We start from the raw sequence: 267680 nt of genomic DNA on the forward strand, positions 1-267680 counted from the left end.
AGCATCAATTTATTTTAAAGTATGGAGCCCATACTTACAACACATTGATTTGAAAATTTGAAGGGCTCTCTGAAAGCCCATCCTCTTTGTAACCCCCAGTTCCATTGTTATTTGTATTGAGACTATTATTTCTTTTTGACATTCTCCCAATTTTTTTTTCCTTTCTTTGATATTTTAGGGGAGGGTTGGTGAGGGGGGGGGAGGGAAGAGATGAAGGAGTGGGGTTTATATGTGTAATTAATTTTTTCTTTAGTTTTATTGAATATGTAGATATGAATGTGGTTTTAAAATTCTTAAAATATTTTAAAAAAGGAAACAAACCTGGCACCCAGACAGGTACCTGGTGTCTAATCCACCAATAGACCATGTTTTATTAATAATTTTATTCAATACAATTCCATGGTTACTTATTTTGAAAGTAAATAAAATAATGATGTATATAGAAAAATAGCCACATCTAAGTGCATAGAGTTGTCCACGTCCACAGAGTAGGGATTGGGATGGGTCCACAAGGCAGCTGGTGCTCAACATTCAGAGAGACATGCCTGTCAAAGCCTCTCTACCCCACAGCAAGGCAACGATAGAAAAATAAATGGACTTCTATCCTCAAAGGTGAAGCGCTGGCACAGGGAATGGGGCCTAGTGTCCAGCAGTGGCTGAGAGGACGTATACAGGCCCAGCGCACACAGCCATCCTGCAAACATATGGTGCGTGTGCACCCATGTGGGGGGGGGGGGGAATGGTGAAAGTGAGGGAGGGTGACTGGAAGGAGGGGTGAGTGTGGGGGAGAGAGTGAAGGTGGATATGATGGGGTGGAGTGGATCTTGGCCAGTAGGGTGGGGGGAGAGGGAGTGGGATGAGGAAGGGGGTGGAGGAGGTCTAGGGCAGTGGGGTGGGTGTTGGTAGCCAGGCAGGATGAGACATCGGCCAGTCAGCAACTCCCAGCTGGGAAAACAAGTACTAGAGGATGAAGCTGATGCAGTTGGTTCTGGCCTGAGTCCACCTGTTCTGGCCAGAGGCCGTCGGTCCCAGTCAGAGACTGTTAGTAGATGAGTGATGCTGCTACTGGATTGTAGCAAGGCCTTTCGGTCAGCCCCACCTGTACTGACTCAACTCCACTGTCACCCTTCACCAAGACTAGCTCCAGCTCCTGGTAGTTCTCAAGCCTCATCACATCTTTGTCCTGAAATGGAGAATAAAGAGTCAACTCCCCTATCGAGGAACTCCATGTCAGGGTGAGGGGGGCGGCAAGGCGAGGGGCCAAGGAAGTCAGTGGGATGATGGGAGCGGTGACAGCGTAGCAAGGGGTGCACTGGGATGCAGTGTAGCAGGATGCAACGTAGATTTGTCCACCTTGTCATGCTCTCCTGACTTACCTTCCTCAGTAGTGTGTTGGGCAGCTTCCTGATCTTCTCCACTTTCTCTGGACTAACAGCCAGCTCCTGGCAGGTGACCCTTAGCAGTGCCTGGAACGTGAGCTCGCATCGATCTAGTTCCACCTCGATGAAATCGTCGTCTTCTGCCGTAGGGTTGTGGAGTCGAACTTTCAGCACCAGCTCTGTGGGAAGGAAGGAAAATGCTGTCTGTGGCATCTGCAGCGTGGCCTGGATTACTGTGCCCAACTGATGACTGTACCTTGTGGGATAGGTCGATGATCTGTCACAGCACCAAGACTGGGCGATAATCTCTGTCAACTGCCAGGGTCAGCTCACACTGTAATGGACCCCTTTGGATCGGAGATGAGGAGGTCTTCTCTTCCAGAGGGAGTTAGTTTCCACAGATGGCTTTGGGGTCAAGAAACTCGGTTGATTTAAAGCAGAGGTTGATGGTTTCTTGATTAGTGAGGGTGTCAAAAGTTATGTCAAGTAGACAGGAGAATGGGGTTGAGTGGAAGAATATGAAATTTGTTGTCATGTAATAAAAACAGTGCAATATTGCAAGGAATTTGCTTTCGTCTGTTGTAAGTCAGGCAGATTGGCAGAAATTGCCTGAAGCACCTCTTAGGGTCAGAGAAAGAGAAGCAAGAGAGCCCCCTTAGAGTCACCGAATATCCATGAATTCATTTCTGTCGCTGCTGCAGCTCCACAGCCATAAAGGGTCCAGTCCAAACCATCATCAGCCCAAGCTGCAGTTCTGAATCCCAACACCATCAATATACCTTCAACGCCCTCTTGCACCCCGGTTCCAATACCTGGTCATCCTTCAGCCAGTCTCCAGCAGTCCGTCACCTGGTGTGAATCCCTCGACCACAGTTGCCAGCAGCCTGTACAGGTTCCTCACTTCGAGCAGCCTGTGTGTTCTTCAGCTGCAGAACCCCTTGGTGGTCTGCTGTCACTGACCCGTGGGTTGTCTCCTCTCCTTTTCAAACAGGAGATTTTCTCCACATTTTCTGGTTCCCTGCAACAGTCCTCTGCTTCCTCAGAGTCTGCATCCTCTCATAGACGCTGCCATCTTGGGCGCAGACCCTGTGATTGCAGAATCTTTAAATAAAACCACTGTGAGGTCCATTTACAGGCAGTTTAAAGTCTGCATGAAGCTGATGGCAGTCAGACTGAATGGTTGGACCACACGGAAAAGCTGTTCTCCGTGGTTCTGCACCAGCTGTAGTGCTGCTGTTATAGAGCAAGGGAGGAAACTTGATGGGCCAAATGACCTCATTCTGGTCACACTGTGCCTTCTGTGTTAGATACAATGGATTGACCAATACATAGATCATGAATGTAATGAGCAGCACCCTCGTCCCCTGCCCCCTCTCACCTTGCTCTCTCTCAGGCACTGCTCCCCTCCAGAGGAGCTGGGACGTGGCTGGGCTCTTGGCCTGCAGGCAGACCCACTGACTCGTGGCAGGCAGCGGCGTTGAGCAGGTAGTGGAAGCTGGGAAGCTGGTGCCGGAGCCCTGGCCGCTGTCCACCAATGGGAGGGGTGGGTTCGCCAGGTAGTTAGGGATGATCGGGAGCTCTGCACATCCATTCACCGCTGCCACAGTACTCTCATCCACTGCAGAGTGAGAAAGCGGCAGTGAGAATCTTCCACACAGTGCTCAGGTGTGGGACAAGGGTATCACTGGCTGAAACACTGGGCTCCTGTCCTCATTGGCCCTGACCTCAGCCGATTGCGCAAGTGTGTGCGAGCTCAGAGACAATCGCTTCTTGTGCAAAGAAACAGGCCTTCGAGCCACCTTATCCATGCTGATCAAATCAGCATTCTGGGCAGGCTCCATTGCCTGCATTTGTGCCACACCTAAACCCTCCCTCTATCCATAGATCTGTTCAAATTGTATCATTCAGGTGCACATTCTAGATTATGACCACCCTCTGTGTAAAAACGTTGCCCCTTGGTTCCCTCCCAAATTTCCTCCCTCTTCCTGCCCAACTACTGCAATACTTGTACCTTCCTCCAACACCTCATACCCTCCATGTGTCACAGCACAATGTGACTTCCCGAAACAGGTCTGAAGTAAAACACAGATGTCTGCAGATACCATGTTTGATGTAAAAAAACACAAACTCAGCAGGTTAAACAGCATACTTTATATAGCAAAGATAAAGATGCATAATCAATGTTTTGGCCTTGAGGTATGGAAAAATGTTGGCAGGCGCCCGAACAAAATGATGGAGGTGAGGGGTGGGGGAGGAGCACAGTCCCAAAGGCAGGAGGTAATAGATAGCTAAGGGAGGGAGGGCACACCAGCAAACAGGAGGGGGGGGGGGTGGCTCGGTGAATAGAGAGGGATAGGAATGGAGAGCTGAGGTCGTCCTCCCTTCCTTCCCTTTCCGTATGTCTTTTGTCCAGCTCTCCACACCATTCCCTCTTCATTCACAGAGCCATCCCTCCTCCCTGTTTGCTGGTGTGCCCTCCCTCCCTTACCCACCTATTACCACCTGGTTGTGAGACCATGCTCCTGCACCCCCCCCACCATTTTGTTTGGGTATCTGCCTACATTTTGTCAATCCTTGCTCAAGCTTGAATCGTTGGTTACATATCTTTTATCTTTGCTATATAAAGTACATTGTTTGACCTGTTGAGTTTCTCCAGAATTGTCTTTACCTCGCTTCTGCTACAGCAGCACCAGTCATCGTGTTGCCAGACCCACACTGCTCCCTGAGGTACGGCATTGGACCAAGACCCAGCTGGATCCCTCCCTCTGATGGCCTCCCATCACCAACCCAATTTTGGGCCCACTTTGACAGGTTTGTTCCCTGTGCCTGGTAACAGACTCCCAAGTAGTCAAAGAAGGATGCCGAGTACTCAGTTTCCCAATGGAGTGAGGGTTTTATGGTTACTATTTAATCACTGAAAAAATTTTGTGCTTTTTAAATCCCTTATTTTTATTTATCTGCTGGAAACCTGATCCCAGACTGCCAGGATGAATTGGGAACGGAGTTCAACGTAAACCACCTGCCCATTGCACAAATTCCTGTCAAAGAGGGAGGCAATATTAGCATTGGAGAATGGTCCTGACCTGGATTTCGCAGCGGGCCTGGCCATGACCTGGGGTACAGGTGGACAGTGAAAGGGCTGGGTGGTACAGGCGAACAATGAGCAGGATGGGACGGGAGTACAGGTGGGCAGTGAGCAGGGTAGGGACATGGGGTACAGGCAGTGAGCAGAGTGGAGACGTGGGGACCAGGCAGTCGTAGAGCAGGGTGGAAATGTGAGGTACAGGGAGACAAGGATCAGGGTGGGGCTGTGGGGTACAGGAAGTTAGAGAGCAGGATGGGTTGTGGAGTACTGACAGATGGTGAGCAGGGGAGGGAGGGGTGGTGGTACAGGCAGACAGTAAGTGGAGTGGGGACAGGATGTACAGGTGGATGTAGGATGGGGAAAAGGACAGTAAGTGGGGAGATATGGTTTATGCAGATAGTAAGCCGGTGGGGACGTGGGGTAGGGGTATAGGTGGACGGAGAGCAGGGCTGCGATGCAAAGGGATGGAGAGCAGGGTTGGGGGGATATAGGTGGATAGAGACTGGGGTAGGGTACCGGCAGATGGAGAGGGGATACAGGTGGATGGAGAGTGGAGTACAGGTGGACAGAGGGCAGGGTGGGGGAACAGACCGATGGAGAGTGGGGTGAGGTGAGGGTTACTGGTTAATGGATATCAGTGGGGGGAAATACAGGCAGACAGTGTAGAGTGGTCTTGGGAGATACAGGTGGTCAGCAAGGTGAGGTTGGGGGTACAGGTGGACCTAGAGCAGGGTGGGCGTACAGAGAGCAGAGTTGTGTGGGGGGGGGGTATGGGCACTGTGACAGGAGTGCACAGGCAGACAGAGCGGGGTAGGGATGGGGGTGGGGAGTACAGGGGACAGAGCGGGGTGGGAGGTACATGCGGGGATAGTGGGGTGAGGGATTCTTGCAGATGGATAATGGGCTGGGGTCGTAGAGCGCTGGGGGATACAGGCGGACAGAGAGCGATGGGGGGGTGGGGGGGTTCAGGTGGACGGGGGAGGGTACAGGCGGACGGATAGCAGAGTAGTTACCTCCCAATATCGCCCGGATCTCCGGTTTGGACGTCAGTTGGGCCGCACTCTCACCCTTGGCGGTGAGGATTTCTTTATCCGCCCCGGCTGCCAGCAAGTCGGAAACGATGCCGGGGTGAGCCCGCTTGCACGCCCAGTGCAGGCACGTCCTGCAACATAACCGGAGCCAGTACAGTTACCACCGCCAGAGGAGCAACCCCCACCCCAACCGGCACCCGGCTGCGGCTTCCCCCTCTCCCTCCAACCAACCGTGGACAAGGTTCCCCCGGCCCGGCCCGGCCCGGCCCCCTTCCTACCAGCCGTTGACGAGGTTCTGTCCGTTGACCCAGGCCCCACTGTCCAGCAGCCGCCGCACCGCCTCGGCGTCCCCGACGCTGCACGCCTCCCGCAGCCGCTCCTCCAGCTCCAGCTGCGGGTTGGCCGCCATCACGTCCCGCAACCCTCAGCCTCTTCGCTCCGCCCTCCCCCTTCAGGCCCCGGGCTCCTCACTCACTCCACGCCTCCAGCAGGCTCCACCCCTCCAGAGCGAGCCGCGGGACAGGCACGGTAGGGATGCGGGTGGTCCTGGGGAAGGGATGGGAGGTCTGGGCCGGAGGGCCATCGGGGTCGGCGAGTCCTGTGGCTGCGACCCCCCAACTGCACAGACTCGTCTTGGAGCGGCCCGGCCCCAGTGGGGAAACGAAGCCATAAGGAGCGGGTCGATCAGCCCCTGGCAGCAGAGGGGCTCCAGGAGGCTCACTACCTCTCTCCTGTCAGCCCGAGGATGCCAGTAACACCCTGCTACCTTCAGGCAGAAGCCTGAACACAACACCTCTGGATTCGAACAGTTTCTTTCCAACAGCCATCAGGGTCTTGAACCTCCCTGTGATCAGCCGTGCCCATGAGGGGTTGCACATAACACCAGAAAACTGGGAGACCACTCTTTCCCCCCCCCCCTCTCCTCCAACCCCCTCTCAATTTGAGGAGAAGCAGAGGAGAGAAGAGTCAACCCGTGGAATGATGACCATGGTGGTTGTCCTTTGAGGGGCTCTACGGCTGAAGAACACACAGGCGGCGGGCTGTTGGCTTGAGGAACCCGCGGCGGCTGCTAGTGACTGCAGTCGAGGAGATTGATGGACATGTGTTTGGAGCGGGCTGCTGGAGATTGGCTAAAGGGGTACCAGGTATTGGAACTGGGATGCGAGAGGGCGCTGAAGGTTTCCTGGTTTTGTCGGGGTTTGGATATGGAGCTTGGGCTGCTGATGGTTTGGACTGGACTTTGTGTTGGCTGCAGCAGCGCAAGCGGTGAATCCACGGACACTCGGGGACTCTGATGGGACTCTTTTGCTTCTCTCTCTCTCTCTCTCTCTCTCTCTCTCTCTGACTGTAAGAGGCAATTTCTGCTGATGGCAAATCTGTCTGCCGTAAGCAAATTCTATGTAATATTGCACTTTTGTTTACATGACAATAAAATAATCTTTTTTTGAATATTTTATTTAAGTTTTAAGAAAATACAGAATATAGGATTCAATTAATATAATATCAATAATGCTGAAAATAAATCAGAAAAAACATTCATAAGGTCCGAAAAAAAGACCACTTCTTCTCCCAGCGTCCCCTCCTCAGATTCAAAAGAAAAGGGGACAAACAGTGGGGAAATAGAGAGAGATAAAAAGAAATAAATGGAAAATAAAAAGCAACAGGAGCAAGATTCGCCATCTCAGAGTCGCATCATTTAAAAAGTATTAAATTTCTAATACTAATTGACAAATATCAAAATAAATTATACAGTCAGGGCATTAAAGCAATCTAAATAAGGTTGCCAAATTTCGATGAACATACTATATCTATTCCTTAGTCTGTAAGAAATATTCTCAAGGAGAATACATCTTTGCACTTCCATGTTCCAACAATCAATGTGAAGTAGGGAATCGAATTTCTATGTTACCACTATACATTTCTTGGCTATTGACAATGCAATTTTAATAAATTTAGATGTACTTCTGGAGAAATTTACTTTTATAACAGCCAAATTCCCCCCCAAAAAAACAATTCCGGGTTCAGAGGGAAGTTCACCCTCACAATTTTTGTCAACATTTACAATAAAAGAATCTTGAATCTAATCATGATTGCTTGTGCTGCTGGTCAATTTTTGCACTAAGATTACTATGAATATTATCTATATTTGGCACTTATTGTCTATTAATTTAATTCAATTTTTTTACTATTATAATATTTCTTTTTAACTACTTGTTCTACTACTGCAAGGAAGAATTTTGTGCATGTGTACATTGTGTTATCATTATCTCCCCTACTCCCTGGAGCCCTGCATTCACAGTTTATATAGGTTGGCACAACATTGTGGGCTGAAGAAAGGCCTGTAACGTGGGTGACAGGAGTGGGCAGCATACAAGGCGTTGCAGTGCCCCTGCCCATGCTGGGTGTCTGGTCTTGGTGTATGGGTATGATGCTCTCATTGCCATCTTCTGTAGTTTGAGGAGTCATGAACAAACCATTGGGTGTAATTGATTGCACGGGTTAGTGGGGTAGAAGGACCTGATACCGTGCTGAACATCTAAAGGTAAATCAAAACCCTCCCCCCCCCTTCCCCAAGGAGGCTGAAAGGACATCTTTGATCCCTTTTCTCTGCTTATCTCTTCCCTTTCCTCAATAAACATTGGTCTGAACTGCAACACAAGTCTGGTGTCAAGCAATGAGTGTAATTTGGTCCTGAGAGAGGACACTGGCCAATTATTAAATCATTCCAATACTGTAAAACACATCTATGGGGCAAAAAGAAAAAAATCCTGCCTCCTGACCTGCACAGACGTGTTCTCCTCCACCCTGCTCTGGCACCAGATGCAAATCCTTCATTACCTCCTGTCTGTACTGACTCCGCTTCCCATTCCTGCTCCTTCCTCTCTTGTTCTGACACTGGATTCTCCTCCCACCACACCTGCTTTCCTCAAGGTCTTTCCTGGGGGATGACACAAAGCAGAGGCTGGTTGATTTTGGGAGTGGGGTGGAGAAAATGTTAGGGGTGGGATCAGGAGATGGAGGCAAAGGCAAGAGAAAGGAGGGGGTTGTGGGGAAGGGTGCAATGCTCAGCAGGGCTGGAGAAGCTCAGCAGGCCAACCAGCATACAGAGGAAGTTGACATTTCAGGCCTGAGCCCTTCCTTCAAAAACTTCAACAGGTGTATAATGGAGAGCATTCTGTCTGGTTGCATCACTGGCACAGAGGTGCCAATACTCAGGCCAGGAAAAATCCCAGCGGGATGTAATCTCGGCCTGTGACATCGCAGGCACCAGACTTCAGTCCATCAAGGACATCGACATGAGGCAGTGTCTTAAGTAAACAGCCTCTGTCTTCAAGGACCTCCACCACCCAGGCCTTGTCCTCTTCACTCCGCTATCATCAGGGAAAAGGTACAGGAGCCTGAAGATGAGCACTCAGTGGCACAAGGTCAGCTTCTTCCCCTCCGCCATCAGATTCCTATATAGCAATGTTGTAAAATGGTTAATAATATGCACTGTGACGCTGCCGCAAAACCCCGAATTTCATGACTTATTCATGACAATAAATTCTGATGCTGGTACAATGGCTGGATGGTCACGTGATCCACTGACGCGTTGCCTGGCAACGGCGCCTGCCCGCACCGACAGGTGTGTCAAGGATAAGGTCGTGACGCAGGGCAGGCTGGGAGGTTGTGGCTGTGCGGTGCAGTGTGGGAGCAGGCAGGCGACCGGCGCCATTTTGCGGAACGCGGGCCTGAGGGAAAGATGTTGTCGAACGCGCAGCTGCTGGATGAGCTGATGGGCCGCGACCGGAACCTGGCCCCGGACGAGAAGCGGCAGAACGTGCGCTGGGATGATGACAGCGTGAGTGGCAGGCTGGCGAGGGCGGGGAGGTGGTGACAGGCCGTCCGGTCTCGGGCTCGGGGAGCGAGGCGAGGCGAGGCCCACAAGCGGGAGGGAGGGAGGGGGAAGATGTGACAAGGAGGAGTCTCTGCTGTCGTCCCGAATCTGCCCTCGGGGTCTGGCCGCGGCTGCACCCTGGTCCTCGGGGTCTGGTTACCGGGGACGTGGCTGGCTGCATGGCCGCTTCCTTAGACTCCACCCCGGAGGAGGGATGGTCATTCACTCGGCGTCGCGGAGATTGGTGCTGAGCTCCGGGCCTTGTCATCCGTGCCAGGGCCCGTCGGTCACCACCAGCGGAAGGGTGACAGATCTCCAGGCGGCACGGGACTCCGCAGCTCCCCCAGGCCCGTCCCTTTCCTGGTTCTCCCCCCCCCCCCCGCATCCCTAGCGGACGGGTGATTGATCTCCAGACGGCCATGGGACTCCGCACCTCCCCCAGGCCCGTCCCCGGCCCAGCCCTGGCTTCCCCCCCGCTCACCCATCGAGCTGGTGACTAATCACCGTGCGTTTCCCAGCCGCCACAGTACTCATCAACTCCGCTGGGAATGGAAGGAAAGGCGGCTTCCTGTTGGGGATTGCGTTCATTCATGAAACACCGGCATTCGCAAACTTAAGATTGATTAAGAATCTATTGTCTTGACAGTTGTTGGGTAGAAATATCTCAGTGAAAACATTTATATGAACGACCATACAAAATAAATAAAAATAGTGCAAGAAAAAGTCAAAGTGAGGCAGTGGCTGTGGTTGATTGTTTATTCAGAAATCTGATGGCAGAGGGGAAGAAGCTGTCCTTGTGCTCACTGACTGCTTGAGTTCCATTATGATAATTTCCGGTGACGCATTGATTATCAACTTGTTTTTTAAACTCTGGTGGTTTTCATATTTTTAAAATATACGGTCACATCCCATCATTTACTATCTATCATCAGACACCTCAACAAAAAACTCAATCATGGACTCACTTTGATTTTTTTTCTCTAAGTATTGCAGTCAGTTTGTTTCCATTTCATTATTTACATGTGTATGTTCAGTATGGTTTTTTTTTTGAACACAAATAAGTGATAATTCTGCTTCACCTACAGGAAAAAGAATCTCAGGGTTGTATGTACTTGGATAATAAATCTGAAATCTAAACCAAAATAGCTGTTCCCAGTGGTGTTTTGATCCAAGTTTGGCGGAATGGTTGCCCGTTAGGTGTGGGAGAAAGGGAGCCATTACATCAACTTTGTGGATGAGTCTCACTATAAACTTGAATAGCATCCATCAGTGAATAGTTAAAATTTGAGGCCAGTAAGCAGTTCTGATGAAAGGTTAGTGATCTTAAATGTGGGAGAAAAACTTTTAGGAGTGGTAGGTATCTGGAATGTGGTGGAAAGTGATAGTAGCATTTAAGAAACTTCTAGATAGATTCACAAACATGAAGGGGATGGAGTGTTATCTGTTACGTGCAAGCAGCAGAGTTTTAATTTGAATTGAATATCATATTTGGCACAGGCATAGGCCAAAGGGCCTGTTCCTTTACTGAACTGTTCTGTGTTTTGTATTTCTGCATGCACAGACATTATTTGGCCTAAGAATCAGAAACAGCCAATGGCTCTGGCTGTTCTGTTATCCAACAAAATTTTAGCTGACCTACCTCAACATCATTTTCCCCAGCATTCCCTTAAATCCTCTCATCTATCGATTTTGAATGAACTTTGTGACTAAGCCTCCACATCTGTTGTATAGTGAGTCGAGAGATTTACTAGCCTCTGAACAAAATTCTTATCCACCAGATTCGGGAACAGCTGCTACCCCTCCAGCTTCAGACTCCTCAGCAACAAACTCAATCAGGAACTCATTTTAGGACTCTTACTTTTGCACTTTATTGATTTTTATTTCTCTCCTTATTGCACAGTTGACAGTGTTTCGATATTTAATGCTGTTTCATGTTCTTTGGGTGCCTTTCATGTAATCTGCATACTTTAAGGTTCAAAGTTCTTTTTTTGTCACGTATTAATACATGTGATATACATGATGCATTTCCAAGTTTTGTCTGTTATCTGGCAAACAAAACATCACCATCAACATTCCCTGGCACCGCTAACACAATAAGAGAAAGAGAAGCAAAAAAAAGTCCATTCAGAAACAGAGCTTTCTCGCAGCCTCTGCAGTAGCAGACTCCAGTTCAAACCATTGGGCAAAGCATAGATTTACCAGAATGATCCTGATCTCCACAATTTACAAGGAGAGGTTATAGTTTGGAATTTGGAAACTTGAAGGGTGAAGATACTGACTGTAGATGCTGGAATCAAGTTCACCATCTGTCACTTTAAAACCAAACTGCAAATGCAGTGCGCGTTTTTTTTTTAAAGTTCCTCCAAAAACAAAGATGCTACATTTAAACAACACAAGACTACACAAAAACAGCATTAGACAACACAAGACTACACTACTACACAGGACAAAGGTGCATAAAGTGAATGAAAACATTGCAACAATACAGTAATTAAAAACTTGACTAAAGGTACAGTAGAGACAACCTACAATATAATAGACTCAGGATATTAAAAGTCTGATAGCTTGATTAAAGAAACTGCCCCACAGTTCACAATCCATAGGAGCCCAAAAGACTTGACACCAGGAGAAAACAACCTTTGTAGGAACTTCATGGATCAAGCAGAGGAGAACCTACATTAAAAACTGGGTCTCTCTTTTGGTTGGGAAGCTTGTGGCTTCTTTCTTCCCTTGAAAATCTAAAACTGAGAGCCATCGTTCAAAATAAAGGGTCAGATAGACGAGAGAGATGAATTTTGATTGTGTTTCACACACCTTGGGGACTCTCCTGAAGGAGAGCAGGAAGCAGAGTTCAAAAGACTTTCAGACAGTAATTGTTTACCATGGGTAGTTACAAGTTAAAGACTTCATTGAACAGAAGAATATGAGCAAGTGGCTTAATGTTTATCTTAATTTGAAGCTCCCAAGCATTTAATCAATTGTTAAAATTGGGAACAAAGTTCCAGTGTTCAGGTCTTGGATAAGTGGGCTTGAAGTAGCAATTTCTGTGGTATTTTTAGCAGAACAGGCTTTGGTGCCACCTCTAACTAATAGGGTAGGACTGATGAAAGAGGTTGGGCAATGATGGGAGTTGATGCAAATTGTTAACTCAGTGGTGTCTTATTTTTACAGGTGTGTAAATACTTCCTGTGTGGATTCTGTCCAGCTGAGTTATTTACCAATACACGTTCTGATTTGGGTAAGATTGCCTCATTTATTAACTACTTCATAATGCTCAACACTCGGGGAAGTGTATGTGTCAGAGCTGCCATTTACAACAAACATGGATATAGGATAAGATGAAGCATTGGTACATGGATGGTTGCCTCCAATTTTGAGAGTAATGTATAGTGGGGCCTTGAGGGATCTTGCTCTGGTGTCTTGTCACATTTCAGTTATAGTTGATGAGGGGTGTTGCCACTGCTTCATTAATGTTAGGGCCAATCCTCTACCTTTCTTTGCCCTTTCAACTCTGTGTCCATAAATTGTCCTTGATATTGTGCACTGGTTAAAGGTAGATGTTGAGAAGATGTTTCCCATTGGGGGAAAGTGGGGTGGATATTTCTGGAATTATGGGCCAAAGCTTCAGAATGATTGTCTCATTACAGGAAGGTTATGGAGGCTTTAAAAATGTCTGGGAAGAGTTTGAACAAACTTAAATTGTTTTCTCTTGATTGTCAAAGGCTGAGGAGAAATCTAATAGATGTTTATAAAAAATTGAGGCATTGATAGGGTAGAAAATGTCCAATTCTAGACTGTATGTATTTGAGGTGGGGAGGGATTTTTTTTTAACTGAGATTAATAGGTGCCTGAAATTGGCTGCTGGGGTTGTGGTGGAAGTATATGTAAAAGTAGCATTTAAGAGGTTTTTAAGATCGACCTATGTATACGCAGAGAGTAGAGGGATGTGGTTTGTGCACAGGCAGGAAAGAGTCAGTTCAGGAAAACAAACTACAGATGCTGGAATTGAACAAATGCAACTACGTGGAGGAACTCTGGCTCAGGCAGCATCCACGGGTGGAAATGGAGTCAGCATTTCAAGTCAAGTCCCTTTGTTTATCAAGACTGATATTATAAAGGAGGGGTGGGGCAAGGAAATAATAGAATATTGGATAGTAGGTAGGAGAGGTGGAAAGACCACTGGGTGGTGGGATGGTGGTTGGAGAGAAAAGTAAGAACAAGAGCAGGTGAGGGAGTGGTGGAAATTGTTGACCCAGATAGAGCTGAGTGGTTACTTGAGATTTAGCTTGGCATTGTATTCGTCCCAGTCATCAAAAGCTGAAGGCATGTTCCTGTGCTGTACATGGGGGATTTCCCATTTCTGACCAAGATGAGGGCAATTTCTTGGGTCACAAACCTTAGTAATCCTCGACTTCAGAAAGCTGTAGACTAAAGGCAGAATTAACAAAAATGGATGGATTTTTCATCTAAAGAGGTTTTAGCAACCAGCAGCAGCGAAACTAAAATCAGAAGCCATGAACCTACTGAGCAATGGATGAGGGTAGAGGAACATGTGGCCCATAACTTCTGTTTGTGTTCTTGGGTGCAGGAAAGGTGAGATAGAAATCCAGTGCTGCACATCCCACTCTGATACGACCAGCCACTTGTTTTAACTTGAGCCAATTTTATCATCATTTTGCTTCATCCAGTCAAGCTATATTTTAGTGAAATTGCTTCTTGGCTTCTCCCAATCACTATGTGATTCACTCCTAGTAGGTAAAACCCTTCACCCAAGGATCAATGTCGTGAATTTTTGCAGTTAATACAGGAAAGTAGAGCTGATGCCTCAGTGTCAGAGATCAAGGTTCAATCCTAATCTTGAGTGCAGTTTGTGTGGAGTTCTTGTTGTGATTGAACATCTTCAGGGAACTCTGCTGTCAGAGAGCAGCAGCAATCATCGAGGATCCACACCACCCAGCACATGCTCTGTTCTCAATTCTACCATCAGGAAAGAGGTTGAGGTGCCACAAGGCTTACACCACCAGGTTCAGGAACAGCTGCTACCTCCATCATCAGACTCCTCAACAAACTCAATCAGGGACTCATTAAAGGACTTTCAGCGGGCTGGGTCAACCCCGCACATGATGGGGCGAATCGCCATAGCGAACAGCCAGCGCGGCAGGGCACAGGGGCTTCACCCCTCCTACGGCTCAAATGTTCCAGGCTGCAGGAGCACATTGCCAGGGGAACGGCCAGGCCTCAGCAGCATTATGACATCACTTCCGTGAGCCTGTCACCTACCCTTAAAAGGGAACGTGCGTGGTTTGAATAAATGGCAGTGCCGGTTTACTTGGTGTGGACAGCATTTATTTCACCAGCTCTGCCTTTAGCAGTGCTACAGTGATGACCCACCCCCCCCCCCCGCCCCGAAAAGGTTCTAACATTTTTAGAACCCACAGCACACAGCAAGATGAATCCTGCCGACTCATCCACAGCCTAAGCGGCTGCCACCAACGGAATCCCTTGGCAGTTTACACGGTAAGTGTGACTTGCTGCCATTCTGGGCGAACCAGCCGCACAGTTGGCTGCAACTTGCAGAATCACAGTTCACCCTGCGAGGAACAACAGCTGAGGACATGAAGTTCTGGCATGTGATCAGCGCCACAGCAGCGAAGGTCACCCCGTTTGTCAACAATCCATTCTTGGACGGCAAGTACACAATGGATGTTTAAGGGGTTTTTGCTTGAGTCATTTGAACTCAGCCGGCATGAGCGGTCCTTTCGCGTGATTAACACGCATGGCCTGGGTGGTTGCAACCCCTCAGAACTGATGAAGGAACTAGTGAACCTTGCGGCACAAAGTGCTTCCTGTTTAAAGCCCTGTTCCTTTACAAGTTGCAAGTCTTTTACAAGTCTGCCATCTCCAACATGGACTTTGCTGAACTGCACTCCGTGTCGAGAGAAGCAGACTGGCTCTTCTGCAGCCCATTTGCGCAGCAGGAGCAACAGCACAAACGTCAGCCACCTTGTGAGCTCCCATGGCAACCATTGCAGCAATCCAGCCACAACGCGATGACCACAGCGTCAAAACAGCAAGGTACTGCCTCTATCACCATCAGTGGGGCTGCAATACCTGGCGGTGTGTACCGCTCTACACCTTTGCAGGCAGCAAACCCAGGCTGGAAACAAGCAAGCTGGCCGCTGTGGCCCTCGATGGTTGGCTCCTGAAAAGGCCTTCTTTACCTTTTGACTGGAAGGCCCAGTGGGAATTCCTGATAGACACTGGCACAGAAATCAGCCTAGTTCTGCCCACGTTCTTTGAGCAGAAGAATATTGCCAGAAGCTTACCCCTGCAGGCTACCAATGGTTCAACTATCCCCACCTATGGGACACATTGCGTGACCATTCACATTGGGAGCACTGTTTTCAGGTGGGATTGTACTGTCGCCTCAGTAGGCCAGGCTCTCCTAGGAGCAGATTTCCTCTGGGCGAACAAACTTCTGGTTGACCTCAACCGATGCCGGCTGATTAATGTCACCACCTTCCAAGTTTTCCCCTCCCCCTCACACTTTCCAGCCTGTGGGGGCCCACGCTCTTAAACAAAGTGAGTACACCGCACTGCTCACCAACTTCCCTGCTCTACTGGCCCCCAACTCCTACGATGCAGAACCAGCACATGGTGTGCAACGCCACATTCAGACCACCGGATCACACATGTACTCATGGGCACGGTGACTGCCCCACGATAAGCTCCTCTAAGCTAAGGCTGAGTTTGTCACGATGAAGGAATTGGGGATCATCTGCTGTTCCAACAACCCATGGGCTTCATCATTACACATGGTCCCAAAGAATTCTGGCAGCTGGCGCCCATGCGCAAACTACCACAGGCTCAATTTCGCAACGATACCCCATCCCACATGTATGGGACTTTGCCGCACAACTCCAAGGTGCCCAGATTTTTCCCCAAAGTCAGTCTGGTGAAGGGCTACCACCAGATTCCAGTGCACCATGACAACGTCCAGAAGATTGGCCTCTTCGAGTTCCTGAGAATGTCATTTGGGCTTAAAAACTCAGCCCAAACCTTCTAGAGCCTCATGGACGTGGTGACAAGAGACCTGGAGGGGATTTTTGTGTACTTAGAGACATTCTCATTGGCAGCCCAGGCGTAGGACTCACAAAGAAAATTTAAAACACCTGTTTGCCCAACTGCAGACTTGTCGGGCTAACCATCAACCCGTCCAAGTGCCAGTTTAGTTTATCCACCATAGACTTCTGTGGACACCGCATCTCCAGCGAAGGAGCAACACTTTTGCCTGACAAGGTTTTTAAAAAAATTTTTTATTTTTATTTTTCATACTATGAACCATATTGACCAAAATACACACAAACATTTCCCTCTTGAATATACAGTCATTTTCTCCACTTTTCCCCCCTCCCTTCCCTCCCTCCTTCCCACCCCACTCCCCACCCACGAAACGTTCAACATGTACAATACATTAAACAATGTCATCACACAATGAAAATAAACAAGAAAATTGTGTCATATACTTTTACACACTGGGTCAGTTTCCTGACAAGGTTGAGACCATTTGGAACTTTCCCAGGCCCAAAACCATTAAAAGTCTGCAAGAATTCCTTGGGATGGTGAATTTCTATAATCACTTCCTCCCAGGAGCAGCAGCCACCAGACGGCCTCTCTTTAACCTCATTAAGGCAGGTAATAAGGAGCCCAGCTGGTCTCCGGAGGCACTCCAAGCATTCGAGGAGATCAAAACAGCACTTTCCAAAGCTACGTCCCTAGCACACCCGCGTCCAGACTTACCCCTGTCGTTAAAAACAGACGCCTCAGTGGGCGCAGTGCTGCAACAGTGGGTGGATCACCAGTGGCGGCCACTTGCCTTCTTCAGCAAACACCTCTGACCACCTGAGCTGGAGTGCGGTGCTTTTGATTGTGAACTGCTGGCAATGTACCATGCCATTGCCAGTACATCCTCGAAGGCCGAGTGTTCACGGCTAACACAGACCACAAGCCACTATTGCAGGCGCTGGGCAAAGTCTTGGCAACAATGGCACCTTTTCAAATTCAAGTTAAATATATTCAATTATAAAGTTCAACTAGATGAAATGGTATTCTTCAGTCCTCGGTGTAAAAACTTGCGAACGAATATATTGACCTAGCACACATATTTACAAGCAATTTATGTGCAGTACAGATAAAAAAAATATTGTTTAAATAATAGATTCTTGGAGGGATTGTATGATCTTCACCTGTTTCGCATTCTCGCTGCCCGTGGAAAGAAGCTGTTATTCATCCTGGTGGTACTGGCTCTGATGGGAGCAGCTGACAGATCCTGTGTGCGGGGTGGAAGGCATCAACAATTTTTAGCCCTCTTCAAACAACAGACTTGGTTGATTACATGGTGGGGGGGGGGGGAGAACCCCGAGTGATTCTTTCTGCCACTTTTGTGGTCCTGTGGATTGACCTCCCGTCCAATGCTTAACAGAAATCTCATCACACCGTGCAGCCAGCCAGACGGCTCTCGATAGAGCTCCTGTAGAAAGTCGACAGGTGTTTGTTTCCATTCATTTCCTCTGCACTTTCAGGGAGGTAATCTTTGATTAATACTTGGATTGGTGATGGTCAATTTCTTGTTCTCCACTCTCACAGCTGTTCTCTTCATTCTCCATAACTCTCCCTTTGCTCTTTATAGTCTGTTGTACTGATTTTTCTCAGTTCTCATGCTGAACTTGCTGAGTATTTTTTTTTATTCCACCTTTTTCCTTCCCTATTTGCTGCATTTTAAGGTTTGTGCATTTCCAGCGTTACTGGTTTCCCACCAATTGAATCAGGTTGTCTTGGTAACTTTCTCTACCTTAAAATTTTTTTCTTTGGGTTATACTTCATATGCAGTCACCCTACCTGTTCATGTAACATGCTATCCCCCTTCGCTAACACCTTCCATCTTCACGTTTGCTTTCCCACTTTGCTTTACAAACTTCAGTACATCAGTTTGTGTTTTTGTCTGGTTTGTATGTACAATGTGAATTGTTGAGAGTGCCTCGTGAACCCATCACTTAGAGGGGCCTAGGAGTGACCCTTTATTTCAGCTGTTTTCCTGCTCTATTTCTGCTCTTCCATCCAAGATCATCTTTTCAACTCCACCAGATCAGTTGTGTGCATTCTTGTCACAACCCATTTAAAATGCATGTTGCCCACTGCTCCTCATAACTTGCCCTGTGTGTGTAATTAGAGGGCTGTGTCGCATTGTGGTGGCAATTCTATCATGGTCATAAGCCAACTTTACTAAAACAGGAGATGTCTCTTTACTTTGGTTATAATCCCCCATGTAAAGCAGATAAATGTTAATGACTAGGGAGAAGTGACTGATTTACTTTGGTCATCCATCTGATGATTGGACGTTAGACCTTTACTGTAAAAGTCAACATGAAATCTGCTAGTCACAGATTCTCAGTGTGCATCATTAACAATCTGGGCATCAGGTCAATTTATTTGTGGCGGCATGCCAATTAGGGAGGCGAACCGGCCCCGCTTGTAATCCACGTGGCGAGGCAGCCGGCCAAAATGACGCCGACGGGGGTTTCCCCTTCTTCTCAGCACCGGGCTCAGAAGCCCCCCAGCGCGGTTCTCAGCCAGGTCCGGGGCTGGGAGTACAAGTCCAGCCCGGCAGCCAGCAATAAACCAGTTTTCTGCTCACTGATCTCAACCCGTCTGGTTTTGTGTTCTTTCAGTAGCTGCCGCTACATGTTAATGTTTGCTTTTTGCTGTGAAGTTTACAGTTCTGCCATTCTTGTCATTTTCCACATTACCATGTCCTTTTGTTTTCCATCATCACCCTATTTGATCTCTTCTCGTATTCCTCCACCTCACCTTTCCCAACCTTTCTCTATTTCTGCACATATTTAAAACCTGTTTTTTTTTTCCACATTGGTCCAATTCTGAATCATGAAACATTAACTCTCTGTTAACGTCTGAATTGCGGAGTATTTCCACCAGTTTCTACAGTATTTTTATTTCTAATTTCCAACATCTGCAGCACTTCAGTGACACGTCCCAGTAACCAGATTCAATTCTTAGATCTAGTGTCCCAGACCAAGGGTTATCGCAGTGTATTCGTTCTCTGCCTGTGTTTATTTTGAATTTGTCCTGCACTGTGTCCACTGGAGCTATGACTCAACGCGTGTGAATGTATTTAAAAAGCTGTTTTTTTGTGTTTGGAGCAAGTGTTTTGTGTAATGATGGGCTAGTGAAGTTTTTGGATGGTGTGGCCCGGCTAATTTGGAGTGAGGTGCACCTTGGCTGATTTTTATTTTGCTCCTTCAGGTCCTTGCGAGAAAATTCACGATGACAACCTACGAAAGTAGTAAGTATCTCATTGTATGGGCTTCTTGCTGGTTTTACTGCCATGGAGCAAATGTGTGATCATTCCCCTTTTCTCCACAGTTACGAGAAGAGCTCTCGTTTTATGAAAGTAGGCTATGAGAAGGATTTCTTGCGCTACCTCCAGAATCTGATGGCTGATGTGGAGCGGCGGATCCGTCGAGGTCATGCACGACTGGCACTCTCACAGAACACCTCTGCAGGAACCACGGTGAGGGTGTGATGGGCTACGTGCTGCTGCATGAATATGGGGGTTATAGTGTGCGCATTGGAAGAGAGTGGTGAGTGGGGATGAGATTAATGGGTAGAAGGTGTGGAGTAGACACTGGTGTTCTGAAACGCATGCCAGGGTCTGGCGGTTGGTGTCGTTGCTGATGTTGGCAATTTGATTTTCATCTTGCAGGCTGGAGGCCCTGTGAGTAAAAATGAAGAGAAGGGTCAGGTCCTAACCGAGAAGATTGAAGAACTCTTGGAACAGGTAAGGATGAATCCCTGTTGCTTAAAGCAAAATGCAAGTTTTGGGTTTCTTGCAGATTTTTCTTCATTTTCCTTACCGGAAGTGGAAAACGTTTCCACTAATTTTACTAAAACATCAGTGTTATTGATGCTATTCTGCTTTGATCAATGGCATTCAAGATTCATAAACTACATGAGCAAAATGGGTTGTAGGCTAATCACATTATCGTTGGAACTGCTCTTCAATGTTGTTTGTGATCATGTCTCTGATATTTTTCTGTCCTGTCGACAGTGGGACTAGGAGAGAGCGTCTTTAGCCTTTTTTAAACTGCAGCACCTGGGTAGCCCTCCTGGGACCTATGTGCGATTACTGGGGCAAAGGTACTGGAAGCACCTTTTAAATTGCAGGGGGATTGACCCATTAAATTGTCAACCCGGCGATTTAAGGGAGATCCTGCCACCCACAATGACACGTCACATACTCACCAGAAGTACTGCCGGATGTTTGGGTGCTGGCTGCCCAGTGATACACGTGCGCAAGCACTGACTTAACTGGAATAAGCGTGTTGGCCATTTTTGTTTTTAAATTGCCTGTGGACGTTACCTAGGTACGTCTAACTGGGTCCCCTGACTACTTCTGAGGTAGGTCAGGGTCCCGGTTGGATTCTTCTGATGGGGTTGACTGGGTCAGACCCTTTCTAACTGCTATGTAACTGGCGCTAATCGGGCAAATTGCCCAGTTAACCTCATTTTAAATGGCAGTTTGAAAGGGCCTATTGTTTTCAGAAGTGGAGTTGGGAAATGTCCCATGGTTGCAGCTAAATTCCCCCATACATGGAGTCACACAGCATGGAGACAGTCTGTGGCGCAGAGTGCTTACTAACCATCAGGCATTTGTTTGCATTAATCCCATTGGTATTCTCACCATATTCTTGTCAATTGGCCTCTTTCCTCCCGCGAGTCGGCGGGAGGGCGAGAGACTGAAGGCGTGAGTCGGGTGGGGGGGGGGTGGAGAGACGGTAGTGTGATTGGAAGGGGTTGGGGGTGGATACAGCAGCACAATTTGGGTGGGTTTGAATCTGGCTTTCCAAAATTTGGAAAAATCCAAAATTCGGAACACACTGTGCCCCCAGGGTTCCGGATTAAGGATTGTGTATCTGTAGCAAGACACAATGTTGAAGGTGGTTTCAAATGCATACCAATAGACATCTCTGATAAGAAAAGCAGTGCAGAGAAAGGCTGGTTGGTACCTAGCAAAGGCAACATAATTTTACTAATTTGGGGTTCAATCAAGAGTCTTTTAACAGTGGGGAAAGAAGCTGTCCTTTAATGTGATGGTGTGTGAAGCTGTCCTTTAATGTGATGGTGTGTGAAGTTGCCCTTTAATGTGATGGTGTGTAATCTCTCACTCTTGCTTGTAATAAAGATCCTGTGTCTTAACCACCTGAACTGCCCTGCTAACTTTAAGAATCTGCACATGTTCTGAGGTCATTTGTTCCACCATGTTTGTCGCCTTGTAACCCTTACCCATTACCTGGTCCATCTGCCACTTGTATCCATCTGACCAGTTGCTTTATAAAGCTCACTTTGACAATTGGTATCAAAGCAGTAAGCTTTCTGCCCCATACACCAATAATCATCAAATGTGGACTCCATTGCATTTCCTAACAGATGCTTTAGTGTAACTACACCACCTCTCCTCTCAGGTGGGGATAAAAAAAAATCCCATAATTTCATTTGAGAGATCACATTCCTTTATCCGAAACCCTTGGGGGACAGTGTGTTCTGAATTTCAAATTTTTCCGGATTTCGGAACAAAAGCCAGCTGCCCCAGACTTGAATCCACCCGAATTGTGCTGCCATATCCACCCCCTTCCAGTCACGCTTGTATGTCTCTCCCCCTCGCCCACCTGAGTCGCGCTGCCGTCTCTCTCTCCTCCCCCCGTTCGCGTCACACTGCCGTCTCTCTCTCTCTCTCCCCCCCGCCCGCCCGCATTGAGCTGCCGTCTCTTCCCGCCCACCCTCCCACCTTACCAGCACCAGGAAAAAAAAATGCCGATTTTTGGAGCTTTCCGGATAAAGGATTGTGTACCTCTATTTCTTTCAGGTATTTTGCCCAATTTTTGCCTTTTCAGATACTGATTTTCCTTAGGATCTTCCAAACTGCTTAATTCCTAAGGTTGTGGGAAGGTGCTGTTGAAAAGGTTGTTTTGCTTCTGAACAGATCGAGGAGTTGGGTTCGGAGGGGAAGGTGGAAGAGGCCCAGGGAATGATGAAACTTGTGGAACAGCTGAAAGATGAGCGGGAGCAGCTGCGATCTGCCAGTTCAGTGAGTTTTCCTTGTATCATTAATATCAATATTTCACCTAGGTTGCACCTGTATTTTAAAAAAAAATGTGTAAATTATTCTGCAGACCATCGAGAGTTTTGCAGCTCAGGAGAAGCAGATGGAAGTGTGTGAAGTGTGTGGTGCATTTCTTATCGTGGGCGATGCCCAGTCGAGGGTCGATGATCATCTGATGGGGAAACAACACATGGGATACGCCAAGATCAAAGCCACAGTGGAAGAACTGAAGGTTAGTATGCAATCCATAGGGTGTAGATGTCTAGTGGACAGATCAGATCCATGTTACAATGTGCATTTTTGGAAGGACATCACAGGTTACCCAAAATAATAGTGGGGAGAACAGGAATAATTGCATGCTATCTTTTAAGCATTAAAGATTAATGATATTGAGAGGAGATTAAAGATTTTGTATACTCTGGTGCAGAACTGCATTTGAATATTAGTGTGGATGCATTGAGTTTAGCATTTATCACTGGTGTGCTAACTTTGTTTAGTGTGTATTGACAAGCAGGCCAGTAAGCTTAGTGCATTGATTTGAATGAGATTACTTAACTGGAGTTGTAGACTAGTGGGATTGTTTGGCTTGTGTATGGGGGACTGTTATTGGCATGCAGTATTGAGTAGCTTGTATCCATACAAAATAATAATTTTTTAAATGTAGATATGCAGCACAGTTACAGGCCCTTCTAGCCCACGAGCCTGAGCTGCCAAATACCCCAATTAACCTACAACCAGGAACATAGGGTTGTAGAAGAGCTTTTGGCATACTATTACCTGTGTAATAGACAAGTTCAGGGGACCAATTTTTCAGGACAAATTTTGGTGTGGGGGGGTCAACTTTTACATATATACTACTTTTGACCGTGTTAAATACCTGCGTCATTCAAGGCAACAGGAATTTGGGCGGCTGGGACTGGATGGTAAGTCCACATTCGAGGCATCAGAAATTTGGATGGGTGGCAGTTGGGACCAGAAATGGAGGGGGGAGGGGAGGGGGAATCGACTTTCACGTGCGATATATGATTTTTGGGCCAAAAGAGCGTGGGGACAACTTTTACATGGGATCAGCTATTATTCGAGTATATATGGCATTGGTTTTCATAAATCAGTGTATTGAGTATAGAAGTTGGGATGTTATTGGTAAAGTTGTTTAACACATTTGAGGCAAATTTGGAGTATTATGTGCAATTTAGGTCACCAAACCACAGGAAATATATCAATAAGATTGAAGGAATGCAGAAAAGATTTATTAAGATGTTGCCAGGACTTCATGAACGGAGTTACAGGGAAAGGTTAAGCAGATTAGGGAGATTTGATAGAGGTATAGAAAATTATGAGTGGGGTACACAGAGTAAAGTCAACTAGGCTTTTTCACTGAGGGTAGGTGAGATACAAACCAGAGGACATGGGTTAAGGGTGAAGGGGAAAAAGTTTAGAAAGAACTTCTTCACAGAGTAGTGGGAGTGTGGAATAAACTACTAGCTGAAGTGGTGAATGAGTGCTCAATTTTTGCATTTAAAAAAAGTTTGGGACATGTACATGGATGGGAGAGGGTCTGGAAGGCTTTGAACTCTGTCGGTCAAGAGGAGTCACGTGATGGAGTAGTGGCCGGACAGTGAACTCCAGCCCTCTCCAGAAAAGTCGGGAAAAACAAAGGAAAACACAAAGGCACAGAAATAAAAGTGAAAAAAAAAGTGAGTATAAAGGTGGAAAGAAGATGGCGACAAAAAAAGAAAAATCGAAAGCAACGGTAAGAAGAGAGGAAGAGAAGACAACGGAGGAAAAAGGTGAAGGCCTTACCTGTTCGAAGAGGCCCGCAGTGGAGAGAGAAACCCGCTCCCTCAGGTCGGTAGATAATGGACTACAAAAATGGCTCGCTGAGCCGAGAAAAAGTGCGCAACCGCGCATGCGTGAAGAGTCGCGCATGCGCGATGCGCATGAAAAAAAACACACCGACGGGAGGGGGGACCAGCTGGGGAGTCGATCTCCACAGCCGGCAACGACAGCTGCAGAACACCTGCAGCAAGAAGAGACCACAGAAGACAATGGAAACAAGAAAGAAGAGAAGGAAAGGGCAACAAAGAAACAACAGATGGCCAACCCAGAGGAGGAAGAAGAAGAGGAAGAGGAAGAGTACAGTGAAATGGAAGAAGAAGAGAAAGGCAAGATAAAGGAGGTACTTTCTCTTATTAAAGGATACATGGAGTCATTTAAAGAATGGCAAACACAGGAATTTAATGATTTAAGAAAAAGAATAAACAACACAGAAGAGAAAATGAATAAAATAGATATGACCTTAACAGAAATGGGAAAGAAAATGGACAAGATGGAAGAGCGGGCAGTAGCAGCAGAAATGGAGGTAGAAGACTTAAAAAAGAAATTGGAGGAATCTAATAAAAAAGCGATAGAGACACAAGAACTGTTAGCTCAAAAAAATAGATATAATGGAAAATTATAACAGAAGAAATAACATAAAGATAGTGGGCCTTAAGGAAGATGAAGAAGGCAAGAATATGAGGGAGTTTATAAAAGATTGGATCCCTAAGACCCTAGGATGTCCAGAACTACAGCAAGAAATGGAAATAGAAAGGGCACATAGAGCATTGGCCTCTAAACCACAACCACAACAAAAACCAAGATCTATTGTAGTAAAATTCCTAAGATATACTATAAGAGAAAAGGTACTGGAGAAGACAATGGAAAAAGTAAGAGAGGGCAACGAACCACTGGAGTATAAAGGGCAAAAAATCTTCATTTATCCAGATATAAGTTTTGAACTCCTAAAGAAGAGAAAAGAGTTCAATACAGCAAAGGCGATTTTATGGAAGAAAGGGTATAAATTTATACTAAAGCACCCAGCGGTATTGAAAATATTTATTCCAGGACAACAAAACAGACTATTTTCGGACCCAGAAGAAGCACGAAAATTTGCAGAACAATTACAAAAATAGACTGAGGGATGAAGACGGGTAATGAGAGTAAAAATGATCACGATTGATATGTATGTGGGTAAAGAGGTATAAGAGTGAATAGATAAAATGTGCATATGTGAAGGTATCTGTACTTAGAGGAAAATATAGATAGTATAGATAAGAATGAATAAGGGAAGGAAATGGAATAGAGAGAATAAGGAGGGAATTAAAAGAGTGACCTTTGTTACATATGAAAAGTGAAATCTTTTCTGGGGAGGGCTGGGTGGGGAGAAATAGCGGTCACTGCAAAATCAGTTGACGCTTGCGAGTGAATTCGCAAACCCAAATGGAGAGGGGAGATGTGGTTGTTCGACAAGGGATAAAGGACAACTCAGGAGGGGAAGGGGAGATTGGGGATAAAGAAGATATAAATAGAAGAATAAGGAAAATGTTGGATGTTGTAGGAATGTTGTCTTATAAAGAGTTGAAAATAAGAAAACAGAAATGAAAAAGGAGGAAAGGTAATGATGGAAAAACGGAAGGAGAAGATAAACAAAGTATAAAATGGCTACGCTGAACTATATGACTTTAAATATTAATGGAATACATAACCAAATTAAAAGGAAGAAACTACTAAATTTACTGAAAAAGGAAAAAATTGATATAGCATTTGTCCAAGAAACACACTTAACTGAATTGGAGCACAAGAAATTAAAGAGAGATTGGGTAGGACATGTAACAGCAGCATCGTATAATTCAAAAGCAAGAGGAGTGGCTATATTAATTAGTAAAAATGTGCCATTTAAAATAGAAGAGGAAATAATAGATCCAGCAGGGAGATATGTTATGATAAAATGTCAGATATATTCGGAGTTTTGGAATCTACTTAATGTATATTCACCTAACGAAGAAGATCAAAAGTTTATGCAAGATATCTTTTTGAAGGTGGCTAATACGCAAGGGAACATACTAATAGGAGGGGATTTCAACCTGAATTTGGATCCAAATATGGATAAAACGGGGAAAAAAATTAACAGGAAGAACAAAGTAACCAAATTTATAATTAAATCAATGCAAGAAATGAAACTTTTGGATATATGGAGGAAACAAAACCCAAAAGAAAAGGAATACTCATACTACTCGGCTAGACATAAAACATACTCAAGAATAGACCTATTTTTGTTATCAGCTAGTATGCAGGATAGAGTAAGAAAAACAGAATATAAAGCGAGAATACTATCGGACCATTCACCCTTAATATTGACAGTAAAGCTGGAGGACATCCCTCCAAGAATGTATAGATGGAGATTAAACCCCATGCTACTTAAAAGACAGGATTTTAGAGAATTTATTGAAAAACAATTAAAAATGTATTTTGAAGTAAATACGGAATCAGTGGAAGATAAGTTTATACTATGGGACACAATGAAAGCATTCATTAGAGGGCAAATAATAAGCTATGTAACCAAGATGAAGAAGGACTGTAATCAGGAAACAGAGCAGTTGGAAAGGGAAATAGTAAACATAGAAAAAAAATTAGCAATAAAGGAAGATACAACTAAAAGAGAATTGGCGGATAAAAAAATAAAATATGAAACATTACAAACATATAAGGTAGAGAAGAATATAATGAAGACAAAACAGAAATATGAACTAGGGGAAAAAACGCACAAAATCCTAGCATGGCAGTTTAAGACAGAACAAGCTAAGAAAATGGTATTGGCATCAAGGAAAAAAGACAAACAAATTACATATAATCCAAAAGAAATTAAGGAAAACTTTAGAGAATTCTATGAACAATTATACCGAACTGAAAATGAAGGGAAAGAAGGGAAAATAGAGGAATTTTTGACTAAAATTGAACTACCAAAACTACAAATAGAGGAACAAAATAAATTAACAGAACCATTTGGAATAGTAGAAATACAAGAGATAATAAAAAAATTACCAAATAATAAGACACCAGGAGAGGATGGATTTCCAATAGAATTCTACAAAACATTTAAAGACTTATTAATACCGCCCCTCCTGGATGTAATCAACCAGATTGATGAAACACAAAGCTTACCAGATTCATGTAAAACAGCAATAATTACAGTAATACTAAAACAAGGGAAAGATCCACTCTTACCAGCGTCATATAGACCAATATCTTTGCTAAACACAGACTATAAGATAATAGCTAAACTATTAGCAAACAGATTAGCAGAACAGGTACCAAAAATGGTAAATTTAGACCAAACTGGATTTATCAAAAAAAGGCGCACAACAGACAATATTTGTAAATTTATTAACTTAATTCATGCAGTAGAAGGAAATGAAGCACCTGCAGTAGCAGTTGCTTTAGATGCAGAGAAGGCCTTCGACAGAGTAGAATGGAATTATTTGTTCAAAGTATTGCAAAAATTCGGTTTACCGGAGAAGTATATTAATTGGATTAAAGCATTATATAAGGGACCGTTAGTGAAAGTGACAGTAAATGGACATGTATCAAAGCAATTTAACTTAAGCAGGTCAACGCGGCAGGGATGCCCACTATCACCTTTATTGTTTGCGCTAGCTATAGAACCACTAGCAGAATTGATAAGAATAGATAATAATATAAAAGGAATAAAAATAAAAGACAGGGAATATAAAATCAGTTTATTTGCGGATGATGTTATAGTGTACTTAACAGAACCAGAACTATCAATAAAAGAATTATATAAGAAATTGAAGGAATATGGAGAAGTGTCGGGATACAAGATAAACGTAAATAAAAGTGAAGCAATGCCTATGAATAACGCAGATTTCTCAAAATTTAAGAAGGAATCTCCATTCAGGTGGCAAATGCAGGCAATAAGATACCTAGGTGTACAAATAAACAAAAATCTAGGCCAATTATATAAACTCAATTATAATCCACTAATGAAAAAATTACAGGACGATTTAGAGCATTGGAAAGATCAACCACTAACACTGATAGGAAGGATAAACTGTATTAAAATGAACATTTTTCCAAGGATATTATACTTATTTCAGGCATTGCCAATACAACTGACAGAAAAATTCTTCAAAGAGTTAAAGAAAATAATAAGGAAATTTTTATGGAGAGGGGGGAAACCGAGGATAGCACTAGATAAATTAACAGAATGGTATAAACAAGGAGGCTTACAATTGCCAAACTTTAAAAATTATTATAGAGCCGCACAATTAAGATACCTATCAGATTTTTATCAAACAAGGGAAAAACCAAACTGGACGAGATTGGAATTAGATAAAATAGGGGAAAAGATACCTGAACACATATTATATAAATGGGACGAAAAATTGGTACAACATAGAACTTCTCCAGTATTACATCATCTCCTCAATATTTGGAAGAAGATCCATGTAGAAAGAAATAAAACAAATTATCAATTACCAAAACTAATATTGACGCAAAATAAGCTACTCCCTTTTACAATAGACAACCTTTCCTTTAGAGAATGGGAAAAAAAAGGGATTAAAAGAATAGAAAATTGTTTTTCAGGAAGTAGATTCTTATCCTTTGAACAAATGAGAGATAAGTACAATACAACTGGAGATACAGTGCTGGCATATTACCAACTGAGATCCTACTTGAAGGATAAATTAGGAAGCAATTTGAGTTTACCAGAGGGAAGTAACCTTGAATATGTGATTACAGATACAATGTTAATCAAAAGATTTATAACAAATATGTATATTAAACTGCAAGAAAAGGAGAATGAGGAAACAAATGGTAAAACTAAACAAAAATGGGAACAAGATTTAAATATAAAGATAAAAAAGGAAACATGGGAGAAATTATGTTCTGGAACGATGAGAAATACAATAAATACGAGGCTACGTATGATACAATATAATTGGTTACACAGACTATACATTACACCGCAAAAGTTAAATAAATGGGACCCAACAGTATCTGATAGATGTTTTCGATGTAAAAAAGAAATGGGAACAACAATTCATGCAATCTGGACATGTGAGAGAGTAAAAAAATTTTGGGATGATCTCAATCAGATATTAAATAAAATAACAGAAAACAATATACCAAAGAATCCAGAGATCTTTCTCCTAAGTAACATAAAAAACAAAGAATTTGGAATTGATTTGGAGGATGCACAAAAAAGATTTGTTAAGATAGCCCTAGCCGTAGCAAAAACATGTATTATGTCAACCTGGAAATTGGAAGATAATTTGAAAATACAACAATGGTATATAGAAATGAATAAATATATTCCAGTAGAAAAAATAACATATAGTTTAAGAAATAATATTGAAATATTCGAACAAGTATGGGAGCCTTACATTAAATACAATAGCGAAAACCTACCGGAACAAACATTACCTAAGTTGATGGAAGGAGAAGAGAAGAAAAGAATGGACTCAGTAGAATTTCTGGTGTATTTTTGTTGAATGACAACATTGTCTGACTGAATTAATGCAACCTAGATTGTATACCTAAAATGGATGAGGGGGTGGGGGTGGGGGGGTGGCTTGGGAGGAGGGAGGTGGGGGGGGAGAAAAAGTCACTGTAAATGTGTGAAAAAGAAAAAGTGTATATCATGGCTAATGTGATTTATGGTGTGAAAAAGAAAAAATTAAAAAAAAAGTACTCTGTCGGTCAGTGGGACTAGGCAGAATAATAGTTTGGCACAGACTAGAATGTTCAATGGTTTATGTTCTAATCCCTGTACATTTTGAAGGGTGGGAGGAAACCCACGCAGACACAAGAAGGACATACAGACATCTTACATACAGTGCCGAATTCAAACCTGGATTACTGGCTCTCTAATAGCATTGCACTAACTGCTATGCTAACCGTGCTGCCCAATGGTCTATGAAGCAAGAATTCTATATTATTGGTCTGTGAATGATAACAGGAGAATGTTTAGGCTGGTGTGTGCTGGGTTGTACTTTGCTTTGGAGGTGTGGGCCAAGTAAGGGTGTGTGGGTCTGCATGGGGAAGGTAGAGGCTGTGTCTTTAGTGTTTCATTTTTTCCAGGAGAAGGTTCGAAAGAAAACTGAAGAACCAGAACGCGATGACAAATTAAAACGGGAAAGGGAGGAACGGGAGCTTGAGCGAGAGCGAGAAGAAAGGGAGAAGAAACGCCGCCGGGAAGAGGAGGAGAAAGAGAAGGAGCGGGAACGTGAAAGAGAGGCGCGACGTAGGAGGAGCCACTCGCGTAGCCGGCACTCCCACTCCAGCCGAGTGTCTGAGCGCAGGCGGAGCAGATCACGAGAGCGCAAGCGTTCCCGAAGCAAAGAACGGGAAAAGAAACGGAGCAGGTATTTTGTGGGACTACAAATTGGAGAGGGGCTGCAGTGCTTGTAATGATTCTCGCCTTTTCACTTTGGAGCATAGAAGGATGAGAGGAGACTTGATAGGATCAGAAAATACCAGAGGACATGTGTACAAAGTTAAGGGAGGGAAGTTTAAATGAGATATTAAGGGTAGTTTTTTTTAAAAAACACAGAGGGTTGTAGGTGCCTGGAATGCCTTGCTAGGGATGGTGGTGGGGGATGAAACATTGGGGGCATTTAAGAGACTCTTAGACACACAGATGAAAGAAAAATAAAGGGTTATGGGGTAGGGATGGTTTAGTACTTTTTTAGTAAGGAATATATGTACTGTTGTTCTCAGCAGTAACCCACAGGTGCCATCTGCCAAGATCGCTGTGAATCTGCAGGATGCATCTTTGTGTGAGCCCTTTTGAGCACACTGCATAATATTACCATCCATTACTGTGTCTGCTGTGCAGCAAGACGACTTGATGGGTTCCAGCCTCAAAATTTGACCACTGATGCTGATCAACTTGCTGAGTTCCTGCAAATTCCAACATCTACACTCTTGTGTGGCTCAAAGTTTCAGTGGATGAATGGGACCAGTTCCCTTGCTGACATGTCTGTCCTTGGTATCCCATTCCCTTGCTGACATGTCTGTCTGTGGTCTCGTACTGCCAGATTGAGGAACATGTGTAAGGACAGCATGACATCGGTTATAAATGCAAGATATAGACTGGTTCAATATAATTTTTTACACCAATTATATTTTACCCCACAAGTTACACAGATCAAAAGCTGAAATTTCAGAGATGTGTTTCAGATGTGGGACTGAGATCGGAATTTTTTTTTACGTACCGCATGGTCATATGTGAAGGTGAGGCCATTTTGGTAAGAAATCGCAGAAAAATTAACCAGGATAATAGGAATGGCCTTCACGGGCAACCCGGAGCTATATCTACTAGCTAATTTCATGGAACTAAGTGACAAATTGAATAAATATCAAATTTCATTTTTAAAAAATAGCACTGGCAATACTGAAAAAATGTATCGTGATCACTTGGAAGTTCAACTCCCCTCTACTTATAGCTCGATGGACTGTGGAAATGAACAGCTGTGAAAAACCTATGGAAAAAAAAATCACCTACAACTTAAAGAAAAAAAAATGACACTTTTATAAAGGTCTGGCAGTCATACCTGGACCACATAGGGGCCCAGATACAATAATAAAAGGAACAAAAAGGTATAAAGTAACTATTTTATACAAAAACGTAGTTTCCCCCAACAGTACTCTATATACTTAAAATATATGTAAGCTATGGCTGTGAACGGATCTATGTATGGAAGGATGGAGGGGCTTTTTGTTTTTGTTGTGTTTGTGAGAAAAAGTTTAATATATTGTATATTTAAAATGTTACTATATATAATTTTCAAAAAAATAAAAATAAAATATTTTTAAAAATTGGAGGAACAACACATCTTGTGCGTGGGCACCCTCCAACTGGATGGCTTCTCTAGCTTTCATTAAAACCCACGTGCTCCCCCAACTCCTTACTTCCCCGTCATCTCTCTTGCACAGACATAAATTCCATCTAGTCCCATTTCACATCCAGTTAACACCTTTTGTTGGTCTGGATTCCTCCTCCATTGTTTGAATTCTGAGACTTTCTGATAGATCCTGATTCTGCCTTTTCTGATATTTTCCTTGAAGAAGGGCTCATGTCTGAAATATTGGCAATATATCTTTGTCTCCTATAGATGCTGAAGAGACCTGCTGAGTTCTTCCGGCATTTCTTTGTTTTTACTACATTCACAGCATCTGCAGCTTATCGTGTTTCTCGCAGTTAGATTGAGAACATGGATAGCAGCATGTAGAAGTTGCCAAATTCAGGGCTGGAATCTGGCAGACTAGTTAGGCAGTGTATGGCCTCTACTGCTTGAGGGAGAACAGAGTGCAGTCTGGGAGGAAGTTGTAAATTTTCTGTTGAGATATATGATGTCCCCTTGGACCTAGCCCCATGCAGCAAACTTGCTCTGAATCAGTGTGTCTGCTTCCACTGGCCAGTCTAGGGTGTAGTTGTCAATTGGAAGGTCAGAATTTTACCACATCATCAATAGACGTGGACACAAGGGGTGGGCTGCATGCATGAAGCATCCTTCTTTTTGATTTTGCATCATCACATCTTAAACTGTCTTGTAGTGTATCAGGCCACGTCCAAAGAAACATTGGGTATGGAACCCACTTTAGATTCTATGAATGATGCTCATTGTCCTCCAGCTCAAGTAATAACTTCCTCATTGAAATTCTTGTTCTTTTCATCTCTTTGTGGCCTCATTAGCTCTTCCCCATAACTGTAGGCTGTTGCCCCACATCCTAATAGTTTCTTGCACTCCATTTATAGTTGTTCCTAGTTTTAATTGTCCCACGCTAGGTTGAGTCTTCAGCAATCTGGACTCTGAGATTCCTTCTCTCCCTCAATGAATCCCAAGGCGTAGTCTCATTAACCTATAAGCTTCCTCCATGCCTTGCTTCAGATTTATTGTCAGAGTACATACTTGACATCACATGCTACACTGCGATTCATTTTCTTGCAGGTCGAGCAGAATTACCACTTATTGGTAGTACAAAAAAGTTCAAAACGTACACATGCTAACAAAATGTAAACAAACTGCAATCAAAAAATCAATAAAGTACAAAAGTCCGAGTCATTAAGTGAGTCCCTGATTGAGTTTGTTGTTGAGGAGTCTGATGGTGGAGGGAGTGCAGCTGTTCCTGAACCTGGGGGTGCGAGTCTTGTAGCACCGAGACCGCTTTCCTCATGGTAGCAGCGAGAACAGAGCGTGTGCTGGGTGGTGTGAATCAGATGTGTGTGTTGCATCTGGGGAAGCTAGAAATATTTTTCTACATTTAGATTCTATGAATGATACTGGCTCTTGTTCTGAGGGTTTTGTTCATTCAACTGTGCTCTAACCTTCCTTCCAAGGGGTGAGGATCGGCGCAGCAGGGACAGATCTGAGAGAAGCAGGGATCGATCAGAAAGAAAGCACAGGTCCCGGAGCAGAGACCGTCGCAGGTCGAGGAGTCGTGATACCAAGTCTCACAAACACAGAAGCAGGAGCAGAGAGAGGGACAGGCGGTCAAAGGAAAAAGGTACGGAGGTGTGCGACTTGGCTTAAGCACATGTAATGGTGACAGTCGGCAGTCCCAGGGTGGACTCTGTGGTTCCCAGAATTGTTAAACTGGAGTCTTGTCAGGTGGTGGAAGGATCCAATGGCATTTATGAGAAAGGGCAGAGAGTTCTCTCTGTGTCCAATCAAGGAAAGAAACTACCCCCACCCACCCACCTTCCCTGTCTCTCAAGTCCTTCCAGGATGTCCCAAATTGCTTTGCAGATTCTGCAAGACATGACAATGTGAACACAGGCATTTGAGAAAGTAAGTTTACATTGAGCAAGATCCCACAAAATATAAACACCATACTTAACAAAACTTTGCTATGTATAAACTTGTAGGTGCCTTTCCCAAATGCTAGTGATTAGATTGTCAAGTCCTGCAGAGTCTGTCAAGTCCTTTGGAACATCATGAAATTACTGGGGTGATGGGTTTTCTTTCAGTGTGCAGGTCCTAGATGAATTTATCCTGTCAGGATCACTCTACCTTCTCTGTCTCAATGGCTCAATCTGATGATGCTGTGTTGTACAACCTCCTAAACTATTTGTAAAGTATACCCATGCCCAACCTGATTCTTCTTCCCACCCCCCCACTTTGGCAGTATTTCTACCTGCCAGAGTCGGAACCTCTGAACCAGCTCCTGCTTTGCTTCCATAATGCAAAATGGATGGTGACTTTCGGATGGTGTTTGGTAAAGTCCCACGAGAGAGGCTGGTTTCTCCAACTGGCCCATAATAATGTGTGAGAAATTGTCTTCAAGGTGAAGATCGTGATAAATAGTAGTCCCTAGGGATTGGTGCTGGGGCCACTTTATGCCAGTGATATTTACTAATGCAGATGTTGCTGCATAGTATAAAATGTTCATTTGACATAATCCTTGCAAGTGCTGTAGACAGTGCTGTGTTGAAATTACTTTCCTCCTGTCTGGTAGAGTAGGTTAACAAGTAGCAGAGTTAAATGAAAAGAATTTTGAATGGTGGTCTTGTGCAAAGATCGGGAAACAGTGTAGAATTGAGTGGTGTGGATCTAAAAGTACCTGGGTGGAAGTATACATTAGCCCTTAAACAGCAGAGAGTACAAGAAAGTTGTTGGGAGATGGTATAGGTTCCTGACTATAAGCATCAATTACCAACACGAGGACCTGTGTAAAATGCCACACCTAAAGCACTAAAGTCTAGTTGACCACACTTGAGGAAGCACGAGAAGGGACAAGAATGGTGCAGAGAAGATGAGGGATTTCACACCAGGGTTGGATTAGAGAAATTGGGCTGTTTCTCTGTGGTCAAAGAAAATGGAAAGATTTGATGAAGGTGGACACAATGTCTGGTATAGAGGAGGGCGTTTGAGGGCAGTTGGATATTTAAGGAATGTGGGCCACCAAAGATCCAGGTTGGATGTGAAAGGTGTTTGTGATGCTGTCATACTTTCCGGTTCTACATTAAGAGTTCATTGATTGTGTTGCAGAGAGGAGAGATTCTGACGAGGTGAGGAAAAGCAGCCGCAAGTCGAGTCAGGCCGAAAGAGAGTGTGCAGCGCCCCGTGCAGACTCCATGGAGGTGGTACCCACTAAAAGCGAGGTCAATGGGAGAGATGAAGACCTAAAATCTGAAGGTGACACTCAGTCCAATTAAAACTGATCTGATTTGACCTCAGATCAGGCCAAGGTAAGTGTGGCTTTTGTGTCTTGGTTAGTTTGCAGTTTCTTTTTGTTTGCTTTTAGCAGTGCAGTGTAAGTATTCCGACAGAAGATGGAGACTCTAACCAGCAAAAAAATCCTGAAGGTATACAGTACTATGTAAAACATCGAGCGACGAGGACAGACTAGTCTTGGCAGAGTAAAAGGCAAAACATGCGTGTTGGAGACTCTAGGTACTTACTTTACCTCCTGCCTATTGTATCTTAACGTGCTGAAAACTGAGCCCCATTTGTGTCCTACTGTGGATCCTGGGGAATGACAATAAATGAGTTATGTTTTTAAGCTAAGCATTTTATAAAATCTGTCGGATTCGGGGAATTGGTTGGACTGTGCGGGGTTGGTTACTGTGAAGTGTAATAAGTTTAGTGTTCATAAACTTTTGGCAGGGAATAAGTGTTTTTTATTTTGCTGTTTCTATAACTGCATCTAAGGCGTATTTGAAAGATTTTTTTTTAGTTTTAACCAATCTGTTAATGTCACGGTTGTTGCAGTAGATTTTTTGTTTTTTTTTGCTTTTTTTAAAAAATCTGCCTTGCACTCTAATGGAGTCTTTCTGTAACTCGAGCCAGTAGCTTGGATTGATGGAAGTGTAGGGTTTATGAATAAGTGAACCTGAGAACCATATCTCACTGCGCTGGTCTTGTGAGCAAGGAATCAGTGAATGAATTGCAGGTACACTCGCCAGGTACACACCTTTCTCTACCCACCTCCATGTTTGAATGTTTTTGCCTGTTGTCTTTTCAAATGAAATCTTTTAAAGCTTGCTATTTTGTATTATATTTGCTGATCATGTTAATGCAGGATTTAAATATCCATTTCCTATCACCATAATGTTTTGAATTTTGTGGAATTGTTTGTGCAGATATGTTACAGAATTCTCTTCAAATTGCAGGGGGAATGAAGGGAGTTTTCAAGAATTAACTTTACTTTTCACATAATTTTTTTTAAAAAGCATATGAAAAGTTGTAGCAGCCTTCTGTGTCCGAGCATTACAGGTCCTAGCACAGAGGTACGAATTCCGTATTCTATGCCGTTCCCGCCTCCCTTGCCCGCCCATCCCATGTTGAGTGAGCTCTTCATCTGGTGATGCCCTGCCACAGCTGATGAAATTGTTTATCTTAAATATTAAATCTAAAAGTCTGAGTAACAGTTGCTTTGGTTACAGCTGGGTAAAAGAAACGTCAATATTAATTCTTTGCTTGTGACCAGCTTGTGGTGGGGAAGGATGTTCTAAATCTGTACTAGGCCTTTGAGGTAATTGATAAAGCAGCAGCAGAGTTCCTGAAGTGTCTGTGCCACACTAACTTAATGATGGACCAGCCCCCAGTTCTGTGCTCATCAGTAACCCTGTTGCAAGCACCATTCCACCTTAATCTGGTGGAGCAAATCTACGTGCCATTCTTCTCCAGTACTAATCTCAACCCCCCCCCCCCTTGCTTCTGGTACATCCTCCCACTACTCAATGAGCTCATTCTCCTGCCCTTGCCCATCCTTGCTGGTAACCTTGATCTAGTCTTCAATTGGCCTCTTTAAAGAGGCACTTCTGGCACCAATTATGAACTGACCCTGCAATCTTCCCTCCTGTAGTATACGGATTTGCCTTCTGGTGCATCCTCCCATTACTCAGTGAGTTTATTCTGGCCTTACCCACTCTTGCTGGTAACCTAGCCTTCAACTACCCTTTAAAAGAAGCATTTCTGGTACCAGTTACGAACTGGCCCAGCAACCTTCTGCTCTTACCTGTAGTTTTATACAGATACACCTAGTCTGTCCTTTGGTTGTGTTTGGTCACGCGGCTCCCTTTTAAAATAGCTCTTTAGAAGCTGCCCAATTAGTAGGGGATTCAAACTCTGCACCCAATCAAAGGTCTCATCTTCATAAGGGGGTGGGGCAATGGAATCCAGCTGTCTCTACCATTCCCACAGCACTACGAAGGTGATGTTGATGGCAGGATTCTGTGCTGGGTCTCCTTTTTCCTTCCACTTGAGCCCCTCATTCATGTGTCATGAATAAATTGCTGATGAGGGTCTTGTATTTCTGTAGTGTTTTCCATGGTTACAGAGTGTCCAAGAGTACTTTGAAATGAAGTATTTTTGAAGGTTAGTTACTGCTGTAATGTACCAAATTATAATTTGTATACATTGCCACTGGTGAGCAATGATGTTGACTGAGAGAGAAATATTTGTCTAGGTTGCTGGGAAAACTGTAGTATAAAGAGTAGCTGGGTCAGTTATTTAACAGCTCTCATCACCTCTGACAATCCCATAAGTGCCAGCTCGTGTCTGGGACAGGGTCTAATGCTGTAGCTGTCCGATTCACTGGGCAGTAGGTGCTGTTTATTCATCTCACCTCTGGTGTTAGTGACAGGTCTTAGATGCATCTCTCAAAATGAGAATTTGAAAAACCAGCCAGAGGAGAGCAGCTCCACATGCCTCCTCCCTGCAGCCTGTGACAGAGAATGGTAGCTCTGTTGGCAGCTCTGGTTTCCAGTACAGCGGCATTTGTGTTAGTCAGGGAATTCACCGAACTGCTGAATGGAGCTGTCTGCTGACTGAGAGGTACACACAGACCTCATCATTGCTGTTTATAATTCTTTATACTAATCCTTGACCTCATCACAAGTCTTTGCAACATTCCATTGTTAATGCCCAGGAAGATCCAATAATTCATGAAGATTCCTTGTTTTGTTGGCAGCATGTTTTTCAAACCATTTCCATAGTAATCTGGCAGGGTGAAAGTAACCAATAGTGAAGTTGGCTGGGGAGCTGGGTTGATATGAAGGGAATGGGTTGTGAGGCTATAGGAGAGGCTGCATGTGGAAGCTGGCCTAGGGTAATGGTGAAGGGCTTTTATGATTGGAGTTGGGGAGTGTGTTTCTGGGTGCTGCTGACTCAATGGCTGACTGCCGGCCTGTGCTGGCCTTGGTTCCTGAGCTGCCTTTGTGCACTTAGGACAGCATTTGGAAACTATAACCAAGGAAAATGTTGAGATGCTAATAAGGTAGTTGTGATTACACACTGTCATCTGCAGCCACACATGGGCTGCTTTCCAGTAAAGAATTAATATTGACATGTGGGAAAATGTGAAGTTACTGCCCTTTGACCCGTTTATGTTGTGTGATAAATCAGTTACGACTCTATGCTATCTGTCATTACAGTTGGGAATTTATAGTAAATGACAAATGGATACTGTAGAGGTGGGCTGTTTACACTCTGAGAAAGGGTTTCCTTTTCTAGGTTAGACCTGTAGCCAGTCGTTAGCAGAAATGCCAGAAGACGAGCTCTGTAGGGCAGTAGGAAGTCTCCGAGAGGTACTTGCTTGCCTTTTGCCTTTTTTTAAAAAAAAAAATAACTGGTTGTCTTGAAGAGCTGATTTTTGTTTCCCGGGTTCTAATTGTATGCTGTTGGATCTTTCACTTTTGTAGGAGTGGCCATTGTGAAGACGTCAGGGAATCCAGTGAAGATTTGACTGTTCCGAAGGCTCTGCCCAGTTAAAACAAGGTGAAAGAAAGCTGTGTAGTGGTGTAGAGAGAGGGAGATGGGGAGAGAAATTGTAAATCTTGAGCAAAAAAAGATACAAAAGTCCAGAAATAAATTTGTATGTTTAGTTACCCTGAGGAGTTCCCTGTTTTTTTTTGTGCTTGAAACACATCACTGATAGTGAGCTGGAGTCGTTTTTAACCACAAATGTGTCAGGCTAAAATGATGCAGCCCAAACCATGTGACCTGCATATGTACCCAAAGGTTTTCCTTGACGTTTAAGTTCGAAGCAAACTGCTCTCTGTAAATACCCAGGCAGGTCGAGTTGTATAGAGCTGTTTTGATTGAGGCTCCTGTGGCCACTTTTTTTTTTTGGTTTTCATCGTACTAGCCTGCAGCCTCTTTCCCACCCAAGTGCAAGGACGTATTTTCCCTGCCCTGCTGTTCCTGTATTTTGAAAATTGTTGCTGTAATTTGCAAATTTTAGTGTCAACATGAATAAATTTTTTTCAGTAAACCTTTGCCAAAGTGGTGTTTAATTGCATTGGATTTGTTGATGAGAAATGGCTTGTGAATGAGTGCGGGTTGCTTGTTTCTGCAGTGGGATTGGATGCTGCCACACATGGGCTTTACCTTAAAAACAGACTGCTTCAATATCTGGGGGTCTGTTGCCCGTGAGGTGATGGTGAGTGCTCTCCTTGAACTGCTGCTATCTCTCTGGTGAAGATGCTTCCTGGAGGATTTGCAGTTTGATGAATGAACAGTACATTTTCCAGTAGAGATTGTTCTCAACCCAGAGTGCAAACTTCAGGAGGTGGTGTTTTCATTGGAACCATGCTTTGTGTTTGGTTTGAGTGGCATGTGTGGGAGGAACAGATTCAGTGAGTAGAATCTGAGTTGTCCATGCTGACCTCTTGACAGCATCAAGACCCCTTCTTATGCCTGTGTTTGTCTAATTGTCTCAAAGGTAGTAATTGTATCTGATTTCTACCCCCTCTTCTGGCAGTGAGTTCCAATATCGATCATTCATTTAAATAAAATATATGGATCCCCTTTAAAACTCTTCCCTACCACTGTAAGCCTATTTTAATACCTCTGCCATGGGAAAAAGATTCTAGTTATTCTATCCTTGTTTCTTAGAATTTTATAAAACACATGTCAGTCTCCCCTTAGAATCCTTTGCTTCAAATTTCAGACATACAGCACAGTAACAGGCCCTTTTGGGCCACAAGCTTGTGCCGCCCAATTACACCCAATCACCTACAACTCAGAACGTTTTTGAATGTGGGAGGAAATCCACACAGACACGGGGAGAACATGCAAACTCCTTAGAGACAACGCTGGTTTTGAACCTAGGTTACTGGTGCTGTAACAGCATTGCAGTAATCATCACACTAACTGCTTTACTTAGGAAAAACAAGCCCAACCCATCCAATGTCTTCCACCATTCGGGTGGACTAGTCCACCATTCCAGATAACATCCTGGTGAATCTTGCACATTCACAAACCACACCTTCCCTGGAACTGCACACAACTTGTGAAGTTGCAACATGTGCCCCATGTTGGAGCAGCCTGGTATGGGGGGGGAAGAATAGCACAGCTCTGCTGCTTGTGAGAGAACCTTGCTGTTTTTTTAAATTTTTTATTTTTCACACTATAAACCACATTGATCAAGATACATACATTTTTCTTTTCAAATATATACAGTGTCGTTTTCTCCCCCCTCCCTCTTCCCATCCCACCCTCCCTACCTCCCCTCCCATTCATTTAAAGTTCAGAATCTAAGATATATTGTCACTCAATAAAAATAAACAAGAAGTTCCACTGAGTCAATTCTTTTCATTTCCTTCTCCTTCTGTCATTTTAGGTGGTAGATGTCCCCGGTAGGTTTTCTCTATTGTGTTTCATGTATGGCTCCCATATTTGTTCAAATATTGTAATATTTTTTCTTAAATTATATGTTATTTTTTCTAATGGAATACATTTATTCATTTCTCTATACCATTGTTGTATTCTCGTTATCTTCTAATTTCCAGGCTGACATAATACATTTTTTTGCTACAGCTAGGGCTATCCTAACAAATCTTTTTTGTGCACCATCCAAATCAAGTCCAAATTCTTTGTTTTTTATATTACTTAGGAGGAAGATCTCTGGGTTTTTTGGTATATTGCTTTTTGTGATTTTATTTAATATCTGGTTTGGATCATCCCAAAATTTTTTCACTTTCTCACATGTCCAGATTGCATGAATTGTTGTTCCCATTTCCTTTTTACAGCGAAAACATCTGTCAGATACTGTTGGGTCCCATTTATTTAACTTTTGAGGTGTAATGTATAGCCTCTGTATCCAGTTATATTGTATCATACGTAACCTTGTATTTATTGTATTTCTCATAGTTCCTGAGCATAACTTCTCCCATGTTTCCTTCTTTATCTTTATGTTTAGATCTTGTTCCTATTTTTGTTTAGTTTTACCATTTGTTTCCTCATTCTCCTTTTCTTGTAGTTTAATATGTTTGTTGTAAATTTTTTGATTATTGTGTCTGTAATCACATATTCAAAATTACTTCCCTCTGGTAACCTCAGACTGCTTCCCAATTTGTCCTTCAAGTAGGATTTCAGTTGGTAGTATGCCAACACTGTATCGTGAGTTATATTTATCCTTCATTTGTTCAAAGGATAATAATTTATTTCCTGAAAACCAATTTTCTATTCTTTTGATCCCTTTTTTTCTCCCATTCTCTAAAGGAAAGGTTATCTATTGTAAAAGGGATTAGCTGATTTTGCGTCAGTATTAATTTTGGTAGTTGGTAATTTGTTTTATTCCTTTCTACATGAATCTTTTTCCAAATATTGAGCAGATGATGTAATACTGGAGAATTCCTACGTTGACCCAATTTTTCATCCCATTTATATAATATATGTTCGGGTATCTTCTCCCCTATTTTATCTAGTTCTAATCTAGTCCAATCTGGCTTTTCCCTTGTTTGATAAAAATCTGATCGGTATCTTAATTGTGCGGCTCTATAATAATTTTTAATGTTTGGCAGTTGTAAACCTCCTTGTTTATACCATTCTGTTAATTTATCTAGTGCTATCCTCGGTTTCCCCCCTTTCCATAAAAATTTCCTTATTATTTTCTTTAACTCCTTGAAGAATTTCTCCATCAAGTGTATTGGCAATGCCTGAAATAGGTATTGTATCCTTGGGAAAATGTTCATTTTAATACAGTTTATCCTTTCTATTAGTGTTAGTGGTAAGTCTTTCCAATGCTCTAAGTCGTCCTGTAATTTTGAACCTTGCTGTTCATGGTTTGTACTAAACAAGGAAGAAGCTGCACCCTGCTGCACCTCATAAACCTTTTCTCTGCCCCTGATGTTCAGATGCGGATCTTTCAGCACCAGGTCCAGATCCTCTTGGGAATGTACACTGTATCCATTGAACTCCACATTCCCAGCCTCTGAGCAGGACTTCCCTAGCCGATTGGCCTCAAACATCCTGAGGACCTATCAGAGTTTAAGTTGGATTCACTCCATTCATTGGTTCTCGTGCACCTCCCCAGATATCTCCCAAAGGGGCGTTCTGGCTCCCCATCAATGGCTTCTGAAGCAAATGCACAGAGATGCTCTGAGGCATCCAAACATTTCTTACCCAAAGAGCTAAAGTCTTGAGCAAAGTGCCCAATTTCAAGGCCACATTTGACTGAAATGAAATCGGGTCTGTGGGAAAGAGGGAAATCCTCCAGTGGTTGGAGACAGACCAGACAAAGGAAGTTGGTTGTCATCAATGGAGCCCAAGGACCTGTGCCTAACTGTATCAACTGACTTATTAATGATCCTGCCCTTCCAATGACCAAGTTCCAGAAGATGTATGAAGGAAAAGAAGGCCTACCTCTGTTACTTGGCAGAAAACCCTTGCCATTTGTAATCTATCCTGGACAGGGAAGAAGCCCCTGCCACCATTTGCAAGGAGAGTGGCAGAACACTCCACTAGTCTGGGTGACACCACCCAGGAGCCAGCACTGTTTGATGAGTGGACACTGATCTCTGAACCACCCAGACTGAGCCCAAGGGCCAAATACCTCTTGCTGTCTCTGATTGCTCCACCCATTCCACACCCACGATGTTGGATTCCAGGTCAGAGCTTATCCTTGCAATTCAGTTTTGTGCCTGATGATTGGACAGAACCTTCAGGTCACCTTGTAGGCAATAACATTCCCATTTAAAACCCCAGGCAAATCCTTTCCTGCTAACTACCCCTATCGTGTTCCCCGTTACCCTGACAAATGGGACTGCAGCTTGTCACTAGGAAAAAGGCACTGGACAATACAAGTTGCTCTTGCAGGGACAGTTTCCATCCCCCCCTGAAGGCATCTGCATGAAACGTTGACTTGCAACTGCAGGTTTTCTCCATAGCAATGGCAAGAGCAGGACCATTGAAAATCATGAGCAAAGGTAGGTGCTTGTTAGTTTGTTATTAGCCAACTAACTAGCCATTAAAAAGGGGTCCTTAAGTGGGGCTTGGAGGGTTTGGCTGAGGAGGCTTTGCAGATGATGGCAGCCCTCAAAGAAAAAGCAGGGGACTGTGATCTGGTGGTGGGGGGGAGGAGTTGACGGGGGGAGAACAGGGAAGCTTGTCCATTGGCTGGGAACTGGGGGTGTAAGAGCAAGCGAGTTCAGTAAGTCTTATTGTGCAGTCTGAACAGTGAGATTGACAGCCATGGCAATATTATGCTCTTGCAAGATGTGGGGAAACAGGAACAGTGCAAGTGTCCCTGATGACTACACCTGTGAGAAGTACATTCAGCTGCAACTCTGCACAGAACTAGAGCGAGTTATAGGGAGGAAGTCATACTAAGGAGGCAGAAAGCAGGTAGCTGCATGACTATCAGGAAAGTGCATAGGCAGTCAGTTCAGGGTACCCCTATGGCTGTTCCCCTTAATAAGTATACTGTTTTGGATACACTTGAGAGGAATGACCTACCAGGAAAGAGCTTCAGCAACCAGGTCTCCACCTTTATGAAATGCTTCAAGCATCTGGTAATGGAATGCATCAAAGTTGGATCTATATCAGTTTTCATTCGGTAAATCTTTTCTGAACCCTCTCCAACACCAGCATGCCTTTTCTCAAATATGGCACCCAAAACTCTATACAGTACTTTGAGCCATCTCAACAGTGCATCCCTGCTCTTGTATCCTGTTCCTCTAGAAATTAATCCCAACATTGCATTCGCTGCCTTCACCACTGACTCAACCTGGAGGTCAACCTTTCTGGTATCCTGTGCAAGGATTTTCAAGTCCCTTTGCACCTTAGAATTTTGAATTTTCTCCCCATCTAAATAATAGTCTGCCCATCTATTCTATCAAAGTGCATGACCCTATACCTTCCAACATTATATTTCATCTGCCAGTTCTTTTCCCATTCTCCTAATCAATCTAAGTCTCTTTGCAGCCTCGGGTATCCTCAGCACCACCTCTCCTACCACCTTTATTTAGACAAAAGCCATATATTCCATAATCCAAATCATGGCCCCAACACTAACCACTGTGGAACGCCACTGGTATCCAACCAGAATAGGATCCCTTTATTCCTACTGTTTCCTGCCGACCAGCCAATGCTCTACCTATGTTAGTATACTTACTGTAATTACATGGGCTCTCATCTTGTTAATCAGTCTTATTTGTGGGGCCTTATCAAAGTTCATATACGCAACATGCACTGCATCTCCCCTGTCTATCCTGCTTCTGATCACTTTAAAAAAAAAAAAAAAAAAAATTGCAATAGGCTGGTCAGGAATTATTTTTTTCTTTAAGGAAACCATGTTGACTTGGGACTATCTTGCCGTGGACCTCCAGATATTCTGTAATCTCATCCTTCACAATGGACTCCCAACCACTGATGTCAGACTAATAGGTCTATAATTTTCTTTCTGCTGCCTTGCTCCCTTCTTAAACAGCAGAGTGACATTTGCAATCCTCCATTCCACCAGAACCACGCCAGATCCATTGATTCCTGGAAGATCATTACCAATATCTACATTTCTACAGCTACTTCTTTCAGAACCTGAGGGTGCATTCCATCTGGTTTGGGAGACTTATCTCCTCTTAGATTTTTTGCACTTCCCAAGTACCTTCTCTTTCGTTATCTTGACCACACTCACTTCTCTTTTGAGAGAGTCACGAGAGTCTGGTATTCTATCTGCAGAGCTAACGGTCAGAAGAGGCAGTAACCTGCCATCTTGCCAACTGAATTTCACTTCTGGTGCTGTGATGCAACCATATTTGTTGAATTGAATGTGGCATCATTGTGTTTGGTGGGAGTTAACAGCAGGAGATGACAACTGTGGTGATGTTGGATTTGCAAGAGATGCATCTCAGCAGAGTGACAAAGCTCCACAAAGGTGCTTCATGAAACCATCTGCAGAACTGAGGGGATGTTGCACGGTCTGAAATGCTGCCCTTTGTTGTTAAACAGGAAAGTCAGCAGGCACTGGGACTGTAGTGCAATACAGAAGAGTGCTCAAGAAATTCAGCAGGTCATGCAGCATCCTTGGGAAGTAAAGAGTAATCAATGTTTCTGGCCCGAGCCCTTTGTCAAGGTACAAACAAAAAGCAGCCAGATGCCTGGATAAAAAGTGAAGGGAGGAAGGATACCGGCTGACAGGTAAGAGTTGATAGTTGGATATGGATGGGAGGGTAGAAGAGAATAAAAGATGAAAAGTGATAGGGGAGTGGAGTGAGAAGGGGGTTAGGTGCTGGAGAAAAGGGGATAGGGAGGGAGGGAGGGGTTGAAGGGAAACTGGAGAAGTTGACGTTAACACCCTCTGGTTGAAGAGTGCCCAGACAAAATATTAGACGTTCTTCCAATTTGTGCATAGTCTCAGTTTGGAAGTGCATGAGGTTATGGATAGATATGTTTAAGGGAATAGGGTGTGGAATTAAAATTGTGGGCTACTGAGAGGGGCTGTCCCTGTTATTGCAGCAGACAGCTTGTTTTGTGGAGCACCTTCACTCTATTAGTCTGTATCAAGTCTTTCTGGAAAGTCAGCCTAAAAGCAAGAGAGAGGTCATTTGGTCCTGTGAAAACTAGCAGGAAACCAAAGGATTGAGTAGTTTTTAAAAACCAAGAGAAGGCAACAAAAAAGCAATAAGAAGAGATGAAATATGATAGCAAATAACATAAAAGAAGAGACCAATGGTTTTTTCCAGAGATATGAAGGGTAAAAGAGGCAAGAGAAGACCTTGGCCTGCTGGTAAATGATGCTTGAGAATAAAGAAATGGCAGATGACCTGAATTGGTATTTTGCATCTGTTTTAACCATGGAAGTCAGATGGCAGAAGTGAGCATTTTATTTAAGTATTTAAATTTAGACATTCAGCATGGTACCAGGCCCAGGAGCCCATGCTGCTAATTACACCCAATTGACCTAGACCACTAGTATGTTTTGAACGGTGAGGAAACCAGAGGAAATTTACACAAACACTGGGAAAACATAGAAACTCTTTACAGGCAGCACCAGATTCGAACCATTCCTGGCGCAGTAACAGCGGTGCATGGGAAGCTGAAAGTGGATAAATAATCTGGAGTGGCTAGTCTAGACCTTGGGGTTCTGAAAGAGGCAGGTGAAGAGATTGTAAATACATTTGTAGTGATCTTTCAGGAGTCACTAGAGTTGGGAATGGTTCCAGAGGACTGGAAGATTGTAAATGTCACTCCACTCTTTGGGCTGGTTCACCTACCTTCAGTGGTAGGCAAGATTCTAGAGCCCATTGTTAAGGATGAGGTTTCACAGTTCTTGAAGTCCCCATGGTTTCCTTTCCAGGAGATCTTGCCTGACAAATCTGTCAGAGTTCTTTGAGAAAGTAATGAACAGGTCACACAAAAGAGAGCAGGTTGGATGTTGCTTAAACATAAATAAACCTTATTCTCTAATTGTCACGATTTTCTGCTTTCACATTTAGTGATACCTTCATTTCATATTAGTTTCTCAGTTAGAAAAGAATTCCCAGCAAAATCTATTTTGGATTCAGAGTCTTAGCATTCAGTCATTTTTATTTCCTTCAGATTCCATGAATTCTTCACAGGGCAGAACAGCTGAGATTGTAATCCTGATTCCGGGAATCTCTCCCTCTCTAAATCGAGTAAGATGAGATAGGAATGTAATGTTACCTCTGATGTGTAAAACAGTGAATTTGCAGTTGCATGGCACTTTTTACAACACTGTCAGAATATCCAGTTGAGATGCTGCCTCAAGGAGACAGTCACAGCCTCACTGCTCCATTTGAAGGCACCAAAGCCTGAAAACCAGCATCTCTCGGTTCAAGAGTTCAGTGTCCTTCCAACAGTTGTCAGACTCCTGAACCTCTCCTTGGTATTATCAATCATGGACTGTCTGAACTATTGGAAGTCACTATTTTTGCACGAGGTACAAACCTTTTCCACCCATAGTACTTGAAGTAATCCCTAACAAACCATATAGCACCTATGCATCCAATCTTGTGAGTGCTGTGGTTAGTAAGGAGTTGGGTGGGGGAGAAGATGAAAACCACTGCACTCGGATTATTGTGGATATTATCTATCTATAAATGCATTTTTTGTCTCTTAATTAGTTTACTATTGGTTCAGCGTCAGTAAGTATGAATTTATGTGCCTATGTCATTGTGCAAAATCTAAGAGAATAAACCCTGCATTGTAAAAAAAAATGCAATCCGCTGATGCACCAGGGTTGGGGTGTGAATCCTCGCCCGTCTATTTATAGCCCACCACCCCTGCCGAGCCGACCCGCGGCCAGGACTGGACGGCTGTTGCCGCAATGTTGGCGGCCCCGAGCGCGGCGGTCAGCAGCCTGGAGCCGCGGGGAGCTCCGCTGAACCCCACGGCCGTGCTGTCGCCACTGGGCCTGGTGCGCCTCTTGCAGTGTGTGTCCAGCTGCATTGCCCTCAGCCTGGTCGTCCACGACGGCGGCTGGACAGGAGCCGCCGGCCACTTCTGCATGTTCGCCTGGGGTTTCTGCCTGGCTCTCAGCTCGCTCGTCCTCTGCTTCGAGTTCACCCGCCTGCACGACTGTCTGAGCCTCTCGTGGAGCAACCTCACCGTCTCCTCGGCGCTCCTGGCCGCTCTCCTGGAGCTGACGGCTGCCGTGATCTTCCCCCTGTACTTCGTGCGCCTGGAGTGTCAAGAGTGCCGTTCCCGAGACTTCAGGATCTCCGCCAGCGTCTGCTCGGCCGTGGCCTGCGTCGCCTACGGCGCGGAGGTGCACTTGACCCGGGCCAGACCGGGCCACCTAGCCGGCTACATGTCCACCACGCCCGGGCTGCTCAAAGTGGTGCAAGCCTATGTGGCGTGCCTCATCTTCGGCGCCTTGTACAGCGGCAGCGAGTCCGGCCGCTACCCGGCCACTCAGTGGTGCGTGGCGGTCTACGCCCTCTGCTTTCTTCTCGCCGTGCTGGTCATCGGCTTGAACGTGTCGGGCAGGGCGGCCGCCGTGCACTGGCCCTTGGAGAGAGCTGTCGTCCTGCACACCTTCCTGGCCACTTTGCTCTACCTGAGCGCTTCCATCGTCTGGCCCATCTACTGCTTTGACCGCGAGTACGGTTCCATGGAGCGGCCGGCAAACTGCCGCTGGGGACACTGTCCCTGGGACAACCAGGTCATTGTCGCCACCTTCACCTATGTCAACCTCGCCCTGTACGTCAGCGACCTGGTGTTCTCCCAGAGACTCCTGTACGTGGCACGGGCCTGAGCAACCCTTGTTGGACGCGACCCCCCCATGCCAACGATTGCGCTGCCTGCCTGTGCCACACCACGAGCAACCCCCCCCCCCCCCCCCCCCCCCCTTTCCATGCTGTTTTGAAAGCGGTTATCTCACTCGATGTGTGTGTGTTGGGAACCGAGTTAATTTATTGCTTTCAAAGATAAACGCGCCTGCTTTCGGTGCAAAGCCGAAGCGATGAGCAGAAGTCTGATCTATCACCAGAATGCTGGAGTCTGTGTGCACTGGCGTCCGAGAAGCGCCTGGTTGTTTCTGTGCAGTAGGATGATAATGAATCTGAAAGATAAACAGAGAATGCTGGAAAACTCGGTATCTGTGGGCAAGGAAGCTGGGGTTAATGTTTCAGGTGGAGGGTATTTCATCGCTGGTTTGCAAGGCCAAGTATGACCCATTTTGAGGCTGGTTCAGCCACACCTTCCTGGCCACCTTGCGCGATCTGAGCGCTTCCATCGTCTGGCCCATCTACTGCTTTGACCGCGAGGGGCCCATCTACTGCTTTGGCTGCAGTACACCAAAAGAAGGTTTGAGCATCAGCATTGGACGTTGGAAACGTTGAGTCACCCATAGCCTGCTAACTGGGATCAGACTGGCTGGTACAGCAGGCATGCTGGGCCGAATGCCCCTCCTCCTGACTTGGACGTTATCTGCCATTCCAGCATTGTCTGCTCATTCGTGGCTGCTTCTGTGTGGTGGACAGGGTGGCGTGAAAGGGAAGAATTTCCTTTGTTATTTTGGATCTGAACAGTACAGTAGAGTATTCACAAGAACCAGAAAGGAGAAGTAAAGGAATAATTAACAGAAACTGCTAGAAATGTTCATACATCTTTAACCGTGTGTTCTGTCTGCAGCACCATGACCACTTCACCGATGGGCAGCCTAAAGCATTGTAGGTGTTCATTGTTATGGTCTTAGTTTGATCTTATGAAGTATTTTCAAGACATAATCAATTGATTGACTCTCAAGGTGCAAGCCAGTTTCAAGCTCCACAAATCTCCCACCTCTTCACCCTTTCAGCATATTTTTCTCTCTTCTCTTTTCCCTCATTTGTTCACTCTACTTCACCTTGAATGTATGACCCATTGCTCTATGGCTATAAGCTCTGAACTCTGGGCAAAGCCATTTCTCCTCAATTCCTAAATGTTTTATTTAGTGACTATGTTATTTTTAATGAGCCCTAGTTCTAGTTCTGGTCGCACCCATCTCTCGGTCCACTATGTTTTTAATTATCATAAAGATTTCCATCAATCTCGTATTGTCAAGCAAAACGAACAGCAGCTTGCATCATCTTTTCTGACAGTTCCAACCTCTCAGTCTGTTATCATTCTGGTCATTCTTTGTTGCTGCTTCTTCAATTGGTCAATAACATTGTTTAAATGTAGAAATTAAACCACGCACAATATTCATAGTTAGCCATGATCTCATTGCATGGCAGAGCAGGCTCAACAGGCTTAACATAACTCCTAAAAATATAGTCGTAATAGCCCATTCACCTGTGCCATTCTTTTTCATTCTTTTAACATGTTGATGACTAGAATCAAATCTAGCAGTGGTGCCCCGTTACAAATGTAGTATTCTTCATATAAAAATTTTGAAAGGGTTTGTTTCATCCATTGGACCAGCCTGCTCTATTTTAGTCCCCCTTTGGCATCCAGTGGTGTATGCAGGAATTTAAATCTGCCATGTTATTTGAAGGACATGCACCCATTTCACTAATGATACAGGGTGAGTATGTTTGCATCTATTCATTAGCTAACATAAAATATTGCTGTCATTGTCTGTGCCTCTGCCCCCAACACCCCTCAGATATATAGAGTGATGTATTAAATTTTCCAAATTTGTTGTTTTAAAATTCTGGCCCTTTCTGACATGCATTTTATGTGTAAAATGTTTGGAAATGACCTGTGCGTATACAGGGGCACTGATGAATGTTTTAAATTAGCCATTCCCGCTGGTGCCATACCCTCCACCCCCCCCCCCCCCCCCCAGGGCTGCAGTACATTTAAAGGGGGGCCACGGACTAAAATCACAAAATGTTTTTAATATAATTGAATGCAGGAGAAAGCCAACTAAACTTGACTGCTTCACTCTGCTTTGAGCAGAGTCCCAAGGGGCCCACAGCCCCCCAAAAAATGGTTGAGAATGGCTTCTTTAAATCATGTAGGGCATAAGATTCGTGCAAAAAAGAATATTTTGTCATGTGGTGGCAGTTTATACTTGAAGCAAAAGCACACAATCCATCAACAGCAACTAGTTACAAGTAAAATAAACTTGAGATTTCCTAAAGAATTTATCTCCTAAGATAAATGTAATGCAGAGCTGATATGAATATATATATATGTATCTCAGGATCAAAATGCACTCTCACTGAGGTGGATATTGTTTGAGTAAGGCAGAGCATGTGTTGCACTTGTCTGCTGCTGTTTTGAATTAACTTGAATTTTAACCAGAGCTTGCAATAAAAGAATCTTTTCTTTGTTGTGTTTTGCTGAACGGTGCATTAGTGAGGTGATGTGGAAATGTTGTGTCCATCCGGGACTTTTGCAGAAACTGCTGAATGTCAAAATACATTCAAATATTTAACCTTTCAGTTTCCGGGCAAATATAAGGCTTCGGCATTTGATTGCATGGATGCAATTTAAATGTATAGTTGTTGGATAGAGTGCCTTCAGTGTAAATTAGGCTCAATGCAGAGCAGAGCAATAGCAAGACTAACAGCAATGTGCAGATTATTTAATGTTATTTTGAAAAAAATATCCCTGCAGTAAGGATTGCAAATAAAAGTTTAATCCATCCTGAAATAATAGAGGCATTTATAATCAGTTCATTTACTATGTTAATGAAAATAAAACGTATTTATTGTTCCTGTATCTTACACTTGGTGTCAGATCAATTCAGGTTTAAGGGGTGCAATTATTTTGAAACAAAAACTGAAGGTGCTGGAAACACTCAACAGATCTATCAGCGTATGCAGTGGAAAGAATGGAAGGGGTGGACAATGTCATCATCTGCGGCCATGACACGAAGGATCATGATGTCAACCTTGAGAAATTTTTTTCAGACTGCAACTCGGCTGCACTTGACCTACAATTTCAACAAGTGTGTCTTCCGGACCACTCGGCTTGCAATTCTGGGTTGTGTGGTGGAGAACGGGGTGGTCATGCCAGACCCTGATCGCGTGCGTCCCCTCATGGACTTGCCCCCCCCCCCCCCCACCCAGAAGGCACTCAGACGCTGTCTTGGCTTTTTCTCTTACTATGCCCAATGGCCCGGCCGCTCCTTCCCCCTGTCCACCGAAGCCAGAGCGCCCTTTGACCACATCAAATCGGACATCGCTGCTGCAATGCTGCACACCATCGACGAGTCCATTCCATTCCAAGTCGAGAGCGATGCGTCTGACTTTGCACTGGCAGCCACTTTGAACCAGTCCGGCTGGCCGGTAGCCTTCTTCTCCAGAACCCTCCAGGGTCCTGAGAGCCGACACTCCTCTGTCGAGAAGGAGGCCCAGGCCATAGTTGAAGCAGTACCGGGTTGGAGACACTACTGTGATAGTACAGATTCTATCACCAATGTGTACATGTACAGATGGTAGTGGAGGATGACTGTGATTGGCTGAGAGTGTAGCCACACCTACTGGCAGGTCTTAAAGGATTGCTCCTAGCCAGACCAGGACGTTCTGGATTGGTCGACCTACTTGTGATACGCTTCAGTCTTTTAGTTAATAAAAGCTTTGGTTTGGATCAACAAGTCTTTGGTTCTTTCAACGCGCTCTACAGAAATATCAGAGACTTGAGGCAAAACTAGAAAGTCTTTTGAATACTGAACCAAGAAGGCAAAATACTATTTTGCTCCCCCCCCACCCCCACAGTATATTCCCTTATTATTCCTGCCAAACATTACTTCTCTGAAGCTGTCAATTGCCTTCGATAGATGAAGGAACCTATTTATTTTGTAGATACCTTGATGAAGGCTTCAGACCCAAAACATTTGTTTTGATGGTTATCTATCTTTATCTTTGTCACATAAGCTTTGCTGAGTTTCTCAAGCATTTTTGTGTAAACTGCTATAAATGACTCCTTTTCATGCTGCTAATGTCCCAAAGACTTAGACAACCAATGAATTCCTCCCAGTCACTCCTTTCTAAACGTGACACCCAGCAATCAGAGTGACTACACTGAAGAATGAAGATTTTTCTTCCTGAACACTTTTGGGTGTATTTTATGGATTTTGGGCTGTTGATCATGAACATCACCTTAAAGTTTTCCTATTGTATCCTGTTTTTTAGATATAACCTATTTATGTGATTCCTGTCATATTTTAAGTCAACTTCAAGAATGCAAATCTGTGAAGAGCAACACGTCATTGAAAATTTGCACTTGGACGTCTTCCCTGCTGATCTTGGTGCAGTCAGTGATGAACATGGTGAAAGATTTCAACCATGGAAAAGTGGTATCAAGGTAACTGGAATCCATCAATGCTGATTGACTATTGTTGGACACTGACATAAGAGGCATCAGATGCTGAGTACAAACAAAAATCAGCGCAAAACATTCTTAGGTATATGCGTCAGCATCATTATGCAATTAAACGTGCTAAATTCAATAAAATTGAATTTAGTGTTTCTCCAACTTCCTACATGATACAGCAAATCTGAAATGATCTTTGTGTTCAACTTGAAGTTATCGATCATAATTCAGGAAGCAACCCTTTGAAAAAAATCATTATCGAATGTTATTGGGCTGGTCAGGGAAGAACTTGCCTGCTCCTCCCTTGAAATAGTCTTTAACGTCAACTTGGACACATAGATGGAGCTGTAACTTGCAGCATAATCTCACTTGTGACAATCTTTGGTGAAGAAACATGTGCACTGGACTGAAAAGTTATTGTAGATTTATTTGCTGAAGTCTTGTATCGTATTTAAAGACACAATATAGTGCATTCAATTTAAAAAAAAATCCAAACCACTTTTCATTGTGGGGAGTCACGTGATGGAGTAGTGGCTGGTCGGGTGGAAACAGCCCTCTCCAGAGAAAAGAAAAAAAAATGTGAAAAAACAGAGCTCAATAAACATAAAATACAGGAAGAGAAAGAGAAAGTTACAGAGAAGAGACAGAAGATGGCGCCAAAAAGAGAAAAAGTAAGAATAACAGAGAAAAGGGAAGAAGGAAAATCACTGGAGAAGAAAGAAGGCCTTACCTACACGTCGCAGCAGAGAGCCACCGTGGAGAGGAGTGGCCGATCTCCGATGTTGGTGAATCCCCAGAGGAGCGGTGTCCTCCCGACCAGCGGACTTCAAAAATGGCTCTCAGAGCCAAGAAGAGGTGCGCAAGTAAAAGAAAAGGTTAACGCTGACAGGAGGGGGACTCAGCTGAGGAGTGGCCAGCTGAGAGACGCTGGGGGAAGTAAACAAAAAAGAAGAAAAGAAGAGTGGTGAGAAAGAGAATGAAGAGCTGGAAGAGGGTGAGCGGCAACGGGGCAACCGACAGGGGGACGACCTGCGGCAGGAGACCCAGCAGTGGAACGACCTGCGGCAGGAGACCCAGCAGTGGAACGACCTGCGGCAGGAGACCCAACAGTGGAACGACCTGCAGCAGGAAACCCAGCAGCGAGTCGACCTGCAGCGGGAGGCCCAACAACGGGTCAACCTGCAGTGGGAGGCCCAACAATGGGTCGATTGCAGCGGGAGGCCCAACAACAGGAGACACACCAGCTGGAGGCCCAGCAAGGATACAGAAGCAGCTCACCAGAGAAGGATGAAGATACAGAGAAGAGAAGATAACACAGACATAGATACAGATACAAAAGGAGGAAGAAGACCAAGAATTTCAAAGGAAAAAAGAAGGTAAAATCGAAGGACAAAGTTTAGATAAAGCCTTTTTCGAAGAAGAAATGAAGTCAATAAAAGAATGGCTATCATTGGAATTTAGTTCAATCAAAACAAAAATGAAAAGAGCTGAAGACAGAATAAAAAGCTTAGAGTTAGTCATGACTGAAATAGGGAGAAGAGTAGAAAATGTGGAGGAACAAGAAGCTACTGTAGAAATGGAGATAAGAGATTTAAGAGGGAAGTTGGAAGAGAGTGAAAAAAAAATTAAAGAGACAAGATTTATTGTCACAAAAAATTGATGTATTGGGAAACTACAGTAGGCAAAATAACATTAAAATAGTGGGCCTGAAAGAAGACAAAGAAGGGTCAGATATGAAGGAATTTATAAAAGGATGGATCCCGAAGGTGCGTGGAACGACAGATTCACATGAACAAATAGAAATCTAAAGGGCGCATAGAGCACTAGTACCGAAACCGCCACCACATCAAAAACCGAGATCCATATTGGTAAAATTTCTAAGATATACGACAAGAGAAAACATACTGGAGCAGGCAGAAGGTTAGAGAAGACAATAAGCCGTTGGAATATAAGGGACAAAAAATATTTTTTTACCCGAACTTAAGCTTCGAGCTTTTAAAGAAGAGGAAGGAATTCAACACGGCGAAAACAATCTTATGGAAGAAAGGGTATAACTTTATATTAAGACAACCAGCGGTACTCAAAGTATTCATTCCTGGGGAACAGAATAGACTGTTCTTGGACCCAAAGAAAGCGCAAGAATTTGCTGAACATTTGCAGGACAGAAGAGAGGAGGAGGATTGACAAGAAAATATACAAAAATATGTAAAAATATAAAGTAAAGATAAAGTATATATAAAGATTTAAAGATGGATAAGAGAAGGGGAAGAAGGAAAAAAAGAGAGAGAGCTTTGTTATAAGTATAGGAAAATAGTGTTCTCTGGGGGGGAGAATAATGGTCACTGCAAAATCGGTTGACCCTTGCAAGTAAGTTCGCAAACTGAATGGAAAGGGGAATTGTGGTTGCCGTCAAGGGACAGGAGGCAATCCAAGGAGGGGAGGATCATTTGGGGTAAAGGGTTATTGCTTGTGGGGATTGTTGGGGTATTTCATGTCTTAAATGCATTGTCATATATTGAGATTAAAAGGGAAAACTTAAAAAACAGTAATGGGAAAAAAAGGGATGGAGGTGGTGAAGAGATGGAAAAGAAGTGAAAATAAAGATATAAGATGGCCATGTTGGACTATATGACTATAAACATTAATGGAATATATAACCAAGTTTAAGTGTATCCCATTAGGAAAAAAATATCACATATAATTTAAAAGACAAAGTTCTTTCTTCTTTGGCTTGGCTTCGTGGACGAAGATTTATGGAGGGGTATGTCCACGTCTGCTGCAGGCTCGTAGGTGACTGACAAGTCCGATGCGGGACAGGCAGGCATGGTTGCAGCGGTTGCAAGGGAAAATTGGTTGGTTGGGTGTTGGGTTTTTCCTCCTTTGTCTTTTGTCAGTGAGGTGGGCTCTGCAGTCTTCTTCAAAGGAGGTTGCTGCCCGCTGAACTGTGAGGCGCCAAGATGCACGGTTTGAGGCGATATCAGCCCACTGGTGGTGGTCAATGTGGCAGGTACCAAGTTACAATGTGGCAAGACAAAGTTACTATGATTGAAAAAACCTGGGAACCATATATGGAACATAACAGAAGGAGTAGGCCTCGGACACCACCACCTAAAATGATAAGAAGATAAACACGATCAGATTTAACGTGAATAAGTAGATGATGCGTCTTTTTTGTTTGTATTGCTGTTGTATAAAGATATTGTTTTATCGTATTTTATATGTCCAATATTTACTGTTTTTGGAGGGGGGTGGGAAGAGGGAAGGGAGGGTTGGGGGGAAAAAAGAGAAAATGTCACCGTGAATATTTAAAGAGATGCATCTGTAAATATATTGGTTGACCGGTGCGGACTCGAAAATCCAACATGACCTGTTTCCGCTCCGTAAATGGTTATATGGTTATATGATATGGTTCATAGTGCGTTAAATAAAGAATTACAAAAAAAAACCAAACCTCTCCTGCCTGTCACTGACACTGAATTGGTATTGTTGTATGATGAAGATGGTAAGCTTATTGTCATACACATTGTACAATGTACATCTGCACTGAAATTCTTATTTGCTACAACCATACAGGAACTTGTAAAGAAAAACTATCGTGGTAAGTTTATTGAATTAAATTAAAATAAACAATAAATACATGAAATATATATAAATATTCAAAGTAATCTCAGTGCAAAAGAGTGACTTGCAATTGTCGTGAATTTTTGACTTGTTAATATACATAAAGAACTAGATCTTTCCATTGTAAATTTAGAGAGAGTTTATTCTATTGTACCACGATATAGTGAAAATCTTAGTTTTATTAATTTATATGTTGAGAAATAAAAATAGTAACTGTTGGTAACATTCAGCAGGTAAGCAACAGCTGTGGGGAGAGAGTAAGAGTTGATATCTCTGAGCAAGGTCACATTCAGATCTGGGAACAAAATATAATACTTATGAGTCTAATTTGAGTTATAGGGACTGCTTGGCTACAGGTCAGCATTTGGAGTGATAACTTAGGAACATAGGAAGTAGGAACAGGAGTAGGCCAAAAATGGCCCATCGAGCCTGCTCCGCCATTCAATACGATCATGGCTGATCTAATTTATGACCTAACTCCACCTACCTGCTTTCTCCCCATATCCCCTAATTCCTCTATCATGTAAAAATTCTAACCGAATTTTAAATATGTTTAATGAGGCAGCCTCAACCACTTCCCTGGTTAGAGAATTCCAAACATTCACTACTCTCTGGGAAAAACTATTTTTCCTCATCTCTGTCCTAAATCTGCTCCCCCGAATCTTGAGACTGTGTCCTCTTGTTTTAGTTTCCCCGGCCAGCTCAAAAAACCTTCCTACATCTATCCTATCCATACCCTTCATAATCCTATATATTTCTATAAGATCTCCTCTCATTCTTCTGAACTCGAGCGAATACAATCCTAGATGATTTAATCTTTCATCATAAGTCAACCCCTTCATCCCAGGGATCAACCTAGTAAACCTCCTCTGGACCGTCTCCAAAGCCAGTATATCCTTCCTCAAATATGGAGCCCAGAACTGGACACAGTACTCCAGGTGCAGTCTCACCAATACCTTATACAGTTGCAACATTACCTCCCTACTCCTGAATTCAATTCCTCTAGCGATGAAGGCCAACATTCCATTTGCCTTCTTAATAACCTGCTGCATCTGCAACCTAACTTTTTGCGATTCATGCACAAGCACTCCCAAGTCCCTCTGCCCAAACAACATCATGCTGTAGTTTTTCACCCTTTAAATAATATTCAGCTCTTTTATTTTTCTTGCCAAAGTGGATAACCACACACTTGCTAACATTGTACTCCATTATGTTAGTGTGTACTCCACAATTTATGTTTCTATACAAATTAATCCCTTTTCATTGAATTTCACCCAAAAGCATTTGTGAACTTCTGGTTTGCTTGGTTTAGCTCTTTGTTCTTCCTAAGTGCTTTCCCCCTCTATCTTATTGCTAACTTTAAATCCCCCCCTCAATTTAAAATCACCTTGATTACATGTGCTAAGGATATGTCATATGTAGAATGTGTCCATTGTTCATTGAACCTAGGGGCGCAGAGTTCGAATCTAGGACCAGAGTTTGAATCCCACGCTGTCTGTAAGGAGTTGTTCGTTCTCCCCATGTCTGCGTGGGTTTCCTCCGGGTTCTCTGGTTTTCTCCCACTGTTCAATTTCCTACCAGGGTGGGGGGGGGGGGGGTTATAGGTTAATTAGGTGTAATCAGGCAGCACGGGCTCGTAGGGTGAAAGAGCCTGTTACTGTGCTGTATGTTAGTGTGTTATGGACATGTGTACCACTGAAATAGACCCTTCAGCCCAACTTGTCCATTGTTGTCTACCTAAACTGCTTCTCATTTACTTGGATTGGCCCTTATTACTTCAAAACCTGTATCTGTCAAAATAACTTTTAAATGTCATTATTTTACCACTTCCTCTGACTGATCATTCCATATACCTCTGGAAAAGGTGCATCTTGGCTCCTTTTTAAATCTCCCCCCCCCCCCCCACACCTTTTCAACCACCCCTACCGAGTGCATTACAAAAAGAAATGCTGCATTGTGCAGGAGGTAACTTACAGGTGAGCTGTTGTTGAAAGGTTCATGTTAAATAACTTGTTGGAATTTTGAGGAACGAGAAGTCTCCCACGTTCCTCTCTCGTTGAATCATCATAGAGTAGGGGAGCATGCAAACAGGCCCTTCAGTCCAACATGTCCACACCAATCAAGTTGCCTACCTGAGCTAGTCCCATTTATCTAGATTTGACTCATATCCCTCAATCCATTTGCTATCCACGTACCTGTCTAGACTTTTAAATGTTGTAATTATACCCACATCTACCACTTCGTCTGGCACCTCATTTCACATACCCATCACCCTCTGTGTGCAGAAGATGCCCCTTTAAATCTTTTCACTTGCCTTAAATCTGCTCCCACTAATTTTAGACTCTAAGCAGGAGGTGGGGGGGGGGGGAAATATTTTACTATTTACCTTACCTAGGCCCCTCATGTATATCTCTATCAAGACACCCTAGCCAGACCTTGAGAAAATGGTCGTGAGGTACAGGTACCTTCTTGACTGCTGGGTGTGGGCAGTGAGTCTGTTCCCAACATGCAATAGGGTAGGGACTTTTGGATCTAGACCTTGCTACAATTAAGATTATGTGATCATTAATGTGCTGTTTATGATATGTATACAAATTGGCTGCTGAGTTTAACTGTATAACAATTTTTGCACTGAAAATTAAAATAATACTTTGGTTACAATGCACTTTGTGGATGTATGAACATCTAGAAAGAAACTAAATTTGTACATTTTTTTTTCAGTCTGTGTTCATGGACTCCGATTTCTGTGCCCAAAATTCTGTTCTAGGCCTCAGACATTCTTTCTTTACAAAAGTCTTTAAGATTTGTTATAAATTATAAACATTCATAAATGTAACTCTCCTTTAACTAAATCAGATTGATTGAATCTATCTATCCACTTCTTCACACACACACACACAGACACACACACAGACACACACGCAGACACACACGCAGACACGCACGCAGACACGCACGCAGACACGCACGCAGACACGCACGCAGACACGCACGCAGACACGCACGCAGACACACACACACGCAGACACACACACACACACACGCAGACACGCACACACACACACAAAATGTAAAAAAAAAATCACAGTAATTTTATCTCATCTAATAATTTACAATTAGTTGGTGTAGAGATTCTTCTGAATTGGGGAGATGATAGAAAGTTGCTCGTCTTAACATTCCTTGTATCCAGGCAGACTGCCTCCTTCATAACCTTTGATCCAAACAATTGAAAAACATCGATGCTCATTGTTATCTTTGCTATAAAAATTGTGGGCTAAGAAATATTGAGATAAAATAACTTTTTCTTGCAAAGTCATTAGCTGTAGATTATTTTAGAACTCTCAATGGTTTGAATTTATTTTTGAAAATTAAATTTATTTTTGATTCAAGGAGTCACATGATGGAGTAGTGGCCGGTAGGAGAATACCAGCCCTCTCCAGAAAAGAAAAAAAGTGAAGAAAAAGCAAAGACCCAGATGCACAAAACACAACAAATAAAAGATAAAGGTTTGGAGAAAATGGCACCTAAGAAAGAAAAACCAAAAAGAAGGAAAGATGCCAGAAGAGAAAGGTGAAGGCCTTACCTGCACGAAAAAGCAGGGACCCGCCGTGGAAAGAGGAGCCCACCCCCCGAGGTTAGTGGAGACCCCGCAGGTCACGACCCACTGACCGCAGGACGCAAAAATGGCTCACTGAGCAAAACGGGTGCGCAACTGCGCATCCGCATGACAAGGAGAACACCGACGGGAGGGGGGACCAGCTGTGAAATGAAACCCCACAGCACAAACAGCTGAGAGATGCCCAACAGCAGGGCTCCCAGCTGGAAGATAAAGAAAGCAATGGGAAAGGGAGGGGTGAGAAAGAAAAACTGAAGCAGGAGACACAACAGATAACCAGCCCAGAAGAAGAGGACCAACATCAAGAAACCATGAAAAAAAACCCAACAAACTGCAACAAGCAGCTCAACAAGAAAGTCAGAAGAGACACAGATACAAGGAAGAACACCAAGCTCTGCACAGAGGAGTAGGAGGTAAAATGAATGTACATAGATTTTAAAAAATTTTCAAGAACAAATGAAAGCATTAAAAGAATGGTTGACTCTAGAATTTAGTGAAATGAAAAGTACAGCAGAAAAAGTGAGTAGAATAGAGCTGGTCATAACAGATGTAGGGAAAGGATTAGAAAATGTTGAAGAATGTGCAATGGCAGTAGAAATGGAAGTGAATGACTAAAAGAAAATTGGAAGAAAGTGACAAAAAAGTTAAAGAAACACAGGAGTTGTTAGCTCAGAAGATAGATATAATGGAAACTATAGTAGGCAAAACAATATAAAGAGAGTGGGACTTTTTTTTTAAATTTTTTATTTTTCACACCATAAATCACATTAGCCATGATATACACTATTTCTGACTTTTTCTCCCCCCCCCTCCCTCCTCCCAAACCACCCCCCTCACCCCCCCCCTCTCATCCATTTTAGGTATACAATCTAGGTTGCATTAAGCCAGTCAGACAATGTTGTCATTCAACAAAAATACACCAGAAATTCTACTGAGTCCATTCTTTTCTTTCCTTCTCCTTCCATCAACTTAGGTAATGTTTGTGCCCGGTAGGTTTTCGCTATTGTATTTAATGTAAGGCTCCCATACTTGTTCGAATATTTCAATATTATTTCTTAACCTATATGTTATTTTTTCTAATGGAATCCATTTATTCATTTAAATTTAGTAGTTTCTTCCTTTTAATTTGGTTATGTATTCCATTAATATTTAAAGTCATATAGTTCAGCGTAGCCCTTTTATATTTTGTTTATCTTCTCTTTCCGTTTTTCCATCATTACCTTTCCTCCTTTTCCATTTCTGTTTTCTTATTTTCAACTCTTTATAAGACAACATTCCTACAACATCCAACATTTTCCTTATTCTCCTATTTCTATCTTATTTATCCCCAATCTCCCCTTCCCCTCCTGAGTTGTCCTTTATCCCTTGTCGGACAACCACATCTCCCCTCTCCATTTGGATTTGCGAATCCACTCGCAAGCATCAACTGATTTTGCAGTGACCACTATTTCCCCCCACCCCGCCCCCCCAGAAAAGATTTCACTTTTCATATGTCACAAAGGTCACTCTTTTAATTCCCTCCTTATTCTCTCTATTCCATTACCTTCCCTTATTAATTCTTGTCTATACTATCTATATTTTCCTCTAAGTACAGATACATTCACGTATGCACATTGTCTCTATTCACTATTATACCTCTTTACCCGCATACATATCAATCGTGATCATTTTTACTCTCATTACGCGTCTTCCTCCCTCAGTCTATTTTTGTAATTGTTCTGCAAATTTTCGTGCTTCTTCTGGATCCGAGAATAGTCTGTTTTGTTGTCCTGGAATAAATATTTTCAATACCGCTGGGTGCTTTAGTATAAATTTATACCCTTTCTTCCATAAAATCGCCTTTGCTGTATTGAACTCTTTTCTCTTCTTTAGGAGTTCAAAACTTATATCTGGATAAATGAAGATTTTTTGCCCTTTATACTTCAGTGGTTTGTTGCCCTCTCTTACTTTTTCCATTGTCTTCTCCAGTACCTTTTCTCTTGTAGTATATCTTAGGAATTTTACTACAATAGATCTTGGTTTTTGTTGTGGTTGTGGTTTAGAGGCCAATACTCTATGTGCCCTTTCTATTTCCATTTCTTGCTGTAGTTCTGGACATCCTAGGGTCTTAGGGATCCAATCTTTTATAAACTCCCTCATATTCTTGCCTTCTTCATCTTCCTTAAGGCCCACTATCTTTATGTTATTTCTTCTGTTATAATTTTCCATTGTATCTATTTTTTGAGCTAGTAGTTCTTGTGTCTCTTTAGTTTTTTTATTAGATTCCTCCAATTTCTTTTTTAAGTCTTCTACCTCCATTTCTGCGGCTACTGCCCGCTCTTCCATCTTGTCCATTTTCTTTCCCATTTCTGTTAAGGTCATCTCTATTTTATTCATTTTCTCTTCTGTGTTGTTTATTCTTTTTCTTAAATCATTAAATTCCTGTGTTTGCCATTCTTTAAATGACTCCATGTATCCTTTAATAAGAGAAAGTACCTTCTTTATCTTGCCTTTCTTTTCTTCTTCTATTTCACTGTACTCTTCCTCTTCTTCTTCCTCTGGGTTGGCCATCTGTTGTTTCTTTGTTGCCCTTTCCTTCTCTTCTTTCTTGTTTCTATTGTCTTTTGTGGTCTTTTCTTGCTGCAGGTGTTCTGCAGCTGTCGTTGCCGGCTGTGGAGATCGACTCCCCAGCTGGTCCCCCCTCCCGTCGGTGTGTATTTTTTCATGCGCGGTTGCGCACTTTTACTCGGCTCAGCGAGCCATTTTTGTAGTCCATTATTTACTGACCTGAGGGAGCGGGTTTCTCTCTCCGCAGCGGGCCTCTTCGGACAGGTAAGGCCTTCACCTTTTTCCTCCTTTGTCTTCTCTTCCTCTCTTCTTACCGTTGCTTTCGATTTTTCTTTTTTTGTCGCCATCTTCTTTCCACCTTTATACTCACTTTTCTGTAACTTTTATTTCTGTGCCTTTGTGTTTTCCTTTGTTTTTCCCGACTTTTCTGGAGAGGGCTGGAGTTCACCGTCCGGCCACTACTCCATCACGTGACTCCCTCCAAGAGAGTGGGCCTTGATGAAGAAGGCAAAGATATGAAAGAATTTATAAAAGAATGGATCCCAAAAGTCCTGGGAATGCCAGAAATGCAGGGAGGAATGGAAATAGAAAGGGCACACAGAACATTAGCCCCGAAACCACAGTCATAACAAAAACCAAGATCCGTTTTAGTAAAATTTCTGAGATACACGACAATAGAAAATATATTGGAGAAGACAATGAATAAAATTAGAGAAGACAAAAAAACCACTGGAGTACAAAGATCAAAAATTTTTTTTCTACCCAGACATAAGTTTTGAGCTCCTAAAGAAGAGGAAGGAGTTTAACACAGCAAAATCGATTCTATGGAAAAAAGGCTATAAATTTATGTAAAGATATCAGCGGTGCTTAAAATAGTTATCCCGGGGGAGCAAAGCAGACTGTTCTCGGATCCGGAGAAAGCACGAGAATTTGCAGAACGCCTGCAAGACAGAAAGAGAGATGAAGAGATGTAACAAAAATGAAGAATGATGACAAACTACATATAAAGATGTAAAAATAATGTATAAGTAAGAACTAAAGGAGGGAAGAAAAGGGAAGTAAGGGAGAAGGGTGGAAAAAGAGGAGGGGGGTAAAAAAAATAGATAAAAAGAAAAATAGAAGAAAAGAGGGAGAGCTTTGTTGTAAAGAAGTTAAAAGTCTTCTGGAGGGGGTTGGGTTGGAGAGAATAACAGTCACTGCAAAATCAGTTGACACTTACGAATGGGTTCGCAGTCTGAATGGAGAGGGGAGTTATGGTTGCCCGGCAAGGGACAAGGGGTGACTTAGAGAGGGGGGGAGGACACTTGGAGTTAAGGGAATTTTAGATGTGGGAGTGGTTGAAGTATTTTATGTTTTAGAAGTGTTGTCATACAGTGTGTTCAAAAAAAAAACTGAGAAATGAAAATGGGGAAAAGAGGAAAGGTGGTGGTGAGGAAGCAGAAATGAGATGTAAACAGAGTACGAGATGGCCATGTTGAAATATAGGACTATAAATATTAATGGGATACATAACCAAATCAAAAGGAAGAGGCTATTAAATTTACTGAAAAAAGAAAAAAATAGATAAAGCATTCGTGCAGGAAACGCATCTAACTGAAGTGGAACATAATAAATTAAGGAGAGACTGGGTAGGGCACGTAACGGCAGCATCATATAATTCAAAAGCTAGAGGTGTTGCTATATTAATCAATAAAAACATACCAATCAAAATAGGGGAGGAAATAATAGATCCATCAGGGAGGTATGTAATGATAAAGTGTCAGATATATTCAGAATTTTGGAATTTGGTCAATCTATATGCACCTAATGAAGAGAATCAAAAGTTTATGCAAGATATTTTTTTTGAAGATTGTAGATACGCAGGAGAATATATTGATAGGAGGGGACTTTAACTTTAATTTGCATTCAAAGATGGATAAAACTGGACAAAAGACTATTAGAAAGAACAAAGTAGCCAAATTTATGGTTAAATCAATGCAGGAAATGCAACTTTTGGATATATGGAGGAGACAACACCCAGAGGAGAAGGAATACTCATATTATTCAGGTAGACATAAAACATACTCAAGGATTGACCTGTTCCTGTTGTCAGCCCATAATCCAAGGGAGAGTTAGGAAAACGGAATATAAAGCTAGATTGTTATCTGATCACTCACCCCTGTTATTAGCAATAGAACTGGAGGACATCCCACCAAGAACATATAGATGGAGATTAAACTCCATGCTACTCAAAAGACAGGAATTTAGAGAATTTATTGAGCGCCAAATTAAAATGTACTTTGAAATAAATACGGAATCAGTGAAAGACAAATTTATATTATGGGATGCAATGAAAGCCTTCATCAGAGGGCAGATAATAAGTTATGTAACTAAGATGAAAAAGGACTACAATCAAGAAATAGAACAGCTGGAAAGGGAAATAGTAAATACAGAAAAAGAACTAGCAACAAGGGAAGATACAACAAAAAGAAGAGAATTGGCGGACAAAAAAAAATATGAAACACTACAAATGTATAAGGTGGAGAAGAACATAATGAAAATAGAGCAGAAGTATTATGAACTAGGAGAAAAAACACAAAACACTAGCTTGGCAGCTTAAAACAGAACAAGCTAAAAGAATGGTATTGGCATCAAGGAAAAAGGACAAACAAATTACATATAACCGAACAGAGATCAATGAAAACTTTATGGAATTCTACGAGCAATTATCCCGAACTGAGAACAAAGAGAAAGAAGACAAAATAGATGAGTTTCTAGCTAAAATTGAACTACAGAAATTGCAAGAAGAGAAGCAAAACAAATTGATAAAACCATGTGAAATAGAGGAAATACAAGATGTATTAAAAAAGCTACCGAACAATAAAATGCCTTGAGAGGACGGACTCCCAATAGAATTCTATAAAACATTTAAAGAGTTACTAATTCCTCCTCTCCTGGAAGTAATGAACCAGATAGAAGAAACACAAAACATGCCACATTCAAGTAAAACAGCAATAATTACAGTAATACCAAAGACTGGGAAAGATCCACTAACACCAGCATCGTATAGACCAATATCTCTACTTAACTCAGATTACAAGATAATAGCAAAACTATTAACAAACAGATTGGTGAACTGTGTTTCAAAAATAGTAAAACTAGATCAAACTGGATTTATTAAGAAAAGACTAACAACAAACAATGTCTGTAAGTTCATTAACTTAATCCATGCAGTACAAGGAAATAAGACACCAACAGTGGCTGTTGCTTTAGATACAGGAAAAGCCTTTGACAGGGTAGAATGAAATTATTTATTCAATATATTACAGAGGTTCAACCTACCAGAGAAATATATTAATTGGATTAAAGCATTATATAAGGGTCCAATGGCGAAGGTGACAGTAAATGGATATATATCGAACCAATTTAAATTATGCAGGTCAACTAGGCAGGGATGTCCACTATCTCCCTCACTGTTTGCTTTAGCAATAGAACCGTTGGCAGAGCTGATAAGAACAGAAAATAAAATAAAAGGGATAAAAATAAAAGAGGAATATAAAATCAGTCTATTTGCAGATGACATCATAGAATACTTAACAGAACCAGAAATATCAATAAAGAATTACATAAGAAATTGAAGGAATATGGAGAAATATCGGGGTACAAGATCAATGCAAATAAAAGTGAAGTGATACCAATGAATAATGCAGATTACACAAAGTTTAAAAAAGAATCACCATTTAAATGGCAAACACAAGCAATCCGATACCTAGGTATTAGACTAGATAATAATCTAGGCCATCTATACAAATTAAATTATCAGCCATTAATGAAGAAATTACAAGATGACTTAGAACATTGGAAAGATTTACCACTAACACTGATAGGAAGAGTAAATTGCATTAAAATGAATATCTTCCCAAGGATATAATACCTATTTCAATCATTACCAATTCCCTTAACAGATAAATTCTTCAATGAACTAAAGAGAATAATAAGGAAATTCTTATGGAAAGGGGGGGAAACTAGCACTAGATAAATTAACAGAATGGTACAAACAAGGTGGTTTGCAGCTACCAAATTTAAAAAATTATTATAGAGCATCACAATTAAGATATCTATCAGATTTTTATCAAACAAGGGAAAAACCAGATTGGACCAAGACAGAGTTAGATAAAATAGGGGAGAAGGTACCAGAACATATACTTTATAAGTGGGATGAAAAACTGGTGCAATATAGAAGTTCACCAGTACTGCACCATCTGCTCAACATTTGGAAGAAGATTCACGTAGAAAGGAAAAAAAACAAATTACCAACTACCAAAATTATTATTGATGCAAAATCAACTAATCCCTTTCACAATAGATAACCTTTCCTTTAGAGAATGGGAGAGAAAAGGGATTAAAAGAATAGAAAATTGTTTTTTGCGAAATAATTTATTATCAATTGAACAAATGAAGTACAAATATGGAATAACTCATGGTACAATGTTTGCATACCACCAACTGAAAACCTACTTAAAGGACAAACTGGGAAACTGAGATTACCAGAAGGAAGCAGCTTTGAATATGTGATTACAGACACAATGATAAATAAAAGATTTATAACAAACATGTACATCAAGCTGCAAGAGAAAGAAAATGATGAAATAAGCTATAAACCCAAACAAAAGTAGGAACAAGATCTAAACATAAAGATAAAAAATAAAATATGGGGAAAGCTATGCTCCGGAACTATATAATAAACATGAGGTTACGCATGATACAATATAATTGGTTACACAGGCTATATATCATGCCTCAAAAGTTAAATAAATGGGATCCAACGTTATCAGATAGATGTTTTCGCTGTAAGAAGGAAATGGGAACAACAGTACGTGCAATTTGGGCATGTGAGAAAGTGAAATTTTTAATCAGGTATTAAATAAAATCACAAAAAGCAACATACCAAAAAATCCAGAGATCTTTCTTCTAAGTAATATAAGAAGTAAAGAATTAAGCCTCAAACTGGATGAAGTGCAAAAAAGATTCATTATGATAACCTTAGCTGTAGCAAAAAAATGTATAATGTCAACTTGGAAATCAGAAGAGAGCCTGAGAGTACAGCAATGGTACATGGAAATGAATAAATGTATTCCATTGGAAAAAAATAACATACAATTTATAAAATAAAGTCACATTTTTTGAACAAATTTGGGAACTGTACATGGAACACAACAGAGAGGGCCTACCGCGGACCTCCACCCCCTAAAATGATAGAATGAGAAGAAAATGAAATGAACCTAGTGTGTAAAAATAGATGACACAATTTTCTTGTTTATTTTCATTGTGTGATGACATTGTTTAATGGGTTTATTGTATTGTATATGTTGAACGTTTAATGGGTTTGGAGGGGGGTGGGAGGGAAGGGAGGCGTTAAAAGGGGAGAAAATGACTGTATATTCAAGAGGGAAATGTTTGCGTGTATTTTGATTAATAGGTTCATAGTGTGAAAAATTTTAAAAAATAATTAAAAAGTATGATCCTAGCACTCTAAGCTACACTGGTCTTGAAGATAATAGAAGTCTTACCTCACTATGTCACTAATTTCCAGTTTCACTCCCTTAACGTATCCAAGGGATAGAGGAAAAGCTTGATGCAGTTAAAAAGCCCCAGTTTCTAGCACCTGTGGGGATTGTTTGATGCCGGATAAGTGAATTTTCCAGTTGGTTGAGACTGCGTGTTGCATGATTAGTGAACTGACCGCTGGGGTGCCAATTTTAAACTTTTGTATTTTTTATTTTCCATGATTTTTTTTTTGCCGGTTGCTGGTTGCTTGATTTCTGAATCACAAGGATTTTAGCTTTTGAGATGACCAGTCCATACCAATGAATTCCATTTAATGTGGTAACAAAAATAAACAAGCAAATAAACAATGACAGTTTGGTTGGCAGAAGATGCATAAGACAGGTTCATACATCACTTGCCCCCTTTCTGCTGCACTGTTACTCAGGTCTTGCCTTTGTCACACACGTGCTTTTCATGATTGGGCAAACTCGCCAACACATTCAACCATTACTCTGTGATGCACAATTGTTGTGGATCCAGATAGGTTGGTGTGACATAGTGGGCCGAAGGGCCTGAACTGTGCTCCAATGTTCTGCATTCTATAGACCTGCTGCTATGTTTGGCACATTGAGCTCATCTGGATTTTTTTTCTTACGCTCCAGCAGTGATGGTTGGGTAATGGAAGTTGTGAGAAGAAAGGTGGTGTTAATTCTGGTCAGATATTGGTAATTTATTGAAAATTATGCACAGGAAGGTTCCAGAGACTGTTACGAGCTTAGAGGACCCCAAAACCCAGCAGCAATAGATATTCACCAAGACAAATGGTTACTTAAACAAAAGTTGCTTTTAATTATCTTTAAACATGAAAACAGCATCACGCTTTAACTTATCACTATTGACTTAACTAACCTAACTTAACCCCCATCTAATTCTAAGCACACGTATATGTAATGTGTGTGTAAGTTCAGAAAAGTTATTTGATTCACAGTCCAATCTCACTTCTCATTCCTCCAAGTTCACTGGTTGTAGGCAATTCTTATACTGTGCACAGAATTTTATAAAGTTCACCAGGCTTTGGTGCTTGAAAGATAAATGGTTACCACTCAGGAAGGTTCTTGTTGGTTTTCAGAGAGAGATTTGTTGTTCCAGGACATCCACAACTGATCATCAGCCACTTCAGTGTCTTGCTGACAAAATTTGCCCACTCAGGGTTCTCCAGATGATAACATCTTTCTTTCAGGTCACCACAAAGTTCCTTCTTGTTTCCTTTATTCCAAGTGAAACATTAGAAAGCCAGTCCTCTCCTCTTGCATGAACCATAAGGGCTTTGACCAGGACATCTTCCAAATGGGGCTTTCCACAAGCTTGCCAGCTTGTCCTGTTCCAGTCCCAACTGCTTCTGCTGGCTGAAACATTGTAGAAGTGATCTCTGCGTCTCTCTTTCTCTCTCTCTCTCTCTGTTTGACTCTCTCTGCTTGCAAAACCACATGACCCTCTTAGAACATCTCCAGACAATCTGTGGCTCCAACAAGATTTTTCATCTGTTGCCTTTTGTAAACAACAATCCATTAGTGAAGCCTTGAGCACTCTCCAAAGCTCTTGCAAAAGCTATGGAGCTGAAATGTCTAGCATTAGCAGAGCTTCAGTATTTCAAATAAGATCTGTTTTAAAGTGTTAGTATGTAACCTACTCTAACAAACCTTTCCCAATTTATCTCCAAAAACATATCTATATACTCTGTCACACCCTTTTGAAGCAGGTGGGAACCTCTGACTGCAGCAATGAGAGATTGAAAATGTCCAGAAACACTCCGGCTAGTTGGTTTGCACAGATTTTGAGTATGCCATCAGAGCCTGATGTCTTTCCACAATTCACCACTCAGTTTGATAAAGCATTTGACAACATGCCAAATCTCCTTAGACTTCTGAGAAGGTGGAGGCATTGATGTGCCTCCTTCACAGTTGCCTCATTGTTCTGAGTCCTGGAAAGATCCTTTGCTACATGGACTCCCAGTAACTTGAAGGTACTAACTGTCTCCTCCACTGTCAGATTTATTGTCAGAGTACATACATGACATCATGTACAACCTTGGGATTCTTTTTTTCCTGAGGGTGAGGCAGAACTGCTACTAATTGGTAGTGCAAAAAATAAACTGTACACAGTGTAAATAAATAAAAGAAATGTAAATAGAAAACAAACTGACTGTGCAATACAGGGAGAACAAAAAGAAAATCAACAAAGTGCATAAGTAAGTCCTTAAATGAATCTCTGATTGAGTTTGTCGTTGAGGAGTGGCAGGTGTTCCTGAACCTGGAGGTACATCTTGTGGCACCTATACATCTTTCCTCATGGCAGGAGTGAGAACAGAGCATATGCTGTGTGGTGTGGGTCTTTGATAATTGCTGCTGCCCTCCAGTGGTAGCACACCCTGTAGATGTATTCAATAGTGGGGAGGGTTTTGCCTGTGATGTCCTGGGCTGTGCCCATTATCTTTTGGAGGGCTTTACACTCAGGGGTATTGATGTTCCCATACCAGGCTGTGATGCAACCGGTCAGCACACTTTCCACTACACCTCTGTAGAAAATTTTCAGGGTTTTTGGTGTCATAACAAACCTCCGCAAACTCCTGAGGGAGGAAATAGTGGCACTGATGTGCTTTCTTCATGATGTCTTCTCATCCGTAAAGACGAGTGCATGGTTATCTGTTACCAGATCTTCCTATTTGCATGTGACATTTTATAATGTCACACCATGAGATTGTTTATATTCAACTGAAAAGCTAGCCTTAATGGCTCTTCCAGTTGTTGGCATTTTTGTGGTGAAACACGATAGGTGTTGCCATCTTTGTTGGTGCAAATGAGCCAAACAGGAAGAACAAATATGGCAATGATATGGGATGTAGAGCATAAATGGAGATCATTCCAGAAGGAAATTAATGATCAGATTGCCTTTTAAAGTGGTAATATCTCCTCTATTCAGAATTTAATAACTGGCAGCCTCAAGTAATTGGCAAAAAAGATTGTGGAAAATAAATAGGTTAAAAATATGCAAGTTTAAAATTGGCAATCCACAGAACATGCAATCTTAAGCAACCGGAAAATTCACTTTTCCAGCATCTATCAATCCCCACAGGTGCCGGATACTGGGGATTTTACTTCACTTTCATAGACAGTAACAAGACTTGACTCTTTTTTTAAACTCTGGAGAACAGGAGGCTGAGAACGGGGGTGGGAAGGGAGGTTTACAAAATCATGAGAGCGACAGATACGATAAATAGTCATAAGTTTTTTCCCTGGAATAGGGGAATCTAAAACTGGATGGCATAGAATTTAAGGTGAGTGGGGGAAGATAAGATAGAGTGATAGTTTGTTTACTTAGATAGAGAATTTAACCAGATTGAAGAGGAGAGGGGAAAGATTTAAAAGGTACCTGTGGGATTCATGTGAAAGGTTCAGAGGGGTTTGGGCTAAACGCAGGCAATCTGGACTAGTTTGGGTCAGCATGGACAGGATGGGCCAAAGAGCCTGTTTCCATGCTCTAAAACTCTAATTTCCTAAATTTCTGAGTGCTATTGTGGAATTTAAATGGAAGTATTCTGGACTTGATTTGCAGATTGCTAATCTCGTAATGTAAAGGCAATGGGCTTCTCTCATCTCAAATGCACAGCTCATTTTCATTAATGTTTATTTCAGATTCCATGCATTGATTCCAGAGATGAGGGGGGTTAGCCTGTGAGGAGAGATTGAGTTGTCTGGGACTATACTCACTGCAATTTAAAAGAATGAGAGGGGATCTGATAGAAACATATAAAATTATGAAAGGCATAGATAAGATAATAGTTGGTAAGTTTTTTCCATTGGTGGGGGAGACCTGAACTAGGGGACATAGCCTTAAGATTCAGGATTGTAAATTAGGACAGAGATGAGGGGGAACTGTTTTTCCCAGAGGGTGGTGAATCTGTGGAATTTGCTGCCCATTGAAGCAATAGAAGTGACCTCAGTAAAAATACTTAAAACAAGGTTGGATCGATTTTTTTCACAGTAGGGAAATTAAGGGATATGAGAAAAGGCAGGTAGATGGAGATGAGTCCATCATCAGATCAGCCACCACCTCAATGAATGGCAGAGCAGGCTTGACAGACCAGATGGCCGACTCTTGTTCCTATTTCTTAAGTTATTTTGCATTTACTGGATTTTTGTGCTTCGGTTTCGAGGGGAAAAAAAAGGTAAAGTTAATATTTCTGTCAGCTGAGAGGATTGGCAACAGTACTTTAATGGTCTAGAGCTCTTCCAGTACTGGGCTTTGAAGGTTTGATTTTTGAGGGGATGCCCCTCAAACAACAGAGGGTGGAAATAACGACATATGGCCAGATTGGTGGTCATGCTGCTAAACAGAAATGAATGTAACAATGGAGTGAAACACAGAAGTCTGCAGATGCTGTGATTGCAGTAAAAACACAGTAAATGCTGGAGGAACTCAACCGGTCTCGCAATGCCTATAGGAGGTAAAGATAGATTACCAGTGTTTTGGGGCTGGGCCTTGCTTCAAGGTAGAAGCAAAAGACATGAGGGTGTTGGAATAAAAACTGAAGAATGCAGGGGGAGGAGTCCAGACCAACAAAAGTTGATCATTGGATATGACAAGAGGAGAGGTGAGAATTGATTTTGGCTCTGTGAAAGGAGACAGAGGGAAAAGGGGAGGGGGAGAAAGAGAGAGTGCTTGGCGGAACGGCAGCAAGAGGGAAGAAGAAGAGGGGGGCGGGGGGATGTGTGGTTTAACAGAAACCGGAGATGTGGATGTTAATGCCATCCTGTTGGAGGGTGCCCAGATGGAAGATGAGGTGTTGTTCCTCCAGTTTGCGGGTGGTCTCAGTCTGGCAGTGCATAAGTCTATGGATAGACATGCCAGAAAGGGATGTAACAATGTACAGTGATGGAAATGGTTGGATATGAAACTAAAGGTGCAAGAGATTTTGAACGATTTTTAATTTTGTCAATGATTTATTGTGAATAAAGTCTATTTTTTGTTTTAAAAGACTTTTAACGGTTTGATACCCCAGCCTTGGTCTCAAACCAGTAACAGAATGATGCAACTCTCTGTTGCAAGTTCGATCCAACTTTGGTTTGCCCTCCAGCTATTGGTGCATGGCAGTCCAAGAGGGCGGGGCCGGGCTGCTGCTCCTGGTGGAAGCGGCTGACGATTGGCTATCAGGAGCAGTTCGCGGTTACTGATTGGCTGGGAGGGAGAGGGGGCGACTGTTGATTGGCAGCAGGGGTTGGGGTCGGCTGCTGATTGGCTCGCAGGTTTGGCCGCTTAAGAGCCACGTTGACGGGGGACATCTGTCCGCGAGCCGGGGGGAAGCCGCCTTGCCCACCGATCCAGTCGGAGGATGAGCGTCGGGTTCATCGGGGCGGGCCAGCTGGCCTTCGCTTTGGCCCGCGGCTTCACCGCCGCAGGTGAGTGGGCGTTACAGCAACTCCGGCACCAGGACAGGCCCTTCGGCCCACGGTGTCCGCACTCGGCAGGATCCGTCACCCTCCCCCCCACCCCCCCGACGCGCCCCTCAGTTCCCCTCACCCCCAGGCGCCCCCCCATTCCGTTCACTACCCGTCCGGCGCCCCCTCCCCCAACTTCACCACCCCCAGGCGCCCCCCCCCCATTCCATTCACCACCCGTCTGGTGCCCCCTCCTTCACCACCCCCAGGCGCCCCCTCCCCCAACTTCACCACCCCCAGGCGCCCCCCCCATTCCGTTCACCACCCGTCCGGCGCCCCCTCCCCCAACTTCACCACCCCCAGGCGCCCCCCCATTCCGTTCACCACCCGTCCGGCGCCCCCTCCCCCTCGTTCACCACCCCCAGGCGCCCCCCCCATTCCGTTCACCACCTGTCTGGCGCCCCCTCCCCCTCCTTCACTACCCGTCCAGCAACCCCCCCCCCCTCCTTCACCACCCGTCCGGAGACGCCCTCCCCCCCCACCAGTGCGACCCTTCCACCCCCTCTCTGACAGGCCACCCTCCCGGCGTGCCCCCCCTCCCCGACATACCCTCCTCCCCGTCACGCCCCTCTTCTCCACCTCCCCACCCCCCCCCCCCCCCCCACATGCTGCTCTCCACAAGAAAAGAAAATCAATATAGTCCTAAAGCAAGAGTCCTTAAATAAATTCTTGATTGAGTTTGTGGTTGAGGAGTCTGATGGTGGGGGAGTAACAGCTGTTCCTAAACCTGGTGGGGCATGTCTTGTGGCACCAACACCTCTTTCCTGATGGCAGCAGCGAGAACGTGTGCTGGGTGGTGTGGATCTTTGATGGTTGCTGCTGCCCTCCAATGCACTGTTTTCATAGATGTTCTCAATGGTTGTGAGGGTTTTTCCTGTGATTTCCTAGGCCCTGTCCATTACATTTTGCAGGGCTTTCTGCTCAGGGGTATTGGTGCCCTCATACCAGACCGTGATGCCAGACCACACATCTATAGAAATTTGCCAGTGTTTCTGATATCACAGCAAACCTCTACAAACTCCTGTGCCACCTGCCTACCCTACTCTGTCACTACCTCCCTCGTGCAGCTTCTCCCTCTGCTTTGGTTTTGGATTTCCCAGTGTATCAGATTTTAAATCTTTGACTATAAATACTTCTTTCCCTTACCCTTTTAATGTACTCTTGCTCAGCTGTCTGTCTCATTCACGCTCTTCGTCCCTGTCACTCTCTTCGGTAGAGCATTCCCTCCTCTGCAGATGTCCCCACAACAAGGAGTGTTCTGCTGCCCTCTTTCCACTGGCCCTGCTAAACTGCTCCCTCTTTTTGGTGAAGTCTCTTCAAATCATTTTTCTGGAGTCAGGTTTATTGTCACCTAATTGTACAAGTACAACTGACAAGACAATGGTCTCCAGTCCTCAGTGCAAGACACGCAGTCAGACATAATACGTATGCAGGACAAGTATAAGTATGTACAAATAAATATTGTTTCGTAGGACCGCATAGCGGTCATCACAACATTTACAGTGACTGTGACTGGGGTTCAAAGCCAGCACTGTCTGTAAGGAGCTTGTATGTTCTCCCTGCATCTGCACGGGTTTCCTTCGGGTGCTCCAGTTTTCTCCCACCATTCAGAAAAAAGCGTACCAGGGTTGTAGGTCATTGAGGTGTAATTGAGTGGCAGAGGCTTGTGGGCCGAAAGGGCCTGTTTCTGTGCTGTATGTGAAAAAAAATTAAATATTAGAGTCTCGGATGGTTTGTGTGAGCAGTTCCTTTGGTTGTTCAGCATTCTCACTGCCTGTGGGAAGAAGCTGTTTTTCAGCCCAGTGGTGCTGGCTCTGATACTCCTGTATCTCTTCCCCAACAGGAGCAGTTGAAAGATGCTATGCATGGGGTGGATGGTTCCTCAACTTGACATTAGCACAGTCAGATTAATAATTGATTGCAAATCAAAGTAATCGTGGGCCAAAGAGTAGACGGTGGAATTAGGATATGGATCAGCCCTTGTCACACACAATGGCACTCGGCAGGATATGGAACGATATGAACAATGAGTTGGCTGGACTGAAAATGAGGGTTTTTGACAAAAATTGTTTTAAAAAGAATATTGTTTTGTTTTTGTTGTTTGAGATGGATGGCCATTTGGACTATAATGCCAGCTCCACCTACTTGCCTTTTCCCCATATACTTCAGTTCCTTTTTTATGAAAAAAATCTAACTAAACCTTAAATATGTTTAATGAAGTAACCTCAACTGCTTCCCTGGGTAGAGAATTCCACAGATTCACTACCCTCTGGGAAAAACAGTTTTTTCTCATCTCCATCTTAAATCTATCCCTGAATCTTGAGGCTGTGTCACCCAATTCTTGTCTCACCAATAAATTTTCAATTTACAATTTTCCTGCCTTATCTATCCCTTTCATAATTTTATTTGTTTCAATAAGATCTTTCAGTCTTCTGAATTTGAGTGAGTATAATCCCAGGTGATTTAGTCTCTCGTCATAGGTCAACCATCTCATCTCCAGGATCAACCTGGTGAACCTCCTCTGGACTGCCTCCAAGGCCAGTATATCTTTCCTCAAGAATGGAGACTAGAACTGTACACAGTACTAAAGGTGCAGCCTCACCAGTACCTTGTATAGTTGCAGCATCACCTCCCTACTCTTGAATTAAATTCCTCTAGTGATGAAGGCCAACATTCCATTTGCATTCTTAATAACCTCTTGTACCTGGAACCCAACTTTTTGCGATTCATTCACAAGCACTCCCGAGTCCTGTACAATAGCAAGCTTCAGCTTTTCACCATTTAAATAATGATCTGTTCCTCTATTTCTACCAAAGTGGATGACCTCGCATTTACTAACGTTCTACTCCATCTGCCAGATCTTTGCCCACTCACCAAACTTAACTATATCCTTCTGCAGCTCTCCACATCCTCAACAATTTGTTTTTCCACTGAATTTAATATCATCCGCAAACTTGACTGCACTGTCCCCTCTGTCAAATTATCAATATAAATGGTGAACAGCTGTGGTCCCAGCTGACCCCTGCAGCACCCCATTTACCACTGTCTCCCAAGGAAGGGGCTCAGATACACCAAGGCTGAACTTGGAAGAAACCGAAGAGAGTGGGAGATGTTGAAAGAAACATCGGGTCCTTATCCACATAAACCTGCACCATCTTTCTGTGAGATGTAGGCTGATCTATGTCCTAATTCCTGAATCCGGAACCTCATGGTCTGCTACCAAGTGTGTGGGTCAGGCATCTTGGAAGCAGACCTCTGTGGTTTAAAATTTTTTTAAAAATAAACACTATCAAACCGTTTAACAGCCTGTTTAAAATCTGCAAAGGGCCATCAGCCTCTTGCCTGGGCAGTAGGACCCTGTGGAGGAGAACTGTATCTCCTCTGACTGCTGGATTCTTATTAAAAAGCCACGCAGTTTACTAATGGCTGGAGATCTGCCGTCCTTGCCTGGTGTGGTCTACTTATCTCTCAAGTCTGGCTCTGAAAGGACCAGCTCAGACCCCTATTCAAGGGGCACTAGGGACTGACCATAAGTGGCAGCCAATGAGATCCAACATCTCAATATATTAAACAAAATCACACAGGGTCTTTCTGATGGGTGATGCGGGGTGGGGGGGAGGTGGGGGAGGATACGATTAAAGCAAGGTTGCTTCATTGTGATGTAGAATTCCTTTTACCAGGACTTTTTTCAGAACCGTAAATTAAAAAGTGTTTTTTGACACACAGCCAATTGACGTACAACCACTGAATGTTCGAATGGTGGGAGGAAACCAGAGCACCTGGAGGAAACCCCTGCAGATACGGGGACAACGTACAAGCTCCTTACAGACAGACGATGGGTTCGAACCCCAATCGTTGGCGCTGTAACAGCGTTGTGCTAACTGCTATGCTAACCATGCTGCCCTTTTGTTTTCCTACTATTGTTAAAACTATTGATTTTCTTCCTCAGGTGTTCTGGCTGCGCACAAGATTATAGCAAGTTCACCAGATCCTGACTTGCCCACTGTCGGAGGCTTGAGGGTAGGAATCTCTCTTTTTATCTGTTTCTGAGGCAATCCCTCGGGAATAAGAAAGATGATTCTGTTCCATTTTAGGCAGCTGTGAGGGGGCTGATGAGGCCAATGAGGGGGCTGCAGGCTTTGCCGGGGCAGGAGTTGACCAATGGATTGGGGGCAGTATATTTTGTCGCTCCTGTGAGGCTTGGGCTGTGCTGATGTTCCATTAGCCTTGCCTGCTTGAAGTCAATTGAAGGTCATGATGATAGTTCCAGCTGGCTCAGTGCACCATTGCAGCCATATGGGAGTTGGGTTGCTGGTTTGCATGTGTGAGCACACAGGGTAGTCAGTGCCACATCAGCATTGTTTCCAGCTCCACTGTGAACCAGAGTTAATATTGTCCTTGAACTGGGGCCAACTGGTTGGTGTCTAGCGGTTTGTCAATTGTGGATGGACCTGTGCATGTTTCCATTTCAAACTGTCTGATATTTAACTTTCCTGAAACATTTTTATCTCTAACTTTTTCAAGTTCATCAGACTGAAATGTTAAGCCTGTTTCTCCCTTTCAGATGCTGCCTTGAGTACTTGAATATGGCTTTAATTTTTTTCCTTTATATCAAGCAAACAGCATTGGAAACAGGCCCCTCAGCCTTTTAAAGAAAATTTAATTTAGATATACAGCATGGTAACAGGTCCTTTCAGCCCATGAGCCCATGCCACCCAATTACAGCCAATTGACCGACAGCCCCCAGTATATTTTGAAGGGTGGAAGAAAACTGGAGCCTCTGGGGAAAATCTCTGCAGACGCGAGGAGAACATTTAAACTCCTTACAGATGGCGCCGGATTCGAACCACAGTGCCTGGCACTATAACAGCCATGCACTACCCGCAACGCTAGCCGTGCTGGCCATTTTGTGTCTGTATCAATCTTTACAGATCTGTATACATTATTCCTACACTTTTCCATGTGTTGCGATACACAAAAGTGCTGGAGAAACTCAGTAGGTCATGCACACAAGGGTATACCTGACGAAAGGTCCAGGCCCGAAACTTGGGTTACCCTTTACTTCCTATGGTTGCTGCATGATCTGCTGAGTTTCTCCAGCACTTTTGTATATTGCACTCAACCCCAGCATCCGTACCTTTTCTTGTTTAACTTCCCTGCACGTTCTTCTTATTTCCCCCTCACCCCCTTCCCCACAGACTAGCACTCTCCTACACACTAGGGCATTTAACCTATGCATCTTTGGGAGCAAACTGGAGAATCTGGACAAAATCCACTTGGTCTCAGAGAAAACATGCAAACTGCAGACAAACAGCACAGAAGGTCATGATTGAACCCAGGACCCGGAGTGATGAAGGGAGCAGGGTCACCAACTGGGCCTGTTTTGCTTTACTCTCTTAAGGATCATGCCCCTTGCAAGTGATCCAAAGAGAAAAAATATTTGTTTTTAAATCTTGGTGTAAAAACTGCCCCCAAATAAGGGGCAATTATGCAAACACCCCGCCCCAAATGCTAAGCTGTTTGTGATTAAGGTAACAGAATGGGTATTTGAAAACACGAAAATTCAGGAGGATGTAAGCATGTATGCTAACTTCCCTCGACATTTGTTGAATGATCTGTTGTTCTTTCTCCATGTGATCTTTTAATTTACTTGCTTAGAACATAGAATTACAGCACAGCACAGGCCCTTCAGCCCACGACATTGTGCTGATCAATACAAACCTACTTTCACACCTCACTCATAACCCTCTATTTTTTGTATTCGGGTGCCTGTCTAAGAGTCTTTTCAATGTCCATATTGTTCTAGCTTCTGCTGCCACCCCTGGCAATGTGTTTCAAGCACCCAATACTCTCTGTGTGGAAAAAAAAGCATACTCCTCTCGTCTCCCCTCAACTTTCCTTCCCTCACCTTGACTTCTGGTGTTTGAAACTCTTGCTCCAGGAAAAAGGTTCTAGCTGTCCACCTTATCTATCCCTCTCATAATCTTATAGACATCTTAGTGCTTAGAACTTACTTGATATAACGTGATATAAACGTGATATAAACATCACGTTTATATTAACAGAGATAATTCAATTTTCTCCCTCAATGATCTATGCACATAAAAAGAAAATGCAGATTCTGATTTTCATGCAACTCTCAAGAATGAGAAGAAACGAATAGGAGTTTCATGGATATCTATTGTGTCCTCCTATAGTTTTCTTGTACCTTTATGTGTTCTGGATTTAACCGAAGGCCTCTGTGCTTCACTTTTAACATATTTATTTTCTAGTGCTGTTTTCTAATTGGGTGTGGAGGATAATTTCCAGTTTTTGGAAGGAAATCTAAAAATAAGGCATGGACTTTCGGGCATGGTATTTGAAATCACTGCTTCATTTACTAAGGAAGACTCCTGACTCGGAATGTTGATTGGCCATTTCCCTCCACAGATGCTGCCTGACCTGCTGGTTCTCTCATCACTGAAGATTCCAGCATCTGCCTTTATTGTGTTTATAGCAATTGTATTTTCGGGGAGTGATTTTGAATATTTGTGGATGCAAAATGTGCTATAGCAGATCTGAAGAGCCACTTTGTAGCATGTAAAGGTCTTTGGTATTATTTCTTTTGTTTTTGTTCCAATTTAATCTTGTAGAAACTGGGTGTTCAATTTACCTCGAGCAACAAGGAGGCTGTTCAGAAGAGTGATGTCCTGTTTCTGGCTGTCAAACCACCCATTATCCCTTTCGTATTGGATGAGATTGCCCCCGATATCGAAGATCGCCACCTGGTTGTGTCTTGTGCTGCTGGGGTCACGATTAGCTCCATTGAGAAGGTCAGTCAGGCTTGTTTTTAATGGGAACCTTTACTTAATCGTGTTCATACAAGTACTGAATTGGCCATGCCATTGTGAATTTGGATGTCCTGAACTTTATGGAGTTTAAGGAGCTGGGGTCGCTACATTTTTTTAATCCTTTGGATTCTGGAAATTTTTAACCTTTCATAATATACACTCCAGACTGGTTCCATGGGTCTGGTTTCTGCTAACCTGCTCTCCCTTTTACCCCCCTCCCTTCCCCTTCCCCTTGTCTTCTTTCCCTCAGCTCTCCACCCCCTTCCCTCTCTATTCACTTAGCCATCCCGCCTCCCTTTGCTTGCTGCTGTGCCTTCACTCCCTTCTCCACCTGTTAGCTCCTGCCTTTGCGACCATGTTCTTCACCCCATCCCTCCCCCCCTCCTGCCGACATTGTTCCTCACCCCATCCCTCCCCCCTCCTGCTGACATCGTTCCCTTCCTTGATGAAGGGCTCAAGCCCGAAATGTCAGTTAATTACTTTTATCTTTGCTTTGTAAAAGGCACTGACCTGCTGAGTTTCACCATCTTTGTGTTTTTACTCTAACCACGGTGTCTGCAGACTTCTGTATTTTACTCCATGGGTGAACTACAGTACGAACCAGCTGGTGATTGGGTATTGTTGGTAGTTTCCTGAAAACTGGGATATGGAGTCCAAAGGGTTAAAGAGTACCTCAATTTGAAAGAGTTATTTGAAGATGAATGAAATTAAATTAGGGAAAAGGGAAAAAAAGAGCTACTCTTTCAAAAAGGTAGCACAAAGTGAAAGGATGGTTGTAAAACTCTTTCCTTGATGCCTCCCAAATGTTTTTAATGGGACCTTTTTTTTGGGAACATCAAGTGGCTATTTGACCAAAGTCTCACAAAGATGTAGAGCATGAGATCCAAAGCGTTGAAGAGGATGAGAAAGCTTGTCTAATGTACCTTATGAGAACGATGCCTCTCCCCATAGGTGCCAGATAATGGGGGTTTTACTATATTGGGGAAGGTAGAAGTGTTGGGTAACTACCGCCATGTTATTGTCCTTCACAGGTCTTAAAGAGTATGGTTTTGCAGGTAGGATTCTATAGTCAGGGAAATACACATCTGGAGGAACTCAGCTGGCCTTGCAGTGTCCATGAAGAGTTATTACCAATGTTTCGGGCCTGAGCCCTTCAAGGTATAAGGAAAGAACAGGAAGGCGTCAGAATAAAGTCTGAAGAACAGGGGGAGGAGTCCAGACCAACAGCTGAAAAGTGTTAATTGGATATGATAAGAAGAAAGGGGAGAATTGATTTTGGCTCTGTGGAGGGAGACAGGAGGAAAATAAGAAAGAGTGAGACAGATAGACAGAAAGGGGGATTTAATGGAAACAATATTAATGTCACCTGTTTGGAGGGTGTTTAGTCAGAAGATGAGGTGTTATTTGCAGGTGGTCTCAATCTGGCAATGCATGAGACCATGGACAGACATGTCAATGAGGGAATGAGGTTGGGAATTGAAATGGGTACCCTCTGGGAGATCCACGGCTATTGCGGTGGACAGAGCTGAGGTGTTCAACAAAGCGATCTTGCAGTCTGCATCTAGTCTCTCTGATGTAGAGGAGACCACAACTGAAGTGAAAGGGATGTGTTGTTGTTTTGAATTGTGCTGATTACAATGGATCAAAAACTAGGTGTCAGCTCTCCCTGCTGGAGACTACTGTCTGTCCACACAAGCAAATGCATCACCTGGTGGGCTGGAAGTATGACCAAAATAATGAAACCTACAAAACTGAATGCAAGGACTAATTCATTTGCTGGCATCTTGTTGCTCTGGGAAAATGTTTTCTCCCAACCCACAAGTGGCAGGATTATGTCAGCTCTTTGCTGTTTCTAGTTGTAGGACTATACTCAAAATGGTTGTTAGCAGTCTGTTTTTTAAAAAAGAGTCATTCATTTTGTGAAGTGCATCGGACTACAGGTTATCAAAGGGTAACGAATGATCTTAGGTTTTATTTTCACAGATGACTATGTTGAGTATGTCCACAGTTGGAAAATACACAAATTGCACTTGAAGTGATAGCCATGTCTCTTCGGTCTTGGGTGGCATCAAAACCATAAGGCAGATAAAAAAGACCCATTCCTAAAAATGGTTAGAGTTTTTCATGTGTACAAGTCTCCATAGGTTGGACATTTGTAACCCAGGGACAGCTGAAACAGATGCAGAATTTTACAGCACAGGAGGAAGTTCAGCCCATTGAACTGTGCTATCTCTCTGCATGAGTCGGTCAATTTTCCCTCTTCATACACTTTCATTTTATTTATATTCAGTTAATTCTTATGTATCAAGGTATATGCTTTTAAATGTCAGTCTTTGTTTGAACAGCTTATGTAAAAGAGATACACATGAATTTAAAAAAGACACTTATAGCACAGATTATTATAGCAATAGCTTATAGCAATAGATAAAAGTGCTGGAGAAACTCAGCAGGTCCCATAGCATCCACAGGAATTAAAAGATAGCCCACGATTCAGGCCTGAGCCCAGTCCTTCATTGCCTTTTACTTCCTATATATGTTGGGTGAGTTACTCCAGCATTTTTTGAATTGCACCCGACTCTAGTATCTGCATATTTTCTTGTTTAACTCTCATTTAAGTGTATTTAATGGGGATTATCTGTGTGGAGAAAGTACCTGCGAATTTAAAAAATGATGGGTAGGACATTTACTGGAAACACTTTGGCCAATTGGTGTGTTGGTTTGTTGGTTGATAAAATTCAGCCGTGGTTACCCAGTCTTCACCTCCAAGAGCTGTTTGGTTTTGCAGAAACTGTCTACGGTGCGCCAGTTTCCGAAAGTGATTCGACTAATGACCAACACCCCGGTGATCGTGCGAGAGGGAGCAACAGTGTACGCCACAGGGACGCATGCCGAGGTAGAGGATGGGAACCTGCTGGAGCAGCTGATGTCCAGTGTCGGTTACTGCGTGGAGGTGGAAGAGGACCTGATTGATGCAGTCACTGGCCTCAGTGGCAGTGGCCCTGCTTACGTATGTTCCAAGTCTGTAATATCTTGTCAAAGAATTGATCATTGTAAAAGCACCCTTCAGCTTGCGGAGTCTTGCTGACCATTATGCATCCATTTCTGTATTAATCCTTTTATTCTTTCTGTGTTCTTATCAATCAGGGACAATTTCTAATAGTCAGTTAATCTCCCAACACACACATATTTGGAATTTGTTTGTCTATTGACACATGCACTGAGATGCATCAACAGAGAGACGATGCAAGCAAACCAGTAGACATCTCTTACAAGCTATAACAAGTAGGACACAGTGGCAAAATGCAGAGTTACAGAGAGAGATCCGTTGATATGGAGCAAAGTCAAAATCGTTCCACTGTTTTGCAATTTATTTTGGAGTTTGATAACGACAGGAAAGAACCTTTCCATGAATGTGGTGTTGCGTGATCTTGTAATTGTGCATCATCCCGACAGGAAAGTGGTGAAAAGAGTGTGGCCGGGATGCAGTGAGTTTTAAAAAAATAAGTTGGCTGCTTATCCAAAGCAATGGAAGGTGCAGATAGAGAGGAGCACTGATGGTCTGATCCACTTTCACAACCCTCTGCAGTCTTGGGCAGAGCGGTTCCCACATCATGCTTTCACTGGTGGCACCTGCAGAAATTATTCATGGATGCTGCTGCCCTTTCTTGGTCATTTTGTTATGCGGGGTAGATCAGGACACTGGAGATGTTTCCCACTAGAAACGTAACGCTGCTTATCATCTGCAGGAGGAAAGGACAAATTGCACATGGCACCAGAGGTCAGAAATGAACTTGAACCTCTGGTGCTGTGAGTTCGTGGCTCCACTAGCTAGTCTACATGATGAGAGACAGGAATGGAGGGGTGACAACTCAAAAACTTCCTCTCCAGTCATCAGAAATCTTCCCCTGAGAAGGCAATTGCAAGAAGATTCTACTGATGGAATAAGTGAGTGAATGGGAGTAAAATCTTGTGATTGGGCTGACAGGTGCCTGGTTGTGTTGTAATTCCCTATAAATGTATAAAATATATAAAAACATGCATACATGATTGCTGTTAGGAAATTTGTGGATGTCAGTTCTTAATAAATCAGCTTTTCCTCCTTTTTGTCTAAAAGTGATCTGATTCAATAAAAGCTCCAAGATGGGAATTGTTCCCCCTTGATTCAGTAGTTTGTTTGCTGTTCACTTTGATGTTTTTCAACACCTTAGGTTTGATGAACTCTCTTCTGAATGACAATGCAATTCAGGTTTTGGAGAACTTGGAACTTGTCGCCTTTTACAGAGCCTTTAATTGAGGGGATATGAGGACAGGCCACCAAAATGTTCGAAATAGCAGGGATCATAAAGGCTCTTGTTATTACCCTACTTTACATCAGTAGATTTTTCAGGACATCCCACACTGCCATTCACCCATCTCCACTCTGCTCATTGAACTTGCAGATTCCCAGGCTCCAAAAAGGCTTCATTTTTTAAATTCTTACTGTGACTTTCAAACCACTCTGAGATTATTGTTTCTTTTTCGGGCATGAGCAGCTGTTCTTCTCCCATTCCAGATCTCTGCAAGCTTGCATTATCACCTTCGGTTGTCTGAGCCCAGACATGGGAAATCCCTTCCCAAATTTTGGTTGTTGATAACTACTGTAGAAGGTTTTGAAATGTATTAATAGATTTAAGGTGTCTATATAACAATGTGCATTCATATAATATCTTAAATATATATTAATTTTACTAAGTTATAAATTGAAGGAAACAGTAGTGATCTCTGGGTGGATGTGTATGGGTGACAATAGGAAAAACAATTTATGGATAAGATCTCTGCATATTCAATTGTTTAGCCATTTGTCTGATGAAACTGATTAACCTTTGAGGAACAAGACCAGACATTCTGTCTGGACATTTTCCAACCAGACATCATTAACTTTGACTTGTCCAGTTTCCCTCAAACCCCTCTCCAGAGTCTCTCTCTTTCTCTATCCCTCTGTCTCCTTATCTCTGGCTCCTCATCCCCTTCCCTCTCCATTCAGAGAGCTACCCCTTCTCCCAACACTTCTCTTCTTCCTGAATCTATCTATGACCTCTTACCTGTTGGCCTGTGCTCCTCCCCTGTCCTTCCACCCTCCTCTCCTTCCACTGTTTCATTTAGGTGCCTGCCTGACGAAGGGCTCAGGCCCAAAACGCTGGTTACCCATTACATCCTATAGTTATTGCGTGTCCTGCCGAGTTTCTCCAGAACATTTGTACATGGCACTACAATCACAGCGTCTGCAGACTTCCCTGTTTAACACTAATTGACCTCTGTGCTTTATTCCAGGCTTTCACAGCTATCGATGCCTTGGCAGATGGTGGTGTGAAGATGGGTCTCACCCGTAGACTAGCTGTTCGACTTGGCGCTCAAGCATTGCTGGTCAGTACATCACATCACACTGTTAATCAACTTCTGAACCTGAACTTAAAGCAATCAATGAATGAAACACTGTAGGCTTTCATTGAGCTGTTTCATTTTATGTTGGTAGACAGAAAGACTTTCCTTTTCAACCAATGGACTTACTTAGAATGAAATGTTGAGGTGTGTGCATCTTGGGTTATAAAGAATTACAGATTGTTCATCAAAACCCCTGTGAAGCTGATGTTCTGCGACTTCTTGTAAAGCATTCATTTTGTTTTCTCTTATTGACAGGGAGCAGCCAAGATGTTACTGGAGTCTGAGCAACATCCTGGGCAGTTGAAAGATAATGTGTGTTCACCAGGCGGTGCTACCATCCACGCCATTCATTTTCTGGAGAGTGGGGGTTTCCGCAGTCTCCTCATCAATGCTGTCGAGGCCTCCTGCATAAGAACAAGGTCTGTGTGTGTACTATTGAGGACAAGCACTGATAGGGTACAATTTTAAGATGAGTGCATTGATAAAGAACCCGTAAGATTGTTTGAGATGATGCACATGCCATAAATTGTAGATTAAATCTGTGCTTTTCTCTGTTTAGGGAGCTCCAGTTTCTTGCAGACCAGGAGACTGTTCCCCCAGCAGCTATTAAAAAGACCACACTGAATAAGGTGAAACAGAGTGCCTCCAAAGCTGGCATCAGCCTTTTCAATAGTAAGTACCCTGGAAGCAAGAGCCATTAAATACTGGAACTGGCATTTACAGTTGGAGGCGAGGAGCAGGAGCAATGTGGCCAAACCACACATTGAATTTCATTCAGTGAAGAACATGTTGTACTGTTTCTTAATCTGCAGTTTAAGATGGTAATGTATGAGTACATACTTGGCATACTTAAAAAGGACTCGGGACCAAAACTTCGGTTATATATTGTTACCTTCCTGGATGCTGTGAAACCTGCTGAGTTCATCCTTATTTCTGTGTTTTTACTACTATGCTCTGTTGAAATCCGTTATGTGCTCCTTGTACTGACGATGCATAATGGTTACTGTTAGATTTTCTTTGTCCTTCCTGAGGTTGAGGTGATACTGTTGATGAAGAGCAAGGTAACTATCTTGCTTGATATCTATTCTTTGACAAAAAAAAAAGCATGAAACAAGAAAGTCTGCAGATGCCATGATTGCAGTAAATCCACAAAAGTGCTGCAGAAACTCAGCAGGTCCTGCAGTGTCCACAGGAGGCAAAGGTGTATAACCAGCGTTTCGGGCTACCTTGATGAAGGGTTCAGGCCCGAAACATTGATTATATAATTTGCCTCCAGAACCATGGTAAAGACGAGTTAGCGTTTCTCCAGAACCATGAGCATATTTACATAAATATAAGTTAGAATAGAGTTAAACACATTGAAATATTAAAATATTAAGATGTATGCAGTAAAAGTCCACAGTACACTATCCACATGTGTTCTGGGAATTCAGGAGCCTGTTGGCTTGGGGGAAAAACTATTGCCCAATCTGGACATGGGTCTGAGTGCTACGGTACCTCCTACCAGATGGCAGAAGGGAGAACAATTTACATGAGGGGTGTGTGGAGACCTTCACAATGTCTGTTGGGAAAGAAAATGTTCTTCCATTCTTAAGGTGAACTTTTTGAGGAAAAAGTTAAAATAATTTTGTGTATCTCAGATTAAAAACATCTAGTTGGAAGATTGTTCCTAATCACATGTTCAATATCAAAGCATATTTCAGAAGCAGAAGACAATATGATTTGTGATTAGAGTTCTTAATTTATTTTTAAAAATTTAGACATACAGCAGGGTAACAGACTCCTTTGGCCCACGAGCCCATGCTGCCCAATTACACCCATTGACCTACAACCTCCCCCATTGCATTTTTGAAGGGTGGGAGAAAACCAGAGCACCTGGAGGAAACCCATGCTGACATGGGGAGAAAGTACAAACTCCTTACAGACAGCAAGGGATTTGAACCCCACTCCCAGTCGCTTTTGCTGCAACAGCACTGCATTAACTGTGCCGCCTAGTTTTGTTCTGAGGGCAAATTTCTTCCACATTGATTCTGTATTCTTTTGGAAACTTTGTTATTTTCGGCACTTCAGAAAGTTCTGTTAAATTATTCACAATAAATGGAGTTGATGCGCAAACCATATTTTTGTCGAGAACCAATAACTTTTTTTGTGAAAACAAAAAATTGTAACTACCTTGTATATTAATGGAAATAAGTTTGTTGTGATTTCTTTTCTATGCAATCAATGTCTCAGTCACCAATGAACATATTTTTGACCATTCCTGAAACTAAGGTTGCAGATATTATTTTTTCTGCATGCCGAACTTTTGTTTTATCTTGCAGCCTGACCAAAAGTGAATTCTGTGAACTACTGGAAGTGATCTAGACTTGTATGTTTCTAAAGAATGGACTAAAGTGAATAAATTTTAAACATTTGCATCTTTGGGTTCAGTGAAAAATAGAACAGATTTTCTTGATGTTAAGGAGAGAAAAATGCAGACTTGCAAACAAAACTTTAAATGTGTGTCAGGAAAGTGCATCCTGATTTATGACCAGATTATTACAGTAAAGCCCCTGGTATCTGGAATACAAGTAACCGGCAAAAAAAAGAGGAAAAGAAATAAAAACTGAAATTAAGAATAAAATAACAGGTAAAAAATACACATTTAAAATTGACGTGCCTTGCCATTAGTTTGCCATTCTATCACTGCCGTGCCAGGCAACACCTATAACCGGTTTCCACCGAAAGATCATTGTAAACAAACCATGATTCTGTTTGGCAGGACATTATTTTGGATAAATTTCCCCCCTAACTGTTAACATAAATGAAAAAAAATTTTAGGACATTTCATCCCATGGGTCTGTGCCAACCAATTTCCACTCAATTAAACTACGCCCCTGGTACGTTTCAAAGAGTGAGAAAATCCACGCAGATACAGGGAGACTGTACAAACTCCTTACAGACAGCGCGGGATCGAACCCAGTCCCCATCACTGGTGCTGTAAAGGTGTTGCACCAACTGCTACACCAATCATGCCACCCAAAAAAAATTATGTATGCAAATTTTCACTTTTAGTAATACATCACAAAATCAGCTCCAGCATATTATATAGGAAATATAAATCTCTAATTTTCAAAAGAAAACATCCAAGAAAGTCAGACAAAAGTTTTAAGAGGATTGCAAAGACATCAACAGTAAAGAGAAACCCATACAAAATGTACAGTCCCTGGGTGAATGAGAATTGAATCCAGTGATCACAATTTACAATTTCAAATGCTTGAACAGATGCTCAGGATTCTCAAATTGCCTTCAACCAATGAAATTTAGGAGGAGGTTCTTCTGCAAAGCTTGTCGCAAAGCTTTCAGGATTTTATCAAATTCTTGAAATGTTTTCATCTTCTCATCAGTGCACGATTGTAATCTGTTTGTGTAGTTTTCAACATTATAGTCAGGTAGTTGAGTCATCTTTTTTTTTGTTTTTTTTTTAATTTTTTTAAATTTTTTTATTTTTCACACCATAAACCACACCAGCCATGATACACACCCCTTCCCCCCCACACATACACAGCGACCCCCCCCTCCCCCCCCTCCCTCCCCCCATCCACCCTAGGCACACAATCCAGGCCGCACCAAACCAGTCAGACAATGTTGTCATTCAACAAAAACACACCAGAAATTCTACCGTCCATTCTCCTCCCTCCTCCCCCCCCCACCAACCCAGGCAATGTCCGTCCCCGGTAGGTTCTCGCCACTGTACTCAATGCAAGGCTCCCATACCCGTTCGAATATTTCAACACTATTTCCCAAACTATATGTTATTTTTTCTAATGGAATACATCCATTCATCTCTATATACCATTGTTGCACCTTCAAACCATCCTCCAATTTCCAGGTTGACACAATACATCTCCTTGCCACGGCTAGGGCTATCCCAACAAATCCCCTTTGTGCATCCTCCAAATCAATTCCAAACTCTTTGTTCTTTATGTTACCCAGGAGAAAGATCTCTGGACTCTTCGGTACATTGTTTTCTGTTATTTTATTTAATATCTGATCGAGATCATCCCAAAATTTCTCTACTCTCTCACATGTCCAGATTGCATGAACTGTTGTTGGTAGTTGAGTCATCTTCAAGAGTTTATTTTCTTCATCACTCCACTGCATGTAATTTCTGTTGAATTTCACAATGTTCATCTATCACCTGTTCTTCCAGTTGAAGAATTCTCAAAACATCTATAGACATGTAAGTCACAAGTTTTTGATGGTGCCTCAATTGTCTCACACAGCAACACAACGTCAGACTGCTCCAAAGATTCATCAAATCTTTTCTCATTGGAACCTTCAGAACCAAATTCTTTCACCCTGTCTGCATATCTCAATGTGAGCGTGTGCTCACAGGAACCGAAACCCGGAGAAATCATTGCAATCGTGCAGGTCCTTGTGTTTTCGCCAATAAATGAATCTCTCAGCACCAAAGTCAGATTACTTGCTCAAAAAGGTGAATAGATATTATTCTGGCCCTTAAGCAGAAGATGGAGATAAGTAAGTGACTGGAAAAAAAAGTGAGAGTGGTGGTGCTTATGGAGGAATTTAACATGGGCTCATCCACTATCTACGACATAAAGGTCCAGTCTCAGAAAATTCAGCAGTTTTCTATGAAGCGTGACACCGATTAAAAGTGTTGAAAGCATAAAACTCTTCATACCTCCAAGATGAATCTACTCAATCAGGTTCTTTTTGAATAGGTTTAGTTTAAAAAGGTCAGAAGGTGGTTGCATATCAGGATCCATGTTGCAAAAACAAAAGAAAAGAGTTCCACAAGAAGATAATATTGAGGCACAGTGTTCTTTTTCAAATGACTGGTTTAGCAGATTCAAGATTTGTCATGGTATCTGCATGTTTGGTGGACAGAAATCAGTGGATCATGAGGCAGTGGATAAGTTTTAGTTAGGCATAGTAAGATTAAGTCTCAAGCAACCTGAAAATACACTTAGCTGGCATCAACCTATCCCCCATAGGTGCTGGATACCAGGGGTTTTACTGTATTACTTAAAAGCCTTGCTTCTTTTAAGCATTATAGAGTTGCAGCTTCTCCAGCAAAGTTAACTTATCAGGACAAACTTTAGAACATTAGTAATTTTGATTGATGCTAAGTTCTTAATTATCTGATTTATTAAAATGGTTGTTTTGGAGAAAGATAAAACAGTGTTTACAATATACCAGTAGGTAAATGATCCTGAGAGGTTGAACTTCCATTGAGTCAAAATTGAGGGATACATTACTCACGAAAGGCACAATTTAAATACCAAAAATGTTTTTAGGTGCCATTTTTTCATAGGATTAAAAAATCTATGTGTAATTATGAAATTCAATAGTTTTGTTACTAACTATTCTCATCAATAAATGATTGCTTTTGGATTTAATATTGCTACCTCTTTGATTTATTTTCTGATTTGAAAACTGCTACCAAGTTTTCCCCAGAGATGGAACCAACTAAACCTGGACCTTTTTGGCCTTTATATTTTCTTCAGGCAATTGGTGAACAGAAAATGTTTTGGATGGTACCTTTAGCCCATGCTTTTTGAGAATGGGATTAAACGTGTCCAGAGTGATCATTTAACATGTATACACACACACAGATAGAACCTGACTTATGATGGGGTTCCGTTACACGACTTCCATCGTAAGTCAAAAATATCATAAGTTGGAGTATATCTGTACAGATCAAAAATAAACATACTAGCATACTGTAATCAGCCCCCCCAAATGCTGGTGCTCTGACCCAGTTTCCCGGAGCCACTCCCTGGCCTGTGGCATATTTAGACACTGTAACTGTCCGAGTGTGTGACCCTTGCCAGAGATTTGCTTTCACGTTTACATGAGGCAATCTCCCCAGGTCATGGGGTCTGGGTGAGGGTGGGAATAACTGAGTAGAGTGGAGTGAAGACGAACAGTGTGGGCGGATGAACCGTGCGGAGAACCTCAAGCGTTGAGCCATGGTTGGGGCCGTGCTGTGAGGTCAAGGGACAGGCGCAGATCAGTCCTCACAGCCGCTGGCACAGTCTGGTCCTGTCTGCACCCAACCCGCTTCCCGCTGCCTCTTCCTCACCCGGCTTTGCAGCTGCTTCCCAACCACTTGGATCCCCATAAAAACCGTGCTGGGAGCCAGCAGCTGGCCCAAGACCGACAAGTGCTGAGTGGCCGAGGGAATGAAGCTGAAGCAGAAGTCATCAACATGTCCAAGTCAAAGCTGTGTGAGTGCTTGGATGGTGAGTGCTGACAGATCGGCTGCTGCAGCTCACAGAATGGCTCTGTGTGCCGGGGAGCCAGGCTGGAGCGCCAGTGCACGGGGGGCTGATTACTGCAGTGAGTATGGACCGGCGGGGACCTGGGAGCTGGGACTTTCCCACTGGGGCAGCCCCAGGAGTTGCAGGATTGCCCTCATGTGAAAGCGTTTGCAGTTGCAATGACTGCTGATGTCTTGCCGTAGAAGCCGGGCACTGCCGGAAAGGTGAAAGCTTTCCTTCATCCCGATGTGGGCAACTCTGACAACGAGGGTCCCCGACAAGGCTGAGCTGAGCTGCCCCCTTGGCTCACTGTGGTCCTGGTGGAGAATGCACACCCAGTGTTGGGGTGATCCGGAGTGAAGGGTGAGCGGTGTATTTCCAGACTCACAAGGGATGTGCAGAAGGCAGAAAGATTCCCCTTACGACCAGATGAGGTTAAAGCTCAACGTGGATACAGCCGGGAGAGGGGAGTTTGTATGCATGGGTGGATTCTGAGCATTGTAACTTTGAAATATCGTAAGTCGGGACATCATAAGTCAGGGTCTTTCTGTGTATATATCACACACATGTTACTATTGCTTCTGTAAGCTTCGAGGGCTTTATAGCTTGCATTGAAATTTATCATTTAGCTGTGGAATTTATATAATTTGGCTTCAAGATGTATATAATAAACAAACATGATATTTTCTAAAATACATAAGTAGATTCTATCTTGTAAACAAAAGCACATCATTTAATCAACATATTAATCAAGTTTTGGACCTTGTGTGGTGGAACATCAAGATAACATTTCAGTGATGATTGGAGCTGGGTCAAGCTTTAATGCCCTTACAGCTGTGTCCCATGATCTCAGTTGCCCCTACAAAGCAGTACTAAGGGAGTGCTGCACTATCAGAGCTGTCACCTTTCTGATGAGGGATTAAACTGGTGCTCTCTCTGCTCTTCCAGATTGATATAAAAGGTTAGGTGTTTTTAAGAATAGGGGTGGTGAGATTTTAGCTAAGTATTCCAAACAATATTTGTCTTTCAGTCATGTAGTCATTAAAATAATGCTTTGTGGGAGCTTGCTAAGGGCAATTTGGTGCATTTCAGATGATATAGCTGCACATCAGAAGCACTTAAACTGGCCATAAATACTGAGATTATAAAAGGTACTATAAAAATAAAAAAATTTGTACCAAGTTTTGGAACCAAGAAGGTACATTTATGCAAGGCCAGATACAGTTTCTGCTCTTGCTTCTTTGCAGGAGTAACCTCAAATTAAAACTTGCCTTCATGGAGACACAAGACTCCAGCAGCTAAGATCTGGAGTAAAGGGACAGACTACTGGAGGATCTCTGGGTCAGGCTGCGTTTGTGGAAGTGAAGGGATGTTTATATTTCGTTTTGAGACCCTGGATCAGACCCCACACAGATATGAAAGGGTTAAATTCCTGTATTTAGCAGAGGAAACAAGTACGAAGAGACCACTCACTCCCTGTGCTGTCATTTATATATGTTGTGGTTAGTTTAACTTGATTATATCTATATTTGATACCCATATCCTTTTAGTTCATAATAATTTATGAATCTCAGAAGTAAAACTGACAACTGCCTTAACATCAACACTCATTCACAAAACCTAAGCCAGACTGACACTCCATGGTAGGGGTAGTCCATAGTTGAAACTTGTGTCTTTCCAATAAACCAAGGGCTTCTGCCCACTTAGGTGGATATAAAACTACCTGTGATATTTTGAGGAGGAATTCCCTTGGCAGTGTGTGTAATATTCATTAGTTAGTATGTTTTCCATTAAAAAGTGGTTAACCATACTTATCATACTGCTGTTTGTGAGAGCTGGTTCTGAACTATCTAGTTGTATTTTCTACTCAAAATGGCAGTATTTCAAAAATAATATATTGGCTGAAAAAAGCTTTTAAATGCATTTAAAGTTACTTTCTGAAATATTTAAAAATATCGTAAATGCAAATTGGTTTGGAAATGAAAATAGATTTCAAAAATTCTGAAGCAGAAACCGTGAATGATAAAATCAGTTTGAGTTACAGGTAAGGGTACAATTACAGTGGTTATTCCAGAGGCTGGATTATTGAAAGATAATTGGGTGGCACGGTTAGCATAGCAGTCAGCGTATTGCTGTCACAGCTCCAATGACTTGGGTTCGAATCCCGCTTTGTCTGTAAGGAGTTTGTACATTCTCCCCGTGTCTGTTTTCCCTGGGTGCTCCGGTTCCCTTCCACCATTCAAAACGTACGGGGGTTGTAGGTTAATTTGGTATAATTGGGTGGCACGGGCTCGTGGGTCGAAAGGGCCTGTTACCCAAGCAGTATGTCTAAATTTAAAATATTTTTAAAAATTAAATAGTGTATATATTTTTTGGGGGAAAAAAAACTAATAATATATTTTAAAAAAAGGGAAGAAAAAACCCCTTATCTAACAGCGTTGCCAGATGCTATATATGACTGGTATTAAAAGAAAAGCAAAGGTGAAAAGAAATTAATGTAAGGAACATGGAAAAGATAAAGGCAGACAATTTAATTACATTAGAGTAAAATTATAAAGTAAGATAATGAGTCATAAACTTCTGGAATCTTGTATCTGAATTATTAATTGAATAACAAATCTTTTCCATGTTCAAACAGGACATGATGTCACACAACCACTGGTCATGAGTAGGCAGGCAGCATCCTTTAAAACATTAAAAAGAATGAATGAGAGTTTGTTGTTAACTGCACAATTACAGTGCACAGATGTAATGAAAGTCTTGCTTCAGCTTCCCAGTTATATTAAGACCAATTAAGAATAATTCAGATGCCACAAAGAGAAAATGAATAGAAAAGAAAATAAATGATAAATATTTTCAGTTGGGTTGGCTGAGAGTGCAAAAGAAAACTGCTCTGTCAGTATAGGCAGAGCTTTAGTGATCTTGCAGTATTGTTATAGTTTGGGTGGTATGGGGAGTTCTACAGTCTTGATAGGTGTTAGATAGAAATGAGAGGTATTTTCTGCCTAAAGGTAACGGCGAGAATAAAGCATAGCCAGGATGACAGGGATTTTTTTTTTGATGATCTAAAGAAATGGGATGAAAGCCCAGATTTAAACTAAATGTTGAACCAGCGATCATAAAATCCCACCCAGTGAACTAAAGTCCTTCAGTGATTATAATCTGCCATGATTACTTGTGTTATTTGTATGGCTCAAGAGCATATTGTCCGGACTTCTGCCACCCTGGAGTCAAGAGGTGAGCACACAGCAATAGCAACTTGTAAAGACATTTAAAAACAATCAAAACTGAATTAAATAATTAAAAATGATGTTAAAGCATTCAAGAGCCATTTGCATTTACAAATAAAACAATGAAAAGAGTAAATAAACTTCTTCCTTTTTGCTTCCCTGTGTCCCTCAACAACTTCTACAGATGCGCCGTTTGAAGTATCCGGTTAGGGTACATTACAACGTGGTACAGGAACTGATCCATCCAAGACAGCAAGAAACTGCAGCAAGTAGTGAACGCAGCTCAGAACATCACACAACCTTCCCTCCCCTCTGTTGACTCCATCTTACTACCTTGGAAAAGCACCAATCCACCCCAGCCACACTCTCTCTCCTTCCATCAGGAAGAAGATTCATGAAATCACAAACCACAAGATTCAAGAACTGTTTCTTTCCTCCTGTTATCAGACAAATCTCACCTTAGTAAAACAATGTTGCTCTTCCTCTGTTCCCACTGATCTCTCTGCAACTCTGCACTGTTTTATTTGCTGGGTTGACTTGTTGAGTAGCACACAAACTGAGCCTTTTCACTGAAGCTCGGTAAATAAATTTCAACTTGAACCTTCATCTTTGCTCTTCAATACTCATTGAATTCAATGGGTCTTGTATCTTGTGCCAGATCTTACCCAGAGTATGTTGAGGAATCTCATTAGGCCTTGCTCCACAATAGGCTTCATGGGGTGGCCAGCAGCAGATTGAACTGTCAGATTTGACCTTCCTGGATGTTATAGAGCTTCTTCAGAGTGCCAGCACTTTTTGTAGTTTTGATTAATACAAGTAGTTGTAATTGAAAGAGATATTAAGATCTGCTCAATGTTTCACCAGAGCCCACAATAACACAGGACTACAATTTTTTTTTCCAAAAGGTTCGCTTCCTGAAAAATTGGGGATTGTGATAGACAACTTCAAGCTGAACACAAAGATAATTTCAGATTTGCTGCATCATGTAAGAAGTTGGAGAAACATTAACTTTTATTGAATTTAGCATGTTTAATCGCATAATGATCCTGACACATTGCGTTAGTTCAACTGACCTAAAAATGTTTTGCCGCTGATTTTCGTTTGTACTCAGCATCTGATTCCTCGTATCAGTATCCAACAATAGTTGGGCAGCGTTGATAGATTCCAGTCCTGATACCACTTTTCCATGGTCACAATGTCTTGGTGAAACCTGTTACCATGTTCGTCACTGACCGCACCAAGATCAGCACGTGTGAATGCAGAAAATTAATTTTCAATGACATGATGCAATTCAGGGTTTTGTATGCTTGAAGTAGACTTAAAATATTACTGGAAATCACAAAAATAGGTTATGTCTAAAGAAAGGTATGTAGTTGGAAAATTTCAAGGTGATTTTAGTGATCAGCTTACCAAAATCCATAAAATACACCCAAAAGTGTTCAGGAAGCAAAATCTTCATTGTCCTATGTTGTCAGAAAAAAAGAAAATGCTGGAAAAACTCAGCCAGCATCTGTGCAAAGGGCAACAAAATTTCTCCATGAAGGGATTTTCTCTTTTCAAAGTACTTGGATGAAGGGTCTTTGACCCTTCATCTGTAGAACAGTTAACTCTGTTCTACAGATGCTGCCAGACTTGGTGAGGGTTTCTTGCTTCCTGGTTTAATCTGGAATTATTTTGATTTTCATGGCCTCTCTGCTTTCAGAATTACAAAGAAACACATGCAATAAACTTTTCAACTTTGAAACAGTTTTGTTCTTATCAACTGGTGATTTGGAAACCTTGTGACAAACTCCAGTGTTTGGGCAGGTGAAATTCAATTGGAATGCTATTGAAATGGGGGAGATGACTTAGACGTTATCAACAGGCCACAGAGTGTTTTAAAAATAACATCTGCCCCTGAAATCAAGTGCTAATCTCAGAATAACTCCACAATTGGTAATCACTGATGGAAAGGTTATGATTTTTTTCCTCAAAAACATTGTTATAATTTGCCAACATTCACAAAGTCTTCCAAAAATCTGATGTGTGCTTTTTTTTGAATGATCTGGAACAAAGCACAACTTTGCGTTTTCCACCATTGTTTTAATCTCAACAAAATATCTTCCACCCATTGGGGTCTAGAGGCAGCATTTTCAATGGAAATGATTTTAATTACAAAAGCTGAATTTTCCCCTCAGCTGATAATTGGTTTCTGATACAACCCTTAAGTGAAATTTAAAGCTGCTTTGGTGATATGTATTCGTTTAACCGAACAGGTGCGATGGAGATGAACTCGTCTGCCTTCAAGGATTTTAATCCACAAGAACAAGGTTTCAGGAACCATCTTGGAGGGAGAAATCACTGCAGGTCCAGTTGAACATATATTTTGTGGCAGTTCTGAGATCATGATCTTCAAATGCTCTTTGCCTTAATTGACCAAACACTGTGCTGGCACACTGCTGACGTTGGTGAACTTTATTATCATTGCCTTCCACCAAGAAACTTCTCAGCAGGTGGACCTGATTAGAACCTGTCTAATGCAAAAATTAAGGCCAACTGATGCTGGGGTGGCCATTTCAAACTTAACAAAATGGAGGATATAAAGGGCGGGGTAGATGCTGGAAGGAGTCTTGTAGGGGGTATTAGGGTTTCCGTGGGGGTGGTGGTGAAGATTCATCGCTTTAAACTCACACACCGAGGGAGGGTGGAGAGGGGTGCTGGTACCTACCTGCTGAATGAATGTTAATGTCCTCTGCATTGCAAATGTGGAAAGTCACTAGCATGCTCCAAACTAGATGCTAGTGTCATTTGACACATGCTAGTGAAGCGGGTGGGTCAGCGTCAGAACCTCTCTTGGGGGCACTGCCGTTACATTCCCCCTCATTGCGCAGGTGCTAGTTGGCACTTTGTGCGCCACCGTCACACTTGCCCCTCATGGCGAGAAGAAACATGGCCGTGCACCGCCGCATTTAATGGGTAAGTGCCTTTTCTGCCACTTAATTTGCCCTCCATTTGGGGTGTAAGCCCTACACCCAAATGGAGGACAAATTAATGTCCTGTTTGAGATGGCGTCGGATGGAGGATAGAGGGCTCTAAAGCCGGACTGTCCAGCCTAAAACTGGATATCTGGCCACCCTAACTGATGCCCAAAACACAGCCCATCAATAATTCCCCCTCGACCCTTCCATTGTCTAACTGAATTTTTGAGGTGTTTTATGATCAGTGTTACTCATGACTGCTTTGCCTAAGCAATGTAAACTGAAGATTACAGCACTCAATAGTTTACAACACACAATAACTATATCAAGACACAGACCATTACAATTTTTCACTAGTTCACAGCAGAATGAGCAATCGAGGTTGCTCCACGTGGCAATCACCAGATTTCAATTTTGTTGTATTCCTAAGTTTAAAATATATCATTAACCTCTTCAATACTATAATTATATTAATATTAATATTGTAGTGGCCAACACCTAAAATGGCTGTCAAATGCGGCGACTGGGAAAACTTTGCACAGGCTAAGTCACCCGTAAGGCTGCCGGTAGAACAGTGAAGCTGGCCAATCACCGCTGGCGGATCGCGAGGGAACCAACCAATCGGTGACTGGCCTGCTCAAAGCCACGCCCCAGAGGTGACACAGCTGAGCTCACTATAAGAGGCAGAGCTGCCCCTGAATAAACTCAGTGTCGAATAGCAGTGTGTGTGTCTTCTTTTTTCCGCGAGTCTCGAGCTACAGCCAGGAGCTATAATCTGGCCGTAGCAGTAGTGACCCCCGCTGCAGTGGTGAGCCCAACCGGTCCAAATGGCGCTTTGGACCTGACGATGGAGCAACAACACAAGATCTGCCCTGCTTCTGGACCGCCCAACCACGGGTGTGGTTCCAGCAAGCTGAGGCGCAGTTCACCATTCGAAGGATCTTGGAGGACGACGACTACTACTACGAGCTGAGTGCCCTCAACTAGGACACAGCAGCCCGGATCATTGCGACATTAATAATATTGTTCTTGTAGATGTACACAAGTTTTTTTTATATATTTATTGTGGGGGGGGGGGGTGCTTTTTGTGGGCCCCTAGATCAGCTGCACGCCGGTAAATCCAGAACTGGAAAAAATTGTGGTACCCCCTTCCCTCGGTGCCCTCAGCACGTTCTTATTTTGCTCAATGGTTAATCCAGGCCTGGCTTCAGGCAATTTCTGCCGATGGTGAAACTGCCTTTCGGCAGTGGAAAACAAACTTCTTGTAAAGTTGCAGTTTTTTTTAAAAACATGGCAATAAATTGAATCTTGAATTCCGCCCCCTGCCAAGCCCTGTCCCTATTCTGAGATTTCCTGTTCTTTGATTATTCCTTGAAGGCTTGGTAATATATCTTTATCTCCTATGGGTGGTATGGGACCTGCTGCATCTACTACCTGAACCATCACAGCATCTGCAGACTATCGTGTTTCCAGTGGGTCATTGCAAAAGGAGGACATGGTCAGAGGTCACCATATTTGCAGTGTGTTGAAAAAGATTATATTTTTTTTAATGTAAGATCTAAACGGTATTGCAAAAAGAGCAAATGCAAACCCACTGTAAACACATGGGAACCTCTGAGCCTTTTGGAATGCCTCGCCTTTGTGGGCGCCCGCTCAACCGAACTTGACAACGGAGGGAGGGCGATGATTGACGTGGGCATTGACCAATCAGCAGTGGTCGCGGCGGGCGGGGGAAGAGCACGATTGGGCGGTGGGAGCAGAGCTGAGGTTGGTCGCGCCGGGTCGCGGTTGCCAAGCGGACCCGGCCGGCCCAGGAGGCCTGTGCGCGGCGCCTCGACGCGTGGGCAACGCCATTGCTGTTTGACTGGGGCCGGTGCACTGAGCGCTCGCCCGAGGACGCGTTGCACGCCCTGCGAGACTGGTAAGGGGGACAAAATTTAACCCAACGCCCCATTGGAACAGCCTCCTTTGGCTGAACCTGTGAGCTCGAATCTGGGTGGGCGGGGCGGGGTAGGGGGGGGGGGGGGATGGATTGAACTGGCGAGCCTGGTTGTAGCTGTTACCAACGTTGCCTATGGTTACCCTGACTCATTCAAGGATGTGGTTCACTTGCGATGGTCATAGTTGGTTATGAAAGGATTGTTTTTGGTGTAAGTTCTATGTAGCAGTGAAACGTCCCACGTTATTGCTTGGAAAGTAAAACTTGTGACCTATCGAGATAGGTTTTTGGGAGAGGTCACATGCAAACACTTTCAAACAGATCTTGTTTGAAATACTGGAGCTCTGACCTTTTGAAGAGTGCTCAAGAGACTTCACTAATGGATCGTTGTTTACAAAAGGCAAAGAGCTTGTCGGAGCCACTGCTGTCTGGAAGGGAGCTTGCTGTTCTGAGAGGGTCATGTAGTTTTTGCAGGCTCTCTGGCAGAGAGAGAGAGAGACACGCACACACCCATGCAGATCGCTTGTGCAGTGTTACAGTTGTAAGACAGCCCTTGTGGCTCATGCAAGAGGACTGGCTGTCTAATGTTTCACTTGGAATAAGAGAAAACAAAAAGGAACTCTGGTGACCTGAAAGTGGGGTAAGTTTTGTCAGCAAGACACTGAAGCGGCTGATTAAAAAAGAACCACAAATCTCTCTCTGAAAACCGACAAGAACTTTCCTGAGCAGTAATCATTTACCTTTGAAGTACCAAAGCCTGGTGAACTTATAATGTTAAATTCTGTGAACAGTATAAGAATTGCCTGCAACCAGTGAACTTGGAGGAATGAGAAATGAGATTGGACTGTGAACCAAATAACTTTTCTGAACTTACACACAGATTACATACGTGTATGCTTAGAATTAGAAGGAGGTTAAGTTAGTTTCATTAAGTCAATAGAGATAAATTAAAGTTTGATTCGATTTTCAGGTTTAAAGATAATTTAAAGCAACTTTTGTGTAAGTGACCATTTGTCGCGGTGAATGTATATTGCTGCTGGGTTTTGGGGTCCTCTGGGCTCGTAACACACTGGTGATGTATCTTTACCTTTGGTGCATAAAGGCACTCTTTGACCTGCTGAGTTTCCCCAGCATTTGTGTGTTTTTTCACTTGTCCACAGTGTCCTGTGTTTTAACTCTGCAGACAGTTTTAAAAATTTTTTTTATTTTTCACACTATAAACCATATTGAGCAAGATACATACAGACATTTTTCTTCTTAAATATATACAGTGTCGTTTTCTCCCCCTTTTCCCCCTCCCTTCCCTCCTCCCTCACTCCCTTTCCCATTTATTTAAAGTTCAATCTATAAGATGCATTAAACCCGTTTAAAAAATGTTGTCACTTAATAAAAATAAACAAGAAATTTTACTGAGTCAGTTCTTTTCATTATCTTCTCCTTCTGTCATTTAGGTGGTGGAAGTCCACGGTAGGATGTCTCTATTGTGTTTCATGTATGGCTCCCATATTTGTTCGAATATTGTAATGTTATTTCTTAAATTATATGTCATTTTTTCTAATGGAATACATTTATTCATTTCTATGTACCATTGTTGTATTCTTAAGTTGTCTTCTAATTTCCCTCTGCAGACACTGGTTGAAGTGAAAACATGATGCTGGAAAAACTCAGCAGAATTTTGCAGTGCACTTTACAGTTTTATGGCAAAGATAAAGGCTCATAACCTACGTTTCAAGCTTGAGCCCTTCATCAAGGATTGAGCAAAGTTTAGGCAGGTGCTTGAACTAATAGCAAGATAAAGAAACATAACCAACATTTCAGGCTTGAATGCTTCTTCAAGGTTTGAACAATTGATGAAGGGCTCAAGTCTGAAACGTTGGTTATATATCTTTATTTTTGCTATATAAAGTATACTGTTTGACTTGTTGAGTTTCTCCAGCATTGTGTTTTTACTTTATGCTTGCAAATTATTCAGTTTCTTTGAAAAACAAAACTGGCTTTTGATTTACTGGTACATTGAGAAAGGGATCTAGTGGAAAATCACTGATTTATGTTGAAATAGCTAAGGGGAGGCAGCGGCCCCGTCCTCGGTCGAGTGAGGCTGGCGGAGGCCCCGGTCCGGGCAGAAAGTAGGAGGCGGCGGCCCTGGTCCGGGCACAGGGAAAGCAGCGGCGTTCCCGGTCCGGGCAGAGGGTAGGCGGCGGTGGCCCTGATCCGGGCAAGAGCTAAGGGGAGGTGGCGGCCCAGGCCTCGGTCGAGTGAGGCTGGCGGAGGCCCCGGTCTGGGCAGAAAGTAGGAGGCGGCGGCCCCAGTCCGGGCAAAGGGAAAGCAGCGGCGGCCTCGACCACGGTCCGGGCAGTATGGACCGACCTAGTAGGGGAGGCAGACCCCTCCAGCCCGAGTAAGAAACCTGCATAGGAGAAGGCCACTCCGATATAAAACCTACGACCCAAGGACCTCGCTGCCACGTCCCAGCTTGCTTGGCCACGGCACACGAACCATGGGTGTAAAGGGTGGGGCCAGTACTGCGCGCACTGCACTCACCTAAAAGCTCCTTTGCGCAGGCCCAAGGACATGTCCACGTCCTCCCCCTCCACGTCCTCCCCCTCCACGTCCTCCCCCTCCACGTCCTCCCCCTCCACGTCCTCCCCCCTCCACGTCCTCCCCCTCCACGTCCTCCCCCTCCACGTCCTCCCCCTCCACGTCCTCCCCCTCCACGTCCTCCCCCTCCACGTCCTCCCCCTCCACGTCCTCCCCCTCCACGTCCTCCCCCTCCACGTCCTCCCCCTCCACGTCCTCCCCCTCCACGTCCTCCCCCTCCACGTCCTCCCCCTCCACGTCCTCCCCCTCCACGTCCTCCCCCTCCACGTCCTCCCCCTCCACGTCCTCCCCTCCACGTCCTCCCCTCCACGTCCTCCCCCTCCACGTCCTCCCCCTCCACGTCCTCCCCTCCACGTCCTCCCCCTCCACGTCCTCCCCCTCCACGTCCTCCCCTCCACGTCCTCCCCCTCCACGTCCTCCCCCTCCACGTCCTCCCCCTCCACGTCCTCCCCCTCCACGTCCTCCCCCTCCACGTCCTCCCCCTCACGTCCTCCCCCTCCACGTCCTCCCCCTCCACGTCCTCCCCCTCCACGTCCTCCCCCTCCACGTCCTCCCCCTCCACGTCCTCCCCTCCACGTCCTCCCCCTCCACGTCCTCCCCCTCCACGTCCTCCCCTCCACGTCCTCCCCCTCCACGTCCTCCCCTCCACGTCTCCCCCTCCACGTCCTCCCCCTCCACGTCCTCCCCTCCACGTCCTCCCCCTCCACGTCCTCCCCTCCACGTCCTCCCCCTCCACGTCCTCCCCCTCCACGTCCTCCCCCTCCACGTCCTCCCCCTCCACGTCCTCCCCCTCCACGTCCTCCCCCTCCACGTCCTCCCCCTCCACGTCCTCCCCTCCACGTCCTCCCCCTCCACGTCCTCCCCTCCACGTCCTCCCCCTCCACGTCCTCCCCCCACTCCTCCCGTCCTCCCCCTCCACGTCCTCCCCCTCCACGTCCTCCCCCTCCACGTCCTCCCCCTCCACGTCTCCCCCTCCACGTCCTCCCCCTCCACGTCCTCCCCCTCCACGTCCTCCCCCTCCACGTCCTCCCCCTCCACGTCCTCCCCCTCCACGTCCTCCCCCTCCACGTCCTCCCCCTCCACGTCCTCCCCCTCCACGTCCTCCCCCTCCACGTCCTCCCCCTCCACGTCCTCCCCCTCCACGTCCTCACCCCTCCACGTCCTCCCCCTCCACGTCCTCCCCTCCACGTCCTCCCCCTCCACGTCCTCCCCCTCCACGTCCTCCCCCTCACGTCCTCCCCCTCCACGTCCTCCCCCTCCACGTCCTCCCCCTCCACGTCCTCCCCCTCCACGTCCTCCCCCTCCACGTCCTCCCCCTCCACGTCCTCCCCCTCCACGTCCTCCCCCTCCACGTCCTCCCCCTCCACGTCCTCCCCCTCCACGTCCTCCCCCTCCACGTCCTCCCCCTCCACGTCCTCCCCCTCCACGTCCTCCCCCTCCACGTCCTCCCCCTCCACGTCCTCCCCCTCCACGTCCTCCCCCTCCACGTCCTCCCCCTCCACGTCCTCCCCTCACGTCCTCCCCTCCACGTCCTCCCCCTCCACGTCCTCCCCCTCCACGTCCTCCCCCTCCACGTCCTCCCCCTCCACGTCCTCCCCCTCCACGTCCTCCCCCCTCCACGTCCTCCCCCTCCACGTCCTCCCCCACCACGTCTCCTCCACCCCCACGTCCTCCCCCCCCACGTCCTCCCCCCCCACGTCCTCCCCCCCCACGTCCTCCCCCCCCACGTCCTCCCCCCCACGTCCTCCCCCCCCACGTCCTCCCCCCCCTCGTCCTCCCCCCCCACGTCCTCCCCCCCCACGTCCTCCCCCCCACGTCCTCCCCCCCCCACGTCCTCCCCCCCCACGTCCTCCCCCCCACGTCCTCCCCCCCCACGTCCTCCCCCCCCACGTCCTCCCCCCCCACGTCCTCCCCCCCCACGTCCTCCCCCCCACGTCCTCCCCCCCCACGTCCTCCCCCCCCACGTCCTCCCCCCCACGTCCTCCCCCCCCACGTCCTCCCCCCCCACGTCCTCCCCCCCCACGTCCTCCCCCCCCACGTCCTCCCCCCCCACGTCCTCCCCCCCCACGTCCTCCCCCCCCACGTCCTCCCCCCCCCACGTCCTCCCCCCCACGTCCTCCCCCCCACGTCCTCCCCCCCCACGTCCTCCCCCCCCACGTCCTCCCCCCCCCACGTCCCTCCCCCCCCCACGTCCTCCCCCCCCCACGTCCTCCCCCCCCCACGTCCTCCCCCCCACGTCCTCCCCCCCCACGTCCTCCCCCCCCACGTCCTCCCCCCCCACGTCCCCCCCCCCACGTCCTCCCCCCCCACGTCCTCCCCCCCACGTCCTCCCCCCCCACGTCCTCCCCCCCACGTCCTCCCCCCCCACGTCCTCCCCCCCACGTCCTCCCCCCCCACGTCCTCCCCCCCCACGTCCTCCCCCCCCACGTCCTCCCCCCCCACGTCCTCCCCCCCACGTCCTCCCCCCCCACGTCCTCCCCCCCACGTCCTCCCCCCCCACGTCCTCCCCCCCACGTCCTCCCCCCCCACGTCCTCCCCCCCCACGTCCTCCCCCCCACGTCCTCCCCCCCCACGTCCTCCCCCCCCACGTCCTCCCCCCCCACGTCCTCCCCCCCCACGTCCTCCCCCCCCACGTCCTCCCCCCCCACGTCCTCCCCCCCACGTCCTCCCCCCCCCACGTCCTCCCCCCCCACGTCCTCCCCCCCCACGTCCTCCCCCCCCACGTCCTCCCCCCCCACGTCCTCCCCCCCCACGTCCTCCCCCCCACGTCCTCCCCCCCCACGTCCTCCCCCCCCACGTCCTCCCCCCCACGTCCTCCCCCCCCACGTCCTCCCCCCCATACAGTCCTCCCCCCCCACGTCCTCCCCCCCCACGTCCTCCCCCCCCCACGTCCTCCCCCCCACGTCCTCCCCCCCCACGTCCTCCCCCCCCACGTCCTCCCCCCCACGTCCTCCCCCCCACGTCCTCCCCCCCCCACGTCCTCCCCCTCAAAAGATGCTCACAAACTCAAGCTAGCATGCTGGAACATCAGAACCATGCTAGACAAGGCTGACCAGACCTGAACGTCGGTCTGCCCTCATGGCACATGAACTCCTCAGACTTGACATCAATATAGCCGCTCTCAGTGAAGTCCGCCTTGCAGATGTAGGCAGCGCGAGCTACACACTCTACTGGTCTGGCAAGCCTATCTGGTGTAGTCTTCGTGGTCAAGAACTCCATTGCTTCCAAACTCGAAAACCTCCGACAGGCCACTCAGACCGGATCATGTCCATGCGACTCCCCTTTCAAAACAAGCGTCGCATCACCCTCATCAGTGTCTATGCTCCAACCCTCCAGGCGGAACCAGCAGATAAGAACAAGTTCTACACTGACCTGCGCAACCTCATTCAACACACCCCTACAGCTGACAAGGTTGTCATCCTTGGCGACTTCAATGCTTGCGTCGGCAAAGACTCAGAAACCTGGCCAGGAATCCTGGGCAAGCATGGTGTCGGCAAGTGCAACGACAATGGGCGCCTCCTGTTGGAGCTCTGCGCAGAACAGTGGCTTGTCATTACAAACACCCTTTTTCAGCAGAGGGACAGCCTGAAGACTACCTGGATGCATCCCCGATCCAAACACTGGCACCTCCTGGACTACGTCCTGGTGCGAGAAAGAGACAAACGAGATGTGCTCCACACCAGGGTCATGCCCAGCGCGGAATGCCACACTGACCACCGGCTGGTTCGCTGCAAGCTCAACCTTCACTTCAAGCCAAAGCCCAGGAACAGTAAAGCCCCCAGAAAGAGGTTCAATGTGGAAAACCTGCAGTCAGACGAAGTGAGAGGAAACTTCCAGGCAAACCTCAAAGCAAAGCTTGAGGATGCATTCCGCCTCATGGACTCGTCCCCTGAAACCCTCTGGGATCAGCTGAAGACTACCATACTGCAATCCACTGAAGAGGTACTGGGCTTCTCCTACAGGAAAAACAAGGACTGGTTCGACGAAAACAGCCAGGAAATCCAGGAGCTGCTGGCAAAGAAGCGAGCTGCCCACCAGGCTCACCTTACAAAGCCGTCCTGGCCAGAGAAGAAACAAGCTTCCGTCGTGCATGCAGCCATCTTCAGCGCAATCTCCGGGAGATCCTAAATGAGTGGTGGACTAGCCTCGCCAAGCGAACCCAGCTCAGCGCGGACATTGGCGACTTCAGGGGTTTTTTACGAGGCTCTAAAGGCTGTGTACGGCCCCCTCACCCCAAGTCCAAAGCCCGCTGCACAGCTCAGATGGCAAAGTCCGCCTCAGCGACAAGATCTCCATCCTCAACCGATGGTCAGAACACTTCCAATCTCTTTTCAGTGCCAACCACTCAGTCCAAGATTCCGCCCTGCTCCAGCTCCCTCAGCAGCCCTAAGGCTAGAGCTGGATGAGGTCCTCACCTGGGAAGAGACATATAAGGCAATTGAACAACTGAAAAGTGGCAAAGCAGCAGGTATGGATGGAATCCCCCCCAGAGGTCTGGAAGGCTGGCGGCAAAACTCTGCATGTCAAACTGCATGAGTTTTTTCAAGCTTTGTGGGGACCAAGGAAAACTGCCTCAGGACCTTCGTGATGCCATCATCATCACCCTGTACAAAAACAAAGGCGAGAAATCAGACTGCTCAAACTACAGGGGAATCACGCTGCTCTCCATTGCAGCAAAATCTTCGCTAGGATTCTCCTAAATAGAATAATACCTAGTGTCGCCGAGAATGTTCTCCCAGAATCTCAGTGCGGCTTTCGCGCAAACAGAGGAACTACTGACATGGTCTTTGCCCTCAGACAGCTCCAAGAAAAGTGCAGAGAACAAAACAAAGGACTCTACATCACCTTTGTTGACCTAACCAAAGCCTTCGACACCGTGTGCAGGAAAAGCTTTGGCAAATACTAGAGCGCATCGGATGCCCCCCAAAGTTCCTCAACATGGTTATCTAACTGCATGAAAACCACAAGATCGGGTCAGATACAGAAATGAGCTCTCTGAACCATTCTCCATTAACAATGGCGTGAAGCAAGGCTGCGTTCTCGCACCAACCCTCTTTTCAATCTTCTTCAGCATGATGTTGAACCAAGCATGAAGACCTCAACAATGAAGACGCTGTTTACATCCGGTACCGCACGGATGGCAGTCTCTTCAGTCTGAGGCCCCTGCAAACTCACACCAAGACACAAGAGCAACTTGTCCGTGAACTACTCTTTGCAGACGATGCCGCTTTAGATGCCTATTCAGAGCCAGCTCTTCAGCGCTTGACGTTCTGTTTTTGCGGAAATGCCAAAAATGTTTCTGGAAGTCAGCCTGAAGAAAACTGAGGTCCTCCATCAGCCAGCTCCCCACCATGACTACCAGCCCCCCCACATCTCCATCGGGCACACAAAACTCAAAACGGTCAACCAGTTTACCTATCTCGGCTGCACCATTTCATCAGATGCAAGGATCGACAACGAGATAGACAACAGACTCGCCAATGCAAATAGCGCCTTTGGAAGACTACACAAAAGAGTCTGGAAAAACAACCAACTGAAAAACCTCACAAAGATAAGCGTATACAGAGCCGTTGTCATACCCACACTCCTGTTCGGCTCCGAATCATGGGTCCTCTACCGGCATCACCTACGGCTCCTAGAACGCTTCCACCAGCGTTGTCTCCGCTCCATTCTCAACATTCATTGGAGCGACTTCATCCCTAACATCGAAGTACTCGAGATGCCAGAGGCCGACTGCATCGAATCCACGCTGCTGAAGATCCAACTGCGCTGGGTAGGTCACGTCTCCAGAATGGAGGACCATCGCCTTCCCAAGATAGTGTTCTATGGCGAGCTTTCCACTGGCCACCGTGACAGAGGTGCACCAAAGAAGAGGTACAAGGACTGCCTAAAGAAATCTCTTGCTGCCTGCCACATTGATCACTGCCAGTGGGCTGATATCGCCTCAAACCGTGCATCTTGGCGCCTCGCAGTTCGGTGGGCAGCAACCTCCTTTGAAGAAGACCGCAGAGCCCACCTCACTGACAAAAGACAAAGGAGGAAAAACCCAACACCCAACCCCAACCAACCAATTTCCCCCTGCAACCGTGTCTGCCTGTCCCGCATCGGACTTGTCAGCCACAAATGAGCCTGCAGCTGACGTGGACATTTTACCCCCTCCATAAATCTTCGTCCGCGAAGCCAAGCCAAAGAAGACATTGAAAATTATTTCAAATGGTGTTTGCTAATCCACGACCATTGTAAAATCAGATGGGCTAATTCCAGTGCAAATGTCAGCTTTCCTTGTTTAATTCTCATCCTGCAATTATTGTGTTTGGGTTATTTGTAAGAGGAAGGTAGGTCATTAAGTTTGGTGATAATACAAAGGTTGGAGGAGTTGTGGATGGCGCTGAAGGTTGTCATGGGTTACAAAAGGATATAGACAGGATGCAGAGTTAGGCAGAAAAAGTGGCAAATGGAGTTCAATCTGGAGAAGTGTGAGGTGATGCATTTTGGAAGGTCAAGTCAGAAGGCTGAGTACAGGGTTAATTTTGGGATACTTAGCAGTGTGGAGGAACAGAGGGAACTTGGGGTCCAAATCTATCCATCTCTCATGGTTGCTGCACAGGTTGATAGGATAGTTAAAAAGACCTATGGGATGCTGGGCTTCATTAATAGGGGAATTGAATTCAGGAGTCGAGAGGTCATGTTGCAACTCTACAAATCTCTGGTCACCCTCATTATAGGAAGGATGTGGAAGCTATGGAGAGGGTGCTGAGGAAATTTGCCAGGATCTCTGTTGCCCGGATTGGAAAATAATTCGTGATGAGGCAAGGTTAACAGAGCTGGGACTTTTCTGTCTAGAATGCAGAAGGTTAAGAGGTGACTTGAGAGATCTATAAAATTCTGAGAGGCATAGATAAGGTGGACAGCCAGCATTTTTTCCCAGGGCAGGAATTGCAAACACCAGAGGCTCCTTGTACAAAGTGAAGGGAGGGAAGTTGAGAGATGACATCAGGGCAAAGTTATTTTCACAGAGAGCTGTGGGTGCCAGAATGGCTTGCTGGGGGTGGTGGTGAGGGCTAAAACAGGAGGGGCATTTAAAGGCCCTTTTATAAGAGGAAAAATTTTTGACTGTAGTGGATATTCTCTGCCTTCACGTTGCTGAACCTGTGTCCATAAATGCTCGCTGCATGGTTTCAAAATGCTGAACCCGATCCTTTCTCAGGCTGGTTGCAGAGGGGGAGTGGAGCACTCTGCCTTGCTCCATAAATGTACAGTAGCTGCAAACATCTGGCCAAGGGTGGGCTGATGACATTGCGATGACACCGTCAGCCCGTGACCCAGGGGTCAAATGTAAGCAAGCCCAGAATATTTTTGATTTTTCAATATTAACACAGCAAGCAGTTTCAAATGAGTAATAAAGTAGGTAGAGTGAAAAAATCTTTACAGTACTTTAGGAATAATTTGACCTGCAGTTTGTATTGACATTGTAAAAAGAAACCTCTCACAAAATCAGTTGTTCTATGATGGAGGCTATTGGGCCTGCTGTGTCTACAGGTCGGAGTCCCTCGGCATGCAGAAGAAGGATCAATGGCCGTCTTTATTACCCATAATCCCCCATGCAGCTGGAACCGCTCTGCGTTTCCAAGAGTAGTTCCACCTGTATGGGGGATTATGGGTAATAAAGATGGCCATTGCTTGGCACGCATGTTGGACCTCATGGTGACGGGTGGCGCTACTGTACCACTCTTCCCTCAGCTCTGGAGGACGGCTCCCGATGCTGCTCTCTACGCAAGCAAAGCTGGAGGAGCCTTGTCGGCCTCTCCATAAAAGGTATGTCCATCTTTTTTCTTCCTCGTTCAGCCGGCTGCCACGTGGCTTTGCTTCATAAAAAGGGCTTAAGAGACTCAGACAGGCACATGGGTGAAAGGAAAATAGAGGGTTACAAGGTAGCAAGGGTTTGGTACTTTTTTTTGTTAGGAATATATAGTTCGGCATAACATCAAGGGCTGAAGGGCCTGTACTGTGCTGCAGTGTTCTATGTTTTGAGCAGATGTAATTCTTCTTGTTCGTCCTAGGATATTTTTTAGCGTAACCAAAACATCGATAAAATGTGTCAAAATCTGAGGCGTGATATAACCATAACCATATAACCGTTAAGAGTAACTTTACGAGTTGTAGGATGTTTTTAAACATCTTATACGTACGGTATGTGACTCAACATTGGAAAGCAAAAATAACTCCAGATGATGGAAATCTGAAAAAATAGAAAATGCTGACAAAACTGCTCAAATAGCATCTGCGAAAAACCTGGTGTCCTTAACCTTAAGTTTTTCTCTCTCTACAGATGTTGCTTGACATGTTGAGTATTTCCACATGTTCTTCCATGGCTTTTTTTAAAGTCTCTGAACAACCTCTTAAAAAATGAATTAATGAGTTACATGAAGGATAATCCCATCTTAATTTTGCATTATAAGACAGTAATTCAGTGCAGGAGTTGTGCCTTAAATTAACACGCATTACAATGAGGACCGTGTTACCAAAATAAATACTGTTTAGTCAGCAAAACTGAAAAGTGGTGTTCCACAGTCACCTGAGCTGGATCTGCAGTGGTTCATCACTTATGTTTAACAATCTCCCTGGAAGAATGTCATTGAAATGATGCTAATAACATCTGGTGGAATACCTTGCCAGGGCTCACGAACAAACACGAGGACTTGGCCTAGCCGGTGGTGAGAAGAGTACTCCTATTCAGGTCCTTCTGTGCTACCACGCACGTCGTCTTCGAGAATCTGGCAGATAAATGATTTTTAAAAATTATCTTCTGCTCTTCGAAGGAAGCTATTAACAGACTTTATTTTAAATGAGTTAATAACCCATTTGAAGAAAGAGATGACATATAAGTATTGAAGGCATTACTATTGGATTGTTATTTCAAACCTGTGCAGGTCTTTCATAGAAACAAAATCATACAAACTTAACAGCACAGATATGGGTCCATGTGGCCTACCTCATCCACACTGTCCATGAGGTCTATCTTTGTCTTTCAATTTGCCTGGTTTATATTCAAATCCCTCCATTCCTTTCACATCCAAAAAGGTTGCAATGGTATCTGCCTCCACTACCTCCTATGGCAATTTGATATAAATGTTCTCACACTCTCTCTGTGAAAAATATATAGCAATTAAAATTCTACAACTTTAAATCTCCTCTCATCTTTAACCTTTACCCTCCTGTTCTAATTACCCCACCCTGCTCCGTGAAAAATATTTTGATTACCTATCCTATCTAGTCCGTCAATGGATTGTTGGAGTTTAGCCAACAAATTTTTATATATATAATTTTTTTATTTTTCACACCATAAATCACATTAACCATGATACACATTTTTTCCTTTTCACACATATACAATGTCATTTTCTCCCCCCTCCTCCCCTCCCAACCTCCCCACCTCCCCCCTCCCGTCCATTTAAGGTATAAAATCTAGGATACATTAAACCAGTCAGACAATGTTGTCATTCAATAAAAATACATCAGAAATTCCACTGAGTCCATTCTTTTCATTTCCTTTTCCTTCCATTAACTTAGGTAGTGATTGTCCCCGGTAGGTTTTCGCTATTGTGTTTAATATAAGGCTCCCATATTTGTTCGAATATTTCAATATTATTTCTTAAACTATATGTTATTTTTTCTAATGGAATACATTTATTCATTTCTATATACCATTGTTGTATTTTCAAATTATCTTCCAATTTCCAGGTTGACATAATACATTTTTTGCTACGGCTAGAGCTATCTTAACAAATCTTTTTTGTGCATCCTCCAAATCAATTCCAAATTCTTTGTTTTTATGTTACTTAGGAGAAAGATCTCTGGATTCTTTGGTATATTGTTTTCTGTTATTTTATTTAATATCTGATTGAGATCTTCCCAAAATTTTTCTACTTTTTCACATGTCCAGATTGCATGAATTGTTGTTCCCCTTTCTTTTTTACATCGAAAACATCTATCAGATACTGTTGGGTCCCATTTATTTAACTTTTGCGGTGTAATGTATAGCCTGTGTATCCAGTTATATTGTATCATACGTAACCTCGTATTTATTGTATTTCTCATCGTTCCAGAGCATAACTTCTCCCATGTTTCCTTTTTTATCTGTATATTTAAATCCTGTTCCCATTTTTGTTTAGTTTTACCATTTGTTTCCTCATTCTCCTTTTCTTGCAGTTTAATATACATATTTGTTATAAATCTTTTGATTATCATTGTATCTGTAATCACATATTCAAAGTTACTTCCCTCTGGCAAACTCAAACTGCTTCCTAATTTATCCTTCAAGTAGGATCTCAATTGGTAATATGCCAGTGCTGTATCTTGAGTTATATTGTATTTATCTTTCATTTGTTCAAAGGATAATAATCTATTTCCTGAAAAACAATTTTCTATTCTTTTAATCCCGTTTTTCTCCCATTCTCTAAAGGAAAGGTTATCTATTGTAAAAGGGAGTAACTTGTTTTGCGTCAATATTAGTTTTGGTAATTGATAATTTGTTTTATTTCTTTCTACATGAATCTTCTTCCAAATATTGAGTAGATGATGTAATACTGGAGAACTTCTATGTTGTACCAATTTTTCATCCCATTTATATAATATGTGTTCAGGTGTCTTTTCCCCTATTTTATCTAATTCTAATCTAGTCCAATCTGTGAGTTTAGCCAACAAATTTTTGAAGATGGTTTGATCCGGATTTTTAATAGCTGAGAGCTTTTGAGGTTGGAGTCCTCGAGTGGTCCGGATTTCAGGCATCTGGATTTTCACACTTTTGTTGTTCTTCCTTGTTTACAGAGATGAAAACTACATTCAGTATTCCTTTATATACTTCTAAATCCTTTGGTTCATCAACATTTATTAATTTCTCAGGTTTCATTTGTAACTTTTGCTAGAATCTTTTTGAAATTCCATTCCAGTTAGTGTTCTTGTTCTTGTTCCTTACCATTTTTGATTTCTAAAATTTTCAAAGCTCTGGCTTATGGGGAGATGATAAACTTATTTGCCTTTACATAAACCTCCTCTTATCCTCTTGTTGAACTTTAAATATCTCAAGAGAATGTATCTTTTCAAGGATTCTGAAACATTTCCATTTAAAACGTTTGCCAATGCTCATCCATTTTAAATCTCTTGATCTAATTTCTCATGACACCCAGGAAACTCTTTCCTGACCTGTACCATTAGCCTTCTCAGGACTCTAGTTTATATCTTAAAAATGTTATGTTCAAAGTCAATTTTATCATATTATGCTCAATTTTTCTCCAGTAGGTTCCTTACTCTGGGATTATTAATAAATTTGTATTATTATCTAGTTTGCTCCATCGTTACTTCCTGATGTATTGCTCCAGAAAACTTTTAATGTGTGTTCTATGATCTCTTTGTAAAACATGAAAGTCTGCAGACACTGTGATTGTAGTAAACACACCAAAATGCTGGAGGAACTCGGCCGGTCTTTTCAGCATCTATAGGAGACAAAGATATATCGCCAACGTTTCAGGCCTGAGCTCTTTAGGAGGAATAAGCCAGAAGCAGGAGATTTCAGAAAGTCTCATGATTCAGTCAATGTTGGCTTGGGGAGGAATTCAGACAACAAAAGGTGTTAGTAAAAAAAAAAACAAAGTTGGAGAAACTCAGCAGATCCTTTGTATAGCAAAGGTAAAATTACGTAAACAATGTTTCAAGCTTGACCTTTTCATCAAGGTGTGGAAAAATCTCGGTAGGCATCCAAACAATAGAGTTGGGAGGGGGAGAGGAGAGATGGTTGCAAAGGCAGGAGGTAATAGGTGGATAAGGGAGGAGGGATGGCTGGGTGAAGGGGGGAGGGAGAAGAGGAGATCAGGCTAGCAGAAATGGAAAAGTTGATTTTAATGTCATCTGACTGGAAAGTGCCCAGACGGAAATCGGTGTTGTTCCTGCAATTTGCGGGTGGTCTTGGTGGAACAGTACATGGACAGAATGTGAGTGTGGGAGTGTGACACTATTGAAATGGTTGACTACTGGAAGGTCTCTGTCACTGGTGTGGATGGAGTGAAGGTGCTCAGCGAAGTGATCTTCCAATCTGCCCAATCTCTCCAATGTAGAGAAGGCCACAAAGGGAGCACAGGAAATCAGTCCTGTGGATACAGAAGTGAAGTGTTGCTTCATTTGAAAGGCCTGTTTGGGACCCCGGACTGTGATGAGGGAGGATGTGTGGGTGCAAGTGGGGCACTTCCTGCAGCTACAGGAGAAGGTGATTGGTCAGGAGGGATGAGTGCATGAGGGAGCGGTCCCTATGGAAGGCAGAGAGAGGAGGAGAGGAGATGTGTTTGGTGGTGGGATCTGTTGTAAGTGCCGGAAATTCTAATGTGTTGGATGTGGAGGCTGTTGGGGTGGTAGGTGAGGATGAGGGTGATTTTACATTTGTCGGATCTGGGAGCAGAGGGGCCAGGGCAGATGAGCAGGAAATGGAGGAGATGCATGTGAGGGCTGAGTTGATGGTGGTGGAGAGGAAGCCATGTTAGTGGAAAAAGGCAGGCATAACGGAAGACCTGGACTGGAAGACCTCTTGGGAACAGATGCAGCAGAGTCAGAGAAATTGAGAGAAGAGGAGAGAATCCTTATAGGGGACAGGGTGTGAGGACGTGTAGTCAAGGTAGTTGTGGGTAGTTATTGGCTTTGTAATATATGACAGTGGAAAGCTTGTCTCCTGAGATGGAGACAAAGATCCGGAAGGGGACAGTGTTGTTGGAGATGGATCAAGTGAGTTTGAGATTGGGGTGGAAGTTGTCTGCAAAGTGGATGAATTTGACAAGCTAATCGCAGGTGCATGAGGCTGCCCCAATGTAGTCATTGATATAGTGGAGGAAGAGTTAAAGGGTCTTGCCTGTTTAGGCTTGCAGTATGAGTTGCTCCACAAACAGGCAGGCAGAGCTGGGATCCATGTGGGTACCTATGGCTACACCTTTGATTTGGAGGAAGTGGGATGAGTTAGAGAAGTTATTTAGAGTAAGGACAAGTTCTGCCAGGTGGGGGAGGTTGATGGTTGAGGGTGACTGGTCAAGTCTCTGGTCCAGATAGAAGTGAAGTGCTTTAAGACCTTCTGTATGGGGATGGAGGTATAAAGTGATTGGACATCCATTGTGAAGATGAGGTGGTCCAGTTTTGAGATGGAGGGCATGTGAAGTTTTGTGGATGTAGTGGGAAGGGATTGGACCAGTTGAGAAAAGATGGTTAAGGTAAGATGAAGCTAGTTTGCTGGTCTACTTGGATGGTTGTATAGGAAAACCAGACTTGTGAGGCAAGGTTACTAGAACTAGGGCTTTTCTGTTTGGAGCGTCGAAGGATGAGAAGAGACTTGATAAAGGTCAACAAGGTTATGAGAGGCATAGATAGGGTGGACAGCCAGCACCTGTTTCCCAGGGTAGGAATAATAAATACCAAAGGACATGGGTACAAAGTGAAGGGAAGGAAGTTTAGGGGAGGCATCAGGGTTAGGGGTAAGTTTTTTTACGCAGAGAGTTGTGGAGGCCTGGAATGCCTTGTCATGGACGGTGGTGGAGGCTGAGACATGAGGGACATTTAATAGACTTAAACAGGCACATGGATAAAAGAGAGGGTTATGGGGTAGGGAGGGTTTAGTACTTTTTGAGGAATATATGGGTCACCACAGCATTGAGGGTTGAAGGGCCTGCCATATGCTGTAGTGTTCTATGTTGTGTACCTCAAGCAGTGAGGAGATGGGAGACAATGAAGTTGGCGACCTTGGAGGGTGCAAGGTGACCAGACGTGATGAGGTTGGAGATAGTGACTTGATGTGCCATGGTGGGGTCCTATGGGAGGGATAGAAAGGAGGAGGTATCTGACAGCTGTCGTCTGGCCTCAGCAATGGAGCAGTCAGTGTGCCAGAGCACAACAGCACCACCCTTATCTGCGGGTTTGATCATGAGGTAGGGATGGCTGCGGAGAGAGTGGAGGGCAGAGCATTTGGAGGAAGTAAGATTAGAATACAAGAAGGGGGTAGTGAAGTTGAGATGGTTGATGTCTCGGTGGCTCTTGGAAATAAAAAGGTCCAGAGCGGGCAGCTGGCCAGGAAAAGAGGTCTTGGGTGGGTGGGTGGGTGGGGGAGGGGGTCATGGTCATGGTGAGGGGGTTGGGGAGAAGAGGGAGGCAGAGAGGGGGAAATGAGGGTGGAGTGGGGAGAGGTGTAGGGGGATAGGGAAGGGTATGTAGTAGAAAGGTGGATGAATGAGTTGCATTCACCAGTGAGATCAAGACTATAGTAGGGGTCCATGTCGGGATCCAGGTGGTTAGAGTCAATGTGTGAATCTCCAGCCTGAGGGCAGCCGGGGCTTGTGGGAGTTGGAGGATCAGCGTCGGGATCTCCTGCAGGTAGGCAGACTGGGTCAATGCTGGAGTTGGCTTCTATTAATTTATTTATTCCGAGGCTGAGGGGATGTTAATTGGACATAAGGGGTCGGGTAAGAATTTATCATGTTTGACAGGAGATGGAATGGAGCGACAGAGAACGGGGAAGGTTGGGGGGATGGTTTAAACACATTTTGTAGGTCTAGATTCCTCGCCCAGCCAGTATTGTCTGAATTTTTTCTGAGATTTCCTGCTTTTGGCTTCTTCCTTGAAGAAGGGCTCAGGTCTGAAACGTTGGCGATATATCTTTGTCTCCTATAAAAGCTGAAAGACTGGCTGAGTTCCTCCAGCATTTTGGTGTGTTTTTTTTATGATCTCTTCCTCCAAACATCTGCCAATTTGATTTTTCCAGTCTTCATGAAGTCTCCATGCTTATTATATTAACGATATTAGATAGCTGTACATGGGAGCCTACAAATTACTCCCACCAGTCAATTTTGTTCCTCATTGTAATTTTTTTCTTCCATCACTGATTCTACTTCCAATTTTTCAACCCAAGGCATCTCCTCACAATTGCAATAATATTAATTGTTATTGTCAGTGTTGTTTCCCTCTCTTCCATTTTATTAACTCCCCCTAAGTTGAAGTATATCAGAACATTTAGCTACTAACGTTTCTTCATTTTTTGCCATTTAATTTGATAATAATTTTTTTCTTTTTTTGACTTAAAAATAATTTTAGAGACATAGCATGGGAGATGGCCATGCTGGCCCACAAGCCCGTGCCACCCAAATACATCCATCTGACCAAATAACCTGTTTACTCTTTAAATTGTATGACGGTGATGGCAATTTTTATAATGTTTAGATATTGTAGCCATATGTTACAGTTGTCTGGAAAAGTTAGGAGGTTAATTTCTGCCAATATTGATCATTATTATAGTGCCCTCAATAATGTTTGGGACAAAGACACTTTTTTCCCCCACAGTAATTCACAATTTTACATTTATTATCAAACAATTCACATTTAATTAAAGTGCACATTCCAGATTTTATTAAAGGTTATTTGTATGGATTTTGGTTAGTCTTGTAGAAATTACAGCATTTTTTATGCATAGTCCCTCATTTCAGGGCACCAAAATATTTGGGACATTTGTCTTCACAGGTATTTGTGAATACTCTGGTATGTTTAATTGCTTAATTGGTACAGGTAGAGAGCTAGGCTTGCTTCCTAGCTTTGGATCACCTTTGGTGTCTGTAGTTGCCATTTTTCAACATGAGGACCAGAGTTGTAAGTCAAAAGAAACCATTATGAGGAAGAAAAACAAGAATAAAACAGTAAGAGACATCTCCCAAACCATAGGATTACGAAAATCAACAGTTTGGAACATCATTAAGAAGAAATAGCGCACTGGTAAGCTCAGTAATTGCAAAGGACAGGTATTCCAAGGAAGACCTCCACTACTACTGAAAGCAGAATTCTCATCATAATGAAGAAAAATTCCCAAACGCAAGTCCGACAGATTAGAAACACTCTTCAGGAGGCAAGTGTGGATGTGTCAATGACTACTGTCCGTAGAAGACCATGAACTGAACCTGAAAGGTTAGCTTTGTTTCACCTAGATTAGGGGTCTTCAAAGTGGTCGTTATCGACCCCCAGGGGTTGATGGGACCATCCAGAGGGTTGACAAATGTCAGGGGGTTGAAAGAGGGTCAATTTAAAATAGTGCCTCCCCCAACCCCCTGTCCATTCCAGCACAGCTGCTGTCACATTTCCCCCCCCCCCCCAACCCTGGGTCCATCATGGTGCGGGCGGGGAAAGACTTACCCGCCATGAACTTACGAGCGACGCCATCACACTTCTCCCTCATCGTGCATGTGCCAGCCGGCTGTGCAAGGCTTGCGGACCCCAGGACATTGCATTTAACAAGTAAGTTCCCTTTCTGCCCCCTAATTTGTTCTCCATTTTGGGGGTGTAGGGCCTGCATCCGCAAATGGAGGATAAGTTAACGTCTGGCTCAAGGTGGCACCAGATGGAGGACTGGAAACTGGGGATTTGGGAAACAGCACTGCACTTTGCTTTGTAACCTACAATGTCAATCAGGCTTATCCCATTACTCTTGATTTGTGCCTTGGAAATGGTGGAAAGGCTTTGGTGTATCAGTATGTGAGTCTCTTGTGGCAGGATATTCAGCTTCTCACCTGCACTTGTGGCAATAATATTGTGTAGCTCATCCAGTTGAGTTTTGGGGATCCCAGGGTGTTCAGAATGAGGGACTTGCTGGTGGTAACACCACTGAATGTCAAGGGTATGTGGTTTGACTGGTGTTAGATATGATCATTGCTTCCTCTTTTCTTGGCATGCATGTTACTTGCCATTGCTCAGTGTCAGCCTAAGACTGAATGTTGTTTAGCTCCTCCTAAAGGGATGGTAAATGTAAATTAAGGTTGTGCAATCATCAATAAACCTACCCACTTCTTACCTTGTGAGAGATGGAAGATCCTTGAAGTAGCAGCTGCAGATGATTGGGGTTAGGAATCTGTCCTGAGAAACTCTGGCAGTGATGTCCGAGGCCTGGACTGACAACCCTACAAGAACCACAGCCATTTTCAATTGTGTAGGTGGATTGGAGGAGTATTTTTCCCTTGATGCTGAGTACAGTTCTACCAGGGTTACTTGGTGTCGCACTTGATCAAATACATTATTACAAGGCTAGTCTGGAATTAAATGATCAGCTTTGCAGATCATACAAAAATTAGCCATGTGATTGGGAGTAATGAGTAAAGCTTTGGATTGCTAAATTTAGATTGATTGGAAAAGTGACCGATGGAGTACAGCTTGGGGAATCGCAAGGTAATGCATTTGGGGAGTTATAACAAAATGAGAGAATTCTGAGAAGTATGGCGGAATGAAGAGATTTTGCAGTGCATGTCCAGTAATCTCTAAGGGTGGAAGGATTGGTAGATAATGTTCAAAAAGAGTCAGAAGATGGTTAATCATTGATGGTTTAGGATCTGATCGATGCCGTACACTTTTGTTGAGCTGCTCTTTATAGAATTGTAGGATGCAGTGCTCGCCCAGAGATTATTAAAATGCTGATGTCAGAACATGACAGAGGTGTTAGTAAAAGGGTACTGGAGTAGGCGCAAATGAATTCAAGTCAGAAAGCTTAATGGTGAACTATTAGGAAAAATAATATATGGGTTCACTTAGTGGGATAAGTTCTTGGAAAAATTTTTTTTGTGTAAAATGGAAAGCAAATTATTTCCAAATTTAATTATGTGCATTCTGGGAAATTTAACAGCTAGCATTTATTTAGTCTCCAAGACTGCAATGAAGTGAGTGATCTAAGTTGTTGATTAAAATGGAAGCAGATCTTTAATATTATTAAAGCAGGCACAAATAGCCTTACTTTAATTTCCATTCTGAAGGGCCGTGCTCTTGACAATGCATAATTCCTCTGCCTGATTCGTGGTCAATTCTTATGGGTGAAATGTCCACTCCGAGAATATTACCTGCCTCCAAGCTAATTTAGTGCATTACCTGTTGTTTACTGATCACGCCTGGTGATGTTAAAACGTAAACCCTAGTATTTTCTTGTACAAGCTGTAACTAAGTTCTCACTCAGGACATTGTTTTATCTGATTGGCTGAGAGTGTCCTTTGAAAGATGTGACACATTTGTTGGGAGGAATACTGACTTTTATTTTAGAACCTGGCTGAGTACTTGAGAGTGCCAATGTTAACTTGTACATCGTGAAAGCCACAGAAAGATTTGGAAAGCTAGTGTTTCTTTATTCACAAGATATAGGAGCAGAAGTAGGCCTGCTGGCCCATCAATTCTGTTCCACCATTCTAATCTTGAGCTGCTCCATCCTCCCATTTAGCCCCACACCCTGGCTTTCTCCCCATAATCCTTGACACCCTGACTAATCAAATACCTGTCACTCTCTGCCTCAAAGACACCCAATGACCTCACTTCCACAGCAGCCTGTGGCAGCAAGTTCCACAGACTCATGGCACTTTGACCAGAGAATTTTTTTCTGCATCTCTGTTTTAAATTGACACCCTTTTAATTTGAATTTAAAAAAAAATTAGACATTTAGTACAGGCCTTTTGGCCCACGAGCCCGTGTTGCCCAAATGGTGGGAGGAAACTGGAGCACCCGGAGGAAATCTACACAGACTTGGGGAGAGTGTACAAACTCCTTTCAGATAGTGCAGGATTCGAACCCTGGTGGCTGGCACTGTAATAGTGTTGCGCTAACAGCTGTGCTACCTAAACAATCCTGATGTTGTGCCCTCTTGTCTTAGAATCCCTTACCATGGGAAATATCCTTGCCACATCTACTCTGTCCAGGCCTTTTAGCATTCGAAATGCCTTGATGAGGTCTCCCCTTATCCTTTTGTACACTGGAGATTACAGTCCAAGAGCTGACAATCATTCCTCCATATGCTAACCCTTTCATTCCTGTTATAATTCTGGTAAATCTTCTATTTGTTTTCTTATTTCATTCCAGGTTGCTTTCTCGTGTTTAATCAGTATGAATACTTCGCGAAGCAGTTCTTCGTTCCTTTGTGATGGATTTGATCTCAGCTTAACCGGCTCTCAGTTATCAATGTCTAAACGTCCCAGCAGCGCTTCACCTGCAAAACAGTTAGCACGCTCCATCTCTGTCAGCTCTGAAATCAAGTCGAAAACAAACTCTTTGGTAAATGTATATGGAACTTGCAGTGTGACAATTTTATTTTCAGAACAAAATGAAATTTAACTGCATGAATCTAATGATTTGGGCTGAGATAACCCATTCACTCCAGCAAACAACCTTCGGGAATCGTACCATATATTCGCAGTCCCTAATCCCCCGTCTGTCCGTTGTGCGTACTTTCTATTATGGCTTCTGCTGAGTGATTGGAAGCATGCATCCTGGAGTGCACCTCCCTGATTTTGTGAGAGTAAAATGAAGGATTAAGATTAGGACATTTTTATCCTTATTATCTTAATATATTAGCTGGCCTGCATACCAGCCAATCTTTAGACAGTTCATTCGCCCTTGAAGCACTTGAGTTAATCATTTGTGACTTGGTTCAGATGTATGATCCCTTCATTAAACAGTTTAGAAAACCTTGGATATAGTTATTTGCTTATATTTATTGTTAAGGCAATTTGTACTTGCCCTGCCAGGTTGATTTGCATGCCTCAGTCCTGGAAGATTTCTTTTTGGATCAAAGCATCAATATAATTAATTAAACAGACTTCTTTGTGTTTTCATGTTTTGGAAATGTTCACATAAAAAAGTAAAAATGCCGTTGGATATGATTGGGAAAATGCATTTTGAGTGGACATGAGTCCATGTGTCTGAGAGAATCTGAAATGTGACATGCAGAAGGCATATTTAGACTGTTTATTTCCTTTCAGGGCGATACTGGGCTTGGAAATCTCTCTGGCAGTAATTCTCGTGCTATTAACAATTTACGAAGATCAAACAGTACCTCACAAGTCAATCAAAAAATCAGTGCCACATCAAGGTAATGTAGTTAATTTTGTATGGAAGAAAACCAAACCACATCAGTGTTTAGTGCAATTTAATCTGTAAAAAGAGAGAGATTGCAAATGGGTTCATTAATAACCATGCCATTAGACTGCATCAAATGTTGCCAACATAATTTCCTTGTATTTCTTTTTTTGTAATTCTTTATTTATCGCACTATGAACCATATCAACCAATATATTGACAGGTGCATCTCTTTAAATATTCACAGTGACATTTTCTCTTTTTTTCCCCCATCCCTCTCTTCCCCCTTCCCACCCCCCTCCAAAAACAGTAAATATTGAACATATAAAATACAATACAACCATATCTTTATACAAAAGGAATACAAACAAAAAATACGCATCATCTACTTATTCACATTAAATCTGATCGTGTTTATCTTATCATTTTAGGTGGTGGTGGTCCGAGGCCTGCTCTTTCTGTATGTTCCATATATGGTCCCAGATTTTTTCAAACATTGTAACTTTGTCTTTGAATGATGTATGATTTTTTTTTTCCCAATGGGATACACTTAAACTTGGTTATATATTCTGTTAATGTTTATAGTCATATAGTCCATATTCCGTTAATGTTTATAGTCATATAGTCCAACGTGGCCATCTTATATCTTCACTTCTTTTCCACCTCTTCACCACCTCCATCCCCTTTTTTCCATTACTGTTTTTCAAGTTTTCCTTTTTGATCTCAATATATGACGACGCTCTTAAGACATGAAATACCCCAACAATCCCCACAAGCAATAACCCTTTAACCCCAAATGAACCTCCCCTCCTTGGATTGTCCCTTGACGGTAACCACAGTTGCCCTTTCCATTCGGTTTGTGAACTTACAAGTGTCAACCGATTTCACAGTGACCATTATTCTCCCACCCCAGCCCCCCCCAGAGAACTCTATTTTCCTGTACATATAACAAAGCTCTCTCTTTTTTTCCCTTCTTCCCCTTCTCTTATCCATCTTTAAATCTATATATATATTCATTATCTTTACTTTATATTTTTACATATTTTTGTATATTTTCTTGTCACTCCTCCTGTTGTCACTCCTCCTCCTCTCTTCTGTCCTGCAAATGTTCAGCAAATTCTTGCGCTTTCTTTGGGTCCAAGAACAGTCTATTCCGTTTCCCAGGAATAAATACTTTGAGTACTGCTGGATGTCTTAATATAAAGTTATACCCTTCTTCCATAAGATTGTTTTCGCTGTGTTGAATTTCTTCCTCTTCTTTAAAATATGTCTGGGTAAAAAAATTATTTTTTGTCCCTTATATTCCAACGGCTTATTGTCTTCTTTAACCTTATTTCTTGCCTGCTCCAGTATGTTTTCTCTTGTCGTATACCTTAGAAGTTTTACCAGTATGGATCTCGGTTTTTGATGTGGTGGCGGTTTCGGTACTAGTGCTCTATGCGTCCTTTTGATTTCTTTTTCTTCATGTGAATCTGTCATTCCACGCACCTTTGGGATCCATCCTTTTATAAATTCCTTCATATCTGACCCTTCTTTGCCTTCTTTCAGGCCCACTATTTTAATGTTATTTTGCCTACTGTAGTTTTCCAATACATCAATTTTTTGTGACAATAAATCTTGTGTCTCTTTAATTTTTTTCGCTCTCTTCCAACTTCCCTCTTAAATCATTTATCTCCATTTCTACAGCAGTTTTCTCGTTCCTCCACATTTTCTACTCTTTTCCCTATTTCAGTCATGACCAACTCTAAGCTTTGCATTCTGTCTTCAGCTCTTTTCATTTTTGTTTTGATTGAACTAAATTCTAATGATAGCCATTCTTTTATTGACCTCATTTGTTCTTCAAAAAATGTTGTCCTTCTATTTTTCTTTCCTTTGAAATTCTTGGTCTTCTTCCTCCTCTTCTTTTGTGTCTGTATCTATGTCTGTGTCATCTTCTTCTCTTCTCTATATCTGTGTATCTTCATCCTTCTCTGGTGAGCTGCTTCTGTATCCTTGCTGGGCCTCCAGCTGCTGGGCCTCCCTTCCCCGCTGCCGGCCCCCGCCCCTCCCCCCCCCCCCGACTACCGCTCGCCCTGTTCCAGTCCTTCATTCTCTTTCTCACTATTCTTCTTCTTTCTTGCTTACTTCCCCTGGCCGAACTCCCTGACACTGGGCGTCTCTCAGCTGGTTGTTATGGAGATAAATGATTTCGACGAACATAATATATCTATTCCTAAGACCGTAAGTAATCTTTTCAAGAGGAATACAACTTTGTACTTCCATGTTCCAAGGATTAATGTGAAGTAGGGAATCAGATTTCCATGTTACCGCTATACATTTCATGGCTATTGATGATGCAATTTTAATAAATTTAGATTTACTTCTGGAGAAGTTAACTTTTATAACTGCCAAATTTCCCAGAAGAAACAATTCCGGGTCTCGAGGGAAGAAGAATTTTCCATTTGACACCATATTAAAGGCATAAAAATAGTCTTAATATCATAGTAACTTCCAAGTTTGAAATTGATGGTGTGACACGCCTGCCTTTTATGATGATCCTAATTTAAAAAGGATCAGGGAAGTGATTGAAGTAGGACATGAAAAAGTAGCAATCTTTCTCTGCAGCATCTGAGAGTTAAAATGATTATGAATGGCCCAAGGACTGATACCTACAGTTCTCCATTATTCCATGATGTGTAAAACTTGGAAAATGTTGCGTCCTGATTTCTATGACTAATTTCTTTATTACTTTGGAATGCAAATTATCAGACACTGCAGATTTATTGACTTGTAGTGTAATTAATTTTTCGAGCACTGTTTTCTTACTAATTTCTCTTAGTTCCACACCTTTAGTACATTTTTGCTCCTAGCCATTTCTGGGAAGGTGCTTCATGTACCATCGTTTGCACTTTTAGGACTGAAAGGTTGAGGAGACCAGGCAAAAAAAAAGAGTTGAGGCAGAATATCAGATTGATCAGTAGGTATTGAATAACAGAGCAAGATTATTAGAATCCTGCTCTCGATTCTGGCATCATCTTCAGCGGAACTGTGTCCAGTTCAAAACCAAAGTCAAGTTATGGATGGTGAAGAGTTTATTTAAGGAAGGCTAGATTTTACAAAACTGAAGGATTTGGAAAAGCAGAGAGTTTTTATTCAGTCCGTTGTGGGGGTGGTGATTCTTGGGAAGGAAGGGAATAGTAGAAAACAGAAACTACTTAAAAATTCTGAGCTGTAAATTTTATTTTGAATTGGATGAAATGCTAAGAGAAATGGGTAAAATGTGAATTCAGCCATTTCGGAAGGAAAAAGTAAACTATCTAATTGGAGAGAGTTTGCAGACTGATCATGGTGTACTTGTGGAGGATTAGTCTGCAAATACAGTAAGAAATGAGAAAAACAATGTTGTGGTTTGTAATCATATCAATGATTCACCCAGATCAGATGCATCATCAGCAAATAAACTAATTTTATGCTCTTCCTGTCCATCTTTGAAGCCCTAAATATCTGGATCTCTTCTTATAGTCTCCGCCCGAAGTTCAATAGCTAGAATAAATAATGGTGGTGATAGGGGACACCACCATCTACTCGATCTACTCAAAGGAAAAACAGATGACATTTGGTTATTAGTTATAATTTTAGCTTGTGGCTTTATGATAAAAAGTTTTTATCCAATGTATAAATTTTCTACCTATACCAAATTTTTCCAACTTTTATTTAAGACCATTCTAGTCAGCCAAATGCCTTTTCTGCATCTAAAGAAATAGTTATGTTTGGATTCAACTTTGATTTTTCCATATGTATTGATTAATTTACCAAGACTATTTGAAGAATGTCTTCCTTTAACCTTCCTGATCTGGATGTATTAATTTTACTAAATAGTCACCCAGTCTATTGGCTAGTGCCTTTGCTAGAATTTTATAATCTGCATTCAGGAGTGATATTGGTCTATATGATGAGGTTTTTAGTGGGTCTCTACCTTTCTTCGGTAGCTCGGTAATTATATTAGTTGTAAAGGTTTCTGGGAGGGTCTGGTCTAACACATCCATCAATGAAGGCATCATCAAATCTTTAAATTATTCAGAGAACTTGGGAGGGAACCCATCTTCCCCTGGGGACTTGTAAAATACCCAGAGTTTTCTTTATTTCTTCCCTTGTGAAAGGTGCATCTGAGTCATTTTTTTTCTCTTCTAGTTTAAGAAGTTCAACATTTGTTAAAAATTCTTCCATCTTTCATCTACTAATTCTGATTTATATAATTTCATATAGTATTGTCTAAGCATATTATTTATTTCTTTTTGATTAAACATTATAGTTTCAATATCTGTTTCTATTGCATTAATCATTCTGGATGACTCCTCTACTTTAACCTGCCAAGATAACACTTTATGTGTCCGTTCTCCAAGTTCATAATATTTTTGTTTATTTTTAATATCACTTTTTTCCATTCTATATGTTTACAGTGTTATATTGTAACTTTTTGTTCTCTAATATTCTATATTTTTCTTGTGTTCCCGATATCCAATATTCTTTTTCAAATGTTGTTATATCCTTCTCTAGACCTTCTAAGTCTCTTGCATATTCTCTTAAGATTTTTAGTATAAGAAATAATTTGTCCCCTCAGATAAGCTTTAAGCATATCCCATATTAGAAAACTGTTGTCAGAGGAAGATCATTTTCACAAAATATTTCTATCTGTCTCTTAATAAATACACAAAAATCCTTTCTCTTTAATAATGAAGTATTAAGGCGCCATCTATACACATTTTCTTGCTTTTTCATTGTCGTAATAGTTAACGTCAACGGCGAATGGACTGGTAAAAGTCTTGCCAAGTACTCCATTTTTACCATTTGACTTTGTAGCTGGATCTACATTAAAAATAAGTCAATCCTTTTATGTGAATCATGTACCCTTAAATAGAATGAGTAGTCTCTTTCTAAGGGGTTGAGCCATTTCCATGTATCAATTAAATTTAAATCTTCATAAATGACGATGTCGTTTTGCAGCTTTCGCCCTTGTTACTGTTCTCACAGATTTATCCAATATTGGATCTAAACAAAAATTGAAATATCCTCCAACCAATATATTTGTATTCCCCCTGCAGTTTTTAACAAGATATCCTTCATAAAGACTTCATCATAATTTGGGTGTAAATATTCATGAACATCCAGGATTCTGCATACATTTTACAGTGTGTATTACAAATCTTCCAGCTTGATAGTTAAGGTCTCTTCTATTGTTATTGGTATATTTTCATTAATTAAAAATTGCAACACCTCCGCATGAAGACAATATTACTTGCCTTACCATCTTTTTAATTTTCCAATTTGGTTAGATGTGTTTTCTGTTAAAAAAAAAAAAAAAAAAAAAAAAAAAAATATATCTACCTTTAATTTTTTAGGTATGCCAAGACCTGTTTTCTCCTCACCATCCTGTTAATTCCATTAACATGAAGACTAATAAATTTTAATGTTCTACCCATATTTTGCTTTAAAACTTTTTTTAACAGTAAAAATCTCTTTGACTCTTTAAATAATAATGTGATGCTTCCCCTTTAAGAAAAGTACACAATGTCCCTGCCCTGACGGTGATGTACACGTAGAGTCCTGAAAGGCTGCAAAAAAAAAGCCTGTGGAGTCTCTCGAGGAAGAAAAAACCCTCCCTTTGGCACCATTTTTTTTGCAACTCCTTTTCAGCCGCCATTCTCCCCCTTAGACTTGAGTTTCCTCTCTGCTACCACATTTCCCAGATTTTTTTCTTTTTTCTGAGCTCTCCGTATGGATTTCTCTACACTTTACTTTTCCAAAACCATCTTGTATATGTTGTTTAAAAATTTTTAAAATACAACTTTTACTAATGTTAAGAGCCCAGAGGACCCCAAAACCCAGCAGCAATAGAAATTCGCCAAGACAAATGGTTACTTAAACAAAAGTTACTTTTAATTTTCTTTAATCATATTATTATTACTATTAACATAACCTAACTTAACCCCCTTCTAATTCTAAGCACACGTGTATGTAATGTGTGTGAAAGTTCAGAAAAGTTCTTTGATTCACAGTCCAATCTCACTTCTCACTCCTCCAAGTTTACTGGTTGCAGGCAATTATATTGTGCACAGAATTTAACATTTATGAATTTCACCAGGCTTTGGTGCTTGAAAGGTAAATGGTTACCACTCGGGAAGGTTCTTATCGGTTTTCAGAGGGAGATTTGTTGCTGTTTGGACACCCACAACAAATTCCTTCTGATCAGCTACTTCAATGTCTTGCCAAAGAAACTTGCTCCATCAGGGTTTTCCAGATGATAACCTCTTTCTTTCAGGTCAGAGTTCCTTTTTGTTTCCCTTATTTCAAGTGAAACATTATGCCATCTTCTCTTGTATGGACCACAAGGGCTTTGACCAGGCTGAACTAAGAACTCACAACCTGGCTTCAGAATGGGGCTTTTCCATAAGCTTGCCAGCTTGTCCTGTTCCAGTCCCAGTTGCTGCTGCTGAACTGTAGAACTGAATTCTCTCTCTCTCTCTCTCTCTCTCTCTCTCTCTCTCACACAGAGAAAACCACATGACCCTCTTAGAACAGCCAACTGCACTCAGACAGACTGCGGGTCCGGATCTAATCTTCCAAGTTCTGTTGCTTTCCAAAACAATAATCCATTACTCCACAGCATGTCCAATTAACACCTACTTGTGAAGTCCTTCTAGGCATTCTTCAAAGTTTTTGCAAAGGCACCCGGACTGTTTGGCTTGAGCAGAGCTATGACATTTTAAATTAGATCTGTTTTGAGGTGTTTGTATGTGACCCACACTAAAAAAGAACATGCCACAGTTTATTTCCTTTAAAACATATCTATATACAATATAAAATATAATAATCTGTCACTCTACTTTTACTTAGTTCCATTATAAATATTTTCACAATCTTCTCCCTTGGCAACCTTCATCTTTTTTCTTTATAAACATTTCATAAAGTCTTTTACCTTGTTCTTGTAATTGAAAAATCACTGGTTCCCCTCCACTACTTTAATCCTCAAAGTCGCAGGATAGATCATTGATTATTTCAGGTTTTTAGTACGTAGTTGTCTTTTCACATTTTTGAATTTTTTTTTGTTTAATCAATATTATTCTAAAGTCTTGAAAAAATAGTACCTTTTGCTGATCGACTTCTGGCGGCTATTATTCTGCTTAGAATAATCATGTGCTGCTCCCAGAATTATCACCCATTCTCGGTAACTTGAAAGTCTCACCACAACTGGTCTTGGTCTCTGATCGTCGGCTCTTCTGAGTCCAAGTGTTTGGTGAGCTCTCTTGATATGTAGTTTTTCTCCAAATTTGTCTTATCCCAACACTTGTGGGATCCATTTTTGAAAAAAAGTTCACCAGATCTCCTCCCTCGATTCCTTCCATTAGTCCAATAATTTGGAAATTATTTCACTAACTAAAGTTTTCCATGTGGTCAATTTTGACCACCAGTTCTTGTTTATCTGACTCCCATTCTTTGGGTTTTTTTTTTGTCCCCAAAGCCTTGAGTTTTTCATGTGTTTTCGTCAGTTTAAACTCAGATCGACCCATTCTCTCCATCAGATCTTCAACAATCTCTTTTATTTTGGTCATTTTCTCTGTTTCAACACTTAAGAATCAGTTACTCAAGTTCTCCATTTTTCCAGGATGATGCTCAATCCTTGACTCCGCAGTTTTACCTGGTTCTGCCGGTCCCATCGTCATTTTTGCATTGCTCCCTTTCGGACTTTAACCTGATATTCCCGGTTGAATAAGAGCTTCTTCAATCTTTTTTTTCTCAGCTGCCTTAGATTCTTCTTGCTAGTTTTATCCATTTTTGATGAAATAAATCTTGATTTATTTTCAATTTTTGACTGTCTATTTAGTACTCTTCACAGAGATCTCAACCAAACATGTCTAAGTCCTTCGCATAGCCACCCCCCCCCCCGCCCCCCCCCCCCCGCATCTAAATTAAAAAAAACCCCAGATCACACTGTTTGGCCACATTCGAATGGTGTCTGTGTGCAGATTGGTTTCTATATTACAGCACTTGAGATTCTGCAGATTGCAAAAGTTATTTTGTGGTCATGCGAAGTAAACACAAAAATGATTTATTTGTTTGTACATGCCACAATGTTGGAGGGAAATAAATCCATTAATTTTGTCCCTTTCACTGTCTCCCTAGTGAAGAAAGGGCAGATGATTTCCTGGCTTTGTTTGATAACTCTGCCGATGGAAGAAAAAAGCTGTCCAGTTTGAGCAAGACCTCTCCAGAGAAGAGAACCACTTGGAATGTTCTGGTAATTTTAAACTAACTAAACCCTTCAGATTTAAATGTCAGGATTAAGTTCAATAGCCCCTGCAAAAAGTGGCACTGAATGTAGGGCTGGTTCCAATAAACACTTGTACACAATGTTGAGGACACACACTTTGCTTTTTATCCTCACGGGACCAAAAATTTATATAGTACAGGATTGCTTTATATCCATGTGAAAAAATAAGCACCTATAGTAAGAGGAAAAGAAAATTAAAAATTTGCAAATATGAGTACAATAAATGATTTGTAGGATATAGATGTAGAGAATGACAAAAGGTGATGCTGCAAGGAAGATTTCAAAATGGTGGTACAGGAAGAAACAAAAGGGAATTGATGCATGCCATTCATAAAAAGGTTAAGAATAGTCATGGGCAATTCAGACCTCTTGAAAATTGACAAATGGTATTGTAAGAGAGAATAAGGATCTGGTAGAAAAAATTACTTTGTTTTGGTATTCACAGCCAATGTTATGCTGGGTATTGGAAAGAAATTAATAATTTAATTCAGGGCTGATATTTGTCAAAATGAAGAAAATTATGGTCATGATAAAAGAACAGTGAATCTGACAAGTTCTCAGAACCCGAAAGGTTTCATTGTAGGATTTTAAAGGCATCACCTACGGCTCCTAGAACGCTTCCACCAGCGTTGTCTCCGCTCCATCCTCAACATTCATTGGAGCGACTTCATCTCCAACATTGAAGTATTCGAGATGGCAGAGGCCAACAGCATCGAATCCACGCTGCTGAAGATCCAACTGCGCTGGGTAGGTCACATCTCCAGAATGGAGGGCCATCGCCTTCCCAAGATCGTGTTATATGGCGAGCTCTCCACTGGCCACCGAGACAAAGGTGCACCAAAGAAGAGGTACAAGGACTGCCTAAAGAAATCTCTTGGTGCCTGCCACATTCACCACCGCCAGTGGGCTGATATCGCCTCAAACCGTGCATCTTGGCGCCTCACAGTTCGGCGGGCAGCAACCTCCTTTGAAGAAGACCGCAGAGCCCACCTCACTGACAAAAGACAAAGGAGGAAAAACCCAACCCCAACCAACCAATTTTCCCTTGCAACCGCTGCAACCGTGTCTGCCTGTCCCGCATCGGACTTGTCAGTCACAAAAGAGCCTGCAGCTGACGTGGACATTACCCCTCCATAAATCTTCGTCCGCGAAGCCAAGCCAAAGAAGAAGAGAGGACGTTACAATTGGTGTGACTCCAATCTTCCAAACCTCTTGTGATTGAGGAACAATTCTTTAACTTAGATGGCATCCTGCTACCTAAAAAGCAAGAAAAGAAGAAAGTACATTCCTAGTACATTCTAGGAATAGTATTTGCTGCATTTTAATCTTCATGTGGTCAGACTCTGCAATGTTATGGCTGATGATTCTAATTTCAAAATTTTGCCGATCTGTCTGTTGTATTTAATTGAGAATATCAGTATTTCCAGCTAGGTGGCACAATTGCATAGCAGTTAGGATTGTATCCTCATATTTTAGAGATCTGTGTTTGATCATGTTTTGGTGGAGTTTTCATGTTCTCGCAGTGATCACATGGATTTCTGTGGACTCTGGATTTTCTTAAATGCCAGATTTGTAGGTAGAATTCTTGAATGTGAAAAATGGGTGAATGCACCAAGGAGCATGTTTTCATGCAACATGAGTGAGTCTCTGACAGTAGTTGGGCACATGGATTGAAGAGCAGTATGGTTAGTTTAGCGATCAGTGCAACACCATTACAATGCCATCAATTGGGGCTAGGGTTCGAATCCTGCACTTTCTGTTAAGAGTTTGTACGTTCTCCCTGTTTCTACATGGATTTCCTCCAAGTGCTCCAGTTTGCTTCCATTTAAAAAATTTATCACGGGTGTGTAGGTCAGTTGGGTGTAATTGGGCAGCACGGACTCTTAGGCCAAAAGGGCCTGTTACTGTGCTGTATTGTAAATTAAAAAAATAATAATAAAAGAGTGTGCTGGCTGGATTCGTTGAGACGCCAAATCATGTTAAACATCCACCACCTCGACCTTAATTAGGTTTGCTTGATGCATGTACTTGTTCTCACTTCAAAATAGGACAAATTTGCCCTCCGGTATTTTGTGCTAATATATCCCGTACCTCACGGGGGAGAAAAGCTGCTCTTCTGAAATTTAATCCCAGGTATATAATTGTCTTTTGAGGTCTGCAATGATGTAGCTGGTCAAAAACTGAGAGTTTTCACTTGTCACCTTTCGTGTCCCTTTCTTTGCAGTATGGAAAATTTTCCAAAATTTTCTTAAGTATCCTGGAGGTGAAAACAATTTAATGTGTCCAATAAGTAAAATAAAATTTGCTAAGATATTGACCACCTTGGAAGATCTTAGAAAAAAACATATAATGGTTAACTTGAAAGTCTATTCAGTATTGGTGCTGGACTTCTCTAATTATAAATACCTTCCTAGATTTATTATTTGCTTCATTAGGACTCTTGAAATTTGAAAAACTTAGTACTGTGAAAAATAAAAATAAACATATCTTTTTTTCAAGTATGATAGGCCATGCCATACACAACTCTTTTTGACTTTTTTGTTTGTAACAACACTGCCTCTTGATGTATTTGTATTGCATCATCCATAATCAGCTTTGTGAATTTTTGAAGTTGTAAAGGAAAAGGTTCCATTATTGTTATGTAATACTACATTTAGAATGTAACATTCATGAAATTCTTTAACTTGTTGTCTTTCTTAAGGCAGACGATCGCCACTTTGTCCGGCACCCCTTCCAGAAACCTACAGCACTTGAACTGACTTCATCACTCTTTTTCATAAAGGACTACACCTTTCTTTCTTAGTCAAGAGATTTAAACTTTAAAGTATCTTTTTGTACTTTTTAAAATTTGGCATTTCCAAATAATAAATTGCTACAGAATATGTAGTTCTCTTTTGTTTTGGTGTTTGTGAGCTTTCTAAGACTTAAAATGTAATTACAATTGTCCAGAAGATTGAAAAATAATGTACTGAGAGGTGATGTAGTAAAACTGACTTTAACAGTGCCAGACTAGCAGATTTAATTTTTTTCAATGTTGCTCCCATTCATGCACAATGACCTCCTCTACATTGGAGAGACTGGACAATAATTTCATTGAGCACCTTCACTGTATCCACTGCAATAAAGGGGACCTTCCAGTGGCCAACCATTTCAATTCCATACCCCACTCCCTAGCCTTGAGCTCTGCCAAATCAAGGCCACCCGCAAGTAGGAGGAACAACACCTAAACTTAGGTTTGGGCACTCTCCAACCAGATGGCATTAACATTAGACTATCCTACTGTCTCCCTCTCTTCCCCATCCCTCTTTCTCTTTTCCTTCAGCTCTCCTCCCTTCATTCAGAGGGCTATCCTCCTGTCACTTCTGAACTTTTTTTCTTTTTTGCCCGCCCACCTTTACCAACCTATGACCTCTTGAGCCTTTGGGACTTTATTCCTCCTCTCACCATTTTATTTAAAAACCAGCCTGCTTTTTGCTCATAGCTTGATAAAGGGCTCAGGCCTGAATCATTAGTTGTGCATCTTTGGCATAAAGAACACTATGTGACCTCCTGGAGTTTCTTCAGCAATTTTGAGTATTAAACCACCATCACAGCGTCTTCAGACTTTCTTGTTTAATTCCATCTTTTTATTTATTTTTGATGGCAGGATGAGGAGCCCAGAGTATTTCCAGTTCCTATTAGTGGCCGCACTGTCAGCATTACAGATGTGCCAGTCTCGTCTAAAAGGAGAGAATCTGCTGTATCACTAGCAGCGAACTTCACAGCGAACAATCGGTTAGTATATAGAAAAATGCAAACATAATATTCAAAAAAGCTTCTATATAGGCTGTTTTTTAAAAAAAAATCTTTGCATTATTTTTAAATCAATGGATAACAGTGAATGCAATATGTCTTATGGTGTTGTCTCTAAGAAAGAGAAGATCATGTCAGTCAAATGGTTATATGGTTATATGATTCACTTTTGTGAAATTAATCATTTTAAAATGATTACACAATTAGAAAGGGAATGTAAAATAAAGTGACAGTTTCCAACTTGTTTATTTCATTTAAGCAGTTTATTCTTTATTTTATTAGCAGTGAAGCTCACACATTTTTCCCTATGAATATAATGTCTGAAAAATGAAACTGGAATAGCTCCGACATTTGTATCTCTCAGCAGTTGGTGACATTGATATGAATTCTACTGTTGAGGTTAGCTCCAGCATAACCAGTAGAAGTTGACCAAATCAATAGATTAAGTTTCTGTATCACAGAACCAGAATTGCTCCTGTCAGAGAATCAAAATCAGTGGTTAGTGCAACGCCTTACAGCGCCAGTGATCAGGACCAGGGTTAGAATCCCATGCTGTCTGTAGGAGTCCCTGTGTCTACATGGATTTTCCCCTGGGTGTTCGGGTTTCTTCCCATTGTTTGAAATGTTTCGGGTGGTGGGGCGGGTGTGTGGTTTAATTGGGTGTAAATTGGGCGGCACAGACTCGTGGGCCGAAATAGCCTGTTACCATGCCATTTGTCTAAATTTAAAAAAAAGAAATTGCAAGCGTTTTTTCCATTGTGACAAAGATGATGTGCCCTCAGCTTTTGTCACTGACAACACCTTACTCTTGTATTTACACCATAATCTAGCTAAGTGAACCACACTCTCCAGGTTTTGTTGTTTTCTATTTAATATTAGCCAGGGATCACCTGCAGTGGGCTCCATTTATTCTTGTTTATTCTCGTATCATCCAAAGGATCTTACTTTCCTTTGCACTTGTAAATAGAAGTTAGAGAGGGTAATATTTATTGTCTTTTCTGATTGCCCGAGACAGATGATGGTTAGCTATTTATTGAAGATTCTCGCATGGTGCTAATGAGAATAGAATTCTACCTCTTTGACCTGCAGCTTGCATCTCCACGTCAGGATGGTGTATGATTTGAAGGTGTAATTACAGATCCTCACATTTACCCACGCTTGCTATTGTTGTCCTACCATGTAGTGAAACCTGTGGGTTTGAGGGGTGTTGTCAAAGAACGTTAATTCTTGCAGTGTGTTATGTAGGAATGTGTAAACTACAACCACTTGGTGTGGTGGTGGTGGGGGCAAATGTCGAGGGTAGAGGACAATGCTTGCGTAGATTTTGTTGATGCTCTTGTGCATAATGCAGCTGCACTAATTTGTATATGGACCTTTTCCCATCATAATCCTTATTTTATCCATTAGCTGTTGGGGATTATTTTGCAGAGTCGGCATAGTTATCCTCTTCGATAGCAATATTTATGTGATTGGTCTAGTTATTTTTGACTGTTGATGACCCCAAAATTGTTGGGTAATGTTCTTGTGGTCAAGGAGAGATTATTTTTATGGGAAGTGGTTATTGATTGAGGTGGATGGTGATTATGAGCCAATGCCTGAATATTTTCACAACCTCGCTGCATGGCCAGGGTTGTGATAGAACGGACCATAATGCATACATCTTGGAAAATTGAGGTAAACAAGATGCTGGGAAATTGGAGCAGTTCACAAAATGCGAGAGGAACTCAGCAGGTCGTACAGGTTCCACGGAAGGCAAAAGATGGTTAATGTTCGGACCATACCCTTTATTAGGGTATTCGCCTATCTGTCCAAATGTCTTTGAACGTTGAAATAATACCCACTTCCCTAGTTTCCTTGTGCAGCTTTTTCATGATGTAGACTATTCTGAGTGAAAAGTTGTGTCCTCAAACTCTCTTTCACCTTAAACCTATGATATTTAGCATTAATTTCATCCATGCCCCTCATGATTTTGTAAACTTGTATAGGTCACCTCTCAGCCTCCTATGGTCCAGGAAATAAAGACCCAGCTTATCTCATTTTACCCTGTAACCCAGACCCTCAATCCCAATCTCAACCCAGTGAATCTATTTTGCACCTGTTAATGACATCCTTGTGTGAATAAGAAGGGGAACCAAACCTGCACATGGAATTTCCATTTGTGGTGTTATCAATGTTTTGTACAGCTGTACCATGATGTCCAATCTTTGCTTGCTCAATGAAGGCAAATGTGCCCAATACTGCCTTCATTATCCCATCCACCTGAGTCACCATTTTCAGGAAACAATGCACCAGTACTCTCAGGTCTGTCTGTTATGGAGTTGTGGCGTTCTATAGCTTGGAAACAGGCCTTTCAGCTCAATTTGTCCATTTTGACCAAGTATCATTTTCACTTCATCCGATTTGCATATTTTAAATTCAACACTCTCCAAAACTTTACCATTTACTGTGCAAGTCCTGCCCTAGTTTGTCTGAGCAAAATTCAACACCTCATTGTGCCAAGTTTAAATTCGATTTGCCATTCTTTGACCTATATTCCCAACTGATCTAAATCATATTATAAACTTAAATGTTCTTCCTCACTGTCCACTGCTCCAGCATTTTTTGGTGACAACTGCCAATTTACTAACTACAGATTCATCCTTATTGTTGATATAGATAACAAAAAAAAAGTGGACCCAGCATTAACCACTGCTGCACACCACTGGTCACTGGGCTCCAATCAGAAAAGCAACCCTCTGCTATTAATCTCTGTCTCCGAACTCCAAGCAAATTTTGAATCCAGTTGACCAGCTCACCTTAGATCCCATATGACCTAACCTTCTGGATGAGCCTGCCATGCTGGACCTTGGCAAAGGCCTTGCCAAAGTCCATATAAATGATGTCCACTGTCCTCTCTCTGTTACTTTGGCTACCTTCTTCAAAACAAATGATTAGCTTCGTGAGATGGAATTTTCCATGCACAAAGTCATGCTGTCTTAATTCCCTGCCTATCCAAATCCTCCCAGCCACTTTCCCACTAATCTGAGGATTCTTGATGTTTCTACTGCCCTTCTTGGGTACCAGGTAAGGTCGAGGAAGCTTTAACAATTGTAGTTTGGCTGCTTGGCTACATGAGCTAAAATAATAGAGGACTTCAGAGACTGAATACATTTTTATGATTTTTATTTTTCTCTCTAATTATTTGGTGAATAGTTATTCAAGTTTCTTCTTCTTTACTGAACAAATAATTCACAAATTAATGATGTCATGAATGAATTTTGCCCATTGTCTTGAATATAAGGCATCAATATGTACTGTAAATTAGATGAGTGTATGAATTAAATTTAGGTTATTTAAATACGTAGAATTATGAGCTGAGGAGGAGGTAATTTTGGGCCATTGCTTTTGTGCAAATTCTTTAAGAATCTATCCCACACACCAGTTGTTCTATTGTCCCGCTCTTTTATGCGGTCTCCTTTTCAAATATTTATGCAGATACATTTTGAATGTTAATATTGAACTTGTCCCCATGGCTATTTGGGCAACTTGCTTTGTTTTTTAAAAAAAAATCTTGTTTTTCTCTGGATCTTTGCCAGTAATCTAAGAACACTTGCCATCTTGTTATCTACACCCCACCAGTGGTTTCTGTAGATGTGCCATAAAAACATGTCATTGTCGTGAATAATGCTGACGTTTTTCTTTGCACTTCATGATGAAAAGTCTGTGCAATTTATCAATTCCACTTCAGAATCAGAATTTATTGTTGTGGACAAGTCTTGAAATTCGTTGTTTAGTGACAGCATCACAATGCAAACGTAAAAACGACCTTACAAAAATAAATAAAACTAGTGCATGAAAAGTCAAAGTAAGGCAGTGTTTTGGGTTTATTGATCATTCAGGAATCTGATGGCAGAGGGGAAGAAGCTGTCTTTGTGTAGCTGAGTTCTCATCTTCAGGCTCCTGTACCTTTTTCCCCATTGTAGCAGAGTGAATGGCATGGCCTGGATGGTGGATAGAGGCTACTTTCTTAAGATATAACCTGATGTAGATGTTCTCGATGGGGTGAAGTCTGGTGCCTGTGATGTCACAGGCCAAGTTAACAACCCTCTGGAACTTTTTCTTGTCCTGAATGTTGCACCCCTGTACCTGACAGTGATGCAACCTGCCAGAATGCTCCCTACGGTACACCTGTATAAGCTTTTGACAGTTTTCAGTGACATAATGGAACTTCTTAAACACCTCACAAAGTATAACTGCTCGTGAGCCTTCTTCATGATTGCATCAAAATGGCGGCTCCGGGACAGATCCTCAGAGATGTTGACACCCAGAAATTTGAAGTTCTTGACCCTCTCCACTACTAAGTCTTTGATGAGGACTGGATCATGTTCTCCTGAAGTCCACAATCATCTCCTTTGTTTTGCTAATGTTGAATGCAAGTTTGTTGGTGCGGCATCTTTCAATGAGCTGATCCATCTCCCTTCTGTACGCTTCCTCATTGCCGTTTGTGAATGTGCTAACAACCATGTTGTCGTTGGCAAATTTAGACGGGCGGGGAATGTGCAGGCATGTAGGATTAGAATACAATGGCATCGTCATAGGCACAGGCCATGGACTGAAGGGCCTGTTCCTGTGCTGTACTTTTCCGCCACCTTTTTTTTTTAACCCACAGATAAAGAGCACCTTTAGTCACCACGGACCACCTATAATGAACACACAGACCATCAGCGAGAAGATTGGTCAGGGGATGCTGACAAACTCGACCCCTTTCCCAGACCAATAATGTTTTTTTTTCCTTTGGTTGGAAAATTTGCATTTTTTTTTTGTCCTCAATTCATAACCTTAACATGTTACTTCTTAATCAAAACAGCAATATTTGCCTTTGCTCTTTCACTGTGGCCCACCTGTAACAAACCTGTGGTTTTGGAATAGTGAACACTATTCCAAAACCTCTATGGAGCGAAACTTCTTCAATTTACTTCACTGAATATTGAGCCACTGTTGACCAATCTTTATCCTAATTTGGCTATGCTGCAAATTTTTTTTTGGGTAATGAATCATCTTTGTCTTTGTAGCAGCAACAAAGGAGCTGTTGGGAATTCTGTTACCACAATGTTGCACAACAACTATTCCACTGCCGACAAGCTTTTGACTCCTAAAAGCTCTAACCAGAAAGCAACATCCCTCAAGTAAGTTGATTAATCTTATTAATGATAATAATAGAGTATTTTCAAACCCTAGTCTATTCCTATATGGCACCGTTTCTAAATCTGTTGTTCCTGTTTAGCCTAGCTTTATTGATGTATATGGAAGGAAATATCAGCCGTCAACAATATCACATTCCAGTTTGTAGTTATTCTTTGGAACAATTAATCAAGTGGATATTGGAAGTGAGAAGATAAAACTTTTGGGTTTAGTCATTCTGTTTTATGGGCAAATGAGTGTTGCCAGCAGAAGAAATCCCTTTGCCTCTCCAGTCAAAGAAAGGAGAGTTGGCTTCAATGTCCCATTTACATAGGGCAGGATTTCTATTGGCTGACTAGAAAAAAATACAAGAAGTCTGGATTGCTTTACTACAGAAGCTGGAGAAGTCGATGTTTCTGCCATCCGGTTGGAAAGTGCCCAGACAGAAATTGGGTGTTGCTCCCCCAGTTGACGGGTGGCTTTAGTTTGGCAGTGTGTAAGGCCACGAGCAGACATGCCAGTGTGGGAGTGTGGCGCAGAGTTGAAATGGTTGGCCATTGGGAAGCAATCTTCTAGTCTGCGTCCAGTTTCTCCGATGTAGAGAAAGGCACAATGGGAGCACCAGATGCAGTAGATGACTCCTGCAGATTCTCAAGTGAAATGTTGCTTCACTTGGAAGGACTGTTTGGGGCCCTGAATGGTGGTGTGGCACTTTCTGTGACACGGGGTGGTAGTAGTAGGAAAGGATGAGGGAATCACTGAGGGAGTAGTCCCCTCGGAAGTGTCTGGTGGTAGGTGATGGAAATTGCGGATAATATTTTGGATGTGGAGGCTGATGAGCAGTGTTCTGTCTCACCAGCAGTAATTGAGAGACGCATAAGCAGATGGGTTAAATTTAACTCAAAATTTATTAACCATTGTCAATAATAGAATTAAGTCAATAAACTTAACACTCGAACTTAAGCCTTTATGGCAACTATATACTAACAACAGATATTCATAACGTGGGGGTGGGGGGTGGGGGGTGGGGGGGGGGGACCCAGACCATTACAGTCCAAGCCTAAAATGCCCAAAAATAAAACTCACAAATTAAAACCTTGTCAGTCACATGAAGTCAGTCTGTTAAAAGAACAGTCCACAGAATCTAGTCTCCAGGTTTTTTAGTTTAGTTGTGCACAGGTCTTTTAGTTGGACGTGGAGAGAAATGACTGTTATCACTCCAGACTTGTGACCTTGGCAGGGGAATACAAGACTTTTCTGAGTTTTCTAATGTGGTAGCGACCACTTTTAATTTCTTCACAAAGGAAATTTTCACAGTGACCTAGTCACTAACACTAGATCTGCAACTCCAAAGCCCTTTGTTTTAAAGAGTTGCCAAATGACCTGTCACGATTCTTCTCCTCTAAAACCCTGTCTTGGGTTGTCAAGTTATAAGAGTGGGTACGCTTTCCATGAGCCCATTGGCTTCAGCGCAGGGCTGTTTTTCTCTTGACAGCTGTCAATTCTCCCAGCATGTGGCTCTCTCGCTCCAAGCAGCTGTTTGCTTTCTCAGCACGCTGCTTCAGAGCTTCCAACAGCATGCCCTCCTCTCTCCTGCTGCATATTCAGTCCCGTCCCAGGCCTGAAAATAAAGCCGTCCAGGATCCATAACAGTGGTAGGTGAAGATGAGGGGAATCCTGTTTTTGTTACATGTCGGGGCAAAGGGAGCTAGGAGGAAGTGGAGGAGATGCAGGTAAGGGCTGAGTTGATGGTGGCAAAGGGGAAGTCAAGTTTTTTGAAGGAGGAGGATATATCTGATAATCTGGACTGGAAGACCTTGGCAGCAAATACAACAGAGATGAGAAATTGAGAGAAAGGAATAGAATCCATACAAGAAACTGGTGTGGTGAGGTGTAGTCGAGGTAGTTTTTAGGGATGGTGGATTTGTAAAAATAAAATGAATGTAGAATGTTTGTCTCGCACTATGGAGAGTGAATAATCAAGGAAGGGGAAAGTGTCACCGGAGTTGGACTAAGTGAATTTGTGGTTGGGGTGAAAGTTAGCAGCAAAGTGAATAAAGTTAACGAGCTCATCACGGGGCATGAGGCAGCACCAATGTAGTTGTTAATGTGGCATAAGAAGAGTTGAGGGGCCTTGCCTGTGTAGGCTTTCACCGTGGATTGTTCCACAAAGCCAACAAAAACTAGGCATAACTGAGACCCATACGGGTACCCATGGCTCCTCCTTTGATTTGGAGAAAGTGAGATGAGTCAAAGGAGATTATTGAAGATGAGAACAAATTCTACCAGGTGGAGGAGAGTAGTGGTAGAGAGGGACTGATTTAGTCTGTTGTTAAGAAAGAAATGAAGAGCATTGAGACCTTCTGTATGGGGGATGGAGGAGCAGAGAGATTGGAGATTCATAGCGAAAATGAAATTGTGAAATTCAGGGAGTTGAAAGTTATTGAGGAGGACGACATGTGATGCAGATGAAGGTAGGGAGGGACTGGACCAGAGGAGAAAAAATAGTTCAACTAACTACATTTATGCTCTTTCCACTGCCTGCCTTTCCTCACAAAATGACAATACATTGCATCAACCTTTCCACCAACTGCTCTATTCTTTGTCCTCTCATTCTGTTTCCCATCCTCCTTCTGAACTAGTTTAAACCATCCCCAGCAGCTCCAGGAAACCTGCCTGCCTGCCTGGATATTGGGCCCCTCTAGTTCAGGTGCAACCTGTCCTTTTTGAGCAGGTTGTACCTTTCCTAGAAGAGATCCCAATGATCCATGAATCTGAACTCCTGCTCTGTCCTGTCCACTATCTCTTCAGCCACACTTTCATTTGCCGTAACTTCCTGTTCCTGCCCTCACAGACAGCAATCAAGAGATTGCAACCCTTGAGGACCTGCTTTTTTAAGCTTCCTTCCTAACTTCCTATGTTCTCTCTTCAGACCACATCCCTTTTCCTATCTATTCATTGGTACCAACGTGGACCATGACATCTGGTTGCTCACCCTCCTGCTTGATAATGCTGTTGGCTCAATCTGAGGCAACATACCATCCAGGAGTCTTGATCTTTTGCACAGGTCCTATCTGTTCCCCTATTGTATCCTCAATCACAGCAGTTCTCCTTTTCTTCCCCCTTCTTTTCTGAGCCGAAGGGCCAGTCTCTGTGCCAGAGACCCGACCACTACAACTGGTTCCTGGTAGATCTTTCCCCCTCAACAGTATTTAAAACAGTATACAGTCTCTCCCCGACTATCTGTATCTAAGACTGGAAAAAAAAATTAACAGCTGCATGTGTACGATAGTGTCCGTCTCTCAGTTGCTATTCGGTAAGCGCTGTAAGCTCGCCATAGAAGATGGCGAGCAAGAGGAAAAACCCATCTCCTGCTAATAGATCTGACAGGAAGCTGAGGAAAATGCTCAATTTTTGAATTGAACGTGACTTGATTTACGACTTCTACCTGCCATGCTAACATACTTCAGACTTGCGTCCATTTCAAGATATGACTGGTCGGTCAGAATGGAACTTGGATGTATGTCAGGGAATAGCTGTACTTATTGTGGTCGGTAAAGGCCACAGGGGCACTCTGTCCTGACTGCCTACTCCCCTTCCCTTTCTTAACAGTTACCTATCTCCTGCTTTTCAAAAGATTCAAGATTCTTTTATTATCATGTAGTAAAACTGTGCATGTGATATTACAGAACATTTCCTTTAGTCTACCATAAGGCAGGCAAAGATTTGCCATCAGCACAAATTTCCGGGTGCACCTTACAGTCAGAGAAAGAGAAGCAAAAGAGAGTCTCCTAGAGTTACTAAATGTCCATGGATTCACCTCCAGCCTCCTGAAGCCACACAGCCTTCAGTCTAAATCGTTGGTGACCCGAGCTCCAGATCCAAACCTTCGACATGATCAGAAAGCCCTCAGTACCCTCTCGCATCCTGTTTCCAATACTTGGTACTCCTTCAGCCAGTCTTGAGCCATTCTTCAGCAGGTCGCAGCTGGTGTGAATCTGACTGCAGTCGCTTGCAGGCTGTATGGGGTCCTCACCTTGAGTTGCCAACCGTCTGCCTGCTGCCTGGTATTCTTCAGCTGCAAAGCTGCTTACTGGTCTTCTGCCATGGTCACTACCTCATGGGCCATCTCCTCTGCTTCTCCTTCTCAAATAGGAACTGGTCTCTCCAATTTCTGGTGCCCTGTGCCAGTCCTCTGCTTCCCAAGAGTCTGCAACCGCTGCCAAACCTACGTGCTGCCATCTTGGGCCCAGACCCTGCAGTCGCAGGATTTAAAAATAAACCACTGTTGGCTCCTTTAAGGGGCCATTTAAAGCCTATTTAGAGCTGACGGCATCGGACTGGATGGTTGGATCCCTCGGGGAAATACCCACTCTGACAATCTGCACTGCCCTGACAACAGCTCCAACAGTGTGACTGCCTCCTTGTTGCTTCTATCTTATCACCCACACTGCCTCCTGAATGATATGGAGTTTATCCAGCCTCAACTCCAGTTTCCTAACACTGTCTGTAAGGAACTGCAGCTGGTTGAACCTCTCACAGGTGTAGTCATCGGAGACGCGTGCTGTCCCAGATTTCCCACATCCTGCAATTGGAGCATACCAAGGCCCTAGCTGCCATCTCCACTACCTACTCTGGGTTATTGGACATCCATAGAGCCTCTGCTTGCTGAAGCCTCTTAAATCAAAGCCTCTAACTTTCTACTCCTAAACTGGCCCACTCACACACTGGCTGCTTCACGAGCTTTCCTTTTTATTTGCTGCTGTGTCTATCAGTATCGCAGACTCCAACCAATCACTGAAGTACTCCTCTTCGATTAAACACTCCAAAAAAAAACACAGCTCCCAACTGTGTTTCTTGTATGACAGTGCCATTTAGAAATGTACATAACCGGATTGGTTCAGACATTTGAGGTAATTTAATCCCTGTCTGTAATATCATGGGACAGTAGCCAGATGGCCATTTTTCCTCACAGTCCATGATGTGCCGGTCATATTGCTGCACATTTATTTCTGGTGAATTACTGCAACCTGTGCTCATCACTCACGTGTTTTGGTGTCCCCACATCAACTTTGTGGATGATATTTAGTGCTTTAAGTTGTAAGTAATACAGGTATGCACGGTGCACCGTGCATCTTGGCGCCTCACAGTTTGGCGGGCAGCAGCCTCCTTTGAAGAAGACCGCAGAGCCCACCTCACTGACAAAAGGCAAAGGAGGAAAAACCCAACACCCAACCCCAACCAACCAATTTTCCCTTGCAACCGCTGCAATCGTGTCTGCCTGTCCCGCATCGGACTGGTCAGCCACAAACGAGCCTGCAGCTGACGTGGACTTTTTACCCCCTCCATAAATCTTCGTCCGCGAAGCCAAGCCAAAGAATACAGGTATGAAAAACGGAAGTATTAGACCAGAAGCACAATGTGCATTCGCTATTGGAGATGTATCAAACAACATTGCTTACTGTAAAAACAAAGACTGGCTCAAAACAATATCTGGAATTGAATAAAGGAAGGACAGTTCAAAGATACAGTTCAAATTTTTTGTTACGTGTATCGAGGTACAAGGAGAAAATTCATTTTTACAGCAGTCCAGCTCGTTATAATTCAGGAGTAGAAATGCCTTGCAGTCTGAAATCAGTTGGAACGGAGCAGGGCGGGAGTAGCAAACACCAGAGGACATCTGTACAAAGTGAAGGGAGGAAAGTTTAAGGGAGATGTCGGGGTAATTTTTTTTTACCCAGAGAGTTGTAGGTGCCTGTAATGCATTGCCAGGGGTGGTAGTATAGGCTGGAACAACAGGGGCATTTAAGAGACTTGTAAACAGGCACATGGATGAAAGAAAAATAGAAAGTTATGAGGTAGGGAGGGTTTAGTTTTTTTTTGTTTTTGAGTAAGTATATTTAGGTCCGACATAACATCATGGGAGAAGGGGCTGTGCTATAATGTTGTAGAGTTAAAGTTGGGCAACAAGAAGCAGGTTTTTGCTGTTGAATGGAATATGGACCATGGTGAAAGTCCTTTTTCAGATGGAGAATTTATTAAGAGCATTGCAATTTGAGAATCATACAACTCAAAACTAAGAAAGCAGATTTGGATTTCTGAAAAACATAGCCACATGGAGACCTGAGCAAAGCCTCTGCTTTGTGCACTGTGTAGCAATGAGGAATAGCAACAAAAACATGGGTGTAAAGTTGTGAGTGTCTTGTTGTTCTTCGAAACATTATTGTATTCAGCTCTGAGGACTTGTACATTTTGCCACCCTTGCTCTGTGTGGCAAAGAACTATGTTTATTAACACCAACAGTGGCTGTTTAAATAAGCTATTGCTGGGTCTTCGAAGGATGATAGCATTTTTGATTTATTTTTGATTGCCTCAGGGAAAGATTTTAAAAAAAAAGTACTAGTGAGATTCAAACCTAGCTGTTTGCTTTGTCTCATGGATTCGAAGTAGATTTATCTGGATCTTTTGTCATTTTTTTTGGCAGCAACATGATTAAAGTGCCAACTCGTGATGAGAACAGCTTGGGCCAAAACTCCTTAAAGAAATCACAAAAAAATCTCTCCAGTATTAATGTTGTAACAAGAAACAACACAAGTACATTGAACAAAAAGAAGGAAGTGACTGAAGAGGAAGCAGAAAGGTCGGTCTTTGTTTTTATTATTGCTTCTTAATCACAGAAGCAAGTGCACAAACTTCTGATTCCTAATTAAATTTTAAATTTAGACATACAGCACAGTAACAGGCTCTTTCGCCCCTCGAGCCCATGCTGCCCGATTACGCCTAATTGACCGGTATGTTTTGAATGGTGGGAGGAAACTGGATCCCCTGGGGAAAATTTAACTACTTCATCTGAGCCAAAATGAGACCCAACTAATTCTGTATTTAAAACATTTGATTGGATCAAACTATGCTCAGTAATGAATCTACAGGATGATTGGTTGATTACAACTGTTTATTATCACTGTTTTAATTTTCACCCTCAAACCAAATGACAACATGTTTAAGATTGTGGCTTAAATGAGATTTGATTGGATTGAATTTTAATTTTATATCCAAATAGAATTCTAGTGCAATAAAGATCTGAGTGATTTTTTTAAATCTTAATTGGAGAAAATTTGGTTTTTTAAAAAAAAGATATATATTTTTAAAGTGTCAATTTTCAATTTTTGTTTCCTGTCCAATATTCTTTGTCCCAATGGTTCTTTTCATTTTTCATATTTCACATTATTCTGTGTACATAATCATATTACTTATAAAGTTGAGTTTCATGTATATACATATTCATGTATCCCATATCCAAAAAGCTTAGGGCTAGACATAGTTTGGTTTTTGGGTTTTTTCAGTTTTCAAAACAAAACTGAAAAAACCCAAAAACATCACATTTAACATGAGCGGAATACTTGTATCAGCTCATGTGCATAAGCAGAAATAATGTTTAATATGTTCCTTTTTTAAAAAAAAACGATCTCCGCCTCTGGTCCTCCAACGCCACTGCTGCCGGTCCCCGACTACGGTCTCTGCTCATGCCTGGGACCCTGATGCATATGGCATTTCTGGCTGTAGCCGATGCTGAAGACTTGGATCCAGCTCCGTTTGGCATCTTCCCAGCCAGAAGCAAAGATTTTTTTAAAAAACTGTTACTGTAATCAAACTGGTGCCCACAGAGCCCCACGTGGGCAAGTCGGGTGTTGAATTTTTTTTCCACGTGTCGGCACTAAAAAAAAGTTCTGTCTTTGGATCCTTTCTGTTTTTGAAACTTCTGATACTGGGTACTCGATCTTTATATGGTTTTCACAAAGTTCTGAATGACTTGGTGTGGCAGTGTAGCAATCTCGAATGCCCATGCTAACACCACCCTATCAAAATAGTGAAAGGATTTTGAGTCAAAAATTGTCTCTAAATGTGTTTCTCTACCATCCTTAGAATCCAATTCTTAAACTTTAACGATAAAAAGGATTTTACCCAAGTTCTTCAGAATGATAATCCAGATTTCAATCATCCTGATTTTGGGTATGCACAGATTTTCATGAAGGAGTGTATTGCTTTATTTTTATGGTATTGTGTTAATAGATTTTGTCGTGCACAATCTAGCTCATCTGTGTGTAGCATTGTTGTGGAGTCATCTTGCTGTTGCTTCTATTTATATGCAGAAAAATTCTAAACTTGTCTGGTTGGCATGGTGCTGGAATTTCTCTGCAGTTGAGCTTAATGTTGGTGAAAATAATGGGATGAAATCTGTTGTCCTTTTCCCTTTACTTGCTGTTTCTCTGAGCTGCAAAGATAAACTTTAGTTTGGCAATTCTGTGTGGTTTGAATGGTTAGGCTTAGACTCAAGTTATTCTGATCTGTATTGATCATCAGTAGGTTGAAATGCCATTAATTTTGAAGTGAGCAGGACTTGTGAGACACTGGAAGGTAAAGTATCTATAGAAATCTTATTAATAATCAGATACAAGTTTTTATTTATTTCTGTTACAGTATCTGATTTGTATTATATTTCTGTGAATACTTAACAATCTGATAATTATTGGAGTCCTAAGAAGGTATTATGGGCAATGATATAAAAGATGCCCTTTATACAACATTTAAAATTTTTGTTCCATCTCATGATGCCTTTTAACCAGTTAAAATTGCTCAATGGGCCATCACTTCATGATTCATTATTGGAGCAGCACTAGGGGTCTTTCCATGACACAAAATTGCATTTTACTTGACCTTTCAGTTTCAGGTCCTGAGAGTAATCATGGTGGTATTAAAAACCTTCACTGACCAACACAGAATTTTGTGTTTCACCTGAGATTTACTGTACTTTATGCAAAATGAAGGCGGGTATTAGAAGTGAAGAATTTCAGAAACATGGGAATGTTCCTTAGAGAAGAGGTGAAAATTTTGGCAAAATCAAGGGGAAAAATGTCATGCTATCAACAAGAATTTTATCATAATTGATATTTTTGAGGTGTAAATGTTTATCTACATGAATGCAATGATTACCAAATTTTTAAGGTAAAAATTGTTTCATTCTGCTTTGTGTGGTAAGTTTAAGAAACATACGGAGACCATTTATTCATGGTATCTCAAAACAAAATTTGGCTCAGGTATTGTGAACAGAATATAAAATACCTTCATAGATGAACAACCAGTAGAAAATAGTCTTTTTGTGAAATGGGAAATGATCAATTTTAGATGGTTTTAAGAGATGCTTTTTGTTAACACCACTTCCCCTACTCTCTCCAACCTTTCTGCTCGGCCCACAACAGATTTATACAACATGTGAACCATGCAGCGATTACTATTCAGCGGTGGTATCGACGACATTTCCAGAGGCGCAGTGCAAGTCAAGCTGCACTTAAGCGATTTCTTGCTGCAAAAAAACAGGTGCCAACACACTTTTCCAAGTCAATTTGTCAGATAACTTGCAGCACACTAGATCACTAATTTGGTTCATTCCAGCTCATGATGGACCCCACCAGGGGGAAGTCAATTCTGGATTTGTTGTGTAATGATATGGATTTGATAAGGGACCTTGAAGTAGGGGAGCCATTAGGTAATATTGACCATAATATGATGAATTTTAATTTGCAATTTGAAAGGGAGAAGGAAAGAAAGAGTATTGGTATTACAGTTGAATAAAGGGGATTATGCAGCCATGAGGGAGAAGCTTGCCAAGATACAGTGGAAGGACACCCTGTCTGGGAGAACGGTGGAACAAAAATGGCAGGTATTTCAGGGCATTTTTCAGAAGCTACAGGAACAGTTCATTCCAAAGAGGAAGAAAGGCTCGAAGGTGAGCAAAGGGCACCTGTGGCTGACAAAGGAAGTTAAGAACAATATCAAGATCAAGGAGAGGAAGTATAATATAGCAAAGAGGAGCGGGAAGTTAGAGGATTGGGAAACCTTCAAAGAGCAACAGAAGATAACTAAGAAGGCTCTATGGGAGGAAAAAATGACGTATGCAAGTAAACTAGCCAATAATGTAGAAGGTGATAGTAAAAGTCTCTTTACGTATATAAAGAGGAAAAAAATTAGTTAGGACCAAAACTGGCCCCTTTAAAAACAAACAGGTGAAATTATTACAGGAAGTAAGGAAATGGCTGAGGAGTTTAACAGATACTTTGGACCTGTCTTCACCAGGGAAGATGCAGGTAAAGGTCAGATAGGGGGTAGAGGTCCTGCGGTATCAAAGGAATTGATAGAAATTCCAACGGTTATGTAGGAATTGATGGAAATCCAGATTTGGAAGCATGTGGTCTTGGGTAAATTGAATGGCTGATAATGGTGCATCCCAGGGGGGTTAGGGAGGTTGCTCTTGAAATTGTGGATGCGTTGGTCGACATTTTCCAATGTTCTATCGATTTAGGAGAGGTACCTGTGGATTGGAGGGTGGCTAATGTGCTGCTTTTTAAGAATGGAAGGAGGGAGAGAACGGGCAATTATAGCCTGACGTCAGTGGTGGGGAAGATATTAGAATCTATTATAAAAGAAGAAATAACATAACATTTTGACAGAAATAACAGTATCATTACAAGTCAACTTGGATTTTTGAAGGGAAAATCATGCTTCATTAATCCTCTGAAACTTTTCGAGGATGTGATGATGAGATATACAAGATATCTTGAGGTATACAAGATTATTACATGGGAGAGCCAGTGGATGTGGTGGACTTGGACTTTCAGAAAGCTTTTGATCAGGTCCCACATAGGAGATTAGGCAAAATAAGAGAGCACGGTATTTGGGGTAGAGTGCTGACATGGATAGAAAATTGGTTGATAGACAGGAAACTCTGAGTTTGGATTAACGTGTTACTTTTGGGATGGCAGGTTGTGACAAGTGGGGTCTCACAGGGCTTGGTGCTGGGGCCTCAGTTGTTTATCATCTATATTAATGATTTAGATAAGGGGATTATAAATGACATTAGCAAATTTGCAGATGTCACGAAACTGGGTGGCAGTGTGAAGTGTGAGGAGGATGTTAGGAAAATGCAGGGGAACTTGGACAGGTTAGGTGAGTGGGCGGATGCATGAAAGATGCAGTTTAATGAGGATAAATGTGAGGTTATCCACTTTGGTGGCAGGAACAGGATGGTAGATTATTATTTAAATGGAGTCAAGTTAGGGAGTGGGGAAGTGCAATGTGATCTAGGTGTACTTGTACATCAGTCTCTAAAAGCTAGCATGCAGGTTCAACAAACTGAAAAAGGCAAATGGCATGTTGGCCTTCATAAAAAAGGGAATAGAGTATAGGAGTAGAGATGTCCTTCTGCAGTTGTACAGGGCCCTAATGAGACCACACCTGGAGTATTGCGCCCAGTTCTGGTCTTCTAATTTGAGGAAGGACATTCTCGCTATTGAAGGAGTGTAGCGTAGATTCACAAGGTTAGTTCCCGGGATGGCGGGATTGATGTCGGCAGAAAGGTTGGGTAAACTAGGGTTTTATATGTTGGAATTTAGAAGGATGAGGGGAGATATGATTGAGGTATACAAGATTATTAAGGGATTGGACATGATAGAAACTGATTACACCTTCCCTGTATTGGGGGAGAGTAGGACTAGAGGCCATAGTTTAAGAATCCAGGGAAGGCCCTTTAGAACAGAGATGAGAAAAATCTTTTTTACCTAGAGAGTTGTTGGTCTGTGGAATGGTTTGCTGCAGAGGATGGAAGAGGCGGGTTCTCTGGATAAGCTCAAGAGGGAATTAGATAAGGTTCTTGTGGACCTTCTTAAGGGTTATGGGGAGGAGGCAGGGACAGGGCACTGATAGAGGAAGATCAGACATAATCTAAATGAATGGCAGTGCTGGGTCGATGGGTGGAATGGCCTGCTCCAGCACCTATTGTCAAAAGGGAACATGGCAATATTGTTATAAAAGATCTGGATTCATCAAGTTTACATTCTGTCACCCTGACATGATACAGCACTATGGGAAATCATGATATAGCACTATGGGAAATCATGATACAGCACTATGGGAAATCATGATACAGCGCTATGGGAAATCATGATACAGCGCTATGGGAAATCATGATACTGCACTATGGGAAATCATGATACAGCGCTATGGGAAATCATGTCTTATGGTACGAATCATGATACAGCACTATGGGAAATCGTGATACAGCACTATGGGAAATCGTGATACAGCACTATGGGAAATCGTGATACAGCACTATGGGAAATCATGATACAGCACTATGGGAAATCATGTCTTATGGTACGAATCATGATACAGCGCTATGGGAAATCATGATACTGCGCTATGGGAAATCATGATACTGCGCTATGGGAAATCATGATACAGCGCTATGGGAAATCATGATACAGCACTATGGGAAATCATGTCTTATGGTACGAATCAATAGCTAACAATTAGCCTTTACAGACTCAGTTAAAAGGCAAAACTGCTTTATAAACATGTCTCCTTTACTCGTGTGTCATCCCAAAATTTAACTTTTTGGAAATTTATCTACTTTGCATTTGAATTGGTGCACTCTGCTTCCTTTGGCTCCTCAAGTAGTTTGTTTTTGTGGATGTAACATGTGCTTACCCAATTAAAGTTTCCACAGTGGATTTGTTTGTTCATCTTTCAATTGCAGCTCTTGTGTGGACAAAGTAAAATGGTTTTCATGATTGGAATTATCTAAGCCAAGCCAGATGACAAGTATCCCATAGTTGTTGCTTTTTTTTCCCAGAGTTGAGACAAGATGTGCTCTTCTGAAAGCCATAACCTGTCTCGCAGTGTCCATAGGTGTGTTTCAGGCCTGAGCCCTTCTTCAAGGTATACCTTCAGGCCCGAAACGTTGGTAATACATCTTTATCCATCAGTATCCTATGGATACCGCATGACTAGCTGAGTTCCTTCAGAATTTGTGCGTTTTTACTACAATCACAGCGTCTGCAGACTTTCGTGTTTCTTTCCGTGTTTATTTGTTTTTTTATTTTTGGTGGGGGAGCTTTACTCATTGCCTTTTGATTTCAACTCTCTACCAAAAGTTTCCTTGTGTCTCCATCACTCCTTTTGAGTAGCCTCATCACACATTTTCATTCTTCTTGACTTAAAAGGAATTAGTCCCAGTTTCTATAAACATTCCACACAATGTAATTTTAAAAAATTTCCTGGATCCACAAAAAGAAAATCTTAAGGGACGTTTTGACCTCAAGACTATCTGAAGAGGAGGAGTCACGTGATGGAGTAGTGGCCGGACGGTGAACTCCAGCCCTCTCCAGAAAAGTCGGGAAAAACAAAGGAAAACACAAAGGCACAGAAATAAAAGTTACAGAAAAGTGAGTATAAAGGTGGAAAGAAGATGGCGACAAAAAAAGAAAAATCGAAAGCAACGGTAAGAAGAGAGGAAGAGAAGACAAAGGAGGAAAAAGGTGAAGGCCTTACCTGTCCGAAGAGGCCCGCTGCGGAGAGAGAAACCCGCTCCCTCAGGTCGGTAAATAATGGACTACAAAAATGGCTCGCTGAGCCGAGTAAAAGTGCGCAACCGCGCATGAAAAAAAACACCGACGGGAGGGGGGACCAGCTGGGGAGTCGATCTCCACAGCCGGCAACGACAGCTGCAGAACACCTGCAGCAAGAAGAGACCACAGAAGACAATGGAAACAAGAAAGAAGAGGAGGAAAGGGCACCAAAGAAACAACAGATGGCCAACCCAGAGGAAGAAGAAGAGGAAGAATACAGGGAAATAGAAGAAGAAAAGAAAGGCAAGGTAAAGGATATACTTGCTCTTATTAAAGGATACATGGAGTCATTTAAAGAATGGCAAACACAGGAATTTAAGGATTTAAGAAAAAGAATAAACAACACAGAAGAGAAAATAAATAAAATGGAGATGACCTTAACAGAAATGGGAAAGAAAATGGACAAGATGGAAGAGCGGGCAGTAGCAGCAGAAATGGAGGTAGAAGACTTAAAAAAGAAATTGGAGAAATCTAATAAAAAAACTAAAGAGACACAAGAACTACTAGCTCAAAAAATAGATACAATGGAAAACCATAACAGAAGAAATAACATAAAGATAGTGGGCCTTAAGGAAGATGAAGAAGGCAAGAATATGAGTGAGTTTATAAAAGAGTGGATCCCTAAGACCCTAGGATGTCCAGAACTACAGCAAGAAATGGAAATAGAAAGGGCACATAGAGTATTGGCCTCTAAACCACAACCACAACAAAAACCAAGATCTATTGTAGTAAAATTCCTAAGATATACTACAAGAGAAAAGGTACTGGAGAAGACAATGGAAAAAGTAAGAGAGGGCAACAAACCACTGGAGTATAAAGGGCAAAAAATCTTCATTTATCCAGATATAAGTTTTGAACTCCTAAAGAAGAGAAAAGAGTTCAATACAGCAAAGGCGATTTTATGGAAGAAAGGGTATAAATTTATACTAAAGCATCCAGCGGTATTGAAAATATTTATTCCAGGACAACAAAACAGACTATTCTCGGATCCAGAAGAAGCACGAAAATTTGCAGAACAATTACAAAAATAGACTGAGGGAGGAAGACGGGTAATGAGAGTTAAAATGATCACGATTGATATGTATGTGGGTAAAGACAAAAATAGACTGAGGGATGAAGATGGGTAATGAGAGTAAAAATGATCACGATTGATATGTATGCGGGTAAAGAGGTATAAGAGTGAATAGAGACAATGAGCATACATGAATGTATCTGTACTTAGAGGAAAATATAGATAGTATAGACAAGAATTAATAAGGGAAGGTAATGGAATAGAGAGAATAAGGAGGGAATTAAAAGAGTGACCTTTGTGACATATGAAAAGTGAAATCTTTTCTGGGGGAGGCGGGGTGGGGGGAAATAGCGGTCACTGCAAAATCAGTTGACGCTTGCGAGTGGATTCGCAAATCCAAATGGAGAGGGGAGATGTGGTTGTCCGACAAGGGATAAAGGACAACTCAGGAGGGGAAGGGGAGATTGGGGATAAATAAGATAGAAATAGGAGAATAAGGAAAATGTTGGATGTTGTAGGAATGTTGTCTTATAAAGAGTTGAAAATAAGAAAACAGAAATGGAAAAGGAGGAAAGGTAATGATGGAAAAACGGAAAGAGAAGATAAACAAAATATAAAAGGGCTACGCTGAACTATATGTCTTTAAATATTAATGGAATACATAACCAAATTAAAAAGGAAGAAACTACTAAATTTAAATGAATAAATGTATTCCATTAGAAAAAATAACATATAGGTTAAGAAATAATATTGAAATATTCGAACAAGTATAGGAGCCTTACATTAAATACAATAGCGAAAACCTACCGGGGACAAACAATACCTAAGTTGATGGAAGGAGAAGGAAAGAAAAGAATGGACTCAGTAGAATTTCTGGTGTAATTTTGTTGAATGACAACATTGTCTGACTGGCTTAATGCAACCTAGATTGTATACCTAAAATGGATGAGAGGGGGGGGTGGGGGGGTGGTTTGGGAGGAAAGGGGGAGGGGGAGAAAAAGTCACTGTATATGTGTGAAAAAGAAATAGTGTATATCATGGCTAATGTGATTTATGGTGTGAAAAATAAAAAATTTAAAAAAAAAGACTATCTGAAGCAGCTATTTGTACAAATATATTGGCAAGAAGTGGTTACTGGTTTTGTTTTGGAGAATGATGGGATGGGAGTGAAGGTGGAGAGAGAGAAATTAATTATAACTAATATATATTTAAAACAAACTTTAAATCAAAGTTCTCAGGGGTTCTTTAATATTGTTAGCATTCCTTCCTCGAATTATAACTGCATGAAATGTATGTTTCTAACTCACCTTGTAAAAACTAATTCTTGAAACTGCAGGTTAACGATGTCCTGTGATAAATGTACACTTAAATAATGTGAAAAGTGGGCGGTATGAGAATGCAGTTCAGTGGCCACTAAACACTGCATCACCAATAATGTGTTGGTACATTTACTGTCAGGAAAAAGAGCAAGAAATGCTGGCTGAAAGTGTCCATCAGAGCAGAAAAAGTGAGGAGAGGAGAAAGATCCGTGAAGAGAAAGCTCGACAGGCTAGGAAGGCAGCCATACAGGTATTCCACATTTCTCCATATAGGTTAAGTATGTTTGTGTTTCTTTTATGTTTGATAACTTTTGTTTATTTCACTCCAGTAGCCTTTTACTATCATGATGGTTCAAGCAGTTTGACAGCAAATCTACAGAGTAGAAATGGGCCTTTTTGCCTTGCTTATTCAAATGCTTAAGCACTTCTTGAACATTGTGAATGTATCTGATTTCACCACCTCTTTTATCAGCTCTATCAACCACTCTCTGTCAAAACACTTTCCCATTGGATCCACTTTAAAATTCCTTCCTCTGGCCTTAACCTGTATGCTCTTGTTTTTTGATACACCTACCATGGGGGAAAAAAATTCTATCTACTCTATCAGGTCAAGAAAACAATCTAGCCTTGCAGCCTATCCACCCCCATAACTAAACTCCTCCAACACAAGATCATCTTCAAGTGAATCTCCTTTGTTTTCTCCTGTGCAACTTCAAAAGAAGAATTTTAGCACAGTATATCTCGGATTTTTGTTTGTGTAGCATTACAATTTCTATACCCCTTTCCTGTTTATCATTTCAAGGTTTTTAATTTTATTGTGGCCATCAGTGACAAAACTAATTCAGAGAGTTTTGAATTGCTTAAGGGATGTGATTTTTGAATTGACGTAGCCAGATAATGGAATTAGCAAAAAAAAAAGTTGGCCAGCATGGGCAAGATGAATTGAATGCATCTCTTGTATGCTGTAAATTGTTGTAATGTAGACCTTGAATGGGCCACGTTTTTATTTATTTCTATGACATCTATATTCCTTGATAGCTTGCATGCCAATAATATCTGACTTAGATGCAGAGTTTTACTGCTTGGAAGAACCGCTTCAGACGAACCCCTCCATTCCAACCAAGTTGTCTACTTAAGCTAGTCCTATTTGCCTGTGTTTGCCTGTGTTCAAAACCCTTCCTATCCATGTACCTGGCTAAATGTCTTTGTAATTGTAATTGTACCCACCTCCTCTGGTAGCTCATTCCATTTATCCCCTATCCTCTGTGTGAGGGGGGAAAAATTGTCCATCTGATCCCCTTAAATCTTCCCATCTCATTTTAAATCTGTGTCCTCTAGTTTTAGACTCTCCAACCCTGGCAAAATGATTCTGACCATTCACCTTAGCTATGCATTTTATGATTTTGTAAATTTTATAAGGTTGTTTCTTACCCTACTTCATTGCATGGAAAATGGTCTCAGCTTATCTTGTCTCTCCCTGTAGCTCAAGCACTTCAGTCCTGGTAACATTCTCTTCTGTACCCTCTTGAGATTACTCACATCGTTCCTACAGCATGGCAACCAGAGCTGCAACATTGCTCCAAGAGCAGTCTCACCAAGGTTTTGTCCTACTCTGTCACAATGTCCTAACTCTTGGGCTCATTGACCCCACCAATAAAGGCCAAAGGTGCCATGTGCATACTTCACGCTGTCTGTCCCTTTCACACTGGCTATCCTGCAATTTGGCTGTTTAATGAACCGATTAAAGAAGTCGTTTTTGCCGTTCTCTCTGGACCCCTGTTAAACGGTTCTTTGCATCCTTTCACAATCATCACCAGGCATCCCTGGAGAGAGGGGTGCCTATCCTCCACCAGTGAAGTTTGAGTGATGTGGACCTTCTTTCCCAGAATTCCGTGCGGCAGAGAAAGGGCTGTATGCACAGAGCACTCATGGAGGAGTTTCGCTTGTGCTCTCACTCACGCTGTCTCTGGGTGTCTCCCTTTTGGTTGGTCTGTGTCTCCCTGTCGGTCGGTTTGTGTCTCTGTCTCTCTGTGAGATCCATGCTATTGTGGCACATTCCTTCCCCCCCACCCATTGTTTGAATTCTGAGACTTTCTGAGATTTCTGGCTTATTCCTTGAAGAAGAGCTCAGGCCTGAAACATCGGCAATATGTCTTCCTATAAATGCTGAAAAGACTAGATGAGTTCCTCCAGCATTTTGGTATGTTTTTACTTCACCTAATATTTGCCTGCAGGTTTGGACTGCATGAATATCTTCTTATATTTGGCAGAATAAAAATGCTAGGCTAAATTATGCTCAATTAAAGAAGTTGAAAAAGGATGGGGGCATGGCATTACCTAACCTTGGATTTTACTATTGGGCAATTAATATTCGATATATCATATTTTGGATTTATTATTCTGATAAACTTGAACATCTGCTCTGGATAAATCTAGAATCGAAATCAGATGAGCTATTTTTGATAGTTTCCCGATTGGGAGCTGCCCTTCCTTTTGCCCTTACCAAGGTTAGTGAACAATAGCTAATCCTATACCCAGCACACATTACGGATAAGGTTTCATTTCTGGAGGTTTTTTGGTTTTAATTTTTTTACTTTATCTGGTTTTATTTTATCTAACACTTTTTCAGCCATCTGTGAATAACTGAGGTTTTTCTTTTTAGAGGTTAAGGGTATTATATGTTTTTGGGATTTGGGTTATCTTGTGTCCTTTGATCAACTTTCAAACAATTATAGTCTGCCTAATTTGCATGTTTTTGAATGCTATATTACCTAAATTTCCCTTGCCGTATCAGTCAGATATGGTTCATGCTCTTTTTTGTTTGAATTCGTCTCAGAAGGGTTTTATAGCAATCATGTATGATATTAACATTGCGACCAGTCTCGACTAATAAAGGGTGTGGGACCAGGAGCTCCAAAAGTCTTTTCCTGCAGACATGTGGGAAAAGATTCTTAAACTAGTTAATACCTCATCAATATGCGCTCGACACTCCCTTATTCAATTTAAAGTTTTACATACAGAGCATATGTCTAAGGACAAGCTTGCATGTATTTTTCCAAATTTTAATCCAATGGATTAATATGATGGATGTAATTTGCAAGTGACCCATATGTTTTGGTCCTGTCCAGTTTCAGAAAGATATCTTTGGTACACTTTCAGTAATTCGCCCAATTGATTTAAAACCAAATCCCTTAACTGCTCCTCTTGGAGTTTTAGGAACAGATGCAAGTCGATGTCCGGCTTCTGCTCATTGGATAATAGCTTTTACTGCCCTGATGGCTAGGAGAGCAATTCTTAAATGGAAGGACCCCACTCCACCTGTTCAATGGATTTCACAAACCATGGGTTGTTTGAATTTAGAGAAAATTAGAAGTGCTACATTTGATTCCTCTGTTATATTTGAAGAAACTTGGTGCCCAAGTTTCTAAAAATTCTCACATTTCCTCTGATTTTATTGTCCCTTCCTGATACCATTTAAGTTTTTCTTTCAGGTGAGGACCAGGCTTCATGTGATTGATGAATGCTGATCCAAGGCCTTCCAGTTTTTTTTTTCCTTTTAGATCAGTATAGAGGGTGTTACTATGAAGTGAATTTGGGAAGTATGGGGAGATGAAGACACTATTATTTACTGATTGTTGTATATTGTAATCTTTTAAATATCCATTCTTATTCCCTCTGTCTATTGTATGTTTTATATTAAAATCAATAAAAGGATTGATAAAGAATTGATTGGTTGTAAATTTGACATCAATAAGACAACTACTGCAGAATATCTTAATTTGTGCATAAAGGAGATTGTAAAATTTCAAAGACGCATTAATTTGAAACCATCCATTCCTATAATTGTCAATGATGTTTTATTTAAAGATAAGGAAATTGACCTAGAATGAAATGTGTGGTATTAGCTTGCCGGTAACCTGAATGTTAATGAACTGAAATTGATCTAGAATGAAATGTGTGGTATTAGCTTGCCAGTAACCTGAATGTTAATGAACTGAAATTGATCTAGAATGAAATGTGTGGTATTAGCTTGCCGGTAACCTGAATGTTAATGAACTGAGATTGATCTAGAATGAAATGTGTGGTATTAGCTTGCCGGTAACCTGAATGTTAATGAACTGAGATTGATCTAGAATGAAATGTGTGGTATTAGCTTGCCGGTAACCTGAATGTTAATGAACTGAAATTGATCTAGAATGAAATGTGTGGTATTAGCTTGCCGGTAACCTGAATGTTAATGAACTGAAATTGATCTAGAATGAAATGTGTGGTATTAGCTTGCCAGTAACCTGAATATTAATGAACTGAAATTGATCTAGAATGAAATGTGTGGTATTAGCTTGCCGGTAACCTGAATGTTAATGAACTGAAATTGATCTAGAATGAAATGTGTGGTATTAGCTTGCCGGTAACCTAAATGTTAATGAACTGAAATTGATCTAGAATGAAATGTGTGGTATTAGCTTGCCGGTAACCTGAATGTTAATGAACTGAAATTGATCTAGAATGAAATGTGTGGTATTAGCTTGCCGGTAACCTGAATGTTAATGAACTGAAATTGATCTAGAATGAAATGTGTGGTATTAGCTTGCCGGTAACCTGAATGTTAATGAATGGAAATTGATCTAGAATGAAATGTGTGGTATTAGCTTGCCGGTAACCTGAATGTTAATGAACTGAAATTGATCTAGAATGAAATGTGTGGTATTAGCTTGCCGGTAACCTGAATGTTAATGAACTGAAATTGATCTAGAATGAAATGTGTGGTATTAGCTTGCCGGTAACCTGAATGTTAATGAACTGAGATTGATCTAGAATGAAATGTGTGGTATTAGCTTGCCGGTAACCTGAATGTTAATGAACTGAAATTGATCTAGAATGAAATGTGTGGTATTAGCTTGCCGGTAACCTGAATGTTAATGAACTGAAATTGATCTAGAATGAAATGTGTGGTATTAGCTTGCCGGTAACCTGAATGTTAATGAACTGAAATTGATCTAGAATGAAATGTGTGGTATTAGCTTGCCGGTAACCTGAATGTTAATGAACTGAAATTGATCTAGAATGAAATGTGTGGTATTAGCTTGCCAGTAACTAAACCTCAACATGATTATCCAACTGCACGAAAACCAACAAGGTCGGGTCAGATACAGCAATGAGCTCTCTGAACCCTTCTCCATTAACAATGGCGTGAAGCAAGGCTGTGTTCTCGCACCAACCCTCTTTTCAATCTTCTTCAGCATGATGCTGAACCAAGCCATGAAAGACCCCAACAATGAAGACGCTGTTTACATCCGGTACCGCACGGATGGCAGTCTCTTCAATCTGAGGCGCCTGCAAGCTCACACCAAGACACAAGAGAAACTTGTCCGTGAACTACTCTTTGCAGATGATGCCGCTTTAGTTGCCCATTCAGAGCCAGCTCTTCAGCGCTTGACGTCCTGCTTTGCGGAAACTGCCAAAATGTTTGGCCTGGAAGTCAGCCTGAAGAAAACTGAGGTCCTCCATCAGCCAGCTCCCCACCATGACTACCAGCCCCCCCACATCTCCATCGGGCACACAAAACTCAAAACGGTCAACCAGTTTACCTATCTCGGCTGCACCATTTCATCAGATGCAAGGATCGACAATGAGATAGACAACAGACTCGCCAAGGCAAATAGCGCCTTTGGAAGACTACACAAAAGAGTCTGGAAAAACAACCAACTGAAAAACCTCACAAAGATAAGCGTATACAGAGCCGTTGTCATACCCACACTCCTGTTCGGCTCCGAATCATGGGTCCTCTACCGGCACCACCTACGGCTCCTAGAACGCTTCCACCAGCGTTGTCTCCGCTCCATCCTCAACATCCATTGGAGCGCTCACACCCCTAACGTCGAGGTACTCGAGATGGCAGAGGTCGACAGCATCGAGTCCACGCTGCTGAAGATCCAGCTGCGCTGGATGGGTCACGTCTCCAGAATGGAGGACCATCGCCTTCCCAAGATCGTATTATATGGCGAGCTCTCCACTGGCCACCGTGACAGAGGTGCACCAAAGAAAAGGTACAAGGACTGCCTAAAGAAATCTCTTGGTGCCTGCCACATTGACCACCGCCAGTGGGCTGATAACGCCTCAAACCGTGCATCTTGGCGCCTCACAGTTTGGCGGGCAGCAGCCTCCTTTGAAGAAGACCGCAGAGCCCACCTCACTGACAAAAGGCAAAGGAGGAAAAACCCAACACCCAACCCCAACCAACCAATTTTCCCTTGCAACCGCTGCAATCGTGTCTGCCTGTCCCGCATCGGACTGGTCAGCCACAAACGAGCCTGCAGCTGACGTGGACTTTTTTACCCCCTCCATAAATCTTCGTCCGCGAAGCCAAGCCAAAGAACCTGAATATTAATGAACTGAAATTGATCTAGAATGAAATGTGTGGTATTAGCTTGCCGGTAACCTGAATGTTAATGAACTGAAATTGATCTAGAATGAAATGTGTGGTATTAGCTTGCCGGTAACCTAAATGTTAATGAACTGAAATTGATCTAGAATGAAATGTGTGGTATTAGCTTGCCGGTAACCTGAATGTTAATGAACTGAAATTGATCTAGAATGAAATGTGTGGTATTAGCTTGCCGGTAACCTGAATGTTAATGAACTGAAATTGATCTAGAATGAAATGTGTGGTATTAGCTTGCCGGTAACCTGAATGTTAATGAACTGAAATTGATCTAGAATGAAATGTGTGGTATTAGCTTGCCGGTAACCTGAATGTTAATGAACTGAAATTGATCTAGAATGAAATGTGTGGTATTAGCTTGCCGGTAACCTGAATGTTAATGAACTGAAATTGATCTAGAATGAAATGTGTGGTATTAGCTTGCCGGTAACCTGAATGTTAATGAACTGAAATTGATCTAGAATGAAATGTGTGGTATTAGCTTGCCGGTAACCTGAATGTTAATGAACTGAAATTGATCTAGAATGAAATGTGTGGTATTAGCTTGCCGGTAACCTGAATGTTAATGAACAGAAATTGATCTAGAATGAAATTTGTGGTATTAGCTTGCCGGTAACCTGAATGTTAATGAACTGAAATTGATCTAGAATGAAATGTATGGTATTAGCTTGCCGGTAACCTGAATGTTAATGAACTGAAATTGATCTAGAATGAAATGTGTGGTATTAGCTAGCCGGTAACCTGAATGTTAATGAACTGAAATTGATCTAGAATGAAATTTGTGGTATTAGCTTGCCGGTAACCTGAATGTTAATGAACTGAAATTGATCTAGAATGAAATGTATGGTATTAGCTTGCCGGTAACCTGAATGTTAATGAACTGAAATTGATCTAGAATGAAATGTGTGGTATTAGCTTGCCGGTAACCTGAATGTTAATGAACTGAAATTGATCTAGAATGAAATGTGTGGTATTAGCTTGCCGGTAACCTGAATGTTAATGAACGGAAATTGATCTAGAATGAAATGTGTGGTATTAGCTTGCCGGTAACCTGAATGTTAATGAACGGAAATTGATCTAGAATGAAATGTGTGGTATTAGCTTGCCGGTAACCTGAATGTTAATGAACTGAAATTGATCTAGAATGAAATGTGTGGTATTAGCTTGCCGGTAACCTGAATGTTAATGAACTGAAATTGATCTAGAATGAAATGTGTGGTATTAGCTTGCCGGTAACCTGAATGTTAATGAACTGAAATTGATCTAGAATGAAATGTGTGGTATTAGCTTGCCGGTAACCTGAATGTTAATGAACTGAAATTGATCTAGAATGAAATGTGTGGTATTAGCTTGCCAGTAACCTAAATGTTAATGAACTGAAATTGATCTAGAATGAAATGTGTGGTATTAGCTTGCCAGTAACCTAAATGTTAATGAACTGAAATTGATCTAGAATGAAATGTGTGGTATTAGCTTGCCAGTAACCTAAATGTTAATGAACTGAAATTGATCTAGAATGAAATGTGTGGTATTAGCTTGCCGTTAACCTGAATGTTAATGAACTGAAATTGTGTTTGTTATAGGAACTTCAACAGAAACGGGCAGAGAAGATGGCAGAAGATAAAAGAATTAGTGAGGAAGAAATTGCTGCACTGAGAGAAAAGGGAAAGATTTCTAAGAGAAAAGCAACCAAAACTGTGCCTGTAAATAATAAGAGTCTAGTCCATAGTCAAGTCAAATCTAGAAATTCAGGTATGGGATGGCATGTGATTCATTGTGGAAAGCAGGTGAACAAAATATGATGAGGAAGAAAAATTTGCTGGATTCATCTTTCTTGGTGATTTTTTTTTCCAAGGATACACTCCATTCTTGCTGCACTTTAGCCTATTGCCATCAGTGTTTCAGTATAATAACATTTTATGACCTAGTTGTGCAGCACAAAGATATGGATATGGGCATATTTCTCCAGGGTAGGTCAGTTAATTTTAGTGTAAATTTGATGCAGAAATTCTAGAAATCCAAAAAGTGAAGTTTCTGGGATTTTTCACAGCTTCTGTAACGTTAAACCCTCGCAGAAAGTGCTTTGCCCTTTCCCTTCATAATCTCTCTATCGTGGGCGGAAAAAAACATTTTAAAAAGTGGATAAGAAGCATAAACAAGTAGTGCACATTAAAGATTTTGTTAAAATATATTGGCTTCTGTGCAAATTTTCCCATTTGACAGAATGATGTCCATTTGCCACACAATATTGGCTGTGAAGTTCTGATTCAAGCACTAAATACAATATTTTTTTCAATATTTACACAATTATCTAGTGAAAGAGACGAATGTTGCCATTGTCTTCTGTTGACCTTTTGTAATGAGGCATAAAAGTATAGATTGCATGAGTGATAATTTTCACCTGTTTTTCCCCAATAGTATAGCTGTGAATTATTCATGAATTTAGAGATTCATTGTTTACAAGAGCAGCCATGAGTAGCATGGTGATGCAGCTGGTAGAGCTGTACCCCACAGCTCCAGCGACCTGGTTCACCCTACACTACTGATGCTATCTCTGTGGAGTTTGCACAATCTGCTTCTGACTATGTAGTTTTCTCCTCGGTGCTCTGTTTCCTCACGCATCCCAGAGAAGGTTGGTAGGTGAAATGGCTTCTGTAAATAACAACTAATGTAGAACCTGGTGCCAGTGATGGGAATGAGGGTAGAATGAAAATGTGATGGTGTCAGATTAGTGTATAAAGGTGCATGATGGTTGGTGCAGATTCACTGGGCTATATTGCACTACCGTAGAGTGTATTGGTATTCTGCTCTTCACCCATCCAAAAGCTTATTCAATCTTGTGACTATTTTGCAATTTTTTTTTACAATAAGTCAACATTTCATCTTTATTCCTATCTACATCTTTTTAATGTAGCTACAGATCTTGAAGTGCATTCTAAACAGAAAACTGAATCTCCTCTTGGACCGTGTATAAAGGCAGAAGAATTACAGGTATGTGTTGAAATGTTGTAAAATTTAATCACCTGATGTGATTCAACCTGACAAAAGTATGGCTAATTGAAAATCAATTCTGATGAAGAATCTTCAACCTGATTTATTGAATCTATTTTTCTTTTCACAGATCCTTACTGACCTGCTGTTTTTAGTATGGTTAAGAGTGGTTAATTTTATTTTGTTAACTGAGTTAATGCAATTATTATCAGTGCTGAGGTAGGATTAGGCTAAAAATTAATTGTGTCCAATGCTGAGAGCATCCTGAAGTTCCTTATGATTTCCTTATGGGTACATTTGATTCTTTTGTGAGGGAGGTTTATGTTATATATAAACATGAGCAATCCCTCACAGAGAAGGATATATTAGTATTCTGGCAATTTCACCCTACTGTCTCCATTTTCCAATCCCATCAAATAGTTAAATTGCAGGAATATTACGATAACATTAAAAATGTCATCCTTGTTTACCAAAAATACTTAAATAGTACAATCATCCAAAAATCTGTTTTAATTTTTTACCTAAATTAGCACTTGCAATAACCTTGACAAAAAAAGATACTGAAAATCTGATTCAAGGACGAAAATGTAGTAAACATGTAGTCTGACAACATCATGGAAACATTTTAGGAATGAAAACAGATTTTATTTTGTCTGCTAATTTAATTGATATTGTTTTTTTAATCAAAAGTAGCCATTGAGCTTAACTTCATACCATTTTGATTGATGATAATTTGGCTCAGTAGTTGGAGTATTACTCCTGAGCTATATCATCATTTCAATGCTGTATTTCGGGGATTGCTGTATTGCTAGAACTGTTTTCTTTCTATTGAGTCATTAATCCTTCGTTCTATCAGCTTGTCATTCAAGGAGTTTATCATTTCTCCCAGAGCAGCTGCTGACATCTTTCCCTCATTGCACAAGCAGATGACCTGGTTATTTTCTCTAACATTTTGATGCAGACAGTTTGGCAACTGTACTTGCCTACAAAACAATGGTCCCCAATCTTCAAAAGAAATCCATTAGTGTTGCATCTTTTATTGGGAGACCTTGTTATTATGAAGAATCATATATAATGCAATTCTGTTACTGCTTTAGCAACTAATCTCAATGCTTTGTAGAATCAATCACAAGATGTAATTCTGAGAGAAATGCCAGTTGAGGAACAGGAGACAATAACACTGAGTGTAACCCAGTCTAAAACGACACTGAATGATGTTCTTGACACGCTGAAGCTGCTGGAGGAAGAACCTGAATTACTTCCAGAACCAAAGGTCTACAAAAAAGATAAATACGCTTGGATAGATGAGGTAATTAAAAAAAAAAACTTTTTGAAGGAAAGATACCAGATCACGTGCTATGTACTGTTTATTTTATGTTGCATGGAGTGCTGGTATACTTCATCACTTCTTTATGCTTAAAGATCTACAACCATTAAGCATTTTTCAGATAAAGTCCAATAAGGAGAGTAGCCTTTAAAATGGACAAGGCACTGATCTTTACATTTGATCTAGGGATCATTAAGGAAAGCCTTTAGCTGTGGGAAATTCTGGTGTAATAGTGCACTGAAACTATTCCCATCTGATTTCTTAAACCAAAAATGGCATGCTTTGGGGTTTATTTTGGTTATCTATTCTTCTAAGGAGTGACATTCAAAAGTCCCCTGTGTATCAAACTGTTTGATTGCATAATTGTTTGGGCATTTAAAATAATCGAGCAAAAAACAAACTGCAGAAGGAACTCAATGGGTCAGGCAGCATCCACGGAGAGAAATAGACAGCCAATGTTTCAGGTTGGGACCCTGCTTGATTCTAGCATGTGCAAACTCGTGTCTTTGGAAAATGTTCTTTCATGGCTGCTCAGTCTAAAATCCTGGAACATCATGGTCTGCCGAATTCTATAACTTCCAGGAGAAGGGACTACATTGGCTTACCTCCACATTCTTACCCTACCCTTGGAAACACACTGTGACTATCTACAATTTCTAAACCCCTCATCATTTTCTAAGCATCCATAAAGCTGCTGTGCTCCAATGTTACCAGCTTTTTGCAATCTCTCCAACCACCTGGCAGATCCTGATGAACCTTATCTGCACTCTTTCCAATGCTACCATATCTTTTATGTAGTGTGGAGAGCAAAAACGCAGTCAATATTCCCAGTGTGAACTAATCAATATCTTGTACCATTGCAAAATGATGGTCCAACTCTTGCCAATAAAAGCAAACAATGTAAATGCCTTCTTCACCACCCTGTCACCACTTTCAGCTAGCTATGAACTTGCACCCCAAAATTCCTCTGTATATCAACGACCTGAGATTCCTCCTCTTTGTCCTGCCAGCATTAAACGACCTAAAAATCTATTACCTCACATTTGTCTGGAGTAAATTTCATTTGCTACCATTCCTTCCATCTTTCTGGCTGATCTTGTCTCCCACTCCCCCTCTCCCCACTAGAATGTTTTTCTGTTACCTCTCAAAGGGTAAAGGAGGGATTGTTTGGTGAAACTGTCCAGCAGGGTAAAGGAGGGGTTGTTTGGTGAAACTGTCCAGCAGTGATCCATCTTGCTAACACAATTCCTCCCCTTTCCTTCAATTTGAAAGCATGCCTTACCCAAATCATTTATTTCAGGATAAAGCTGCAGGGCAAATTGAAGTTGAGGATAAAGGAGTATAGTGGGTTGAAAGAGCCTTTTAACATGGTGTTTATCTATGTTGATACGAGAGTTAAACATGTTCAGGTGTGTCATTATTCTGCACTGACTCTCACCATTTGCTAAATGCTCTTTCAACCCACAAACCCATGGCATCCAATTGACCTACAACCCCCAGTACGTTTTGAAGGGTGGTAAGAAACCAGAGCTCCCAGTGGTAACCCATGGCAACATATCAGGTGGAACTATTGAAGAAAAGTTCAGTGACAAAGATATGAATAAAATTGGCTGTGGTCTACCTACCCAAATGTTGATTGTTGTGTTTGAAATTGTGTTATGGTCAGTACAGAACTATCTCTTGGGTGAATGATTGAACAACAGCAAAAAAGGAAACGATCAAATAACTTGCACACTTGCGGTTTCCAAAAGACTGCTGTAAGATTCATTTTTTGTACTTGTATGGTAGAAAACAGCAGTATTAAGAACAAAATGGCGCCTTATAGCAGCGGCTCTTTGCGAGCAGCTCTGATGGGAATAATCAGATATTCCCATTCAGAACTTCTAAAAATCAAACAGAAAAATTAGAAACCTAAAATCAAACTTGCCCAACAACCTTGATGTCCTATGATCACTGGCATACCTTGGAATTGTCAGTCTCCGTCAAGAGGGACCTTTAAGCAGCTCACACAAGTACAACACCACCACTGCTGGAGTTTTAAATAGAGAACGGGCCATTTAAACTTCGTGGTAGTCAAAGATGCTCAGCACATTTAAACATAGCAGAGAATTTAAAGAGACAGTGCATGAACAATTTAAATACCATGGGAACTATCAGCAGTGGACCCACGGACCAGATAAAGAAGACCTGACCATGTGGACACAGAGGGGAGCTACAGGTCAAGTTGAGATGCTGGGACCTGAGGCTTCTGCTCCCTGCCATATTTCTGGCCAATGCACAGTCCCTGGAGAACAAGCCTGATGAACTCCAACCAGACTTTGGCATCAGAGAGACATTAGGGAGGGCTGTGTGATGTGCTTTACAGAAACGTGACAAAACGTGGACGTCATGGACACGGCGCTGCAGCCCAAGGGCTACACCCTCCATCATGCTGACCAATCACAGGCATCTAAAAAATCAAGGGAGGCATCATTTGTGTCATCCTCAATTCATCGTGCTACATCATGTCCCAGTCCTGTTTCCCCCAGGATTTTGGACTGAGTCGCCATGAAAGAACATTTTCCAAAGACACGAGTTTGCACATTCTGGAATCAAACAGGGTCCCAACCTGAAACATAGGCTGTCTATTTCCTCTCCATGGATGCTGCCTGACCCATTGAGTTCAACCAGCATCATCCTGGTCACAGTGTACATTCTGCCCCAGGCCAACATCAGGCTGGCACTGGAGAGACTGAGTGCTGTGATAAACAGCCATGAGGTAGCACATCCTGATCCAACCTGAAGAAGTCTGTGACAAACTTCCACCAACATGTCACATGTGAGACCAAGGGAACCAACACACTTGACCACTCCTACACCACCATTAAGAATACCTACAGAGCCAAATTATGACCGCAATTCGGCAAGTCTGAACACCTGGCTGTACTTCTATCCTGGCGCACAAGCAGAGACTAAAGACCACAGCACCAGTGGTGAAGACAGCAAAGGTATAGTTGAGGGAGACGGACGAGCATCTGCAGGACTGTTTTAAATCGGTGGACTGGAATATATTCAAGAACTTAGCCATAGACTTGAATGAATATACAACAGATGTTGCTGACTTCATCAAGATCTTTGTGAATGAGTGTGTGCCCATGCGCAAATACTGGGTGTTCCCCAACCAGAAGCCCTGGATGAATTTGAGAATTTGCAACCTGCTGAGGGCGAGAACAAGGGCTGGCCGGGGATTTGGATCTTTACAAGAAGTCCAGGTATGACCTGTGGAAGGCCATCTCTGAAGCAAAGTGGCAAATCTGAAGGAAGCTAGACAGACAGATACACGTCAGCTATGGCAGGGAGTGGAGTCCATTACAGCCTACGAAGCGAGGGAAAATACTATAGATGGCTGCGATGCTTCACTACCCAATGAGCTGAACACCTTCTATTCCTGCTTTGAGAAGAACAACGAAACAGTGCCTACTGGAATCCCTGAAAAAGCTGAGGATCCTGTGACATCTGTCTTTGAGGGCGATATCAGAACATCATTCAAGAGTGTGAACCCTCACAAGGCGCCAGGCCCTGGCAGGGTACTGAAAATCTGCGCCAACCAACTAGCTGGAGTGTTTATGGACATTTTCAATCTTTCATTGTGGCAGTCAGAGGTTCCCACCTGCTTCAAAAAGACATCAATCATCCCGGTGCCCAAGAAAAGTAGTGTGAGCTGCCTCAGTGACTACCACCCAGTAGCACTAACTTCTACTATGATGAAATGTTTGGTCATGGCCAGAATTAACATGTACCTAAGCAAAGATCTGGACTAACTGCAATTCACCTATTGTCAAAATCGCTCCACCCCCGCAACTGAATCCTTGACTTTCTCATTGGAAGACCACAGTCAGTACGAATTGGAAACAAAGTCTCCTCTTCACTGATTATCAACATAGGTGCACCCCAAGTATGTGTGCTTAGCCCACGGCTCTACTCAATAAACACCCACAACTGTGTGGTCAGGCACAATTTCAATGCCATCTACAAGTTTGCAGATGACACCACAGTTGTTGGCAGAATCACAAATGGCAATGAGGAAGCGTATAAGAGGGAGATAAATAAGCTTGTTGAATAATGTAATGACAACTTTGCGCTCAATGTCAGAAAAACCAAGGAGATGATTGTGGACTTCAGGAGGAAGTCGGGAACATGACCCAGTCCTCATTGAGGGTTCAGTCATGGAGAGGGTCAAGAACTTCAAATTCTTGGGTGTCAACATCTCCGAGAATCTGTCCTGGAGCCTCCACGTTGACGCAATCACAAGGAAGGCTCGCCAGTGGCTATACTTGGTGAGGTGTCTGAGGAGATTTGGTATGTCAATGAAGACTCATAAACTTCGACAGGTGTACCGTGGAGAGCATTCTGGCTGGCTGCATCACTGCCTGGTATGGAGACACCAGCTCTTGGGGCAAGAATAAACTCCAGAGGGTTGTTAACTCGGCCTGCATCATCACAGGCACCAGACTCCACTCAATCAAAGACATCTATATGAGGCGATGTCTTAAAAATGCAGCCTCTATCCTCAAAAACTCCCAACACCCAGGCCATGCACTCTTCACTCTGCTACATTTGGGAAAAAGGTACAGGAGCCTAAAGAAGAGCACTCAGTGGCACAGGGACAGCTTCTTCCCCGCTGCCATCAGATTCCCGAACAATCAATGAATCAACGTCACTGCCTTACTTTTCGTACACTATTATTTTTACTTTTTTCTGTATAGTAATGTCGTAAGACGGTTATAATCTGAACGTTTGCACTGTGACGCTGCCACAAAACACTGAATGTCATGACTTGATCTTGATTTCTGATCTTGTTTGAAAAGCATAATTTGGCCGATCCTTCCAATTGCTCTACTCTCCTTTTTCAATAAACAGGATGGCGATGCAACATCCCTGACAGCAGACAACTTAGAGAAGCTAGGACAAATTGAAGAGGCTTCAGATCGACCTGAGGATGGCACTCTGCTGTCTGAAGCGAAGCTGAAGAGCATAATGAATTTCCTAGATGAGATGGAGAACTCTGAGCAAGAGCGCCCAACGTCCTGTTCCTCAGTGGCTCCAAGACCGGCAAGTCACACTAGCAAATTTCTTGCAGCTCTAGAATCAAAACCAAAGATTTTTAAATAAAAATGCAAATGATTGTAATAATTGATAAATATTTTTGCTTTCGATCTTCTTTTGGTAAAGAAATGCAAAGGTAATTATATAAAGGGCTTCAGCTTAAAATACCTTGATGAAGGGCTCATGTATCTTCACCGTTGCTATATAAAGTGTTATGGCTGCTTTTACATGTGCCTTGAGTAGGACCGGTCACTACTGATGACCCATCGGTGGCAATGCTTGGGAAATGTAACGCGCAAATGCAGGCTGGAATGTGGAGCAGGAGTAGCAATAATGTAAAGCACGACAATACTTAAATATGGAATTTTGAATGACATGATTTCTCTTTCTTCTTTTGTTCTTTTATTGTTTATGTTTTCTTTTTATTTCTTACTTTACATTATGGGGATAGGGAGGGTGGGAGGAAGAGGGGAAAAGAAAATGTCACTGTATTTTAATGATGAATATTTATATATTATTGATATGTTTACAGTGAAGTAATAAACAAAAAAATTATTAAAACATTTTTAAAATATTTAAATCCGTCTCCCATCGCTGTATGGACCAATGTATCCCCTGTTTGAGAGTCGCCTTCTGCAATAAAGTGTACATAGCTGAAATAATTTACCTGACACCAATGCCTCTTCCTCTCTCCACGTCTTGTCCAAGCTAATGTATTTCCAGCTTTGGTCCTTTTTGTAGTTGCTGATTGAGTTTACATTTTAGTGGTGCAACAGGCAAGTCACAGCTGCACACATTGAATTTTCCTTTGTTGAAGGAGGGGAAAGAAGAAACCTGGAGTTAAACTTCACTCTTTTAAAAAAAATTAATTAAAGTTTAATCTACACTCTTGGCTGAGAACATCATAACTTGCTGTGTCCCATCTCTAGGGTTTATTATCAGAAGAGGAACAGGTGCACCTGGAGCAGACTTCAGTCATGGCGTCCGAGGTGACCAGCTCAATGATGAGGTTAAAACTGGAATGTGAAGAGAAGAAACATACTGTTGCGATGTTACAGACTGCCTTGGTAAATGGCAAATGTGTCTCCATAATATAAGCTTATCATTAATTTTGGAGGGTGATGGAAGTGGGTCACTGCCAAACTTGTGCAATGAAAATTCCTTACCACAAGGCTTCGGGATAGAAACTAATGTAGATGGTCCCGTTATATGTTAAAGTAAATTTTAGTTGGAGTTGCCCAACTCCACAGTGACACCAAATCAGGCTATGGTAATAGTGACACTGGATGCTTGGATGCTCTCGTATTCTAAATCTTGTGCATTGTTGAACATCATTTGATAATTTGAAAAAAACACACATGCTGGAGAAACTCAGGTCAAACAGTGCCTTTGTATAACAAAGGTGAAGCTGCATCATTTCAGGGTGGAGCCCTTCATTAAGGTATGAGGGAACAAGAGAGATGTCGGAACAAAAGGGGGGGTGGTGAGAGTGAGAGATGATAGGTGGAAGGGGGGTGGGGGACACCACAAGATGGGGGGGGGGGAGGAGTCGAAACGAGGTGGAGAGAAAGTAAGTAGGTACTGGAATAACTAGTTAAGGGGGGGTGGGGGAAAGGCAAGCTGATTGGTGGAATGCAGTGAACTCAATGTTCATGCCCAAGGGTTGGTGAGTGCCCAGATGAAAAATGAGGTGTTGTTCCTCCAATCTGCGGGTGGTCAGGGTGGGGTAGTGTGAAAGGCCATGGACATGTGAGCTTGAGAATGTGACTCAGGATTGAAATGGTTGGCTTCGAGGAGGCCGCTTTTGTTGTGGACAGAGAGGAGGTGCTGGTTAGAGCAGATGAGAGGGGAATGGAGGAGATAACTCTAGAAACAATAAACACAGAATCCTCCTTGTCCTCACCTATCACCCCACCAGCCTCTGCATCCAACACATTAGCCGCCGGAATTTCTGGCACTTACTTCAGGACCCCACTACCATTTTTCCTTCTCCCCTCTCAGCTTTCCGTAGGGACTGCTTCCTCCGTCACTCCCTTGTGCACTCTTCCCTCCCCACCCATTGCCACCTCCGGCACCTTCCACTGTGGTCGTAGGAGGTGTAATACCTGCACCCACACCTTCTCCCTCATCACTGTCCAAGGCCCCAAACACAGCTTTCAGGTGAAGCAACACTTTATCTGTACCTCCAAAGAATTCATTTACTGCATCTGGTGCACCCTCTGTGGCCTTCTCTACATTATGGCCTTCGCCCAGCACCTCCTCTCTGTCCGCAACAAAAGTGACCGCCCCGTAGCCAACCATTTCAATCCTGAATCTCTCTCAAGCTCACATGTCTGTCCATGGCCTTTCACATTACCCCACCCTGACCACCTGCAGATTGGAGGAACAATTCATTTTTCATCTGGGCACTCCCCAACTCCACTAATTCTACTATTCCACTAATCAGCTTGCCTCCCCCCCCACTACCCCCACTAATTATTCCAGTTCCTACTTCCTTTCTCTACTATCATCTCCCACCCTCACCACCCCCCCTTCCCCCTTTCATTCAAACATCTCTCATGTTCCCCCACAACTTGATGAAGGGCTCCAGCCTGAAAAGTTGGTGATCTTCACCGTTGCTATATAAAAGGCACTGTTTGACCTGAGTTTCTCCAGCATTTGTGTTTTTTCACTTAACCACGGTATCAACAAAATCCTGTGTTTTATCATTGATAATTTAATTCTAATACCTAATTGCAGTGATTTCAAATGATTTTTGGTACAGAGATTACCACCTATTCTGATAGGATAGTCAAAAAAATAAATTCTAAGGTTGAGGACTTAAACAAATGGAATTCCTACTTTATGTCAATACTTTGTGAGACAAACTGAATATTAATTTACTTCTGTGCTAAACAAAGCAATAGGAAAGCATTTCTTTCTTCCAAGTTCTGCTTTGGCACGTATTACATTGCTCAGGAAATGACCACAACTGAACCAGCTTATTTGAACTAAGTGTTCAATCCATGATGAAATAGGGGAAAAAAAAGGTTCCTTACTCGAGAGGCCTGAGTTTCAAGCTTTTTTAAAAAAAAACTGGCTGGCAATCATTGATCCTAAGCTTAATTACCCAAACAAAGGGACTTACCAGGAAGTTTCGGAGGTCAACCGTGTTGATATGAGTCTGGAGTTGCACATTGGCAGACACCTGTGAACCAGATGTGTTACACAGTCCAGATATGAGGCAACATGGTTAGTGCAATACTGTTACAATGCCAGTGACCAGGGTTTGCAGTGATCTTTGTATCTAAAGACGTCCGGGTTAATGTTAATTGGTCACATGGATGATTTTGGATGGTGTGGGCTGGAAGTGCCTGTAACCATGCTCTATCTCTAAATTAAAAATCAAATTATTAACTGAGCTTGTATTCCACAACTGTCTTGTGGGTTTTGAACTTAAATTGCCCTAATAGGGCAGGTGACAGCTTCTGCACGCTACAATTATTTAAATTAGTTGTACAAGTACTCCCTGACATATGTCCGTATTCCATTCTGAATGACCGGTCCTATCTAGGAATGGACGCATGTCAGTGGATTGCCCTACTCGTGATACTGTAGAGTAAAATGATTGATTTCCTTCCGTTATCTATCTTCGAATCCTTCTCACTCTCTATTGCTGCCGATCCCGAGCACCTTGCGGACTCCACTGCCCTCTAAAATCTGTCTGATCGTCAGAATATTGAGCAGCAGAATCAGAAAAAATGGAACACAAGGACTTAAAATACGGTGAAATATCTTAACATGGCAACCACCAAGGCCAGCTCTCACAAGAGGTACGCCACCAGCCATCATGGCAGCCACCATAGATAGGCCCAATTTTCACCATAATCGCACAAGTTTTATATTTTTCTTTATTTAAAAAAAATTGTTGGACGTACGGATGAATGTAAGTCGCAAGTCGGAAAACCTTTAGTTATTTGCAAAGCATCATTATATTTCAGCAGTCTGCATTATTTTTGATTTAATTGAACTTCAATTCTGCTGCTTCACCTTACATCCTTGATACATGACAGGTGTTTGCTTAAGTGCTCATTACAACATTGTTCTATTACAGTAATTGCATTAAAACACAAATGAACTCTTGCAAATCTAAAACAATCTTGTAATCATTTAAGCTACCTCTTGCATTGTCACTTTATAATTAGTGATTTGGTAAATTTCTTCACAACATTTATTTTCTGTTGAATCTCCAGAAAGTCTTAATAACTGGCCTCTTTCTTTTGCTTTTTAAACATCTATGGTGCATTTTCCTTAAGATGGTTACATTGAGGCTTAAAATTATTCTTAGTTGCAGGCAGTTCTGAAATTCTGTTTCAGTGAAGTCTGAAAAACTGAATCTTGAAAGTGGAATTCAAGTCCCAGACACTTCTTGATCCATGTGTTTAGTCCTTATGAGAGAGGAGAGATTTCTGCACTATTTTCTTTCTCTGAGAAACAAGGAAGGTGTGATTAGTTTCTGTTTCATCGTCAAGTAACCAAAGCATGTTCTTAACAGACACAACAAAGGGAATTAACTGTGCGTCACATGAAGGAAACTGAAAAGGAAATGAGCCAACAATTAAGAGTGCAGAAGGAGCAATATGAAACAACCATCCAACGGCATCTGACGTTCATTGATCAGGTAATACAATCAGCTTTATTTTACAATCAATCTTGCCAAAAAAAAAAATCCTGCATTGGGCAAAGGAAGCCACAAGTCCAGCTGGGCAATCAGAACATTGACTACACTGGACAATGAAGATTTTGCTTCCTGAACACTTCTGGTGCATTTTATGGATTTGGGGAAGCTGATCATGAAAATCACCTTAAAACTCTTCTATCACGTACTGTTTTTTAGGTGTAACCAATTTTGTAATTTAAATTCGTATAAATGTAGGCATATAGCAGAGTATCAGGCTCTTTCGCCCACTACCCATGCTGTTCTATTACACCCAATTGACCTATAATCCCTAGTACATTTTGAAGGGTGGGAGAATACCAGAGCCCCTGAGGAAAACCTATGCAGACATGGAAAAAACGTACAAACTCCTTACAGCGCGGGATTCAAACCCTGGTCCCGAATGCTGGCACTGTAACAGCATTGCACTAACTGTGCTGCCCAAGACTTCCTATTGTATTTTAAGTCCACTAGTATGTTGCCCACAAAGCAAGCTGCTATGGTCAGTCCAAGCATTCCTGGGCACGCACTCAGTGCCAGTGCTATGCAAATATTGTCTTAGGCCCGGGCATGCTTAGGATAGATGCAAACAGGATGTAAAGCAGCTTACATATACAGATGCTGTGCATTACATTGTTATAGATTGAATGGATGTTTTTTAAAATATTTTTATTTTTCACACTATAAACCACATTGATCAAGATACATACATTTTTCTTTTCAAATATATACAGTGTCGTTTTCTCCCCCCCCTCCCTCTTCCCATCCCACCCTCCCTACCTCCCCTCCCATTCATTTAAAGTTCAGAATCTAAGATACATTAAACCCGTCAAACAATGTTGTCACTCCATAAAAATAAACAAGAAGTTCCACTGAGTCAATTCTTTTCATTTCCTTCTCCTTCTGTCATTTTAGGTGGTAGATGTCCCCGGTAGGGTTTCTCTATTGTGTTTCATGTATGGCTCCCATATTTGTTCAAATATTGTATTATTATTTCTTAAATTATATGTTATTTTTTCTAGTGGAATACATTTATTCATTTCTATATACCATTGTTGTATTCTCAAGTTATCTTCTAAGATTGGATGTTGATGCACATGTGAGTGTACTTAGCAGTAGGATTTATTGTCTTCAGGAAGATTCAATACAGCAGAAGTACCTTGTCAGTATTGCAACAGCTGTGACACATGTTACATTTGTGGCAAGTAAATGCTTGAGGCTCAAAGATCCAGCATGACTGGACTTATTAAGAAAGCCTATGAGTCCTACTTTGATTGTAAAATTGGTGACCAAAATAAACCCTGGGCTCCTCGCATTTGTTGTGCAACACGTGCAGTCAACCTGAGAGTTTGGGTTAGTATCATTGTGTGATTAAACATGTTAAGTTGAATGAAAGTTAATTTAATGTTCCTCCAATTTTCGACGTGATACAGCAAATCTTTATATTATGCTTGAAGTTGTCAATTGTAAGCCCCCAATTTTTTTTTCAGGAAGTAAACTTTTTGAAAAAAATTGTTGTCCAATGAAATTCAGCAACTCACATTTTTTTTCCATTGACAGATAATCAGTGGTATTTCATTGGTTAAAGATTGTAGTCAGGTGCCAGTGGTATTTGATAGGTTAAAGAATGGTGAAGGATGACTTTAAAATTCTGAAAAGTTTAGTAAGTAAGATGCATTGTATGTTGAAAAAAAATTGTTTTGGAGAGTTGTGAGACTATGGAGGGTTTGAGGCAGTTGAGAGAAGGGTAGACAATTTTTTTAGGAAGACAGGAATAGAGGATTATGCTGATCAAGTTGAATAGGTTAAAATTGGGTAAGGCTCAAGTGATGTATAAATATTTACAAGGTGGTTGGGTCAGTTGACCTCTTTTGTGCTGTATATTCCATACAGCTTGATGCAACTATTGAAAGCTCTGTGGGTAGTATGATGTTTGCTGGTTCATTTTGAACCACTCATTCACAGCTTTGTATGACTGTTTATTCATTTAGGAAAAGTCTCCCTCACCATCCACCCTCTAAGTTTCGCAACCACCCACCATACATAAAAGTTGTTCTGTGATTAGATTGCAGGGGATGCAAAGTGCTTTTAGCTAATCGACTCGGAACTTTATTGACTAACGCCATTGATGCTATTAATAAGGCTAACTTGGAGAACTTGTGGGACTGGAGTCCATCACTGGATCTGTGGCATCAGAAAGCTTCACAACAGCTGGCATAGGAATGATTAGCAATATTTTCTCAAGGCAGCAGCAATTCAGTATCCCATGTTGATGGGTGGAAGCATACAGAGGAATCTCACTCTTGCAGTAGTACAAATGGCGAGGCATGCAACTTGATCATCTAAAGATAAAAATCCTTTTTGTGCAAACACAACAGTTCTGAAATCTGATATAAAAGCAGAAAATACTGAACACATTCAGTTATATCAGGCAACATCTGTAGAAAGAGAAACAGAATTAACATTCAGGCCACACTATTGTAGTCCTACTGAGGGAGGTTTGCAGCCTGAATGAGTCTGTATTGTCTTTGTTAGGAATGTGAGGTTGTATCATCCTCTTTTGAATATCTGGGGAGGGGGAGACTGGGGGGAACTACTCCTAAGGTGCTGCTTGCACTTCAGCTCCACACTCCTAATCCTTCAGCATTTGGTGCAGAACTTGGGGAAGAAGTGCTTTGTTCAGTAATCTCCTTGTCAGTCTGCTTCTTGTCATGCCGTTCTAACGTCTAGGCAGTGGTCCACGTTACTTTCCTGCACCTCTGTATTGGTTACATTTGTGCTGATCTACCCTTGTGGGACTTGAGTGATTTGTGGACAGTGGGAACATTTTACTTCAATTATTTTGTGGTTGATGTATAATTTACAACCATCCAACAAAATACAAAGTGGAGGTCTGGGGATAAAGCCAAAAAAAAAATAAAAACAACATGGATGACTCTTGTCTGTCCTCTTGAAATTTTCAAACGAGCTGGGAGTTGAGTTAGAACTGCTGTGCAAAGCAACAGATCCAGATTCCACGGCAAAGTAAGAGAAATGGCCATCGATCTGGAAAGATGTCACCCCTAAAAATAAGGATCAACGTGCTGCACACTGGTGGTATTGATAGGTACCAAATATTCACTCCAGTTAATTCAAAAGTACAATGCTGCTCTTTTGCTTCCTATGTGGACCACCTTGCAAGGTTGACTTGTGTTCAAATTAACTGAAGTAAATCAAAACTGTGAGGTGGGCAAAAGGCAAAGGAGGAAAAACCCAACACCCAACCCCAACCAACCAATTTTCCCCTGCAACCGCTGCAACCGTGTCTGCTTGTCCCGCATCGGACTTGTCAGCCACGGACGAGCCTGCAGCTGACGTGGACGTTTACCCCCTCCTTAAAATCTTCGTCCGCGAAGCCAAGCCAAAGAAAGAAATCAAAACTGAAGAAAAAGATCGCTTTCCAATGTGTGGTTGCTTTGAGAGCAATTTCTGAGGTTTTATGTATTTTCAACAGCTGATAGATGACAAGAAAGGGTTAAATGAAAAATGTGAGACGATGGTGAATGAACTGAAGCAAATGGACCAGAAATATGCAAAGAAAATCCAGCAGATACAAGGTCAGCACGATCTGGTGAGTATTATTCTTTGAGTTAACACTGTAGGCCTTGTAGCCTAGCCACTCAATATTCCCTATACTCTATTCAAATCTCAGCCGCCTTACTTTATCACATACTATTGGCATATATTTTTATTCTTTTCTCTTCTCTCTGTAATTCATCTCAACTATTTCCCGTCATTCCACATTCTTTGGCTAAAGAAGATTTTTCTGATCTCTCTTTAGGTTTGGGATTTATTAGGGTTAAAACTCACCTGTAAATGATAACATTTACTTTGTCATTGCTTGAACCCTTCATAATTGCAATCATAGTTTCACCCATTTTAAATATTTTTGACCCTTTTCTTGTGTTACATTCATCAAATAACATAGAGACTAGAACTCTGAATTCTCCTTTATAGTCAAGGTTCTACAAAGCTCAGCTTTTGAATTTTATTCATCAAATGAGCTACAATGGGTTTTTAGTACTTTAATACATTGGTTAACCTGCATTGCAACTTTAATGATTATTTTAAATCTAGATTTTTTTTAAGACACAGTCCAAATTAAACTCCTCCTCTATTCCATGAGCAAGTAGCCTTGTTTTTTTCTACCACCTGAAAGCACCATCTTTTTCCATCTATACTGAAATGTATTTGCTTATTTATGCAAAAACACAATGCAGGAGAATTACTTGCTTATTTATGGACTCATTCTGGTAGCTTGTTGATATGGGTTTGCAGTCCCTGTCTATCTCTGTAGTTCATTCAGCTAGCTGCTGTTTCCCAACTGCTAGGCTTTATTCAGAAGTTTACTAATTTGTATCACAACAAATATTTTTAGGTCCATCTACAAAATTATGCATGTCCAATCTTATTACAACTTCAAAGAAATCAATAGTCATTTAACAAGGACTTTGAAGTCTGTGTTGACTATCCTTTATTATTTCATTGATTGTAAGAAGATATTCTACAACATCTTGAAGCAAAGATAATAGGATTATTATTACCAATGCAGTTAAGATACTTGATCTATAATTTCATGAGTTATCCTTAATCCCTTGTCAAAGTCGAGAATAACATTATCTATATTCTAATTCTGTTGAATGGAATCTCTATAGTTTTAGAGCAATCAATATAATTGGGAAATGTGAGGGGCGCTGGTTAAAGTGGTGACTGTCTGCCTTATGGTAGACAAAAGTTTAAGAATTTCATGTATGTTACATTCTAAAAAATAGAACCTTTATCTTTAAACATTACCTTTAAATATTTGTCAAAATTGAAGTGTGGGACAAGAATAAAAATACTAAATTATATTTTGTTGTGGTTGGATCTTGTTGCAGCTGGCGGAAATGTTGGTGTTGGCTAATTGGGTGGAAGGTGGTGACTAGGGGGAGTTGATCACTGACCCCATTAAAGAGGAACTGAGAGGTCAGATATGGAAAAAGTTGCAGAGATTGGGACAATTACAATGTTCAAATAACATTTAGACAGATACATGGATAGGAAAGGTAGAGAGATCTATGGATCAAACACAGGTAAATGGCACTAACTCAAGGTTATCTTAGGGCCCATTTCTGTGGTGTTTAAATCTGAGTAGATATAGTTGACAATCAGAAAATTGGAGAGGGGGAGATTCTGAAGGTGCTCCATATTTTCTATAATTTTAAGAATTGATTTTTGTCCCATCCAGCCTATTCCACCATCCAATATGAACATTGTTGATCTGATTGTCACCTCAGCTCTGCCCTCTCCTCCACCCACTCTCAGCTTTCACTCCCTTGCTTTTCAAGTATTTACTTCAATCTTAACAACATTCCAAAACTCTGCTTCCTGCACACTGAGGAACCTCCCGAGATTCATGAAACTTTTGAGAGTGAAAAAAATCATAGAATTTCCATGTTATTGGAGGAGACTGCTTATTTTTAAACAGTACATTCTCTTGGATTCTCTCACATGTTAAAACAACCTTAACGTCCATACTGCAATCAAGTTTTGTTCTTATTTCTCTCAATTCGTGCAAATATAAACCTAGTATGTACAGTTTTGCACCTAAAGCGACTCACCATTCCAGGCATTAGTTTAGTAAACCTTCACTGAGCTGCTTTCCTTTTCAGTGGCAAACCATGCTGTTAATTTGCCCTATTACAATGTAGAGTTTCTTCTAACGTCCTTGTGATTTTTTTTTTGTTGTTGTTTGTAGGAAATCAAGAAGTTAAAAGAATTAATGAGCGCAACAGAAAAAATACGCAGAGAGAAATGGATAGATGAGAAAACAAAGAAAATTAAAGAAATTACTGTAAAAGGTACCAGCATATAAAATTGTGAGTTCTATCCAAAATTCCTGATGGTTATCAGGCATTTTGTGAGTAGATACTACCAATGAACTCTAATTGTGTTAGCATTTTGCAAAGGAACAAAATGATCTGTAATGTTTATACATTCATAGTTCAACTACTTAATGCTTTGCAAATTAAAAGAGGTCTGATATGATTACATTTCCCTACATTCTAATTTCTATTTACAAATCCAGAAATTGTCAAACACAAGCAAGGGAGAATGTGACACTCCTCTTCCTGTCTTTGTTCTTCCCAGATGCCTCCTAAAAAGCCTAACTTTGTGGTCCAGGTTCTATCCACCTTCGCTGATATTTATTTACTAAAGCAGTATACTCAATGTGCTTAAGCGCTTCATTAAAATCAGAAACTCTTGGGGAGGGGACGATGACACAAACTTAATGGTGTATAACCTCGACATAGTACTTGACGGCCAATCTACCAGTTAAGGGTCCAGTATGAAAGCTCCTTAATTAGCACGCAGGCATGAAATCACATCCTCGACTGACGTCTGCATGCTGATTAACACGGTGTGAAAGGGACATGGACTATCCAGGGACAAAGTCGTGACATGCTAATGAAGTTTTTGCATGAGTGAAGGAACATGAAGGAAACAAAAGATTAAAAAGAAGGTATAAACTTTGCCAAACTATATAAACCTTTCTAAATATATAAATTTCTAAAGGACAGTAGGAAGGTCGCAGCGGGAAAGAGAAAGAGTGATGGTGAATTCCGTGTGGCAGAGAAACCCCTCCATGAGTTCTCCGTGAATCGAGCCCTTTCCCTGCTGCATGGAATTCTGTGAGGGCAGGCCCACCATCGCTGTTTACCATGGTCTTTATAAATTGTGCGCTGTTTCCGCTAGGACTTTCTCACGGTGTTTATAAATTGTGCACCTATGTTTTATTCTACTTTCCCACAGACTTTTATAAATTTATAAAGGTTTATATCAGTCAGCTCAACAACAGGGGCTGAAGGGCTCATTCTGGGCTGTACATAATGCTTAATTATGTTATAATCAGGCATGATTGATTTTGTTTAAATACAAGATCATAAAACATTAATCAGGATTTAGGGCAGGCGCACCACAGCTCAATGCATCACTCAGACATTACCGGTGGAGGATAGAGTCCCCTATCCCCATGGTTGCCTTGTGATAAGTGTGAAAGGACACCGATAACTGGTTAACAGTGGTCCAGCGTGAAAGACAGACGCAACTTCCTTAACTGGTTCACTGAATGGTCAATCTACTGGTTAGCCAGTGTGAAAAGGGATTTTAGCCCCTTCACAACCCTCCTTGTAAGCATGTAAACTTACTGGGTATGCTGCACCCTGGGAACTTTTCCCAGTGCACCATGATTTACCTGGTTCTTCGGGAACCCTGCACTTTAGGGGGTCTTGCCTCCCTGTGGTGCTCCGCCGATTGCACAGTTATATTTCACGTCGTGGCCAGCTGTGCTATGAAGTATAAGAATAAATAATATGCCAATACTGGAACCCTTCATTAGGACAGAGAGTGGACAAGAGCATGAGCTGAGGGTCTGTGAGAGGCAGTGAAATGTCCAAGCCCTAATACTGGTGAGGATGCATCTGCCTCCATGCCATGCCAGCACCACGCCTTATGTCACCTAACCTAGCATCAGCTTCACCTGATTCCTTGCAATTACTCTTGGGGGGGGGGGGGGTGGGGGAAAGAATAGTAAACGAGTCTATTCACATGGCAGAGCGAGAGAGACTGCTTCTCCCTGTTTAAAAACCTTTTGCCTGTTTACTTCTAACCCTGTTATAATAAACCCACCTGTGAGGAACGGTGCTGATTTGGGGAACAGGAATTCATGACCTCTGAGAAAGATCAGGAACCATCAGATGTCTGCTGATAGAATTAGCAAGGTGCAGAGAACCAGGCAGACTGAAAAGATACTAACCAATTAAATTTAATACCACTGATAACATTGTGTAGTAGCCTGGTGTTACATAGCACCATAAATAGCTCCTTTAACAGCGGGATTGATTCAGCCCAGGCGAAAGGTCATCTTAGTTTGTGGGGTCTTGGGAGGGCTCCGTCTGGTCGTAGGTTCCCATGGTTTGGGCACAGGGAGCAGGGAGAGTGCAGGCAGTGGGTCCCCATCCTGCTACTCCCCGATCCAATCCTGAGAAATTCCCATGCCAGGGGAGTGCAAGCATCACAGGGCGAGAGGGAAGGTGATTCTGGTCGTGGTGACAGGTGGAGCCTTCGTTATCTATGGCAGAGATGAGACGTGAGAGACGTTGTTCATCTCCTAAACCCTGCCATTAGGAAATGCTGAGAGCACTCAGCAGGTCAGGCCGCCTCTGCAGAGAAGAGAGAGGAGGTAGCGTGAGTGTTTCAGCTCATTGAACTGGGGTTCTCTCTCAACATATGCTGCCCGACATGCTGAGTGGTTCCAACCTTCTGATTTTCCATCACAATACCAGTCCCTGCCTTTATCTTCCTTTAGTGTCCACTATACTTATTCTGCAGCAGTGAAGCTCAGGGGAGGATGTTCTAATTTGTGGGGTTCAGGCATGGTGTGAGTACAACGGGAGCAGGTCAAATGGTGCCAGTGTGACATGTCACATGGGACAGGGCAGTGCTCTCCCCTGGCCTTGTGTCCACTCCCCTCTGACCACCTGATGGAGCTGGATATGTGAGGTGGGGAGGGAAGGTCTTCCCTAAACCCCACTCCCCATCTTCAGCCAACACAGCTGAGCATCTGCCGCCCCATACCACGAGCCTGTGGAGAACTACCCCCCCTCCTCCCTAAGGGTAATTGGAAAGAATCAGGTGAAACCGATGCAAGGCAAGAAGACACAAGGCGTGACGCATCCTCACCAGTCCATGCCAATACTAGGGCCCTGACACTCATTGCATCTCGCAGATGCCCAGCTCATGATCTCGTTCACTCAGCCCTGATGAAGGGTTTCAGAATTGGCTTATTACTTATTCTTATACCAGTTATATTTCACTGTATGGCTGGCCACACTGTGAAATATAACTGTGCAGTCAACGAGGCTGTCAGAGGGTGGCTGACGGTAGGGTCAGAGCGAGGCCGGCTGTGCTATGAAATATAACTGTAGTCAGCTGGGCTGTCAGAGCGCGACCAGCCGTGCTGCGAAATATAACTGTGCAGTCGGCTGGGCTGTTGGAGCACAGCTGGCCGCACTGTGAAATAGACCTGCTAGACTTATGGTACCCAGTAAGTTGAGTAGACCATTCATACCGCCAGAGAGTGACTAATGAGTTAACTTGGCCAGGCTCTGACAGAGCCCAGTTGAATTTTTATTCTCCCTTCTTGGTTGGGACCCTTCACGCTGCCAGATTACTCACTACAGACCCAGTAAATTGGCCGGTTCAGATGGAAGGGAAATTTAATGGAGCTGTTTAGGATGACAGTAGGCTTGCATTAATAGGAAGCAATTGACTCTTTGACAGCTTCATGGTTCCTTGACTTTCTTCAAGCTTATGCCTCCTTGATTTAATTAAACAAGGAGGTGAGTGCTAGAAATGAGGCTGAAACATTTGCAATCGTAGATAATCTACTCTGCTTCCTCCTAATTGTAGAATTTTGTCTCCAGCCAATTTCCTTCCCTCCAGGTGATAACAAGAAAGCATTAGAAATGGCAAAGAAAATGGGACTAGACAATGACTGAGATTTAGTACTAAAGATCGGAACTCCACAAGTAGCTCTGCCTCAAAAAGCAGAATAAATTCAATCTGGCTAATTACAGCCCTAGTTTTCTACTCTTGTTGATCAGTTTAGGTTTTACCAGGACCACTTGGTCCCAGAGCTTATTATTGGCGTTGAACCAAATGTAAACTGAAGAGCTGAATTCCAGAGGTGAGGTGGGAATGAGTGCCCTTGTGTGAAGGCACTATAGTGAAATTGAAGGCAGTGGGGTTTAAAGAAAAAAACACCAGTGATCGCACAAAGGAAAAGCTTGTTGAGGGCAATCGTTCCAATCCCTAGACATCTCTGCAGCACATAACTTCTCAGGGGAGTGTCCGAAGTGCAACCATCTTTAATGATCTTCGTTGCAATATGAGGTAAGAAGTGGGATGTTCACTGATTATTGCTCTATGATTCCATGTTCAGTTCCTCAGCAAATGAAAACACCTGTGCCTGCATGCTGGGCGACACAAACAACATTCAGGCATGGGATGACAGGTGGCAAGTAATCTGCAGGCCACACCATTTACTTTAAAAATTCAATTACATTGCCATGACCAGTAACTCAACCAGATCAGCTATATAAATACAGTGCCACAGGATCAGGTCAGGGATTGGATATCCTGCAGGGAGTGACTCACTCCCTGACATCCCAAGGCCTTTCCACCAGCTACAGGGCACAAGTCAGGAACATGATGGAATACTCTTCATTTGCCTGGATGAAGGCAACAGTAACAATTCTCAAGACCCTTGATGCCATCCAGGACCACACATCTGACCTGATTGGAAATCCATCAACCTTCCTAAGCTATTCCCATCACCAGTTTCGTGCAATGCATGTCATCCCTAAAATGCATCATGGTGACTCTTCTGCAGCTCCAAACCTATTACTTAGTGGCTTCTATTACTTAGCATGAAGTTACAATCTGTGCACCAGAAGGTGCACTCAAAGGATTCACACCAGGCTGCGGACTGGCTGAAAGAGTCCCAGGTATCAGAACCAGGATGTGAGAGGCTGCTGGAGGCTCTTCATTGTGACAGGTCTGTGCATCTGGAGATCGGGTTTCTGATGGTTTGGACTGAAGGCTATGTGGCTATAGGAGCTCTGGAGACGCAGTCATGAATGTTCAGTGACCCTGGAGGGACAGTCTTTTGCTTCTTTTCTCAGACTGTAAGGAGTACTGGGCAAATTTTGTTGATAGTGAATCTTTGTCTGCCTTATGATAGGCTAAAGGATATTTTCTCTTATCACATTTCTGTTTTAGTATATGACAAAAATCTTGAATCTTGCTCATCACCTTGAGGGTAATTGGGATAGATAATAAATTCCAAGACTTGGGACTCAACACCCCACTGTAATTGGATCCTTCATTTCCTCACCTCCAGACCACATCGGTACCGGAGTACCACAGGGCTGCGTTCTTGGCCCTGCTCCACTTGCTTTATACTTATGACTGTGTGGCTTGCTATGACAAGAACACCATCTACAAATTCGTTGATGATGCCATGGTAGTGGGGTGTATAAAAAGGGGTGATGTCAATATACAGGAGGTAGATTGAAAACTTGGCTGAACAACCTTGCAATCAATGTCACCAAAACCAAGGAGATGATTGTTGACTTCAGGAAGGGAAAACCCTATCCAGTATCACTGTATTCAGTGATTATTGTGGGGGAGCAGAGGTGGAGAGGATGAGCAAATTTAAGTTATTGGGAGTTACTATCTTGGAGAATCTTTCCTGGACCCAATACTAATGGCATTGTGAAAAAAGCTCGCCAGTGCCTCGACTTCCTCAGGAGAATGTGGAGATTTGGTATGACATCAGAAACCCTGGCAAATTTCTACAAATGTGGTGGAAAGCTGCATCATGGTCTGGTATGGGGACTCCGATACCTCCAAATGTAAAGCCCTGCAAAATGTAGTGGACTTAGCCTAGGATATCACAGGCAAAAACCTCCCCACCATCAAGAATATCTACAGGGAATGCAGCAGCAATCATCAAGCATTCACATTACCAGACTCCTCAACAACAAACTCAATCAGGGACTTATTTAAGGACTCTTACTTTTGTGCTTTACCGTTTGTTTACATTTATTTATTTATTTACATGTGTACATTATGTACAGTTTTTTGTTCTACCAGTAAGTGGTAATTCTGCCTTGCCCACAAAAAAAGAATCTCTGGGTTCTATGTGATGTCATGTACTCTGGCAATATATCTGTATCTACTTATAGACCTGCCAATGTTGTCCAGATCCCAGAAATGAATAAAAAGAGGTAAAAGCTGCTGCGGTCTTGATGTATTTCGTAGAAACTAAATTAACTGCTCAGTTCATAAGTTTTGTATAGGCATTTCTTAAAAAAATTGTTTTAGTTAAATGGGTATTTGACTCTATTTAAAATATAAAATCTTTCTTTCTTAAAAACATAATTCTGTTGTTTCTGACCCTGTGTTAAATATGGGAACTTTTTTTTTCCTTCTGGTTCACAGATTATAACTTCATGCTCAGTAATAGAAGCCAGTAGGCCTTTTCCAGCAGTTCCTATTAACCTGAACAACGAGTGACTTTTAAACAAGACTCCTGTCTGCTCACTTGATCACTAACTTACAGTATTCTTCACTAAGTTAAAAGTTCAAATTTACAACCACAACCCTCATCTTTGCCTTTGTTACCACATAATAAGTCCTCGTATTCTTTTTTTTTAAAAAAAGCTTCCACCAATACATGTATTCCATGTAATACTAGAGAACTCAAGCAGATCACATAGGATCCATAGGAAGTAAAAGGCAATCAACATTTCAGGCCTGAGTCCTTCCTGGGGAGTGTCCAAAAACAGGTAGAGGCCTGAAATAGAAAAAGGCGGGGGAATGGGGAGGAGCACAAGCCAACAGGCAAGAGGGTTTCCTGCCTTGGTTGGCCATTACCCCTGTTATTGTTAATATATATTGCAGTAGCCACTCCTGATTCTGTAATCTACATACCAGTGCCACCCCCAAGTTTCAAATCGTTTAAAGTCAAATGTTCCTCCTCAACCTGTGCCTCCTCCACCCTTGTCATCACCTTTTCCTTTGTTTTCCACCTCCTCACTTCTGCCTCTGTGAAATGCCTTGGAATAGTTTCATGAGCTGTGTGGTGGAAAGTGTGTTGACCGGCTGTATCACGGTCTGCTATGGGAACACCAATACCCCTGAGCATAAGGCCCTCCAAAAGGTAGTGGACACAGCCCAGGACATTACAGACAAAACCCTCCCCACTATTGAGTACATCTACAGGGAATGCTGCCATAGGAGGGCAGCAGCAATCATCAAAGACTCACACCACCCAGCACACGCTCTGTTCTTGCTGTTGCCGCCATCAGGAAAGAAGTATAGTGCCACAAGACTTGCACCACCAGGTTGAGGAACAGCTGCTTCCCCCTCCACCATCAGACTCCTCAACAACAAACTCAATCAGGGACTCATTTAAGGATTCTTACTTGTGCACTTTACTGATTTTCTTTGCTCTCCGTGTTGCACAGTCAGTTTATTTACATTCATTATCTGTTCACAGTTGTTTTGATTGTTTACATGTTCACGCTGTGTAGTTTATTTTCTACACTACCAATTAGTGGTAATTCTGCTGTGCCTGCAAGAAAAAGGAATCTTAGGGTTGTATGTGAATATCATGTATGTACTGACAATAAATCTGAAATCTCACAGACGTGCGTAACTTTGTGTTTGACCTTCAGGCTTGGAGCCAGAGATTCAGAAGCTAATCGCTAAACATAAGCAGGAAATCAAAAAGCTGAAAGCATTGCATGAGGCTGAACTCGCGCAGTCAGATGAACGTGCAGCTCACCATTACGTTAGGCAGATAGAAGATCTGAGAGAGCAGCTGGAGAAGGAGAAAGAAGACCTCTGCCAGAGGGAGCGAAATCTGGCCAGACAGAGGTTTGGGGAGAAGTTAATTCAATTACTGCCTTCTAATATTTGTTGATTTCACAATTCAATGAGGGTGCATCAACATTGCTCTCAGATACTACTGATTTTATTTTAAAATTACTGAGGCCTTGAGCTTTATCCCAAAGCATAAACATTCTTTAGAGAGATTATTTGATCAAAATGAGTTTGAATGTCTCCTGATATTCACAGAAAGGGAGAAAAGAAAGTATCATTTTAAACCAAATAGTTCCTTTACATGTAAAGAGATTGTAGAAACTATCAAAATAAGTAATTTGAAATACTTAGACTGGCATCATAACTCTGTGGAAGAACTTGTGTTTTCTTCCATTATTATTAACATGATTATTTACACATGAATTCCATGAGAAAAATTAATACTTGAACTTCTTAATTTTTTTGTTATCAATGTTGAAAAATACCTAATACTCTCCAGCTCATTGGCTTATTTTTTTCTGTGCAATGGGCATGTATTTGCAATGTTGAAAAGATATAATAGTTGCATTAAATCTTGAAATTGACCATTAATGTGTGTTGACAGATATGAGAAGCAGCTTGAACAGGAGGAGCAAGCTATCCAACAACAGCGAAGGAGACTGTATGCTGAGGTGTCTGAAGAAAAGGAACGGCTGAACCAGCAGGCAGCTCGGTGAGAGGGCTATTGTAATCGGGAGTTCAAGCTTTATTACCTTGTTTTCCAATTTTTTTTATTTTTTAATTTTTTATTTTTCACACCATAAATCACAATAGCCATGATATACACTTTTTCTTTTTCACACATTTACAGTGACTTTTTCTACCCCCCCCTCCCTCCTCCCAAGCCACCCCCCCACCCCCCCCTCATCCATTTTAGGTATACAATCTAGGTTGCATTAATTCAGTCAGACAATGTTGTCATTCAACAAAAATACACCAGAAATTCTACTGAGTCCATTCTTTTCTTTCCTTCTCCTTCCATCAACTTAGGTAATGTTTGTCCCCGGTAGGTTTTCGCTATTGTATTTAATGTAAGGTTCCCATACTTGTTCAAATATTTCAATATTATTTCTTAAACTATATGTTATTTTTTCTAATGGAATACATTTATTCATTTCTATATACCATTGTTGTATTTTCAAATTATCTTCCAATTTCCAGGTTGACATAATACATTTTTTTGCTACGGCTAGGGCTATCTTAACAAATCTTTTTTGTGCATCTTCCAAGTCAATTCCAAATTCTTTATTTTTTATGTTACTTAGGAGAAAGATCTCTGGATTCTTTGGTATATTGTTTTCTGTTATTTTATTTAATATCTGATTGAGATCATCCCAAAATTTTTCTACTCTCTCACATGTCCAGATTGCATGAATTGTTGTTCCCCTTTCTTTTTTACATCGAAAACATCTATCAGATACTGTTGGGTCCCATTTATTTAACTTTTGCGGTGTAATGTATAGTCTGTGTAACCAATTATATTGTATCATACGCAGCCTCGTATTTATTGTATTTCTCATCGTTCCAGAACATAATTTCTCCCATGTTTCCTTTTTTATCTTTATATTTAAATCTTGTTCCCATTTTTGTTTAGTTTTACCATTTGTTTCCTCATTCTCCTTTTCTTGCAGTTTAATATATATATTTGTTATAAATCTTTTGATTAACATTGTATCTGTAATCACATATTCAAGGTTACTTCCCTCTGGTAAACTCAAATTGCTTCCTAATTTATCTTTCAAGTAGGATCTCAGTTGGTAATATGCCAGCGCTGTATCTCCAGTTATATTGTACTTATCTCTCATTTGTTCAAAGGATAAGAATCTACTTCCTGAAAAACAATTTTCTATTCTTTTAATCCCTTTTTTTTCCCATTTTCTAAAGGAAAGGTTGTCTATTGTAAAAGGGAGTATCTTATTTTGCGTCAATATTAGTTTTGGTAATTGATAATTTGTTTTATTTCTTTCTACATGAATCTTTTTCCATATATTGAGGAGATGGTGTAATACTGGAGAAGTTCTATGTTGTACCAATTTTTCGTCCCATTTATATAATATGTGTTCAGGTATCTTTTCCCCTATTTTATCTAATTCTAATCTCGTCCAGTCTGGTTTTTCCCTTGTTTGATAAAAATCTGATAGGTACCTTAATTGTGCGGCTCTATAATAATTTTTGAAGTTTGGCAACTGTAAGCCTCCTTGTTTATACCATTCTGTTAATTTATCTAGTGCTATCCTCGGTTTCCCCCCTCTCCATAAAAATTTCCTTATTATTTTCTTTAACTCTTTGAAGAATTTTACTGTCAGTTGTATTGGCAATGCCTGAAATAAGTATAGTATCCTTGGAAAAATGTTCATTTTAATACAGTTTATCCTTCCTATCAGTGTTAGTGGTAGCTCTTTCCAATGCTCTAAATCGTCCTGTAATTTTTTCATTAGTGGATTGTAATTGAATTTATATAATTGGCCTAGATTTTTGTTTATTTGTACACCTAGGTATCTTATTGCCTGCATTTGCCATCTGAATGGGGATTCCTTCTTAAATTTTGAGAAATCCGCGTTATTCATAGGCATTGCTTCACTTTTATTTACGTTTATCTTGTATTCCGACACTTCTCCATATTCCTTCAATTTCTTATATAGTTCTTTTATTGATAGTTCTGGTTCTGTTAAGTACACTATCACATCATCCGCAAATAAACTGATTTTATATTCCCTGTCTTTTATTTTTATTCCTTTTATATTATTATCTATTCTTATCGATTCTGCTAGTGGTTCTATAGCTAGCGCAAACAATAATGGTGATAGTGGGCATCCCTGCCGCGTTGACCTGCTTAAGTTAAATTGCTTTGATACATGTCCATTTACTGTCACTTTCGCTAACGGTCCCTTATATAATGCTTTAATCCAATTAATATACTTCTCCGGTAAACTGAATTTTTGCAATACTTTGAACAAGTAATTCCATTCTACTCTGTCGAAGGCCTTCTCTGCGTCTAAAGCAACTGCTACTGCAGGTGCTTTATTTCCTTCTACTGCATGAATTAAGTTAATAAATTTACAAATATTGTCTGTTGTGCGTCTTTTTTTGATAAATCCAGTTTGGTCTAAATTTACCATTTTCGGTACCTGTTCTGCTAATCTGTTTGCTAATAGTTTAGCTATTATCTTATAATCTGTGTTTAGCAGAGATATTGGTCTATATGACGCTGGTGAGAGTGGATCTTTCCCTTGTTTTAGTATCACTGTAATTATTGCTGTTTTACATGAATCTGGTAAGTTTTGTGTCTCATCATTCTGGTTGATTACATCCAGTAGGGGCGGTATTTATAGATCTTTAAATGTTTTGTAGAATTCTATTGGGAGTCCATCCTCTCCTGGTGTCTTATTATTTGGTAATTTTTTTATTATCTCTTGTATTTCTACTGTTCCAAATGGTTCTGTTAATTTATTTTGTTCCTCTATTTGTAGTTTTGGTAGTTCAATTTTAGTCAAAAATTCATCTATTTTCCCTTCTTTCCCTTCGTTTTCAGTTCGGTATAATTGTTCATAGAATTCTCTGAAGTTTTCCTTAATTTCTTTTGGATTATATGTAATTTGTTTGTCTTTTTTCCTTGTTGCCAATACCATTTTCTTAGTTTGCTCTGTCTTAAGCTGCCATGCTAAGATTTTGTGTGTTTTTTCACCTAGTTCATAATATTTCTGTTTTGTCTTCATTATATTCTTCTCCACCTTATATGTTTGTAATGTTTCATATTTTATTTTTTTATCCGCCAATTCTCTTCTTTTGGTTGTATCTTCCTTTATTGCTAATTTTTTTTCTATGTTTACTATTTCCCTTTCCAACTGCTCTGTTTCCTGATTATAGTCCTTCTTCATCTTGGTTGCATAACTTATTATTTGTCCTCTAATGAATGCTTTCATTGCGTCCCATAGTATAAACTTATCTTCCACTGATTCCGTATTTACTTCAAAGTACATTTTTAATTGTTTTTCAATAAATTCTCTAAAATCCTGTCTTTTAAGTAGCATGGGGTTTAATCTCCATCTCTACATTCTTGGAGGGATGTCCTCTAGCTTTACTGTCAGTATTAAGGGTGAATGGTCCGATAGCATTCTCGCTTTATATTCTGTTTTTCTTACTCTATCCTGCATACTAGCTGATAACAAAAATAGGTCTATTCTTGAGTATGTTTTATGACTAGTCGAGTAGTATGAGTATTCCTTTTCTTTTGGGTTTTGTTTCCTCCATATGTCCACAAGTTTCATTTCTTGCATTGATTTAATTATAAATTTGGTTACTTTGTTCTTCCTGTTAATTTTTTTCCCCGTTTTATCCATATTTGGATCCAAATTCAGATTGAAATCCCCTCCTATTAATATGTTCCCTTGCGTATTAGCTACCTTCAAAAAGATATCTTGCATAAACTTTTGATCTTCTTCGTTAGGTGAATATATATTAAGTAGATTCCAAAGCTCTGAATATATCTGACATTTTATCATAACATATCTCCCTGCTGGATCTATTATTTCCTCTTCTATTTTAAATGGCACATTTTTGCTAATTAATATAGCCACTCCTCTTGCTTTTGAATTATACGATGCTGCTGTTACATGTCCTACCCAATCTCTCTTTAATTTCTTGTGCTCCAATTCAGTTAAGTGTGTTTCTTGGACAAATGCTATATCTATTTTTTCCTTTTTCAGTAAATTTAGTAGTTTCTTCCTTTTAATTTGGTTATGTATTCCATTAATATTTAAAGTCATATAGTTCAGCGTAGCCATTTTATATTTTGTTTATCTTCTCTTTCCATTTTTCCATCATTACCTTTCCTCCTTTTCCATTTCTGTTTTCTTATTTTCAACTCTTTACCAGACAACATTCCTACAACATCCAACATTTTCCTTATTCTCTTATTTCTATCTTCTTTATCCCCAATCTCCCCTTCCCCTCCTGAGTTGTCCTTTATCCCTTGTCGGACAACCACATCTCCCCTCTCCATTTGGATTTGCGAATCCACTCGCAAGCGTCAACTGATTTTGCAGTGACCGCTCTTTTCCCCCACCCAGCCCCCCCCAGAAAAGATTTCACTTTTCATATGTCACAAAGGTCACTCTTTTAATTCCCTCCTTATTCTCTCTATTCCATTACCTTCCCTTATTAATTCTTGTCTATACTATCTATGTTTTCCTCTAATTACAGATACTTTCACGTATGCCCATTGTCTCTATTCACTCTTATACTTCTTTACCCGCATACATATCAATCGTGGTCATTTTTACCCTCATTACCCGTCTTCATCCCTCAGTCTATTTTTGTCTTTACCCACATACATATCAATCGTGATCATTTTTACTCTCATTACCCGTCTTCATCCCTCAGTCTATTTTTGTAATTGTTCTGCAAATTTTCGTGCTTCTTCTGGATCCGAGAACAGTCTGTTTTGTTGTCCTGGAATAAATATTTTCAATACCGCAGGATGCTTCAGTGTAAATTTATAACCTTTCTTCCATAAAATGGCCTTTGCTGTATTGAACTCTTTTCTCTTCTTTAGGAGTTCAAAACTTATATCTGGATAAATGAAGATTTTTTGCCCTTTATACTCCAGTGGTTTGTTGCTCTCTCTTACTTTTTCCATTGTCTTCTCCAGTACCTTTTCTCTTGTAGTATATCTTAGGAATTTTACTACAATAGATCTTGGTTTTTGTTGTGGTTGTGGTTTAGAGGCCAATACTCTATGTGCCCTTTCTATTTCCATTTCTTGCTGTAGTTCTGGACATCCTATGGTCTTAGGGATCCACTCTTTTATAAACTCACTCATATTCTTGCCTTCTTCATCTTCCTTAAGGCCCACTATCTTTATGTTATTTCTTCTGTTATAATTTTCCATTATATCTATTTTTTGAGCTAGTAGTTCTTGTGTCTCTTTAGTTTTTTTATTAGATTCCTCCAATTTCTTTTTTAAGTCTTCTACCTCCATTTCTGCTGCTATTGCCCGTTCTTCCATCTTGTCCATTTTTTTCCCCATTTCTGTTAAGGTCATATCTATTTTATTCACTTTCTCTTCTGTGTTGTTTCTTCTTCTTCTTAAATCATTGAATTCCTGTGTTTGCCATTCTTTAAATGACTCCATGTATCCTCTAACAAGAGCAAGTATATCCTTTACCTTGCCTTTCCCTTTATCTATTTCACTGTATTCTTCCTCTTCTTTTCCTCTGGGTTGGCCATCTGTTGTTTCTTTGGTGCCCTTTCCTCCTCTTCTTTCTTGTTTCTTTTGTCTTCTGTGGTCTCTTCTTGCTGCAGGTGTTCTGCAGCTGTCGTTGCCGGCTGTGGAGATCGACTCCCCAGCTGGTCCCCCCTCCCGTCGGTGTGTTTTTTTTCATGCGCGGTTGTGCACTTTTACTCGGCTCTGTGAGCCATTGTTGTAGTTCTTTTTCTACCGACCTGAGGTAGTGGGCTCCTCTCTCCACAGCGGGCCTCTTCGGACAGGTAAGGCCTTCACCTTTTTCCTCCGTTGTCTTCTCTTCCTCTCTTCTTACCGTTGATTTTGATTTTTCTTCTTTTGTCTCCATCTTCTTTCCACCTTTATACTCACTTTTCTTTAACTTGTATTTCTGTGCCTTTGTATTTTCTCTTGTTTTTCCCGACTTTTCTGGAGAGGGCTGGAGTTCACCTTCCGGCCACTACTCCATCACGTGACTCCTCTAGTTTTCCAATATTAACGTTCTATTCAACTTTAATTCTTTCCTGAAAGATATTGTTCCTTGGTAAGCTGTTTGTGTTGAACTTTGACCTTTTGGTATCTAACCAATCCAAATTAGTGAGACCTACCTGTTAGTTTAAAAATGATCATGTTAACACCCAGATCTAATATCTAATATTCATTCTTAGCTTTCAAGGAGTAACAAGAGTCTGAAAACTGAGACCAATTTATGTTAGTGATGAGTCTCATGAAGTGGATGAACCAAGGGTCAAATCTGGAGTTGCTGAGTTAGATCTACTGTCATCAGCATATAAAATCTTTGACCCGCACATATAAATGATTATTGCATGCATTTCTATGCAAAAATTGACTGTACAATGTGGTACTTATTGAGTCCCAAAGTTCAGATAAGAACAATGTGGAGATAAATATCTAAAATGATTTTTTTTTTAAAATTATTTGACGGTGATGTCACTTAAAGGACTAGTATTTGTGGCAGTTCTTTTGGAAAAAGTCGTGATGAGCCATGCCTTTGAAATGTAGTCGTCCTTATGAAATGGTCATCACTGTGCTGTGACATGAGAAATGGTGACTCTTTGTGTCAACAGTGATGAACAATCATCAACATATAACAACTGAGAATGAGTGCCAAGAGGCATTTTCCAGAAGTTACAGAATTTGGTAGAAGTCACAAATGATGGAGTTGTTGTTGGAAACTCCAGCCACTGCTGTGCATCCTGTACGTCATGCAGGTAGTAGTCATAGGCATGTAGGGGACTCATGGCTGGTAGGGGACTCATGGCTGGTAGGGGACTCATGGCTGGTAGGGGACTCATGGCTGGTAGGGGACTCATGGCTGGTAGGGGACTCATGGCTGGTAGGGGACTCATGGCTGGTTGGGGACTCATGGCTGGTAGGGGACTCATGGCTGGTAGGGGACTCATGGCTGGTAGGGGACTCATGGCTGGTAGGGGACTCATGGCTGGTAGGGGACTCATGGCTGGTAGGGGACTCATGGCTGGTAGGGGACTCATGGCTGGTAGGGGACTCATGGCTGGTAGGGGACTCATGGCTGGTAGGGGACTCATGGCTGGTAGGGGACTCATGGCTGGTAGGGGACTCATGGCTGGTAGGGGACTCATGGCTGGTAGGGGACTCATGGCTGGTAGGGGACTCATGGCTGGTAGGGGACTCATGGCTGGTAGGGGACTCATGGCTGGTAGGGGACTCATGGCTGGCTGGGGACTCATGGCTGGCTGGGGACTCATGGCTGGCTGGGGACTCATGGCTGGCTGGGGACTCATGGCTGGCTGGGGACTCATGGCTGGCTGGGGACTCATGGCTGGCTGGGGACTCAGGGCTGCAGGAGCTAGATTCTGCAGCAAAAAAGCAATCTGTAGGAGGAAATTGGTGTTTTGACCTTTATGTCAAAAGTAAGAGTCCTTCAATAAGTCCTCGACTGAGTTTGTAATTGAGGAGTCTAGTGGTGGCAGGTAACATCTGTACCTGCAAGTCTTGTGGCACTGACACCTCTTTCCTGCTGGTAGCAGCGAGAACAGAGCAAGGTGGTGTGGATCCTTGATGATTGCTGCTGCTCACCTTCACCAGAATTACCTGTAGATGTTCTCGATGGGGAAGGTTTTACCTGTGATGTCCTGGGCTGTGTCCACTACCTTTAGGAGGGCTTGCTGCTTGGGTACTCCAACGCTGTCTCAGATGTTCAGTGTTTCCACTATATTCTGTTTTAATTCAGAATTCCAGGGTAACACAAAGGGTTTGTTTGTCAGAGCAGAGATGGGGCTGATGCTCTGTCTTGTCATTGTACGTAATTGCATGGAGTGATTGATCACAACACATAAAGGTGTAGCTCCAGCTCCAACCCAAGAAATTTAGAATTGTAGATTCTTATAGCACACAAACAAACCCTTTGAAGCAATGTCAACATCGACCAAGTTTTCTACTGAAGATGCTCCTATTTGGCTGACATCACCCTGAGCCTTTCAGATCCATGTGGTGGTCTAAATATCTCCTGAATGTTGAAATTCTACCTGGCTCTAGATCTTCTTTGGGCAGATCATTCTATCCCACTTTATTTTGCCCAATTTATTTTAACTATTGTGTCTTTTAATTTCTCAGGCATTTGTTTAACCATAATATTCCAGTGAGCCATCATCAGATTAAATCCCAAATATTCTTCATCTGGTCTCTGTGAGCTGATATCTCTACTCCCTCTAAAATACCAGTCGCTGGTGCTGATGGAGCAGATACACAGTGCTCCCCCGAAGAGTTCTTCTGCCCAGTCCGACTCCTGACTGCTCTGTGCAGACTTTAAACGGCCTGTTAAAGGAGCCAACACCATTTAAAATCCTGTGACCAAGGTGTCTGGACATGAGATGGTGGTGCTTGTCTACAGCAGTGGCCCATGAAGGATTGCAGCCGTTGGGGAGTAGCAGACTGGCTCACGGCACCAGAAATGGGGCGAACACCCCTGCCTCATTAAGGAAAAGAAGTAAAGAAGAAGACCCCAAGGGCTGTGGCTATGGTGGCTGACCAGTGGTTGGGGGGTGGGGGGGGGGGCAGTTTCTAACTGAAGGACACGCAAGCTGTGGGCTGTTGGCGAGTTGTCAAAAGACGTGGGCTGCTGGAGACTGGCTCATTAAAACCAGGTATCGGAACCTGGATTTGAGAGGCTGTGAGGGCAAGAAGGGGTCCTGAAGGGCCTTGGGTCCTGGAGGCTTCCTCATCATGTTAGAGCTTTGGATCTGGGCTCAGATTGCTGATGGTTTGAACTGAACTCAGTCTTGTGCAGCTGCAGAGGCTCTGGGAGCGCTAGAGGTGAATTCATGAACCCTCGATGACTCTGAGGGGGACCCTCATTTGCCTCTTTTTCTCTGACAATGCACCGGGCAATGCTAACAGTGAATCTTTGTCTCCCTTAGACAAAAGTAATTTTGTGTAATATGACATTTCTGTCTTGTTACATGACAGTAAATAGTATCTGATCTGAGTGCTAATTCCTGTACTCCCTCTAAAAACTCTCATTCCTGTGCTCCTTTTAAACACAAAATTTGAACCATTATGAAAAGCTCATGGTGCACTTTGCTGATATCTGTTCACTAACTCAGCACAGGATTGTCTGCTGGCTGTCATTGAACCCAACTTTGTACCTTCTTTCTTCATCTTGAGACAAATCTCTAATGCCCACCCCATTCGCATCCCTTTAATGTTATTTACTCTGTTCCCAAAGAGTAAAGCTCTCTCCTCAATGTCGGCAGCATAAAGGTGGTGACTGGTTTTTAAGATACTCTGTTATGATTAGAAAGTAACAGCACAGGTGAAACCAGGAGCAGTGAAAGGTTGTGTACTATCGTAATTCAATCTTTCAGAATTGGGCTAGAATGGTGGCATGCTTGTAAGGGGACCTTGGGCAGGGTATTATGAAGATACACATCTTCTTGGTGTTCATTCTTGACAGGTCTCCACGTAATTGCAGAACTAATTCTGATCACTGCAACTAAGGAAGAAGAGTGTACATTTTGGAATTGTGAAATTATCTTAGAGTTACAATGCAAGCTATCAATTGCAGTACTTATTTGGTTGAGTTCTGGGAGAATGAATGGGGATGGGGTGTTCATACCCCCAGGATTCCAAGAGTGAGAGGCTTCAGCTACCAGATTAGACCAGGGAACATGGAAAATTACTTTTTACCCTGACAATCGTAACTCAAGGATTGTCAGCATGGCTTTGTGAAGGGAAGTTTGCACCTCACGACCTAAATTGAGTTTTTTTGAGGAGATAACAAAAGAAATTGATGAAAGGAGGGTGGTAGATGTGGTCTATATGGATTTTAGTAAGGCATTTGACAAGGTCCCCCCATGGGGAAACTTGTTCAGAAAGTCATGAGGCCTGGAATCCATGGAGCCTTGGCTATGCAAAAATTGTCTTGCATGTTGAAAGCAGAGAGTAGTAGTGGATAGAAAGTATTCTGCCTGGAGATCAGTAACTAGTGGAGTTCTGTAAGGGTCTGTAGACCCCTGCTCTGTTTTTTTTAAAAGAAAATAGATATGACCTTGATGAAGAAGTAGAATGATAGTTCAGGAAGATGATGCAAAGGCTGGGGGAGTTGTGTATAGCGCTGAAGGTTATCGTAGGTTCCAAAAAGATATAGTCAGGATGCAGAGTTGTGTTGAAGTGATGCATTTTGGAAGCTCAAACCAAAGGCTGAATACAGGGTTAGTAGTGGTCAAATACTTTACAGTGTCAAAGAACAGAAAGACCCGGAAGTTCAAATCATACATCTCTCAAGGTTGATAGGATAGTTAAGAAGGCCTATAGGATGTTGGGTTTTTACTAATGGGGGATTGATTTCAAGAGTCGAGAGGTCACGTTGGAAATCTCTGGTGAGATCACACTTGGAGTATTTTGTTCTGTTCTGGTCACCTCATGAATGATAGGATGTGAAAGCTGTGGAGAGGGTGCAGAAGAGATTTACCAGGATGTTGCTCAGATTGGAAAATAAGTTGTTATGAGGCAATGTTAGCAAAGTGAGGACTTTTCTCTTTGGAGCAAAGAAGGATGGGAGGAGACTTAATGGAGATCTACAAGATTCTGAGAGGACAGATAATATGGACAGCCAGTGCCTTTTTCCCAGGGCAAGAATAGCTCTTGAGAACCTCTACACACAGTGAAGGGAAGAAAATTTAGATTTCACATTTCATATTTATTGTCAGAGAACATACATGACATCACATGTTTAGGGGAGACATCAAGGGTAAGCTTTTTTACAGAATGGTGGGTGCCTGGAATACCTTGTCATGGATGGTGGTGGAGGCTGAAACTTTAGGGGCATTTAAGAGTCTCTTTGACAGGCACATGGATGAAAGTGAAATGGAAGATAGAGGTAGAAAGGGTTTTGTACTTTTTTAGGAGGAATATTTAGGTTGTTGCAACATCGAGGGCCGAAGGGCCTGTAGAGTATGGTAATGTTCAATGGCTTGAAACTTCCTGTCTGTAAGAGTGGTCAAGTAGTCTTAAGGCTTTCAAAGGGAACAAGCACTTGAGTTACAATTGATGGAGTCCTGGGGAAAAAAAGGCAGAATAGAATTTGAATAGATTGTTATCCAAAGTGCTGGCTTGGAATTGATGGGCCAAATGGTCCCTTGCACAGAAACAACTCTGATTCTACTCTTTAATAGGAAAGCTTTACAATATAGCATGAATTGAGCTTTTGTGGTGTATTAATTTATAATAGATTTAGTTGGATTTGACGTAAACTAACAGAATAGCAATACAGTTAATGTAGCAGTTAGCACAGCGCTATTACAATGCCAGCAACCCAGGTTTGAACCTCATGCTGTCTTTGGGGATTTGTACATTTTCCCCGGATCTGTGTGGGTTTCCTCCCAGTGCTCCAGTTCCTGTCCATCCTTCAAAATGTAGGTCATTTGGGTGTAATTGGGCTGCATGGGCTCATGGGGCTGGCAGGGCATGTTACCATGCCGTATGTCTAACTTTAAAAAAATGATTCTTCCCTTTTTCAGCACATGATATTTTACAATCAATTATTTTTATAAAGGCAACGAGCTGAGTTGGATGAGCTCCGCAGTAAGCTGGAGGAGAACAGTTTCCTTGTAACCAATACCCTTAAAGAAGAATTTGAAAAGATAAAAGAAGACCAAGAAGGACGGCACCAGGTACAATCCCCTTGAGATAAATATTTGTGGTCTAGCTTGTACCAATGCTTGGAATTTGTTGGGCAAGGTTTCTGTGATCTGCATTCATTGGAGTTCATTGGAAGTCATTTGGTAGTGGGGACTATTCCAGCAGAGTTTGATCCTCTATTAGTGCCCCATCTATGTATTTACTCTATTACCCCATCACTCCTTATGAGCCAGTTCATAAGATTATTCCTGATCTGTACTTTCACTTCCAAACCTTGGGCCCATATCCTTTTGTACCTATGTCTAGCAAAAATCTGTCAACAGGATTTAGAATTATTATCTGAGTTAATGTTTACTGCTTTGTGTGGGAGAAAATTCCACACAAGTTAGTGCTGTGGGACTCAGAAGCAGCTAAAGTGACCCCATTGCTTAAAGGAGGAAAAGGTGATTGATCCAGTAATTACAGGACAGGTAATTCAATGATAATGGATAAAAATCAAGTAACAAGGCACTTTTATTATTTCTTTAAATGTAATTTTTATTTTATTTAAATAAATCAAGGGCTCTCAGCACAGATTTGTTCAGAATCATCAACATTGCTGTGGGTTGGGGTAGGTTGATTATGTCAATCCAGTCGCTTCATGAAGATAATTACTGACAGTCACCTTTTAACATTTAATTCCCATTTATGTGGCTCAGGTGAAATTTTATAACAGCTGTGGGTTTTGAACCAGATCTTCTGGATCGTTTGTCCAAGTTGCTGCTTCATTAACAACCACCTTTGCCCTTATCTCTTGAGAGTCTGGGAAGCTGTCTGGCAGGCTTCTACTAAAAATTCTGTCCAGCATATTCTTACTGAAAATTAATACTTGAAGCATTGGGCAATGAGATTTTCAGTGATTATAAAGTTGCTACAGATGCATCCAACCAGCACTCCGTTATTGATACCCAAGAATTTCCAGCAACTGTCTGTGCCCAAGTTTTCCTTAGTTTCTCTTCAAGATCTCCGTCAGATTTTGAGTCTGATGATGGCCTCTAATACTTGGTTTTCTGTGACCTTTTGAGGTATATCTGCTTGACCTTTGGCCATGTGGTAAGAATGCAGGCAAATCAGGTCAAAAGTACAGTAAAATAGTTTATTTAGATTACTGATATTGTATTGTAATTTTATTATTTTATTCTTAATTTTTTTAAAATGTAATCCTATGTGTTATTCATGTTATAAAATCTTAAATAAAGTTTAAAAAAAAAGTACAGTAAAATCCATGATCTGGAATTCAAACAGCCGACAAAAAGTAGCAGGAAATAAATAAGTAAAAAATGCGGAAGTATAAAATTCCTCACTGTTAGTTTGCCAATCGCGCAACACACAATCTCAAGCAACCGGAAAATTCATTCATCCAGCAGCTACCAATCCCCATAGGTCCCAGATACCAGAGGGTTTTACTGTAATTACAATGATTGGAAGTAAAGTTGAAATTAACCATAGAATAATTCCAGCCTTTTCTACAACTGAAGTCTAGATGTTCAGCTGTAGTCAACTGCATCACTTACCACAAAAAGCTGGCGGGCAGGAGTTTTTTTTTCTCCTTTCCTCAGATGTAATCACCATTACTCATCACCACAGTACTTGCTGACGTGCAGTTCCATGGACTCTACTCTTCTGGAAGATTGGGATAACGCTAGAGAGGATGTGGAGGTCATTTATGCGAACGTTGCTAGGGCTGGGATAATTGCTTGTGGGGGTTTGCCTGTCCTTTTTTTTTTAAATTTTTTATTTTTCACACCATAAATCACATTAGCCATGATATACACTATTTCTTTTTCACACATATACAGTGACTTTTTCTCCCCCCCCTCCCTCCTCCCAAGCCACCCCCCACCCCCCCCTCTCATCCATTTTAGGTATACAATCTAGGTTGCATTAAGCCAGTCAGACAATGTTGTCATTCAACAAAAATACACCAGAAATTCTACTGAGTCCATTCTTTTCTTTCCTTCTCCTTCCATCAACTTAGGTAATGTTTGTCCCCGGTAGGTTTTCGCTATTGTATTTAATGTAAGGCTCCTATACTTGTTCGAATATTTCAATATTATTTCTTAACCAATATGTTATTTTTTCTAATGGAATACATTTATTCATTTAAATTTGGTAGTTTCTTCCTTTTAATTTGGTTATGTATTCCATTAATATTTAAAGACATATAGTTCAGCGTAGCCCTTTTATATTTTGTTTATCTTCTCTTTCCGTTTTTCCATCATTACCTTTCCTCCTTTTCCATTTCTGTTTTCTTATTTTCAACTCTTTATAAGACAACATTCCTACAACATCCAACATTTTCCTTATTCTCCTATTTCTATCTTATTTATCCCCAATCTCCCCTTCACCTCCTGAGTTGTCCTTTATCCCTTGTCGGACAACCACATCTCCCCTCTCCATTTGGATTTGCGAATCCACTCGCAAGCGTCAACTGATTTTGCAGTGACCGCTATTTCCCCCCACCCCGCCTCCCCCAGAAAAGATTTCACTTTTCATATGTCACAAAGGTCACTCTTTTAATTCCCTCCTTATTCTCTCTATTCCATTACCTTCCCTTATTAATTCTTGTCTATACTATCTATATTTTCCTCTAAGTACAGATACATTCATGTATGCTCATTGTCTCTATTCACTCTTATACCTCTTTACCCGCATACATATCAATCGTGATCATTTTTACTCTCATTACCCGTCTTCATTCCTCAGTCTATTTTTGTCTTTACCCACATACATATCAATCGTGATCATTTTTACTCTCATTACCCGTCTTCCTCCCTCAGTATATTTTTGTAATTGTTCTGCAAATTTTCGTGCTTCTTCTGGATCCGAGAATAGTCTGTTTTGTTGTCCTGGAATAAATATTTTCAATACCGCTGGATGCTTTAGTATAAATTTATACCCTTTCTTCCATAAAATCGCCTTTGCTGTATTGAACTCTTTTCTCTTCTTTAGGAGTTCAAAACTTATATCTGGATAAATGAAGATTTTTTGCCTTTTATACTCCAGTGGTTTGTTGCCCTCTCTTACTTTTTCCATTGTCTTCTCCAGTACCTTTTCTCTTGTAGTATATCTTAGGAATTTTACTACAATAGATCTTGGTTTTTGTTGTGGTTGTGGTTTAGAGGCCAATACTCTATGTGCCCTTTCTATTTCCATTTCTTGCTGTAGTTCTGGACATCCTAGGGTCTTAGGGATCCACTCTTTTATAAACTCACTCATATTCTTGCCTTCTTCATCTTCCTTAAGGCCCACTATCTTTATGTTATTTCTTCTGTTATAATTTTCCATTGTATCTATTTTTTGAGCTAGTAGTTCTTGTGTCTCTTTAGTTTTTTTTATTAGATTCCTCCAATTTCTTTTTTAAGTCTTCTACCTCCATTTCTGCTGCTACTGCCCGCTCTTCCATCTTGTCCATTTTCTTTCCCATTTCTGTTAAGGTCATCTCTATTTTATTCATTTTCTCTTCTGTGTTGTTTATTCTTTTTCTTAAATCATTAAATTCCTGTGTTTGCCATTCTTTAAATGACTCCATGTATCCTTTAATAAGAGAAAGTACCTTCTTTATCTTGCCTTTCTTTTCTTCTATTTCACTGTACTCTTCCTCTTCCTCTTCTTCTTCCTCTGGGTTGGCCATCTGTTGTTTCTTTGTTGCCCTTTCCTTCTCTTCTTTCGTGTTTCCATTGTCTTCTGTGGTCTCTTCTTGCTGCAGGTATTCTGCAGCTGTTGTTGCCGGCTGTGGAGATCGACTCCCCAGCTGGTCCCCCCTCCCGTCGGTGTGTTTTTTTTCATGCGCGGTTGCGCACTTTTACTCGGCTCAGCGAGCCATTTTTGTAGTCCATTATTTACCGACCTGAGGGAACGGGTTTCTCTCTCCGCAGCGGGCCTCTTCGGACAGGTAAGGCCTTCACCTTTTTCCTCCTTTGTCTTCTCTTCCTCTCTTCTTACCGTTGCTTTCGATTTTTCTTTTTTTGTCGCCATCTTCTTTCCACCTTTATACTCACTTTTCTGTAACTTTTATTTCTGTGCCTTTGTGTTTTCCTTTGTTTTTCCCGACTTTTCTGGAGAGGGCTGGAGTTCACCGTCCGGCCACTACTCCATCACGTGACTCCCCCCGGGGTTTGCCTGTCCTGAGGAGGATAGCAAAAAATGAACTTGTCAGATGGACAAATAGTATATTAATGAAGTTCACAACAGATAAATGTAAGGAGGTCCATTTTGCTGAGAGGAATGGGGAGGTAAATGATATATTGGAAGATGCAAGCTGAGTATTGGGCCAAAAGGATCTTGGGGTATGAAATACACCAACCACTGATAGTTTTGCACAGGTTAGTACGGCCATGAGTAAAGCAAACCAAGCGCTAGGGTTCATTTTAAAATAAAAACACAATGCTGGAGAAACTCACCAGGTTAAACAGTGTACTTTTTCTTCATTGAGATATAACACTAAACAGTGCTGTATTGATATGTTAAACTGTCAAACCTTGGTTAGACTGCACCGAGTATTTGAGGGGAAAAAGGAATAGAGACATTGGAGAAGATTCAGAGAAGATTTTCAAGGATGATGGCAGAAATTGAAGAGAAAGTGAAGGACTTCTCTTGAGAAAAGACTAATTGAGGTTTTTAAAATGTTTAAAGATGGATCGAGAGAGAATATTCTGACTTGTGGGGAGAGCAAAATCATTAAAAAAAAATCAGTGTGAGTTCAGAAGAAATTTGTTTATCCAAAGTGTGTGGACCATGAGGGAGTGTTCCATTTTTGGTTGGCATGAACACGGTGGGTTGACTGGCCACTCCTATGAGATTGGCTTCAGTTTTTCAGATAACTCTAATATCTTTTGCTCACTTGTGCTTTATATATTGTGATTTGATGGCCACAGGAGCTATTGCACAATGTTGTTCGTGCATTTATGCATTTAGATTTCACATTTATTGTCAGAGTCCATACAGTTCATGACATCACAACTACCCTGAAATTTTTCTTTTGTGGTAGCAAGGCACAATCACCACTTGTTCGTAGTAAAAAAAATTACACAACATACACACGTAAACAAACTGTGCAATACAGAGAGAAAAAATAAACTCAATAAAGTGCAAAAGTAAGAGTCCCTGATTAAGTTTGTTGTTGACGAATCTGATAGTAGCAGTTGTTCCTGAATTTGGTGGTGCGAGTCTTATAGCATCTATACTTCTCTCCCGGTGGTAGCAATGAGAACTGAGAGTGTGCTGGGTGGTGTGGATTCTTCATGTATGCTGCTGCTCTCCAACGGCAGTGTTCCCTGTAGATGTTCTCAATGGAGGGGAGAGTTTTGCCTGTGATGTCCTAGCTGTGTCCACTACCTCTTGCAGGGCTTTCCACTCAGAGGTATTGATGTCCCCACACCAGGCTGTGATGCAGCCAGTCAGCACACTTCCTGTAGAAACTTGCCAGGGTCTCTGTTGTCATACCAAACCTCCACAAACTTCTGAGAAAGTTGAAGCGCTGACGCACTTTCTTTACAATGCCATTTAGGCAGCAGTAGCTAAATAATATCATGAATATTAACTCTAAATAGCTGAATCCCTCCCTTCCACTTGACATTAGTGTAATGTTTTCCCTGAGCAAATTTTAGCCTAGCTTGAACTTGGCTCTTTCTGGCTGATAACTGATGTAATTAGCCAAAGAACCAGGGGAAATCTACAAATTATTTTATTTGGTCGGCTGATTTACTGTGGTGATGCTGAGATCCAGTTTTAAATACTTCAGACAAATGCATATAAAGCAGAAGGTTCAATCTACTTTTTAATATTTCTATGTGTTAATTTAATCAGGTAGAAATTCAATCATTGAAAGAAAAATTAGAAATTGAGAAACAAGCCTGGGAAGAGAATTATATGAAGAAACAGGTAATGTATTGTTTAAATGTAGACAAAATGTATTTTAATACAGTTGTGATTGCATCTTGTCTTGAAATTTTTTACTAATTTAATAGGTAGATTTTAAAATCTTGCAAATTGGGAATCCAGAACAAACCATAATTAGGTGAAGTTATTAAACAAGGCAGAGCAACACAAGCAAAAGAATTTGGATTGAATCAACAAATGGCAAGCAGAATTTCACATTGCAGAAATTAAGTGCAATGATTAAACGTGGTAGGTATCAAAAGTCTGAAATGTGGAAAAGGAATATCTCACTCTGAAAATAGAGAAGTAGGTTGAATGGAGCAGATTGTCCAGCTGGTTAGTCGGCAGTTCCACTGCTAATGGAGCACCAGCAGAGGCCGAAGCCTTCAAATTGGTTCCTGGCACTGGAGCAGGGAGAGTAGAGGTTCATTATAGGTTCTTGTTATAGCAGCGGGAAGAGCCAGTGCCACGCTCCCAGCACATTACAATCGGTAATGCATTTCTAATGTATAAAGTTGCGATGACACCCGCGAACATTAATTCTAGTGAAATCCTGGGGATATATTATGGATGTTGTCTACATGGACTTTAGTGAAGCCTTTGACAAGGTCCCACATAGGAGATTAGTCCAGAACGTTAAGACACTAGCTATCCATGGAGAGGTTGTAAACTGGATTCAAAATTGGCTGTGTGGGAGAAAACCGAATGGTAGTGGATGGTTGCTTGTCAGACTGGAGGTCTGTGTGGTGTGCCTCAGGGATCTGTGTTGTCTATATCAATGATCTGGATGATATTGTGATAAATTGGATCAGCAAGTTTACTGATGACACATTGAAAATCTTCCTCACAGTCCACAACACCTCTTATCTGAGCTTACAGAGAGATCTGGACCAAGTGGGAGAAAGGGTCTAAAAATGGCAGATGGAGTTTAATGCAGAATAGTGTGAAGTTTTGCATTATGGAAGAACAAATTAAGGTAGGACATGCACAGTAAATGGTAGGGCACTGAGGAGTGTGGAGAAGCAGAGAAATCTGGGAATACAAAATCATTGTTCCCTGAAGGTGCTGTCGCATGTGGACAGGGTTGTAAAGAAAGCTTTTGGTATCTTAGCTTTTATAAATCAGAGTATGGGAATTGGGATATTATGTTGAAATTGTTTAAGACATTGGTGAGGCCTAATTTGGAATATTGGATGCAGTTCTGGTTGCCTAACTACTGGACGGATATCAATAAGATTGAAAGAGCTCAGAGAAGATCTACTGTGTTTTCAGAGTTACAGGGAAAGATTAAACAGGTTAGGACTTTATTCCTTAGAGTGAAGAAGACTGAGGGGTTATTTGATAGAGATTTCCAAGATTGAGAAGTATAGACAGTGGATGCGAGTAGGCTTTTTCCACTTTGATTGGGGGAGGTAAATAAGAGAGGTCATGCTTTTAAGGAGATAAGATTTAGGGGGGAGTGTGGAGTGAGCTACCATCTGATGTGGTGAATGCAGGTTCAATCTTAAGTTTTAAGAATAAATTGGATGGATGGGAGAGGTCTGAAGGGTTACGGAATGGGAGTAAGTCAATGGGGCTTGCGGAATAATGGTCAGCACAGACTTGAGTGGCTGAATAGCCTGCTTTCTGTGCTGCTGTGTTCTATAATTCTATGGTTTTATATCCAGAGAGGTAAGTAAGGTACCAATGTAGAACTCTTCATCACTTGCATGTTGTGGTCAGAAGAATGTCTAGCTAGTTTTAAATGTAATACAGAGAGCCCTCACATTTCCACAGTGCGGCTGATGGAAATTTGCCCTTGTAGAATTCACATCATTAATCAGAGGTTCAGAATAAATTTTGCTCTCACAGAATTTTACATGGGGGAGTAAAGTAATAAATTAACACAAAACATTTTCTTGTTGTTTATTCAGACGAGGAAGTTTATTAACACAGAAATTCACTGTGCAACCTGTTAGAATGCAACAGTCCTCCCACTCCCCTGTTGGACTTGGTGATCTGAATTGAGGTAGAAAAGTTCCGTGAAACACGTTAAAAGATAAAGCAGGGTACTCTGCTTAAATACCATATTGGGATAATAGTTATTTGAGACAACTTGTAATTGAATATTTGCTAATTGAAGTTTAGGATATTTGCATCGAAAATCAATCTGCTCGTGGTTTCCAAATCGGTCATTGCAAGGAACCTTGGATGGTACTACGAAAGGTTCAACCATTTTTCTTCTTCTGCAGGAGGCTTGGTTACTTGCCCGTGAGCGAGGACTAAAAGAAGAGGTACGAAAAGGACGGGATAAGGAGATTGAACTTGTTATTCAGCGCCTGGAGGAAGAAGTTAGAATTTCTAAGCAGGAATGTGAGAGGGTGGCTGAAAATACGTAAGATCATTTTTGAAAATTCTTTTGCAAAGTTGGTTATATTTTGTTTGTAGTATCTTAAAGTGTAGTCGATCTATTTTTACCTCTGCATAGGTTATCAATATTGTGGATAGGTGAAAGTGTGAATATGACCGTGCAGATTTAATATCTGTACACGACGGAAAGTAAGAATGAATGCATTTTGTCAGAACAATCTCATGCCCTGCTGCATGAGGCCTTGATAGGCTAATCATTTTGGGGCTATGTATGACCTCGTGCTCTGATGGAATTGGTGAGGATTTAATGTCATTTTAAGTTGGGCAGGCACAAGGAAAAGAAGTATTGAATTAAACAAAAAAGTCTGCAGTTGCTGGAGTTGAGTGCAGTACTCACATGTGCTGGAGAAATTCAGCTGGTCATGCAGCATCAGTAGAAAGTGAAGGGTAACTGATGCCTGGGCCCTTCATCAGGTACTGCATATGATCTTGTACTTGACTAAGACCCCAGGCCTGAAATGTTGGTTACCCTTTACTTGCAATGGATGCTGGGTGACCTGCTGAGTTTCTCCAGCATATTTGAATATAGCAGTATTGAGATCAAAGGATGAAGCCTTGTACAAGTAGCAGTCAATGTTTTACTCTTTCAATTATTGTTGAGAAAAATAAAAGCATAAAATTCTGGAAATGCTTGGCAGACCAGGAACCATCTGCGATAAAAGAGTTGGCAGGCATTAACATTTGGTGTATGTCAATGACCGCAATGTTGCTCACAGGCTGATGAGCTGATGGCACAAATTGCCACATAGGATTGTGATATGTTAGTGAACCAGAATCCTGTTATGAACAAAGTATTCCCAATTTGGAATTCAGGAACTGTAGCAAAGCATGAAGGTACATCAAGGATGATGCTGTTCTGGTGGATTAAAATAAGTCAAGCAGTACTTGTGGAAAGAGAAAAAGGAGGCAAACATTACAGATTTTTCAGAATTGGGATATTGTACAATATTTTGAATTTCTATAAGTTAAAACTTATCTGAAACATTTAAACCAAATCATATGGTAAGCAGGTCTCACAACTTGAAACCATCCTGTCAATGCCAGCGTTATTGAATGAAGATCTACTGGGACCAGTGCCTGAAGAGGGCGCACAAAATCAGTGAACTGGTGCGGACTCGAAAGGCCAACATGGCCTGTTTCCGCTCCGTAAATAGTTATATGGTTAATTGCACACCAGCACTGTCTGGACTGTAGCAGGTTTTGGAGACCATAGGCTTGCCAATACTGTTTCATGATACAGAATGAAATCAGCTGTAATTGAACATAAAAAAATTTAACTTTTTGCAGGATTAAGCACATTCGTAACAAATATGAATCTGAACTGAGGGAGCTGGAACATTCAGAATGCAAACTTCAGGAAAGGTGCAATGAACTGAAAGCCAAATTGATGGAGGCAGAAGGTGAAACAATCCGGTTCAAGGGATTATTCAAATATAAAGAGCAGGAAATAGAAGATATAAGAAAGGTAACGTTGTATGTTCTTCCTTTTTTTCCCCCTTGAGGTTGTATTCTTTAATTCAATTTCTCAGTAAATAATGTTCAGCAATAAAGCTTGACCAAATGAGTTCTTCGTTTGCAATGAGTTAATACAGTTTACTATATAAACTGTATAAAGGCCAATGGAACTGGACAAGGGTAATGAAGTTATGGACCAGATCAAGGTGGTGCTTTCTTGTGTGATTGAATCTCCAGTAATGAGAATAGGAAACACAGGATGGATAATTATCCTTCTGCCTGCAAATGGACAATGTATACCTAGTTTTTTTTAAAATCAGGTAGCTTTGCAAATTCTTTTGATTCCTTTTGGATCAGAATTTATCGTTATGAACGTATCACAAAATTCATTGTTTTGTGGCACCATCACAATGCAAACATTAATAAAAACCACCTTACAAAATAAATAAAAATAATGCAAGGAAAATAAAAAAAAAGGCAGTGTCTGTGGTTTATTGTTCATTCAGGAATCTGATGGAAGAAGGAAAGGTGACCTTGTGCTTCTGAGTTCAAGTTCCTGTACCTTTTTCTCAATAGTAGCAGAGTGAAGAGGGCATGATCTGAATGGCGGGGGAGTCCTTGAGGATAGAGGCTGCTCTTTTAGGGCACCGCCTCTCGATGGAATGAAGATTAGTGCCCGTGTTGTCACAGGCCAAGTTAACAACCCTCTGGAATCTTTTCTTATACTGAGCATTGACACTTCCATATTAGATGGTGTTGCTCCCAGACTGAATGCTCTCCACGGTATACCTGTGGAAGTTTTTGAGAGTATTTGGTGACATACCGAATCTCCTCAAACTCCTCACAAAATATAGCTGCTGGTGAGCTGCCTTTGTCTTTGCGTCGATCTGGAGGCTCCAGGACAGATCCTCTGAGATGTTGACACCCAGGAATTTGAAGTTCTTGATCCTCTCCACTACTGACCTCTCTATGAGGACTGGTTCGTATTCTGATTTCGTCCTGAAGTCATCTCCTTGGTTTTTGCTAACATTGAGTGTAAGATTGTTGTTGTGACAACATTCAACTAGCTGATCTATCTCCCTCCTGTGCATTCCCTCATTGCTGTCTGTAATTCTACCAACAGCTGTGGTGCCATCGACAAATTTGTAGATAGTATTTGAATTGTGCCTAACCACACAGTCATGGGTTTTGAATGAGTGGACATGGGCTTGGTGCTGTCACTTAAATAGACCAATAGATTATTATCAAGATGAGCAGAACAGTCTTCCAAAAATGGAGAAGTGTGCCCCTTCATCTTGGGAGAATTTTGTCACAATGTCAATATAACAGGAGTTTTAAATTAAAACTTGTAACCATCAGCCTTTAGACTGGACATTACCAATGCATAATTACTCAGCTCAAGTTGGAAAAAGTGGTAATGCCATGAAATTATTAATGATTGAAAATAGAACAATATAGCACGGGAACAGGCCCTTCAGCCCATCTGGTCCAATTCAAACTAAAACCCAGCTGCTTGCTGAGGACATATCATTCTCTATTCTTGCCATTCTCAATGGGGATGACAGAACTTTTAAGGGACTGAAATCTTGAAATTATTTTGCGTTTTTTAATGTCACTGGTAGGAGAGAAGTACAGAAGAAACCAACAAAACTTGACTGCTTCATGGGGAAGGGGGGCCCATAAACCAAGAGCAGAGTCCTCAGGGGGCCATAAAATGATTGAGAATGGCTACTCTATTCTATCTTGGACATTCATCGGGTAGAATTAAACTGTAGCTTGTCCATTTTGTGACCCCAATGGGAATCACAGAATCAAGGACATGGGTTGCCCTGCACCTCCATCCCTGCATGCTTTCCTGTGTGGCTAGGCATTGGAACTGAAGAGAGGGAGAAGAGCTGTGCCCGGATGCGACAGAGACCAGTGAGGAATAAGGTAATACCTAAAATTCTGTCGATTGTTTCTTCTGCCAATTCAAGTTCTATGGCTGAATCAGGCCTGCAGGCTTTCCTGATTCTTACCTCGCTTAGCAGCCGTAGAAATGCTGAACATCAGCACCAAACCAACATTCAAGCACATCATGACATCCAAAATCTTTTGAGCTTTCTTCCTACCTAATTTGCAGGCAAAACCAACAAATATCTAACCTTAGTCTGACCTTTTTTTTGGCTTCTCCTTTCAGAAATTCAGTATATATTTTGTGAATGTTATCTCATTTATGTAAACCACGAAACACTGGAAACGTTTGACTAACCCAGCAGAATCCATTGAAAGAGAAAAGGTTTCGGGGGCAGGATGAAGTATTGTGAAATTCAGTTCTGATGAGAGTTCCAGGACTAGAAGCATTCATTAACTGTTTCTCCTTTCACAGACACTGGCTGACCTGCTGACCATTTTCAGTGTTTATTTTACAGTTCTCCATTTTTTAAACTTTCATTTACTGAGCCCATTTATAAAGTTACACCACTGGTAAACTGCATATTTGAATGATGTGTATTAAAACTTATTTGCTTGAAAACTTCACATTGTTGGTTTTATTAACAGAAATTTGAGGAAAATGTGGCCAACATTTGAGATTATTTAAATTCAAAGATTTGATCAGTGATTAGTAATTTAATCATTCTCGTATTGCTTCAAAAATAATGGTTAAGAGTGTCTTTGAGTTATTCTTAAGTAGTGTTTATTGTCAGTTTTTTCTTTGCTTTGGATCAAGATCAAAGATAGGCTTACGGAAGAGCGAAATAGTTTGGCAGATGTTATTCGTCAGGAGTTTGCAGACCGGCTAGTAAGCTTTGAAGAAGAAAATAAGCGGTTAAAGACTGAGGCGTCCGAGATGCGTGCACGGCATCGCTTGGAAATGGAACGAATCACAACAGAGAAGGAGGAAGAGCTAGAGGAGGTCCATAAACGGTGAGACTGAGCTCAGTTAGATTTAGTGCACTTTCAAAGAAGCTCTTGTACAAATTGTGTGTATTGTCATATACTGAAGTATGAGATAGTCCCCAACTTAAACGATGTTTTGAAGTTACTTGTACTTCGAATTTTCATTGTCTTCTGACAGCGCTGCATTAGTCCTTATACTGATTCCACTGCCCCACTCTCTTCTGACAGCCCCGTGTTGGTCCCCACACTGATTACACTACCCCGCTCTCTCTTCACAGCCCCATATCAATACCCACGCTGATTCCACTGCCCCGCTCTCTCCCCACAACCTTGAGTCAGTCCCCATGCTGATCACGCTGCCCTGCTCTCTGCCCACAGCCCAGTGTCAGTCTCCACACTGATCCCTTTGCCCTTTTTTGACATGATTTTTTTCAATATCCAATGGGAGTACCAGAACGTAACCACATCGTAGCTTGAAGACTAACTGTACTAATGTGCAGATACACCAAAGTTCTTGCTTGTTGCATCATACTGCTAGTCAAGGTATTTCAACAACCATGGTATTAATTAAATTACCACAATGGACCATGACACCGAAAAATAGATGATAAATATTCACTGTTGCAGTTAGTGCAAAAGTAAAAGTGATGTTTCAAAAGCACAGACAGATCTTTTGGTGCTGGTCTGGTTTATGGCAGAATGGGGAGGTTCAAGAGCCTGATAGTTGTTGGAAAAACTTTCTCCAGGACTAGATTAATTTCTAAATTGGACTGGGAGGAAGCCCTATTCTTGTAATAGAATGAGTTGAAATGTCAAATCTTAAGGTCAGTTATGATAATCGCATGAGCAGTAACTCTAAGAGGAATATAATTGAGACGAGAGACAGTTTGTCATACACAGTGTTACAATGTACAAATGCACCTTCATAGGTAGAATCATAGGAAGCACAGAAACAGGCCCTTTGGCCCTTCTATTCTGTGCCGAGCTCTTATTCTGCCTAGTCCCACCAACCATCACCTGGACAATATTCCCACCATACCCCTCCCATCTATGTTCCTGCCTAATTTTTCTTAAATGTCAAAATTACAATACAGGTACTCCATGACATACATCTGTTTTCTGTTCTGCATGACCGGTCATATCTTGGAATGGACGTATGTTGGAATTGCCCTACCTGTGATATGAAGAGTAAAACAATCAATTTCTTTCCATTTTCTATCTCTGAATCCTTTTCATTCTCTCTGTTGCTGTAGACCCCGAACACCCTGCAGACTCTACTGGCCTCTAAAGTCTGGCTGACGGTCAGAATATTAAATGACAGAATCAGGAAAAAACGGGATTCTAGTTAAAATGATATTTCTAGTGAAATAGCTCAACATGTCCACTAGGGCCAGCTCTCTCCAGAGTTTGGCCTCTAGCCAACATAACGGCCACCATAGATATGCCTGTTTTCACTGTAATCACGTCTTATATTTTTTCTATATTGAAAAATTTTTTTTAGTCATATTTACAGATGAATGTAAGTTGTGTAGGTCGCAAGCTGGGGCGTTCCAAATCAATTGGTATGATTTAAATTATATCAGAGAAAATAAAGATGATAAATACAAAAGAATAGATAAATATTTAGTGTTCTAGTTTGTACAATGTGATGTTACGATAATGTAGAGAGTGTTTTGGTCCTGGTGTCGTGTTCTGGTTCAGGTAGTATGGGGAGGTTCAAGAAACTCCTAGCTATGGAAAAGAACTGAAAAGCAGAAAAATATTCTTGGAAGAAGAGAGGATGAGAGGTGACAATAGATATTTTTTAAAACAAAGCAGAGTAGACCTAAAGAAACTGTTACCACCTATGCACAACCCAATTCTCGATTGTCATGGAACATACGAGCATGAGGCAATGGTTTTTTAAATTTTTTTTTTATTTTTCACACTATGAACCATATTGACCAAAATACACACAAACGTTTCCCTCTTGAATATACACAGTGTCATATTCTCCCCTTTTCCCCCCTCCCTTACCTCCCTCCTTCCCACCCACTAAATGTTCAACTTATACAATACATTAAATCCATTAAACAATGTCATCACTCAATGAAAATAAACAAGAAAATTGTGTCATCTACTTTTACACACTGGGTCAGTTCATTTCGTCTTCTCATTCTGTCATTTTAGGGGGTGGAGGTCCGCGGTAGGTCCTCTCTGTTGTGTTCCATGTACGGTTCCCAAATTTGTTCGAATACTGTGATGTTATTTCGTGTTATATGGCGAGCTCTCCACTGGCCACCGTGACAGAGGTGCACCAAAGAAGAGTTACAAGGACTGCCTAAAGAAATCTCTTGGTGCCTGCCACATTGACCACCGCCAGTGGGCTGATATCACCTCAAACCGTGCATCTTGGCGCCTCACAGTTCGGCGGGCAGCAACCTCCTTTGAAGAAGACCGCAGAGCCCACCTCACTGACAAAAGACAAAGGAGGAAAAACCCAACCCCAACCAACCAATTTTCCCCTGCAATCGCTGCAACCGTGTCTGCCTGTCCCGCATCGGACTTGTCAGCCACAAACGAGCCTGCAGCTGACGTGGACATTTACCCCCTCCATAAATCTTCGTCCGCGAAGCCAAGCCAAAGATTTCTTAAATTATATGTTATTTTTTCCAATGGAATACATTTATTCATTTCTATGCACCATTGCTGTATTCTCAGGCTATCTTCTGATTTCCAGGTTGACGTTATACATTTTTTTGCTACAGCTAAGGCTATCATAATAAATCTTTTTTGTGCTTCATCCAAATCGAGGCCAGAGCATGAGGCAATGGTTGAGGCAAAAGGGATAAAAGTGTTGCTAAGTAAGTGAAGAAGACAGGGATAGAATTAAGGTTGGAGGAGGCTGATTCAGAGCTTAAATGCTGGCACCTACCTAGTTGAGGCAAAAACAACTATTTTTACACTATAGTGTATCTGCTTTAACAGCAGATCAGGCAAAACCAGAAATTGGAAGGTGAATACAAGAAGTGGAATTCATCAAATGCTTTAGTTTTGTGGCATGCTGCACATAACCGATTCACCACATATTCTAACGGCCTTGCTTTCATTTTTCCTATTTAGTGTGAAAGCAGCTATTGTGAAGAAAGAGGAAACTGTGAATAATCTTCGCAAGCAATATGAGGTGAGCTATTTGAAATCAGTGAAATAAGTGCCGAGTTGCATTTTTTTGTCATTTTGAATATTGTTAAATCGACCTGTTGCGGATCTAGCCTCATAATTGTATGGGCTGTGTAGCAGTAATTGTCTACTTAAATGATGGTGTGTGCTAATTTTGTTTTTACTTATTAAGCGATATTAATCATTGCCTAAATTAGTAAAAATTTAAAAAGCCAGTCGACTGGCTGTTTATTGCTTTCCTGACATTTTTCAAACATTAATCCTTATACCTCATTTTTTTTCTGTCTTAGGCAACACTTAAAAGAGCGGATCATCTTGAAGCTCTGCTTGAACAGCAGAGGAAACAGCTCATTGGAAAATGAAGGCCTGTATAAAGGAAGGGGCATTGTCATCCCAGACAGCAAAGCTGTCGCAAAAGAGCATTCAGTCCATTGGGTCATACAAGTGACCTTCAAAGTGTGATCCATTTGTGACGATGCCAGCAGAATGATGTTTGTTTTCAATCAGTAATCATGGTGTAGTTCCTGTTGCCTAAACCAAGCACGTTTATCTGAACAGTCTTTTTAAAGAAAGAATGGTTTTTATTTTTCTACGTCATCTACTGTAATATTTTTTTAATTGGCTTTCTATGTTAGCTGTAAAGTGGAGCATGAAGAATTTATATAAAAAAAAATTCAACAGGGTTTCAGCCTCTCCTGTGATTGAATATCACTCTTTGATTTGCTTTGATTGAAGGATATATCAAAGGACTAGGCACCGAGCTATTGTAAGTGTTCCTCAGAGATGATGTATGTTGCAATTAATATCAACCTGCTGCTCTTCCATCCCCTCTCACCGCCATCATTCCTTAACACCATGATACCATGTCTGCAGGATCAGCAAGCCGAATTTAGGAGCAAGGTGACATGTTCACAGCGTCGAGTGCAGCAGTGGACTTGATTATACTGGAAGCCAGAAGGATTGCTTTAAATCATGTTTTTGTAACCTCTGAAGATGGAACACCTTTCAAAAATTTTATGCTTTTTATGCTTCAGTGTTAGAAATGCAATGGAAACCGTACACGCAGGAAGATTCCACAACACACCGTTTGATATTCAACTGATTATCTTTTTTTCAAATGGTGGGGAGATAGGAGGAGAGTAGGTGGGGGTTGGGGGTGGGTCACCTCCACTGCTCTTAAGAATGGTGCAAGGAAGCTTGGGGAGGGAATTGTGGTTCACCAGATTTTTATGTGAAATGGGCAGGCCACAGGGAGTTGCGGGGGGAGCAGAAAAGATGCACAAGGATGTTGCATGGATGGGGGGGGGGGGAGGATTTGAGATCTATGGGGAAATGGGATGAGCTGGAGGGAAGGAGGGTGAGAGGAGAAATTGTGAGAAGCAAAGATGGGGGTAGATAGTTAAAGTCTGTTTCCCATGGTAGAGATGCTTAAAGCTGGGGGGGGGGCGTATTGGTTTCAGGTGAGAGTGAGGGGGTGAAATGAACTGCCAGAGGAGCGGGAGGTGGGGGGGAGGCAGTAACATTATTTAAGAGGCATCTGAATGGGTATTTGAATGAGCAAGGCATGATGCAACATAGATATTGGGGCAAAGAGTCTATTTCTCTCTATGGCGTCTGCATGTATGCTACATAGACTTTTGTTTTTAAAATTTTTGAGTGAATTGAATTTGCATCTTTCCATCTTGGGAGTGAGAGTGCAGTTAGTTTAATTTAGCTGACCCAAACTAAAGATGGTGAACACATTTAACCCAACTTAAGCAAACAAGAGGACTTCTGCTGGCCAGGGAACACCCACTGGGAGAAATAGACTGTCAACACTTGAAATGTCGACAGGCTCTTTCTCTCCATGGATGCTGCTTCTCTTTGCTGAAGATTCCAGCATCTGCAGTTTTGTCTGTTTCTTTAAACCGTCATCGTCCTTGATGTAAAGCGCTTCACATGGATTTGGACTTTGTCAATCTATGAATGGCAGCGAATCTCCAGATCATCATGGAGGTAAATTCCAGAGTTGGTGCATCAATATGGATGCTGTCTTTTGTTCTTTTAGGGTATAGGCTAGGAAGGTGTACATAGAACATTTGTGCCCTTCAGCCCTCGATGTTGTGCTGACCTATATATTTCTACCAAAAAAAATCAAAACCCTTCCTATCTGTGTGCCTGTCGAAGAGTCTCTTAAATATCTCTAATGTTCCAGCCTCCACCACCACTGGCTTGGCATTCCTTGCACCCACAACTCTGTATTTTAAAAAAAAATGTTGCCTTAATGTCTCCCCTAAACTTTTCTCCCTTCACCTTGAACAGATGCCCCCTGGTGTTTGCTATTCCCGCCTTGGGAAAAAGACACTGGTTGTCCATCTTATCTATGCCTCTTAGAATCTTATTGACCTCTATTAAGTCCTTTATTCACTCCAAAGAGAAGTCCTAGCTCTGCTTACGTTGCCTCATAAGACCTTTTCCAAATCAGGGCAACATCCTGGTAAATCTCCTCTGCACCCTTGCCATTACATTCCACCTCCTTCCTATAATGAGGTGACAGAAAAGAACACAATACTCTGTGTGATCTCACCAGAGATTTGCTGAGTTGCAACGTGACCTCTCAACTCTTGAACTCAATCCCCTATTAATGAAGTCCAACATCCTGTAGACCTTAACTATCCTATCAATCTGCATGGCAACCTTGAGAGAGGCATAGATTTGGCCCCCTAGGTCTGTCTGTTCCTCCACACTGTAGTTGCTGTTGTATATCAACAATGTCGGTGGCAAAGGCTGTGATTATATGGGGGTTCTAAAGGCTACTTTGTCCAAGATCTGTTGAAGTCACTTAGTGCAGCTGTAGTCAGTGGGATTTATATTAGATTGTTGGTGAATGGGGAGTTGAGTTGTTGGTTATATTTGGATGAGTTCACAAATAGGCTAGCATCCTCGCACTTTATCCTTGCTCTCCAATTTCTCAGCTATTTGTCATTCAGGTGGTGACAAGAGCTGTCCCCCTTGATAATGCAATTGAGTGGCAGACAATGATGTAACAAGTGGTGTGCAACATGGATCCATGCTGGGGCTTTTTAAGGTCTATGGTAAATTTGCAGAAGCCACAAAGATGGGCAGAAAAGTAAATTGTGAAGAGGACATAATGTGGTTCAGTGTGATTCAACATCGGAAGATCTGAGTTCCCACTCCAAGACTAGATGAGATAATAAGTCTGCTCAAAGCAATGAAGAAATTTGCCAGTGCCTTCCAAGATGAAACTGGCCTGATTGACGTAACAGGGATGTTCCCTGCACCATCAATGCACAGTAGTTATAACATATGCCTTTTGCAAAAATGCCCTGCAATTTCTTGCCTGGCCTACTCCTCCCAACCCTACAACCTGTACCACTGAGCTGCACAAGAACACTATGACCAGTAGGTGCTTGTTTACATTTCCAATTTGCTTGTCAACTTTATCTCAAACATTCTTAATATACTCATGTATTAGTGTTTCCCCCCCCCCCCCCCCACTATTTTTGGCTCCGACTATCTGCCCATCCAAGTACCTGATGCTCTGACTGAATCTTCGCCCCAGCTGCCTGCCCACCTGATTTCCCGATGCCTTGACTGCGGACCCTCAACCTAGCTGCCCACCCATCTGAGCTTCTGATGCTCCAACCACAGCTTCTCTCATAGGGCCTGGCCACCTGCCCATCTGGGCTCCAATGCCCCAAATGTAGACTCTCCATCCGGTCCCGGCCTTCCGAGCTCCCAGTGCCTTGAACGATGCAGGTACTTATCCATGGTCAAAAGTATGACCTGTGTGTTGTATTTATTTATTTATTATATCTATATAAATTAAACCCCCAAAATTTGACCTGAAAAATTGGTACAAAAATTCGACAATTACATGAGTATATGTGGTATCCACTGCACCTTGCATGGCCCTTCTAATTGACTACACTGGCCTCATTTGAAATGCTAAATCAGTTCATTCTTTTTGCTTTTTTATTTCATTGAATTTAATGGCAAATTCATGTTCTTGCATGCAGTTATCTTTATATTCATTAAATCATTTTAATCTTTATCTCCAGTATTTCTCCAGTCTCTCAAAAGATGGTCATGGTTCACTGCCCCACTGTACCTGGCAGACAGGCTGGGGCACCAATGCACCAGAAGCTGCAAAGATGTCGATGAAGCCATGGAATCAGCAAAAGCAACAAACTGCAAGGCAGGAGGAGGCAGGATCAGGCCATTCTCACCCAGTGACAAAGAAGACCTTTCCATCCAATATAAAGTTCAACGTTATTGTCACATGTGCTGAAGTAAATGAGAAAGTTTATTTTGCGAGCAGTCTAGCTAGTCAGCCCACACAGCAGTTAAAGATACTACAGAGGACAGATTTGCAGAGAGAAATCAGATAATGAAAAGCAAAGGCAATATTTTAGTTGTCTTTCAGGGCTTGATAACTGTGGGAAAGAGACTGTCCTTGAATCTGGTAGTGTGTGATTTCTCTCACTTACGAATATTCTTCCCAATAGGAGGGTGAAGGAGGTGGCCAGCGTGAGACCAGTCTTTTCAATATATTGGCTGTTTTGCAATGCAGTGGGAAGTTTTGATGGAGAAGGAGTGCGTGTGATTGTCTGATGCACTGAACAGCAGATTATGTTTCCTGAACACTTGGGTGTATTATGGATTTTGGGCTGCTGATCATGAAAATCACCTTAAAATGATCCTATCACAGGCCTTTTTTAGATGGAACCTATTTTTGTGATTGCCATTTTAAGTCTACTTAAAGCATTCAAATCCACAAAGTGCAGCTTGTCATTTCAAATTCATTTTCTGCATTCACACTTGGACTTATTCCCCACTAATCTTGGTGCAGTCAGTGATGAACATGGTGAAAAAATTCACCAGGACATTGAGACCATGGAAACGCAATATCATTGCAACCGGAATCCATTGATGCTGGCTAACTTTTATTGGACACAGACACTAGAGGCATCAGATGCTGAACACAAACGAAAATCGGCGGCAAAACATTTTTAGGTCAGGTGCATTACCATTATGTGATTAAACAAGCTAAATTCAATAAAAATATTTCTCCAACTTCCTACATGATGCAGCATATTTGAAATTATCTTTGTGTTCAGCTTGAGGTCTGTCATAATCCCCAATTTCTTTTCGGGAAGCAAACCGTTTGAAAAATATTGTCTAGTGTAATTGCTAATCAGGATGACTATCCAAAAATAATGGAGCCTATTTTGTTCGGGCGCCTGCCCACATTTTGTTCAAGCCCGAAGCATTGCTTAGGCATCTTTATCTTTGCTACATAAAGTACACTGTTTGTCCTGCTGAGTTTCTCCAGCATTGTGTAATATACACCATGAACTAGTTGGATCAACTTTTTATGGTAGGGAGTTCCACAAGTTCACAAACTCTCTGAGTGAAGAAGTTTATTTTCATCTCAATCCTAATTGGCTTCCCCCCCCCCCCCCCCCCCTTATCATTTGACTATGATTCCTTGATCTGGACTTCCCAAAATCAGGAAAATTCTTCCTGCATCTGACTCTAGTCCTGTCCGAATTTTATGTCTTAATGAGATCTGCTCTTCTAAATTCGTCGAGTCACATTTATTGTCACCTGATTGTACAAGGCTGATGAAACAGAGTTCTCAGGTTCTGCTATTCCTGAATTTCTTTCCTGACGAGAGCAGCTGAAAGATGCTATTTGTGGGGTTAGAGGGACCTCATTGATTTTGCACACACTCTTCAGACAACAGTAGATCATGTTGAATGGTGGAGGGGGAGGGAGACTCCAGTGATCCTCTCTGCCACTCTTATGGTCCTGTGGATTGATCTTCATTTCTCTGCAGCAACTGTACCACACTCTGCAGCTGGCCAGGACACTCTCGATAGAGTTCCTGTAGATGTTTAACATAATGGTGACCGGAAGCCTTGTCTGCTTCAGTTTTCTCAGGAAGTGCAGTTGTTTGGCCTTCCTGACAAGTGAGGAGATGTGTATCCATGATAGGTCACTAAGTGAACTCCACGGAACTTGTTGCTCTCCATTCTCTCAACCACAGTTATTGATGTCTTGGTCATTCCTGGTCCTCCTGTCGTCCACAATCATCTTTGTCTTGCCCACTCCATCGTTGAGACTCAGGTGGTTACACTCTCATCTCATCATGAGATTTTCCACCTCTTCTCTGTAGTGCGACTCATCATTGTTGCTGATGAGGCCGACTACTGTTGTGTTATCGGCAAACTTGATGACACTGTTGGAGTTGGATCTGGCAATGTCGTCATGGGTTAAAAGTGTGAACAGGAGTGGGCTGAGCACACTGGCCTGGATGTACCAATGGTCAGTGTGGTGGTGTTTGACATGGACAGACTGGTCTTTCTGTTAGGAAGTCCAGAATCTAGAGGGGTATTGAGACCAAGTGAGGACAGCTTCTCCACCAGCTTCTGGGGAATGGTCAATTGAGTCGAGCTGAAGTTAACCTTTGTTCCAATTAATACAACCTTCTTCATGATGTCCCAACTCTTGTACTCAATGCCTATCTAAGGAGGGCTTAAGCATTCTAACCTGTCTACCTGTGTCCATTTTCAGGGAGCTATATAGTTGTACTCTGGTTTAATTCCACCAAATGCATCACTTATCCCAGTGAGAAACTCTTCCAAGAAAATAACTCATACTGGTCACCTGTGTAACCTGCCAGATATATATTTGCTACTTTACTCTTGCATTTATCCTGAAGACGAGTTACTTTATGCTGCACCTCATGAGGGATTTGCAGTTAAAATGGTGTATTGTCCCATCACCTGGGTTACCATCTCTTCTCACTACTGCCTTCATGCTGAAGGAACAGTTTTGATCCAACCCCAATTAGGATCTTTACTTCAGGACCACAAAAAAAAATGTCTGCACCATTGAATTTTTTCCTTGCATTAATCACAGCTGAATATGATCTATTCTCTCATATTTATCATCTCCTTTTCTGTCTTTATATATTGTGGTAATGTAGTTTATACTATATTAGATGGTGTATCTTGCATATCTATTTGGCTGCAGCAAATAAGAATTTTAGTGCACCTGTATGTCGTACTTGTGTCTGTGACAATAAGCTCTTGTCATCATTACATTATACAGAACAGTGTCAACAAGTTGGAGAGAACAGATAATCAATCCCTAGCCATCAGGCCATATTTAAACATTCACTGTTGAATGAATGACATACAAGGAGGAGGTACCTTGGTTTAACATATTCTAGTGAATAGAAACCTGCTGATTTGACAGCTTAACACTTGTCAAAAGGAAAATATTAGAGTCCATTGCAAGTATTATTGCAGGGTACTTAGAAAAATTCAGGGTAATTAGTCAGTCAGCATAATTTTTTTAGGTACAGGTTTTTTTTCCATTACTGCTCAGTAGAAATTCTGTCCGGCCTGCAAGAAAAAGAATCTGAGGGGGTTGTGTATGATGCCATGAATGTCCTCTGACAATAAATCTGAACTTTGTCAGAGCAGGCATGTTTAATTAAGGGAATTCTTTGTAGTCCAATGTGCTATTTATGATCATGTATGATTATGGGTTTCCAGAAGATATTAGAAAAGGTGTTGTACCAAAGTTTTTTTGTGGAAAATAAAAGCTCATTATATTGGAGGTGAACACTGCCATTGATAGAAGATTGACTGGCTCACTAAGAACTTAATTGGATCCTTGTCTGATTGGCAAGATGGGGTGGGTGTGTGCCTCAGTCTGCAGACTGATCATGTGTCTGAACAGAAGAGGGTGATGTTGTCCATGTACAGAGAGGCTTTGACTCGAGTGCCCCCACTGCCTGGCAATGTCATTCCTTCCTTCATCCTTCGTGATGAATTCAAGCAAAGAGCTCTATGCAGCACACAAATAAGAGTGGAGAGAGCGGGCAAACCTGTCATGTCTTGATGGGGAAGCCATCTGTTTCCCACCTGTTGATTTGAACTACACTACAGCGGTCTGTGGAGCACAGTTTAATCTAATTTTGGAGTCCCTCCCCAAAGCCCATTTTGAAGAGCATGTTTATTATGTATGTGGCAGATATCCGGTCAAAAGCCTTCTCCTGGTCCAAGCTGACCAGGCAGGTATCCACCCTCCTGTCCTGCACTTAAGCATTGGTAATTCTTTAACAATTTCCTAAGTGTTCCATTTCAGCAGTAATAATAAAACACAAATACAGCACAACTCCGATTATCCAAAATCATCAATTATCCAAAATATTTGGACCCAGAAGTGACATCTGCTCAACTCTGAAAGTGTTTTCAGATAATTGAAGATTTCAGAAAAATCAGAAATCTCATTTATCTGAAAATTTTCAAAGCTGAAATGATGCCATTTTGCCTCTTTATTTTTCACACTATAAACCATATTGATCAAGATACATACATTTTCCTTCTTAAATATATACAGTGTCGTTTTCTCCCCCCTTCCCTCCTCCCCTCCCTCCCTCCCTCACCTCCCCTCCCATTCATTTAAAGTTCAGAATATCATATACATTAAACCCTTTAAACAATGTTGTCACTCAATAAAAATAAACAAGAAATTCCACTGAGTCAGTTCTTTTCATTCCCTTCTCCTTCTGTCATTTTAGGTGGTAGATGTCCACGGTAGGTTTTCTCTATTGTGTTTCATGTATGGCTCCCATATTTGAAATTTTTTGAATAAATGAGGATATCTGAAACAACCAGAAATCCTCAGTTATCCAAACATTTTTTTTTCGGAGCTGAACTGATGTCACAGGTTGAATTTTTTTTTGAATTTTGGAAAAACCTGAGGTTTTGGTGTTGGATTTTATCTTACTTTATTAATTTTTTGGGGTGAGAATTAAACATTATTCCAGGCTTAAAAAGTCTTCCCTTGTTGTTTATACACTGTTACTAGTGACTTGCTGTTGCTACTGGGCTGTTTTTATAAAAACAACCAGTTATCTTAAAATAATGTTTATCTGAAATAGGCCTGGTCCCGACTATTTTGAATAATCGGAGTTGTACTGATTAGAAATATTTTAAAATAATCTTATACATCATTTTAAATAAACCTTTCGATTTGTCTCTTGCAAATCCTTTTGAATGTAAAGCTATGGCCAGACCTGACCTCAAGCTACATTTCAATGCATCCTTTTCATTTGTTTCTTTATCCAGGGATTTGTGGTTGACATTATATTTAATTGTTGCTTTGTTCAGCATATCATGTGCTTTGATCAACTATTCTAACTCGGGCTAAATCTCCCTATTCACCATAACATTTTCTCAAGTGTTCTCTATCTAGCTTAGGAATTTCCAATTTCAGTCGTAACAACTTTGCTTTCCGAGCTGTGACATTTACGGTTGCTTTGCATTGTAATAATTAGAGAGTTGTGACATTTGTAGTCCAATCTGGGTGGAACCCATTCCAGCGCACATGCTCACTTCCTTACTTTCTGAAATACTTGCCATCTAATATATGTTTGTCTGTTCTCCATGCAAATCAACATGGAGCACTGCAGAAATATCCAAGGATATTTCACAGTATAAGAATTGCCTACAACAAGTAAACTTGGAGGAATGAGAAACGAAATTAGACTGTGAATCAAGGAACTTTTCTAAACTTACACACACATTATGTACACATGCGCTTAGAATTAGAAGGAGGTTAAGTTAGGTTAGTTAATAGTGATAAGTTAAAGTGTGATTCTGTTTACATGTTTAAAGGTAATTAAAAGCAACTTTTGTTTAAGTAACCACTTGTCTTGGTGAAAATCTATTGCTGCTGGGTTTTGGGGTCCTCTAGGTTCGTAACACTCTTCACAAGCCTGTAATGTTGAAGTAGAAAGCAAGAGACAGCAGAAGAAAACAAGTTTTGCCCGTCACTGTTGATGCTTCCAGGCATGCAAGGAGCAGGCAGCAGGAAGCAGAACAGCGGCGATACGCCCGTCTCACTGCTCAGGCCTCCAGACAAACAAGGAGCAAGCACCTGAAACTGAGGAACAACTCCAAGCCCACGTCAGTGCTGATGCTGCCAGGCATTCCATGAGCAGACAACAAGAGTCTGCTGAGGAAGAACAAGCAAGACTTCAAGCAATGCGAACAAAAGCCACCTGATAAGGGCAGCACCATTAACTGCAGCCAACCTGCTAAATGCATTCAGTTACTCAGTTGACACTGAGTATTCTTCCAATAATGCAATTGTAATTGGATCCATGTCAGAGGTATGCCAACATTGTCTATCTTTTGCCAGAAGTCAATTTTGTTTGAATCGTGTATCTCTGTTACAAAGAATATAAATGATGTGTTTGAAAAACATATTTATGCAGAATTACCATGAAGTTTTTTGGGTATTTTGTTTCAACCATGTACTCAACAACTGAGCATTATATTTCCCAAGCAATGCCATGTATTCTAATAAATAATATACAAACAAACCATCTCTGCCAAAAATGGATATGAAAAGTTTAAAGTAAAACACAATCTCCCAATCAATTGCACCTTTCCTGCTACTGGCCACAATTATGTCAACCTTGTATAGGAGCTCTATCGAGAGTGTCCTGGCCAGTTGTATCACAGTGTGGTACGGTTGCTGCAGAGAAATGGGTCAGAGGTTAGTCTGCAGGACCATAAGAGTGGCAGAGAGAATCACTAGATTCTCAATCAATTCCTCCCCCCCCCCCCACATCAAGACGATTGGAATCGTTGTCTGAAGAAGGCACACAAAATCATTGAGGACCCCTTCCACCCTGCAGAGAGCATCTTTTAGTTGCTCCCATTGGGGAAGAGATATGGGAGTATCAGAGCCAACAGCTTCTTCCTACGGGCAGTGATAATGCAGAATGACCAAAGGAACTGCTCTCACTAACCATCTGAGATTCTCATATTCATGAAACCATATGTATTTGCATAGATGAAAAACTTATCCTGCATATGTATTGTTTGTCTGCATGTGTGGTTATGTTTTGCACCAATGACCGGAGAACTTTGTACTTGTGCACTCATGACACTTTAGTTTCAGCCATTGTACTTAGCTGTATATGGAAGAGTGGCGCTGTCGACTTCTTCAGCCACTCCTTAACTGCCACCGTTCCCACAGTGCAGCTAAGTCGGGTGCTACAAAATTTAGACAAAATGAGCACCATGTATCCAAACTGGAATTGTATCACACAGTGGGGAATATCACAGGTAAATGGGGTTGTAAAGAGAGCTTTTGATCTATTAGTATTGAGTATGGAAGCTCGAATGAAATGGTAAAGTTGTATAAGACATTGGTGAGGCCGAATTTGGAGTATTGTGTGTGGTTGTGGCCACTCCACTCCAGAAAAGATGTCAATAAGATTGAAAGAGTGCAGAGAAGATTTACTAAGATGTGGCCTGGACTTCAGGAACTGGGTTTCAGGGAAAGGTTAATCAGGTTTATTCCTTGGAGTGTAGAAGAATGAGGGGAGATTTAATAGATGTATTTAAAATTAGGAGGGGTATACACAGAAAAAATGAGGTTTGCTTTGTCCACTGAGGATAGGTGGGATACAAACCAAAGGACATGAGTTAAGGGTAAAACGGGAAATGTTTTGGGGGGACTTTTCACCCAGGGGGTGTGGAACGAGCTGCCAGCTGAGGTGGTGAAGGTGGGCTCAGTTTTAACATTTAAAAGAATTTGGACAAGTACATGGATGGGAGGGGTATGGAGGACTATGGACTGGGTAAGTGGGACGAGGCTGAAAAATAGGCACAGACGAGGAGGGCTGTTTCTGTGCTGTAATGTACTGTGGTTCTCTAAATATAACACAAAAGGAAGTGGTGTCATTTTTGTGCGTTCTACAGCCGAGCAAGAACAAGTGATAATGTTATTTCAAGAGGAATTGTGCTGGTCATAAAGCTTGTTTGTAATAACAAACAGAGGCGAGCTGATCCATACGAGTTCAGCTACATTCCCCCCTTGTTAATCCTTGGTAAACCCTAGTCCGGCCACACCCAAGCAGACAAATACAACTCGCTGCTGAACACAGCTGACGGCTGCAGCTCCTGAACTTGATACTGTTAAAACAGGCTAAGGTTCTCCGATTGAGCAAAGTTAACATTCAGCTCGCTGCGGATCCTCGGGAGAGTGGTGGGTGGGGGAAACAAGTCATCAACTTCAAGTTGAGGAAGAGCTGTGCCTCGAAGTGGGCCAAACAGCTTCGCTTCCTTTTGAGACACCACGAAGACGACGCAAGTGTTCCAAGATGTTCCTCTGACAGAGGAGAGAGCTGTGAGTTTTATATACAGCATTAATTATGTTACCCAAAGGCAGCTCCTTCATTTTGGTGGGGGGAGTTTTTGCAGAGGAGACGATGCAGAGAGAAGGGCATGTGCAGTGAATTAGGAAGCTACACTAGACGGGAGAACCCCAGCACGCAGCTGACTCCTCAAGTAACCAGCATATTTTTGTTACTCTCCATGTGTTTCAAGTGAGATGAGAGCTTTTGTGCAAGTCACAGCGCATAGGAAAGTTCTCGTTGAAAAATGCTTCTCAACTCCCCCCCCCCCCCCCATTAAATGTCATGTTTAATTCAGTGACTAGAAACCAACAACCCTACAAAGTTTGCCCACGCTACCTTTTAATTTTGATTTGCAACGGAAAGTATGTTGGATCAGTCAGATGGGTAGAGCAATATTCATAGAAGGAGCAATGCGTTAAGTCTAAAGTTACGACCTGGCATGTGGAGAAGGCCTTGCTAAAATTGTTGAGAGCTGTGTTTAAAGGCAGCGTGTCCAATACGAGCCACGAATTCCACAGGTTGGTGCAGTTTCAGTGTGACCTGAGAAAGAAGTAGCTCAGGTTTTAGGATCCTATCAGGTTTTATCTAAAACAGTGATTCTCAATCTTTTCTCTCCTCCTCCCCCCCCCCCCCCCCTCCTCCTCCTGGAAAACAACAAGCAAAAATAATAACCAATAGTCAAACAACAGGAATATTCACATTGATTGAGAAGCAAGGCTTCCCCTTCCAGCATTATAACCTTGAGCAGAAATGGAAGAGGGGCGATCCTGAAATTAAAGGCTTCCAGGTTGGGCGAGTCCAACCCTAAATTAGTTTGTTTGCTGATTATGCCTATCTCACTGACAAAAGACAAAGGAGGAAACACCCAACCCCAACCCACCAATTTTCCCTTGCAACGTGTCTGCCTGTCCCGCATCGGACTTGTCAGCCACGAACGAGCCTGCAGCTGACGTGGACATTTACCCCCTCCATAAATCTTCGTCTGCGAAGCCAAGCCAAAGAGATATATTGTTGTATGTGTCTGAACCTGAAAGGTCAAATGAAAAACTAGGAAATTTTATCAAAATGTGGAAGAGTATCAGGATATAAGATAAAGATGGATAAAAGATGGGTTTTTACTGTCATTTGAACAATTGAAACAAACTTATGGTGTTCCAAATGGCAATTTCTTTGTTATTTACAACTAAAGGCTTTTCTAAGAGAAACTTGGGGAAATGATATGACTCTTCCAGGAGTGAGTCAATTGAAGCATATATTATTGGATGGGGAGAAGACCTCAATTTATTACTCGAATATATTATGCCCTGCAAATGGATGGGAAGAAGTCTGGCAGTGAACATATCAGAACAATCTTGGGCTGAATGGTGTAAAGATCGGGTAACTTCGATTATCAATGCGAGGTATGGTTTGGTGCAATATAATTTTTTGCATCAATTATTTTTGACTCCACAAAGATTGCACAAATCAAAACCAGAAACATCAGACAGATGTTTTCCATGTGGAATTGAGGAAGGAACATTTTTTCATTCACTGTACCAAGGTGAATTCTTTCTGGCAAGAATTGTCTGAAGTCTTAACAAAGATTACTGGAGTTAATTTTCCTGGTAACCCAGAATTATATTTATTGCAGAATTTTATAGATATTAGTAATAATCTTACAGAGTGTCCAATATCATTTACTAAGATAGCTCTGGTGATAGCCAAGAAATGTGTGGCAGTCACATGGAAGTCAAATACACTGATCTCTTAGAAATGGACAGTTGTATCCCTATGGAAAAGATAATTTGTGAAACAAACATGATACATTCATCAAGACCTGGCAACCGTATTTGAATTATATTGGTACACAAGTGTAATATTGGTGTTGTAAATTTATGATCTTCCCTCGATTTTATACTTATTTTTAGTAAAATAGACTAAGTGCCAGCGGTGGGCAGAAAGAGCCTGTATCTGTTTATTTTGTTTAAGTTAGGGAAGGGGGTAGCGGTGGGGTGGGGGAGACCTTGAATGTTTATTGCTTGGAAATGTTATTTTTCCGGTTGATTTTTGTTACAAATATTTAGGAAAATTTGTATTTTTTTGAGAAGTATTTTTATTTTGTATGTAAGCGGCATATAGACTATTTTAGTATATTTATGTAAAAGATATATATTTGATGTATGTTTGAAAACCAAAGTAAAATATTTAAAAAAAAAGGGCTCAGGCCTGAAACAGTGGTAATATATCGTTACCTCCCATGTTCCCTGCGAGACCAGCTGAGTTCATCCAGCATTTCTGTGTGTTTTTACTACATTCACAGTGTCTGCGGAATTTTGTGTTTCACTCCCTCTGCACCTTTCCTATCTCTGTACTTATCCAAATATCTTTTAAACATTGTGATTACACCCATCTCTCTCATGTCTCCTGGAAATGTTTACTGTATGAAGTGGTGGCCCTTGGATTTTTTCAATCTTTTTTCCCCCTCACCTTAAATCTATGCATCATTGTTTTAGACTCTCTACCCTGGGAAAAGGAACGTGATTGTTTATCTGATCTATGCCCCTTGTGATTTTATAAACTTCTTTAATAAATTTGTGTTTACTTCTGCACCTGAGAACATTAGATGACGTTAGTGGTGCAGTACCCAAGGATGTTGTAAACATTGGCACCTTCGCTCTGTCCCACTGGCCAACCACTTTAATTCCGTGTCCCACTCCTACGCTGACATGTCTGTCCATGGCCTCGTGCCCTGTCCCACCAAGACCACCTGTAAATTTGAGGAACAACATTTGATTTTTCTGTCTGGGCACTCTTAACTGGAAGGCATTAACTTCTCTGGTTTTTGTTAGTCCAATCTACCTTCTCCCTCCCTCTCCTTTCCCTTTGTTTTTCCTCCAGCTCTCTACCCCTTCCCTCCATTCACAGTCATCCCCTCCCCTTGCTAGTGTGCCCTCCCTCCCTTATCCACCTATTACTTCTTGCCTGTGGGGCTGTACTCCTCTCCTGCCCCTCCCCTCCACCATTTTGTTCAGGTGCCTTGCCCACATTTGTTCATATCTTGATGAAGGGCTCAGATTGAAGTGCTGGGTATGTATCTTTAGCTTTGCTGCAAAGTACAATGTTTGACCTGCTGAGTTTTTCCAGTGGTTTTTTTTACTTCCACCATGGTATCTGTAGACTATTGTGCTTTACTGTTGTAAACATTGGTTTATTCAAAGGTTGTCCCTCAAGAGATACTTGTTACAACGTTGGCAAGGATTCATTTACAAACTGGTACCAAAGTTCATTTAATGAACAGAGCTGTGCATTTATTTAATGAGTGGATGTTTCTTTTTTTGCCACCAAATGGATAGGGTTGGTTTAATTTGGCTGGGGTTCCAGCAATGTATTTTAAAAAGTCAGACGAAGGTGCTGGTTTACAATGAGGATAACCTCAATTCTCGGGCGCTCTCTCTCTCTCTCTCTCTCTCTCTCTCTCTCTCTCTCTCTTCCTGTAACTGACCATTTATAACTGGGTTTTTAATTTCTCTCCCAAAGTTGACGACACCCTGATGGGTTTAAAATGAGAACGTTTGCATCGGTTGCAATTTTGACTACAAGTTTTATTTTCCTAATTGTGATCTACAATCAAGTAATTTCCAAGTTCAAGCCTGCACCTGTGAACAGGTACTGTTGTCTGTCTTTGTTATAGATGTTACAAAGGCAAGACTTTTTAAAAACCAGGAATAAACTTTATTCATAATAAATGATTTACAAAAAGAAAACTGTTCAAACTAACTTCGCACTCTTAGTGTTGTAGCCATACATTTCCATCACTGTACATTATTACATTCATTTTCTGCTTAGCAGCATAACCGCCATTGTGGCACTTTGTTGTTGCTCCCCCCCCTGTCGTTTGAGATGCTTCCCCTTGGTCTCAGACCCTCAGTGCCGGGTAACAGAAGATCTCTAGGCTGTGGTCCTTGTCCACAGCGCCCTTGTGTTGGGTGGACCAAGCCTCAGTGCTTCCCTCAGCACGCACTCCTCCAGCCTGGAATGTGCCGGTCGGCAGCATTGAACTCTGTCCACCAATCATTATCCTCTCCAATTACAGCAACTTTCTCCTTTTCCCTACTCCAGTGGGCGAAGGAAGCCTTTTTTTTTGTTTTGAATGGAGAGAAAAGTGAGAGTGAGTAGGAGAGGGAAACGCTTTTAAAAGTGCCAATCAAAGGTGACTGTAATTAACCGGTGACAAAGAAGGGAAGTTTAAGTGAAGCTTCCACCAAGAGGGTGCTAAGTGTAAGAGAGGGACTTTAGAGGCTTTGGGCGAGCAGAGGCTTCACAGATAAAACTCTTGAACCATTTTCTTTAAAGCACTCAGGAACACTATTTGTCTAATGGGCTAGTACTTTATCATTATAATTTGACTGTACATATACAAATTGACAAAAAATAATTTCTCCGGATCCCGGTGCACACACACGTACACAACATGTATTAATCACAGGTATACATATAGATATAATTTGAAATCAATGTTTCTAATTATTTTGGGATGACTTACTCGGTTTCAGGGCACTATTCATTAATTTCACAGCCTGCGAGAAGGAATGATTTCTCAGCCTGGCAGTCCTGATTTTGATGCTCGTGAATCACCACGTCAATGGCAGTGGGTCAAAGATGCTGGGTGCTGGATGGAAAGGGTCCTCAATAATTCTCTAAGCTCTATTTAAGCAATATTCCTGGTGAATGTCATCAATAAAGGAAAGGGGGACACTAGTGATCACCTCAGCATTTTGATGATCCTCTGTATTGACTTCTGGTCCCACCATACCACACAATGATGCAGTCAGATGGGACACTCTCAATTGTGCTGTAAAATGTTGTCAAAATGGGGGGAGGGGGGCCAGTGGCCTTACCCTCCTTAGGAAATGTAGGTGCTGCTGCTACTTCCTGACTAATAAAGATAGGTCATCCTTTATATGTCCACCAAGGAACTTTGTACTTTCCACTCTCTCTATGATGAAGCCATGGATGTGCAGTGGAGAGTGGTTGACCTTGGTCCTCATGAAGTCTACAGTCATCTCCTTTGCCTTGTCCACGTTGAAACTCAGATTGTCGTTCTGGCATCATTTTACAACCCCCACCCCAAAAAAGCCCCACCTGCTCTCTGTAAGTTGACTCGTCGTTGTTGCTGGTGAAGCCAACAACTGTTGTATCATCTGCAAAACATGATTCCGTTTGAACTAAATATGGCAGTGAAGTCGTGAGTTAATGGCGTGAACAGTTCTCAGTGTAGAGGAGGAAGAGTTGAGGAGTCTTGCATAGCGAGTATGATCTTGTTTCACTCTGAGAAATGGTGATTTGAAGCCTTTTGTTGTAGGAAAATGAAATCATTTGGTGCCTTCAAACAAGAATTTGATGGCATGAGGAGAAGAATCTGTTGGAAAGAGCAGGAGAGTTACACTGACATTTTTCTTCATTTAGCAACACCTTTTTCCATAGAAGCAGAATCCCTTAAGAATCATTAAGTGGCTCAAGTGAATGAAAGGAGAAAATGTTTGTCATTGACTGAATGCTTGGGTGAAGATCTGAACTTCAATAAGCATTTTGGCTGCAAGTCGACAGGGTCATGGCTTCAAATCCTTACCTGGCTCTTGAGTGTAAGTCTATGATGACAGCCCAAGGAGAAAACCTATGAATATTGGAGATACTGGCTTCAGGTGAGATGGCACTACCTGCTCTTACAGAATCCACTTCAGAGGATGGGTAGGGGAGCTAAACCTGTAGTCCTGCCTTTGAGGCACAAGCAGTTGATGTTCCCAGGCCATTATCACCCTGTGCACTGAGGCTGGCTGCTGTGTTCCCAATATTGCAATGGCAGTTAACACTAAGTGTGTGTTTGATGTAAAAGCAAATTCTGTGCGGCCACCGAGTAATTTTGGCTCAGATGGACAAAGTGACCAGAGTTCAGTGGAGGCTTGTTGGATCAGAGTCAAAGAATATGTTAGAGAAATGTGGAGATTTAGGAAGTGGGAGTAAACCATTTGTGGGGAGAACATGAAAACTCCACGCAGGTAGCATTAGACGTTGGGTGAAACCTAGAAGTCTGCAGATACTGTGATTATAGTAAAAATGCCAAAAGCTGGAGGAACTCAGCCATAGGAGGTAAAGCTATTTTTTACTGATGTTTCAGGCCTCGGCCCTTCTTCAAAGTATAAGCAAAGAATGAGGGGGACATCTCAGAATAGAGATTCTGCTGACTGGGGGAAGAGTTCAGACCAACAAAAGGTGTTCATTGGATATAATCAGAGGAGAGATGAGAATTGATTTTGTGTGAAAAGAGACAGGGAAAGGGAGAGAGACAGAGCTGGGAGAAGGTGACAGGGAAAGAAGTGGTGTGTGTGGGGGGGGGGGGGGGTGGGGAGAGTGGTTAACAAAAGCTACACAAGTCTATGTTAATGCCATCTGGTTGGAGGGTGCCGGAGTCGGAAGATGAGGTATGGTTCCCCCATTTTGTGGGTGATCTCAGTCTTGCAGTGCATAAGTCCGTGGACAGACATGTGGGCAAGGGAATGAATGGGATGGGGAATTGAAATGGGTGGTCACTATTGCGGTGGACAGAGCCGAGGTGCCAAACAAAGTGATCCTCTCTGATGGAGAGGACAGACTTTATTTAAGCATCAGACATTGGCCCTCAATCCTGGTTATTGGAGGCACTCCATTAGTTTCAGTCTGCTCAGCGTGCTGTTCAACTTTCAGCCCATATTGGCATCATCTAGATTTTTCAATTGTGAGCATGATGGAACAGTCCAGAGGCCTTTCAAGTGAAGTAACACTTCATTTGGCCTTGTGTACTATCTCACCCAGATCACCTGCAAATTGGAGGAACAACACCTTATTTTCCGTCTGGTCACCCTCTAGCCAGGTGGTATTAAAATCGACTTTACTGCCTTCTGTTGAATCTCGCCTTTACTTTCTCCTCCCTCTTTTCTGTCCTTCCAGTTCTTCCACCCACCCAGCCATCCTTCCTCCCCTTCGTTGCTGCTGTCCTCTCCCTCCTTTCTCCACCTATCATCTCCTGATTTTCCCTCCCTATCCCCCACCAATTCTTTTGCTTGGATGCCTGCCGGCATTTTCTCATTCTTTAATGAAGGGTTCAAGCTCGAAACATCGGTTATGTATTCTTGCCTTTGCTACATAAAGAACACTGTTTAGACAGCTGAGCTTCTCCAGCATTTTGTGTTTTTTCAACCACGGAGTCTAAAGATTTTATTTTTATTTACTTCTGGGCAGAAGGTGTGGTCTCCATGACAAATGAGAAGTATGCCACAGGCTCCTGTGTTCTGAACCTCAAACTGTCTGACCTTTCCCCTCAGTAATGCTAACGGTGAGGAGGCTAAAGTTTCTGAGAGTTCGGATGGACCCAGCGTTGAAGTGAACCTTCGGTACTCTGACAGCAAAGATGGGAAAGATTCACAAAGCTTGATGAAAAGTACATCTCCTGAAGTTCAGACCACAGCGACAACTCCAGTGCAGCCGCGTTCCACCACATCATCGTTCTTGGGCGACTGGTACCCCACACATATCACCAACCTTCAATCAGTAAGTTTCAGTTTTTAATCTTAATTATAGGAAAGTCTGCAGACTCTGTGATGCACAAAAGAATCTCAGCAGTTCACGCAGCATCTGTAGCAGGCAAAGGGATATCACCGACGCTTCAGGCCTGAGGCCTTCGACAAGGTGTGAGCAAAAAGCAGGCAATGCGGTTAGGTGCAGGAGGAGGAGCACAGGCCATCAGGCAAGAGGTTGTAGGTGGATGTGGGTGGGAGGGCAGAAGAAAAAAAAGCTGGGTGATGAGGAAGTGGTAGCTCTGAATGGAGAGAGAAGGGGTGGAGAGCTGGAGGAAAGGTGACAGAGGGATGGGGAAAGAGAGAGAGAGAGAGACAAGAGAGGGGCCTAACTTCATGCTCAACACAAAGTTAATTTCAGGTTTGCTGTATCACATAGGAAGTTTGGGAAACATTAAAGTAACTTTTATTGAATTCTGCGTTAATAAATGTAACTCACCATAAATGTTTCAAACCTGTTGCGACATTGACAAGCCATTTCTGATGAATCTTCCTGAAGACGATAAATGCCATTGTTAAGTACACTCACTACGCTATTGCCTGAAGAACATGTCCATCAACGTGCATTCTATAATCAACGTAATGCACAACATCTATATATGTGAGCTGTTTTTATTGCCTGTTCAGGCTTAAGATAACATTTCCATAGTCTTGGGCTGACCAAAACAGCTTACTTTGGGGGCAATGAACTAGTAGATTTAAAATGTGACAGGAAATCACAAGATAGGTTATATCTTAAAAAATATGTGATAGGTGATTTAAGGTTTTAAGGTGATTTTTGTGATCAGCAGCCCAAAATCCATAAAGTACACCCGAAAGTGTCCAGGAAGCAAAATCTTCGTGGTCCAGTGTAATTTCATTGGAAACTATTGGCAATGCAGTCATGAGTGTACAAGGCATGCAGCCTTGGGGTGCCCCTGTGATGGTCAGCGAGGAGGAGGTGATGTTGCCAATCTGATGATGAAGAAGTCAGGAAGAGACGGACGGAGTTACACAATTGTCACCTTTCAAGACTTGAAATTTTCCTCAAGCGGAGTCTGAAGAATCTTTTGGGGAATTGTCAGGGCTCTGCAATTGATTGATTCTTTTCACTCTTCACTCTGCTACCATTGGGGAGGGAACAAAGAACAGGAGCCCGAGGACGAGCACTCAGCGGCACAAAGACTGCTTCTTCCCCTCTGCCATCAGATCCCTGAATAATCAATGAACCACAGACACTTGGACTTTTTTCCTTGATCTATTTTTATTTATTTTGTAAGGTGTTTTATATAAATGCTTGCACTGTGATGCTGCCTCAAAGCAATGAATTCCGTGACAGGTTCATGACAATAAATTTTGATCTTTTTGGAATTAAGGAAATAAAGGGATATGAGATTGCTTCAGGAAGTTGGGCTGAAGTCAAAGAACAACCATGAGAATGGAGCAGGCATCTGTGTGTGTGTGTGTGTGTGTGTGTGTGTGTGTGTGTGTGTGTGTGTGTGTGTGTGTGTGTGCGCGCGCCCGTCATGCACAGTGTTCCCAATTCAAATAAAATTAGCATCCTACTGCCAGCTCGGGATATTTGTGCAGAATTGGCCTCAATGAGTGGAAACGATGAGAAGCTCAGCAGGCCAGGCAGCAGCTGTGGTCGGTTAACATTTGGCTTGCAATCCTGTACGGTTGACTGACCATCTCACTCCAGGATGCTGCCTTCCCTGTTGAGTCCCTCCAACTTCTCTTTGTTTGTGCAATATCCCAGTATCTGCTGTTTGTGTTTCAAGTGCAGTCTGATTTGGAAATTGCCTGCAACATTCCTTAAATGTTTGAACAAAACCTACTTATTAGAAGAAGGAGGCCATTCTCTTCATTAGGCAGCTCCCCACAAGACAGTATCATTTTCCCTTCCTTACTTCTCTGATTGTTCTCAAATGATAAGTTTTGGTCAACTGTAATTAATGCAATTTATTTAAAGCATAATACCTTCGAAATTCTTAAACTTTCTAAAGTTTTAAAATTTAATTTTTAAATTTAGACATACAGCACAGTAACGGGTCCTTTTGGCCCATGAGCCTGTGCCGCCAAATTACACCCAACTAACCTACAACCCCGGTACGTTTCAAATGGTGGGAGGAAACCCACGCAGATATTGGGAGAACATACAAACTCCTAACAGACAGCGCGGGATTCGAACCCTAGTCCCGATCACTACTGCTGTAACAGTGTTGTGCTAACGGTGCTGCCCATTTAGAACTTAATTTCTAAAGTAAGAGATTTTGCTGGTTTACTAACTTCAGGTTGACTTCCCATTGTTAATTATCGGCTGTCTTTGAATCACAAAATTGCAATGAATTAACTGTGGAGATTGTAAAACAAAGTGGTGTCGTGAGACTTACAGATAAGAGGGTGCTGGGATACAGCTGCATATGTCTGTGCATGTACCAAAGTAATGTTCATGATTCTTTATCTCTTTGGCAAGTGACTCAAGGATGAAAACATTCGGAAGTATTGTACCAAAAAAGTTGAGCAAATCAGTGAGTGGGGAATTATGGCTTTTGATTTTTATGGGACTAAACGGAGTAGAGTTAGGGAGATGATTCCAACTGACAGGAGAGGTTATAATAGGTGCATTTCTGACGTTTAAGGCATTGGACAGCCACAGCAATAGACAAGGCATCGAAGGAAGTGATCCTCAAGCAGGCAAATACATAGAATATTGCAGCACAATGCAGGCTCCTGGGCCCATGATGTTGTGTTGACCCATATATACCAACCGAAAGAAAACCTAAACCCTCCATACCTCAGAGCCTTCTATTTTTCTTTCATCAGTAAGATTTGTGTGGGATGAATAGGAGAGTTAGCATGGGTGTGATGTGCTGAAGGGCCTGGAACTGTGGCTCCATCAGAAGCACGAGTCCAACTTCAGAGTCAAAGGTCAGCTGTGCAGTCTGACGTGATGGAAGAATGTCTTCAGCAGCTGCCAGTGAAACATAGCGTTCAATTGATTTCAAGTTGATAGAAATGAACCTTCAGACACCAGGGAATGTTGCTGTGAAGTGAGGTCCGGGTGGGCAGTCACCCTCCTCGATATTAAACGTGTGTTTCACACTCTCCAAGTATCTCTTTCTTTGAATATTTAATTTTTATAGACTCATAAACTTCAAACAAACAATATATTTTTTAACAATCATGGTAACATACAGAGTTTGTATTTATCCCCCACCACCTCCCTACCACCCACCCCCCACCTTTGTACAGTCAATTAAACTACATTGATACAATTAAATTAAAAAGAAAGTTTTAAAAAATTCAAAATGAAACAGAGAAACCCATCACCTGAGTCATGACTCACTTTGATCACATTCGTTACCCTTCTGGGACAGATTGCCTCTGTGTTCCTATTTCAAGGGGGGGGAGGAAACTAATCAATTTGTGTGTCAATATATTTAAAGCAAGATTGTTACACCTTAACGAATGTGCCATGTTTCTTCCTTAGATTGTATGTGATTTTCTCCAGGGGGAATGCAACTTTGCATTTCCATATTCCATCGTGTGGTATTTAGTTGGGAGTCAAAACTCACATCCAACATTCCCTACATTTTCATCGACTTGAAACCAATAGGTACACTTCTGGGTCCTGTGGAAAATCCACTTTTGTTTTAGTATGTCCCCCTAGGTCTTCCTAGAAAGATCTTACTTTTGTCCATAGCCAGGTGGAGTGGACAAAAGTTCCAACCTCCACACCACATCTAAAGCACACTTCTGAAATTCCTGGCTTTGATATGTGTAACTTTTGTGGTGTGAGGTACAACTGGTGCAAAAAAATTGTTCTGCACCAATCTGTATCTGGCGTTGATGACTCCAGTCACGCTGTCCAGACACTGGTCTTGTCACCACTCTTCATTGATTGTTGTGCCCAAGTCTGACTCCCATCTCTTTCTCTCTCGACCTGTGTAAGTCCGCCTTTGGGCCCTCACTTTGGAATATGTAATACATCTTAAAGATAAATTTACACACATTTCCCTGTTGAGTTAGAACCTCCATGTTTCTACATCAAGGTAGGGTCATAGGTGGTTCCAATTTTTCCCTGAAGAAAGATCTTATTTGCAGATAGCAGAAGAATGTTCTGTTATTCCTCAATTGCTCAAATGACTTGAGCTGTCTTTGCTTGTAACAATCCTTGATACACCTGATCCCCTTCTGGAACTAGGCGTTTTGGGAGATAGTCCCACTTTCAACCCAATATATTGATTTATTCTTTGCCGCAACTGAAGTACATGCTTTAGTGTGGGATTATCTGATTTCTTTAAAATTGGTGTCCCATTTGTATATAAACTCTCCTGTGTCTTTTCACTTACTGCCTGTAGTCCAATTTGTGCCCAGGAGGGGGCCCCCTCCCTCAAAGAGTGAGGCGGTAAACCTTACCTGGGCTGCCCAGAAATATATTTTGAAATCAGGTAATTTTAAACCCCCCCCCAAATTATAGTACCATGTCAAGCTTTCCATGGAGATTCTAGCCACTTTATCATACATTTGTTGAGTGTGTTTTTTTTAAAACAAAAGCCCTGTGGCAATGAAATGGTAATGAATGATTGAAAAAGCTACTGGAGCCTTGGCATCCCCTAATTCTGACACAGCCTCCTCTATGTATCTGCAATAAGCTCATTGAGTTTGTGTCCATATGCCTGACATAATTCAGATCAACAAGTTACCTATATAACATGTAGCTGACAATTGTAAATAATCTCACTTTTTATAGCCATCTGCTGCATTTCTGATAGATGCGAAGTTTGGTTAGAAGTTGAAACTGTCTCCTTGATCGAAGTGAAGCTGGAGTTAGCATCTGAGGACAGAGATAGTTGGTCAATGTTTTTGGGTACCTTGAAGGCATTGCTGGGGGTGGTGGTGGAGGCTGGTACAATAGGCATATGGATGTCAGAAAAATGGAGGATTATGGGTGTAAAGTAAGGAAGGATTAAGTTTACAAAGTCAGCACAATATCATGGGCTGATGGAATGTTTTAAAATTTAAAACATGGTAACAAGCCATTTTGGCCCATGAGCCCATGCCGCCCAATTAACCTACACCCCTGGTACATTTTGACTAGTGGGAGGAAACTGGAGTCCCCGGGTAAAATTCGCGCAGACTCAGAGAATGTACAAATAAACTCCTTACAGACAGCATGGGATTTGAACCCTGGTCCCGATTGCTGGCGCTGTAACAGCATTGCACTAATCGCTGTGCCAACCGTGCTGTCTACGTTTTAGATTGAGACCCTTTATCGAGGGATATTCTCTGACCTAGTGAGTCTCTCCAGCTTCTCTTCACCCACTCAACAGTCCAGCAGATGCAGCTTTTGTGCTTTTCCTCGATCTTAGTGGTACATATTTCCTCTGTCAGCAATGTTCTGAATCTGCGAGAAGTCGACTGGCAAAAGTAGACGAATATAAGGGAATTTTCTTGGAGACAGTACCAATCCTGCAATGGAGTAAAGATGTTACGGAAGAGGCGTACCAGAGACTGAAGAGGTACAATGGGGCTCACGGCTGGAGTGTGATCAGCTACGAAGGTAGACATTATCCTTCGATTGTGCTAAACATCTGGCATTTATTTTTATTACCTTTATTATAAGACAGCAAGCACCACCTCCTCTTTAATCTGTATAGGTTCCATGACCTCACTGCTTGTTTTCCTAACATCCTTTGACTTTATTCCAGTTGCCTGAGTAAATAACGAAGCCAAAAAACTTTAAGATCTCCCCCAACCCTTTTGGCTCCATACATACCTGACCACTCTGATTTTTAAGGTGACCAATTTTGATCTTTACTATTCTTTTGCTCTTAATATGTAGAAACCCTTAGGATTTTCTTTCACATTATCTCCTAAAGAAACCTCGTGTCTTTTAGCCTTCCTGTCTATCGCACTTGAAACAGCAGAACCCTGGAACATTGAGCTGCCTGTCCTGCCCCTCCTGCAACGTTTCACTAATGGCCATAATGTCAAAACAGAAATATTATGAACTAGGTGAAAAAACGCACAAAATCCTAGCATGGCAGCTTAAGACAGAACAAGCTAAGAAAATAGTATTGGCATCAAGGAAAAAAGACAAACAAATTACGTATAATCCAAAAGAAATTAAGGAAAACTTTAGAGAATTCTATGAACAATTATACCGAACTGAAAACGAAGGGAAAGAAGGGAGAATAGATGAATTTCTAACTAAAATTGAACTACCAAAACTAATGGCCATAATGTCATAATTCCATGTGCCAATCTAGTTTAAACCCACCGTGTCCAAATGCTGAAACTCTGCGTGGACTAGTCCTGTGGGAAACCTTCTGGCATGAAAATGTGTGAGGTGGAGGAGGGAAAACCCCCAGCACTCCCCACTCCTTTCTCCTCCCCCCCCCACCCCCAACCTCCCTATTCTCCCTGTGGTCAGGCCAGTTGAGGATGAGGAATAAACACTGGCCTTGCCACTAACACCCATGCTCCAGAAATCCAAAACTTAACCCTTTGGACTCCGGCCATTTTAAAATTTCCATAATATATAAACTGAGTAAACTACATTACGAATATCAGTATGAACCACCTTGTGGTTGGGTATAAAACCAGTCCCAGAAAAAGGTGACGCAGTATATTTGCTTGTTGATTGTCCCTGTAAACCAGGACGTGGAGTCCTAAGGGTTAAACACTGAAGAATTAATGATAAATTACAACAACCTGTTACAACCTGTTAGAAATCCATGAAAGGGAGCAAAAATTATTTGCTCTCCCCATACTAGCCAAAGTATCTAGTGTGATGAAGAGAGATGCCTTTTGTGTTTTGGAAAGAAGATGCACCTGATGCTCATTTTTCAAGTTTCCTTCTGAAGTATGAGGTCATTCACCCCATCAAGTACATGTTAGGCATCTGAGCAACCTTATCTGTTCCACTTGTATCCTTATAAGCTATTCTATCGTTGGGCCTAATAACAGACACCTAATTCTCCGATCACCCCCACTCCCCTCTACACTGGGGTAATTATTGTTGAGGGGTGGGTGCGACTCAGAACTAGAATTGTAGATTCTATAATCCCTGCACATGATAAGATGTGCCTTTGTAAGTGGCAGAGCATGAAGGGACATTAGTGAAGCCCGTAGCTGGGAGGGTAAATATCATTTGTTTATTGAATAACTATTATCATGTGGTCTTAATTTGGAAATATTATCCACCTCATCAATCTTGGGACTAAATTGTGGAAATTCCAAGCCAATGGCACCTTTGCCAGAAGAAATGTAGGTATAATCTGAGGTCACATTGTGTGGTTCACTGCAGTTAGAACATCTTTAATGTTGTCACAATGTTCTCAATGTTTAATGTTCATCGGAGCATTATTGAAGAAAAATTAATATGGACACTTTTGGTGTAAAGTTGTGCTCATAAAGGATAAAAATGTCTTGGAATGGAAATTCCAGAGCTAAGGGCTTTGGGTTCAGGTGGAGAATTGGAGGGGACAGGGGAACTGGGATGTGGAAAGGGAGGGCAGGGTGACTGGGCAGAAGTGAGGGAGGCGAGAGGGGATTGAGAAGTGGAGAGGGAGGGCAGAGGGGACGGGGCAGAGGTGAGGGAGGGTGGAGGGGACTGGGCAGAGGTGAGGGAGGGGAGGGAAGTGGAGGGGACTGGGAAAAGAAGGGAAAGCAAAGGGGGACAGGAGAGAGGCGAGGAAGGGAGGACGGGATGGGGGTGGAGTGGGGGTCGGGGGGTGGGGGACGGGGGGTGGGGGACGGGGGGTGGGGGACGGGGGGTGGGGGACGGGGGCTGGGGGACGGGGGCTGGGGGACGGGGGCTGGGGGACGGGGGCTGGGGGACGGGGGCTGGGGGACGGGGGCTGGGGGACGGGGGCTGGGGGACGGGGACGGGGGACGGGGGACGGGGGACGGGGGACGGGGGACGGGGGACGGGGGAAGTGATTGAAGGTTGAGGGGTTTGGAGATGGCGTGGAGAGATTAAAGGGATCTGAAAAATGACAAGACTTTTTAAATCAAGCCATAGGCAGTACAAATGATTAGGAAGTTTAATAAATTTCTCAGTAACCAAACCAAAAGTTGGACATTAGAAAGTCTAGAGTCATAGAACAGATCCTTTGGCCCATCTTGTCAATGCTGGCCATGCTGGGGTATTCCCATCTGCCTGCAGTTAATCCATATCCTTATGGATTAACACTTTTTCATGGGCCTGTATGCACTTCCTTAACTTCCTCTGGCAGCTCATTTTTCCACACACCCTCTGGTCCACCTTAACTCTCACCGTTATAAAATTAATTATTTGGTCGATTCAAGGTAATTAGTGTTGACTATTGTTTGAAAATGTGACCCAACATGCAGTTACATTGTCTGCACTTGAAAATTATATTGACATTATGAAAGGTATGTCTCACTAAATACTGCTTCCAATTTATCTGAAGCAAAAGTTTAAAGAGGGCACCCTTGATAGTTCTCGAGAGTTGCAGTGTTGAAACAGGCCATTCAGCCTATCCTGTCCATATCAAATGTCAACCACTAGTCCCACCTTTACGTTCCCCCCCTAGGTTCTACAGACAATGTACAGTGGTTAATTAACTTTGCGTCCTTCCCATGTTTGGAATGTAGGAGAAAAGCAAAGTCACCTGGGGAAGCCTTTGGCGGGGGAGGGGGGCGTTAGAGGCATTGCGTGCAAACTTTGCGCAGACAGCTCTCGTGGTCAGGACTGAATTTGGACCGTGATGCACCGAATCCACCAACTTTTCCACTGTGCAACTTTTGTCTGCCTTTCCAACACATTGCAACAGTGAGGTGAGCTCCCCTTTTGCAATTACAGACCTAAAGGATACTCTGAGATATCTCAACACCTCTGCCAATGCGGTCCTGTTTGACGACTGGGAGCAAAGGCCAAACAAATCTTCAGCCTGCATTCACTGTGCAGTGATTGGAAATGGTGGCATCCTGAATGGTTCCCGGAAGGGCAAGGAAATCGATGGGCACGACTATGTATTCAGGTGTGCTTTCATTTGTACTTTAAAATGATGGGTGAATGCCAGATGAAAGAGATTGTTTGAAAACTCAATTTAATTTAGACATACATCGCAGTAATAGGCCTTCTTGGCCCATGAGCTCATGATGCCCAATTACACCCCTAGAGAAACTGGAGCCCCCAGAGAAAACCCACGCAGACACGGGGAGAACGTGTAAACTCCTTTCAGACAGTACAGGATTTGAACCCTGAACCAGAAGCTGCTACTGTTACAGGGTTGCGCTAAATGTGCTGCTCCATTTTCACACACTTTGAATCATTCATCAGGTAAAGCCAGCCCTATCGTTGTTCCCTCCGACCTCAATTTATTAATTGAAATGGAGTACAGAATTGAGAATCACCAAGGTAACACACAAACCACAGTTGCTGGAATCCAGAGCAAAACCCCACCCCCACAAAAGTGTTGAAGGAAGATTCTAGGGAGAAAAAGGAATGGTTGGTCTTCTGGATTGAGATCCCTGCGCGTGGACTGGGATGGAGAGACACAGGAGACTGCAGGTGCATGAATCTGAAGCTGAACACAATCTGCTGGATGAACTCCATGGATTGAACAGCTTCATTGGGAGATAAAGAATGGTCGGTATTTCGGGCCAGAACCGTTGGGACTGGTGAATGAGGGAGATGTGAATCAAGACGGACAGATGATAAAATTGGTAAGTTCTAAGTGGGTGCAGGAAACAGCCATCGATGTTACAGAGGACGTTGGGGTATGGTGATGGGGTGGGGTCTGTTCATTATGTTTCACCTCTTCCTTGTTCACCAGTTCCATGTCCTACTCTTTCACCCTGTCCGCCTCTCTTCTCTGCTCAAAACATCAACCATTCTTTTCTCCCACAGCTGGTGATTGATCCACTGAGTTCCTCCAGCAAGTTGTGTTTAGGACTGAGAGAAAAACTTCCAAGTGTGCAGAGTATGTATGCTTTGAAGATTTCCTGTCTCTATTCAACTGCTCCACTTTAAAGTCACTCCTCGATGTTTTTTCTTTTGCTGAGAGTCACCAAAGGATGATGTGTTTCTCAATGAGAGCATGAACACACTTAAATTTGGGTCTGATTATGTGCTCTCTATCGCAAGCCTGTCTAGAATATCTTCAAAATGAGTTTTTCTAGTCAATATTGTGCTTTGTATGTGAGGAAACAATTTTCCAAAACTCATTGTACAAAGGTTGGTGTAGCACTTAGCGCAATGCTGTTCGAATCTGGCACTGTCTGTCAGTGGGTTATACGTTCTCCCTCTGTCTCCATGAGTCCCTGGGAGCTCCAGTTTCCTCCCACCATTCAAAATGTACATGGGTTTGTAGGTCATTTGGGTGTATTGGACCTGTGATTGGACTTGTGGGCCGAAAGGGTCTCTTACCATGCTGTATATTAAAATTAAATTCTAACCTGGTAAATGAGAATAGCTGGTTTCTCACAGAGAATCTCTGCAGAACAATCTCAAGCCTGGCTGACAGTTGTTTAATATTCAATCTAGTTTGTACAGTAGAAGCCCAAAAATCCAGATGCCAGAAATCCGGGCCACCCGAGAATATGAACTCTCAAACTTTTTATATTTAGTGGCCTTTTGCGTGCATAAGTGCCACAGATGTACAGCGGCAACAAGCGATGCTTAATGCAGGTAATCTTATCACAAAGAATTCATTTGTAGACTGTATTTTTCTTTTACAATTTTATTTTTTAACATAATTTCAAGCATTACTTGTTTATTTGTAGTAAAAACATTGTTTACAATTTTGTCGACTTTATTTTTCTTTAAAACTGCTCGCTTTGATAAATGAAGCCTGCTGTCTTTCCTAATGAATAAACTATCAAAATTTAACTGTTCATCTCTTTATTCCTCTTTAAGTTTGAATATTAAAATTACTGCCCAAGATTGTGGAAAATCCAAAATTCCGGACTGATCCAATCCCCGAGCAGTCCAGAATTTAGGACTTCTACTGCACAAACCTTTTGCCTTTATTTAGTAATTCCAAAAAGTTTATGCAGAGGGATTCAATGGAATGGGAGGGAAGATTGGATAAATATTGTCACGTTTAAATCCATGCAGTTAAAATTCTATATCTTTGACTAATTCTATGTTTATTGTCTTTGATGCAGAGTCAATGGGGCCATTATTAAAGGATATGAACAAGACATAGGAACTAGGACATCATTTTATACATTTTCCACAAACACAATGAAGAATTCTTTATATGCATATCGTCACATGGGTTTCACTGGCTTGCCAGATTCTGAGGTAAAGTATCCCCAAATTTTGCTCTCTTGCAAATACTCCACAATGAGTTGATTTTTTTTTTGGCAAAATATAAATGCTATTAAATCTTTCTCACCTTGGACGCAGCAGAAGTTGGCCTTCTCTGTAAGTGGACAGTGTGGTTTGGTGTAAAGTGGGTCCTCCACACCGTCCCGAGCCTGTGGAAGCATGTTTGGTAGGTCCCCCTGATGAGGATCCCTCTCAATTGCAGGCAGAGAGGGCATAGTGACACATTAGAGCAGCTCCAGGGGCCCAGATTCAACCCTAACTTCTGGCTGCTGTCTGTGACTGTTAAAGCGCCAGCGACCCTCCCCTGTTCTCCCCATGTCCATGTGTGTTTCCTACGCATGCTCCAGTTTCCTCCCCCAAACCAAACAATTGTGGGTGGTAGGTTAAATACCCAATTGTAAGTTGTTCCTAATGTGGTGAGGGGGAATGTGCAGAGCAGAAAACTGGATCAATGTGAATGGGTGGTTGAAGGTTCAATGAAGACTCAGTGTGAAAGTGACCCTCCTTAGCTTCAATCGCTGCCTATTTCAGTGAAGGCACTGTTTGTTTTACAAACCGTTTTAATCTCTTCTGCATGGTCTCGATTTAATTCATTCTAAGATGGGGCGACCAATAAAAAATAGTTGGGTATCAGAAATTAAACCACACCAGGATAACCATGAGAACAGAACTTTTTGTGCGCCTGACAAGAAAGAATATTTTGAATACTGCCATCAATGAGGTAATAAGCCTGTCATAACCTTTCTTATTAAGTTGCCCTTCTCTTTAAGGAGACGAGGTATGTTTTTGTACCTGATCATGATCGAGATTATTACTTGGCTAAAGCTGCGATTACAAACACACCTGTAGAGAAGGGGAAAGACAAATCCCAGAGGTAAATCCCTTTGTTTTCTTTATTCCATTGCACAGTCAGGAAATCTGATACATTTCCGGTTTATTATCAGAGAACATGCATGACATCACATACAACCCTGAGATTCCTTTTCCTGTGGGCAAGGCAGAATTACCTCTTATTAGCAATGCAAAAAAAACTGTACACAACATACACACGTAAACAAATAAAGAAATGTAAACAAATTGTGTGATACAGAGAATAATTTAAAAAAATCAATAAAGTGCAAAGAGTCCTTAAATGAGTCCCTGATGGAGTTTGTCATTGAGGAGTCTGATGGTGGAGGGTAGCATCTGTTCCTGAGCCTGATGATGTGAGTTTTGTGCCACTTATACCTCTTTCCTGATGGCAGCAGCGAGAACAAAGCATGGTGTGGATCATTGATAAATGCTCCTGCTCTCCAACAGCAGCGTTCTGTATAGATGTTCTCGATGGTGGGAGGGTTTTGCCTGTGATGTCCTGGGCTGTGTCCACTACCTTTTGAAGGGCTTTATACTCAGGTATTGTTTTCCCCATACCAGATAACTTGCTTCAGTGAGTCTTTGTGATGAGAGCAGGAACAGATTTTGAATATTTGTCAGAGATTTGTAACCCTGAGATTCTTTTTCCTACAGTCCAGGTAGTGCAAAAAAAACCCCTGTATTGACTGTAACAGACTGAACAGGCACTTAGAGAGTGTGTAGGTGAGGAGCTAATCCATAAAGTGATTTAACTGCCTGAACAGTCTGAAGCTAAATCCGCCAGAGGTGCCAAGCAAGTGATCTATCTCACCTTCTGTCTAAAATCCTCACGTCTTTAGCCAATTTGATTCACTCCGCATGATGTCAGGAAATGGCTGAGAGCATTGGATACCATTGGGGCATGGGCTTTTACATAGGAAGTCATATTTGTACCATACACAGCAGGCAATAGAAGGAGGCGGAGAGAGAGAGACCCTTTGCTCTGGACTTTCAGTATCTTTTCCATCTCAAAGTGCACCAGTATCAACATCCTGAAGAGCACGGTTAACGCTATGCTATGGCAACACCAGTGACCTGGGATCAAATCTGGCACTATCTGAAAGATGTCCCAGGCATAATGTACAACTCCTTCGGGTTTCCTCTGGGTGCTCCATTTTCCTCCCACCTTCTGAATTAGTAGGTTAATTGGTCACATGGGTGTATTTGGGCAGTGCAGGTCAGAAGGGCCAGTTAATGTGCTGTATCTTTTTTAAATAAAGAACATATTGGCGGGTTACATTGGCTGTTGGGAAACAGGCACATTTTGGTCATGTTTTCTGGTTGGCAAGATGGATTGATTAAGATTGATGTTAGGGCTTCAAATCGTTATAATTTATTTAATTGACAGAAGACAGTTCCTTAGCTACAAATACCAAATATGTGGATGATACAAGCATGGACAGGAATGTATATTCTGAAGACATGAGCTTGCTACAAAAGGTTATCATCAAAGTTGAGAAAGACCTGACAAATGTTGTATAGTGTGGTAGAATGAGAGTGTTCCTATAAATTCAGATAGGAATACTAGCCTTGTGTTAATCATACTGATTAGTCCAACTGCATGATCAGCAAAAGGCTAGTATTCAGTTGCAATAATTAATTAAGAAATTTGAAATACAATAAAAACCTGGTATCTGGCACCTATGGGGATATAAGTGAATTTTCCAGTTGCTTGAGATTGCATGATTGGCAAACTAATGGTGAGGCACGTCAATTTCTGTATGTTTTTTTAACCTATTTATTTTCTACAATTTTTTTTGTTTTTGCTTGGTCGTTTGAGGATGTAGTTGTTTGAATTCAGGAAAACAGTGGTTTTGCTGTAATCTTATTATTGCTGGGGAAATAGATCACAAAAGTATGGTTAATGTTCAGAGTGTAGAACATTACAGCACAGGTGCAATATAATCGAGGACCTGGACCCACCCCTGATTTCTATGGCAAGCAACAACTCTCTTTTTTGAATATTTTATTTATGATTTTCCAAACTTAAACTCAGTTATCAACATTATCAGTGTCGATGTTAATAATAATCAGCACTGACTATGATTTACAATTGTCAAATCTATACAAAGTTTTCTGCAGAGCTCTTTCCATCCCCAATCCCCCCAACCACCACCCTGTACATTTAACACTTAACTAACCACAGTTATACATGACATTAAAGACACTCACAACAAAGGTGTGAAACATCAGGGTTTTGTGGGTTTGTCATGGCCGATGCTCAGGCTGCTTTCTTTGCTCGACTTTATCTAGTTGGGATGGGATGGACCCCTTCCCCCTCCCAAAAGATTGAGGAATAGATGGGGAAGGTAGGGAGGTGAGACATGATGATCCACACTATAGTCGTGGATTATAGCTCCTATGGATTTAAGTATGGTTGCCGATTTTTAAAAAAAGTGTCATCCTTTTCTCAAGCTGTAAGTAATTTTCTCCAGAGGAACACTGCTTTACATTTCCGTGTCCCAGCACACACAACTCGGGCAGGAGTCGGATTTCCAGGTAACGAGCATCAACTCCTCTTGCTTCAGCTTTTTCCTTTCCTTGTTCTTCATTCATCACATGAAGAATGGCCCTTGAGCGAAGCACTGGTAACGATGACTAGTTTATTGTTGCACGCATAATGCACGTTCTACGGTGCTGGTTCGGTTCAGTCCCTCCAGGAGTTTGCAGGGTGTGAGGAACGGTGTGTACCGATGTGGGAAGGTGGTGGTGATGTGATAGACTGAGACCAACTTGTTCAGGGTTTTGGCTCAAGGGCCAAAAGGGACTGTAATCGTCGTCATCCAAGTTTTGTCTCTGTTTCAGGCCACAGGACTTATTCGGGGGAAACGTGAAGCCGGAAAAAATCAAGATGTATCATCCAGACTTCATCCGATACATACGGAACAGGTGAGACGGAACTTTTTATTGAATTGTTGGGAGAGGAATATCAAGGAAGAGTGAAAAGGATGTAGGTGGTTTGAGATGTGGATGCACCACCATTTAATATTGTCATGGGTGATCATACGACTCCACTCCCTTATTCCTGCTTTCTCTTCACTCCCCTTGAACCCTAGAGCCAAGATGGTCACGTGCAACTCCCTTTTGAATGTATCCAATAAATTGGTCTCAACAACTTTCTGTAGTAGGACTGCAGAGGTTTTCTTCATCTCAATTCAAAGAAGCAGAAGTGGGCCCCTTGAATCTACTCCGCCATTCTAATCATGAGCTGATCCATCCTCTCACTCAGCCCCACTCCCCAGCTTTCTCCCCATAACCCTTGATGTCTTAAATATGACCCTTTGACTAAAGAAATACTTTCACATCTCTGTTTTAAATTGACGCCCTTTTATCCTGAAATTATGTCCTCTTGTTCGAGAATTCCCTACCATGGGAAACATCCTTGCCACATCTTCTCTGTCCAGGCCTTTCAACATTCAAAATGCCTCGATGAGGTCCCCTAGATGGCTTCCCCCTTCTCCTTAGACCCCTTGTTCTGGACTTCCCAACCTCGGGAACATTTTTCTTACATTTAACTTGTCCAGACCTGCCAGAATTTTATGTCTCAGTGTAATCCCTTCTCATTCTTATAAATTCCAATGAGAATAAATCTATAATCTAACCCTAGACTTTCATCATATGTCAGTTCTGCCATCACAAGAATCAGTCTGCACTCCTCTAGTAGCAGGAATCTCCTTCCTCAGATTAGGAGAACAAAACTGCACACAAAACTCACCAAACACCTCCACAACTGCAGGAAGACTTCTGGGGTTCAATATTCCAAACCTTTTGCACTAAAAGCCAACGTGCCATTTGTTTTCTTCACTGCCTGCTGTCACTAACATCCACGATTTAGGATTAGCACCACATGAAAGGAATTCCACCACCAAAGCCGTGTTATTGGGACCACAAGAGACGAGCTACTGCAACCTGGAGTGAAAAATTAAACTGGTGGAGGAACTCGCTTGGTTGAGCAGCACCTGTGGAGGGGAAAGGGAATGATGTATTTTCAATTCAACATCTCGACCCAAAACATTGAAACCCACCACCCCCCCCCCCCCCCCCCATCACAACAGATGCTGGCCGACCCACTGAGTTCCTCCAGCAATTTGTTTTTTGCTCTGTAATAACAAATCTTTAATTGAATATGGTGAATGTGAAATGAGGTGATCTGAGGGTAGACAAATGTTGCAGTGATCGGACATCCAAAACCACTTCATTGCCTATGAACCTTTTGGAGAATTTGAGATCCTGCAGAATTGAGGGATATGGAATCTGCGTAGGATAACAAAGCATGGATAATAGAAACACATCTTGACCTGAAGTAATCTTTCCTGGGAGCAAAGAAGGTTTCTAAAGTTTATTAAAAAATTTAGACGTACAACATGGTAACTGGCCCTTCTGACCCATAAGCCCGTGTCCCTCAAATGCACCAATGAACTGAGAGCCCCCTTATGTTTTGAAAGGAAACCGGAATATTCGGATGAAACCCATGCAGACATGGGGAGAATGTGCAAACTCCTCACGGACAGTGCCAGATTAAAATCCAGGTTGCCAGTGCTGTAATAGTGTTGCACTGACCGCTGCACTAACTGTGCCATTGAGAAGTTTGATGAGGTGTACAAAATTTATAACTGGTTCAGGTGGGGAAAATTGGGTGATATTGGTGAATTACTGTTGCCCCAGTTCTTACATGGGAGGGCAGAGAAATTGAAATGATCAACTTCCACTATAAATGACATGTTTGCCAATTAAAGCTCCCCTTGACCATGCCTAATGCATTATTGTTTCCATAGATTTTTAAAGGCAAATATTTTGAAATCACCACACCGAGCCATTTACCGCCCAACCACAGGAGCAACGATGCTGATGGCTGCAATTCACTCCTGTGATCAGGTAGGCGCGAATATTATTTTAATTTGCTCTGAGGATGCCCCACCACTGCAGCTCCCAGCTGTGACTTGATGGTAGAAACACAAACCACTTTTTCTGATCACTGATCTACTAATGTTCCTGCTAGGTAGACAGATGGGGTGACGCTTGCTAGTTCAGAGAATGATGTGGACTTTCTGCAAATTCCATGGAAGACGTTACACGAGGTGCTGCTTCAAGAAAGCAGCTAATATTGGCGGGGGAGTCACGTGATGGAGTAGTGGCCGGACGGTGAACTCCAGCCCTCTCCAGAAAAGTCGGGAAAAACAAGAGAAAACACAAAGGCACAGAAATAAAAGTTACAGAAAAGTGAGTATAAAGGTGGAAAGAAGATGGCGACAAAAAAAGAAAAGTCGAAAGCAACGGTAAGAAGAGAGGAAGAGAAGACAAAGGAGGAAAAAGGTGAAGGCCTTACCTGTCCGAAGAGGCCCGCTGCGGAGAGAGAAACCCGCTCCCTCAGGTCGGTAAATAATGGACTACAAAAATGGCTCACAGAGCCGAGCAAAAGTGCGCAACCGCGCATGAAAAAAAACACACCGACGGGAGGGGGGACCAGCTGGGGAGTCGATCTCCACAGCCGGCAACGACAGCTGCAGAACACCTGCAGCAAGAAGAGACCACAGAAGACAATAGAAACAAGAAAGAAGAGGAGGAAAGGGCAACAAAGAAACAACAGATGGTCAACCCAGAGGAAGAAGAAGAGGAAGAGTATGGTGAAATAGAAGAAGAAAAGATAGGCAAGGTAAAGGATATACTTGCTCTTATTAAAGGATACATGGAGTCATTTAAAGAATGGCAAACACAGGAATTTAAGGATTTAAGAAAAAGAATAAACAACACAGAAGAGAAAATAATTAAAATGGAGATGACCTTAACAGAAATGGGAAAAAAAATGGACAAGATGGAAGAGCGGGCAGTAGCAGCAGAAATGGAGGTAGAAGACTTAAAAAAGAAATTGGAGAAATCTAATAAAAAAACTAAAGAGACACAAGAACTACTAGCTCAAAAAATAGATACAATGGAAAACCATAACAGAAGAAATAACATAAAGATAGTGGGCCTTAAGGAAGATGAAGAAGGCAAGAATATGAGGGAGTTTATAAAAGAGTGGATCCCTAAGATCCTAGGATGTCCAGAACTACAGCATGAAATGGAAATAGAAAGGGTACATAGAGTATTGGCCTCTAAACCACAACCACAACAAAAACCAAGATCTATTGTAGTAAAATTCCTAAGATATACTACAAGAGAAAAGGTACTGGAGAAGACAATGGAAAAAGTAAGAGAGGGCAACAAACCACTGGAGTATAAAGGGCAAAAAATCTTCATTTATCCAGATATAAGTTTTGAACTCCTAAAGAAGAGAAAAGAGTTCAATACAGCAAAGGCGATTTTATGGAAGAAAGGGTATAAATTTATACTAAAGCATCCAGTGGTATTGAAAATATTTATTCCAGGACAACAAAACAGACTATTCTCGGATCCAGAAGAAGCGCGAAAATTTGCAGAACTATTACAAAAATAGACTGAGGGAGGAAGACGGGTAATGAGAGTTAAAATGATCACGACTGATATGTATGTGGGTAAAGACAAAAATAGACTGAGGGATGAAGACGGGTAATGAGAGTAAAAATGATCACGATTGATATGTATGCAGGTAAAGAGGTATAAGAGTGAATAGAGACAATGAGCATACATGAATGTATCTGTGCTTAGAGGAAAATATAGATAGTATAGACAAGAATTAATAAGGGAAGGTAATGGAATAGAGAGAATAAGGAGGGAATTAAAAGAGGGACCTTTGTGACATATGAAAAGTGAAATCTTTTCTGGGGGAGGCGGGGTGGGGGGAAATAGCGGTCACTGCAAAATCAGTTGACGCTTGCGAGTGGATTCGCAAATCCAAATGGAGAGGGGAGATGTGGTTGTCCGACAAGGGATAAAGGACAACTCAGGAGGTGAAGGGGAGATTGGGGATAAATAAGATAGAAATAGGAGAATAAGGAAAATGTTAGATGTTGTAGGAATGTTGTCTTATAAAGAGTTGAAAATAAGAAAACAGAAATGGAAAAGGAGGAAAGGTAATGATGGAAAAACGGAAAGAGAAGATAAACAAAATATAAAAGGGCTACGCTGAACTATATGTCTTTAAATATTAATGGAATACATAACCAAATTAAAAGGAAGAAACTACCAAATTTAAATGAATAAATGTATTCCATTAGAAAAAATAACATATTGGTTAAGAAATAATATTGAAATATTCGAACAAGTTTAGGAGCCTTACATTAAATACAATAGCGAAAACCTACCGGGGACAAACATTACCTAAGTTGATGGAAGGAGAAGGAAAGAAAAGAATGGACTCAGTAGAATTTCTGGTGTAATTTTGTTGAATGACAACATTGTCTGACTGGCTTAATGCAACCTAGATTGTATATCTAAAATGGATGAGAGGGGGGGGTGGGGGGGTGGTTTGGGAGGAAAGGGGGGGGGGAGAAAAAGTCACTGTATATGTGTGAAAAAGAAATAGTGTATATCATGGCTAATGTGATTTATGGTGTGAAAAATAAAAAAATTAAAAAAAAAAAAAAGAAAGAAAGCAGCTAATATTAATAAAGGGCCCGCATCACCCTGGTCACAAACTCTTCTCGCTTTTACCTCTGGGCAAGGCCAGCACCTTTGGGTTCAAGAACAAGCTTTTTTTTTTACCCCCCCCCCCACAGCTCTCAGTTCACAGTTCAAGTTTATTATCATCTGTAAAAACATAATGCTGGAAAAAGTCAGCAGGTCAAACAAAGATCAAGTACACTGTTTAACCTGCTGAGTTTCTCCACCATTGATTTTTTTTCCATTCAGTCACAGTGTCTGCAGACTTTCGTGTTTTTTCTTATTATCATCTGACTGTATATTTACAGAATGAGAATTTATTGTCAAGAACAGGTCACAAAATTTGTTGTTTTGTAGCAGTATCACAGTGTAAACATTTATTTAAACTACCTTAGTGCAAGGAAAAGTCAAAGTAAGGTAATGTCTTTGATCATTCAGGAATCTGATGGCAAAGGGGAAAAAGCTAAGTGCGAGTTTTTAGGGTCCTGTATCTTTTTCCTGATGGTAGCAGAGTGAAGAGAGCATGACCTGGGTGGTGAGGGTCCTTGAGGATGGAGGCTGCTTTCTTAAGACACCTTTTGATTGAGTCCTTGATGGAGTGAAGTCTGGCGCCGGTGATGTTGCAGGTAGAGTTAACAACCCTCTGGAGCTTTTTCTTGGCAACAAAGTTTCTCTGGATCACAGTGCACACAAGTACACAGCACATATTAATCACATGTATGCAAAATAAATGTATACATGAGTATTTTGAAATAATTTACTGACTACTGGATGTTGTTCATCAATCTTACAACCTGTGGGAAGAACTAATTCAGGCTTTTGAATCACCCTTTGTAACCCTAAATCTCATCATAAACTACTCCAGCAAAAGATCAGTCTGCACTATTGTAATATCACTTATTTTGCACTAACTACAATATTGAATATTAATCTATTCTTTTTTCATGTCATTTATACTTTTTGACAGTGTGCTTTACATACCTGTGTGGCTGCAGTCAGCAAGAATTTCCGTGCACCTGTGCATCTTACTTCTGAGTTTAACAATAAACTCCCTTCATTACCATCTCCAAATGAATTTAAATCTTTGTCTTTTGTGACTTGGCTCCCTCAAAGACTTGAACTCCTGAACCAGGAGGCTAAACACTCACCTGCAGGGAGCTGAGCCTAGAACTCGGGCTGATGACCCACTGCAACGTAGATGAACTAAAGAGGATGTTGGATATAATTTTAGTGGCTTTATCTGCTGAATCAGGTGCATGTAAAAGGCCTCTCTGAGTTAGCACCAAAGGCAAAGAATTATCCCTGATTGACCTAAGCAATAACCAAACTGATCATTATTTATGTTGGTGATTGTGTCTCTTCTATTGTGCATTTTGCTGCCAAAATATCTGATTACCTCTTGAATCCTGGGGATTACGTAAGGTGCGACTATGAATGACTGTATTTGAGGGCATATAAGACTCACTCCCAATTTTAGCAAGAAATTTTATGAAAAATTAGTTTTAGTGTATTTACAGATAAAACGTTTTAATAACAATACTGCAATAATTAACAATAGAAAACCTTTAATAAGAGAACATTAAAAGAAGTAATTATCGTAGACAAAAACACAATAAAACATCAGTGTTCCGTAACAAAGATTTTAATCACTGCCTGAACATTTGTCAGTAATGATCACTGTTAAAGCCCAAAATCTCCGAATCACTGCTGTTGGATTCACTGTCTTCAAATAATGCATCTTCCTCAATGCTATCAAGAACATTACAAATCTCACAAAAGTCTTAATAATTCCAGCTCTTACAGTGTCCCAAGAAGTCTTCACCCACTCACTCACCTGTGTAATGGTGGGATGTTTCACTCTTCCTGCTCGTGTTAGTGCAGTGCAAGTTTTTGTAATAGTCCACCGGGACTTTGCTATATTTTCTGCAACCATAATTTGATTCCAACTTTGTCCATCCAGACTTTTGGATGAACATGAACAAACACAGTGTGTGGTATTTTTTTCTTTGGGCGAGTCTTTTTTTTAAATATTAAAAATGGTGGCAGTTTTGTGCCATCAGCACAACGGGCCAGCATGTCCTTTCATGATCAGTAGTTTTTACTACAACATTTTATGCTCCTTTAACATTCAGTTTTGTTGGATGGTACATCAAATGTTACTGGAACTTCATCCATGTTCCCTATTTGGCTCAGTTCAAAACAAGTTCTTTGTTGTGAACAGATTAGAAAGTTATGAAATTCTAATATTTTGCCTCATAATCCGCTGGCATTGTCTGTGCAATTGAGGTTTTTGTACGCATTGATAATCCGTGCCATTTCATGAACTGGTAACACCAACCCTTTGTTCCAGTAAAATCCTTGCGCTTTTGTTCTCCTAAGCTCCTGGCCTTGTGCATTATCACCTTGCTAGAAATACATTTCCCTCATTCACTTTCACTTATCACCCAGTTTTTTAAAAAACTCCCAAGTTGTGGCCAACATGGGGCTGGGCAACGAAGGTTACGTTTACCCTTTTTAGCAGCCTCTAGCCATTTTTCTTACCTTCTCCATTCACGTACCATTTTTGCTGTAGGTGGCATTCCAAAAACTTCAGCTGCCACTCTATTACTGTGCTCCTTGGTATATATTACTATTTTTAATTTGTACGCGATAGTGCAGGTTGAGTGCGTTCTTCCAGTTGCCATCTTGTGGATAAAAGCCTCCACTACAGTTCCCAAAATGGCGGCTCCAAAATGTCAAGGTGATTTTTTTTGGGGGGAGGGGGGGTGTCTTGCATGCTTACTCACTAAACCAATGCAGTCACTCGTACAACCTTTCCATTATTCTTCATCCAGTTTGCTCTGTTTTGGTTCCACATTGTTTCCTGCTCCTATCTTTCTATCCTGCTCTTATTTGGAAAGGCAACTGCCACTCAGTGAGCCTGCCTCTGACAGTTTTATTTTCAGTCATGTTACACCCCAAACTAGCACAGAGGACACAATACAAATGGGTTAAATTTTAACTCTATATTTATTAATAATTATTAACAATATAATATCTTCCCCAAATTAACCCCACTATATGCCTCTTAATAATAAATATACAGATTATTTATAAAAGGTGTGTATGTGAACAAAACCCCCTGTCTCCCTGACCTTTTCAGTCTGGGCCCATTAGTCAAAAACAAAAGAAGGAAAAAAAAATCCCCTAAACCCCAGGTCAGTCCAGTGAAGTCGGTCAGTCCACAGAACTCGCCCTCAAAGTTCAATGATCAAATTCATTTCTTCAACTGATAACAGTAGGCTTCTGTATGGACGTTGGGGATAGAGATGACTGATGTTGCTTGGCAGTAAATTTATGAATCCTTTGCAGGTTCTTCAACATAGACTTTCCTTGGTTCTTCGTTTGTTTTGTTTTAACCACTTCATTTATGAAGCTTGTGGCTTTAACAGCTTCTTCACAATTTCCTTCTTAAGCTGTGACCTTTTTGCCACATTCAAATTCAGTGCTAGAAATCCACCCTTTAAAGTGACAGACCACATGACAGTACTTTTCTACCCCTGAGGTTTAATGTCTCAAAATAACAGCCCCTGATCACCAGTGGTCTTGCTACCATCTAAAGACTACATTGGCAGCCAAGTATGTGTAACTTAGCCGTATAATCCTGATCCATCGACAACACCCAAACGAGGCACTGTCTCCAGGAGACAGCCAACATAATCAAAGATTCCCCCATCCATGAAGTGAACCAAGAAAGTTTGCAGACGCTGGGGTTGGGTGCGATACACAAATGTGCCAGAGAAATTCAGCCACGCATTCTACTAGCTGCGGCCTTCAGATACGGAAACCTGAAGTTCAGCACCTCCAGTTTTTATCCCCCATGCTAGCTGTCAGGCTATTGATCCTCCTTGTACAACTTGAACCATAACACTTTGTCAAGACCTCCACTGAATTACTGACTAAACACATTTTTTTTGACCAACTGAATATTTATTTATCATTACTTATTTCTTCAAGATTCAAGATTATTTTGTTGTCATGAAATCAAACAGAAAATGTAATATTACACAAAATTTCCTTTCATCTAGGCAAAGAATTGCTATCAGCAGAAATTGCCCAGCACCCCTTACGGTCAGAAAGGGAAGCAAAGAGAGCTCCCTCCAGGGTCACTGAGTGTCCTGCACTCCTGTAACCTCCGCAATCCGAGCTCCAGATGCAAACCTCTGAGACGATCAGGAAGCCTCCAGCGCCTTCGGCACCCTCTAGCGTCCTGGTTCCGAAGCCTGGTACCCCTGCAGCTAGTCTAATACCAGTGTCCAGCAGGTCGCAGTCTGGTATGAGTCCTTTGAGTGGAGTCACCGGCAGCCCGCAGCCTGTGTAGGTTCCTCGCCTCAAGTCGCCAACAGCTCACCGCCTGCATGTTCTTCAGCCCCAGAGCCCCTCACTGGTCTGCTTCCATGGTCACCGTCCCATGGGTCATGTCCTTTGCTTCTCCTTCTCAAATGGGGGAGTGGTCTCCCTGAATTCTGGTCCCTTGTGGCCACTGCTGATCATTGGCGCTGTCTTCTTTGGCGCTGTCTTCTTTGGCACAGTCATAGAATTTTAAAATAAACCACCGATGGCTGCATTAATGGGCTATTTAAAGCCTGTACAGAACCAATGGCAGTTGGACTGGGTGGTTGGACCCTGCAGGGGAATGATTTGTCTCTGCTGTCCATGGATCCCCGCCAGTAGCTTTTTATATTGCAGCACCTATTTTCTCTTTTGTCTTGGATGTTTTATGTACCAGGAAAGCTGTGACAAGTAAAGCTTTCACTGCATCTGTACATTGTACTTCAGAATAACTCCATTCATTCAAAAACTCACATGGAGCAAGCATGAATAAACTGCAAAGAATTGTGGAGGGCAGTGTTACCAGCTGCGACTGATGGTCGTGATAACTGTCTCGTAGACCTCCGAAAGGACAGCTAATAAACTTAGACCATTTTGCAGTTGAAGTTTTAGGCTCTGAGAAGTATTTCCACTGTAGGTTTCCACATTTAACACCTCTAATCTTATTCACCCTCAGGTCAGTGCTTATGGATTCATGACAGAAGATTATGCAAAGTACTCCGATCATTATTTTGACCGGATTCACCGTAAAGTGGTATTCTATTCAAATCACGACATGAGATTGGAAATGCGATTGTGGAAGAAACTGAATGATTATGGAATAATTCAACTCTACACTAGGCAAAACGAGCAGAGATGAGATTGGTACAACTAGAAACACAGTTCCTTTTTTTTTGTAAAGGATGTAAAATAGTTGGTCTTGTTCACTTCTTGGATCATTTCAGGACTTGGACATTATCACTTGTTTGATAATGATTGGATGAAAATCTCTTTGTTGATCAAGTTCTTTTTGGGATGTACAATTACGCTTATTTGATTTTCTAAAATTCTTTAGATTCCAGGGAATTATCCTTTACTATAATCTGTCTTGTGGAAACTGAACTGAAATAATTAAGTTTATATCTTTGTATTAGTGCAATAAATCAAGTTTAACTATCTGATGTCTTTGACCCTTAACAGGCTTGCCTTTTGTCACTTATTATTGTAACAGAATTTTCACAACTTACAAGTGCATCTGATGATGTACACAAGTCATCAGGTGCTAGTCGATGAAGCAACCAATCTCTTGTCTGGTTTCTAAGTGTCCTGGGGTTGAAAGGTAGGTTTAGCTTTGTCACTTCACTCCATCCTGATCCACCTGGAGAACTATGCCTTAGACACCCGGCTACTGTTCATTGGTTTTAGCTCGGCATTTAATACGATCATTCCCCAGAGGCTGGCGGAGAAGCTTAGTGGGACTCAACACCCCTCTCTGTAACTGGATCCTGAACTTCCTAACAGAAAGACCATGTCTTTCCAGGTTGGTAGAATGCCTTCTGTCATTCCTCTCACCTGTTCTTAAGCTATCTAATATAGTGGGCATGCAAGACCCATACCAGAGGCATGACCCTAAATTTGCTAGTTTCCTCACCAGCTGAAAGGGTTTGAATTCTGTGCACCACCTCTCAGTTCTGCACCAAGTTCCTTGGAGACCACTAAAGTAATGACCTATCTCCTCATTTGTTAGGAAGTCACAACAGCAACTGCACTTCCTGAGAAGACAGATGCGCAAAGCTACTGGCCATCATCCTGTTGACTTTCTAGAGGAGCTCTATCAAGAGTGTCCTGGCCGGCTGCATTACAGTATGGCAGGTTGCTGCATTGAGGACCCCGTCCATCCTGCAGAATCTTTCAGTTGCTCCTGTCGTGGAAAAGATACAGGAGTATCAGAGCCAGCACCACCAGGCTGAGAAACAGCTTCTTCCCAAGGGCTGTGAGAATGCTGAACGACCAAAGGAACTGCTCACACTAACCACCTGAGACTCTCATATTCATGAAACAATGTTTATTTATTTGTATAGATGAAATACTTGTCATGCATATGTATTATTTGTCTGCATGTGTGTTATGTTTGCATATTTTGCACCGAGAACTGAAGAAGGCTGTATCTTTGGGTTGTACTTGTACAATCTGATGGCAATAAACTTGAGTTGTGAGGTCTGAGTTGCCTGCATCTTTCCACAAAGGGCCTTGCTATTTCTTGGCAATTCCTAAAGTACAGCTGATCCGGTGATTGCAAATACACAAATGTGCTGGAGAAACTCCAACATCCTTTGTCAGGTACATGGCTCAGGGCTGAAAAGGTTGTTACCCTTTACTTCCTATGAATGCAATGTGGCCTGCTAAGTTTCTCCAGCATGTTTGCGTGTTGCGCTCAACCCCAGCGCCTGTAGATTTTCTTGTTTAGTGTGGATCCAGTGAGTGACAGATAAATTTCTGGGGAATCCTGATGGAAATCCCAGCAGTCTCTGACTCAGGCATAAGGTTCAAAGCAATGCACAAATTAGCTGGAAATTTAATTGGTTTCTCAAAGTTTTTACTGAACAAATGCTGTGTTCAAAGAGAATCAAGGCTGGACATGTGTTATCAACAAACAGTGGTCTTTATCTATGCACAGGGGAATTCACAAAAGGGCACACTCACACAGACCAACCTGGAATAATACACAAATAACTACAGATTGGTTAGCAGTGTTTTTTTTTTGATTTAAAAAATTTTTATTTTGCACCCATTCTCAACTCCTGATTGGGAATGCACTGGTTAAACACATGGTGTCTGCCACCCATAGGCACAGCATACTAATGAACAGTAAATTAATTACAGCTAACAACTACATCAAATGAATCTGGTTTCCAGCACTGACCATGGCTATGGACCTGGGTTGGCCCATCGCAGGTGGCCCTCTGGTGCCCACCTGTAGCAGCAGGCTGGACTTCAGTGATTGACTCGAGGCGAGAGAAATCAAGACTCCACGTGCTAGGCCTTTCCCATCCAGGGCCTGTCCATGTGACTTGCAAAGACTAATCTCATGTCAGCTTTACCTGTGGGGAGATCTAACCATTGACACCTTGGGGGACCAATCAAACATCATGCTGCAAGGGCCAATCACACACCGACCTCACAGGTGGGTGGATCTAACTCTTGATTGGGCAGGTGAGGTGACTTCCAACTAGGTTCCAGCCAGAAAAGCCACATAGCCCTCCGCAATTCACATTCCGACCAGGTTCCAGACGAAGAGGTCACATGACAATCCACACCACCACAAGCTGAAGAATAAAATATCTTAAAAGGCATTATGTGTCATTGTCAATGAAGTGTGCTTCCACCTTTTTGGAAAGTTGCATTGTAACTCTGGTACAAACCAAAGTTTTAGTGATGGCCAAAATTAGAGGTGCTATAAATTGAGGAATGTAAAAAAAATTCGATTAAGTTCAAGTGTATTACCATCATACAATTGGATGAAACTGTGTTCTTTGGTCCTCGGTATAAAAACATGTAAACACATACATAGACATAGCACACATACTTACAAATGATTTATATGCAATGCATACCTGTATATAAATATTGTTAAAAAATAATAGTCTTAGAGGGATTTGCATGAGCATTTCAACAGTTACTCAGCATTCTCATTGCCCATGGGCAGAAGCTGTTCCTCACTCTGGTGGCAGTAGCTCTGATACTTCTGTATCTCTTTCCCGATGAGAGTAGCTGGAAGATGCTGGTACAGGTCCTTAACAAACTTGCAAGCCCTCTTCAGACAACGATCCCAGTAGATCACTTCAATGAATGGAGCGAGTCCCCATTGATCCTCTTTGCCATTCTGATTGTCCTGTGGATTGACCTCCAATCCATTTCTCTGCAGCAGCCATATCCCATGGTGATGCAGCTGGCCAGGATTCTCTCGATAGAGCTTCTGTTGACATAATGGTGGCCGGTAGCCTTGCCCGCTTCAGACTTCTGGGAAGTGCAGTTGTTATGTCTTCCTGACAAGTGAGGAGATGTGTGTCCATGGTAGGTCACGAGTAAAGTGGACTCCAATGAACTTGGTGTTCTCTCTCCATTTACAGAGTTAATGATGTAACAGGAAGTTATCAGGAAGGCTGCTGTTCATCTCTTCTATCAGTCTCCCCATCCTTGGACACAGCGATAATTTAATTCTATTTATTAGACATACAGAATGGTAACAGGCCCTTTCAGCTCACAAGTCTGTGCTGCCCAATTAACCTACAAACCCTGCTACTTTTTTGAAAGGTGGGCATAAACTGAACCCCCCAGGGAAAACTTATGCAGACATGAGGAGAATGTACAAATTCGTGAAAGACGGCACGGGATTCGAACCCTGGGTCACTAGTACTAGCAGCATTGTGCTAACCGCTGTGCTTGCAGGTGCAGAATTCCAACCCTGGTAGCTGGTAGGGGATCCATAAAATTTAGAGCCAGGCCACTGGTGTGGGTCTCGTACAGCTTAAGAACACGTGAGAGGAAGAGTGGAAGGCAGAACACAACGATTGATGTCATGTGGCTACTGGAGATCTGCTCAGTCTGGAAGCATTGGTGGGCAGCATTTCTTGCCTGACGTCCCACTTGGAGTCTTTGGTTGCTCCTCTGGGTTGTATCGTTGCAAATTAGCAATCACTATTCCTCCTTTTGCATATATTTATCTCATTCAGTCAGGCATCATGGACACTCATTTGAAGGGCCAACGTAAACCAATCTAATGTTCACAGGGCAGTAAGTCAACCTTAGTGTTATGACATCGCAACTACTCATGGGCAAACTTAACTTTTGCCCAATTCTGTGTGGAAATCACTTGGTGTGTTTAATGTTTTACTTTATTAAGAGTCTTTTGGGGGGACATTTTTGGATTGAAACCTGCCTTAACACATATATGCATGTAACAGTCAATACTGTGTAAAAAATCGATCCCCTATTTTTGGCCGCCTGCCATCTGAACTCCTGATGCCCCCGACTGTGGACCCTCACCTCGGCCCTGGTCACCCGCCCACCAGAGATCCTAATACCCTGACTCTCACCTCAACCCCAGTCACCTGACCATCTGAGCTCCCTATGTCCTGACCACGGACTTACCACCTGGTCCCAGCCATCTGCCCATCTGAGTTCCCGATGTCTCAAACGACACAGGTAGTTACCGCGGCCAAAAGTAGTATGTATGTAATAGTTGACCCCTAA

The 267680-nt window shown here is 42.1% G+C and overlaps 6 protein-coding genes and 1 long non-coding RNA gene across 26 annotated transcripts; 5 read left to right on the forward strand and 2 right to left on the reverse strand.

Moving 5' to 3' along the window:
• Positions 1-337: 337 nt before the first annotated feature.
• ankrd40 (ankyrin repeat domain 40) lies at positions 338-10123 on the reverse strand. 3 transcript variants are annotated; one of them, XM_069929927.1, is made up of 6 exons: positions 9854-10123; positions 8334-8433; positions 5478-5626; positions 2758-2997; positions 1377-1558; positions 338-1183 (listed from the first exon to the last, which is right to left on the reverse strand). In XM_069929927.1, the coding sequence occupies exons 1-6, from the start codon at positions 9855-9857 to the stop codon at positions 1043-1045; spliced, it is 816 nt and encodes a 271-aa protein (XP_069786028.1). In that variant the 5' UTR covers positions 9858-10123; the 3' UTR covers positions 338-1042. The 3 variants fall into 3 exon arrangements, with proteins under 3 accessions (XP_069786028.1, XP_069786027.1, XP_069786029.1); XM_069929926.1 differs by lacking the exons at positions 8334-8433; positions 9854-10123 and adding an exon at positions 5774-6227; XM_069929928.1 differs by lacking the exons at positions 2758-2997; positions 8334-8433; positions 9854-10123 and adding an exon at positions 5774-6230.
• luc7l3 (LUC7-like 3 pre-mRNA splicing factor) lies at positions 9166-39613 on the forward strand. 5 transcript variants are annotated; one of them, XR_011354847.1, is made up of 12 exons: positions 9168-9336; positions 12544-12610; positions 19693-19732; positions 19813-19960; positions 20153-20227; positions 22430-22534; positions 22620-22781; positions 30473-30756; positions 33735-33901; positions 35386-35585; positions 38854-38927; positions 39042-39613. XR_011354847.1 is itself a non-coding variant. In XM_069929924.1 (11 exons), the coding sequence occupies exons 1-10, from the start codon at positions 9238-9240 to the stop codon at positions 35550-35552; spliced, it is 1314 nt and encodes a 437-aa protein (XP_069786025.1). In that variant the 5' UTR covers positions 9168-9237; the 3' UTR covers positions 35553-35585; positions 38854-39035. The 5 variants fall into 5 exon arrangements, 3 of the variants coding, with proteins under 3 accessions (XP_069786025.1, XP_069786024.1, XP_069786026.1); XM_069929924.1 differs by lacking the exon at positions 39042-39613 and having other exon boundaries at positions 38854-39035; XM_069929923.1 differs by lacking the exon at positions 38854-38927 and having other exon boundaries at positions 9169-9336.
• An 8054-nt stretch (positions 39614-47667) lies between these two features.
• Positions 47668-48904, forward strand: LOC138759465 (myeloid-associated differentiation marker-like protein 2). The gene has a single exon (XM_069929929.1). The coding sequence runs from the start codon at positions 47909-47911 to the stop codon at positions 48836-48838; it is 930 nt and encodes a 309-aa protein (XP_069786030.1). The 5' UTR covers positions 47668-47908; the 3' UTR covers positions 48839-48904.
• A 25043-nt stretch (positions 48905-73947) lies between these two features.
• On the forward strand, positions 73948-99558 carry LOC138759466 (pyrroline-5-carboxylate reductase 1, mitochondrial-like). Of its 4 annotated transcripts, XR_011354849.1 has the most exons (10): positions 73948-74097; positions 78086-78156; positions 80769-80948; positions 83752-83973; positions 86277-86369; positions 86643-86806; positions 86947-87059; positions 96789-96868; positions 98139-98229; positions 99329-99558. XR_011354849.1 is itself a non-coding variant. In XM_069929932.1 (9 exons), exons 1-9 carry the CDS (start codon positions 74031-74033, stop codon positions 98151-98153), a joined length of 1005 nt encoding a protein of 334 aa, XP_069786033.1. In that variant the 5' UTR covers positions 73948-74030; the 3' UTR covers positions 98154-98468. The 4 variants fall into 4 exon arrangements, 3 of the variants coding, with proteins under 3 accessions (XP_069786033.1, XP_069786031.1, XP_069786034.1); XM_069929932.1 differs by lacking the exon at positions 99329-99558 and having other exon boundaries at positions 98139-98468; XM_069929930.1 differs by lacking the exons at positions 98139-98229; positions 99329-99558 and having other exon boundaries at positions 96789-97600.
• Positions 99559-100600: 1042 nt separating this feature from the next.
• On the forward strand, positions 100601-219259 carry cep131 (centrosomal protein 131). Of its 7 annotated transcripts, XM_069929935.1 has the most exons (28): positions 100601-100761; positions 102231-102271; positions 122269-122460; positions 123168-123277; positions 131425-131539; positions 135219-135346; positions 140416-140529; positions 147009-147164; positions 148448-148534; positions 149782-149899; positions 156455-156565; positions 164341-164509; positions 165672-165748; positions 166869-167057; positions 171975-172166; positions 173090-173227; positions 176695-176820; positions 180350-180466; positions 182633-182735; positions 190179-190380; positions 190931-191038; positions 202644-202761; positions 208577-208651; positions 210880-211022; positions 212345-212522; positions 215223-215419; positions 218495-218555; positions 218842-219259. In XM_069929935.1, exons 3-28 carry the CDS (start codon positions 122293-122295, stop codon positions 218911-218913), a joined length of 3372 nt encoding a protein of 1123 aa, XP_069786036.1. In that variant the 5' UTR covers positions 100601-100761; positions 102231-102271; positions 122269-122292; the 3' UTR covers positions 218914-219259. The 7 variants fall into 7 exon arrangements, 6 of the variants coding, with proteins under 6 accessions (XP_069786036.1, XP_069786035.1, XP_069786039.1 ...); XM_069929934.1 differs by lacking the exon at positions 102231-102271; XM_069929938.1 differs by lacking the exons at positions 102231-102271; positions 171975-172166.
• On the reverse strand, positions 169837-175411 carry LOC138759468 (uncharacterized). The gene is made up of 3 exons (XR_011354852.1): positions 175288-175411; positions 172828-172966; positions 169837-172196 (listed from the first exon to the last, which is right to left on the reverse strand). It is a non-coding gene; the product is annotated as an uncharacterized lncRNA (long non-coding RNA).
• Positions 219260-230358: 11099 nt separating the features above from the next.
• Positions 230359-264643, forward strand: st6galnac (ST6 (alpha-N-acetyl-neuraminyl-2,3-beta-galactosyl-1,3)-N-acetylgalactosaminide alpha-2,6-sialyltransferase). 5 transcript variants are annotated; one of them, XM_069929942.1, is made up of 11 exons: positions 230359-230776; positions 234303-234431; positions 238124-238349; positions 243752-243920; positions 247191-247368; positions 249500-249638; positions 250436-250539; positions 253362-253445; positions 255332-255431; positions 258586-258703; positions 263125-263205. In XM_069929942.1, exons 2-10 carry the CDS (start codon positions 234328-234330, stop codon positions 258661-258663), a joined length of 1182 nt encoding a protein of 393 aa, XP_069786043.1. In that variant the 5' UTR covers positions 230359-230776; positions 234303-234327; the 3' UTR covers positions 258664-258703; positions 263125-263205. The 5 variants fall into 5 exon arrangements, with proteins under 5 accessions (XP_069786043.1, XP_069786044.1, XP_069786042.1 ...); XM_069929941.1 differs by lacking the exon at positions 258586-258703 and adding an exon at positions 231976-232186 and having other exon boundaries at positions 230362-230776; positions 263125-264643; XM_069929943.1 differs by lacking the exons at positions 258586-258703; positions 263125-263205 and adding an exon at positions 264175-264643.
• The last annotated feature ends 3037 nt before the right edge of the window (positions 264644-267680 follow it).

Source organism: Narcine bancroftii, chromosome 3, assembly GCF_036971445.1.
Source record: "Narcine bancroftii isolate sNarBan1 chromosome 3, sNarBan1.hap1, whole genome shotgun sequence".
NCBI classification, from domain to species: Eukaryota; Metazoa; Chordata; class Chondrichthyes; order Torpediniformes; family Narcinidae; genus Narcine; species Narcine bancroftii.

Excerpts from the sequence above, each read along its gene's own strand:
- ankrd40 (XM_069929926.1), bottom strand. The coding sequence starts at position 5,904 with ATGGCGGCCAACCCGCAGCTGGAGCTGGAGGAGCGGCTGCGGGAGGCG. Across the intron at positions 2,998-5,477 it reads GATCCGGGCGATATTGGGAG|TGGATGAGAGTACTGTGGCA; the intron begins GTAACTACTCTG and ends CTCACTCTGCAG. Across the intron at positions 1,559-2,757 it reads AGTGCCTGAGAGAGAGCAAG|AGCTGGTGCTGAAAGTTCGA; the intron begins GTGAGAGGGGGC and ends TCCTTCCCACAG.
- luc7l3 (XM_069929924.1), top strand. The coding sequence starts at position 9,238 with ATGTTGTCGAACGCGCAGCTGCTGGATGAGCTGATGGGCCGCGACCGG. Across the intron at positions 9,337-12,543 it reads TGCGCTGGGATGATGACAGC|GTGTGTAAATACTTCCTGTG; the intron begins GTGAGTGGCAGG and ends TTATTTTTACAG. Across the intron at positions 22,535-22,619 it reads AGCTGCGATCTGCCAGTTCA|ACCATCGAGAGTTTTGCAGC; the intron begins GTGAGTTTTCCT and ends ATTATTCTGCAG.
- LOC138759465 (XM_069929929.1), top strand. The coding sequence starts at position 47,909 with ATGTTGGCGGCCCCGAGCGCGGCGGTCAGCAGCCTGGAGCCGCGGGGA.
- LOC138759466 (XM_069929930.1), top strand. The coding sequence starts at position 74,031 with ATGAGCGTCGGGTTCATCGGGGCGGGCCAGCTGGCCTTCGCTTTGGCC. Across the intron at positions 86,807-86,946 it reads GCCTCCTGCATAAGAACAAG|GGAGCTCCAGTTTCTTGCAG; the intron begins GTCTGTGTGTGT and ends TTCTCTGTTTAG. Across the intron at positions 87,060-96,788 it reads TGGCATCAGCCTTTTCAATA|GTTCGCTTCCTGAAAAATTG; the intron begins GTAAGTACCCTG and ends TTTTTCCAAAAG.
- cep131 (XM_069929935.1), top strand. The coding sequence starts at position 122,293 with ATGAATACTTCGCGAAGCAGTTCTTCGTTCCTTTGTGATGGATTTGAT. Across the intron at positions 156,566-164,340 it reads CTAGGAAGGCAGCCATACAG|GAACTTCAACAGAAACGGGC; the intron begins GTATTCCACATT and ends TGTTTGTTATAG. Across the intron at positions 167,058-171,974 it reads AATACGCTTGGATAGATGAG|GATGGCGATGCAACATCCCT; the intron begins GTAATTAAAAAA and ends TTCAATAAACAG.
- st6galnac (XM_069929941.1), top strand. The coding sequence starts at position 234,328 with ATGAGAACGTTTGCATCGGTTGCAATTTTGACTACAAGTTTTATTTTC. Across the intron at positions 249,639-250,435 it reads CTGGCTTGCCAGATTCTGAG|GAGACGAGGTATGTTTTTGT; the intron begins GTAAAGTATCCC and ends CTTCTCTTTAAG. Across the intron at positions 250,540-253,361 it reads GGGAAAGACAAATCCCAGAG|GCCACAGGACTTATTCGGGG; the intron begins GTAAATCCCTTT and ends TCTCTGTTTCAG.